The sequence below is a fragment of the Athene noctua genome, chromosome Z (assembly GCF_965140245.1).
Source record: "Athene noctua chromosome Z, bAthNoc1.hap1.1, whole genome shotgun sequence".
Classification (NCBI taxonomy): Eukaryota; Metazoa; Chordata; class Aves; order Strigiformes; family Strigidae; genus Athene; species Athene noctua.
This window is the reverse complement of record NC_134077.1, coordinates 30,416,014-30,704,371: the sequence shown is the minus strand read 5'-3', so window position 1 is coordinate 30,704,371 and position 288,358 is coordinate 30,416,014.

Sequence of the window (288,358 nt, the reverse complement as noted above, 5' to 3'; positions counted from 1 at the left end):
TTGAGATAAAAGTCATCAGGTCAGTGGTTAGGAGATGTAAACCGTATTTTATAGAGATTATATTATTTATATTTTTATATTTATAGAGACTATATATAGACCATATATTTTAGAGATTCCTCTAAATAGTTTAATGGTATAGAAATACTCATAGTAATACACTAGAAAATAGTACAGACTTACAAAACATTAAAACAGGAAACTTGAATATCATTTGAGGTCATGAGGGTAATTTATTATAATATGTTGAAGTTCTGAAGTAGAGATGTGATACGAATTCTACCCTGTTGTAATATGTCACAATTAGTACCTTGTCAATTTTAGCTAACTACTGTTACCAGTAGTCCTGGTTAGACACGGCTTTAAAAATAGCTGGAAAATTAAAATCCCCTGCTGCTATATCTATCTAATTTTTCCATCTATCTACACGTAATTTGTAAGAAAAGTTTAAATTCCTGTTATTTTTTGAACAGGATTGTAGTATCTCAGTGATTGCACATTTCACTTCTGGTTGATGAATTCGAATATAAGTCCATTCAGTCTTCTCTGAGTTAGTAGACTTTGAACATGCTGTATAAGGAATAAACTCAAGAAGGAGAGAAGCTGTTGCCTTTTGCTTCTTATTTTAAACTACTGAACTCTGACTAATCTTAGAGATTTCTTGACACTCTGCTGAGGGATTAGTTTAGGCTTTGCTTTACTTTTATTGTCATATATATGGTCTAATAAGTGTATCACTCCATTCAAAGAACACCTTTGTACTAAAGGTAAATCCACTACAAGTTGTTCCCTGTATGCTTTCATTAATTTGGATTATTTTTTTAAAATGAAGAATGCAACTGAAAAAAGCAAACATATTAACCAAAACACTATCAAACATTATTTTGCATTAAAATTGACCTTTTTTACTTTGATGGGAAATAATAAAAGATTGTTACGTGGAGAAGGATCTTCAGCAGCTAATAGGAAAACAGACTCTGGAACATCAGCTCTTTGTGTTTGTGTTGAATCTGAGTCAAGGAATTAATTGCTAGCTAAACAGAGCATTGAAAAATAATATTAAACACTTACAAAGTAAAAAAACCAAACAGGTGAAGCAGCTGAAACCAGGACAGTATATTAAAATAAAAGAACAGAGGTAGAAGTCAAGAAATGACATAGCATTGCCAATGAACTTTCTGCCTTTATTTAAGTGCAAATGAGTAAAGGGAAGAAGTTGTTAACAATTAAAGATGAAATCTAAATTAAATTGAAGGGGATAGTAAAAAATTGAATGGTTGCAGTATTAAGTGTAATTTTCCCCTAAGGGAGGACATGACTAAACCATACTGGTTTCATGGGTAATAAAATATCAGTGATAAAGGAGGTACAGCGAAACAGAGTAACATAAATGTCAGTAGATGTATATACTATTAAAAACTGGTGGATCTTTAAAAAAAGTATATATGCACTTCTGGAATAAAAGATTAATGTTTTAGTCTTGCTTAATATAATTTAATTTTAGACTGTAAGAAAGAATGAGTCATGGCAAGAAAATCAACTAGAAGAGCATAAGACAGAATAACTTTTTTACTTGCCTAATGTTCTTCCTGAATTAAAGACAAGGAAAACATCAGGGGCCAAATTAACATTTTGTGAAACTACTGATTTATACAAAGAGTAATTTTTTAACAGTAGTTCCAGAATTTAAATAGAAAAGGTAGATTAGAAAACTTCTTAATCTTTGGATATCTATAGCCAAGTCCAGAACAAAATTGTGATTAAAGCCAACAGAAGAACTCACAGTGAGTGTTAGATTTTACATTACAGCTCACTGCATATGAAATAAGCTTGAAGATCTTACTGAAGACCTTAGTAAATAATTACAATCATCACATCTGTGTAGGGCCACCATAAATGATACTTTTATCAATATCAGTAAAGTGTATGCTTCATGTTCCAAAGATTTTGCAATTTACACATGATATGAGGACAGCTACATAACTCAGAACAGCTACAAAGAAAATGAGATGTGCAGTCAGTTTCTAAGGTACAGGAGAAAAGGCTGACTGTTCTAGTTGTTTGAAACACAGATTTGTTTGTTTAAAACACTCCTCTCTCGTGAGACCCCACCTAGAATACTGTGTTCAGCTCTGGGGTTCCCTGACATAAGAAGGACATGGGCCTGTTGGAGTGGGTCTAGAGGGGGGCCATGAAGACAGCTTGGGGCTGGAACACCTCCCTTATGTGGTCAGGCAGAGACCGTTGGGGTTGTTCAGCCTGCAGAAGTGAAGGCTCCGAGGAGACCTTACAGTGGCCTTCTAGTACTTAAAAGGGGCCTGCAGGAAAGCTAGAGAGGGACATTTTACAAGGGCATGTAGTGATAGGACAAGGGTAATGGCTTTAAACTGAAAGAGGGTAGATTTAGATTGGATATAAGAAGGAAATTCTTTATTGTGAGGATGGTGAGACACTGGAGCAGGTTGCCCAGAGAAGTTGTCGCTGCCCACTTGCTGGAAGTGTTCAAGGCCAGGCTGGATGAGGCTTTGAGCAACCTGGTCTAGTGGAAGGTGTCCCTGCCCATGGCAGGGGGGTTGGAACTAGATGAACTTTAAAATCCCTTCCAGCCCAAACCATTCTATGATTTGCTATCTGGCACTTTTCAAATATGCAGAATGGTTTTAATGGCCAGTTGTCATGCATTGACAATTATAGATCATTTATTGCACCCGTTGTCTGAGGTGACATTTTCCAGTAGATTAGGACTGGTGTTGGAGCCATATGTCAGAAGACATGAAGGCTTAAGCAGGCAAAGATGCAACGCTGAAGAATTGGTAAAATAGTGAGGCTACTTGGGAAAACAAACAAGAAAAGAGACTGGGGAGTATGACATAGGCTTATGAGAAGTCAGAAATTGTAATACAAGAGGTAAGAAGCCAATGAACAGATTAAATGAAAAATGTTCTGTGATTTGTAAGTGTGAAAGATGATTCTGACAGTGACTTTCTAAACTAAAACGGGACAAACAAATGTAACAATATCCTAGACAACTGGCAGTACAATTGCTATAGGAGACCAACATACAGCAGGAGAGTTTTAATCAGAGATTACAAAAACTCCTGAATTTTGAGGAAGTTAAAAGCAAACAACAACAGACTGGATATGGGAGAGGAGAGAGCAAAAAGACTGTAGTTAAGGAGCTCTACAGAAGATCTCTATTGGCTATTGAAGCATGTTAAAACTTTCTTTTTGAATTAGGCATAACACTGCAAACTTTTGCTATATACTGCCTACATACCAAAATATAGTTGATATTGTGTAGAGGTGGGACCTTTAGAGAGCTCAAGGAGAGCTGGTTACGGAAAAAGATTGTATAAACAACAAAGCAATGAGAAGTTCCAGTTAACATGGAAGAAAATGTTTGCTAGGGTTAACTGTAAAAATTGATAAAGCTGAGCAGTCTCTTACATAGCTTATTTTAATGCTTTAATAGTTCATGAGAGGAGATAAAATGAACTTATTTTCCAATCAGTCACGGGAATTTTATTGGATAACAGTGTAGTGACATTTTGTGCTACAATGGTCATTTCAGTCTTTGTGAAGTTATGATTGATTTTCATTATTTGACCTTTATTACATTTATGGAGGTTTTTCCCTACAAAGCTACTGCATTTGATTTCTTCTTCCAAGATCCTGGACCCTGACCTAGTTGTAACAACATGATTCTGAAAACAGTTACTTATCACTTTGGGTAGCTGAGGTCCACAAGTGAAAATATGAACTGAATGAGAGTACACGAGGTACATGCGTTAAATTTAGCTCATTAACATTTGGCACTTTGAAAAATTTGTAGTTCTAGAATAATATAGATGAAGAAAAACATTTCTGGAATTAAAGGTGTAGTTAAGTTTGACAGCGCCATAGAAAAGGTCCACAGTTTGCTTAAGAAAGTCCTGTGCTGGTCCTGGGTTTTGAGTTCTCCCTCAGTTCATTATAGTAGCATTATAGTGGCAACAAAAACACAGTTAAGCAAACATGCTGAATTTCTGGGATCCCCAAGGACGGTTTTGATTCCTGTTATTGTTGATACTGAACGAGTTGAAATTGTACACAATTTTTCTGTTGACTACATGCCTGTGTTTAATGATGGCATATTAATTTAACCTATGTACTTCCAGCATGTGATTTTGGATTTAATTTTAATTTCTTGTATCTTTAACAGTCATAAATAAAAAATCCATGCCTAACTGCTTTTGAGCATATAAAACCAGATCTGTATTGAGTACAGGTATCAGGCAGCAAGAGAGTAGGCAGCTCCAGACAGTGGCCAGCAGTACTATGCAACGCCACAAGGGCACAGGCCCACCACCCCAGTGAGAAGGGTGGTGTGGGGTCAGGACCATGACCAGGAGCAGCCAAGGGACCTGTGACCACCACACCAGCCCCAGCCATGGGGCAGGTCTGAGGCCAAGCCAGACAGCCAAGCCGAGGGGTCAGGGACAGCAAGATGTGAGGGTGGGAACAAGCAAGGTAAAGATGAGAACCTGAGCTGAAACACATCTTCTGAGTGAAGACAGGGAGGCCCCAGAGAGGTTCTTTTCACATTTTTTCTCCAAAGCTCTTTCCCAGGAGACTGCTCCAAGGCTGTGGGCCTGCACCATGGCCGTGAGAATGAACCTCTGTGGGAGAGGGTAGCAGCTGCTCAGCACCTCAGCCGGGGCTCAGACACTGTGAACTTAGAAATTCAGATATGACTTCAGGTTTTTGCTCACTTTGCTGATCTGAAGTGTGCATGTAGATCCCAAGGAGAAGTGTAGAGTACAAGCTGTTTCAACTGAAGTATGGACTGATAAGTTTTCATCATTGCTGTTTTTGCATAGTGCTCCAGCTTCTGTTTATGATTCTCATGTGCTCAACCCACAGGTCTTTTATTCCTTCAGCAGTCATAATTGCCATTAAACATTGTAGAACACCCTCTCCTGACTCAAATATGTGCAGTTGTGTAACTGAATGAAACTCTACTTGTGAACAAATCATTATTAGCTCAATTTTTATTAGACTTATGTATACTATTTTAAATTAAGTCTCAGTAAAGCAGTGGGTTTTTTTACTATCTGCATGTGTTCAAATCTCTGTCTCTATTTACAGAAATAAGGAGGTTTTAAATGTTTGCTAAAAATGCATGGTTAAAACTACAGAAGAGTGGTCTAGAGTAATGTAGATCTGCAAAGCAGTTTGTATTTATTTCACCTTTGGTATTGACTTTCAGTTGCAGAATTGTAAATTTGCAGCATAGAAACCTTGCAGCAAACATATTTAGCCTTAAAATGCATTTCAGATAGGTTATATTATTGATGCTAATTAGAAAGGATAAAATAGTAGTTTGCAGTTAGAGAAACAATAAAGCAATACTTACAGATTTCCTTTTCAGAACAAAGCTACATCTTAACTTTATCTTTAAAAAGAATACTGTTAAGTTAGAATAAGAAAAAAAAGCAATCACTGGGACCAAATTTCCTTGTTTCTTTTAAGCAGCTGGTGAAAGGGTGCATTCAATTCAAATTTCTGTAGAAATGAGTCTAGCTTGTGTCCACTCATCTTGCAGAATGGCATCAAAATTTAATTTACATATGAAAATAATGGAAAAGTTTTTAGTCCTTCAGTTAACTTATATATTTTAGCTTGTTATGATTATCAGGGTCGTGATGTGCCATTTTACTTAAATAGTTACAACTATGATCTCTAGTCTGAATGCAGTGCGTTATCCCCATATGTTTTGAGAATACACATCCCCTCAGAAAGCCTTTCATACAATAAAACTGTGTTTATATTTTGGCAGGTTTTCCTATTCCAGCTATGATGGTACTGCTACATCAGTGCAACTTGGATGTTTTACAAGTGGTGTTTGTCAATTAAAATCATGGTGACTGCTTTATGCAGACAATTGAAGTATGAATGGTAGATGGACACTGCCTATATTAGTGTGTTTGCTGGCAAGGAACCTGCTGATCTGGTTATTTTGGATAGACAATATCAACTTATAAAGTACAGGTCATTGTAGTTTGTCATGTTTCTGTTTATGGACAGCAATGTCTTTTCCTGAGTTCATCTATCAAATGTTTATGGTTATAAAGATTTTAGATGTACTGGAATCTAATTAGAAGGTCTCTGTGTGTCAATCTGGCAAAATCACTAGATCTGGATGGAAACTGTGTCTTCAGGAATAATCAGGTGTCTACAAGGGTGTTAAGAAACAAATATCCAAGGCAGAGACATAATTTTATGCAGCCTGAAGAGAGAAACTTCATTGTATTTTGTTCAAGTGTTTTGTTCATCACAAATTGACATAACAAAACCCTTCACAAAACCAGCATTAAATAATTTGTGTTATATTCTCAGTTCATCTTTTTTGAGAGTATAATTGTCTCAGTTATCTGCTAAATCTGATTTATACATTCTTGCAATCTCTAGTACTCTTTAATTATGTATTTACACAAACAGTATTATGTCAAGCCACCTTAATCTCCTGTTTCTCATGCCCACTGAACTGCTAATGGATATTCATGTCATGAGTCACCATGAGAGAATATTGATTAATGCATAAATGTATACAAATTTATTAAGAGCATTTTTTTTTTAAGCAAGGATTTCAGTAGAAAAGAGTACTTCACCCTTTTTTTCATTTGTTCATTCATATATAGATAAATCTCTCTCAAACATAGAATGAGGCAAATTCCAATGTAATTTCTTCTTATGTATCAGAAACAAGGAAGCATTAATAGTCTCTTACAGAAGAATGCCCTAGGTTATGTATTCCTAAATAAGCATCCCAGATTCATGGTAAAGTGTGGACTATTTTTCATGTGTGGAACACATAAATTTGGCTATAACGATGATCAAAGGAAAAGGGACAAATGTTTAAACCTCCATACTTCATACATATTGTTGCCACAACAACCATGTCAGGTATAATAAAAAAACTAGCAAAGTTTTTGCCAGGTCTGAGTTGAAAAATGCAGATACTCTTTGGGTAACAGGGAAGATAGAAGACTCTGAAGTATAATGTCATGGGACAGATCTAACATCCCAAGATGATTGTCCTTTTGTCTTCACTTTTGTCTTCCTTTTGATACCAGTGATGTCTTCCCATCCGTTCTTCATCAAGTAAGTAATAAAGTAATCTGACTTTTTACACGCTATGTAGACAGATTGCCATGTAGCCAGCTCATCTCCAGAGGTGGTAGGAAGGAGATGGCCAGGAACAAGATGGGAAAGAGAAGGGAAAAGGGATGAGCAGAGCCTTCCTGTGGTCTGGCTGAAAAAGCCTGAGCACATGGAGGCCTGGAAGGAGCAGCTCCGGCATTCCTTGCACAGTGAAGTGGGTACCAGGTCAGATGCAGGACGGCAATTTTCTCAGTAGGGCCAGAGTGGCTGTATAGAAAGCAGTCAACATGAGACTGACCATCTCAGAAGTGGCCTTCAACCTGGATCTGCCTAATTGTGAGAAAGACTGGCATGAGTTGAACAAGGCTGCTTTCCTCCAAAGCCCACTGCAGGCATCTCTCCTGAACTGTGGAAGCTTTAGCCCTCACTGAAGTCTCAACATTGTTTGCAGGATAAGCAGGTGCCAGGTTAAGGATGGCTGCAGAGAGGGACCTCTCCTCCAGGAGCTCCCAACCTTTCTGCAAAGGTTTGGGGTGTGCTCCATGCTGCAGCCCACTAGTTCTTGCTTTCTTTAGCTTTGGACTTTTAGTTTCTTCTGGGTGAATCTGCATCTAATGGCTTCTGTTAGGTGTTTCCTGATTATCTGGTTCTTGATTACAGAAAATCTCCATCTTTAGACTTTTATGCATGAATTGCCTATATCAGATGACTGGCTGCATGGAAACATTTATTTTGTTAACAGGAGTCCAGCAAAGAGAACCAACTAATAGCGGCTTTGGCAGTGAAAGTGGATGTAAAGGGCACTAGAAACTCTGCTTTAGACAGCATGGAGTTGCTTTACACAATGCAGAGGTGATGTGCCAGGATGATCCCAGTACCAGCTAGAGAAGCTGTCCTGACACATCAGAGGCGTTGACTTAGCTGCAGCTCTGGAAGGAGAATGTTGCTGTCCAGGACTTGGAGTTCAGAAAATGCCTGTTGCATCTGGAGGAGATGGTGGTCCTGGATGAGTGCAGAGGAAGAAGCTGTGGAACAGGTGAGCAGACTGTGTAGTGTCAGGGTGGGCAACAAGGAGGCTGACAGGGTCTTAATTTTGCTTCCCACCTGAATGACCCTGTGATCCTCGTACAGATTCTGTCCGTTTTGTTGTCTCTGGCAAGTCAGAGAAAAATAATGAGAAGGGTAAGTTCTTGAATTGTCCCATTGCAAATTTCTAGAGCTTATGAGTGAGGAATCTTAGGTAATGAGAGAACGTGGACAAGTCTGATAAAGCTTGTTGTGTTATTTGGAGTCAGTTTGCAGTAATCCATTTCCAAGAGGGATGCCTGCCTTCTTCCTTTCAGCTGTATCTGATAAAATGCTAGGCTGCATCTTTTACTGGCCTTAATTGGAAAAGAATATTCATTACTTCTGAATTCTCTATGTACTTTAAATAACTGAGATGAGAGAGTATGTAAATCTATTTTAGAAAAGCACCCAGAATTTGGGAGAATAGGTGTATGGCAAGATTTCTATGGTGTCATTCCCCCTGCCCCTTTTGTCCTTCTAAATGGCAATTAGAAATGTTGACTTTTTCCCTCTAACAATGTTTGGCTGAAGAGAGATTTGTAAAAGACTGGAAGTGCTTTATACAGTCTTTGCAAATAGATCTTGGGCAGACTGGATCTAATAAATGAAGACTTAATGAGATTCATACATGATATTTCTACATTATTCAGTGTTCAATCATCCTAGCAAAGTTATGATGCTAGTAATGATGTTCATTTGTTATATACCTGACAGTTTTCAATAGCAAAGACAATTAAGACAAATCTTGTTCAGAGGGAACAGTGCTGGTTTTGAGAATAGTTTTGGGACTGCACTTGGATGCTTTGGGGATTTTGATAATAGTAACCTGTTGGGCAGCTCTGGCAAGTAAACAGGAATGTCTCCAGAATGATTCCCCTATTTATGAAGTATTATATAAGCATAAATTTTATAAATTGTCACATAAATTGACAATTATTCAAATTAATTTTGGTACTGAAGCTCTGTTACATGTTTCTTGGAATATCTTTGCATCTCAACAGCTGTGTACTTGTCAATACATGTATGCTTGAATGGAAAATATGAAGATATTTACATTCTGTTCCTTAGACTGTCAGTTTAGAAGTCTGCCTGCTATGGTACAGTTGGATAGGCTTAGTTGTTAAGGCATGGAGAGGAACTGTCAAATCAGAAATCAAATCAGTTTAACTTAACAAAGTGAAATGTTATTGACCTCTCCAAAGAGTACGACATATTTCAGTGTACTGTCAGAGAAAAAAGTAATACAATAATGTACTTTTCACTAATATAATTTTGGTAAATGCCACTTTGAAATAATTTAGCAGATTACTCTTTTCCAGATGAACTCCATTATTCATTCAACTGTTATTTAATAATCCCATAAAGGTTTACTAAACAGAATAACAATTCACTTTTCTCTAAAAGAATTTAATATTGCCAAGAGGTTATATATCAGCATTGTTGACAAACAACCTTGCTTATGAGTTGAATAGGTAGGAAATTGGAAGTAACAAGACAATGACATTAGAGAGATTCAGACCTGATTTGGAGGAGGTATTATGTAGTCTGTTAATAAGTATTAGTGTTGATCATGTCTGGTTAACTTAGCAGAGGCCACTCACTGAGCTGTAGGTTGGTGAAAGTTCATGCTAAACTGTGGCACAGATTAAAATATAATTTTTCAAATTATAATTTTTCAAAACTGGTTTTGGATCTCACGTTGGATCCCATGTAGGAAAAATTCTCCTGCCTTCATTATAAGAAGAAAGCTTTACAAGTACTTATGCTGAAATAATTCGCCTTCCCTTCCCGCCTTCCCTTCCCCCCTTCCCTTCCCCCCTTCCCTTCCCCCCTTCCCCCCTTCCCCCCTTCCCCCCTTCCCTCCTCGCTATGGGGGGAAGGGAGTGAGTGACAGTGAGTGACAGCCTGGGTGGGTCTTACCTGCCAGCCAGGGACAACACAGCACACAGTTTGGTGATAATTATTAATGCTGTTTTGAGAGTTGACATACCAGTAAACTTCTTCTAACTAAACAGCATTTACTGTAATATTCAGCACTTAAATAGATTTCAGATATTCTTTGTCTTTTTTTTTTTTTTTTTTTTTTTAGTGTCAACTGTTTGTCAAGCCAATTGTGGAAATGTAAAAACTTTGTCTCTTACCTACCAAAGTACTTATACATATATTTCACTTCAAATGTAGCTAACACTCTGAAAAATAAACTGAGTTTAAATGTTTGGTTCAATGACAGTGGGATTACTCATAAAATTAAGAATTTTAATATTTTGCTGGATTAGCAGCAGCATGCAACATGTGTCCTATACAATTCGTGGATCTACAAATAAGAAGATCATTTTGATGTACATGTACTTCCAGGAGAGAAAGGAGGAATTTTAAGAAACCAGGTGTATTTATCCTTAATTTGATAAAACCATATGTACAGGTTTTAAGCCTGCCGGGATCGGAGAGCACGTTGCCGTTGTCCCTCCCCCACCCGTGGCCGGTTGGGCTGGAAGTTAGGCACAGACCCTGGGCTAAAGTAACAAAGAATTTAATACAACAGAGTGATAGAACAATCTGAACAACAACAGTAGCAGTGATAATAACAATAAACAGCAATAACAGTGAACAAGACAAGCGATATACAGAGAAATACCGGTAGCTGGTTTACGGACAAAGGGTTCCCGCCACCGAGCCCGCCAAAGAGCAAGGTAAAAAGGTTCCGCCCCCTGGACCTGACGTCAGCATGGTATGAATAACCCGGCTGGAGATCCCTTCCCCCTCTCTCTCTGCTGGGGGAAATTTGACTCTATCCTAGCTGAACCAGGACACCATAAAAAGAAAACACTCTCTGTGCAGTTATATCCACTTGACTGGGTTGCAAATGACTGTCTGTCTGAGCTCCATATCTCCTTTCACTGTCCATAGTTAAGGAGTAGAGGAGAAACAGGCCATGTTTGAAGTAATGTTGCTTATATTGCTGCTTAGCCAAGGAATTAATAGCTGGCCTTTAGGGAACATGGATGGCATCTGGTTCATGGCACGACTGAGAGTGCTACTGAGACGGGGAGTCTAAACAATCTTAGACTGATGGTGCAAGGCCTGCGCAAAAACAAAAGGAGGCTATGGGGCTGTTCGCAAAGACATACCAGGTACTGATAACGTTGCTAGGCTACTATCTCCTAGCCCAAAGAGAAGTCTCCTCTGGTCCTTGAAGTTGGGGGTGTCAGCAACAGATTATCCCAAACACCAGCACAAACTGGCCTGGCAGTCTGGTCAGAAGCCAGAGAACAACTGAGGCTGCTCAGAGCGACAGGGTGAAAAGTTCATCAGCGAGGAAGAAGAAGTACTTCATCTTTAGGACCCCTCCCCAGGAATTTGCGACCCCTGCCCGGAACTTGAAGAGCTCATCGCGCATGCGCAAGGGGAGGAGACCTGATTACCATGAGAAGCGAGGGGAGGCGGGGGTAGGCTATGTATATGTACAGGCATTCTATGAATATGCACTATTTTGTAACATATAAGCCGGATGGGAGCTGCAAATGGCACGCATGTTTGTGGTGGAGCAATCCCCCATGCGCCCAGCGCTGAATAAAACATACCCACATTATAACTCCACAGTTATAGAGTGATTTCTCCGCAAGTCACTACTACAGAAGATAGAATACTAGTTATTTTATTAATAAGTTGCTCTCTTGCATATTTATTATGTACCGCATCTTCTGTTAGGACTATTCTTCCTGTGCAGAAGCTTTATTTATGGTTCTAATTCATTTTGCATTATTTATCTACAGTGACCAAAGATGAACACTGAAAGGTAGATGTACTATATAAAATAAAGCCTGGCTGATTGACTGTCTGAATCAATATTAATATTTATACTCTATATATCACCCAATATCCCCTCAGGGCTTTCCTGTAATTACAAGAAGTAATAAAATATTGCCTTAAAGAGGCAAAGTAAATGCTGAATCCTGAATTTATTAGCCTGAGAACTCTGCATCAGCACTCTCCAATCTTAAAAGTGCCGAAGCAAAAAACTTTTCACACATTACATGATTTAGAAATAGCAACCAGGGAATTTTTAACAATCTGGTGGAAAGATAGCATGGGAAAGATAGATGTATGCAGAGAAAATAGTAATATGACTTTAGATTTAATTGGTTGCCAAGAGAAATATTTTTAAGGCTTCATTTTCATCACAAATCCCACCCCTGCCCATGCTGTTGCAAGAAGTCATTGGATATTATTGCCATAGTGACAGCAAATGAGGAAAAAAATTTGCTTTTTGCAAAATGAGTCTAACATTGACAAAGATCATGTCAAAATCATTGTTTTAGTATAACTCCACCACTGTAAATCACGTTCAGTTTCCTTGCAGCTAGTGAAGTTGTGCTGCTCAAAAACTAGTCAGAGTAAAATCACAGTCATCCAAAAATGAGAAGATTGGAAGGAGTAGAATTAGACCCAGAAGAAGCATGTGTAATGGTGGAGTAGGTTTTGTAATGGCATTGGATGCAAAATGATATCTTGAGTTAGAAGTTCAGATCCAAACCCACATTTTGCATCTAGTTGCATTTTCTTCAGTTGTCTATTGGAAGTTGTGGGTCTGGACACTCCCAGTCCCTATGGCTGAGCTGCCTCTCCAGTGCAACACCTGGTCTGGGAGCTCTGCTCTGTTGTCTCAAGTACCAACTTCTTTAGAAGAAAGGGGTGTAAATAGTATAATAGTAAGAAACTAACATGTTCTGAGCTAAGAACTGCAGATGCAGTTTTAAATAACCTGCTTCAGACAGGTTTATGTGTGCTCAACAAGTTATTTCAGTGGCTGGCTGTCTGGAGAGGTTTTATATTATCAACAAATTAAATACTTGGTGCTCTACTCCAACTGCAGATTTTCTTGAGTGTATTTATCACCTTTTTTCTCAACTCACAATCTTAGAATCTACTTTAAATTTTACTGTTCTTCTTGCACCCCAACTTTTATCCTGCTGAATACTGAATTCATTATATTTATTCTAACTTTTTTTGACTTTGTAAGGTAACAGCTGTCAACACATTGCTTTGTGTTGCAGAAGTAGTGACAGAAGTGTCTGAATGGAATGACTAACCAGAAGTAGGAATGTGCTACAGACTGGCTCTCATAAACATAGCTTTCTTTATGCATATATACAAGCCTTTAAAACTTGTAATGCTCAATATGGAGAACTGCCAAGTCATGTCTGACATGGGCTTATGCAGCCCAATGGCATGTTATTACCACCCAACAAATCACTGGATCTCTGATCAAACCGTCAAGTTGTATACAGCCAGTTTCAGTGAAGATGGAAGCAATTAGCTCAATTATAATCTCAAACAGCTCAAATGTTGGCAGCAGAGGTGGTAGAATAAAGAATTAGTTTGCAAATTAATGAATTAGGACATGAGCACTCAGCACTGAAGCTATTTGGTGATCCCAGTTGTGCTCTGGGATTGAACACAAGAATTCTCACCTTTAACCACAGTCCAGCAGTGGGAGGGTACATTTTATTCGGCATTTTGCCCCATACTTCATTTCTCACTCTTAGAGAAGAAGGGTATTTAATCCTTATAATTTTTCTTAGAAGTGGTGAACTCAACTGTTAGACACTCCCATCCATCATGACACCTAAAGCTGGATATTAAACTCCTTTGACTGTTTTTAATAGTGTCATCCACTGGTGTGTATTACTGTCCTGGTTCAACTAGGATAGGGTTAAGTTTCCCCAGCAGAGAGAGAGGGGGAAGGGATCTCCAGCCGGGTTATTCATACCATGCTGACGTCAGGTCCAGGGGCGGGAAACTTTGATTTTACTTTCTCTTTGGCTTTTTGGTGGCGGTACCCACACGTTGGCTTTGTTCCGTGACCATCTAGCGGTATTTCTTTGTATATCGTTTGTCTTGTTCACTGTTATTGCTGTTTATTGTTGTTATCATTGCTACTGTTGTTGTTCAGATTGTTTATCACTCTGTTGTATTAAATTTCTCCTTATTTTAACCCAGGTTTGTGCCTCACTGCCAGCCCAACAAGCTGAGGGTGGGGGAGGGGCAACAGAAACATGCTCTCCGGTCCCAGCAGGGCCTAAACCAGCACAGCTGTTATTGGTGCAAAAACGTGGGGCTAAAATAAGAATAAAAACGGACAGACCCTGACCAGAGTGTGATAGAGCAATATGTTGGGTGTAATTTTTCTCTTTGTATTTGTTTGATAAGAAAATGTTTGCAATGCTGGCCCACTTGCTTGCGTGGTGGGGCTGGATTACTCCTTATATCCAGTGTATGACCCCAGTGGTGGCGTTTGTTATCGGTGGAAAATGCATAAAGGGTCTTATGTTGTTATACGGGCTATTGAACGCTTATGCTGCCTTTGTATCGCTGTGTGTGGGGGCAGGCCGGTACCTGTTTGCCGTTTGGGCTTTTGTTAGGGGTCTCACCCCCTCTGTGGGTGAGCCAGGGGAAGAGATCCTCTCGGCTTTGGGGAGTTTCAGTTATCCCTGGAGCCTGCAGGCCAGTGTGAGTGTGGCACAATGTTTTCTGAATGTCTGCCTGATTTTGGTGTTGGCCATGCAGCATTTCTCTAACAATAGCAGTGCCCGGAAACCTGCTGTGAGAGACAAGAAACCAGGCCTGTGAGAAACTAAGACAAACAACCTGGGAAAGCAAAAGTTGAGGCTGATTGAAGAAATGCCTCAAACACTCGCAAGACAAAACTCTGAGTCAGAGGGTGCATTCTGTGGAGGCCAAAGCTGATAAGGCTGCCCGATGTAGCTGGGGGAGAGAGCCCTGTGGAGACAGGACGGCTCTGCCCTGGGGCACCTGGGCAAATTTCAAGGGCCATGTGTCCGGTGAATGAACTTTGCTTCATTATCCACAAAATGCATATTAAATTTGACACCCCTCAATATGCTAACGAGGGCTGTCATGATCATGCTAATGACATCATCCCATGAAACACCTTACCCCTCCCTGTACATGGGATACGTAGCTATGTGGGTCGACCTAGGGGACGGACCCAAGGAAAATGGGTATAAATCAAAGGGGGGAAGAAAGGGCTCTCTCTCTCTCTCTGCCCCTCTCCCTGCCCCGCACCCCCCCCCACACCCCCCCCGACCGTCTGGAGAAAGCAGTGAAGCGAAGACGATGAATGCCAGTGAAGAAGACGGCCGCCTCCTGGAACCCTCGCCGGTGGGATCAGCGCAGGAACCCAGACCAGTGATCTGTATTCCCCCATTCCCTCTATCTCCCTCTTTTCCTTTTTTCTATTAAGAAATGCAAAGCATATTATATTGCTCACCACAACTTGCTCTGTACTTGGCCAATTATCATGTGTTCAATTAGTACATTGTAGGTAGTTAATAAATGCTCGAACTTGGAGACTTGTTGTCTGCTCCAATTGGGGATTTGCGAATCTGAGTCACTTGTCCCCCTCGTCGCAGCGGGACGTGACACCTGCCCCGAGATCAGATAATTGTGAGTGGCAAGGGGTGTGGGAAAAGATGGGCAAAGGCCTGAGTCAGTGGGCACATCCAATGCTTTGGAATTTCACTCCTGAGCAAGTGCAGAGCCCTGAAAAGCTGATGGAGTGCTTAGAAAGGGTGTGTTACCAAGCTGGCAAAACCCAGGAGACACGATGTGTTGGGGACTTGTCCATGCATACCGTGTCTTCTTTAATACCACCCACTGCCCTCAAGGGGAAGAAAAGGCCACAGAACCCGAGAGAGAACTCGCTGAAACTGCCTGTCCCGCCAGTCCAGATACTGAGCCAGTCTCAATCGTCTCCACCAGAACAGCAACTGAGCCAGAGAGCCAGCCAGTGCCAGTATCAGTCGCCCTGATACAGAAAATAAAATATACCAGAAAGTCAGTTCGCAGAGTGAGGGATGAGGATGAGCCAGGCCCAGCACAGGAACAGGAGGAAGGGCCAGAGGTGATCGTCCGATCTCTATCCCCGACTGAGTTGCGAGATATATGGAGAGATTTCGGCCGCCTGGGAGGCGAGCAGATTTGCACCTGGCTGCTCCGATGCTGGGAAATGGAGCCAGTGCTTTTGAGATGGAGGGGAGAGAGGCCAAGCAGCTGGGATCTTTGGCCAAGGAGGCTGGCATAGATAGGGAAATAGGGAAACAGACTCAAACCCTCAGCCTTTGGAAGCGACTCCTGCTCAGTGTAAGGGAGAGGCACCCCTACAAGGATGACATCCTCTGTCAGCTAGGCAAATGGACCAGCATTGAGAAAGGCATCCAGAACCTCAGGGAACTGGCTGTGTTTGAGATGATCTATGGTGATCTGAATGATGAGCAGTCACCCATGGACCCAGATCAGGCCCCTTGCACACACCTGATGTGGCGAAAGTTCCTGAAGAGCGCACCAGAAGCACACTCGAAAGCATTGGCAATAGTGTCCTGGTGGACAGACACCCACACTCTGACAGTGGATGGAGTGGTTGGCAAGCTCCAGCAATAGGAGGGAAATCTCCCTTCATCTCAACATTCCTGGGTCTCAGCTGTGGAGGAACTGTCTCAGAGGCTCCAGAAAATGGAAGAGGACATGTCCTGCATTCCACCTGCACGGGCTGATGTCTCAGCCATTAGAAGTAAATGTTTCCCCACCCAAGAGAAAGGCAGCAGAAGGCACACACCACGAGGCACCCTGTGGTTTTGTCTCCGCGACCATGGAGAAAACATGAGGAGGTGGGATGGACAGCCCACTGCCGCCCTAGCTGCACGAGTAGAGCAGCTGAAAGGGAAGACCATCACAAAAGGGGAGTCCTCCAAGAGGAGCGCAGCTCCAGTGTCCAGTCAGAAATCCCCCTGACAGAATAGAATGGCCAATGTTATGTCTGACCCTCTTGAGGGAACCAGTAAATCATTCTTACAAGAAATGGGTGATGATGAGCAGGATTAGAGGGGCCCTGCCTCCAGCCAGGTGGAGGAAAGGGATAATCGGATTTACTGGACAGTGTGGATCCGATGGCCTGGCACGTCAGACCCACAAGAGTATAAGGCTTTGGTGGACACTGGCGCACAGTGCACCCTGATGCCATCGAGCTGCAGTGGGGTTGAATCCATCTGCATCTCCGGAGTGACAGGGGGATCCCAACAGCTGACCCTACTGGAAGCTGAAGTGAGCCTGACTGGGAAGGACTGGCATAAGCACCCCACTGTGACTGGCCCAGATGCCCCGTGCATCCTGGGCATAGGCTGTCTCAGGAGAGGGTACTTCAGAGACCCAAAAGGGTACCGGTGGGCTTTTGGTGTAGCTGCTCTGGAGGAGGTTGGAGAGTTGTCCACATTACCCGGCCTCTCAGAGGATCCCTCAGTGGTGGGGCGGCTTAAGGTAGAGGAGCAGCCAGTGCCGATTGTTCCCAGGACGGTGCACCGGCGGCAGTACCGCACCAACCGAGATTCCCTGGTCCCCATCCATCAGCTGATCCGCCAACTAGAAAGCCAGAAGGTGATCAGCAAAACTCACTCACCCTTCAACAGTCCTATATGGCCAGTGAGAAAGCCTAATGGCGAATGGAGGCTAACTGTGGACTACCGTGGCCTGAATGAAGTTATGCCAGCAATGAGTGCTGCAGTGCCGGACATGCTGGAGCTCCAGTATGAACTGGAGTCGAAGGCAGCCAAGTGGTACGCCACGACTGACATTGCTAACGCGTTCTTCTCCATTCCGATAGCGCCAGAGTGCAGGCCACAGTTTACATTCACTTGGAGAGGCATCCAGTACACCTGGAATTGATTGCCCCAGGGGTGGAACCACAGCTCCACCATTTGCCATGGACTGGTCCATACTGCACTGGAGAAAGGTGGGGCTCCAGAACACCTGCAGTACATTGATGACATCATTGTATGGGGGGACACAACTGAGGAAGTCTTTGAGAAAGGGAAGAAGATAATTGAAATCCTCCTCAATGCCGTCTTTGCCATTAAGCAAAAGAAAGTCAACGGGCCTGCAAGGGAAATTCAATTCCTAGGAATAAAATGGCAAGATGGACGTCAACACATCTCAATGGAGGTGATAATCAAGATAACAGCCATGGCCCCACCGACCTCTAAAAAGGAGACTCAGTCGTTCCTGGGCGCTGTGGGGTTCTGGAGGATGCACATCCCGAACTACAGCCTGATTGTGAGCCCTTTCTACCACGTAACCCGTAAGAAGAACGATTTTGAATGGGGCCCTGAGCAACAACAAGCCTTTGAACAGATTAAGCAGGAGATTGCCCAAGCAGTAGCCCTCGGGCCAGTCCAGGAAGGGCAGGAGGTTAAGAACATGCTCTACACCGCAGCCGGGGAGAACGGCCCTACCTGGAGCCTCTGGCAGAGAGCACCTGGGGAGACCCGAGGCCGATCTCTGGGCTTTTGGAGCCGGGGATACAAAGGCTCTGAAGCTAGTTACACACCAACTGAGAAGGAGATACTGGCAGCGTACGAAGGAGTTTGGGCTGCCTCAGAAGGGCTCGGCACTGAAACACAGCTCCTCCTGGCACCCCGACTGCCGGTGCTGGGGTGGATGTTCAAAGGAAAGGCCTCCTCCACACATCATGCAACAGATGCCACGTGGAGTAAATGGGTTGCGTTGATAAGACAATGGGCTCGAATAGGGAACCCCAGCCGCCCAGGATTACTAGAGGTGATTACGAACTGGCCAGAGAGCAAAGATTCTGGGATGTCACCAGAGCAGGAGGTGACACGTGCTAAGGAGGCCCCACCATATAACGAGCTGCCGGATGAGGAGAAGCGATATGCCCTGTTCACTGATCGGTCTTGTCGTATTGTGGGAAAACATCGACGGTGGAAGGCTGCTGTGTGGAGTCCCACACGACGGGTCACTGAAGCTGCTGAGGGACAGGGTGAATCGAGACAGTTTGCAGAGGTGAACGCTGTCCAGCTTACTTTGGATATTGCTGAGCGGGAAAAGTGGCCAAGGCTCTGCCTCTACACCGACTCGTGGGCAGTGGCGAATACCCTGTGGAAATGGTTGCAGCAATGGAAGCAGAACAACTGGCAACGTAAGGGTAAAACCGTCTGGGCTGCTGAAGTATGGCAGGACATTGCAGCCCGTGTGGAAAACCTCGTTGTGAAGGTGCGCCACGTGGATGCCCATGTACCCAAGAGTCGGGCCACTGATGAACATCGACACAACCAGCAGGCAGACCAAACTGCTAAGATTAGAGTGGCTCAGGTGGACTTGGACTGGCAGCGCAAAGGTGAACTATTCGTAGCCCGGTGGGCCCACGAGACCTCGGGCCACCAAGGTAAAGATGCAACATACAGGTGGGCTCGAGATCGAGGGGTGGACCTCACCGTTGACACCATTGCAGAGATCATCCACGGATGTGAGACGTGTGCTACAATCAAACATGCCAAGTGGGTGAAGCCCCAGCGAAATGGAGAGCGATGGCTGAAATATAGATATGGAGAGGCCTGGCAGATCGACTACATCACACTGCCACAGACCCGCCACAGGAAGCGCCACGTGCTCACAATGGTGGAAGTAACCACTGGATGGCTGGAAGCTTACCCAGTGCCCCACGCCACCGCCTGGAACACCATCCTGGGCCTTGAAACCCAAGTCCTGTGGCGACACGGCACCCCAGAGAGAATTGAGTCAGAGAACGGGACCCACTTCCTAAACAACCTCATAAATGCCTGGGCAGAAGAACACGGCATCGAGTGGGTCTACCATATCCCCTACCACGCACCAGCCTCTGGGAAGATCGAGCGCTACAATGGACTGTTAAAAACCACATTGAAAGCACTGGGAGGTGGGACCTTCAAAGACTGGGACATGCATCTAGCAAAGGCCACCTGGCTAGTCAACACAAGAGGATCTGCCAGTCGAGCTGGCCCGGCTCAGTCGAAACCTCCACGTGCTGTAGATGAGGATAAAGTCCCTGTGGTGCGTATGAGGAATGTATTGGGGAAAATGGTCTGGTTTAGTCCTGCACCAGGCAAAGGTAAAGGCAAACCCATCCACGGGATTGCTTTTGCCCAGGGACCTGGGTGCACCCGGTGGGTGATGCAGGACAATGGAGAGGTCCGATGCGTACCACAGGGGGACTTGATTCTGGGTGAGAACATGCCATGAATTATGCTGTGCCTTTGTAAATTATTGTTTTGTTACTGTTAATTGCTAAATGGCAGCTGGACGTGACGCGGATGGTATAGTATAAAGGGGTGGATTATGTCCTGGTTCAAGTAGGATAGGGTTAGGTTTCCCCAGCAGAGAGAGAGGGGGAAGGGATCTCCAGCCAGGTTATTCATACCATGCTGATGTCAGGTCTGGGGTGGGAAACTTTGATTTTACTTTCTCTTTGGCTTTTTGGTGGCAGTAGCCACGCGTCGGCTTTGTTCCATGACCATTTAGTGGTATTTCTCTGTATATCGTTTGTCTTGTTCACTGTTATTGTTGTTTATTGTTATCTTTGCTACTGTTGTTGTTCAGATTTTTTATCACATTGTTGTATTAAATTTCTTCTTATTTTAACCTGGGGTTTGTGCCTCACTGCCAGCCTGACCGGCTGAGCATGGGGGAGGGGCAGCAGCAACGTGCTCTCTGGTCCCGGCAGGGCTTAAATCACAACAGTTACACTAGTAAGTAATAAGTCCGCAAGGATGTGAGCAGTAGATTGCCACATAAATCTACTTTAAGTTCATTTATTTTAATTTCAAACACACTGGAGAAAAACAAGGTATTACAAATGATCTGGGACAAATTTAACAGTAGCATATTTCCAAACTATGTCCAAAACTAAAATAAGTACCTGTAAGTATGTGAAAAGACTAGTATAGAAGACCTTGAAGGTAATGTTTTCTGATGTCACATCTTCAAGAACAACATTATAGAACATATACACAATGGCTGAGAAGGGTAGTATAAATGTGGAATAGAGTTAAGAGTGACACTTCAAGTAGTTTCATGCATGTGAGAGTAGATGAATAATCATTTGCTGATGATAGATATGTCTGAGTTATAATGATTTCTTGGCCAGAAGATGGCTAGTAGGAACGCTACTTTTCTGTAACATTACTTCTGGTAACATCTGTAATTTCTTCAAGAATCATTTTTATTCCTTAAAGAATTGTCGTCAGTCTTTCATTAAATATGCCTTATTTTAGAGATACTTTCTCTTGTGTAACTTGAAAAATACTGTGAAGATTTGATGCCACTTTATGCAAAGGATCTTCCTGAAGTAACTATGATTTTTGCCATTCACTTCACTCTAACCAGAATCCTGACAAAATAGGTCATCTTGCTGTAGACATAGGACTATGTATAAGTTGTTCTAGGACAAATTTTACATGTTTCCATGATCAATTACCTCCTACTTGTTATTGTTATTATTAATGTTTGATCCATTTTTAAAGTGCAGGAATGAAACTAAAGATCAAACTTTAAAGTGATGAATAAACAAGGAACAATAGCAGTGAGACATCTTACAACAAAGTAAAAGATGAACTAATTAATGTCTAGACAAAAAGATAAAATATAATCACTGTGTATAATTTACTACCTTCTGCAAAATGTAGTCTTCTTTTAATAATCAAACCACCTTTCTTACTGCTATGCTGCAGCTTAAAATAATTTTCCCAGGTTTTGATTTTTTATAATGAAAATGTGAAGTAAACTGTTTTTCTGTTAAGTATATTTCTTTAAATGTTTTTGTGTCTGTGTGCTGGTTTGGCAGATGCAAGAAATGCTTAAAAATTAGAGGGGGAAAATGCGGTTTTCAGAAGTGTTAAAGCTTTGTTAGCTCCAGTTATGAGAAGCTTTTTTAATAAAGAGAGTCAAGGATTATTTATCTAACACAAAATTTTGTTATTATTTGAAAAGTTGTGTATTTAATAAAAGCATGCAGATATTTCTGTGTTATTTGTAGAGTTTGAGTGGTTTTGAAAATCTCTTCATGTTCATATGAGATTTACTAGTACTTCACTGAAGTCAGCTGGAATTTTGCCTTTGACTTCAATGTACAAAGGAAATTACATATAGAGCCAAAGGAACTGAAGTTTCTAAATATTTGGTAAAACTACAAATATAGTTAACTGCACCCATATCTGAGCTTTGAAAATAAAATGAATTTGGTAGCTTCTTACTAGATTTCCACTTAAGAGCTTAAAAGTTCAATTTTTATCATAATCAGACCATGAAGACAAGCTTTCAAGGTAAAAATATTGATGTTTTGAGCTCTTAAAACAAACACATTAATGATTAAAAGAAGGTGAGAGAAATGCTAAAGAGTTACATTTTTTGTTTTAGGAGAAATGCTCTTGTAAAATGGAAATGGATGATGATGTATTGTATTTTATGGGTGTTTTTCTTTGTTTTAACATCTATTATATTATTCTCTAACATTTTTCAAAATTATGGCTCTGTTTATAATTCTACCTTTCACATTAACCAGTAAGTGTTTTTTCAATAACAAACAAGTAGTCCATATTGTCAAGGATCACAATAACTGCAGCACAAATGCAGCAGTATAGCATATAAATACAGCTAGTTGCTGTGTAGTTTCTCTGTGACTGCTGTTTTAGAGCAAATATTTTCTTTGGATTGGATACTGATTTACTTGAAATTGCACCAAAAGTACAGAGAGAAGCAGATCTTCTAAGAACTAGAATTAATTAAATAAGATCTTTGCTGAAATTCATATTACAATATACAAGTGCTTTAAATAATTAAAACTTCAGAAAAGAAGCCAGATAATATGTATTAAACTTCAGTTTATCATTTTAGACAAAATAAATGAACAAAGTGTAGGTTCAAATGCAGAATACTGTCATGGTACTCTTTTGTTTAAAATATGCAAACGTGATTTTCCCTTCTTAGCGCTGAGAATATTTTAAGGAGGAATATACATGTCATCAGCCGTTAAAAACGAGCTCAGGATTGGGAAGATTTTCAAACAATTACTGTATATTGTAATTACTTCCTTCATCCCAAATAATTATTATGTGACAAAAAATACTGTGAATGTACTATTACTGATAGAAGAGATGTATGATTACGTTGTGCCTCATTGGTCTGCCACTATGGTATGTACACTGTTTTGATGGATCTTGCCCTTAGCATATCTCCACATAGTACATTCAAAACAGAGGTTAATCCCAAATCTGAACTTCACAGCCCTATTCATCACCATATATTATTCATTTTCTGAAAGTAAATGTCAGAATTGTGAAAAATCTTGGCATGTATTAAGGTAGATTTCAGAAGAAGTTGCAGTTAATTACTCAGGACCCATGTCCTGCTGAGCATCATTGCATGGATGCATGCAGAATGTGAGAGAGAAGTATTTGTCAGGGCAATTCTTATTTGGCAATAGGCAGAACTTTCCACATTAAAAAAGATTATTGCTTTGAGCATCACCTAATTCATGTTTCTGAATCACAGAATTATACAGAATAATTTAGCATCTAGTGCTTCTAGTCATGCCTATTTAGCTCAAGTTTTGTCGTCTTTAATCAAATGTAAAACTTTCCGTAAGTGTCACTTCTGTCTTTGAATGACCTTGACCTTAATGTTTTATTATCAGGTTCACCGTAGTTGCGCAGTTGATCATGAAGTATTCAATTCACATTTATAGGGACAACAGCAAAGGGGCATCAGAGCTGACAGTTTACACAGTAGCATTTCCCTCTGACACATGAAATGATAGGAGTTAGAAAATCCTCTAAGGGTCATGCCCTCAGCTCTAAATTGTCTCAGTTCCATTCACACCAACTACACTAGGCTGAATCTATATTAACAGGGAAGCTTTCTTAATAAAATTAACATAAACTTTCTAAAAGCAAATTAAAAGCCCTAATAAAGGCTTTTTCAATGTGTCTGTTGTAACCTCTCTTCTCACTTGTGTACATACTCTGTCTTTCTCTAAATATCTAGCTACTGACACATATATCTATCACTAATGAGAAGTCTGACCATGCAGACTGTGGTAAAAAACCTCAGTCGAGTAGCAAGAGAGTATGGTTTTCTCACCGGTAAAACAGTTTCTGGCTGTCAGAGACAGAGAAAGGATATACCTTACTTTGGTAACTTGTTTGGTCTCTTGTCCATTTACCATTCTCTGTCCTCCCAGCAACAGAGAATTCTGAAGAGGGACATTCAGGATTTCAGGTTATTTCATGTTTGCGGATGAATGTGAAACAGGATGAGCATATTAACTTTCCACAGAAATAGAAGACAAAAACCCCCATAAGACTAACAGATTCCTTTGTGCTCTCTCAACAGAGGAGAGTGTGGCAACTAAGATTTTGCCCTTCTGCCACATACATGCATTGACTTGTAGGTTTTTCTATTGGGATAGCCCACTCTTTTGTTGTGAAGGAAAGTTACAAACCATTACTGAAAGTTTTGATGTGGGAACTGACATGTTATTACACAATTACAGTGCATTGATGATGGGCTGAATTAATTTTCCTGTGGAAAGCCTGGCAGATGCAGGATACAATTGTGGAGCACCAGGGGAGTGATGCACTATAAACTTTTCCTAGAGACTGCAAGCTTTTCTTTTTTTTTTTTTTTTTTTTTTACTAGTTTGTCCAATCTGTGTGGGAAATCAAGGATGATAATCCATTTTCAAAAAACCTTAACCTTTTCAGCTGTAATCCAGTGTGAAACAAAGTATGATATGTCATGCTGAAGTAATTTGTCACATATCTCAATAGCTTGAGTAACACACAGATTTGCAGGTTTATAATATGCCTCACTGCCTACAGTGAGCATGGATCTGTCTGTGTATGAACACGATGTTCTAATTTTGTAAATGGCTGTCTGAAAAAAAATGTAACAGTTCCTATGCAAGAGAAATAGTAATATAATTGCACATGTAAAATGGGCCTAATCATGTTTTCACACTCCATTATCCAGAGCAAAAACATTTCTCTTGTGTCCTTCTCTAGCCTTTCAGCCTACTTGAAATAAAGCAACATAGCTTCTTCTCATAGTAACATAATTATTTAACAATTAATTTTAGAAATATTTTTGAAGCTCTCACTCTTCATATACTCTAGCTAGCTGACAGACTGCACTGTCAGTTGCAGAGCAGGACTTGTTATGTTTTAATATCCTTGAAAATCAGTTATCAGACCTTAGCAATTCTTCTCCAGCAAATCATTACTACACTGGACTATAAACGCTGTTTGAAGCAGAGGCTCACCATAGCTGTTTTATCAGTGTTCAGTAATGCTAGTTTTGAAGGTAGTCTTTTGTTTTCATTACACTGCCAGAATCTTCAGGTGATACTCAAGTCGCTCTTCTAATTTGGGCAACGATGTCAGATATTTGTATCCACTATTTTCTACTCTCACTTTGCATGATAATGTCACAGACTATATTGCATGGTCACTACTGCTCTGTTGTCTCACTAATACCAACTTTTCAAAATCTCATCTTTAGTAGATTTTCTATTGGTTTTGCTTTTATCTCGATTTTATATACCATGTAGAAGAGCGTTGATCATGCTCAGCATTTTATATAGATAGTAGTGGGTAAGCTCTTTGTAGCTGAGCTTTATAAATAAATACTTTATAAATTTATAAATATAGAAATACTTTATAAAAACGTATAAATATATGAAATTTGAAATGTGTTCCTCAGCACTCTGCTGTGGAGCCAATACAATCAAAATTGACACGTGTACAGTTCATGGTATATTTCGTTACATAATTTTTGTTCAGTTGTAAAATTAACAGCTCTCCATATGAAAGGCTGTGAAGGTTAATGTATTTAATTTGGGGGTTTTTATGCCATTTTCAGCTCAGTATCAGCTGCCTCTTTTGTGTAATTCATGACTGATTCATGAGTGGGTTACAGTTATTAGGGTACTGAGGAAGCTATAATGGCCTAGCATCCACAGAGCTGATAGATATGTTCCATTCACATCACCAGTTCTGGTGCTAAATTGGTTAAATAAAACCAACTTTGTGGGCTCCCTCTGCCTTGGTGAATTGGTACACCTAAGAATCATGTGGCAGATTGCATTAAATTATTTAATCTATGTTCTTTCCAATGTGCTAAATTCCTCTCTTGTGTGACTTTTATACTAGTATAATTTCACTGATTTTACAGTTGTTCTTGATACATGCATAAATGAGAATAAAATGAATCCCAGTGTCTCTGTAGCGTATCTTTCTTTTATTTGTAGTACATTCCATTTATAATTTTAAAGATAAAAATATAAATTTTGTGCTGGAAAATGATTGACATAAAGCACATAAATTGGTAGCATTGTATTCTGTTATTCTGTTATTTAAGGAACACTACAGTGTACCAGTGCTAACTCCTGTTGGTTTATAACGGGGACATATTCATCCTATATTTTTTTATGGATGAAAAACACTGAATAATGTGGCTTTGCTCATTTCCAAGATCTAGACGGGGACTGGATGGGGTAACACCTTCCATCTAACACTGATGACTATGGCCCACAGTAAGGCTTTCTAGTATCTTGGCTTCTGGTCGTAGGAGGCGCAAAAAGGGGCTGTTTCTGGTGGAAGTTAGGGATGGTTTTGTTTCAGTAATGGTACCCATCATAAGCTGATGGTATTCTACGTGATCTCTGCAGAAGCAGTTCATCTGGTTTGGTCAGGTGTCTTGGGGAGCACAAAGATATCAAAAAGCTCTCTGATTCTTATTTTTGTGTTGGTGAAATGCTGGGGTTTCAACCCCAAGCCCCAAATTAAGATTGACATATGGGTGATTCCCACAGCCCTTCACAAAGAGGGCGTGAGTTTACCCTTAAGCTTCCCTCCAGGGTGGGCCGACCTTGCAGACAGAGCCATTGGGTAAAGGAGCCCCAGGTGTCCCACATCAAGTAAACAAGGGTCAGGTGTCCCACTTAGGGATAAAAGCTGGGACCACTTGCAGGCAGGGGCAGTGTCTGTCTGTGAGGTGGATGCCCTGTGCAGAGTTCCCTGTTGGGGAAGGACCTCCTGCCTCCCTGGGACTGGGCTCCAGTCAGGTCTGGCCTTTGTAAATGCGGGCTGTGTAGAGATTCATGTGGCTTCCTTGGTCTCATGTATTTGGCATGTTGATTTGGTTGTCTCCTGTCCCTTCTATGGGAAACTGCATTTCACCATTTATTCCACCCATTGTTGGTCGTGCGGTGTGTTGTTGGGGTCAGTGGGATTGATGTTGACTATGTATAATCTGATTGACTTGTTTGTACCCCCAGTGCTCACCCATGTACTGACCCTTTTGTATCAAATACAATTTGGTTATTGGTTCATCTTTATGCTGGCTGTGTCCTTTGTGCCTGATAACTGGCAAAACAGTTGGTGAGGTTGAAGATATATGTTTCATTGATACAATGTATAGTAGAAATTGATAGCATAAATAAGCATTGATTAGTGTTAAAATATTATCATCCTAGTGTGAAGGAATGATGCTGTTTCCTTCCAGTTTTTCTGTGTGCACACTCATACAAAAGTTTTCCTTTTTTTTTGAATGTAACTATCTCACTAATTAAAAAGAATTGTAAAACAATATTAATTTGAACACTAAATCAACTGCAGACTAATGACATTTGAGAAGGACCAAGCTTTCTCTCTTTTCAGTGTACAGAAAATGGTATCTATCTTCAGCACAGTTAAAATTCTTCCGTTTCAACTCATCATAAACCGTCTCATAGGGAGTTCTAAAAAGTGACAGACAACTGAAAGTTTAAATTTTAATTCATTCCTGTTACTCCATGTATCCTCTGGCATATGACAAGAGGAATTGCATGTGGTACAGTGCTAATCTAGTGTTGGCAGCACTTTCAGTTACATAAAGATATTTAGAAATATTTCCTAGTGACTAAATATGAACTCTTCAAACTCTTTTCCATTAATGGGAAATTATAGCTTACACTATAACTATTTCACTTCATCTGGTATTGTGGTTTTTACAGATAGTGTAAACATGGTGGGGAGAGACTTTTCTAGTTCTTATCATTAAGTAGTAACATCTTGCAGGTGGATGAAAAAAATCACCATGGTGACAGGGAAGTCGCTGTCTTTTAGGATTCGACGTAGTGAAATAATGTACATATGAAACCCAATGATTCATCTTTCTTTAATCTTACTAGCTATGTTTCATATTCTTATGATAGGGTACGATTTGCAATCTGATATTTTATACCACTAACATCTCTTAAGCTTATCTGAAAAGTTATTCCTTAAAGGTTAGAGAACATTAAGAGCAATCTTTTACATGCAGTGACATCTCATCTTTTTCAGCTTTATCAGAAAGAAAACCTTTTGGTACCTCTTTGTTTTCCATTGGTATGCTTAACATTTTGCTTATCATTCCACTTTTATGCAGTGCGTCAAAGTTAAGTGTTCTGACTATTTGTTGCTTGTTAAGTAATATGACCTTAAAACTATTGTAGCATTGTAGAAGTCTCCTAAAGGTAGTAAACTAGATACTTTAGAAACCAGACTTTTATGTAGGTAAAGTCATGCTAGTGAAAGAATATAAAGATGAGTAACAACATACTTCCAGAAAAAAAAAAAAATAAAGCCAGTAGTCATTTAAGTGAAAGCATATTTTAAATGGAATCAGAGTAAAATGGGTTAAATAGGTAAAACATGAATTACAACTCTGAACTTCTTGGGTTGTGGCCTCTCAAGTGGAGTTGGAGGCTCAGTATTACATGCCTGCTCTGCCTTTACTATCTAGGGGCTGCACACTGAGGGAGGTCTGGAGCCTCACAACCCAGTGAGAAAATGCTCCCTGAGAGTCAGCCAATGAGGAAACATAGAGTCCATGTTAATCTTAAATATTTTCTTTCGGATGTCTTTTGCAAACCAGCATTACTGGTCCTGAACCTTCTCCTGAAGTTGTAAACTTTGTTTCTAAGAGCTAAAAAAAGTCAGCCTGAGGTGTCTACCTTCTATAGTAGATATGTTCCTTTAAAGCATGTCAGGTATCACCAGCTGTACCAATGCCCTATTACATGGTGCTTCTGCATTTGCCTGGGCAAAGAAACTGCCATCCTAGACTTCATAGAATGGAAATTCAAACTTCATATTTCCATGCTAAACTTAAATCAACATCCTTCCTAGTTATTCTGACTGGGGATCTTGACTCTCTCTAGTCAGCAGTTACCTGTCTCTGGACTTCAATTAAACAGATGAGGTAACTGAAGTTTGAAATTTTGGTACCTAATTTCTGGTACATTAGTGTTGTACTTGGATGCCATTTCAGCTATCTAGGTCATTTTTAGATCTGGATTTAGAAGTCTTATCGTATTTCCTGCACTACAGAAAAGGACCATATATGCTCTTTGCAGTTGTCTGTCATTTTTCAAGAAGGCTACGTAATCTTTTGGATCAGCTGTTTTTCAGGCACTTTTTCATAAATTCTCAATTACAGCTATCATCATCAGCTTTGTAGATTCTGTAATCAAGGAAGATAACCAATATTATACTTTAAATATCTTCACTTCTTCAGGTGTCTGAACAATCAATGTATTCTTTATCTGTTTAACTAGCTCCATCTTTCTCTTTTCTTCAATCAGATCTATTTTGTATTATTGATATGATGGTATTTTTTGATCTATACATCTCTGATGAGGAAATGGTGATAAAAAAATCTACCATTTCAGATGAACTTCATGTTTCCAAATTTGCATTGCTGTCTTTTCTTCAGATTCTGCCCTTCCAACCATCTTTGAAGTTATTGATTCTGTTCCTCTGTGTCCACCTGGCCCTTCACTTCTTGTGATGAAGTGCATAGTGTCAGAAGGGTGTGATATTACCATAATTATGAGAGGTCTAAACAAAGATCATAAGTTCATGCTTTATTCATGAGGAGGACATTAGTATTTCCATGCATTAACATGTCTTCTTTATAGATGATGTCAAATAACCTTTATGTCCTATCATCTTTTTAATTAATAAATTCATAGGCACTGTGAATCTCATGCTGAATTTTTCAGGGGCCAGCAAGAGAGAAGGAGTTTGGTGTGACAGCAGCCAGCAGGCCAGGGTACTTACCAGCCCAGGCCCTGTCCAGTGGTCCCTGAAGAGGGGGGCAGCAGGGAGCAGCCGCTGCAGAGGACATCTGGTAGGTCCACTATGAGGAGGCAGGGCTGACATATGGCTGACATCTAGACCTAAGTGGATCAGGTCCATAGCTGGGCACAGAATAGACTGTTCTAGACTATTAGACTACAGACTGTTTCTTTTAGACTGTTTTAGACTACAGACTTCTTTTTTTTAGACAGTCCTGTCACATACATGTCATGTTAGCATCAAAACCTTTTGTTATCTGTTGTCAATGTATCATAAAAACATGATACATTAATATATATATATATTTATTCTTTTTATTTTCTGAAGAAATTATCCACAAAACCATTTTGCCTTTCTCAGAGTTCATATTATAAATTGCAATTCTTGTTTGTTTTTCTGCAATATTAAATCAGTTCTATGTAGGGGCTTTTGGGTTTTATCTTAAGGTCTTCTGCCAGCATAGCTGCATTTCCTGTAATGTCTATTATAGATATAGACTCTTTGTGTTTGGGTTTTTTTTTTCCTCTCTTCATCATTGATCATCTTTATCTGTTAAGCTGTAGAGTAGCTTTCATTAATTTATTTTCTCAAGTAACATTAATAATTTTCCTGGTCACTTAATTTTGCTTTTATTCTACTCTTGGACACATGCTTCTATAAAGAAAAGGAGGGATATCCATAGAGCATACTTTAACAAAATTCAAATTTTTTATAGAGACAGTCAGTATTCACTTCCTCTCCACGTGTACCTACCTATTAAGAAGTGGAACTAATTGCCTGGCACATCTGTAAGTTTTCAGGGAACCTCTTCACTACATGAAAGCTAGTGCAAAATATTTTCAACTGTGTCTGATCAGTGTTTTGAAGATCTTCAGTGGAGAAAGAAATATTTGACCAATTAGAATGGCCCATATTACTGTTGATTCTTTTTTTGCATAGTTTTTTAAAGGTAATTCTTGTTTCATACTACTACTAGCTATATAAAGGTTTTATTTATCAGTTTTGGTCTTCTGTTATGTGAAAACCACAAAATTTTCATCTTAAAACAATGAAATACATGAAAACTACAAAACATTAAAACTTTCTGGTTTTCATATATCAATATATAATATCATATATATTCATATATCACCCAGAAGGGTGATATATGAATGTGCTTTCTGTCTTCTGGCAAGCAGGGTTAGTGCTCTGTTTTCAAACACATACCTAAGAAATTATGAACCTGTCACAATGGGAAGACTGGCATGTCCTTGTACAGATTATACAAATCAATGCACTCTGATATTTCTTTTGTTCAGATTATTGATGACTATCCTGTAAAATTAATGAAAAGTAGCCAGAAAGTTATAACGATTAATCAGATTCTCAAAATCAGTAGATTAGACAAGCACCTGACAGAAATCAACCAAGTTTTCTTATACAAATGAAAAGCATTTCTAACTGTTTCTGAGAATTTCATTTCAGTATAATATAAAATGGTTTTGACTCCTTCTGATTATATAGAAGACATTTGGGATGCAAAAGAAATTAAACATGAATCGAGTGCTGAAATATTAATCACTGCAGTAACCAAAACCAGACTGAACAATAATAATCTTCATAAATGTTAGTGGGATATATTGTTTCTAGATAAGATCCTGAGAAAGTATTGGTTTGTCTTTTGGTGCTGTTATTTTGAAGTACTCTTCTGGAACTCTCAAGATTTTTAAATATCAAATAAGAATTTTACATAATATTTACATTACACATATTTGTGAGAGAATCCATTAGGATATAGTGAATCAATTTATAGTGAATAAATCAGTATATATATGTTTTGGCAGATGACTAAAAATATCAAAGGTCCAAATTGTATTGCCTCTATTCATAGTTTTCCATATCCACACACAAGAGACTTCATTAACTTTTCTCTCACAGTACTGCTCCCTTTTCCTACAGCTAAGAAATCTCCACTGTAGCAGCTCTTACAGTTCCCAGTTTCTGCTTTTATCTGCCAAAGCACCTTAGGATGCTTACCTTGTCAAATTTTTAAAAGTATTTCACACTGAAAGACTACATACACTTACTGAATACTAATGAAGTGAAAGATGGAGTGTAGTCTCTGGATAGTCTAGCAGATAGCAAGCCTTTCTCACCCATGAACTTCCTGGCGACATTTTTATGTGGCTAGAAGGCACATGAAACATAGACCTCAGTAGGTGAAGGAATGACAGACTGCAGCCTCACCTGACAGATGGAGTAGAGGTCTAGGTGGACACAACGTGTGTTGGGAGTCTCAGGACAATTTGGCAAAGTACCTTGTAAGACTGCCCTTCAGGAATCCCAGGCCTCAGATCTGTGGGAAAGTCTGGGAGCAGGGAAGACATCCTCGATGAGAGAGGATCAGGTTAGGGAACGCTTAAACAAAGTCAATATACCTAAGTCCATGTTACCTGTTGGGATGTACCCAGAAGCACTGAGAGAGCTGACCAATATTGCAAGGCCACTCTTGATCATTTTTGCGAGGTCCTGGCCATCAGGGCATGTTCCTGATGACTACAAGGAAGCAAATGTCACTCCAGTCTTCAAGAAGAGCAAGGAGGATTCAGGTAGGGTAGACCAGTTAGTCTGTCCTCAATTCCCAAGAAGCTGGAAAGCAGCTTTGCAGGAAAGGGCTTAGTGCTTTTGGGGACATGGGACACCAGTATATCCTTGTGGCCAGAAAGGTCAGCGGCCTCCTGGACCACATTAGGAAGAGTGTAACCAGCAGGTTGAAGGAGATGATCCTTCCTCTCTAGTCAGCCCTATTAAGAAATATCTGTGTCCTGCATCCAGGTCTGTGCTCTCCAGTATGGGAGAGACATGAACAGACTGGAGAAAGTCCAGTGATGGCCACGAAGATGATTAAGGGACTGGAGAATGTCATACATGTAAAGGGAGGGAGAGCTGTTCAGCCCACAGAAGAGAAAGCTCAACAGGATCTTATTTCAATGTGTGCAAATATCTGATAGGGTGTAGTTAAGAAGACGGAGCCAGACTCTTCTCAGTGGTATCCAATGGAAGGACAAGAGGGAATGGGTACAAATGAAAATACAAGAAACTCAATTTTAAAAAAGGGAAAAACTGTTTTACTATAAGGGTCGTTGTATCCTGGCATGGGTTGTCCAGGGAGATTGTGGGGTCTTCATGTGAGGAGACTAGACATGGTCCTGGGCAATCTGCTTTAGCTGACCCTGCTTGAGCAGGATATTTGACAAGAAAATCTCCAGAGATCTCTTCCAACTTCATCCCCTTGGTGATGCTGGGATCTTCAGAAGCCACTGCTAAGCCACTACTTCTCAGATGTGGAGACTGAGTTGACCAGGCAGCTCCAGTACCAACTTTGCCTTGCTAGCAAACATGCAACATAGCCTCAGCATGGCAGCTGCACCACAGTAGCTTCTTAGATTTGTGTCTCAAAAAATGTAGACTCCTCACCCTTCTATAATACTTCGGCTCTTTTGTGGGTGATGAACTGTGGGCTTCTGTTTCCAGTTAGATGGTTCTTAGTGATTTTGTGTTAACCTTCAGAGTGGAGGGAGTGGAATACTCTCATGCTCTCAGTGGCAATCATGAATGCCAACCCAAATTAGCTTTCTCTCTCTCCTCATTAATGGTTAACCATTCCATGTAAAATAAAATATCTTCAGCAAGAGGGACTGAAAGCCAATGAAGGTATGCACTAGTTGCCCATGAAGGTGCCTTTTGGAAAATGGAGGAAATTTTGAGTCACCTCAAAGGGTGAACTTTCCTTTACTTTCTCTAAAAAATTTTAGATAACCTATGTTGTTGAAGATGGGTCTCTATTTTATCTTATAGATAAAACATCTATTTAGGATAGCTTTGGATTGTGTTTAGCAGATGAAGTCCCTAGGCAAGAAAGAGGTTCTGAGAATTAAAATATTTACAAGGTCAAGGCACAAGACAGGTATTGTTTCTCAGTATCATGAAGATTTTAGTTGCTTCTGGACAACAAGAAGAATTTAAGCATCTAAGTAAGTTTCATGTAAAAGCAAAGATGGATATTTTGGTCAGCTCTTCCAGATGACATTGAGGTGTATTTTTGAATTAGGCCCAATGATACCTCTTTTATCTGATACAACTAGTAACTCTGAATCTTAAAGTTGAGATTGTTATTATATTTAATATTTGTTATCTTAATATCTTATATCTAAATATCTAAACTAAGATTAACAAAACATTCTAAATTGATGGCAACTATTGCAAGCTGTGGTTTTGTTCATAATACTGGGCATTTTAAAAGACTAATACCTTCTTATAGAAAAAAATAATTCTTTTAAATTTTTTTAGTCTTTTGAGCAGAAGAAAAAAGAAATCATGCCTCTCCAATTCTGAAGTTTAGCCTCTCTAGAGTAACCATGCACAAAATCAAGAGTATTCCTGTCAAGACAAGAACTTGGATAAACATCTACTTTAAAACTGTGTTTTCTGTGTACCTCCCTGTCTGAAGGTGCTGTTGTCATTGGGGAGCTCCTCTGATACTTTATTTGTTCTTCTTTTGGCAGGACATCTAAAATCTCACCCAATCCTTTTTGCAGGAATTATACATTAAAACAGTATGTCGTTCCTCACAAAATCAGTCATTACTCTCAGACTTTAGCAAAGTTGAATCAATAGCAAAATCATGTACAGTGTTATCAGCTAATCTAACATCCTACAACCCTTGTATAAAAAAATAGAGCCTTATACAAAAATATTTTAATGTGTTTACATGATCCTTTTACATTTCAGAATTACTTTGGGATAAGAAAATGAAACAACTGAAGGAGGAGAATCTTACAGTTATTTGGAGAAATTATAAGGTGTATTATTTTACTTTAGCTTATTTCACATTAAAATATACTTTTTTCAGAAAACAAAATTTAAAAAATCCAAAGTATATCTATAATTTCTATGAATGTTAAAGGAGATTTTACAGTCATCATCAATAAGAAAAGAATTAAACATTTTTCTTTATCCAAAAACTCATGTGCAAGGCTCTTCCCTTACCACCTCATACGTAAATGTCTTAATTTTGTCTGCAAAAGAACTTTTTATGCCCTATCATTCCTGGTTATTTAAAGATTTAGATTATATCAGTAAAGGATGAAGGTTCAATTTTTTTTTTTTGTTGATGTTAGTGGCAGACTTTTGGTAAGAGTATGGCAAAATGCTAGGTGTCAGAGTTGATGTTCCCATGTTCGTTCTTTGCCATTTATAGTATACTTTACTTTTAGTACTCCCTGTAGTTATACTAGTGAGAATGGCCTTCTTGAACTGTGGAAAAGAAATAGGTGATGATGTCAAGAAAGAAAAGTTAAGAAGTAGGGAAATAGAGAAAGGTTGATTGGAAAAAGAAAGGTCACAGTATTTGTATTTTAAATGCTTTAGAAACAAACCCTCTTTTTGCATCTATCTTCTTAGGAAGATCTACCTAAACACATATCCTGGTCAAACAAACCCTGCATTTGCAGGAGTTGAATTAAACAATTTTTTATATAATCTAGGATTTACTCCATCTACTTCAGAATCCTGCAGTTGCTATCTGAGATAAAATTTGATCAAGTCACAGGAGTTGCATTCTACTATCTGATATATGCATATTCCTTTCTCTTTGCCTGCTCTGCTGCAGAGGAATTGTGTGCCTTCTTCAGGTAGTCCTGAGCTGCATTAGGAAAGCATTGCCAGCAACCTATTTTATTGCAACCTATTTGTTTATTGAAAGGTTGAATGCAGAAAATCAGAACTGGCTGACAGGAAAAATTTTTAATGGATAAAGTGAACTCTAATTTTGTTTCAGTTTCTCACAGGTTTTCCTTTATTCATGTTGGGTTTGTGTTTGGACTAACTGTGAGACAGTTGCATGCCTGATAGAGATACAGATGGCTACACATGGCCAGTCAAACTTAACATACAAATTTGACTACCTTCATTCATTTACTACTGCTGTAGCTGTGCCAGATCATGTACTTAGATAATTAAATCCAGGAACAGTTTCTAATAATCACCGTGATTTCCCTAAAAACGAAATTTCTCCTGAAAAAAGTACAATTTCCCTTTTGAAGGGGGAATTATATCCAATTTAGGATTAAGGACAAGGTCCTTTGGTACCTCTGTTTTCCTACAAAAAAATCTTAAAAATGGTGAATAACTGTAAGATTTCTTGAAACTTCTAAGTACTGTAGGATGAAGTTCACCAAGTCTAAATTTTCTGAAAATATTTATCTAAGTGTGCTCTTGCTACTACTCTTCCTCTGTTCTAGGCTGACATCTTGTCACTTTGTCATTAGTATTTGGCTTATCAATCATCTATACTTTCTTTTTATGAAAACTGAAGCAAAAAACCCCTCACTTCATGTTTTCTATTTTATCTTTCCTACAAGTAAATATGCCATCTTCTTGAGTAACATATCAACCCTCTCCATAGTTTTCCTTCTGTAAATATCATACTGATTTTTTGCTAGTTGGAAGTTTTGTCTTTTTAAATGTTGTCCTTAAAAGCTTCCAGTACTCTTTACCTACACCTTTCTCAAGCTTAGTTTTCTTTTCTATGGTCAGTAGAGAATGTGTGATACAAAATCAGAGTTATTTTGTCTCTTATTATACTCTATTCTTCCTCTGTGTCAGAATAGTTTGTATCTCTCAGTGTCATTTCACAGAGTCATTTCTTAAAGCCGTTCTGTATAATTACTTTGAGGAATTGCTTTTTCTTAATTTTTTAGTAATTTAGATTTTTTCCTCCATGAAATATTTGTCACATTTCTTTATTAAAATAAACCTTCTCATAGACACCTTTCTGTTTTCTCTCTTTCTCCTTTGTATGATCATGAGCTCTGTGGTTCCACAGTTGTTCTCAATTTTTTAATTCAGACAGTACCTCCCAAGTGGTCACAGCCCTATGCAGAAGATGCCATCTTCTATCTGACTTCTGTTCTTTCTGAAGAGAAGCTAGGTCAGAATTTTGGCGATGCATTCAAGCTGCCAGCTCTTTTGTCTTTTTCTTGTACTTCTTGAGTTTCTTGCACAGTTAAAGAATTAAGTATTTTGACCTACGGATTTTCTTTTTGTCCTTCCTTAGCCCCTATCACAAAGAAGCCTCTCTCCCCTTTCCCCTTTATTCCAGTTCTTAGTCTTTTGTGTAGATTTTAATTTTTAATAGTTACCTGCTAACATTTTCTTTGCCCTCCTAGCTTCTGGAAAAATGTCCTTCCCATTAAGTCAGCAGATCTGTGCCCTATGGTACTCATCCTTTTCTGAGGTGAGTTTCATAATTACCTGTCTACTTATGATGTATCATTGTCAGCAAATGGGATAAATTATTGACACCAATGTGATGTAGACAGGCAGACACTCCTTTATTAACAACCAGGTGTGTAGGGAAATTCTCTCACCACCAACACACGCCTAACTCATGTAACATGCTGATTATATAGGATGCAGTGTATACATATTAATCAAGTTTTCATGCATACCACTTTCCAGTCATGCACACCTGAGTCTTGAAATGGTTGGATTGGGTGATCTTCAAGGTCTTTTGCAACCTAGACCGTTCTGTGTGTCAGGGGGCTGCTTTCATGACTCCCATGAATGACTAACTCTAAAGAAAGACCCTCTGAAGTCCTTGACTCAAGGACTTTGGCTCACATTGCAATCTTAACATGCTTTGAGGCTCTTTCACAATATATCTTTTAGAACATCGTGGTTTACAGGGCAATAAATCATCCTTACTGAACAGCCTAACAATAGTACCAGGACTTGAGCCTTATTCTTTGAATAGAAATCTGGTTAATGATTATTACCAGTCTTAGCCTGGGACTTTACAAAAGACTTTGTAGCAGTATGACTGATTGTGTGGTTACTCTAAATCACTCCTTATTTAAATAAAAATCACCAAAATCCACTAAAATCAGGTCAAATTAAATCAGTAACAATCAGTAACATTGCTACATTGTCAGGGAAGTCTGAGCTGACAATGTCACTTGTACAGATGCGTGTTCAGCTGCCTGGATTTTAACTATATATTAAAAGAATTAATGTTTTAGTACACCCCATAGCCAAATCCCTAGCAAAGTCAGTGATCATGCATTTGACTAGCATGTGAGGAGTTGTGAGAGTGATAGATGAGTCTCTGTAACATTCATAATGTCTCAGACTTGGGTTCCTGAGAAGCCACCTGCTTCCAGGTAGGGTGCTGAGCATGGATGGAGGTAGGGACTGGTATAACTGGGGTCTTCTTAGATCTTCTGAATAGAGAGACTTCAGGGAGAGTTCTTAGAAGTAGACCTGTAAAGTAGTGAAGGTCTATACAAAAATCACTATCACATTAGAGTCTCAAGACATCTTCAGTGCTCTCAGTATAAAATGACAAGTGTCAAAATGTTTGACCTCCATAGATTTTCCATTTTCTGATAATATAAACATTTACAGTTTAATATTCCCATTTTTTTTCCAATGTGGAATGTTTAAAAGTTCATATATATTCTATGCAATCTTCTGCATGCTTTATCATTTCAGATGAAATAGCCTTTCACAGTCAGTTGATTTATAAATCAATATTAGACTTTAACCTAAGGACTGAACCTGACTTCTGGGGACTTTTTTTCCAAAAAAATCACATTGTAGTGTCACAAGTCCTTCCTTTTGCAGAAGCTGAGAAATACAGATAAGAAATATAACAGTTATTCTTAATCTGATTCAAAATAAAACCATATAGATTTAAATTTCAGCAATGAAATAACAAGTATCCTCCATCACTCTCACCGATCCTTCCACATTCTGGACACACAGATGTTGTCATTTATAATTTTCACAGAACATGTGCCTTTGGCTTTGCTAGAGCCTCCTTATTTGCAGAAATTTCCATCACTTGGAGAAGTTGTACTTCAGCTCACTAATTTTGATCTGTTAACCATCCAAGGTGCAAGTTCCTAGTGATTAACAGACCTATGAGCATTTTAAAAAAACCTAGTGGCAACATTCATACTGAGTTGCACAAAATAAACTGAAATAATGCTAGACTTATAATCAGAAGCCATGTGGTAAGAAAGCAAAAATAAGCAGCAAGATTTGCTTAGAATATTAATAATAGACATAATAGACTATATTTTCCAAAATGGATCAGCTGGATGCATGACAAAGCATACTTACTAAATTTTGTCCACTTTCCAGCTAGTCAGCAAAGTTCATTGAGCATAGCATATATTCCGCTGGTTTGAAGTGGCACGCTGACATGATTTGAATGTTTTTAGTCAGAATACCTCCTCTCTTTTTAAGCTTTAAAGCAAGATATCATCTAAATGATATATGATGGTTTTGGTGTCCACGGTACTGTTAAATTAAATGTTTTCATACCATGTTCTGGACATTCTTTTTAAGGGTTTTTACATGATGTTTTCCAGCTAGTCAGATTATACATTTTCCAGCACTGTGCTTTACTGTACCTATGCAGAAGTTAAAAGGAATCAAATATTTGCAAACAAGCCTGGATCCTGGCTCCTTAAAGGCAATTTAACTAAAGCCTTTTGAACGCAGTTTGGACTTTAACTTCCCTCCTGAATTGCTATCCTTTCTCATAGATGACACACAGCTCTCCTTCCCATGGGTACAGCACTGCATTGGGTGCACAAAGCTTCCCTCACCATTACCTTCTTGTAGGAAGTTGATCACAGTGACTATTCTACTGTTCATTCATAAGAAGAAGGCTTTCTCATTCTCAGAGCAATTAGAAAACACTTCCATTATTTCAGTGAGACTTTACAACACACTTGAGGTTTCTTTATCAATTCATCCTGTTGGAAAGAGCTCATTCAAGTCTCTTCATGATACTTAAGCCCACCTAACTGGCTTTAAAAGAGGTTTAAGTGGAGGGCACTAGCAAACCCCTCTACATTATAATTGCACATAAAGTAATTTGGGGGTTTTATTCATCAGCAGTGTGAGAGACGAGAAACCAGGCCTGTGAGAAACTAAGACAAACAACCTGGGAAAGCAAAAGTTGAGGCTGATTGAAGAAATGCCTCAAACACTCGCAAGACAAAACTCTGAGTCAGAGGGTGCATTCTGTGGAGGCCGAAGCTGATAACGCTGCCCGATGTAGCTGGGGGAGAGAGCCCTGTGGAGACAGGACGGCTCTCCTCTGGGGCACCTGGGCAAATTTCAAGGGCCATGTGTCCGGTGAATGAACTTTGCTTCATTATCCACAAAATGCATATTAAATTTGACACCCCTCAATATGCTAACGAGGGCTGTCATGATCATGCTAATGACATCATCCCATAAAACACCTTACCCCTCCCTGTACATGGGATACGTAGCTATGTGGGTCGATCTAGGGGACGGACCCAAGGAAAATGGGTATAAATCAAAGGGGGAAAGAAAGGGCTCTCTCTCTCTGCCCCTCTCCCTGCCCCCCCGACCGTCTGGAGAAAGCAGTGAAGCGAAGACGATGAATGCCAGCGAAGAAGACGGCCGCCTCCTGGAACCCTCGCCGGCGGGATCAGCGCAGGAACCCAGACCAGTGATCTGTATTCCCCCATTCCCTCTATCTCCCTCTTTTCCTTTTTCTATTAAGAAATGCAAAGCATATTATATTGCTCACCACAACTTGCTCTGTACTTGGCCAATTATCATGTGTTCAATTAGTGCATTGTAGGTAGTTAATAAATGCTTGAACTTGGAGACTTGTTGTCCGCTCCAATTGGGGATTTGCGAATCTGAGTCACTTGTCCCCCTCATCGGAGCGGGACGTGACAAGCAGTTTCCCCCTTTAGTTCAATCAATGAATAAGAAACAAGAGGGTAAAGACGCACATTTTTAAGATAAGTGCGTGAGTCAGAAATGCCAGATTCACTTCTCTGTGTGTAATGGAAACAAGACAAAAGGAAGGGAGCTTAGACTCTTTTTGAAGACAAGTGGTGGCTGGCAGAGCCCTTGCTGAAATACGCTGTTGAAAGCCTACTCTGTCATTTTTGCAAAAAAACTTGCACAAAAATGCAGGGAAGAATATATTAAATTCTTATCTAACATCCTTTTCTTATGGAAACTATGGCTGTAGCTGTTTTGGTGGTATACTTAGAAGAAGGCCAAGGGAAATATCTAAGACATGATCTGCTATATTATGAGAAGAGGAGCAGGAAGAAATTGTCAAGACGAGTGTTCTGAAAATAATTTTTAAAAATGGATTATATAAGAACATTTTAAAAAGTTTGGGACGAGTTTGAGTTTTTGTAGAGATGCAGAAATTCTTACCTTTAAAAGGTAATGGTATCCATTACTTAATGTTTTTCTGAACTGAAAATTGTGTATTAGTATGCATTTGTGCTGTTCTGTAGTTTTTGCCCAGATAAGAATTTTCACTTGGAAAAGATGTCAGGTGTAACCAGATGTTTGTCAGTTAACTTATATCTGAGCTGTGATACTTTCAGGGGCTGCAGAAAACCTGTACCATGGCACAAGAAGAGGCTCAGGCCAGAATGACAACACTTGTTCTGTTCATATGATCAGCTGAAGCCTTTGCCCCTGATCACTAGCAGGGAGAGCTTTCCAGACACTTGTGTCCCTACATCAGAGGATAAAGAACCCATAATGGAAAATACATTCTTTTTTTTTAAGATGCTGAAGTCCAAATTGACTTGTGGCAGCTGTAGAGCATTCAATTGCAGATAGTGCTTACTGGCATCATTAATTAGTCATAGCCTGCTCTACATATGTCAAGGAAGGCCAGGTGGTAGACTACAAATGAAAGGCATCCCACACAGAATGATTTAATCTAATCAGTCTCAAAAGTTTTCAAATATGTTCCCCTTTGTATTTAAGACACTAAATAAACATTCTATTTTTACTGTACAAATTATTTTTCCATCATCAGTGAAGGTTTTTTTTTAATGTATAGATTGAATACACTCATTTTCCCTCACCCAAAATATCTTTTTAATATCACTGTATATTTATCCATACGTTTTACACCACAGTTATTTTGAAAATGATCTTTAATGTCCCTTTAAAATAAAGGTGATATTTGCATATACAATGAAGAAAATCTCAACTTTGTGAGGGATCTGAATGTAACATATTGTGTTACTTGTGTGTTGGGAATTGTATACTTACTTTTTATTTTAAGAAGAAAGCTATGTATGAAAATATCATGTGTCTGGCTAGATTATGAGATAAAGATGTAAGTGAAATTTACTGTGGTACAGTAGATGTGTATTTGAAATATCCCTCTCATTCCCAAGTGTATGAGAGGGGTGCTTCATCCTTTTGGATCTTTTACTTATGTTTTTTCATTACCTGTGAAGAAGGCTAGACTTTATTACCTAGACCCTGTTTCAGGAAGGCCTAAATGCTGAACCATAGTCAAAGCTTTACCCAATGGAATTCTTCTGAGATACAGTGGGTATATGAATGTATTATTCATTTTCTGGAACATTTTCCTATTTTAAAAAGCATTAAAACTGAAACTTTTGTTACCATTTCACAGGACTCATTCATGGCTACTTTGTGTTACATGTTATTTATACCTCTTCTCTCTTCTCTGGTGGCCTGCCCAGAGTGTATCACTACATATCATTACTTAGACTGGAAGCTAGATTGTGAGAAGTTGAACTGGGAGAATGTGACAGCCATAGAGACCATCTAATCTAGCTAGACAAAACATAAAAAGGCTAGAAAGGCAAAAGAGCATAGAGAATTAGGTGATGCAAGATCATGAAGGACATTAGTAAGTACAACCCAAAGCTTCCGACTTCAATACGTCACTTACAATACTGATCTGCTTTGCCATGCATGACTGGTCAAGGTCATATTGTGATATGTGCATAATTCCTCAAATCCACACCTCAGCCACTTAAATATCTCTGAATGTGCTGCTTGAATTTCCACTTTTGTCTTGACTCCTTTTCTACATATTAAACTTCAGTATGTGCGCAAAAGAGTTGAAGTTAAGATGTTATGCCTGACCTTCAGTGTGGTAATGCCATTGTTTTTGATGAATGTCCCTGTTTTGGGAAAAAGCTATGTTTGATACATTCAGAAAGATACTCTGATTGATCACATCATCTGGAAAATGTGTAAACTGAAAACTGTGCTTGAATGTGTTGTGTCATTATTGCAATGATCGCTCAATCCTTTTGCTAGTGAAGTCATATATTCAGTTTAAATGGCATCTGACATGCAGAATGACTAATATATTGAGGAAAGTATTTCAGATTTTGTTTTTCACTGTTTTTAAATGATATTTTTGTGAAGGATTTCTTAAGACATGGTGCACAAATAGCTAACTGTAGCTTTTGTCTTGGCCTGACCAAACGTTCTCAAGTCTGTTCAGTTTAGACAGAAATTTTTCTTTTTTTTAAGCAATAAAGTACTATATGTTCAGTATACCTGGGGGAGATATGGACGTGTACACAACCAATATGATCAAGCAACGCCAACTTATTGAAGGTAAACAAGCCCTTTTATAGCTTTCTCCTGTGTACGTGAATGGTATGTGGTACAATTCTTTATGATTGGATAGTTTTGTTTGTTGGAGAATGGCTTGTAGAACAAGGCCACAGCTCCCTGCAGGAGCTGGTCACAGCCACCTGAGGTAAACAGAGGAAAAAACCCAGGGTACAGTTATGCTAACAAGGAAGGAGATTCAAGGCTCAGTGATGCTAACAAGGACTGTTGTGAGAGCAAAGAGATAAACTGAGGCCCATTATGGCCTTGGGGGTGATTGAAAAACAGCTCTGGGAGAAAAAAGTTCAAAGGAAGACAGGTGTTTATGCATACCTGAAATACCACAGGGGGTTGGGATATTATAATATAACCCTTTAGATGTATCCAATGGCTGAGATATTATAATGTAACCTTTTAAATGTATCCAGTAGATTTGTGAGTAGTGTATTGTAGAGTGCTTATATAAGGTGTGATTTCTTTCAATAAAATCAAAGCTTGCTCTATCATTCACGTTGAATCGGCTGCCTGCTTCCTCTGCTCGCCGCATTTGTTCACGCACTTCAAGCCTTCTTGTGATTGGATAATAAGCTCCACATCAGCCTTGCTTAATGTCCTTCTCCACCCAACCCATTTCCTGAAGTTGTTTGTTTGTCAAGTTCTTTGTCCTCCCTTCAGGGCTATGTCCTTGTCATGTCCTTGCCAAGGCTGAGGCCCTTATCAGTCTTGCTCACATGTGCAGGATTGCTCACATGTCCATTATCTCGCAGAAAGTCCTTTATGATCCCTACATATATGTCTTTTTGTTTTTGAGTAATCCAAATCCTTTGCAGGCTCTTTTGCAACAATTGTCTAATACAATAAACTAAGCATTGCAAAACAATAACAAACATAACAATTACAAGTACAACAATTCCCCTTTGTAACAACTTCTTTAACCATCTTGTGATTTCTGATAAGGATGATAATGTAATAGTGAACTTCTTCGGTTTAAACATAGTTAACTTCCCTATGTAACGTAGGCCCCCTACCGGCTTGCAAGGGATTCCAATAAACACCTTCGGAATGTATTGGCATTTATCACTGTCATAACCATCTGCAAGGCTTAGAATTGCGAGCTTGACCTTCTTTCCAAGGCCACACCCAGCGAGATGGAACCCACCATAAACCATGATCTGTAAGCAAACACATATAACCTCTGCCTGTTAACTGTACTTTAACAGGTCCTTCCCACTGCCCAGTATTTAAGTTTTTGAACATCACTAACAGTTGCTGTGTGCCCATAGATTGTTCAGCATCACCCTTTATTGCTAAACTGTGAATCATCATTGGTGGTTCCTGATGTTCTCCTGTAAGCCTCAAAAAATGCAAAACATATAAAACTTTATTTAATCTTTCAGCTGGCATCATACCTGACATTCCCCCTTTTTGTTTTTGAAGTATTTGCTTCAGAGTTTAATGAGCCCATTCGATGATTGCTTGTCCAGTGGGAGAGTGTGGAATTCCTGTGCAGTGTTTGATGCCCCATAAGATACAGAAGCGTTGGAAGCATCCAGAAATATATGCTGGACCATTGTCTGTTTTGATCGTTCTTGGCACCCCAAGTACAGCAAAAGAACTATATAAGTGTTTTTCAACATGTTTAGCTGTCTCTCCAGCTTGAGCTGTAGCCCAGATAGCCATGGAGAAGGTGTCAATAACAACGTGTACATATTTTAACCTACCAAATTCTGCTATGTGAGTAACATCCATTTGCCATAATTGCAGAGGGGATAGGCCCCATGGGTTAACTCCTGTTCCCAGGCCAAATCCTATTTTTTGACAGGACGGGCAAGAGGCGACAATGCCCTCTGTATCTGCAAAAGGAATTTTAAATTGTTTATAGAACATTTTTGCTGACAGATGGAAAAAACTGAGATTCTCTAGCTTGTGCAAACAAATTCAGAGAGGGTCCAGACCAGGCTGGAGCAACTAATTGATCAGCTAGTTCTTTTGTATACCCTAATCATTCTTTGGATTGATGACTTCTGATAGTAATAAAGTATTAAACGCTTCTCTGATCAAGAGTGTGATGTTGGGAGATAATGGACATGTGAGCAATCCCGCACGTGTGCACGCCTCAGCAAGGACATGACAAGGACATAGAACAAAGAACTCAGCAAACAACTCCAGGAGATGGGTTGGGCGGAGAAAGACATTGAGTGTGGCCCTTATTACCCAATCACAAGAAGGCTTGAAGTGCGTGAACAAAGCTAACTATCCAATCATAAGGACTGTACCACGTACCGTTCGTGTGCACAGGAGAAAACTACAAAAGGGCTTGCTTACCTTCAATAAATTGGCATTGTTTGATCATATTGGTTGTGTGTGTGTCCATATCTCACGCAGTGTGAACTAGTTGTTGCAACAGTTTCCCTAAGCATTCATTTTTTATTTCTTTTACTTGTCCTCATTCAATCCTTTTTACTACTCCTACTACATAAAGTGAATCAGAAACTACATTTAATCCCAAATCTGGCCAGGACAAAAATGTCCACAAAACTGCTTGGAATTCTAATGTCTGCAAGGAATCTTCTCTCTGGCCTTGAATGAACTGGTATTTCCATTCCTCTCCACTTACTTTGATTTTTTCCCTGCATCTGTAAAAACAACCCTTGAACTGGAACTTCTGATTGCATTGGAAAATTTTCAATTACTTGGTTCATTAATAACGATAGTAATTGATGTGCTGGATAAACATTAGAGAGTTGGCCAGTATAATCTTCAAGAGCAACTTGTAATGCCTCAGAATGTCTAAGCAGCCATTCTAAATATTCTTGTATTAGTGGGACAATAATAGTTTGAGGATCAGTGCCTGCAATTTCCTTGTGCATGACACGATTCTATCTTATCTATAATTTTTTGCAAAGCAATATTATGTTCCTGTGTCAAGGGTCTTTTACTGTCAGCTTGAACAGTAGTGTTCAATAATGGCAATAATGGCTTTAGATCATCACTGGTAATACTACATAAATTTCTAATGCATTGGATGTCTCCAATCATTTTTTGGACATCATTTAATGTGTCAGAGATCATGTAAAAGTCACTATTTATTACTTTTCTGAGTTACTCGAGCTAATAAGTAATTTGCTCACCGATATTATGGTTACATGCGCATTAGTATTTAAAATGCCTGTCAGTTCAACAGATTCTTTAGCTTTAATGAAGGCACATTTTACTAGAGGTTAACCTTGTGTTGCTCAAAATATTCGAGGAGTACCTGTTGGTCTAATTCCTAAGTTATTGCAGCTTCTTGGCATATTATTAGCATAGCAATTTTTAACCTTTTTGTTACTGAACACTGCCTCCTGCTAGAGGAGATATTTCACTTAAGACACTTAAAACGCTGAGCCCGAACAAACAGCAGCACTGATGACCCAGCAGGCAGGCACTAGGGCCCTCCGCCCCTTCGTTCCTCCCCAGCCGCTTCCCTGGTGGGTCAGAGAACCCTCACTGCACAGCTGGGCTGCGTCTCACACACAAAAAACAATCACTCACGGAAAACAATCACACAAAGAGGCCTCTTACACTTATTACTTACACAACATAAAATGACAAATATTACAAATATAAACCCACCATTGGTCTAAGCTGGTTAAACTGCCTCTCATCTATTGCATCCCGAGTAACTCCTTTCCATCAGCTTGTTTGCTTGCCAGATGAAAAGGTGTAAGATCTGTGCTCCATCTTCTCCCCCCATGTTGCAGCCAGTTTTTCAATCTTGTCCACAAGTTGCAGGAGTGAGGTTTCTGTGTTTGAGAGGCCGATTTGTGAGGGGGGCTCTGCTCTCCTTGCAGAGGCGGCCGTACGCCGGTCCTGCACACGTTCCCATCGCTCCCCACCCACTGCTGACTCGGGGACTCCCCCGCTCTCTCCTCACTCTCCTCTCTCACGGCCCAGGCGCACTCCCGGCATCTCCAGCTCCCGACTGCGCAGCCCCCGGTCCAGCCCTCGCTGCCACAGTCCCGGTGGCGCGATCAATGAGGCAAAAGGGGTTTTTCGGCTGACCTAACACGATGGGATCTGCCAGCTGCACAGGCACTGGAGGCGGCATATCAGGGTTAGAAGCCGCTTCTACAGCTGCAAAGGCGGAAGCAACAGCCATGTGGTGGCCACTCAGCTCTTGTAATGTCTCTTGGATCAGCTTCCAGAGTGTGGGATAGCCGCTCACTTCTTCTGCTGACCTTCTCCCCTCACTAATTGAGTCCCAGTATTGTTTTCCTATGGATTCCCAGGTAGGTATCTCAAATGTGAGCCCTACACTGGATATAAGTCCTTTTTCCCGGCTCCATTTTGTTATACTAAGCCTTCAGGTTGGACTTATATTTTATGCCTCTCATGGAGAGGATATTTTGGAGGATTTTCACCACTGCTTTCTCATCTTTGCCAAGTGTGAACCCCATTCCTCCCCGGCCACCACTTGTTTTCACGGATCTTCCAACTAAACTACAGCACGCTGTTTCTCACCTTCAGACTCCGGGGCAGTGTCTGGATCAGTTTCGACCAGCTTTCCACCCTAGATCGCACTTCATTGAGTCCTCATCCTAGACGAAGATTTGTGCCAATCTCAAGTCCCAGTACGGGTGCCACTTTACTGGAGATATGGACACTCACACGACCAATATGTTCAAGCAATGCCAATTTATTGAAGGCAAACAAGCCCTTTTATAATTCTTTCTCCTGTGCATATGAACAGTATGTGATACAATTCCTTATGATTGGATAGTTAGCTCTGTTCATGCGCTTCAAGCCTTCTTGCAATTGGATAATAAGCGCCACATTCAGCCTTGTTTAATGTCCTTCTCCACCCAACCCATTTACTGGAGTTGTTTGTTTGTCAAATTCTTTGTTCTCCCTTCAGGGCTATGTCCTTGTCATGTCCTTGCCGAGGCTGAGGCTCTTATTAGTTTTGCTCACACGTGCAGGATTGCTCACATGTCCATTGTGTTGCAGAAAGTCCTTTAGGATCCCTACATATACCAAATATTTTTCAGTTGAGATATGTTTCTCGTTTAAGAAATCAGAAGAATCTTAATAAAAGTAGTATGTCTTGTCTCAAAAGAACTGTACTTTTTTAAAAATAAGTAAAGACAAAGGGTTCTTTTTACAACTGTCATTCCTCTCAGTACTTTCAGCTAGTAGGTGATTTGAAAGATAAGCCAAAATTTCTATAGAAATTGGGAAAAAAAAATCAAGGATAGTTTGCTTCATTTTTAAGTCAGTTCTAGTCGGCAGATTCCCAAAGGAATTATTCAAATGAACTCAGAATAGAAAGGAAGAACCAAGTGAGTTATATGAATGGAATAAAATAAAATCATAGAAGGAGAAAAGAGTTAAGAGACAGGACATTAGCAACATTCTAAGCAGAAATAAGGGCAAGTAACAGCAAGAGTTGCCCTTGTGGAAAATAGAACAGTAGTTCAGCAGTGGGAAATACATTTCTCTCTGGTATTTCTTGATAACTTAATTCTGGGAAGGGAGAATGTTGTGGTAAAGGTATTGGATTAGAAAGACACACCAAAATATGTTAAGAAAAGAATGCATGTACTGTTATTGTCTGTGTTTACTGTAGACCCTTGTTGAATATTTTGTGTTTAGTGTTCCAGTATTACAGAACAGAAAGGTGAGCAGACATGTTATGGGGTGAAAAAGGAGGGAAGGAAAGAACAGAAGAATTATTTTAGGAAGTGATGGAGAAGTGATTTTTTGTTTCAGAGTAGAACATATTTGAGCTTGCTAGTGACACCTTTCTTCATTTTCCTGGTCTCTGAATGGAGAGTTGACTGTTTTGCAATTCAGATATCCCAATGTAAGATATTCCTCATGTAGAGGCAACAGGAGATAAAAGTATCACAGCTTTTTGTTTGAGAAAAATGTTAAAGGGAATATTGATACATTGCATATATGTCTTGGGGAACACTTCATCTCTTTCTTAAAATTTTTACTGTGGAAGCACAGATTATTTAATGGAGTTAAATCCAGTTGGTGGTCGGTCACGAGTGGTGTCCCCCAGGGCTCGGTTTTGATGCCACTCCTGTTTAACATCTTTATTGATGATCTGGACGAGGGGATCGAGTGCACCCTCAGTCAGTTTGCAGACGACACCAAGTTGGGTGGGAGTGTTGATCTGCTCGAGGGTAGGGAGGCTCTGCAGAGAGACCTGGACAGGCTGGAGCCATGGGCTGAGGCCAACTGGAGGAGTTTCCATAAGGCCAAATGCCGGAGGCTGCCCTTGGGCCACAACAACCCCCAGCAGCGCTACAGGCTTGGGCAGGAGTGGCTGAAGAGCTGCCAGTCAGAGAGGGACCTGGGGGGTTGATTGACAGCCGGCTGAACAGGAGCCAGCAGTGTGCCCAGGTGGCCAAGAAGGCCAATGGCATCCTGGCTTGTGTCAGCAATAGCGTGGCCAGCAGGGACAAGGAAGGGATCTGACCCCTGTACTCGGCACTGGGGAGGCCGCCCCTCGATTCCTGTGTTCAGTTTTGGGCCCCTCACTACACAAAGGACATTGAATGACTCGAGCGTGTCCAGAGAAGGGCAACGGAGCTGGTGCAGGGTCTGGAGCACAGGTCGTACGAGGACCGGCTGAGGGAACTGGGGGTGTTTAGTCTGGAGAAAAGGAAGCTGAGGGGAGACCTCATCGCCCTCTACAGCTCCCTGAAAGGAGGGTGCAGAGAGCTGGGGATGAGTCTCTTTAATGAAGTAAGAAACGATAGGACAAGAAGGAATGGCCTCAAGTTGCACCAGGGAAGGTTTAGACTAGATATTAGACAGCATTTCTTTCCAGAAGGGGTTGTTAGGCATTGGAATGGGCTGCCCAGGGCAGTGGTGGAGTCCCCATCCCTGGAGGTGTTCAAGAGTCGCTTTGACATACCACTGAGGGATATGCTATAGTTGAGAACAGTCAGTGTTAGGTCAATGATTGGACTAGATGATCTTCAAGGTCTTTTCCAACCTAGATGATTCTGTGATTTTTCTGTCTTTCTCATTTAACAGGCAGCTACACATGGAAGAGTGTGGGAATTTTATAGCTTAGTTCGTGCATCATCTAAGAAAAAAATTACTTGAAGTTAGTAAAATGGCTGAACAAAATTTGTTTTTCTCACTCAGTTTTCTAATCTGTTGCACTAGATTATATTTTTCAGAAACACTTCAACAGTTATTTTCTTCCTGACCTTGCAGTGTACAAATATAGGAAAACAGTCCTGCTAGAGTAATTACACTACCTTTTTTTTTTTTTTTTTTTTTCCCGGTGAAAAGAAATACTGGGTGATCTTGAATGAAGAGTAATAATAATTTACAGATCACTAAGATCTTTCATGCTGGCATATATGCAGCTCTAGAAGACAGCAGTTTGAACAGGCTATCTGGTAAAGCCAACTTAGAATGAGACATACACCAATTACGAAAGAAATACCTTCACTTTTGTGGGCAAAATTCTCTCATAAATAAAATTAATTGCAGATTAATGTTTCATAAAGTTTCTAATCCCTCAATGTGCCTCTAAAATATTATATTAAATCGTATGTACTGAGTCACTGTTGCAGCAGATTATAGACTAAACTTCTAATACTTGTGAAAATGAACTAGTAGCCACTTATATCTGAACATCTTTTCCTAATCTCCATTTTGCTAGTAGCAGGGCAGGGTACTTGTGTAAATAACTACTAGAGTTTTTCATTCTTTTCCTCCAGCATACTTTTCTAGTTAGAGGAAACAGATTAAAAAATGTAGAGTTTGATTCTTTTCTGCTGTATTGCAATTAGTGTTGTAACAGTAATCAATCTGTTGTCAATGAAGTTGCACTTACCAGAACTGAGACCACTGCTACTGGAATTTTTTACAAATGCCCCTTAGATGTGCAAGTGATGTTCTAGTAACTCAGTTATTAACCACTCCTCTTGCAGCCTATTTTATCTAATGTTTCTGAAGTATGTACTTTAGTAATAATTAACAAATATGTGTAAATGGTGGCTATGAAATGATGGGACAATATCTAGGAGGTAATTTTAGACTGGAAAGATACCATGAAACCCTTTAAGATTTTAATCTCAGGTCTCTTTTAGTTTTAGGTGTTGTGTATGCTTAATGCCTCCCTTAAGTTATAGCTACAGTCTGACTGAAATGCCTAAACAAAATTAGATGTCAGTTCTCTGGTCTTCAATGTCCAGCAAGAAAGCAAGCAAGCAAGGCTTGCTTTTCTTTTTCACTGGCCTTTGCTTCTAGGGTATCTTGGGTGGGTGAGGACAGTGCTAGTTGATACAGCTTTAAGCAGCAATTTTTTTGTTGCCAACTGTGCTACAGCAGAACTTAAGAGCATAATATGATATTAATAACTATATAATTTTATAAAAAATATTTTCTCTGCATAGATGTATTGCATATTTATTGTATATTACATTTCTTATTTTATAATAAATATTGCATACAAAATAAAAAAGAGCAGAAGGATCAGGCTCTGATTCCTTGTTGGTCCTCCTATGTTTCACCTAGATGTATACAGTATCTAACTCTATTTTCAATTGTATTGACATAGAATCATTAGGACATAATTTGGATTGTGCTTTGGCACACAGAATTCGGTATTCACTACAAGTGTCCATTTGTCACTGCATTATCTTATAACTCTCCCTTCTCAAGCATATTAAAAAATTTGACTTGTATAGTCACAATGTCAGAAGTTAGGAAATGGCAGAGTCAAAACAGAGTAAAAAAATCTCTCCTGTTCATTTCTCTTAAGAGAAACATAATTATATTGTTACAACACTATTCTCTTGAAGAATTTCTAGGTCTTTCAGAACTCAGGACCGATGATGCTCATGTAAAAAGCAGGTATTTAATATTTCATGTTATTTTTTTTTGTTCAGCAGGTATCAGAAAGAATAATAATTCATTTCTTGAGGCTTTTCTATATTGATTATACCTATAATATCTGGTTCAATAGCATTAATTACATGAGTTAAAGCCTCAGGAATCTAAAAGGGTGTTTACTCCTATTTTAGAAGCACATAATTTGCAAATTTCTCATCACCACCCATAAAGGTCAGAAAGTTCACATTCCCATTGCCCAATTTTAAATGACTAGACATGAGTTTTTAGGGTTTTTTAAAGTAGTTTCTACAATTTGCAGTTGCAGATGTGACCTGCTTAGCCATTCTTAAAATCAGAACAATTAATTCTGACACCAAAAGAAAGAAAGATCATATCTGAAAACGTAGGAGGAGATTTGTACAACCATAGAAAGTTGTAAGAGACAGCTTCAGTTCTCCAGGACAGTATTGCCGGTCTTAATCGTTTCCTAGTTAGCTATTTCATTATATGTCTTTTAAGTTTCAGGGAAACTGAAACCAATGAAATCTAGTTTATAAATCACCTTGACTCCATAGCAAGAGTCATTCTAAAACTATTACCAATGCAAAACATTGTCAATGTGAAGCCATAATAATGTCAAATAACTTTTGCACATAAATTCTTTGTTCTTGAACTTTGATTTTCAACTGTTACTTTAATGCTAAAGAAGTAAACAGAAATGTTATGACACAGTTACACTGACATCGTATTTTTTGGTAAAAGAATGAGAACAGACTCCATGACTTGAGTTAACAAAATGAGTTGATTTCCACTGTACTTCATCACCTGAATGTGGACCAGTTGTAAATACAGTTTCAGTGTATTTTGCCAGTCCTTCCACAAATGTATCCTGATAGCAGAGGAACAGTGCAGTTTAGGGTTCCTGGTTTCCCTTCAGACTCTGGAGGATGGTGTGCTTCAGTGGACTTTCTTATGTCAGCTTTCATTCATCTCATGAACTCTTTCCATCCCTCCCTGTCTTGTCTCCTTGTTGCAGATGCACTCATGAAAACAATTGGTCATGCCCAGCTGCTCAGTGCATGAGGGCATGCACAGTCCATTCATCATCAGAAGACAGAATCAGTAAATATATAAGCAGTTAGACTCTTCCAGGTCTTCCCAGAGAGTGTGCACAATAATCTCTTCTTGTCTCAGAGGGACTCCTTGGGACAGTCTTTGCCAGTCCCAGAAAGAGCCAGAACAAAAAGTCCAGAAAATGCAAATTGAGCAAAGCTCCTAACTGAAAGGGCTCAAACCACTGAATTTCTGATTAAGATTAAACTGTGATGCATGAAAGTTTTGCTTGTGTTTGTTTCCCAGTGACTCCTCAACTGTTTTCCCTAGGCCTCTTTGTCTGTCTAGACAAAAGTAAAACACTCCCTGTATAACACACTGATAGCAGGATCAAAGCCTTCAGTGGGCACTTTGGCAAACTAAGATGAGGGGAACTCGAAAGAGAGAACACAGAGATACAGTCTAGGGAGGATGATTTTGCTCATTTAAGAAGATAACACCTGGACTTCACAGCACATGCTCTGGAAAGAAGGTCAACTAGTGAACACCATGAAGAAGACCACTTACTTCGTCCCTTGACCACCACTCTATTTTTACTATTGATACTCAGACTACATAAATGAATTCCAGGAACTCATTATCATAAGACACCCCTTTGCAGGAAATCTAATGAATATGTATGATTTGTGTGTGTAAACTGATGTCCCTTGCTAGTTCTGGGGAGCCCTTAGGGTGGAGAATCCCCAGGGTGACCCCAGCACTGCCAATAAAGAATACCTGCTTAACATTTATAATGGATTCTGACTGTTGAGTTAATTTCTTTGTTTCATAGCAATGGAATTATGATGATTTTACAAAGAAAACATTTGGGAAAACCAAGAATTGATAATGCTACACACCCACCTATGAGTGCGTATGGAGTAATAAGATTAAACTTCTTACAGACAAGCCGAAACAGCAGAATGAATATTGGAATATCCTTTATAAATTTTTAAGTGAACCACTGACTCTTATTTTGGGATGTAGTTTCCTTGCACAAACTGCAAACAGCTATGTAATAATAAGCTAGTTAGGGGTTAGACTTCTTTCTTGAAAAAGTAAAGAGGAAGACAAAACATTTTATTCTGGAATGAAAAAAAAATCGTTTGATCAAATAAACTTTTGCATATTTGTTCTGTCAGGAAAATATCATTATAAGCTGATCTGAAAGTTTGTCGATATTTCTGTTTGGCCACCAGCTGAAACAGCTTTAAGTATGTTGCTGCCTTTCCAAAGACATTATTTTGTTTACATGTTGTCCCAGTCTTAGTTTCTTCTAACTGTGAAATTAGGTAAATTAAAATGTCATCAAGTTATGAAGTAGCTTTGTGATGCAATGCTCTTTTTACTTTAAATCATGTGGAGTAAATATCGTAGAATTGTAGAATCATTCAGGTTGGAAAAGACCCTTAGGATCATTGAGTCCAACCATCAGCCCTACTCTATGCAACAGACCACAGAATTAAAAATTGTCACAGCAGCATTATATCAGATGCTTTGTGTGTTAGAAAGCAACCTTAAACTGAAGAATCTCAGCATTGTTATTTTGTTCATTATGTTACATACGCTGAATGCAAATATATTCAGTTTTATTTGTTCTAGTTGCTTTTCCGTGTTTTCAGCCTTTTCTCTATAATTCTGACAATTTAAACTGTATTAAATAACATTATAACATTATCATTCTCTTCAGAATTGTTTCTACTTTGGTGCACTCAGGTTCTAATCCCTTTTTGAAAGAGCTGTAATTATTCTCCACTCAGCCACATAATACTACAGCTATGTAGTCGTTTATGCTTGTTTCCAAGCACAATGATCCAAGAAATTGTACTGACTGATTCCTTGTCTGGTTGGACCCCATAAACAGATATAACATTCCAATGTCTGTTCTGTCTCTGTTGTTGTTTTAAACATGCACATTGAAGATCAGATCTATCCTCATAAAATACAGTAGCAAACAATATAGCTTCTAGAGAAAATCAGGCCTAAATATCACAGAATCACAGAACCACAGAATCACAGAATCATCTGTGGAAAAGACCTTGAAGATCATCTAGTCCAACCATTAACCTAACACTAACACTGACAGTTCCCAACTACACCGTATCCCTCAGCGCTATGTCGACCCGACTCTTAAACCCCTCCAGGGATGGGGACTCCAACCACCTCCCTGGGCAGCCCATTCCAACGCCCAACAACCCCTTCTGGAAAGAAATACTTCCTAATATCCAGCCTAAACCTTCCCTGGAGCAATTTGAAGCCATTACCTCTTGTTCTATCGCTTATTATAATACTTGGTTAAAGAGATTCATCCTCAGTTCTCTACAATGTCCTTTCAGGTAATCAATCCAGTAAAGAAAAAAAAGACAACTAAAATTTTCTTTTGTAATATTATAGAATACAGCAAAGTACACTAAACTCAATTCACTTTTATGGTAAAATGTCAAGTTATTGAATTACATAATAAGTATCAGTTGATTTGTCTGTTTGTAGATTATAAAATACAGCAAGAAACACAAAGCTATGGAGACAGAAGTATTGATTCATCTTGGTTTAAAATTTTTTATCCCTTCTGGTTCACAGTTTTTATCAATCTTCATTTAGGCAAAAGTAGCAGCAGAGAATGCAAGGAAAGATTTCAAGAAGAAAGGAGGAAACTCTTTAAAATATGTATACTATAGGGCTCTTGGAGTAGCATTTTGGAAGAATATTTAGTTCAGAAGGTTTTGCTCTACATAAATTTTAATGGATGGTAAATAAAACAATCTTATTTTGTGTGTAATTTCTAATTTTTCATGTGAATTGCTTTCAGAATGATAACAGAGGCTATGGGCGTCCAGGCAAGAAGAGTGTGTATATTACTCATAGCAAGTAATCACAAGATTGGGACCTTGAAACACATCTTCAGGATCTTTGTGTTTTTCTGCAGAGTAAAGGGTTCAATAAGCTATACTCTTCACTGTTCTGGGCCTTGTAATTGATCTAAACAGATGTATTGCTAAGTCATGCTGATAGTAGCCTTTACACCATTTCAAATTCATTTTTCACTGTTCTATCTTTGTATTGACTGCACAGTCTCTCAAGGTAGTCTGTTCCACTGCTTCACTGTTTTCATTGTGAAAAAGTTTGTCATGAAAAATCAAAATTTGTGTGTCTTGATGCACTAAAACAACACATAATTGAAAAAGCTGGAGACCTCCATTTTGGTGCATGCAAGTTAAGCTTTCTTATCTTCTCCATAATATTTCTGGATGGTCCTGGACAGGGAAACTGGCCTAGAGAAATTCAGATCAAATCAAATCACCTAATGCCTACATCTTACAATTCCAAAGAATGGGATCATTAATCACAGATGTATAAAAATGAAGAATACAAAAATCCTGAAACTTTCCCACACATTCTCCTTAGTCTATATTTCTTTTTTCCATTTCCAGTGACCTGAAATAAGATTGATATTTGTATGAATGATGTTTTGGAAACACAGATCATGGAAGACATTTGGTTTTAATGTTTAGTCTATGAAGAGAGCTAGTTAGCCTCTTTGGTACTGATGAACAGCAGGTATTATCAAAGCTAACATCTACTTTCCAATGCTGATCTGCACCTAAGAGCAGCCCAAGGGGCCAGTGGTAAGCTTACTGCACCATGAGAGTACATTTATAGCACATTAGATAAGTGGTTTGCTGTATCTGTGGTTATTACTCTAGTATGGTTAAGTGCTCAATAGCTTTGATTTCTTCCAAAATGTGTTTAGTGTGTGCTAAGAGAAGTAACTATCAGTGACAGATACGTTAACATCAGTATCTTTCTTCATATATCTATATCTTCTTTTACATTCAAAGATTTTATTCCTCACAAGTAGATTTGGAAGTGAGTCACGACGCATGTAAAACAGAGCCTGCTCTGACTCTAAACATTGTATAAATAGGGAGCGATCCTGTTGCTTCCAGTAATTGGACACTACTAGCTATTACAGCAACACTCCCAATTAGACCTGTTATCCACAAGATGGTGTGCTAATGCTAACAACTGGCATTCATTTTTCAGGCAAGGTTCTTCTAAACTGGGGGAATGAGAAAGAATCCTTTCTAGTGCCTGTGGAAAAAATATTTCTTATGCTTAAATTTGCACCAATATCTTCTGGAAAATATATTGCTCATGTCCCTTATGAAATGTTACTGTCTCATCCATCTATATATGTAGCTGTTTGTTGACTTGCAATAGCTATAGTTAATGTTAAGAATGTGTCTTTTAAATCCTGGAGCACTCACTTGTCTACTCAAATATGATTAATGCCCAAGAGTGTCACAAGGAAACCCCATTTTATAGATGGTACCAAGAGCCTTAGGTGGTGAAGACATGATAGCCAGTTTGTTTGAAATTCTTTTTGCTGATACTCCGTATAAGACACAACAGCACATGGCAGTGACAAAGCTGGTAATATACTAGGTCTTGTAGTAATCAACTGGTGTTTTCTACAGCAGTGTCTGATAGCCCCAGCCATTCATTTTTCACAGAATCACAGAATCATTCAGGTTGGAAAAGACCCTTGGGATCATCAGCCCTACTCTACAAAGTTCTCCCCTACACCACATCCCCCAACATCTCATCTAAACGACCCTTAAACACATCCAAGGATGGTGACTCCACCCCCTCCCTGGGCAGCCTATTCCACTGTCTGACCACTCTTGCTGTGAAAAATTTTTTCTTAATGTCCAGTCTGAACCTCCCCTGTTGCAGTTTAAAGCCATTCCCTCTTGTTCTGTCACTAATTACCTGTGAGAAGAGACCAGCACCAACCTCTCCGCAATGTCCTTTCAGGGAGTTGTAGAGAGCAATGAGGTCTCCCCTCAGCCTTCTCCTCCTCACACTAAACAGTCCCCGCTCCTTCAATCGCTCCTCATAGGATTTATTCTCCAGGCCCTTCACCAGCTTTGTTGCCCTCCTCTGCACTCGCTCCAGCACCTCGAGATCTCTCTCGTATTGAGGTGCCCAAAACTGGACACAATACTCCAGGTGTGGCCTCACCAGTGCAGAGCACAGGGGCACTACCACCTCCCTATCCTTTTCTTTTCTTGCATCAGAGTTTGTTGAGATCATAGGACTATGTTTGAGATTTCATAATTCCTGCAGAAAATGATACCGTATTAGATAAAATTATCGTTAAGGACATCTTCAGAATATTGAATTTCAAATTCAATGTAACATCATTCTGTCAAGGAAGTCTAAATATATGGACATCTATTTTGTAATTGTTTAAAAAAAACATTTTTAAACATGTTAAATACATATGAAAAAAGATACATGCATTCAAATCTGAACCTTCAAGGTAAATCTATCAAGTGTAATTCATTATTTATCCTTATTTATGCTGTAGGTGGTACCTGTGTTCATCAGACCATGTTTATAATCTAACAGAAAAATAAATTTATCCAGAAAAATTAGACCTTGATCTAGTTAAGCAGTTTTAACAGTATCTTTAGTTTTTAGGCTGCAATACTGTACATAGCATTAAGTTTAGAACACTTAGTGGTTTAAGACCTTAAAACTCTTTTAAACAACTGACATTTTCACCTCTTCACTAATTTTGCTGAAATCATGGAACCTTAGAGTCTGATACTCACAGAAGAACAGTTTTTGTAGGTTTGTTTTTTTTTTTTAAAGTGATTTTCAACTATTTCAGTAATTGAACATGAAATTGAAAATGCTGTCCATTTTTATGCTATTTAAACCCTCACTACACCAATATTTTAGACAATAATGACAAAAAGTAATTTCCTGTGAGTCATATTTTACTTTGAAAGGTTCTCTGCTGAAGCAGACAAAATTATGCAGTGTTTGAATGACATGGAAACATTAAAAGTTTAGGGTATCTCACTTCTTAGCACTACGCAAATGTATGCTTTCTGTTAGTGAAATGACCCAGAAATATTGGTCTTGATGCTATGTAGCCATCATACTTCACAGGTGACTGATGTTGGGCAAATCAGTTGGCCATAAGTCAAGAGACCATAAGAGCTCCTGAGAAAGAGGCTACTTTAGTAACTGAGTGGCCACAGACCACCATGCAGCTGTGGTATTACTGCATCCAGTAATGTGAACATGTGGACCTGGTGCTGGAGGACATCCAGGGCCAAGCAGGAGCCTTTTTTCCAACCTACCATCCAAATACTAGGAACCCAAATAATCCTGCTTCAATAAATCAGCCAGCTTCAGTTCCTATTCTGAAACAAATCCAGCTAGAAAATGAAGCTCTAAATATCTCTACATGAATAAGAAAAAACCCCCTGAACCAAAACCAGACCAAGAGAGAGGTATGGAAGTGTACATGATGACAACATTAGATAATGGAAAGTGTCTTGGAAAAATTTTAGAAGCTGTATTTGTTGTGATTTCATTGAACTCAAATACCCTTACCTCATTTATGTCTATTTTGATCGGAGACTTTAACAATGCCTATCATATAGGAGATGCCTTGTCTGAGACTGCACTTTAAAAGAGGGAAAATGAGCTTTGAACCAGTGCCATTCCTCTGGGACAAGCTGTTGCTACAGTACAGCACTACACATGTCTTTCCTGCTGATAGCTGTAACAGTAATTCTGAGCCAACTACTCGGTGAGTACTGATTTTATTGTAAGAAAGGAAATATAAAGGTATAAACATGTAGTGAGCAACATGTGTAGGCTGGCAATAGTTAACTGCTCTGGAGACCAAAGTGCTCCTTTCCTGCTCAGGTTGGAAATGAAGAAAAGAATTCATTCTACAGGAGGAAGGAACATTGTCTGGAATGGAGTTTCCTTCTGCAATACTCTTAATGGCCTTTATTCCTTTCTCATTTCCCTTTTACTGGAGTTTGCTGGCTACCTCTCCATCTCATTAAATACTGTTATTGCTATGATCATGATTTACTACTGCTTTTACTTTTGCTGGACAGGGACTTGCAAAAATAAATAAAGACATGGCAACTGATGAATTTACTGCTCGTGTTCCTGCAAGGCAGAAATGAACTGGCACATTAGCAAAGACGGAAAAATTATGGTAGATTATTTCAAAAGTAGCAAGATAATTCCAAAAGATTTCTCTAATATGTAGCCTTAATTAGTATCTTAGAAACTAATGTTGTCAGTATTTGGTCAATTTTGAATATTATGACAATATTCCAAATTACAGAATCACAGAACCATCTAGGTTGGAAAGGACCCTGGAGATCATATAGTCAAACCGTTCGCCTAGCACAGTTCCCACCTACAGCATATCCTTAAGCTCTAAATTGACCCCACTCTTGAACACCTCCAGGGATGGGGACTCCACCACCTCCCTGGGCAGTCCATCCCAACACCTAACAACCCCTTCTGGAAAGAAATACTTCCTCATATCCCTGGCGCAACTTGAGGCCATTACCTCTTGTCCTATTGCTTGTTACTTGGTTAAAGAGACTCATCCCCAGCTCTCTGCACCCTCCTTTCAGGGAGCTGTAGAGGGCGATGAGGTCTCCCCTCAGCCTCCTCTTCTCCAGACTAAACACACCCAGTTCCCTCAGCCGCTCCTCGTATGACCTGTGCTCCAGACCCTGCACCAGCTTCGTTGCCCTTCTCTGGACACGCTCGAGTCATTCAATGTCCTTTGTGTAGTGAGGGGCCCAAAACTGAACACAGCCATCGAGGGGCGGCCTCCCCAGTGCCGAGTACAGGGGTCAGATCCCTTCCCTGTCCCTGCTGGCCACGCTATTGCTGACACAAGCCAGGATGCCATTGGCCTTCTTGGCCACCTGGGCACACTGCTGGCTCCTGTTCAGCCGGCTGTCAATCAACACCCCCAGGTCCCTCTCTGACTGGCAGCTCTCCAGCCACTCCTCCCCAAGCCTGTAGCGCTGCTGGGGGTTGTTGTGGCCCAAGGGCAGCCCCCGGCATTTGGCCTTATTGAAGCTCATGCAGTTGGCCTCAGCCCATGGCTCCAGCCTGTCCAGGTCTCTCTGCAGAGCCTCCCTACCCTCGAGCAGATCAACACTCCCACCCAACTTGGGGTCATCTGCAAACTGACTGAGGGTGCACTCGATCCCCTCATCTAGATCATCAATAAAGATGTTAAACAGGAGTGGCCCCAAAACCGAGCCCTGGGGGACACCACTCGTGACCGGCCGCCAACTGGATTTAACTCCGTTCACCACAACTCTCTGGGCCCAGTCGTCCAGGCAGTTTTTTACCCAGCAAAGTGTGTGATTGTCCAAACCTCAAGTAGCCGTTTTTGCCAGGGGAATGCTGTGGGAAATGGTGTCAAAAGCCTTGCTAAAGGCAAGGTAAATTACATCCACAGCCTTTCCCTCATGCAACAAACAGGTTGTCCTGTCGTAGAAGGTGATCAGGTTTGTCAAGCAGAACCTGCCTTTCATAAACCCATGCTGACTGGGCCTGAGCATCTGGTTATCCCGCATGTGTTATGTGATGGTACTCAGGATGAGCTGCTCCATCAGCTTCCCAGGCACCGAAGTCAAGCTGACAGGCCTGTAATTTGCTGGATCATCCTTCTGACACTTCTTATAGATGGGTGTCACATTGGCCAATTTCCAGTCAGGATCTTCCCAGTCAGCCAGGACTGCTGGTAAATGATAGAAAGTGGCCTGGCAAGCACCCCAGCCAGCTCCTTCAGCACTCTCGGGTGTATCCCATCTGGTCCCATAGACTTGTGTGTGTCTGTGTGATGCAGCAGGTCACTCACTGTCTCCTGGATTGCAGGGAGGTCGTTTTCCCAGTCTCTGTATTCTGGCTGTGGAGGCTGGATTTCATCAATACAACTAATCTTGTTATTAAAGACTGAGGCAAAGGAGGCATTAAGCACCTCAGCCTTCTCCTCATCACTTGTTACCAAATTTCCTCCTGCATCTAGCAGGGGATGGATACTCTCCCTTGGACTTCCTTTTGCTACTGACATACTTATAGAAACTTTTCTTGTTATCCTTGATTGCAGAGGCCAAATTAATTTCCAGTTGGGCTTTAGCCCTCCTGATTTCCACCCTGCATAGCCTCACAGCCTCTCTGTAATCACTGTGTGTGTCTAGCCCCTTCTTCCAAAGGCTGTAAACTCTCCTTTTCTCCCTGAGTTGCAGCCAAAGCTCCCTGTTCAGCCAGGGTGGTCTTCTCTGGCATCGGCTTCTCTCAGAGCACCTGGGGACCGCCTGCTCTTGAGCCATTAACACTTCCTTCTTAAAGAGCACCCAGCCTTCCTGTGCCCCTATACCCTTCAGGACAGTTTCCCAGGGGATCCTTTCAAGCAGGTGCCTAAACAAGACAAAGTCAGCCCTTCTGAAGTTCAGGATGTCAGTCCTGCTTAGCTCTCTCCTGACCTCTCTAGGAATAGAGAGCTCTATTATTTCATGATTGCTGTGCCCTAGTCAGCCTCCAACCTCCACGTCGTCCACCAGCCCTTCTCTGTTCACAAAGAGGAGATCCAGCAGGGCACCTTCTCTGGTCAGTTCACTCACCAGCTGCATCAGGAAGTTGTCTCCCACCCATTCCAGGAATCTCCAGGACTGGTCCTGCTCTGCTGTGTTGTATTTCCAGTAGATGTCTGGGAAGCTAAAATCACCCACAAGAACAAGGGCAAGCGATTGTGAGATTTCACCTAAGTGTCTATAAAATATCTTGTCCATCTCTCTCTGTCCTGGTTGGGTGGCCTGTAGTAGACTCCTACTACAACATCTGCCCTGTTGGCCTTGCCCCTGATTCTAATGCAAAGACACTCAACCCTGTCTTCACTACACCTGTGCTCGAAGGAATCGTAACAGTCCTTAACATACAGAGCCACCCCACCGCCTCTCCTTCCCTGTCTGTCCCTCCTAAAGAGCTTGTAACCATCAATTGGCACACTCCACTCATGGGAGACATCCCACCATCTTTCTGTAATAGCAACAACATCGTAATTTTCCTGTTTCATCACAGCTACAAGCTCCTCCTGTTTGTTACCCATGCTGTGTGCATTGGTATACATGCACTTCAGATGGGCCGATGTTTTGCCTCCTTCCCCCTTCAAATCTAGTTTAAAGCTCTGTCAATGAGCCCAGCTAACTCTTGCCCCAAAATCCACTTCTGTCTCTGGGACAGGTGCATTCAAGCACTAAATTCAAGCACTAAACAAAAGATTTTCAGTTGGTGTTTAAATTTTGTAGCTCAGATGCATGATTATAATTCCTAAGACATTGTCTATCTGCTCAGTCATGTTGAACCTGCTTGTCTACTTCAAACATTTCAGTGAAATCTCAGACATCTTTTTTCAATATATTTAATGTATCCTACTTTTAAAATGCTTGTGTATTTTCCTTTCAGTTTTGATTCACTACACTAGAGGATCTATAAATGCAAATACTACGTAATAAAATGTCTTAAATAGAAGATATTTCAGTTTACTTTCTCAGTTTTACTTTCTCATAATATTTGTTTCAGGGAAGATTGGTTTTACTTACCAGTCATACTGGAATTAGCTATTAAGAAATCATAGACATAATGTTTGGTTTATAACTGTATAAATGACGGACTTTTCTAGAATGTGCTTGCCTTATCCGTTGCTGGATCAGTGCCAGCTGGGGAATTTTAATCTTATGAATATGTATCTGTAATAATAAGCTCTTTACTATTGAATATATTTTAGTATTGTAACCTTAAATGAAGAAGTAGTTCAATGACCAATGCAGCTGTTGAGTTACTATGGATTTGGGTCTCCTGACGCATGGAGCTGACTTTCACTTCATGACTGAAGCCTCTGCTTAAGCTAGAGCGTTGAGTAGGCTCTCTCTCTTTCATGTAGCACCCTGTTTTTATCTGTGGAAATCCATAGAAATAGAAAAGATTAATCAGTCTGAAAAAAAAAAAACAAAACAAAAAAATAGACTTGTTTCAAAATCAAATGTCATGTATTTCCTCTTGTGATTTCTCACTTTGTCTGTTGTGCCATTTAGATTCATATTTGAACAAAAAGGTTTTTATGCATCTATTTCAAGATTTTTTATTTTTTTTTTTTTTCAGGAAAATTGCTAACAATTAAATAATCACTCAGGAAAAAAAAAAAAATTCCAACTACCCTGATTGCTATCATGTCTCGATTTCTCAGGATGGTGACTCAGATTTTCTGATTCCCAGGTCAGGATTAAGGTGAAATTACACCAAGGATTCTTCAATTCATAAAACTCAATTTTTATTCACTCACAACAGATACTTGGCATGAAACTGTCAGTAATCTTTGCAACATCTGCAACAGACATTGGACTTACACTGACTAGTGGCAGATCTTATAACATATGCCAATAAGCCTTAAACATGCCCAAACAAGCTTTGCCTTATATGTGGGCATGGGAGAAAAAAAGAGGAGAAACAGAGCAAAAGAGAAACACAGAAAAGGAAGATTTCACCAGTCTGTGTTCCACTGATGGTCCAGCCAGCCTAGGGATCCAGTTCTGAAGGGGTGCAGCCACCTGCGGCTTGGACTTGTGTCCTTTTATAACTCCTTGCCCCTCCACCAGGTGGGCACTTGGACTCATTAGGCTAATTAGGCACTGGCATAGCTTGTGCTTCTAGAATTCTCCTTGCTTTCTGTACATGCACAGTTTGTACCTTCAGATTCTTCTGAAAATGAATCAGTGGCTTAGGGGTTGTTGGGGTTACTCTCCACTCCCTGCAGGTGTGACCATTGTTTGACCTTTCCTTTTGGCACATGCATCATGAAAATATCTTCTCTATTGCCTCTTCACAGAGTCACTCAAGATAAGGAGGTTCAGTCCCTGAAAACTGGGGTCCTACCTCCACAGGACTCCCTCCTCTTGCCATGCCTCCTTGCCATTACCTGCACAGCCCCAGCATTTCCACAGAAACAGTTTCCTTTGGCAAAGTTCTTCACTGGATGTTTGAGACATTACCTTTGGGTTCATCAGACTGTCACAATTGCCTGTGCCTCTCAGGCTGTGTGCTGGTCAAAATTCAGAGTGCAGCCTCCCCCATATCTGATCGGTTGTTTTAGAGTGCTCATGGCTGGCCCTGGCATCATGCAGTGTCATGGCTTTGGGCCAGCCTGCTGAGAAAGAGCTGTAGGGCAATAAACTGCAAGGATCATTCCTAGGTCCTCACTGCCTTCACTCAGAACATGAATTTCAGCTCAAGCCCTCATCCTTTGCCTGCTTTTTCCCAGACTCATGCCTTGCTGACCCCAACATACTGGCTTGTCTTCCTTGCTTGGCCTTGGACCTGCCCCACGGCTGTAACTGGTGTAGTGGTCACAGGTCCCTTGGCTGCCTCCATTGTTGTCCTGACCCCACACTGCCCTCCCTGTTGGGGTGCAGTGGGCCTGTGTCCTTTTTGGTGACAACACAGATGTTCCAACCTCATTGCTACCCTCGTCTCCAGCTGGACCTGCCCAGTAGCTGGTCCTGCTGGTCCCTCCCTGGGTCTTCCCATGAAAGGTGGAACCACCCTGGTTTGTTTTCCAGAACTCATTCTTTGCTGCAAAGGACAGTTCTGCAATTTATGTACAAGCCGGAGAAGTCAGAAAGCCATTAAAAATAGCACATCTCAGATCTCATTTTCATTATTTCTCCTTTATTGGAAACTTCTCTTGCCCCTTCATCTTGTGGTAGAATACATTAATTTATTTATCTGAAAAATTAAAATATCCAATTTGAAAGCTCTTTGAATCTCTGAAATTATATGTACTTATCTGACTTTGAAATGTTAGTATAAATTTTAAGAAATAAATTGTTAAAAACATTCATTCTGTGAGATCTATCATGAGCAAATTAGGTACTTCTGCAAAGGGCTGTTGCTCTTTCAAGTGAACTTCAGAAGATCAGGTTAACAATTGTATCCTAAGGAAAATTATATCCTAAGGAAAATCCTAAAGAAAATTGTGAAGGATGCCGATTAGCAACTGTATCGTTCAAAAGCTGAAATTGCTGTGTTTTGTTTGTTTCTTTGTTTGTTCTTTTCTCCCAGTTGCTTAAGGGTGTATATTTTCCCCTTTTGTCAGGATAAATATATAGTATTGTGAAAAAATCTGTACTTTCTTCAGAGCTGTAAGTTATAAATTTTTTTTTTTGCTTTGTGTTGGTAGATTTGCAGTTTGTCTGTGTGTTTTCAGAAGAAGAAAAATTCTTGTCATTTATTAGTCACAGAAATTATTTCCTAATGACATGATTCATTATGTGTAGGGAGCAGATTTTCTTCTAGTGGGTTAAGGTTGGAAATCAAGGAACAAGCTGCACTCTAAAGTGGTTTTGTACCACACTTTATTGTTAAAGAAACTACTAACTTGTTGTTTCCTCCCTTATTTGTACTAAGTGGCTATAATGTATTACCAATCGGGTTTTGTCTGCTCTTTAAAATGTCTTCAAGACTTTAAAGTAAATCTCAGCTAAATGGGGTTTGTATCTCTTACCTCTGTGTCATAAACTATATCCATGAAGATAGCAGTGTAATAAAAAGGATGCAATTTGTAGACCATTGCTTTCTTGGATAAAAACAATAAACATAGGAGTCCAATACCCTTTATAATAGTTGTTGTTACCTTTAGGCATGAATATATTTCTATCAGAAATTTGCATTTTGTTTAAAAGATTTTAGTGTTATTCTTGTTCATTTAATTAACAGCCTTAAGTCAAGTTGGTTTTTTTCATCTTCAGTCTGATTCTGTGAAGTATTGAGAGCCTCTTATGTCTTCAACTGAAATCTGTAACAGTGGACAGTCTTTATGAATGCAGATTGTGAATAAATATTCGGAAAAAAAAGTATCTTGGCTGTGCAACAATTTGATCATTCATAAGGGCTAGAGCATCTACACATGGGAACTACATTTTTATTGTGGTAATCAGTCCTCAGTGCTCTGGAAAATCTGGTAACCGGATCTTTACAAAAAGTTAAAAATAAACCTGCTTGCTCCTTCTGCTTGCTATTTTCATGTATATAAATATTTATAATGACTAACTTCCCTAGAGATAAGTAATGTAAAAGTTGTCAGTTACTTCACTCTTGCTTTAAAACTCACACTCAGTGCTAAATATGGATTATAAACCATTGTCACCATGTTCAGGAAATATTATGGGTAAAGAACAAAAATTCTGCCTTGACCTCTTTAAAAATACAGTGAATAGAAAGATACAATGATTAGAGCTCTTGGTCAATGATTGCTGCACATACCAGCAGCAGGGAAGAGACCTAGTTTGGACTGATGTGTAAGCCAGAGACCAAACAAATTTACATATACTCACATACAAAGAGGTTGCTGACTATGGGAGTATGCCATTATGAGATCTTCTCTCCATATAGCAGAAGATCAAGAATGTTTTGCTCTACATGGAGAATAATATCTACTGCTGAGGAGATGAGAGAAAGGGGCTAAAAAGAGTGAATGCTTAGCAATCTCTGTGACTGTGGGAACAAACAAGCAGGCCGTAGGACAATGCAGAATCAGAAGAGAAATGCTGAAGGACATGGAGAAGTCAGAGAAGCCTCAAAGGGGAAAAGAAGAAAAGCACAAAGTAATAAGACAGTGGTCAATCTAAGAAGAAACAGCGTGGTTTGGTTTTTTGTTGTTGTTGTTGTTGTTTTAGTGTAAGAAGAGAGAATATTGCGTTTACGACTTGAGTGAACATCGAGCATCTGATTAATGTACTCTTTCCTTACACTATGAAATAAGTATATTTTTTAAAGCAAAGACATGTATGCAACCCTCATGTTCTAAAACCTACTGAAGTCAGTGAAGATCCTCTCATCTCATTACCTTAAATATTGTTTTTATTCAAGAACCGCAAAGCTCCTTTGTAACTATGCTTTTAATTAGAAAACATAAGTCATCTAAAGAGAGAACAGAAATGTTATTCTACGAGGTACTGGGCATATGCAATAAGCATAATGCATATGTGTGATGTTTTTTTGTCAATGATCCACAAGCTATAATTTGGTTTTCAGGCAATTGCAAGTCAAAATGTTTGTGGATATTATGATAAGTTAATGGGGAATAACAGCAATTTGCTCCCATAGTCAGCAGATTCTGAAGTTCTTCACCTTTCCACTATGGTGTCCCATGGTAATCATTGTACACTGCAGTACTTAAGTGATGGTAGGCCTTGTAATGCATATTTACAAAAAGAAACAAACCCAAAGTTCTCAACAAATACTTCCACAATTTTAAAACATACTGTTGTTAATTTTTGAGTAGTACGGACATGTAAATAGCATAAAAGAGATAACTATAATTTCTTGTGTTTATTTGACAGCACAGTCTCAGAATCCTATGTCATTTACCTTTCTTCAGTGTCAGGTGACTTAATATAATACCAGAAACAACTTGATTTTGTCAAATTGATAAAAACAGAAACATAATTTTCTTTCTTTTGTTGGGGTCTATACTACATTAAAGTATTTTCTTTTCAGTGCAATTCTATATGCACAATTTTTTTTTAGAAATACCAGACTAAGAAAAAGAAGTACTGTGTACCATGCTATCTACAAACCTTAATTCTAAATTCAGGTGCACGGTTATGATAAATGTTTAAAAGAAAACCTGTCACAGTTTATATAATAAGAATCCTTTCTTAATTCTTAATTATAGTTAGATTTGGTTGCACATTTAATTCTCATTTTAAAATTGAAAACTCTGTCAAAATCACTGGAGTTGTGTCTACTTATAGTAAAGGCATTAGTGCAAAGAAAAAAATTGCTAAAAAAAAATCCAAACCCACTCAATAAACCCCTGTAGCTTTCTATTCTATTACTGTGACTGTGTATGGTTCAATCATTTTTATTTGGTGATTCAACCTATACAAAGCATTTTAAGGGAGTGTACATACAGAACTAGAATTACAGGAGTATGTATGGTTGTAGTAATGCATTATGGCTGAAGTATTAAAATGTTTTCTCTTGTAAAGTATCATTTTAATGTTGGAAGACCTGGTACTTAAGACTGGTTTTAGGCAGCAGAGTTCAATCGGTAGAGCATGGTAAGAGTGTTCAGAAAGACTGTGTTTTAGTACAATCTCTCTCTCTTTTGATTCTGAGGCTTGAAAATTCCTTTCTGTTCCACCTTTCACAGTGTCGGTGTCTTGACTATCATATTATAAAATCTTTGATGTGAAGACTGTCTCTTAGTAGTCCTAATATCAGTTGAAGATATAAAATTATATGGCAATATCAGGTTTTGGCCAGCACATCAGTGGTCTCATTCAAATGGATGGTGTGTGAGTACTAGATAAAATGAGATCCCAGGAAAATCATGTGTGCAGTGGGAATGTGGTCTCATTAATTTTGTATGTTTGCACAAGGGACATGGTCACACAGGTGATTGTTCTGCTGTCTCTTGCAAGATTTTCTACATTCAGCTAAGTGTTCACTGACTTAATAGACTTTTTTTTTTTTTTTTTTTTGTGCACAGACAAGTATCTTTGAAAGTAGAGTGGAAGAATGTTTTTATCAGAATTTGCTTTGTGAAAAAGACCTATGTATCTTGTAACCTGCTTATCTACAGAAGAGATAATTTTACTAGATTTATAACTATTATTTGCTCTGTTTTTATCTCAGTAAAGACCAAAATTTACTCTCCCTGTAATACGTTGCTTTTAGGCAGCCTCCTAAGGTGCAATATCTAGGCAAGGCACATCTTTCTGAAGGTTTATTTGAACTGTATAGAAGGAAACTGACAAAATACATATAAGAGCATCTCAGATTGCTTTTTTTATGATAAGGACTTCAGCCAGTATCTCACACTAAACAATGCCTTCCACTTTAAAATACTGAGAGGTGGAAAGAAAGTATGTGCAATAAGGAAGATATATGAGCTAAAGTTGTACTGTGAGTGTATTTTGTATACTACTTTGTAATTTAGAAATGATAGTACAGAAAAGTACCAACAGAACAGTCAAAAATGACATCTTTCATGTAGAAAAATGTGAATTAATATAGTAGGTAATACATGTGAATAATAGAAGTCAGGCTTAACCTAATGCTATGCCATATGGAACCCAGCCTTTCTATCAGAATATTTATCTCCAAGTGCTTTTAATTTTCCTTCATTTTGTTCTCTCCTTCCTAAGAGAAATAATTCAAAATTACTACAAGCACTCTCTAAACCTCAGAATGCAGGAAAGTGAGTCTTGTCTTGCAATAATTGATTGCTGCCCAAATCTAGCTTGTAAGACAAGATTAAAGTGTCCTGGAGTTCTGTAGCCTGTTTATTGGGGTATGGGTGTGTGATAAAAAGCATTGTTGAGAAATACTAGCAGGTAAGGTATTAAAATATGCAACTTACTCTGACTTCAGGCTAGTATTTATGGGGAGTATCAGCCTGCACAAGTTGTTAGTAATACTCCAAAACTTTGAGTTTTCTGGCACATAAATGTGCTTGCAACTTGGTAGGTAACGGTCATTCTCATCTTTTCATATTTCCTTGTCAAAATGAGTCTTCATGTAAGAGCCGAGGACATAATAATATGTTTTTGGAGTAGAAAGGGAGAGAAGGTACTTTTAGTGGTAACAATATCTTTATGGTAATTTCAACTCTGTCAAATTCACTTTACTACATTGCATTTTTTCTGCACACTACCATGACCCTAGATGTACAATAAATATAAATTAATTTAAACGAATAACCCTGGGTGAGGAGAGGTAGAAGTGCCTGGAAACTGATTAAAATACTCTGCTTGAAGACTGATGGTTCTTTTGAAGGTTAAATCGACAGAATATTAGTGTTAATTTGTGCTACTGATATGAATTCTTTCCAGAAATTAGAACAAAGTAAAAATGTGTCTAACTTGACCTTTCTCCTTAATACTTTTTTCTGTTCTTAATATCTGTTCTTTCCCTACTCTAGATCATCCCTTCCTTCTTAGGAGGAGAAGCACTTAGTATATGGTGCAGCAGACAATAATGCTGTCTAGATATTTTCTAATTCTCATCTAATTTAGTGTCTTTTAAGAAGACAAATATGAAAGAATAATTATATTTTGTACATATGAAAGTATTTTATACACAGGTGGAATAATTCAGCTTTTTTTTTCCTTCTTTGAATTAAAACATAAGTCCTCCAGATCTGACATTTATTTGAGAAAATTAACTATATGGATAAAATGTGTAGTCTGAGATAACTTTCAGGACACAATAATGTGGAGTTACCCTCATCACTTTTACTTGCTAGGTAGTGAATAGTCAAACTTTTTTGTGTTCCAGAACTTTTCAAACCACAATCACTTTTAATATATGGTAGCTCTGTATTATATCTCTAGCTTTTAGTCCAGTGCCTTGTAATAAAAATATAAAGAAGCAATAAAATAACTGTTCTTTTATGTTTTTTCAGTTAAAATCAAGGTCATTATTCAGACTATACATTATCTTAACTCGTGAATGTTCTTCCAGGTTCTGCTGTGTTGGTCTGTGTTCTGACATGGTGTGTTCTTTAGTAATGAACTAATTAACTAAATTTGAGTTTGATTGATCTGTAAATGAGCAAAGATCCAACTTCAGAACCCATCTGATAAAGGCTACAAAGGTCTTTCCAATTTTTTCCTTAAATTACAAAACATTAGATTTTCATTTCATACATTTAGTCTTTTAGTCCACTCAGTTTAACCCCTTTTCCTATGGACAAAATGTCCACCAGCCAAATACTAGTTTTTGTTTAACCCCTAATGCATTTCCTTTCATGTTGATAATTAGCATGATCAAACTCTCCCCTCTTCCATCACTTCTTAGTACCTGTTTTGTGCTCTAGGCTGGTAGATGTGTCATCAATTTATAAAACTTAAGTGCCAAGAGGTCACTTATCCATTTTCCACCATTTCCTAATTCCTCCAAGTTCCTTCATAATTATTTTTCATCTCTGATGGCACAGAGAGTTTTAGAGAGTCCAATCAACTCATGTGAGTGTGTGATGAGGCACCTGTTTCATCAATAATATGTACTCTGAATTCGAATACTTTTAAATTCAGTACAAGTCTCCAAACAATTTATCGACAACACTAGTTGTCTAGTTTGGTTGTTTCTGACTGAAGAAAGGACCTCAGCTGTTCCCACATGTCCCATTTGCTCTCCTGGAGAAAGAAGGTGGCTTCAAACTTGAAGCTCAGCTGTGGTCCAGCTGCCAACTTTTCCTGCTTGTGATCTTAATGCACAAGAAGGTCCTGGCAGATCCAGACATCAACCTGTGTTGTCATTTCTGTCACCACTCCGTGAATATCAGTTACTGTGTACCCCAGCCATATTTAGCAGGTCAATAGAAGGTCAAGCACAAAACCAGTAATAATTTGATTTCCAGTGTCCTATTGCCTCAGTCATATGACTAATTAAGATTTCTGCTGCAATCACTGATTTAGTACTGTCAAAATTCACCCAGAAGTTCTCAGAACTAATCAGATTTTCCTTTACAGCAGTGACTTAGAGCCCAACTAGGTGACTACTGTCTTAGTAAAGTAGGACCCACATAGCTGAAATGCTTAACTGGTATATATCCATTTTTATGAAAGTTACTGTATTTCTGTTGTGGCTCTGTGATTTCTCCTGTCCTAGTCAATTGCTTGAAGAAAGACTGTAATTCCCTAATTTTGTTACTTTCCCTCTCTTCATTATATATTCAGTGTTTCTGACTGAACACCACCACTGATAAAGGGACATTTCCTATCTAGACAGTGTATTCAATCTAGTCCTTACATCCATTTGCTGGGATGACCCTGGAGTTAAACAAAAAATAAGGGTTCAATATTAGGAGTCAGAGCTTGTGGTAGAAAGTGCATCACATCTATGCTCCTAGTGACTTTCTTAACAGTTTGGGCTGTATCACTCAGCTTGCTAAGACCCACTATCAAATACAAATATTGTCCATACAAATATCAGTTCTGATAAAATTCAATTTAATTCAAATCTGTATTTCTAAACAAAACTTTGGATCTAAACACAATAGAATATGTAATTCAGAATCTTAGCCTGGATTTGGATTCTTTTGAATACAATTCTCTCTCCAATGAGAAGTAAACCAAATCTCAGTGTCCCCCCTACTCCCCAGTATGGCTTGATATCTTGAAATGGATTTGAGAATCGTGGCCTACATTGACTCTTCACTCTTTGCATATACCAAGATTCCTACTGGAAATGCTAAAATAGTTTTTATTAAAATTATGCTTCCATGAGTGTGAATTACAATAAGTAGCATGAGGTTCAGCTCTGAACTGTTAAATGAATTATGAATTATTCTGTTAACTCTTTGCTTAATTTCATACACAGGTTGCAATAAATTAATAATTCTTAGCTCTTCTTGAACACTTCAGAAATTGCCTCATTTCTAATCCAAAAGTTTTCATGAAAATTGTTTGCTTTTGAAATTACCACTATTGATTTTCTTTCAGGATGAACACTGAGCATTTTTCACTTAACTTTCTAATAAACTGATGATTTGTTACTCCATGACAGGAAACACCATATTTTTCTTCATTAGCTTCTTATACAAATATTTCTCAAAATAAGTTCAAACTCTCAGCAAATTAATTCACAAATTCTCCTTGATCAACTATTTTGTTAACTCTTTCAGAGAATTCTGATGGGCTTTAGAAATAAGATATTCTTAGAAGCTACGTAATGTGTCATCTAGCAACACTCATAATTTTCAGTTAATTTACATTTTCAAACTATATTCTTATTTAGTTTTCATCTTATTTACATATTTACTTTTTCTTTTTATTCTTCCAATTTAAGAACTGAAGGTCAACAAGTAAATGAGGTGGTGGTAAATGTAAAATGAGCTACAAGAGATGATCTTTCACACAAAACATCACTAAGCTGTTAAACTCCCATCACTAAATTGTTTCAGAGGGGCCTTCTCTACAGTTCTTAGCAAAGGGGCCAAAAAGCCAGCAACTTGCTTCCTATTTTTAGGAGACTGAGTTCAAATTACATCCATATAAGTCATTATCAAATATCAGTTAGAGAAAAAGATGGGTTTGTTTCTTGACCTTCTGTAGGTAATTTGAAACTAAAAACAAAAAAATCAGAATTAGGGAGATCTGGGAACTATTACAATTTTTTATTATGAGGCAGAAAAGGTTGTGTGAAGGAATTGTTTGGAATGTTATGTGGCCAAGCTCTTCAATGACTCTGTGTATAATGAAAATATGTGTATAAGTATTTATTGTAATGATCTGATTGAGTTACATAGAAGGGTTTTTTCTCCCACAAACTAAATATTAAATCCAACAGGATCTTAAAAACTTTGTTGGAAGAGAGATAAAATTTTTGAGCTGTTGCCAGGAATGTGAGCCCTCTACAAAATATATTATACTACTGTTTACATTTGTACTTTTAAAACCTAATCTTTATGGTGTATATGGTGTTTGGTTGTGGGAGAAAGTGGAACCAGTTTTCAGAACAAACTGAAATTCTTGCTTTTACTTTCAGCATTGCCTCTTTTTTGCATCCCTTCTCTTCCCCATGTTTTCCCTTATAAGTAGCTAAAGGTCACAGGTAGTGAAGAAACCATGAAAAGTGATGCAATGCTGGTGCAGTGTTGAGGGGAGGGGTACTGGGTGGTGTCTGGCTCTGCAGAGCCATCTCCACAGTTCTCTCCCTTCAGTGATGAGTCTCATGGGTTCTATAGCAGTTTTTTCCATCCATGTGAATATCCTATCTCCTGGGCCAAAAGGCTTGTTGCATTTGAAAAGTGTGGACAACCTGGAAAATGAAGGGATAGCAACTAAATTATACAAAGCACTTCTACAATTGTAGTAGCAAATAATTTTCTAGCAACTACTGTGCAGTGTAAGACTGCATGGAAAGTAAAAAAGCCCTTCATTTTCATATCTGGAAGAATATGGATGAAGAGATTGTCAAAGGGACTGGAATCCCAGTATTTAGGTGTTTGACTTTGGATGTGGGAGAGAAGCAAGTCAACATTGGCCTGTGCAGCCCCCGAGAAGCAGCAAGGCTTTGATGAGAAACAGGCCTTGGGAGTAAGATAAGAAACTGCCAAATCGTGCCAGTGTGGCAGGGAAAAGCAACAGACAGCTGCAACACCAAACTATGAAATGTTATTGCTGAGTGATCAGTGTGTGAAGGAGAAGTTGATAGGTCTGCACAGCCTGTGTCAAAGTAGTCTTATGCTGGTAGGAGAAAAGGTTGATACCTGTCTAATTGCTGATTTGCTAATTATGAAGTAAGAACCTAACCATAGCATAAATGTGTACTATTGTAATAATAAAGGGTCTTTCCTTCTGCACTTCATGGAGAGTCCGTGCCTCAATTGCCACATTTAGATACTTCACAAGGACTGATTTTGGGTCAGTGCATACTTTATTGTAAAGTCAAGTTTAAACAGCATATAATCTCGATTGCCTTAATAGTTAAATAGACTGATGTCTGGGTAACTCTGACTCAAGCAGTTACCTGTTTCATGTTCTGTACTTTTATGAAATAAAAATATTTTTGTAAACTGGTTTCTGCCTATTTTTTTTTTTTTTTCTACTGGTACTTGAAGACAAGTGGCAAGTCCTCATGTCCAGATATTTGTTGGAGCAGCTTGCTGTAAAGAAAGAGGGATTTGATGAATTTGGTAAAAGAGTTAATGCGTGTTCAGGATTTTCAAGACCATATAGATCCCCCAACATTTATAACAGTATTGCACATTGATAAGATTTCTTACAAAGAAATCAAGCCCAAGATTGTCTAAGACAGTCTTTCTTACCTTCACAGGAATATGAGTGATCCTTTTAAATGACAAATGGAGATAATGGGCTCAGTAGTTGCAACAAAAGCCTCAGATTTTCTGCTGGACGCTTTGTGACTATCTGTGTTTCATTTGTACATTTTGGGTAACCCGAAAAGATTCTTAGAAAGATGGATGCAGTGTCAACATGCTTTTATGCTGACAGCCTTGATATAAACTAATTTTCTTTTTTTAACTTGGATATATATAAATTCAGTGAGTGCACAGAAAGGATAGACAAAAGGAAGAGGAGTTTTCATGACAATGACAAACTTCAAGTTGAATGTATGCATGAACCCCTGAGAGTTAATAACATGAAATAACATTAGGATTGCTTAATGTTATGACAATAAGACAATAAATCACTGTAGGTGGGATTGTTCTGATGCCTCAGTTACGTTGTACATGTTAGAACACAGACTTGGCATTCCCCTAAGAATTTGTAGTCAATTTGGACTCACCGGAATTGTACTGAATATAGGATAAAGTGACTTTAAAAGATCTTTTTGAAGTTTACATTTACTGAAATGCCAGCAAAGCCTGTATGATATTTTCATGTTCCTTCAAATGGGTATTTTGTAGTTTTGTATTATGTCAGCTACGAAAGCATTTGGAGTTATTGACAGGCAGTCATCTCTGTAAAACAACTTGAACCAGTTCATATCACTGGCTACACTGGGCAAGGTCATTCTGCCCCGAATATGATACACAATGAAGGAATATTCTTTTAGATGGAATGAAAATTTTAAAAAGGCAAATTTTAACCACTTAAAAGGTGAACAAAATAACTCTAAGTGTTTTTTTTATGGTAAAATATGCTAATGAATTAAAAGCTTTTGGTATTGACATAGAACAAGTTAGTGACTTATTCCTCTATTTCCTGTAAGTCACATGAAAACTCACATAGATTTTGATAAGAAATCTGCTGAGTGCTAAAATGTGCTTTAGAAATGAAATTTATCCAATTCATATGCAGTTTATATAATTTTATTTCAGTTAAGAACGTCAACAATGCAATAGGATACCATAGGATGGTAATGCAGTAAGTATGTGCATTTTTTGGTGTTTAAAAGTCATTAGAGTGAAGCAATGGCTTCTCTAGTTGGACTGATAAGTTAAACACATAGCAAAAACGAGCATGATCCAGAAATCAGAAACTGTTTGATTTTAATATTATTGGTGGTTCTGCAAGTCATTCAGACCTTGATCTTTAGATTTTTGTACTTTATTTCATAAGGATTCTGTTATTCAAATGATTCAAACAAAGTTAAACAATTTTTAGCTTTGGAAAAATCTATTAATATTTTCCTTAAACTCAGTGTAAACACGTTACACAGGTTTCTGCTCTTGATTTTTGGTAGGTTTTTGTTTGTTTGTTTGTTTGTTTTTTCTCCATCCTCCCCCTGCTGAAATGAATTAAATATTCAAAGGAAAATAATTTAGTTTTCACCCATATCAGTTCAGTATTTAGTCACATAAATGGGAGTGTAGGACAAAGAAGTAGGAATGAGTGATGGGAGTAAGAGATGCAGGACTACTTCAACTTAAGCACTGCAGCAGCATGATAGTTCAAAGAGATCATGAGACTATGACCTGAGGTGCAAACCCTTAATTCAAAGTTAAAACTTACTCAGTTTTAGCCATATTTTAAGAGAACTACTACTGTCTTATAAATACCTTTCCTGCCAATTACAACTGCTATGGTTGCTGAGATGTTCCACAGGACAATATTTCTCTGAAGGTTATGGCAATTACTTCCATGAAGAATTTATGTAAGAAAACCATCTCATATATTGTAAACTATCTTTTACTGTATTTAAGAATAAATTGGCATAGTATGATGAGTACGGTTTTGCTGATTATGGATATCACACTCAGACACCAGAGTGAAAAGAGCAGGCGTATTTTACCAGAAATAACTAATATAACAGAATAATACAGAAAACCTACAGTAAGAAAAGACAGAATAGTGCACTTAAACAAATAGGAAAATACAGGGTAATGCATGAAATCATTACTACCTGAGAGAGAGAATAGTGATTAGGAAAGATCCATCACCACTTGCATACGTTACCATCACCCAGACCCGCAGTGTCTGGGCAGCCCCGGTTACAGCGAGGGTTTGGGGAGCCTGTCCCGGCCAGTGGGAAATCCCACACGGTGCGTCCACCCATAGGTGAGGATTCCAAAGTCGCTGTGAGCGGGTCCAACCTTATACACCCCAAAATCAACAAGTCAGAAGAGCTGGCACCTTTGTTTTGAGTGGAACATCTCGTTTCACTCTCATATTAGGTTCACCCAGAGCCTGGCCAGGGTTCAAGGAGGAAGCCAAGGGAGTTTTCCTCCTTATCTCATTTATGTTCTTTTTAGAACAAGACCATACATCTGTCCCAAAGCCGGACAGCTGGCGTCATGGCTTTGTTAACTTACCTCCGACACAGAGGAGGAGAAAGAGACATTCAGGATGGACATCCATCACCAGTAATAAATATATGATATCTAAGCTACATCTTTCATTAATGAGCATACGTATTTTTTTAATGACTACATACTAAGTTAGCAGCTTTGGCTCAGGGCCTGTTGCTCAGGCTTCAATACTTCCACCTTTTGCATCAGAATAGGTTTTTTGTTATAACTTAGTATAGTACCTGTTAGCACAATTGTTACCAGTTATAAAATATACAGGACTCATCTATAAGTCAACTCTGGCTTGGGCTTATTGTCCAAGCCTTAGCACTTCAAGTACGCAGATTTCTTTTCTTCTCTGATGACTATTAATGCTTTAGTGACTACCAATAATTAAAAATAAAAAAAAGAAAAAAGAAAAAAGAAGAGATGATCAAGCTTTCAGTAAGTTTAAAATTATCTTTCAAAATATTTTATGCTATGTCAGTGCATGTCAGTTTATTTTTACTTTTAGAATAGTTTTGAAAAATGCTTGATGGGTCTTCAGATTGTTGGATGTTGTCCCTGTCCATCTTAACAAGGAGACTCTTATTCCCTTGAAGCTTTACCAGCTGCATCTGTCTGCTCAGGGCTTTCTATATGATGTTTTCAGCAATGTCTTCTGTCAACAATAATTTATTATCTGGATATATTCAGCATGCTTGAATTCAATACATAATTTTACTACAGGAATAACAAATCCCTCAGGAACAATTGTGCAAAGAAAATATAATTTCTTCCCCTTCCTCATCAGTCTGAAAATATTTTCATTGTTTACTTTAAATGAAATGGTATAGCATCTGTCTTCTGATTTGTATTCCTAATGACATTGCAAGGTGTCGGAAAATAGAAAAATATTTTCAGGCAAGTAACTGTTGTGAAGAAAGTGACTTGATTGATATTAACTTAAAGACCAATTTAGAGAACAACTCTGTTATTGAGATTGAAGGAAAGAAACTGATACTCATTCAAGAGTAACTTGTTCTTGTGGAAAGACATCCTAGTGGATGGGAAAGACATCAGCAGGGGCTATGCAGTTTAGTGTAAGATTATTGTATGTGTCCTAGAACAACAACATGATACCTCCCTTAGCTACAAATATGGACTATGGTGAGAGCTGGCAGTTACAAAGTGCATGAAGAGAGATGAAATCTCAAGAAGAAACTCATTAAACAAGATTATACAAATGTCAGGAAGCTAGTCATAGAACAATTTCTGCCTAAGACCTTTTAAGACACATTATCAGAGCATTTTAAAATATTGTTCTTGGGACTTGGTATTTTTATTGTGAGATATGCAGAAATGGCTAAGTCATGATCTGCCTTATGCTGGAATAACAAATAACATTAAATGTCATAAGATAAGGAATGAGACTGTAGTTTGACTACTGCAAGAGTTAATCACTCAGTGTCATGCTGAAAAGATCTCAGCTCTTTTCAGTATAAATTACCTTTTTTAAAAGTTGTGTTTTGTCCCATTTTTATTCATTTGCATCTTGCCACATCCTGTGGGTAAAATTAATCATATAATTCAGAAGGTTCACCGGAGGTCTTCCAGACCACATAGATATGCACAAGGTAGCAAGACAATGAAACAGAAGCTAGTTGAGATGCTGGTTGAACAATAACTATCTGTTTTACGAAGACAATTGCGACTTTATGAAAAAAAAAAACACAACAAACCAAAACAAAACCAATCTTCAGTGCAAAATTGTAGTGCATAGTTTTTTCAAATGTTATTTTTTGATGAAAAAATGTACTCCCTGGAAACAATAATCTTATCATAGTCATGTCACATATGAAGAAACAAGGAAAATACAGTGTTTCATACTTTTGCTGATACACTGGGGACAATACTGTATGTGAATCTCAGCAAAATTATGATTCTATAAGAGAACATGAGAGGAAGACACTGTCTTCCAAAAATTGCCTCAAAGGACAGATGCTTAGTAAGTTTGAAAGACTTACCACTGTAATGCTACTCTGATCATTCTGGGTTCTTCAAGCAGATGTGTGGTTTACCTGGGAGTTCTCTGAAGCTTCTTCTCTTTCTCAAATAGTAAACCTCTGACTTTCCTCTCTATGGAGAAAGAAGACTTCTAGTGGAATTTAGATAGTTACACTAAAGTAATGATCCTAAAATTCTGCTAATGAATGCAAGACGAATGCTGTGATTTTAGCCTGGAATGCCTTTTGGCAACTGCTCTGTGCTTAAATCATTTTTTATTCCATCTCAGGCAGAGCTACATAGTGATGACTATGTTACATGGACTGTTTTCATGTCAAAGCAGGTATATTAATTTCCACATGTGGGTAAGAAAAAAATGACTCTGCAGAGAATTTTCAAGAAATTTTCGTGGTTTGTTTTGAAGGTTTTTATTACAGTCATGGCAAAAGTCAGGTGAGTAAGTGTAAAATGTTATGAGCATTTGTGCTGTCTCTGACATAATGATGTCTTATTTATGGCTATGACACAGTCAACATTTGCTTTAGTTCAGACAAAATTTCACTATATTTAGTTTGAAATTCCTAATAATAAACCAAAGAAATAGAAGTTCAGTTACTAGTCTAGGTGAATAAAACAAACTGCTTTAAAAAAGTCAAAATTCAACTCATCAGACAGATTCATGAAAATAACTTAAAAAAAAAAAAATTCCTTAATGGTATAAGTTTTTTCTAAATAAGATATCTCTTTCAGAAGAGTAAGCTAACTAGCAAAATTGGATTCAATTTATAACTGTAAACATACCACTACTTTTAAAACTGTGAAAATATTGTTTGATTATTTGTAATCTCTTTTCTTTTTAATCACAGATTAAATTAGATTTCTTTTTAAGGTAAATAATTCATTAAAATACCCTAAATCAGTAACTGAGGAAAAAGAGTCTTGAAATACAGTTTAATACTGTATTTAAAAAGGTGTTCCTCTGATGATTTAGTCTATGCATCAGATTCTCTAAAGGACTTTTTTACAATTATTCACTAAAACCTATTAAATAAATATTAATTGTATTTTAATATTTTAACTGTCTTACTTGAATTTAGAAGGTGAAACAAACCTGGTTCATTTTAAAAAAAGCAAAAATATCTAAGATTTTTCTAAGAGATTATTTGCATTCTTAAGGAAGTGCAAAACTTGGTTAACAGAATCTAGTACTTGTTATGGAAAGGAAGAAGTCAGGATTGGCCAGTGGGAAGTATATTTACACTGGCTATGGTTTCATACAAATTTTCTCAGCTTTAGTCTTAGTGCTTCTGTAATCTCACATTTAACTCACAAGGCAAATACCAGCCTGCCTCAGAACTCTTCTTTCTTCTCACCTCTGTCACCTCTTGTCACCAATATGTCATCACTGGAAAATCATCTGTTAGATATGCCATGGCACATGGAGCATCCAGGGAAGCACGACAGGATAACATAGCAGCAGAGTACAGTTAGAATGGATCACACTGTTTTTGTGTGAGTGCTGGAGAAGTGTGTGAAATAATGTATTTAAGACTTTTGTGTATTTTACACACAAGACCTCTTAATACTTTGCTTTGTCCACAACTCTGTGGATCAGATCCCAACTCTAAGGATCAGGCCCTGAATGACAGGACTTATACATGATATAAGATTGAAATTTCATTTAGATTTCCTGATTCTTCAATGCTGAAGACATTAAAAATAAAATCTGCTTCCTTCCTCATTAATGTTACCTTGGGTTTGGCAGAGACATCAAATTAAAACCAAAATCAAAATCTGTATAGCTAGAAAATGTCTCCAAACTATGTAATAAGTACACTTTGTAAGTACCTTTAGGCAGATGTTATTTTAAATATGTCCTCTGGCTCAAATTTTTATTTTTAAAAGTTATGTATAAAAATGAACTATCCAAGAAGAGTGACTCTGGGTTCCTCACAATAGCACTGGACATCAGAGGTGTGTAGCATGTTTTAAATATACATTTTATAGGGTGGGCATTTGGCAAGTAGACCTTTATAAAACGTAACAGAAGATAGCAGTTAGTGTATTACAGAGTGTTTAGCAAGTGTTGATAAGGGGAGCTGGTATCTGTTATGACACAACTCTCCGTACCTCTGTTCCAGCTCCTTTACTTCACCTGACATTAAAGTCTGTAACCTTTTGGAGACCAAAAAGGTTTATATTTAGTGATTATATAATGCTTTGCCCACTGTGGTATAACTTGTAGAAAGCTATTTATTTTCTGTATTTTTGGTATGTGATGGTGCATATTAAGGCATGTGGCTAAGTGTGTGTATGGGTGTATCAGACACACATTTATCTATGTGCATATATTTGTAGAAACTCATACACACATAACAGCTGACACCTTTATTTGAGACTTTTTCAAACAGCTTTTTGAACAGAGTTAAACATGTTCAGAGACTAGAAGACTTGTGTGCTGATAAAATTACTCATCAAACCATCATGTCAGAGGTATTGAGATGGTCTTGTGTTTTGAAAAATCTTATCAAGTTTATGAAAGTGTAAGGATGACCAGTTAGAATCATTATAGACAGAAATTAGTATTAATGCTGTCACAGTTACAGACTTGTTACTTACCTGTTTTAGAAAAATTCACAGTGAAGTACCAACAAAAAAATCTGGTTTTTAGTGTCTGTAATACTGATAATTGTGGTTGTGACATCTACTTGGGTCAAGACTTATGAATGACTTATGGGAATATGAACAGTTATTTCCGGTATCCAAATGCCCAAAATCATGTGTATCAGGTCTTTACTTTAGAAATAGCAGTTTTGTTTTTAGAGGTTTATAGAACATAGAGTTCCCCTTGAAGCTAGTGAGTCTGTGTCTGAGAAGAATTTGTCAATCTTATCACTGTGTTTCAGAAAAAATATGATCTCTTATGTACTTTGATTTTACAGTAATTTCTTCTTGAGCTACAGGAAGTTTTTCTCATTTTCAAAATAATTTTTAAAATTAAAATGTCCAACTGTTGGAAAGACACATGCTTAGAAATTCCAGGCACTGTATTCAGAGATTTCAATCTGGCAACTCACTAAAGTGTCATCTGTATTTTGGTCATTCAGCTCTTGCAGCAGGGAAAATCAACTTAACATGGAGTGAGGTACAGCTGTAGTAGGAGCCTCTTCAGGTTATGTACAGATGTCTTGGATGTGTCTGCAATAAACTACACTAACTTTGGCATATATATCTCTTTATATTAAAATATGTTTTGTACATCATTATATTTACTATAGCATATATGAATAGTACATGAGTAAAATATGTGTCCTAACACAGTGAACTGTCTGCAACAATTGATTCTTTCTCACAAAAAGAGCTTCCTTCAGAAAAAGTAGTATTTTTTCCCCTTAAAGAAGTCACAACAAAATATCCATATTGTTAGTTTGTGCTGTTTTACAAAAAACTTTTTTGAGAAATGCTTAGTGTCTCTGAAATGGATATGTAATCTCTCCCAGGGACAAATTTTGGAAGGGTGAATAAAGACCCTTGTTAACTCCTATCTGTGACAAACAGCCGATTAGATTCATCAGCTATTAAAGATGTCAGACCAAGTAAAATCAAAGCAGTTTTGGTAGCTACAGGCTGCTTTAGGAATATGTTTTGAGATACAGATGGTTATGGAGACTGCTGAGTAGGGATAGTCTACCAGTTGAGGTAGGAGAACCAGTGTGTGATGGGAAATAAAGCCTTTTCACTGCTGCAAAAGGGAGGAAGTTGTATCTTTCTACTGCTACTCTTCTGTTTAAAGAAATGAAGTCTTGGATAAAACTCTTTGGATTCCTGTGTATAAACTTGAATTATTTTCATGCTGAGGGGATGAGTCACTCAGCTGAACAGATGGAAAGAGTGTAAGGGAAAAAAGCATCCTCTGGGAAGGCATGGCAACAATTAAGTGCTGTCTGATGAACTGGAAAGCTCTTAATTTAGTGGAGTTATTAACATATTTTGATTGATAAAACTGTATCTTATTCAAACCCCACAAAATTCTTAAAACTATGTAAAAATGAGAGGGCACGGTGTAACTAAATTGTTGAATTAAATTCTTGACTACAGGGCAAACTTTGGTAGAAACATGAGATACTCAGATTTTTGAAATATTTGTAGCCCTGTGATGACTTAGTGAACTAGTTGTTGGAAAATGTTCTGCTCAGTTTTGCTGCTTTAGGTCTTTGCTCCTCCTCAGAAGCTTAATTTTTATTACAGCTGTAGGTGCTGTACAAATACATAGAAAGAGTTAGACACTGCTTTGTGTCTGGGGAAAAAAAAGCCTGCTTCAAGGCAGGGGGAAAAAGATGTTCAGAAAACTAAAATTACTTCTGTAAGTGCTTTCTCTTCCAGCAAGATGAATGAAAATTAAATGGCTTCAGAGATTATCCTTCCCCTACAGCTCTCCCTCCTCCTTCTTTCTCACATAGTCCAGGCTGAGATGCTGACATGGCAGCTGTTGAAGTTTGACATTTCAGTAATAAAGCCACTTCTGCCCTGAGGTGTGGAAAAGGGTGCAGAAGAGACATACTAACTGATTTTTCACCTGATGTGAGGCTGAGGAGGGCTGAGCAGCTGTGGCTGCTCTGTTTTTTGTGTGCTTCTCTTTGTGAGTCAGGGAGCGTTCATTGGTCTTACTCAGGTTTGGTGTTGCATTGCAGTTAGGCTCCTGAACCTGAATTTGTGTGTTTTGGTCAGTACATGTCTCTTCTTGCAGTTGACGTCTAATGTTTATGCATGTATCAGTGTTCTTATAATGTGGTATTATCTAACTTTCAACTCCATAGCTCCTCTTTTGTGTGTGTGTGTGTGAAACCTCACATGCAAGGTAAACTTATATGTAGGATAAAGAAAAAGATCCCCTTTCCCAGCCCATTGATTTTATACTTCCATAGGCAAACAATTCTTCAGGATGGAGTGGTCTCGGCTGTGTTTTGAGCTGTGACTAAAATAAAATGAAACAATGTAACTCTGAGACAAGTGTTTACATTCTTCTAGTAGCTAGTGACCAGCTTATAACTAGTCAGCTCACTAGGCATTTAGTAGATGAGATAGTGGGCTATACTCCTAAACGAGCAAGGCTGCAAGTCTATACTGTCTCCAAATTACATTTCACAGTCTAAACTAGCCTGCTGTCCTTTCCACTAGTTTGTTAACTACTAAACTAAACCTGCTGGACATGGACATGCTTTTTCCTGTACCAGTGTGGCTGCTGGTGAGCAGTAAACTGGTGATGAAGTTAACAGAGGACTGCAACATTTTGAGCCAGAATTTGCTGTTAGCCTGTAAAATGCTGTTTTAAATTATTCTGTCGTAATGAGATTCTGTGTTAACAGTAAGAAAAAATTCCCTCAGGGTTCTGCAGGTCTTCCTGGGCCCTGTACAGAGCTGCCCTTCCTCACCAAGGAGTGAAGCCTGAACCTCTTCTCCTACTGCTGTGATGGAGGCTGGGTATATGAAGGTATAAAGTTCTATGATGTACAATGGGCTTTTCTCCCAAATTTGCAAAAAATGACTGATCTTTAAAAAACGGTTTGCTCCAGTTTATTCTGTGCTTGTTTCTCTGGTGAAGGGAAACATAAATATAGTTAATATTTTGAAATTTGAAAAAGATTTCACAGACTTTTATTGCTGCTTTTTTTTTTTTTTTTTTTTTTTATTGGTGTCCAAAGAAACAACATTGTTTCCAATTGCTAGAAATCAATTGTTGTGTGAACACTGGCCTTATAATTATTTTTAAAATGATTCAATTGTATAAACTTACTGTACCTTTGATTTCTGACTGTCGGACTTGGGAAGTTATGGAAATAAATGTCAAAAGTAAATTTATTTTTGACTTAAAGTGAAAACTTATTAAAAACTAAACTTGCTTCAAAATATTAGATAATCCAGTTATATTATAGTCTCACAACCACTTTAAGACAATACTATTGCTAAAGATTATATCTTTTCTCTTCTTACAGGGGATCACTTCTGCCCTCTGCACAGACCTTTCCCTATGCCTGCACAACCGAGTGTTTATTCAAACCAGAAGGAAGCAGAGCACATTGAGAGAAGAACAGCTTATCCTCCCATGCTTGAAGTTATTTTGGTCCAACTAATTTTTTGCGTGTTTGGCCTAAAAAATACTCATGCTGTCACAGAAAGGGAAGAGAGGTGAGATAGCAGCCTAAGAATGAAGAAATGGAGACAGAAAGTGTCTACTGTTTATGATGTCAGCAACTCTGTGTTAAAATTGTTGAAGTGACATGAAACTGCAGGCTGGTAATGTTTCATCATGAAGTTGTCATCCTCTATCCATAGTGTGTGAATAGAAGACTGCTTCTGTATCCATAAGTTTAATTCTTGCTGAAATCTTATCTAAATTTTTGGTTTTCCATGTAAGTGACTGTTATTGCAAACACCAGATCACTGTGTAATGTTTAAAGAGGAATCAAGGTGGTTCAGTGTTGCGAATGATTTGAGATACTTCTGTGAGTAGGAGGTTTCTCAAATGTTCAGGTATTTTCCTCTTACTTCATGAGTTCTTGTTATAAAAAGTTATAGGAGTGACCGGCTAATCTTCAGGAAGTATGCTAACACAACTACTCCTTCTGTCCTTTTGCAGGATGTGGTGTTTTCCATTTTCCTGTGACTCTTTAGTAACCTCTTAGTTACTATAGAATTTAACCTGTAGAATTTAAACAGAAAAAGTATGTTCAAGAGTGTAACTGAAGAAACAGTGAGAAAATATGATGTCCTTTTTATTTATTTCTTTTTTCTTACTCACTGAGCATTTATTATTCTTACAAAGATCTGAAATTATTTATCCAGTGTGCTGTGTTTCTGTGACAAGGTTTTGTTAGTGGGGGAGGGAGCTACAGTGTTAGCCCCTGTGAGAAGCTTCTCAAAGCACACCTGGCTCCAAGTCAGACCCACCTCTGGCCAAGGCCAAGCCAGTTACTGACCAGTAACTGCACCTCTGTGATTATGTATTTAAGAAGGGAGACCTGAGAGAGGGTTGGGACTTGTGACAAGGCATTATGAGAAGGACACCTGTGCAAACACTGAGGTCAATGGAAGAAGGGAAGTGTGCCAGAGAAGAGAAGAGAACCCCCTGCATCCTATAGTGACACGGTAGGGCCGCCCCCCTGCCACCCATGAAGGTCTATAATGGAGCAGATACCCACCTGCAGCCTGTGGAGGACCCCACACCAAAGCAAACAACTATGCTTAAAGGAGGTTGGGACTCAGAGGGAAGAAGGCCCTACTGTTCTTGTTCATCACTGGGAGCATTGCAACACACGGGAGTGACCCACGCTGAGACTGCATGGGAATGGCAGCAGCCCATGGGAAGGACTCATGCTGGAAAAAGTTTCTGGAGGACTGTCTCCTGTGAGAGTGGAACCACATGGAGCAGGGGAAGAATGTGAGGAGTTCGCCCCCACTTTCCAAGAAGGAAGAAGTTGAGACTGACCGTAGCCCCATCCCCTATCCCTGCATCACTGGAGGGGAGGAGGTAGAGAAATCAGGAGCAGAGCTGAGCCCGGGAAGAAGGGAGGGGTGGGAGGAAATGTTTTTAAGATGTTGTAATGCTTCTCACTGTCCCACTCTGTCTGTTAAGTGTTGGTGGTGTTAGCGTTTGAATTGATGTCCTTTTTTTCTTAACAAGTTTATCTTTTGACCATAACTGTAACCATAATGGATGAGCCACTCCTGCCTTCCTTATCTGGATTACTGGGCCTTCTGCTTGATTTTTCTTCTTCCCAGTACTGGTGAAGAAGGGGTGAGTGAATGGGTATGTGGTACTCAGTTGTCCTCTGGGCTCAAACCACAACATTCAGTCTCATGGCAGGTGGCTAACACTCAAATTTTCAATATAGGAAAAGGTGGCTGTTTTCAAGTCAAATGAGCCCGAGCTAACAGAAACTGTTTGAATACCTGTAGCACAAAAGAGCTTGAGTTAGTACTGGTGCCCCAAAATACATCTTTTTAGTCACACACGTCCTGATACTAGAGTACCAGGGCAGCCTGCTCCAGACATAGTTAAATGCCCAGAAAAAGTATTGCAGTAAAACATGGTGGTATTCTCCATGAATGGGAGTGAATAAGTATTCATGTCAAGAAGTCTGATGGCAGTAAAGAAAACTATCAGTGAAATCTGCCAGAGCAGACAGTCCCCCTGTATCCCATGGTGAGACAGCAGGGCCACCGCCCTGCCACCCATGGAGGTCACCAGAGGAGCAGAGATTCACCTGCAGCCTGTGGAGGACCCCCGGGGCTCTGTGGGAAGGAGCAGCCCCCGCTGTTGTAGTTCAGTGCTGGGAGGATGCAACACGTGGAGGTGACCCGCACTGGAGCATCTCGAGAAGAATGCATCCCGTGGGGAGGAGTCACGGCAGAGAGAGTTTGTGGAGGACTCTCTGCCATGAGAGGGACACCACGTGGAGCAGGGGGAAGAATGCAGAGGAGTGCTTCCCCCACACCTTGGAGGAAGAAGCCATGGACTGACTGCACCCACATCCCCTGCCCATGTGCTGCTGGTGCAGGAGGTAGAGACATTGGGAACAAAACTGAGCCTGGGAAGAAGGAAGGGGTGGGGGAAGGTGTTTTTAAGGTATAGTAATGCTTCTCACTGATACATTCTGTCTGTGTCATTATCATTAGTGTTCTGAATTAAAGTGATGTTAAAGTGATTTTCTTCCCCTAAGGAGCCTGTCTTTTGCCTGTGGCCATAATATGTGAGTGACCCCTCGCTATCCTTATCTCCATTCCTGAGCCTTTTGATTATTTTTCTCCTTCCCAGTTCTATGTGGGTGGGAGGAGCAGGGTGGGGGGAGGGGGGAAGGGGGGAGGAGAATGACTGTGTGGTGCTCAGTTGCCCTCTGGGCCCAAACCATGACAGACACCAAGCTACGTGCTGGGGTCAACACAGCTTTCAGCTTTAAACTGAAAGCAGATAGATTTAAATTAGATATAATGAAGAAATTCTTTAATGTGAGGTTGGTGAGACACTGGAACAGGTTGCCCAGAGTTGTGGATGCTCCCTCGCTGGAAGTGTTCAAAGCCAGGTTGGACAGGGCTTTGATCAACCTGGTCCAGTGGAAAGTGTTCTTGTCCATGGTAGGGGGGTTGGAAGTAGATGATCTAACCCTTCTGTCACCAAAACAGGATAAAAGAACTTATCGACACCAATTTGATATAAATAAGCAGATGCTTCTTTATTAATGGCCGGGTGCGCAGGGGAGTTGTCTCACCAACGCACACCTAACTTGTGTAGCAGGCTGATTATATTGGATACATTCATACAAAATAAACAAGTTATCATGCTAGACATGATAATTCTCATAACTCATTTCCTTATTCCCACCTCTTTCTGGTCATGCACAGTCCTGAAATGAGTTGGGGGGCTGCTTTTGTGACCATCATGGACTACTGACTCAAAAGAAGGACCCCCTCCATGTCCTTGACTCAAGGACTTTGGCTCACATTGCAATTTTAACATGCTTTGAGGCCCTTTACAAAATTTATCTTTTAAAACACCTGGTTTACAGGACAATAAATCACCCTTACCAAACAGTCTAACAATGGTACCTCTTGTAGCAGCATAACTGGTTGTATGGTTACTTTAAACTAAACTAAATACAACAGCTCTATGACTACTTAAAACATTACACCACTATCTTTTATAAAACCCCTGATATTTCTGTGAAATTCCATTTAATTGATTAGTCCTAATCATTCCTTATCAAAATCACCAAAAATCATAGAATCACAGAATTGCCTAGGTTGGAAAAGACCTTGAAGATCATCCAGTCCAACCATTAACCAAACACTGACAGTTCCCAACTACACCATATCGCTCAGCGCTATGTCAGCCCGACTCTTAAACCCCTCCAGGGATGGGGAACTCCACCACATCCCTGGGCAGCCCATTCCAACGCCTAACAACCCCTTCTGGAAAGAAATGCTTCCTAATATCCAGTCTAACCCTTCCCTGGTGCAACTTGAGGCCATTCCCTCTTCTCCTATCGCTTGTTACGTGGTTCAAGAGACTCATCCCCAGCTCTCTGCACCCTCCTTTCAGGGAGCTGTAGAGGGCGATGAGGTCTCCCCTCAGCCTCCTCTTCTCCAGACTAAACACCCCCAGTTCCCTCAGCCGCTCCTCGTACCACCTGTGCTCCAGACCCTGCACCAGCTCCATTGCCCTTCTCTGGACACGCTTGAGTCATTCAATGTCCTTTGTGTAGTGAGGGGCCCAAAACTGAACACAGGAATCGAGGTGCGGCCTCACCAGTGCCGAGTACAGGGGTCAGATCCCGTCCCTGTCCCTGCTGGCCATGCTATTGCCGATGCAAGCCAGGATACCATAAAAAAAAAAAAAAAAAAAAAAATCAAATATCATCAACTCAAATTAATAACAAATCAGTAACAGTCAGTAATAATTCCAACCCAAAAGATTCTATGGAAGAGTCTTTTCCAGCTTCAGAGCATAGTTGCTATTATATCAAAACATCAAACTGCAGTGGAAGAGGTGGGCAGTGGTAGTAAAGACTAAGTACTATACGGTGTAGTCTGGAAGTCATGAAAGACATTATGGAATGGTAAACATGTATTGTACTAAAAACCCCCAAACCTATGGTAAAAATAAAAAAGGTGCCATTTGTTTACTTTAGCCTTCCCCTACTGATTGAATGACTTTAGATACACTCATAGAAATCCTGTGGAGGGATTCAGGACATATAACCTCAGGCATGACTCTTTTGGTTCATAACCAAGATTTACCTGCCTTCTTGATGACACTTGAGGAGTGAACATTTGTTTAGAAATCATAACTGTAAATTTACATTTCACTGCAATATTAAGATATTACATTTTGGAACAGAATAAATGGTTATTTTAATATCCTTTTAAATATTGCATCTCTGGCATTATTGCACTCTACTGTGATGTTAATTGTAATTCTTTTATGTTATCTCATTCTTGACAAATAATATGCTTATTATAATAATAAAGCTTTTATGGTAAGAAACCATCTTTAGATAATGCAAGTCTATAAGACACACAGAGACCTTGTTGAAGTAATTGAAAATTATTTTATTTTTGTTTAGATATTTTTATTTTCTCTTGTAACTTTTAATTAATGTTGTTATCTCTTTTGACCTGTATACTTTTAAAACCTCTTCAGGGGGCAGAAAAGTCATGTGACAAAGATGACTTGGCAGTTTTATAAACCATTAATTGGGAATCAATGTGCTTTAAGCTCTGGGCAGAAAATGTAATAAACAATCTAGTCTAGAGGGACAAAGGATTATTTGTTAATAGTTATAGTGTAAAAAGGTCAGTGCTATCATAATTAAATTAAAGCTGCAAGGCATTCTAACCAATACTTCTGAATTGTAATATCCCAGAAAGAAGTAAGGTGCTTAACAATCATATTGTATTGAACCTACCAGGGTCATGTCCTTTATCAGTTAACATCCTTAAATAGTTTTCTAACACTTGCTTTTAAATCTGCAATATTTGTTCTTATATTACACAGTGCTCTGAAGGCCTGAGTAACACAGAAGTGAACAGTATTCAGCTCTGCACAGAGCCATGTTAAAAGACGGCCCATATTCCTGTAGTGCACACTGTGTCTACCTGCATCTATAGTCTTGCACCAGAAGCTTGATCTTCTGCATTCTGAAAAGCAAGTGAGGATCATCCTTTGGGTAGAACTGATGAGCATCAACGGTTACACTCAGTAGATTCTCAGGATTGTTTCTGCTGCAGTTCAACTGGATGTCTTGTGCTGCAATAAACTGCAAATTTGATATGAAATACTGCTTGAGCACTTGAAATTGATGTGTTCTTTGGATTTTGTACTTACATGTGATAGAGACAAAAAGTTCACCAAAGTAACAATGAACTTCAACATGGATTGTAGCGAGTGCAAGGTTTTGCCTTTGTGCATTTAATGTAAAGCTGCACAGTTCTGCAGTTTAGCTGTAGCAGTATTTAACTGTAGTTCTATGTTTTCTGGATCTTAAAAGAGCACCTCAAGCAACAGATATAATTAACCTTGGGATAAGAACTATGTGAGATCACTAGTTTACTTTTAATTAGTAATGTCTTCTTAGTTAACTTCATTACTGCTGACACTACTTTATAATAATGAAGAGTTTAATCAGAAAAATAAAATGAAGATACAGTATTTGGCCAGGCAGCACAAAAAGATGGAAGATTGCTGAGGCACACATATGAATAATCCCTGTCATGTCCCTTGGAATTTTTTCTGATGGCAATGGGAGTGTTCAGTTCTTGGCCTATATCATGTCTAGGCATGTTCCCTAGTTTATTCCATGCTTCTGAGTTTCTGAGTATTTCCCTGATCCAACAGCTGCAACATACCACTGGTTTCTTTTTCTAGCACATATTGATTTCATTGGTAGGGGGAATAGGTTGAGAATAAGTCACATTTAGACTTTGTGAGTTTTCTAAGCCTTGATGGTGAGATGTCCTCTTGAATTCCATATTAAAGACCTATAATCTGAGCTGTTTTTTTGGTTTTCCATTCTGAGTAATAGAAGCAAAAAATTTTGACTCAGTTTTTAATAAGGATCAATAGGCACAGAAGAATGGTAGAAAAAAAATTCTGCATAAAAGTTAGACAGTACAGCTATCAAACCTGAGCTCTCATTTACTTAACTGAAACCAGACCTCAAATTAGTTGCATATTATCTGTAAATCTTACAATATGTATGCACAATTCAGAAGATTTCAGAGCCTGGATTTTAAAGGGGAGAGATAGCATCAAAGTGACTGACTGTTATAATGAGTAAAATGAGGTTTCATACACAAGAATTGGGAGCTTTGGAATAAAGGGCTGATCTGCTCAGCGTGCAGCTGTCTGTAACTAGGCAATAATGAAATCCTGACCATGTTGTACAACCCCTGAACATATGAGTCAGTTACAATTTCATAATTGTGGAGAAATCTCTCAGGGAACAGACTCTGAATTTCTTAAAGCAGACAGGGGTCTCCTGACTCCTTCATAAGCTGATTTTTTTCTTTTTAAAATTTTTTATCCTTTTTTTGGGATATGTCTGTCATAATAAAACCTCAATATGTTTCTCTGATAAGAGAGCTATCTATATTCAAATTCCATAACCATCTGAGGGAGGAAGATGAAGTACAGAGGGATTACTAGTTATAAATACATTAAAATCCTTTCAGCTACAAGTTAAGTACAATTTAAGTCCATAAGAACAAAGAGGAATGCAAAATCAGAACATCTCTACATGTGCAATTGTGAAAATTTTCCTTTTTCTTGATATGTGATAGTACATATGTTCTTAAATGCCAAAGCATTATGTAAATATTGGACCCAAGTTGGTTCAGCTTTGATTCTTACTCCTATCAATTTTTATTTTTCTTCGTATACGGGAAATGTTTGGGGATACTGGCTTTCACTGCCCCTTCATCAGCCCTCGCTGCTGGAACACCTTGAAAATGATGGGACTGTACATTTCCCATTGTTCATAGTACTGTGTGAGAACAGTAGGCGTGACATAGATGTGTGATGCCAGAATGATATTCCTGGTGCATTACCTAGCATAGTGAAAAGCAATGGAAGACAAAAGAGAATCAAAGTGGTGAACCTTACATGCCAAGCAGATAGAGCTGGTGTAATTGAAAGTGTTAGGTATCAGCCTATGAATTGCAATTGATTACTCTGTTTATGACAGCGGTGTGGCATATTGTGGAAAAGATGTTTCAGAATGATGTCATGTTTACAATACATGTTTAAAATTTAGTAAATAGACTGAACTTGGAAATATTAACACCATCATCTGAAAGTGTATGAACCTAGATGTGTGGGTAGTATGTACTTTTAAATGCATGTCAGGGAACATATTGGATATGAGCTGGCAATGTGTGCTTGCAGCCCAGAAATCCAACTGTACCCTGGTCTGCATAAAAAGAAGGGTGGCTAGCAGATCAAAGAAGGTGATTGTCCCCCTCTGCTCCATTCTCATGAGACCCCATCTGGAGTATTGCATCTAGCTCTGGGGCCCCGCAACACAATAAAGCCATGAACCTGTTAGAGAGGTTCCAGAAGATGACCATGGAAATGAACACCTCTCCTATGAAGAAAGGCTGAAAGTTGGGGTTGCTTAGCCTGGAGAGAGGCTGAGAGCCTAAGCTTTGGGGAGACCTTATATTAGCCCCTCAATACTTAAAGGGAACTCATAAGAAAGATGGGGGCAGACTTTTTACCGAGGTCTGCAGTGACAGTCAAGGGTGTGGTAGATTGACCCTGGCTGGACACCAGGTGCCCACCAAGCCACTCTATCATTCTCCTTACCAGCAGGACAGGGAGGGAGAAAATAAGATCCAAAAAAAAAAAACCCTTGTGTGTCAAGATAAAGGGAGTTTAACAGCACAGCAATAGTTAAATAGAAAAGAAAGGTTACAATCAGAAGAAAAAAGGAAAACAAAAGATTTACTCTCTACTTCCCATCAGCAGGTAATGTTCAGCTACTTCCTGGGAAGTAGGGCTGCAGTATGTATAGTGGTTGCTCAGGAAGACAAATGTAACTAATGAATGCCCCCCACTTCCTCCTCCTTTCGCTTAGCTTTTATTGCTGAGCAGATGTCCTATGGTGTGGAAAATCCCTTTGGTCAGTTTGGGTCAGCTGTCCTGGCTGTGTCCCCCCACAAGATCAGCCTACGGGTGAGGGGGGATGTTGGACCAACAGCCTCGATGCTGTGCAAGCCCTCCTCAGCATCAGCCAAAACACCCACGTGTTAGCAACACCTTTCTAACTGCCAGTACAAAGCACAGCACCATGAGAGCTGCTATGAGGAAAATTAACTCCACTTCAGACGGACCCAACACAAAGGGGCAATGTTTTTAAAATACAAGAGGGTAGGTTTAGGTTGGGTGTAAGGAAGAAATTTTTTACAGTGAGGGTGTGAGACACTGGAACATATTGCCCAGAGAACTTGTGGATGCCCCATCACTGGAAATGTTTAAAGTCAGGTTGGATGGGACTTTGGGCAACCTGATCTAGTAGAAGATGTGTTGGACTAGAATGGCAGGGGTTTGGACTAGATGATCTTTAGAGGGCCCTTCCAACCCAACCCATTCAATGATTCTAATGATGTTGGTATTTAACTTCATAAGATTTCAAAAAAAGTGTGTTGTTTCTACCAACTTGCAGTGACACCTCAGGAAGCAAGATAAACTATTCTGAGTTGACTTCTTGGCAGATAAAGTTATGCTTCCATTTTCAAGCTACCAGTTTCAATTGCTATTCTATCCTGAAGCAATTCGGTAAAGGCACCCTAATGGATAGTGTTCTAAAACATGTTATAGAATCATAGGATCACAGAATATCTCAAGTTGGAAGGGACCCATAAGGTTCATCAAGTCCAGCTGTCAAGCCTAAAAATGGCAGGGAAACAAACACATGTAGGAGGGTGGAAAAATTAACAGCTTTTCTTGTTATTCTATGACTGAGGTGCAAGCACCAGAACTGTGTTGATGATACTAAGGCTACTGGGTTACAATCTGATTCTTGATTGTAAGATATTGCAGAAGAAAAGTTATTTGCCTGGACTGCATATTTTTAAAAGGTAGCTGAGATAACAATTTGGTCTTTTTTTTTTTTTTTTTTTTTTTCTTCAGGATAATGTATGTGTCCATGACATTAGCAACCTTGCACCAAAGAATTTCTTCAGTAGGCTGAAGGCTACTGTGTCATACCAAGGTGGTATATAAGTATTTTAATTTCTAAAATGTTTTGATCTTAGACTTTAAGATGGTATCACAAGGAAGTGGATACAAAGAATGCTGAAAGCTGTCATTGTAGTCAAACAGAATGTGTGAATTCAAATATCTCAGAATTTATACAGATCTGAAAAGTACACAGTGAAATTTTTCTAGATGTTATCTCCATGGATGATGCTACCGTGCACACAAAAAATCTTTGATTAATTAGATTCTACTTTGAGGAATAATGGCAGGTACAGGCAATATGGCTGTGGTTAGGAAGACTTGACTGCAGGCCTGGTTATGCTGCTTCATAAAGACAACAGTCTCTAACATGTAATCATCAGAAGAGATCAGCAAATTAATCTAATTAAAAATTCATTCTTGACTGGAATATCTTCCTTGGTTATTGTACCAAGACACTGAATATCGTGATGCATCTATTTAAACTGGTATTTTCATAGTAAAAAATGGGAAGATTACTGCAGACCTTGTTAGATACTGTTGTTATAGAATCTATTCAACAAAAATAATTCACTTTCAACTTTATCAGATTTTATTCCTATTTTAGAGGTCTTACAGCATGCTAGCTCTTTACTAGTTAAGAAATATGAGAATCCTCTAGAAAAATCAGATGTTCTTAAATCATTGTTACTTTTACTTTTTTTTTTTTTTTTTTTTTTTTTTTTTTTTTTTTTTTGACCAAAAGATATCCTAGGGAGCATGATAAGTGAAAATGTTTTTTTAAATCTTTTCTCAGGACTTTTTCAGAAGATTTTGGTTAATGGTTAGTGACTATTTCTGAAAGGTTTTGCTGGAGAGCCACAGCTGCTTCCTCTCACAGATCCTCAATAAACAGTAGTTTTCTCATATCTGTGAATGCATGTAGGTATTCATATCCTTTATTTGCTCTCTTTTCTCATCCTACCACAGGTCTATATAATTTATCACAAATCAAACCCCATCTTGTCATGTGTGTGTCCCAGATGTGAAACATTTAGTATGTATTATTTGCATCAATGGTTAGCCTGACTCAGTATTAATCACTTTGTCCTGTGGTAACACTGTATCTGAAAACGCACACATATACATGCATACTGATGTTTAAAGTACAAATTTATTTAAATATATACTAAAAACCCCAATTATAGCAACATGTGGCTTAAGGCAAATAAAAAGCAATGCTCTCTTTCTATGGAATGTGAGAAGCAACTTTCTGTAGATGAGTAGTGACATTGATCATGCACACAATCCTTAAAGGTGAAGAAAATCCTGGAGGAAACTACTTTTTCTAGTTTTCCTTTACTCGTGTTTTTGTAGAGCTTGTTTTACATATTTTAGGAACACGTTCTTTTTTCTCTTTGTTATGTTGTAAATTTGGTTCTATATAGTTCTCAAGTTTGCTTTCTCCAAGTGACTGTTAATTGATAGTTGTGATTTCTTTTTATGTCCTTGAGGCACTCAGTGGGAAGGCTTCTACTACCGTCCCACGTTTCTACTCCCATGAGGCCCTACTGCACTAACACACAGTGTGTAAGCATGCAGATGCCTCCTGAAATTTCCCAAGCACTTTTATCTATCGCAGACAATATGTTTTAATTCATTGACAACACTATCTAATGCCCCAAATTGCCATTCCTGTTTAACCATATGAACTGCTCCAGGCATCAACTTGTTCAAAAGAAAATTACGTTAAATTAGGTTTTGCCGTTACAAAGTATCATTTGTCTCTTCTGGTAAGAATGTATTTATTCTAGTATTGACTCACACAAAGGCAACAAATCTATATAGCTGCCAAAGGAGACTGTCATGACTAGAGAACCAGGAAACAGCAGGAATATGCCCTAGGCAATCCTAATCAATAAATACAGGATTGCACGTCCTTCTCCAGGGGCTTCTGGAAAAACGTCTAAGTCCTGAGTTCTATTTCATGCTTAAATCTGCAGGTGTTGAATGACAGTGAAGACCAAGAGAATTGCAAACAACCATGAATTAGAAAAGAAAAAAAACCCCAAACCACAAAGAAACTTCTACTAGAATATACTTGTGAGAGTAAAGGTACCATATGCAGAGAATTAGGATGATGTCTGAAGCAAGAAAACTGTTAACACTTTCACTTTTGTCCCTGCATATTTTTGTAGAGGATCTGAAAATTTTAATTCTGAGGAAAATTCAATACTTCTAATTCAATACTAATACAATTGATTTTTGCTCTGTTATTCACCTATTAATCTTCATTTTACATAAACTGCCTCTTTTTTTTTTTTTTTTTTTTTTTTTAGGGGAGAGAGATTACTGTAGGTGTAGGCTTCCTTAAAGGAATTAATCCAGTCAATGCATGGAAGCTGAAGCCAGATAAAACTCTGATGCAAGTGTGGATTTTGTGCATTTAACAGTAAAAATTGTTTGCTATTAAAAAAAATTACCTAGGACAGCATTATTCAAGTTATTGAGCCTAGTACAAAACAAAACAAATTACTTCCAAGGGTTTGGAAATTATAGATTAATTAAGAGTGCCTCCCGATTTTGTGAAGCTCTACATTATATAGTGATATTATTACTGATTGACTGATAGTCTTCTTTTTGTGTTATCAAGATGTTCTCAGATAAATTAGCATTCAAGGTTGTCTATAATCTCCAGGCAAAGAGATCAGATGAGTTATTTGATCAAGGAGTTGAGGCCAACTCTTGTTAATTTTTCTTGATGGTGCAGGTTTCTTGGAGATGTATTTGCAGTGATGCAAGAGGCCAGACTTGTAATATGTACCATACCCCCTAGCTGATTTACATCACATCAAAAGTTACAAAATAAAACAGCAAGGCCTCAACTCAAGGAAATAAGGGATATCAAGCATATCAAGCTAAACAGATGAATTTAGAATATGCTTTTGACTGAAGAGTTGAATCAAACACATGTTCAGGACTTAAAATCAAATACTCCCTGAGGTTTTAGTGTTACACTCCAATACTTCTGAACATGAGTGAATGAACCTAACCACCAAATAACAATCAGCATCCACTTAGGAGGTGGTCTGCCCATTTCTCTCTTTTTTCCCTACTATATCCTTCCTCCCACCAAAATCCCACACTAAAGATACATCCTACCTTTTTTTTTTTTTTTTTTTCTTTCCATTCCATTTCAGTGGTTTCTGGACTGTATACACAGTAGCATAGTGTTAGTACTTTTTTCACTGTGAACCTATAATTGTGCCAGCCTGACCATATGCAATGTAGACTCAGAGACCACTCTTGCCCTATGATTCATTGTTTTAGTTCTTGTCTAAATTTACAATCTGTTCCTCCTCAGTTCCTCTGTCTATGAGTTATCACTTGAGTTTGCTGCTTCGTAGTGAAGGGCACTTAGAAGATATGTCACCCTTCACTTCTATTTCTTGATGCTGTAGACAAACAATTTTTAAGGTAGTAACATCAGGGAAGGCTTGCAAAATTCCAGATTATTCTAGTGAGTAGTAAAAATAAAGTCTATTTAAATTTTAAAGATGGTGATTCCCACCCCACCCCCCACCCCCCAAACTACTGATCCAATTATTCTCAAACTGATCTGACTTTTGAAATTTCTCTCTAAAGTCTGGAAACAAGCCAGTCTGACAGCTAGTTTCTAGAGGTATTGTATGAATTACACATTCAATCTTTTCTGAAAAGGCAACATGACAGATAGATATAACAGGAGAGCCTCAAATGCGTAGTCGTTTAAGTTGTGGAAAATGTGTAACAGCTCTGAAGCACTCTTCCCAGGATGTTCAGAGAGGATAAAATTTATTTTTAAAAGTATCAACATACTGTAGTCAAGTTCTGAATACAACTGTCTACAATTTATCAAAGAAAATTCCACAAAAATCACCTGCGGTGAATGTTTATACACTTAAATTCTTGCTTTTATTTAACATTAGCATGATACTTTTGGTGTTTTGTTACTGTATTGTATCTAGCTGTTCTAACATCTTAAGGCTTAAAAACTGTAGATGTACTGGGTGTAGTTCTGCCAGGTAGAGATAAACTCTGATGTGTAAGTGTATTTGCATCCTGTATCAGGATGAAGGGATTAAAACTAAATAGAATATTGCTAAAAAATGTTTGAAAGACTGGCATTCCATTTTAAAGTTTGCATCTCAATAGAAAGCTGCATTTGTTGATAACACTCTTGATAGTGCAGGCTGTGGGTATGTATGCCTGGTCACAAACCTTCTGCGTCACTGACAATGTAAAAGTATCATCAGCATTTGGGTTAGAAGATTAACAACATCTAAATTAATGACGCACTTGTGTTAGAAGACTAATGACATGTAGATTAACAACGGCCAAAAGCAAAAGAATTTATGCTTGTTAGAGAAGAAAGAGATAAGAAGGGATTCCTTAAAATAACAAAGCAGAAACTTATCTACCAGCCGCGTGCAGTTAGTAGTCCTTGTCGAAAGTGCTGAGAGGAACTAGTTTTTGAAATGAGCATGCACTAGAGCAACACATGGATTTGTTGTTATTTTTAGAATGTACAAGAATATATAAGGACTTGTTTTTCTAATAAACTTTGGAGCTTGACTGTTAACCATATTGGTGTGTGTCTTGTCTCACATCCTCGTCCTGCAAAAAGCGTTCCCTGCTACATCAGGCTTCTTTGAAACATATTTACAGTGATGCATGAGTCTAGGTAGCTGCTTTGTATAATGTACCATATTACTTGGTTAAGTTGCATCACATAAAATGTTATGAAGTCTAACAGCAAAGCTTCATCTCAAGAAAACAGGATTTTATTAAGTGTTTCAGGTAGATAGCTAGTTGCTCAGTGTTCACCCAGAATAACTTCTATTGAAATAGGTTAACAACCACCTTTAATTTGCAGCACCTGAGATTAAATATTTTGTTTCCTGTTGAATTCTGTAGCTGATTTAATTTTCTTGCATGAGACACTGATTCTTGGTAAGAAAACTCATTTACCAGCAGACATTGAGACAGAAAACGATTGACTGAGTTTTTCAGTTAACCTTCCTTTTTGTGGATGCAGCAACAACCCAGCAAAAATTACCTTCAATTTATGCTTGCATCATAGCATTTCAACATCCTCTGCTGTGAATGAGGTCAGCATGAACAGTGAAGTGGAAGTCTAGACTCCTGGCAGTGCTTCAGCTTTTAATGAAGCATGCTTATTTTCATTTCAAGTTATGGTAAAATATATGGCCTGTGAAAAGCATCCCATTCATGATGTGTGTGCAAAAAAGATTTTTGTCAAACACCACTAGCTGAATAGTTCACTGGGTAAACATCTAAACTAACCCTTTACTCCTGGAAATTATCCCTGTTCTTTGCCAAAGTATGTATGGTTTAAGGATTTCCAAGGTGCTGGCAGCTAGGTGGATAGTGAAGGGAAACCAGCTCTTTTGTTGGAGGATTTTTACAAAAGAACTGGCGTGAAAGCTCTTCAGCATTTTCTAGGGCTAGCAATTTCTCTTTTCCTCTCCTTCCCATTTGTCTGTCTTTCTAAAATATTCTATATTCAATAGTGACATTGACATGAACACCAACTGCCAATAAATGAAAGATTTGAGATTAGATTAGCAGTGTACAGGCTCTGTACAGGATCACATGCAAGCGGGCAAGCAGTTGAGGCAATTGCTTCCCAAAGTAAGCACATATGCCCACAGAAAAGAAATGAATGCAGAAGCAGAGAGAATAAGACTGTAATTTTTTGTCTAGTTGGTCAGTAATGTGATAATAATCGTATCTTAACTCAGGTCAATTATTTGTTATTAATTTGAGCTGATTTGAATGATTTTTCATTATTTGGATTTAAATAAGCAATGATTTAGAGTAAGTATGCAACCAGGTATGGTGCTACAAAGTTCTTTTTTTAAAGTCCCAGGCTGAGGCCATGTAGACTAATGATAATCATTGACTAGATTTCTATACAAAGAATAAGACTCGTGGTGAGGTACGGTTATTAGACTGTTTGGTAAGGATGATTTATTGCCCTATAGACCAGGTGATCTAGAAGTTACATTGTGAAAGGGCCTCGAAGCATGTTAAAATTGCAATGTGAGCCAAAAATCCTTCATCCAAGGGCATTGGAGGGTCTTTCCTTTAGAACAGTAATCTGTGATGGTCACAAAACCAGCCCCCCAACTCATTTCAGGACTCAAGTACACATGACCGGAAAGAGGTGGGAATAAGAAAATGAGCTATGGGAGTTAACATGTTTATGTATGAGAAGTTGATTACTATGTATGAATCTATCCAATATAATCAGCATGTTACACAAGTTAGGTGTGTGTTGTTGGTGAGATGACTCCCCTATACACCCAGCTATTAATAAAGGAATGTCTGCTTATCTACATCAAATTGGTGTCGATAAGTTATTTTATCCCGTTTTGGTGACAAACAAATTTAACTTTTTAAAAATGGAAATTAGATATTTAGATTTAAAAATATGAAGTATTTAGTGCCAACAAATTTTTACTGCTCAAAACATAGCTTGACTTCTTGTATGAGATTACTAGACTGATCAGCTGAACATGTTCAGTCAAGTAATAATTTTTGGGATGCTTGCAATTTCAGTGAGTCTAAATTAAATTTCATTGTCCCTTGTTACATCAAGTTAACTGAACTGGCTTTATGAATAGGTCTAGTCTTACAGTTCATGTCGGATTTGCATGTACTGGTTCAAATTTCTTCTGAAAGAGAAAGTCTATAGTTCCTGTATTCCTCTTTTTACCTCAAAGTATTCAAAGTCTGTTCAAATAAATGAATCATTTATTAATTTAGTTGTTCCCCTTAACATTTTCCCATTGCATGAAACAATTGGGGCTATCGAGTGTTTAACAATTAACATTTTTCGGTTTGTTTTATTCAGTAACTACAAAACTCTGTATTGTTAGATGACTTTCAAATTATTTGGATACTGAATAATTCAGCCTTAACTACAATAGAGCTGCAGAGCTGCTTCAGGTAGTATTGAAACAGAGAGTTATTAATGGAAGGTGATAGATGAGGAGGGTAGTTGGACAAAATTTCTTTTAATTCTGCAAATCTGGAGCTAGCTCCCACAGAAATCGTGGCACTCATCCTGATTTTTGTACTAGGGTAAGAGAAAGTCAGGTAACGGTTGTGGGTTTTAGGGTTTGTGGTTTGTTTTGTTTTGGGTTTTTTGTTTGTTTTAGCTAAATAAGGAGAAAAATAACTTTGAAATTATACTTTGACTCCCTAAAGGAAAAGGGTAGAATACAAAGTAAATTACAATGAATTTCAGAAAGATTTTAGTGAAGTGCTGGCAAACTACACTGGAACGTGACAAACAGTGACTCATATTGAGTTGGGCAGTGCAATGTTCTATCTAGTGTCAGAACTGTGGCATTACCCTTATTTAATGACAGCAATGGTAGAATTGAGCCTATGACTGTTAAATATGGGCTTAATGACCAGCACTGAGCAGAGCTCTTGGCCTGTAGGATGAGAGTTCCTGGAAAAACACCTATAACATCCTTACAGGGTGTGGGGATGAGGGAAGGGATCCTAGCAACAAGGATTTATTTCAGTCTTTTAATACAAAAACTTCCGAGAGGGAAGATAGGCAAATGATTATGTGTGGTGCCCAAAATCTTTAAATGTCCTCATGTAACAATCTTAAATTTTTACTGGAATGGTGTGGCCTTTGTGGTACAAAGTGGTCTTATTCAGATCAGCTTGTCTGCTTGCAAGTGTAATTTAAATGGAAACTACTCTACGCTACTGTAGCTCTTTGTTTCTTCCAGTGAGGACAAATGGCTTTCAGACTTGACTGTGATAGTTCTAGTGGATGGTAGTGGTTTGGGCACGCTTCTCTGAACCATCACATGCAAGCATGTACACCTGACTATAACTGCATTTTGTAAATTGTCCTTTCTAAGCCTTGAGGGAGGATGTGTGGAGTGGAATAGCCTACTCTAGCACAAATACTATAAATTTCTTCCAAAAGCATGATTGTTTCCTGAATCTGGATACTAATGAGTTAGAATGGCATGAGGGAGATATTGTACTGTAAGTCTTCTGGTAGCAATACACTCTTCTGTTCTTGGGATTATTTTTTTTTTTTTTTTTTTTTTTTTTTAATCTTTAAAGGATTTTTGAACCTACTGTATTTGCTGTGACTTGGAGGAAGATCCTCAAAGGGGGAAAAGACTTTGATGTGTCTGACCATCAAATGTGGAGAATCTGCTGTTAGAAGTCCTCTTCTGCCTTGACAAACAGTGATAATGTCATCCTCCTTCTACTCTCCACCTCTAAAGGTAGATATGAGTGCTAGTTGCCCTAGCTGCTTGTTGGTAGATCTGAATGCTAATTTAGGTGATTTGTGTCTGTCTTTGTTTCTAGCATTTTAAAACAGATCCAATTGTAGCTTTCTGGTGTAAAGATGAGCTTGAGGTCAGAGTGTTTGCTCAGAATGCCTTGTATCTCTTCCCCTTTTGGCATTGGCTCCAAACAGTTACTGTATTTTCTTTTAGTTCATATTTGGGTTTGAAATATTGCAGTGAGAATGGAAAAGGAGAGGAAGGACCTAAAAGAGTAATTTACATCCATTTTTCTCATCTTTTCCTCAAATTACTGGCAATCTGGCCATATCAAATATCTGAGCCAGGGGATTTGTGTTGGTTTCATGGCTGTTTCCATATGTTTTTAATCTGGTACCTTGGCTGTAACCCGCTTAAGCAGATGCTCACTTCTAAAGTAGGTTTTCATTTTACTTCTAGTGCAACTTTGTAATGTGATGCTGCCAATCACAGTAGGGGTCTGTACGGAATACCAACACAACTGTTGCAGGAATGTGTTCAGCAGCTAAGTAACTCCACCCAGTAATGTAATGGTGAGGGCAAACAGTTTAACTCAGCTGTTCATAATATATGAAAAGAGGATAAAATGTATGTATACATGTTTTTATTTTTGATACTGTTGCAACCCAGACTGGAAGCCCAGGGAGTGGTAAAGGTTCTGTGATGCCCTTGGGTTAAATTAAGGTGAAACAACACCAAATGACCAATTAAAATGTTTTACCTGAAGAAGAAACAACTCAAACTTGGAAAAGGATAATAAGCAATGTGGTCTCTTATAAATCTATAAGAAAGAAAAGAAAGGGAAGAAAAGAAAAATAAAGGAGACAAAGAGACTTAAAGAAATCCAGTTCACCAACCGAGGGTCCAGCATTGTCTCAGGTGAAGTATTGTTGGGTGTTGTGTGCACACACAGCAAAGTTTTCTGTCGCCTTTTAAGTTCATTTTATCAGCTGATTAACATGCTAGACAAAGAGAGGAAGGTATTCCATGAACTAATTTTCATGAGAGATGGGCAAAAGGTGGACCATGGGTTCTGCACGTGTATTGAGGGGTAATGGGGTGCACCATCCTCTTGTCCAGTTCAGCCAGTGGTCATGTTTGCCCTGCCACTTCTACTTCTGCCCCAGTTCCCATAGATTTCTGCTTCTTGAGCAGTCATTCAGCTTCTGGGGCAGAAATGCTCACCTCTTATCAGTCCTTTTCACCTCTTCGGGCTTACACAATGGAACCAGTGTTTAGTGGTCCTTGTGCTTGAGGAGAAACATTTGATTTTACTCAGTCCATATTTCCCCCTTTGAGGCTTATATAGACAATACAAATACAAGGGAGTAGAGACATGCAACCTTTGATACACTCTACTCTAATGAATGGCATTCATTAGACTAATCACAAAGGCCACTGTCCTTGAGGTTTTCTGAGTTGATGAATGTTTGAGGCATTACTTCCTTCAGTTCCTTACAAGTACATCACTGGTCCCATTGTAGCTGTCTTCTACTTTCCCACAGACAGCTGATCAGAATTTTGATTCAGGTTTTCTGTAACTTGCAACTATATTTTGGAAAGTGAGGCCCAACCTATTTCTTTGACAGGTAAGTCAGTTGTAACTCATAACTCACTGAATTAAGCTCAGACAAAAAGTGTTTCTTCTCTGCTTCTTAATTAATTTATAATACTACAAAAACAAAACAAAACAAAACAAAACAAAACCAACAAAAAAACCCCAACCAACCAACCAACCAACCAAAAAAACCCACACAAAACCCAAACCAACCAACCGTACAAACAAAACTCTAAACACACTAATCTGACTTTGGTCAGAATCTTCAGACAATTAATTTAAAGGAATTCAGTTTCTTACTGTTCTGCATATATTCTGTTCTTCTCAGATTATGTAAAAGTATGCAATATTGGTACAAAAGATAACCATAAACAGAAGAACATTGTAATCTGACTAAAATTAACCACATTTAGCCATAAAGCAATAAATAGAACATGCTGTGTGTCTTACATAGAGTCAGCTGTCAGTTGTATTATTCGGTAAATTTTTGCAGCCTTTTTGTAAGAACAGATGAAATTTGTATTTTTCGGTGGTTTTGAACTGTTAGAAATGCAAATTTCAATAGAAAGGCTAAATTTTGAGGAATACTTGTAGGAACTGTGTCTACATAAAAACCTGCACAAATTAATGTTCCAAATTTTCCCACATGAAGAGAAATTTAAAAAATTAAATTACATTTTACACTGTGCTAGAGTTTAATGTACTAAATGCTTGAGAAAATTAAGGATTCACATAGAATAAATGAACAAGGAAACAAAATAATAGGCTGAATGTAAAGCAGTTCTAGAGTTGCTATCACAGCATTCAGTAGACAAAATTATTTCAGTACGTGTTCTGGGGAAAGCAGTTTGCAGACACAGGGACTATTTATTTATTTTTCTAGTGGCCAGTCCACTTGAAATTGGAGTTCTTTTTCAATTATCTTCAGTTAGTCACCATTCATTCCCAATACTTGTGTAGACAAGTCTTTGCCTCTACATAGCAGGATATACACATTGCACATAATAGCACTGGCTTCCAGGAAAGGAGATGTTGTCTAAAAATGAGGCACAAATACAATTCAAGAATTACAGGAGCAAGAATGAATATTATATGAAGTATAGAGGGGCAAGACCATAAGCCTGTGTGCAAGATTATCATGAGTCTACTAATTATAGGTTTGCCTGTGGATTTATCAAATGATTTTATAATTTCCTTGGGCAGCATACTCTACTCATGCTACAACATGCTTTTAAACCAAATATGCAAAAAAACCCAAAAAACAAAGAACCTGACCAGATAGGTCTCTAAAAATGCTAGCTCCTAAAAGTAAAGATCATGATTTCTCATTTGTCCCATCCCACCTGCTTAACCTGTATAAAATATTGACTGAAAACATCAAGGGTAGTTTTGCCTTTATTCTTAAGTTTGTCCAGAAAGCTAATGTTGCTAGACACCTAAGTGAACTGGAAATTTCTTCAAGCTTTTATTAGGAAGCATCTGACCAGTCAATATTACTTTTTTAGTGCAGCAGAAATATGCTCTATTTTAAATCTGATTTATCTTAGAAACTGGATAGATCCAACAACAAGTATTTACTGGAAAAGCAATTTACTGAAAAGGCAAAAGTATAGAGTGTTCTAAATAGCATTAAAGTAATTGCAGCTTTTGCACCAAATAAGGAAAAACTCTATTAATATAAACAAATGGATAATTTTTCTGTTCACAAATATGATTTAAACAGTCGTCATATCAGCCTTCATATCAGCAAATCAGAATACACTTAGGTAATGTCCATTATGGAAATGGATTAAATGAAGGCACAAAGATATTTTCCTTTGTCATTCATGTGTCTTATCTCAGTATTGACTAATGGCCTTATGTCATGTTTTGTCTACATTTTACAGAACAAGTATTCTAAAGTGCTTAACCTTTTGTTGTTTTGCTACACTATGTGGTAAAACTCTAGACATTGTAGTGGCCTGTATAGTTTAAAAAACTAAAACCAACAAAATGGTACAAGAGCAAATCCACAAAAGCAGGACATGAAACGCTACTTGTGAAGATGGGCATGTCTCATGTTGTTTTGGAGAAAGTAGTTTCAGTTCTCTAAATTAAAAAGAGTGGGTATCACATGTTAGAAGGTTTTGAGTAAGACCGTTCTCTGGGGGTTTTGGTGGAGGACCTGACAACTGATCAGGAGTGGTACTAACCAGAGCGTTGGTTCTTAGTGTGCCCATGTCAAAAATCTTCCACCAGAATCTTTTTATGTATACCCTGTTTGCCTGCTAGGTCTTTCATAGGAGAATATTTACCTAGATGAAAGCAGTGCTGTAGAGCCTTTATTATGCAATGTTGTGAAGTGCATAAATGCTTATGGCTTGATACTAACTGTTAGAATGACTTGCTGTGGAACAATTTGCTTTTAATAAAGCAAAAAGATCTTTAAAGAAAATCAAGCTTAAAAATAAAAACTCAGTTAAACATAAATCCTGAGCTGCCTTCGCAGTACCAGAAACCTCAGTTTCATGGTACAGAAGTAATAGCTCCTCACACATGATAATCGAATTTGAGGGACAAGATTAATGGATATTTCTTTAAATCTTTTTTTCACAATACTATTTGGTTTTGATCTCCTTTACATGACAACGTTTACTTAGCTATGCTCCAGTCCTGTGATAGGAGGCAATAGGAATCTTGAGTGGTCAAACAGAAATAAGTTTTAAAAATATATTCTCCCCCTCCCCCGCCCCCCCCAATAATAAGATGGTTGGCACATTTGTAGTGTGTTTTGCCCTTTTTTTTTCAAGGATACACAAAATATCTCATTGCAATTTATCAAGTCTTACTGTACACCAAGGTTTTTAGAAAAGTTATAGTAACGAACAGTACAGTCACAATTCAAGTACTTGTATTTAAAATGGTTGAGGGGGTAAGCTCCCATTACTTGTGATGCTGAGGAAATGATATGTCATAAGAACCTCTGCAGTTTCAGGAAGAGACTGGGCGGTTTTGTGGGTGTCTTTGTTTCTTTTTGTCAAATATCTTGGCTTTTACTGAATTCTGGGTTTTGTGTTTGGGTTTTTGGTTTGGTTTTTTTTTTTTTTTTAATTTAATTATATTTTTTTTATAGAGTGATGTGTTTGTTTCTGTTTGCAAGTAACACAGTACATTTGCATCAAATTCTGCAATAGTTTAAAAATGTCACTTGCTTAAGCACCTCAAATTGTCAAAAGATCAGTATCCTTCAGTATGGTCGGTATTATGTACACAGATAAAAGCATTCAGATCTAACAGTAAAGCAGTTAATAATTTTATAACAAAGACTGAGTGAAGATGGAAATATTTAAGGAATAAAGTTGCATGGTAAATTTTGGGATTTGCCATTTATTGTTTGTTCTACAGATTTTGTAGGTCATGTTCCTGTGATTTAGCCTATTCATCTCTATAACAATCAAATGCCTGTCAAACATGGGGCAGCCCTAAAGTCTTTTGTAACAATCATTTATTCATGAGCAAAATAGTACATAAATGGAACATGTTAGTCTTCCTTGTAAATATACTGAAACATAGAGGAAGGGATTAGTTAAACAGGTTTGGTTTTTTTTTTTTTTTTCCCTATTGCTAGGCAATGGGACTGATGAACAAATCTAAAATTTCATTCTTATTGGAGAAATAGTTCATGTGGGGAAATCATTCCCCATCATTAAACAATACTGTCACCGTAAAAGCTGGCAGAGGACTCTAAGAGTCGTTTTGGAGTGTCAGAAAGTGTCATTCTTTATTGCAGCACTGGGTGCACACTTGAACAGCTTTGCAAAGGTGAGCGCGCACCAGATCTATAAGCAGCAGTGAGATTATACATATTCATAACTTTTCTGAGAAATTAGTTACCTATGCATTAGATTTCCTGGATCTAATTATAATATGTGCATCCTAATTATGCATGCACTTTCTTGCTTGGTGGTGGTCTCGAGGGGTCACTGGGGGTTGTTGGTAGTCTTCCTCACTGTATCTGCTGGTTGACCTCCGTGCTCACACATTCTCACAAAGGTCTGTTTAGGACGTGTTGTGTCTTGAGCTGGTTTGTCTAAATTTGTCCCATCCTTTTCCCTGTTTCTTCAAGAATAGGCCTCAACTGTCTTATTTATTACTGTCCTATCTTCAAACCCCTTTCTTCTTCATGAAATCACCAACCTACAACTGTGTCTGCAGATACCAGAAGCTACATTGATACTGACCTAATTTATTCTCAGTAAAAAAATGTTTAACAAGAAAAAAAATAAGATAAAAAAAAGTGTTGGCAAGATGTTTTGGCTTACAATATGTAGTGTATTTAGAGACCCTAGTAACCGAAGGGAAGCTTGTGACTAAGCTGATATTGAAACTTAACTTTGACAGAAGAGGGTGACTACACCATTAAAGTGTTGGTCAGGTAGAATGATGTTCAGTAACATATTTTGATTACCTGTAGAAGTCTTGTTACATAGGTCCACAGAGAGAGAGAAATGTGCACAAAAAAGCAAAGATTGAAGTTTTCTTCAGTCCACTAGAAAGCTGTGAAGTTAAATACCCAATAAGAAATATCAGTTAAAATTGAGTATATGTAATGTTGTTGAATATAATGTCATGTGGATTTTCAGACCTATTACACTTTTTCCTAAAACAATAATCAGAGCCAAAGAGAAACAGCATAATTTTTTAAAATATGAAAGCATGTAATTATTACATCATTTGTGTGGTTTATGAAGTTTATTTTTATGTAAAAGTGGCTGTCTAATATTGGTCTCAATCTGCACTATGTACTTAGTCAGCTAAACTAATATTAATGGAGGACTGAACATTCAAGGGTCCTGTGATTTTATTACTCCTATCTGCTTTTACTATCTCTGTTTGAGAAGCAGTGTTCAGTTGTGTATCAGTCATCGAGGTCATGAGATCTGATAAATTTACCTATTTAGGAATATTACAGATTTGCTGAATAGTGGAAATTAACAAAAATAACATTTCTATTTCAGAATAGTATATTTCTGTATGTAACAATGCTTTTTCTGCCAGGAATAAGATTATAAAGTAGGTTTGTTAGTACAAGAGATTTCTCTATATACACATTGCAAGTCATGTGATAGACCTTTTAAAGTCCACAGAAATAACTAGTCTTGAGTCATATTTTGTCCTTTTTCAATTCTTCACAGATATTTCCAACTCTAACAAGCATAAAAAGTGAGGCAGGACTCAAATAAGCTAGCATGCAGTTTTTTTGTTTGGGGTTTTCTTTGGTTGGGAAAGTTTTCTTGTGTAGGCTGCTTAAGAAAATACAATAGAAAACACAGCATCACTGGCTCCATTTTATCTTTGCCCATAAGGAAAAAACCACGTTATAGCTGTGACCACAGCTGCGAGCGCAGCTATGTCAATTCATTTCATAAAAGTGCGCACATATTTAGCTATGAAAACCTTGAAAATATCTGTACAAAGATGGCATGTTAAATATTAAAGAATATTCCAGTTTCCAATCTCTTTCCTTCTTCCCTCATTCACAGATTGTGTGTATTGATTTGATTTAGAGTGACCTATAGACTGAAATTCCCAAAGCATGCTTGTGCATGCTGGAGACACAGAAGAGGGTGTATTCATGATAGATAATGAATCCTGGGCAGATATAATTTTCAGGCAATTTCACTCTAAACCCAAGAGAATTAGCTGAAAATGTTTACCCCTTCACTGTTGCAAATGCTTACTCAGTGGTCAGTCTGGTCTTTGTTAACATAACAGGCCATTTCAAACTACAATAGCTGATGAGTTATCTTCTCAGCAAGAATTAAAGAGTGGGCTCCCACTGCCCTATCAATACAAAAAGGAATTGTTAACTAAATAGAAAATGCAGGTGATCACATGTTAAAATGAAAATTTACCTTTGGACAAATGGACAAATATTTCCCTTTCATGTTATACTACAATTCTCAAACCTTATAGGAAGTTATATGTGTAACTTGTTTAACACTTTAAAATCTTATAGACACATTAAAGTTAGATTGCACCTGAAATTCTCTCTAAGTTTATAAATATTTGAATATGCTCTGAAGACCATTAAATATGATCACTGCTGAGGCAAGTGAAATGTATTTAAAGTGCAAGTGGTAGATTTCATTATTTATGTAATTTTAAAAAAAAAATCTTTTCAGAATCCTTCTCAGATTTTAATAAAAATATTAACTGACAAGCTGCCATAAAGTCTTAGGACTAGTTAGCATTTTGCAGGCTGGAACCAACATCACAATTAAAGAGGCCATCACAATTAAAGAGGAGGTGGTCAGAGACCTGCTACACCACTTGGAGGCACACAAGTCTGTGGGAGCGGATGGGTCACACCCAAGGGTGCTGAGGGAGTTGGCAGATGTGCTCACCAAGCCACTTTCCATGATTTACCTGAAGTCATGGCTGACTGGGGAGGTCCCATTGGACTGGAGGGTGGCAAATGTGACACCCATCTACAAGAGAGGCAGAAAGGAGGATCCAGGCAACTATACACCTGTCAGTCTGACCTCAGTGCCAGGGAAGGTCATGGAGCAGGTCATCTCGGGTGCCATTAAAAGTCATATAATGGACAACCAGGGGATCAGGCCCAGTCAGCATGGGTTTATGAAAGGCCGGTCCTGCCTGACAAACCTGATCTCCTTCTATGACAAGATGACCCGACTGTTGGACAAGGGAAAAGCTGTGGATATTGTTTACCTGGATTTTCAAAAAGCATTTGACACAGTTCCCCATAGAATTCTCATAGAAAAACTGGCTGCCCATGGCCTGGATGAGCAAATGGTCTGCTGGGTCAAGCACTGGCAGGGTGGACGGTCCCAGAGAGTGGTGGTCAATGGAGCTAAATCCAGCTGGGGGCTGGTCACGAGTGGTGTTCCTCAGGGCTCAGTGTTGGGACCATTTCTGTCCAACATCTTTATTGATGATCTTGGTAAGGACACAGAGTGTATCATCAGTAAGTTCGCAGATGACACCAAGGTAAGCGGGAGTGTCCATCTGCATGAGGACAGGGAGGCTCTACAGAGAGACTTGGATAGATTGGATCCGTGGGCCAACGTTAACGGGATGAGCTTCAACAAGGCCAAGTGCCAGGTCTTGCACTTGGGCCACAACCACCCCCTGCATGGCTACAGGCTTGGGCAGGTGTGGCTGGAGAGCTGTCTGGGAGAGAAGGAGCTGGGGGTTCGAACTGACAAGCAGCTGAACATGATCCAGCGGAGTGACCAGGTGGCCAAGAAAGCCAACGGCATCCTGGCTTGTGTCAGAAATAGTGTGACCAGCAGAAGTAGGGAGGTGATAGTGCCCCTGTACTCTGCACTGGTGAGGCCACACCTGGAGTATTGTGTCCAGTTTTGGGCACCTCAATACGAGAGAGATCTCGAGGTGCTGGAGCGAGTGCAGAGGAGGGCAACAAAGCTGGTGAAGGGCCTGGAGAATAAATCCTATGAGGAGCGATTGAAGGAGCTGGGACTGTTTAGTGTGAGGAGGAGGAGGCTGAGGGGAGACCTCATCACTCTCTACAGCTACCTGAAAGGACATTGCGGAGAGGTTGGTGCTGGTCTCTTCTCACAGGTGATTAGAGATAGAACAAGAGGGAATGGCTTTAAACTGCAACAGGGGAGGTTCAGACTGGACATTAGGAAAAAAATTTTTCACAGCAAGAGTGGTCAGACAGTGGAATAGGCTGCCCAGGGAGGGGGTGGAGTCACCATCCCTGGATGTGTTTAAGGGTCATTTAGATGAGATGTTGGGGGATGTGGTGTAGGGGAGAACTTTGTAGAGTAGGGCTGATGGTTGGACTTGATGATCCCAAGGGTCTTTTCCAACTGGAACGGTTCTGTGATTCTGTGACTGGTTAGCATTTCGCAGGTTGGAACCAACATCCTCAAATTAACTCTGGTCAAGTACAGGTTGCAGAAGTCTGTGAAATAATGGGCTGCTTCTGTGAAACACTACTTAATAACTGAGCAGCTGCCAATGACTTCTGTACTGCCTTCAGCTTCACTAATTTATGAAGCTAGACTTCAGATTGTGGGCATCACGAAGGGAAGAAGAAGAGTGCCACGCTGTGGTGGCAAAACCATAAATGATTATGTCAAAAAGATCTTTGACTCAGCATAATTAAAAAATATTGTTGCCTATAGAATGAATATCCAGCAATGTCACTCACAGTAAATTTACATGAAAGGTGGTAAATATATGCCTCCACATGAATATATTAGCATAGTCCCTTGTAGAATCCATTTCCTTGCTCTGATTCTTCCTCCAAAAAGTTACACTTATGTGAGCTGAGAGTTGAACAGCTGTTCTCTGTTAAATCTCACCCTTTTAGGAATGCAGATGTCTTCACATTATTTTGCCAGCAGACACAGCTTTCTCTGCTTAATTTGAGGTGTGTAGGACTCATAGGCATTTGACACCACATTCATTTTGTACATGGCAATAAACCCTATTTAGACCTGTAAGTATAGATATCGATATTGCTGCAAACTCTGGTTTTATTCTAAAACATTTGCTTTCATGTGGCTTGCTTTCTACTCAGAAGTCAAACAGGTGAGCTTTTGTCTGCCCATAAAATAGTATAAAGATGTGCCCAGTATATGTTTCTTTAATTTGAACAGTAACCTCCCATCCTATATACTCATGGGAGTGTTCAGATAAACATGCTACTCTAGATTAATCCAAAGTTTAATACATAGTGTTTTGTACTCCTCTTGATGCACTGTACTTTGATTATTATGGAATTTACATTCTTCTAGACTATTTCAGAATCCCATGTACCACAATATTTTGAATGCCATTTTAGCTATCAAATTAAAAAAAAAAAAAAATAATTTTTTTTTACTTTTTTACTAAGCAAAATTTGTCTTTTGAGCTGGCAATAAAGTGTGTTCCACAGCCTATATCAGTTAGAATGTACTACACAAGATCCATAATGTGAATTAGATAGCTCAATTCTAATCAGCTTGACACAGCCCCTATTGCTGACTTTTTCCATATGTTGGAACTTGACAAAGAATTTGCCCAATATACTTATAATGATTGTAACTACAGAAACATAACTGCACTCATGTAATCTCCCACTATGCAATCAGGACACTCCTCTAGTATCAAAGTTGCTCTTTAGACTAAGCAGAATTTCCTGTAAATTATCCTAAATTAAGATGAAAAGGATCTGTTTAACCTGGATTAAATGTTCACAGGTCTTGCTAACTTAAAGATGGCAATACACAGAAGTTAAATTACTACAAGCTGAAGGGTATAGATAAAGCTTTACTTTATATTTTTCATCATTGCTATTGCTTAGCAACATGTACACAATTAGCATTAAGACCTGTATTAGTGAAGAGTTGTCCCAAAGCAATAATTTTTCAAAATGGTTGGGGCATTTGCTGTCGCTGATGCACAGTTACTACCTCTTGTTGTTATGAATTTTCTTCACAGAACGGGTTGTTAGGGGTTGGAATGGGCTGCCCAGGGAGGTGGTGGAGTCCCCATCCCTGGAGGTGTTTAAGAGTCGGGTTGACATAGCGCTGAGGGATATGGTGTAGTTGGGAACTGTCAGTGTTAGGTTAATGGTTGGACTGGATGATCTTCAAGTCCTTTTCCAACCTAGATGATTCTGTGATTCTGTAAATAACAGCTAGTTAAAAATGTTGCCTGTTCTTAGGCATTACATTACTTTTTGGATATTTCCCCATTGTCACCTCTATCCCACAATTTTCCCCTAACAAATTTCCCATATGTTCATTAACATATTAACAAAGATTTTATGAAATCTTTGTAGTAATCTGCCCCCAAGCATGTGATTACACTTCACATTTCCCCTCGCTTTCAAAGTCTCTTCTCCATATTATACAAGTTAATGCAGAAGTCCTATTTCATTTTATTTGGATTAAATAAGTTTTAATTTTTATGTAAATGTGGTATGATCTGACCTGCTTGTATCCAGAAAGTGGACTTTTTTTTTGCTGGCTGATTTTAAAGAGAGAGCACTATTTCTTGTACTATTTGTTATATTGTGCCTGTTTTCTTTATTTTATCTTGTCCCAGACAGTTCATATTGCTTTTCTCCTTAAAAAGTATGAAACATTCTGGGCACTGTAAGAACTGCTTATGTCGATCAATACTCTAGTTGCCAAGCACTAATATTCAAATGCTGAGCTGTGCATAGACAATATTAGCAGCATATTCAATGTTTGTAACACCATTAAACTGCAAAAGAATGGTTAATGTTCCCTTTCAGCCTTTTTTGTGATACATAGTTTCTAAAGAAATCCACTTAAAAAAAATTATTTTAGCATTCCATCATAAATGGATCCTCTTGAAAGAAGACCTCTAGGTAATGTTATTCAAAGCACGGAATATGAAATTGGGATTTAAAGAACAAGAAGCTCACCAAAGGTGTCAGTTGAACCAGAACAAGGCTCTTGGTTGTTCTCCAGAGTCTATTCTGGTTTATTTTTAAACGCATTTAGCTCTTAAGTCTATGAAGAAAACCTTGAAAATAAATGTGATTATATAATTACTGTCTATTTGAATTTTTATCAGTGTTGAATACTTTCTTCAAAGTGGAGCTGTCAAAAATATTTTTTTATGAAAAATATGGGCAACTTGGGTAAAGACTTGCAATATCTAGTATGAAAATTATGTGTCTTAACATTTAATGTGAACTTTAGTTAAGGACCTTTATTTAAATAAACCTCTGAAGACATTCTGTATTTTGGAAAATTGTGTATTGTTAGAGTGTCATGGTACATCATTTTCACCTGGGAGAATCAAGTTTACACAAATGCACTGCTCTATGAATCACCTAGGCTACAGCTCCCATAGGGTAGTACATACCCATGTTCTTATTGACTGTCTCAGATGTTTTCTTGTGAAAAATATTTTCTTGTGTCTCAACGTTTTCTTCTCAGCAAGAAGTGACAATTTTAGGAAAGTTTCTTGCAAAATCAGTTCCTTTTTTTAAAAAAAATATTTTTCAAGAAACAATATTCTGAAGTGTTAAAAATCCTTTTCGTTTTAATGGATACCGACTTCTGTGTCAACAGGTTATATTTCTGATTTGTTATAAACAAGCTCACCAAAGTACGCAAGAAAAAAGAGGCCATAACATTAAAATTTGTCCTATTTCAAAATAAAGACACCATTTGGCTTGATCTTTAACAACACTTTGGAGAGTTTAAAGGAATGTGAATACTTTCCATTTAAGCTCTTTTAGATTCAGCTACTCTTCTTAATATAAGTAGTATTTAACCTATAAAAAAAGTTGTCTGATTACAGGAAAGCATTGAAGTCCAAAACATCTTGATAATATGAATATAGATCAGAATACAGCCATAAAGGTTATTATGATCAAGCCATTTAGCCACAGATGCATAAGGAATACTCATAAAACTGTGCACATAAAAATTACTCCTTTACACAAATTGACTTCCTCACTCACCTGTGTGTGTGATAACATTTCTTTTCTGAGACAAAGCAGCAATGTAAGTAATTATTATTTAAAAGATTAATTGATTACTTTGGAGCCCAGTGTTTATATAGTTATCCTGAGTGTACAGAAAAACTTCAACAGAAGTTATCTAAACACATATGATAACTAGATGGGTACAGTAATAACACAAATTAGTAAAAGTGCAGTAACAGGAAATCAATTATGTAATCATGTACTTAAATCATGAAAGAGAAGAAAAAAATATTTTGTTTTATTGTCTAAATATTGATTATTTCTGACAGTTCACTTGGAGCTTAGTCAAAATTGATCTAGGTAACAACCTGTTCTAGTTTTATTGATAAACTATTTGTGAAATAGATGTGTTACAAATGTGGTGAGTTGACCTTAGCATGTCACCAGGTGCCCAAAAAGTCACTCTCTCACTCCTCCCCATCAGAAGGACAGCAAGTGAAATAAGATTGAAAGCACATGGGTCGAAATAAAGGCAGTTGAAAGAGGAAAAGCAAAGGCTATGTATGGAAGCAAAGCAAAGCAAAGCGATCTATTCTTTATTTCCCATCAGCAGGTGTCTAGCCATTTCCTGGGAAGTAGGGCCCCAGTACACATATCAGGTATTTCAGAAAATAAACAACAACATTTGATGTATATGTCTTCATTTATATTGTTGAGCAGACATCACATGATATGGAATGCCCTAGTCAGTTTGGGTCAGCTTTTCTGGTGTCACGACCCAGACTGTGAACCCAAAGAGTTGTAATGGTTCTGTGATCCTCTCGGGTTAAATTAAGGTGAAACAACACCAAATGACCAGTTAAAATGTTTTACCTGAAGAAGAAAAAACTTAAACTTGGAAAAGAATAATAAGCAATGTGGTGTCTTATAAATCTTTAAGAAAGAAAAGAAAGGGAAGAAAAAAAAAAAGAAAGGAGACAAAGAGAGTCGAAGAAATCCAGATCACCACTCCAGGTTTGAGTGTTGTCTCAGGTCAAGTAATGTTGGGTGGTGTGTGCACACCTAGCAAAGTTTTCTATTGCCTTTTAAGTTCAGCTTATAAATGGATTATCATACTAGTCAAAGAGAGGCAGGTATTCCATGAATTAATTTCCATGAGAGATGGGCAAAAGGTGGAGCATGTATTGGTGGGGAATGGGGTACATTAACCCTTTTGTCCAATTGAGTTGTTGGTTGTGATCTCCCTATACCACCTTTACCTTTTGCTCCGGGTTTTGCATTTTGTTATCTACTATCAGTTGTTTATCTTTCTTATTTGTCTTTTAGCTCTTCTTCGAGGCTATAGTAATAAATTAAAAGTAGGTCTTAACCAGAACATGTGGTTTTACTCAGTCTATGTCTCCTTCCTTCAAGGCTTATCTAAGAAATTTGGTTATAAAACTGCAAGGATGAAGAGCCATGTACCCTTCCATACACCCTGTCCTTCCCTAGGCAGATAATTCATTCCTTAGACTAATCATAAAGGCCACAATTTGTCCTTGAGGTTTTCTGTCGATGAATATTTGAGGTATTAATTCCTTCAGTTCCTGACACATGGCTATGTCCTCTCCCAATCTCTTCATCTTCAGCCCACTGGACTTTGTGGGGTTGGGGAGCAGAGGTTGAAGAGGCAGCCCTGATTCTGTGTGAAGCATTGCTCAGTAGGAGCTTAAACACTGGTGTGTTATCAACCCTGTTCTCACCACAAATATAAAGCACAGCACTACGGGGGATGTTATGGGGAAAATTAACTCCATCCCGGACAGCCCCAGTATAAAATAAAGAAAATGTGGATATAGAAGCTTTTTTTTTCAAATTCTAGACAACATGCAGTCTCAGACTCAAGTCTTTTTTTTTTTTGGGGGGGGGGTGTTATTTGGAGTTTTTTTGTGGTTTTGTTTGTTTTTCAAGTTAAGCAGAGTATTATTCACATTTAGATTTGGAATTTGTAAATGCCGTGCATAGAAATTTTACTTAAGTCTAAAGAACTCCTTAAGCATTTATTCTTATGGTATGTATTTATATGTGATTTGTTTCATGAAATTCATGTCATCATTAATGTTTTGTCATAGCTTAAGATGAGAGTAGTTCTTTTCTGGTGTTTCCAGGAATCCATTCAATTATATGTTTTTAGATATAGGACCCTATTTAAGTATTACTATATGATTGTCTTGTTAATTTCCCTGAAGGAAAATCAAGAATCCCCATCTTTTTATTTTAGATTTCAATACATCCAAATTTTGAAAGCATTGCCTTGAACTTCATAATTTTCTTGAGAGGAAGTTTTCTCCTCAAGAAATTAAAAATAAATGAAAATAGCAAAAATAAATAGTACTGGAAGGATTGTCTTGCAGCCAAACTTTGGATTTCCATCTATTTTGAAGAGGTTACACAGGGAATTGAGCAGAGCTGTATATTTACTTTGTAAATAATTGGTAGTAGTGACTGACTCTTTCTGCACCACTGATCAATGTGTAGTTTTGTGGGGCTCTGATCTATGTCTAATTATTTTTATACTACCAAAATTGCACAGAAAAATATTTGACTTGTGGTTGCTTGAGTTGACTCTGACAGCAATTTGAATATCTGTGGGCCTTGTGGCAAATAAATATGGAAAGGATCAGTACAGAAGTTGAAAGCAACAGAATTAAATCTGCTCAATATTGCTCTACAGAATATGTTTACAGAGTCACAGTGTTAATGAATTTTGGCACAAAACAAATGCTGTTCATGTTAGAAAATTATAGACATAACAAAGACTGGTTCTTGTAATGTTAGAGTGTATCTGACCTGAGTTCTTTACCCAGAAATTTTTCTGACAGAACGCTGTATAACAAAACTGCAAGTAAAGTGCCACAGTGATTCCTACCTTAGCTTTTGCATGTTCATATATTAGTGAGTGATTATATATGCACATTGATATTTATAAACACTGTAAAACTTAAATGACTGTCATATCCAAGTCCTGTGATCTTTTCCAGGACATAAGTAATACGCACTGCTGAAAACAAAGGACATGAATGATTAGATGCAACACCTGACTGCTGATATAACAGAAGCTTTCTTCTCCATGCTGAAGTGTTTATCACTTTGACAGTACACTAAGCTCTATGTAGAACTGATTATTTTCCATACTCTTTCTTCCTCCACATCACTTCAATTACTGACTAAACATTATAGTAATTCTAATATATCTCTGTTTTCTAGACATTATAGCTTTAATGACTTCCCTTTCCCATAATGTGGCTTCAATTTTGGTGGCTGTGATTATTGTGGAGATTGTATTTCAGTCAGTAATTGCTGGCTCAAAAGGCTAATTTTTGTATCCATGGTTCATTACATGCCTGTAAATCATGCAAAACAAAATGTTTTGAAAAATGGTTAAAAATCAACTGAACCTGTAAAAGAAGGAGAGCAACTAATTGAAAAATTAAGTCAAAACATATAAGTACCCCTATGTTGTTGACAGTGGCTGGGAATGCTGGCACTGAAATGAAAATTGGTTCTGCTCTCCAATATAAATAGCTGTTGCCTTTTATCACTGTGTTTCTCTCCTTATGTGAGACACCTCCCCCATATAAGCTAGCTGGGTTCCCCTGACACTGTGAATGCTGTAGTTATGTGATAACAATATATAAACTGTGCACAGACAGGCTGCCTTGGAAGATTCTTTTAGAGCACATCTGGGCAGCTGTGGGCATTTAGATGCAAAAATTATGAGGTGGACCTCAGAAAGACCTGGAGAAACAGAGGCATAATTCCTCAAAATTATAGGATGAAATATGGAGGGGAATAATTGGAAAAACTTAAAATTCACATTATTTGTTGAATTATGCCTCATGCATATTATGATGAATGAACAATTTAGAGAACCTAGAAATGGTAGAATGAGTTGTTTAAAAAAATATATTCTTTCTAAGAAAAAGCTGTGTTAATGGATTTCAGCCTCAGAAAACTGGTCTGATAGGTAAACTTCAAGACAATGCCTCCATTACAGCACCTTGACTTATCTAAGCTAGCTTTCAATACTTACCTGTTATTTGCACTGTACCTACAACAACCCACTGCAAACTGTAAATAGCAAAATATTCAGAGAGACTTAGGGAATATTCAAGACAACTATTTAAGGAACAATATAAATTGTTCTAAGATTAGTGATATACCTGCTGTACTAAAGATATCCACGTGTACATCTGTTAAATGATCTAAGAATGTCAAACAGTTCGTGTGACAATGGTGAAACCAAGAGAATTCTTATTGCTAAATTAAAGAGATATGTGTTTGATGGATGGACTGTTAAATAAGGAATTGTCTGGATGGTTGTGTTCAAAGAGTTATAGTCAATTGCTCAATGTCCACATCGAAAGCAGTAATGAGTGGTGTACCTCAAGATTCTGTACTGAGACAAATACTATTTAATTTCTTCATCAACAACATAGTGGGGTTGAGCGTACCCTCAGCAAGTCAGTGGATGATGCTGAGCTGACAGGTGCAGTTGATTCACTTGAGGGAAGGGTTGCCATCCAGGGGGACCTTGACAGGCAAGAGGAGTGGGTCCATGGAAACTTCATGAAGTTCAGAAAGTACAAGTTCAAGGTCATGTACATGGATTGCGGCAATTCTCTATACCAATGCAGATGGGGATGAATGGATTGAGAGCAGATCTGCAGAGAAGGACTTGGAAGACACAGGTTGATGAAGAACTGGACATGAGTTTGCAGCATTTTTATGTAGGCTGTATAAAAAATAAAAAAAAACATGGCCAGCAGATAGAGGGAGGTGATTCTCCCCCTATAGCCTGCTCTTGCAAATCTCCACAGGTTGTCCAGAGAAGCTGTAGATGTCTCATCATGTGTTCATCATGGCCAAGTTGGATGGGGCCTTGAGCAGGAAGGTCTAGTGAAGGATGTCCCTGCCCATGGCAGGGGGGTTGGACTAGATGATCTTTAAAGCTCCCTTACAAACCAAACCTTTCCATGATTCTATTAAATTATTAGTGTTTGGTATCATTTCCCACGTGTCAAATTGTTTTGTCCTAATTTTGGAATTTAATGCTTTATTACCTTCATTTGGGTTTGTTTTTTTTTTTTTTTTACAAGTTCCTACCACAGCATTAAATAAAACTCATTTTAAATACTTCTTTGGCAAGAAAATTCTCATTATATATAAGTAAGTATTTGCTTTATTAAAAATAATTTGCCTTTGCAGTGAAAAAGGAAAATAGCAATCCTGAGCATTGGAAAAAAAATTAATATATATATATACCTTTGTACTTGAAATTAGAAAACTTCACATGAAATCAAATGAAATACAAAAAAGTAAGACTTCAAGTCAAAATACATGAAAAGAAGACTCTCTTATAGTATATAATGAGATGTAAAATACTGTGGTTTTTTGTCTGCAGAAAACTATATGGACAATTAAAAAAGACACTAATAGAAGTTATGAAGCTATCTTTTTCATGGTTTATTTCTTTCTGTCTAATTTCATTCACTACCAAAACCATCTCTAAGTCATAATAATTCAGAGAATCACAGAATCATCTAGGTTGGAAAAGACCTTGAAGATCATCTACTCCAACCACTAGTGTAACGCTGACCGTTCTTGACCACACCATATTCCTCAGCGCTATGTTAACACGACTGTTAAACACTTCCAGGGATGGGGACTCCACCACTGCCCTGGGCAGCCCATTCCAACACCTAACAACCCCTTCTGGAAAGAAATGTTTCCTAATATCTAGTCTAAACCTTCCATGGTGCAATTTGAGGCCATTACCTCTTGTCCTATCGCTTGTTACTTGGTTCAAGAGACTCATCCCCAGCTCCCTGCAACCTCCTTTCAGGGAGCTGTAGAGGGCGATGAGGTCTCCCCTCAGCCTCCTCTTCTCCAGACTAAACACCCCCAGTTCCCTCAGTCCCTCCTTGTACGACCTGTGCTCCAGACCCTGCACCAGCTCCGTTGCCCTTCTCTGGACACGCTCGAGTCATTCAATGTCCTTTTTGTAGTGAGGGGCCCAAAACTGAACACAGGAATCGAGGGGCGGCCTCACCAGTGCCGAGTACAGGGGTCAGATCCCTTCCCTGTCCCTGCTGGCCACGCTATTGCTGACACAAGCCAGGATGCCATTGGCCTTCTTGGCCCCCTGGGCACACTGCTGGCTCCTGTTCAGCCGGCTGTCAATCAACACCCCCAGGTCCCTCTCTGACTGGCAGCTCTCCAGCCACTCCTCCCCAAGCCTGTAGCGCTGCTGGGGGTTGTTGTGGCCCAAGGGCAGCCCCCGGCATTTGGCCTTATGGAAACTCCTCCAGTTGGCCTCAGCCCATGGCTCCAGCCTGTCCAGGTCTCTCTGCAGAGCCTCCCTACCCTCGAGCAGATCAACACTCCCACCCAACTTGGGGTCATCTGCAAACTGACTGAGGGTGCACTCGATCCCCTCATCTAGATCATCAATAAAGATGTTAAACAGGAGTGGCCCCAAAACCGAGCCCTGGGGGACACCACTCGTGACCAGCCACTGTGAGAGATGAGAAACCAGGCCTGCGAGAAACCAGGAAAAGCAGCCTGAGAATGTACAAGTTGAGGCTGATCGAAGAAATGCCTCAAACATTCACAAGACAAAAGTATGAGTCACAGGGTGGAGGTCGAAGCTGATAAGGCTGCCTGAATAACACAAGGTACAGTTGGAAGACGGAGTCCTGTGGAGACAGGACGGCCCTGCTCTGGGGCACCTGGGCAAATTTCAAGGGTCATCTGTCTGGTGAATGACCTTTACTTCATTATCTATGCAAAGCATATTAAAGTTAACACCACTCAATATGCTAACGAAGGCTAACATGATCATGCTAATTACATCATCCAGTGAAACACTTTACCCCTCCCCATACATGGGATATGTAGGTCTGTGGGTCGACCTAGAGGATGGACCCAAGAAAAGGGGGTATAAATCAAGGTGGGGGGGAAAGAAAGGGTGGGGCCTGGAGAGTGCAGTGAAGCGAAGAATATGGATGCAAGCAAAAAAGACGGATAACTCCTTGAACCCTCACTGGTGGGATCAACGCAGAAGCCTAGACCAGTGACTTGTATTTCCCCATATCCTCTGTCTCCCTCTTTTTCCTTTTCCATTAAGAAATGCAAGGTATATTGTCTTGCTTGCCACAACTTGCTATATACCTAGCCAATTATCATGTGTTCAACTAGTACACTGAGCATAGTTAATAAAAGTTTGGACTTGGAGACTTGCTGTCTGCTCTGTTGGGGATTTGTGAATCTGAGTCACTTGTCTCCCTCATCTGAGCAGGACGTGACAGCCCCCAACAGGACTTAACTCCATTCACAACCCTTTGGGCCGGGCCATCCAGACAGTTTTTTACCCAGCTAAGCTTGTGCCCATCCAAGCTGCAAGCAGCCATTTTTGCCAGGAGAATTCTGTGGGAAACGGTGTCAAAGGCCTTGCTAAAGTCAAGGTAAACAACATCCACCGCTTTTCCCCCATCCAATGAGCAGGTCACCCTGTCATAGAAGGAGATCAGGTTTGTCAGGCAGGACCTGCCTTTCATAAACCCATGCTGACTGGGCCTGAGCATCTGCTTGTCCTGCATGTGTTGTATGATGGTACTCAGGATGAGCTGCTCCATCAGCTTCTCGGTCACCAAAGTCAAGCTGACAGGCCTGTAATTTCCAGGATCATCCTTCCGACCCTTCTTATAGATGGGCATCACACTGGCCAATTTCCAATCAGTCAGGACCTCCCTGCTCAGCCAGGACTGCTGGTAAATGATGGAAAGCGGCTTGGCGAGCACCCCAGCCAGCTCCTTCAGCACTCTCGGGTGTATCCCATCTGGTCCCATAGACTTGTGTGTGTCTGTGTGATGCAGCAGGTCACTGACTGTCTCCTCCTGGACTGGGGTGTGTCGTTCTCCCAGTCTCTGTATTCTGGCTGAGGAGGCTGGATTCCCTCAGTACAACTAGTCTTGTTATTAAAGACTGAGGCAAAAAAGAAATTAATCTATTAACTCCTTAATCATAACTTTCCATCTAGCCTACTATTGAAAAGAAGCAAAACCAACAACCACCGGAACATTTTGTGAGATTATGTGGATTTTCTAATGTCACGGTTTTGAGCTGAAGAACACTTACTGTCCCTGCAGCTGCAAAGAAGAAATCAACTTCCTTCTCCCTATGACATAAAATGAAAAATGCAGCAGAAACAAATCATGGGGATTATGTGAATCACTCTGATAGCAACAGTGGCAGTTAGTAACACAATGGAATTTGTCAAGGTGTTGTAAGGGACTGTGTTGGACTCTGTTTGTCTCAACATTGCTGTTGCACCACCACCATTTCCTGGCCTCAGTGTCCTGTGGACATGGAAAAATATGGTCTGGAGAAGAGGAACTGTCTCAGACAAAACCACGACCTCCACCTGAAGTTAAATAGGAGTGAAGATGTGCAGGCAGGCATGACCACCATGAATACCTGGGCATGCATGCATGGAAAATCACGAGACAATGAGCCCCATGGAAATGGGCAGACTTTTTGGAGAAATCAGGAGGACTGGGACAATAAAAGGACTGCGTACTCCTCTCTTGGGATGCTTGTTATCTCTCTCTCTCTCCCTCTCAGCCTTGTCATCACTATTGGAGCTTGGAGAACCATCACCTGCACCAGGATTGAGCCAACGGTACATTGCTGGATTTGTGGTGGTGGTAATTAATCTTGCTGCATTTCTGCCGTTTTCTTGCTTCAGGATTCTGACTCTTCCTTCCTTTTTCTCTGTCCTATTGCTACTAGAAGTTGTATGCAAAATAAAGTCCACAAAGTTGTACAACATCTGACCTCTTTTGTGTCTTAATCTTACTCTTGGGATCGTTTAAGAACCCTCCCCAATATCGGATCGGGACAGGTGTGTAGGTCAAAACCGAAATATCTAATGGAAGGAGAAGGTCTGTTCAAGCACACTGGTTTATTTTGCATCTTTCCATGGGAAATGTTGGGCTCTTGCTCAGCTTGTCATGCTTAACCTTGGCTGATACTTTTTTTTCCTTGCCTTGCCTTGCCTTGCCTTGCCTTGCCTTGCCTTGCCTTGCCTTTCCAACAGAAGGAAAATGTGACATGACCATATTTAAATGCAGTCTTCTAAAATTTGCTGAGTGAGATGCACAGCATAAATGAAATAATTCTGAAGAGAATCTCATACAGCCTATGCCCAGCAGCCAGTCTCTCTGTCAGCTTGCAGAGTGGAGATGTGCTCTAAGACTACACCTCAGCTTTTTCTATAGAAAATTACCATGCTCTAGGACAAAAGCTGTTGCCTGCAGTGATCCCAAAGGAGAAATGTTACAAGCTCTTTGGTCAGGCAAGTATGTTCCCAAATGTTTTTGTACACTTCTGTTCAATGAAAGGCAGTTCTGCTGTTGTATATTCTAGTGAATACCTTAACGAGCCAGGGTAATCAGAACAGCCAAGGTCCTCTGTGAAAGATTTACTAAATCATCTGATGAGAAGGTCCTAGTTGCTTTTTGGTTATGCTAAAACTACACTTAAGTCAGATAAGACTAAAAGAAAGTACAAATTAAAAATGCTTCTCCCTATTCAAAGGAGACAACATATTGATCAGTGTGTATAAAATACAGAAGGACAAGAAGGATAACAACAAAAGTGGATATTTTAATCCCAGGTTTGTGAGTTAAGTCAGCTCAGCAAGGACCTGAACCAGCAGCACAGAGGGACTAGCCCCCATGCATACAGAGATGAAAAGAACAAAAGATCCAGCTTGTAGGGTTTCAGATCTGCTTGCCCACCTTCTGTAAAATCAGCTTGCTTGCACATACTGTCCTGATAGAAATTCCGTCTTCCTACATTACTTATGCTTCAGGTAGTATCCAGTAACAAGTATGCTTTGTGAAACTTGAGTACTCATTTCCCTGTTATATCTCTGGTTGTGGTGAAGGAACTAATATTTCTCCCCTAAAACCTACTTGTTTCATCCTTATTGTAATGGTATTCTACCTTTCTTCTTAATGGAAATAAGCATCATTTCACATCTCAATATATTTAAAAAAACAATTTGCTAGATGAGGCAAGATTTGTAAGTAAGGTAATTTCTTTTTAATAGGCATGTGATATAGCTAGAAAAATCACGGAAGCTTATGGGCACGTAAGACCTTTTCTAATATTTAAATGTAATTTTCTGCATTTGAGTTGATGATTGATATCTTTTTACCTCTACAAGCATAAAATCCTCCATTTCCCCCTCCTCTTTGGTTATTTATTTAATGTTTCAAAAAAACCCATGGCAGTATGCTTTTATTCTGCATTCATTGGTGGATTATCATAGAAATTAATGCATCTTATAACTGGCACTTCATTAAGCAAAGCCATAGTCATTGACCTGACTGGAACTATTGTTTTGTTGTGACATCCATTCTAAAGTGTACAATAGTAAGTAGGGGGATCTGTCTGTGCTTAATGTACTGAGACCAAAATATTTTACTCAATGGGTTTCTGCCATGTCTATCACTCTATATGTGTGTTTACCTATCTGCTGTTACATAGCCACTGACAGCCCAGATTATTTATTAGGCATATGATTTGGACAGAAAGCGGTAAGATTTAATATATTTTTCACCCTGTAATATACAATGAATACTTATCTGACAATGTATGAAAATGAAAATAATTTTCACTCTTTCTAGTAGCGAGTTGTGCTTATTAGCATTATTTGCTCTTTCATGTAACTAAATTAATGACTTTACTGGTTTTGTTCTGTGTTCTACAGTGTGAGGGGTCAGTTTGCTTTTGCTTTGTTGCAGATTTTCTGGGTTGATAGTATATGGTAGTAGTAATGGTAAATTTTACAATTTGTATGCAGATTTACAAAGTTGAATAAATATCCTGTATCTGAAAAATAATGTGGTGTTGACATCGAATTTAAAATAGAACTCTATGCATTAACTCTAGATGCTGTCATTCTGTGGCTGCGGCATACCAATGGACCACCTGGTGGTACTGAAAATGCTGACAAAATACCAGGGGCAAACTGATGTTATTTAATTGTTCAGTGCTTCCTCCAATAGTGTTTTGTGGGCAAAAAACAGGACAGAATTCTCCTGAGTGCCAGAGGAAAAGAGAAACTTAGTCTGTTCTATATAGATATAAACTTTGCCAGATCTAAATCCCTGAAATGGGCTTGAGTCATCTCTCTGAACAGCCAGAACTATTTTCCACTGCTTGTGTTTTTATTGTCAGAGTAACTACTGGCCAATCATTCTGAAACTGATCTGATTAATCTGAGAGTTGCGGGTTTATGTCATAAATTATGTTTGTAGAGAAAGTCTGTGTTATTGTTCTCAATTCAACAAATAAGGAGAAGGTTGTTTTCTAACTGGAAAATCTGTTGTGTTTCGAGGAATCACAAAGGACAAGAAGGATTATTTTATTCATAGTCTACATAAAAAAACTAATTTAGATGATATAACATGGTCACAAAATAGCTTAAAACTATAAATTTATACTGTGCATGCAATATATGTGCTTGTGTTGATAATACATTTGGAAATATAACAGAATTTAGAGAGGTTCTTCCTATAGCACTTACTCCTGAAGTGCTCTCATACAAATTCCTTTGGCTAGGTGCAGTTATGTAGACCCACTGAGGTAATGAAATATTTTTACAGATTATTTTACAGTACACTGAATAGACACTTTATTAATTAATTGCTTTATTTAAAAGTAAATGTTCAGGTATTCAGATGCTTTGTTTCATAAAGAACACCTGTGGGTATAAATCTGTAACACTCATAAATAATGACTAAAAAAGATCTTTGTTGTTGGATTTCTTCCCCCCACGTAATATATGTGGAATAAATACATGCCACTGTAAATGTCAGGAGGAAGTGAAATGTGGAATGGATTGACTATCTGCCAAATTCACTGATAGATTACTGATGAAACTGAATTGTGAGCATCCTCAGTAAGATTGGTTACATGATAATAAAGCTATTTAGACAAATTAAAAGGTATGATTGATTTGACCAGTATGTTGAATTTCCAAATTTGTAAAAATAAATAGATGATTCAGAATACATTGAAGATGGATGAATTAAACTCTTTAAAGCATGTCCCAATTTTATAACGTGTTTCTCTTAAGGGAACTGGTAATACTGTAATCTATCAAAACTCCTAGTCTCTGATTTCTGTACAATACATAATATCAGGTGCAAAATGTAGTCTGGAAATATTCTGAATAGGAAAGCAATTAATAGCTCCATCGTGGTTCAGACTGTCTAGAAATATGGAGAACGAAAGGCAAAGTCTTAAATTCAACATCTCTGTGTATGTGACAACAATCAATACCATTAAAAGAGACAGTAAGCAGGTAGCTTCTTCTTAAAAGTCTTTTTTAATAGTTAACCCAGACAGAATATGGTAACTGCATGGCTTATGTATTTCCCACTGTGAACTGGTTTTTTAAAGGTAATAGTAGACAAAACCAATATATACTGAATGCAAATAATAATGAAATTGATAGTGAGTTGTGGAGGAGGCAGCTGTGGCCTGGTCAGAGTGGATGCAGTTGAGGGTCTGGGAAAAGACCTTGTGTTTTCTGATAGTCTGGAATTAAAATGACAGCAAAACTAAAATTTGCTGAGTCAGGCTGTTAGATTAACGCCAGTTGTCTGTAGTCTGGAAAGTTAGTTCTGCAGGCTGAAGAGTGCCTGATGCTGTAGGTCATTACAGATAGATCAAAGAATACTTGGAAATAAACTTGCAGCAAAAAATAGTGTGGATAAAGTTGTTTGAAAACAAGCTTCCATGACAAGAAAGCTGGGTAACTGTAGAGGTGTGTATTATCTAAATTTGATTTCCTATCAACTAAATTAAAATAAAACCAGTTAAGCCAGAAGCACCCTGGACCTATAGCTGAAACCATGGAGGTGTTATCCTGTTCAAGAATGTTGTTTTCAGTGAGCAGCTGTAAATTGCAGCAGAGCTGTGAATTTTGAGCAAATTTAAGTGTTCTTCCTGCTTGCCTGTGGAGAAAGGGAGAACCAAGGTTCTTGAAGCAGGTAAAGGGAGAGAGAGGGAGAACCTTTGTGTCCTAGGATCCTCGAAGTGTGCAGCATGCTTACAGTCCGAGTAACTCACCTGGGGTTTCTGCCTTGAGCTTCTGCTGCTTTTCTTTTTTCTGTTTAACACAGTAATTTTCTGTGCTTGTAAGGATGTACTTATTCCACAAACAGCAATGGCCATCAGCAAGTTGTCCCTGGGCCTCTATTTTCAACTTGCTTCTATTTTCAGGGCCTTTGCTATTACCCTGCGCTTGAACTTCACATCATAGGACAATGTACCTGGTACCAACTTCAGTTTGCACATGTTCTCATAATAAACTGATAAGAAGCCTAACAAGCCATGACTGGGGAGAGCAAATTTAGCAGATGGCAGATTTAGACTCAGGGACTAAGGTCTGTAGCACGACAGATTGCTATCTATGGTAACATTATTTTTAATGGGCAAAAGCACTTAGTATTTTTTTAGATTACTACTCAGTTTATTAGACCTCTATCAAATACTTGGCTTTCAGAGATTCCTCTATAATCAGTTAAGGTAAAATAAAGGTCATTATATGTCATAGGTTTCTGGTTCTACTAGAGTATAGAACGGATCTGTTCTCCACTCTGAATTTTTCATAAGCTAACTCTTATTCATATCTTTTTTCTTCATGGAATTATTTTTCGATATTTTTTTTCAGAGGATGCGTTGACACTAAAATCTGTTAAAACTAAAAACCTTCCCTTCCCTTCCCTTCCCTTCCCTTCCCTTCCCTTCCCTTCCCTTCCCTTCCCTTCCCTTCCCTTCCCTTCCCTTCCCTTCCCTTCCCTTCCCTTCCCTTCCCTTCCCTTCCCTTCCCTTCCCTTCCCTTCCCTTCCCTTCCCTTCCCTTCCCTTCCCTTCCCTTCCCTTCCCTTCCCTTCCCTTCCCTTCCCTTCCCTTCCCTTCCCTTCCCTTCCCTTCCCTCCCCTCCCCTCCCCTCCCCTCCCCTCCCCTCCCCTCCCCTCCCCTCCCCTCCCCTCCCCTCCCCTCCCCTCCCCTCCCCTTCCCCTTCCCCTTTCCCTTCCCTTGAAATCTAAGTCACTTAACTCACTTATTTGAGTGGGATGTGAAATCTCAAAAGTATTAAACATGAAGTTCCATTTATTACCTACACGCTTTTGAAAATTTGGAAAGCAGTTGAATTCAAGAGCTGTAATCATAAGCCAGTTGGTTGACTTTTCTACCATCAGTTTCCTCTTAGTGATAATGTGTGTTGCTCTTTATGAAAGTCTGCTTAAAGCTTGCATAAGTTTTTGTGATTTTGATCCATTACACAATGTATCCTAACTCCCTAGTGCTAGGGCAGTATCACTTCTGTATGCAACTCAGGAGTAGCAAGCAAGCAGGTTGCTCCTGAGGACAGCATCCATTTTATTTTGAATTGCATTAGTCAAAGCTTATGCTACCATTCACACATTATTAGAAATTGTTACAATATTAAATTATTCTAATTATATGATAACAGAATTAGATATTTAAATTACTTCTGAGGCAGTGGGAGTTCACTTAAACCTTTTGTCATCTCAGAGATTTCCTGAAGGAACTGTTTTGCAAGAGCTTCTGTAATCCACAAATCCTGTGAAAAGGTGCCATTTTTTTTTCCATGCAATTGCTGTGATTATCATGAACTCATTCATAAAAATAACTAACAGTCATTCAAGGATTCTGAAATTAAAATTACTTTCCTGGATATTTGGCAAAAATTATAAATACAATGATGGCTTCAATGGAGTTGCACAAAACTACTTTAAAACGATAGAAATTTGGATAAAACAAGGTAGATTATCCATGAAATGCCAGTTTTCTCATCTTGCATAATGACCTCATGATACAGCCTTTTATGTAATTGTGAATAATTAAATAATCTTAGCTAAAACTTTATCTGAAATTCTCCTGATAGAGTTAATTTCTGTGAAAAACTTCACCAGAGGCTGTACTGCTAAATTGGTCAAGTAATAAGCAACTAAAAATAGTTTCTTAGAATGGGAAATATTTCATAGGCTTAATAACAAATCATGTTGAAATCTTGATGATAACCCTCCACTGGATGCTAGCTTCAAAAATAGGTCTTGGAAAAAGGATCCTGTAGAGGGAGCCAGATCCCACCGTCAGCAGCTCAAATAGTTACAGAACCATTTTGAATAGATCTTCTTCCAGAAAAGAAAACAAGTTTAGCCACAGTCAAGGGAAAAAACTAAGTTTAAATTATATTTAAATGATCAGTTACTGCTGAGAGAATCCTCTGTGGATTTAGAATTAGAGGATTACATAGGTAGGTCAATCTCCATGTAGGGCTTGTGCCCACTTAAGACACACTACTGTAAAGCACTATTTTCGCACTTCTGTGTTTAAGCTGTGCAAAGATGCATGAGGAAGAAATTCCACCATTTATCGTCTTCTGAATCTTCGTCCTTTATGAGGATATGTACTCAAATGACTAAAATATTTATGTGGATATAAGTAATTTTCAAAGTTATATACCCTCTGATTATCTTTTCAGCAGAAATCGTAGAAGACCTGATGACTGTAATGGCTTGGCAAACTGCTTTCAATTTAGGCTGGGTATTTCCAATCAAATGAAGCATATCTCTGTCACTGACTTGAAGCACAGATTCTCAGAGATATTTAGAAAATTAATGACTGTTGATATCAATGAAAGTTAGGTATTTAAATACCATTAGTAGTCTCTGATTCAAGAGACTGCTTCCTGTAATAAATTCATAACTACTGGAGCAGAAATATGTGTTTAAATACACACAAATTACATTATATCTACTGGCTAAATTCAGGTTTTCATAATGCCTGTAGGTAAATTATCTTCCTTCATATTCTCCATTTTTCAAAAAAATATGTTAGAATCAATATTTAATCTGTGTGCTTGATGTTCTTGATTTTGTGGATGTAGGTAACATTTGTCAAAACAAATAAAATGGAAGGTGAAAGTGGAAGTTTAAATATTTTACCTCAATACTAATTTTACAATTTTAACCACAGCTTAAAAAAAACCCCAAAAAACCCCAACCAACCAAACGACAAAAAAAAACCCTAAAAAAAAACCAAACAAAAAAAACCCCACATAATGGATAATTTCAGCATTAAATGAGAGAACAGAAATCCAAACATTTATGTGAATGTATCAGCGATTACAAATTAGGACACATACAAAGACATGTACTAATAAGAACATGTACTTTTGAGATAGTAGAATGTCTCAGCATGTATTTTACACAGAATCATCTAGGTTGGAAAAGACCTTGAAGATCATCTAATCCAACCATTAAACTAGCACTGACCGTTCTCGACCACACCATATCCCATTCTCGACCACACCATATCCCTAAGACCTATGTCAGTCCAACTCTTAAACACCTCCAGGGGTGGGGACTCCACCACCTCCCTGGGCAGCCCATTCCAACCCCTTCTGGAAAGAAGTACTTCCTAATATCTAGTCTAAACCTTCCCTGGTGCAATTTCAGGCCATTACCTCTTGTTCTTGCTTCTTACTTCATTAAAGAGACTCATCCCCAGCTCTCTGCAACCTCCTTTCAGGGAGCTGTAGAGGGTGATGAGGTCTCCCCTCAGCCTCCTCTTCTCCAGACTAAACACCCCCAGTTCCCTCAGCCACTCCCCGTACCACCTGTGCTCCAGACCCTGCACCAGCTTCGTTGCCCTTCTTTGGACATGCTCGAGTCATTCATGTCCTTTGTGTAGTGAGGGGCCCAAAACTGAACACAGCCATCGAGGGGCGGCCTCCCCAGTGCCGAGTACAGGGGTCAGATCCCTTCCCTGTCCCTGCTGGCCACGCTATTGCTGACACAAGCCAGGATGCCATTGGCCTTCTTGGCCACCTGAGCACACTGCTGGCTCCTGTTCAGCTGGCTGTCAATCAACGCCCCCAGGTCCCTTTCTGACTGAATTACTCTGTACTGAAGTTAGTTGAATGATACTGACACAGGTATTTTGACTAATCAATTTCTGTGCATCACAGTGGATTTTAACAGGATGTTGACCTTGACCTCAACTTTTTGAAAATTTTATTGTAAGTGCTAACCAGCTGGTTAAGACAGTGTCTTTATGGACAATCACACAAATCCTTTAAAAAAGAAACTTGGTAAGTGAGGAGTATAGTCGCATAACAGAAACAATCTGAGTTTGTTGAGTGGTGTTTTACTGGCTGATGGATATCAAAGTTTGCTTTTTGTCTCAAGATGTACAGATCTGGGTATTGATACTGACAGAAGCTTTTCTGAACATGGAGATGGCTCCAGCAGAGCTCTTAGATCTGAACCACAAAAGATAGAAGACATCTTGGATCAGTGGCTAAAGGCCACAACAGTTAGGGAGAAGGAAAAACCTGGAGAAAAATGCTTGTTGGTCAGAGAACTTTTCTTACTTGACAAACTTGTAGCTGTCCAAACAGATATGTTGTACATGGTCTTTGAGATAAATCTAAGGCATGTTTTGGATTCATCCTAGTTTTAGGATAAATTTTCTTTGTTAATCTAAAGAGATTTCTGATGTTCATCATGAGGACTGCTTATACTATTACATGCCAAGGAAATGGCCATTTTTTGGTATTGTAATTTAGAGCAGTCTTTCAGCTGCAGTATCACAATGCAAAGAAAGTGATCATGCATATGGTTACTGTTAGGAGGCTGATCACTGGTGAATTTTGACTGTATACAGACAGATAGCCTGAACCATAATTTTATCTTCTAGAATTTCTTGAATCTTCAACCGGAGTAAATTGCCCCCCAAAAGACTTTATCTTTAAATTTTATGGAAACTTCTACTCCACTCTTAAAAGGATTTAAAGTGGTAAGTGCCTTAATGAAAATGACCTCTTTAGCAATCAGGCTGATGTTGCTTACTCCAAAATAATATATAGCAATATATAAAACAGTATGAATAATATAAAGCAATAGTTTAAATTTAGTATAAAATCTGACATTGCTTCCTTTTGAGTTATAACTTATAGATTTTTACTTAAAGTCATTCTTTATCCTTCAATATTATGCATTTAAGAAAATATACAATTTTTTTCAGAGATATGTAGTTATGTTCCATTTAAATCTATCCTCAGAACAGTTTAAAACTGTTCTTGCTTGTCCTGTTTCTTGTCCTTGTTCTCTTTTGTCCTGTACAGGCCCTGGTACAAAGTCACCATCTTTCTTATAAGGTTCCTTTAAGTACTGGAAAACCACAATCTTTTTTAGTCTGGGCTGAACAAACCCAAGTCTCAGCCTTTCTTCACAGAAGGGGCCTCCATCCTTTGAATATTTTTGTGGCCCACCTCTGGACCTGCTCTAATAGGTCCATGTCTTGTGCTGGGTGCCCCAGAGCTGTATGCAGTATTCCAGGTGGATACTCACCAGAGCCACAGCAGAGAAGGGGACAATCACCTCCCTTGTCCTGATGGCCATGCTTCTTTTTATGCAACCCTGGACATGATTGCATTTCTGGGCTGCAAGCACACACTGCTGGCTCATGTCCAATTCTTAATCCACCGGTATCTCCAAGTCCTTCTCTGCAGGGCTGCTCCCAATCCATTTATCCCCCAGTTTGTATTAATATTGGGAATTGCCCTGACGGGGGTGCAGGATGTTGCACTTGGACTTTTTCAACTTTATGAAGTTTATGTGAGCTTACTCCTCAAGCTTGTCAAGGTCTCTCTGGATGGCATTCCTTCCATCAAGCGAATCAACTACACCCATCAGCTTGATGTTATCCGCAGGCTTGCTGAGAGTGTACTCAATCCCACTATGTCAATGATGAAGATATAATATTGGTCCCAGTAAGGACCTTGAAGGACACTGCTCATTACTGGCTTCCACGTGGACATTGAGCCATTGACTATAACTCTCTGGACGTGGTCACCCAGCCAGTTCCCTGTCCATCTAACAGTCCCTTTGTCAAAATAATATCTCTCCTATTTAATTACAAGAATGTTGTGGAGGACCATATCAAGGGCCTTACATAAGTTGTAGTAGCTGACATGAACAACTCTTTCCTCTATACTGATGCAGTCACTTCATGGAGTAAGTCACTAGGTTAGTCAGGCGCAATTTGCCATTGTTGAAGCCTTGTTGGCAGTCTCTAATTTCTTCCCTGTCTTCTATATGGTTCAGTGTAATTTCCAGTAGGATCTACTCCATGATTATACACCTCACAAAAGTGAGGCTGACTTGTCAGTAATTCTCAGGGTCCTCTTTTTTAACTCTTTTAAAAAATGTGCATGATGTTTCTCTTTTTCCGGTCACTGGGGACTTCATCTGAGTGCCATGACTTTTAAAATATTATTGAGAGTGGCTTAACAACTACATCAGCCAATTAACTGGATTTCTGTCTATGCACTCATAAATTTTTCAGGAATCGTGCAGGATTGTAATTATATGTTGAGATTTCTTACAGTGCTTAATTTGATATAATTTACCAGGGGACCGAAAGGTGATACAGTCACACAGAAAGACATTAATTGCATAAGCCTATTTTTCATCAGGATCCAGGTTAAAAATGTATTACAAGAAGTTCATGAAGAAAATATGCATAGTCTTCACTAGCCAAAAAGAATAGATTTTGCTTGTCTGTGTTTTCTTCGTTTTTTTCTTTGAAGAAGGAACATACATTTTTTCTGACTTTTCCACATTTCAGAAGACTATGAATAGCTTTTATAGGCTGATAACTTTTCACAAAAATCCCTCTTAACTCTGTGTGTAAACTGTCAACAAGAGCATAAACTATCATTTGACCACTGTTGATCTTCCTGTTGCCTAGTATAATTCAAAGAAGTATAAAAAGATAAAACACATTCTGAAGGAGAAAAAACTGGCTTGATTTTTTTCTCAATTACTTTGAATTGATTAACAGGGAACAGAGTTTGTGTTGCAAAAATATATGCTCAAATAGATCCAAAGTGCTTTTATAGTGCTTTTGACTTGATTCTTCTATCGGTGGAATTGCATATATGCCTTCACTCTGTATTTGCATAATTAGTGTTTTATCTCCATGTGTGTATTCTACACATATCTGTTATTCCACTGTAGTAATTTAAAAGCATTTCTTCCTCTGTCTGTATCCCATTTGTGGAAATAAAAGAATATCTTGATTTGTCCCTTAAAATATATTGATGAACTTCTATAGGATTTTTTTCTGTAATTACTAGGGAAAAATAGTTTTTGCAGGCTAACTTTTCTGTGCTCTGCCTAGAGATACTATTTGGCATATTTGAACATTACAACACTCTTGCTTTCAGGAATACACATTTGTGAATGCTTGCTTTCTTCATAAAGTAAAACCATAGGCTTCTGATTCTCTGTGTTATCACTCCCTGAGTGATATTGTTTAGATCCTAACAGAAATAAAATGTTGCCATGGCAAAGTGTCAGAACTTCCAAGACGTGATTATCTCCTAAACCATCCTTTTGCTCTACAATATGCAGAATTCTGTTGTCAATTTTTTCATCAAGTGTTAAAAAGATGAACCTAGTAACCTTAAAGTAATTACTTCTCCACAGAGAAGTAATTAGTGACACTGTAAATGTTAGAGCACGTATCTCTGGCAGGTTATAAAGTATCAACTCTGCTCACTTTTGTGTCTGCTGATGACAAGAAAAGCAAAACTGTATGAACTCAGTTGAGAACGGAGTTTGATATGTTTTGCATCATTTCTCTCTGCAGATTTGGAAGTGCTTATTTAAATTCTGATAAATTCACCTGCCCAGCCTCAGCACATATGGGATAATGCTATTGTCTTACATAATTGCTTCTCATTGAGGCAGTAGGGTGTCCATTGGAAAGAATAAACCTGCTGAGAACTTGGCTGGTGGGAGATTACACAGAAGCAGAGCTTTACTCTGATTTCTGATTACCAAAATGACCATGGGTGAGAGGACTACTTACCTTCTGTTAATTCTGGCCTCTGCAGAATGTAGGTGTTAAAGACTGTAGGGTTGCTCCTCACTGAGTGTTTTCTTTTTTCTTTCATTTAGCACACCTACCTAGGAGTAGGACACAGTTCAGTGTTACAAGTTCTCAGCTGAAATATGCCTGGATCGAGACCCAAGTGGTCTCTCTGAGTGCACTCTCTGCTAAGATCTTGCAGGTGATATCACAGTGATGGAAATGTTGCCTCTGGTTTTATGTGGGCCTTGAGATAATCTGTAGACGTGGATTTTGTTAGTGAATTTTTTATGTTCAGCTTCAGTGCTAATCCATTACAGTTGTTCCTCCCTCTTCACTATGCCTGTGTCATACACTTTGTCTTTATTTTCCCAAGAGTCATCATGTTGCAGAACATGCCTCAACACTGAATATTTGAAGTTGGTAAAGAAGAATGTGTCTCTGTAATTCTGAAAATGTTGGATGTTGAGATCTTGACTTTGGAGCCGATATAATGAAAAAAAAATGATTGTTTATAGTACATTTTTCTTCATTATGTTATATATGAATGTATTTGGTTTATGTGGCAAGGTTTTGGTAATAAGGTGGGCTACAGGGGTGACTTTGGTAAGAAGCTGTTAGAAGCTTCCCCCATGTCCAATAGAACCAATGCCAGCCAGTTCCAAGACAGACCCACCACTGGCCAAGGCTGGGCCCATCAGCAGCGGTGACAGCACCTCTGTGATAACATATGTAAGAAGGGGGAAAAAAACCTGTACAATGGAAAATTTAGACAAAGTGAGGAGTGAGAATATGTGAGACAAACAACTCTGCAGACAATAAGGTCAGTGAAGTATGAGGGGCAGCGGGTGCTCCAGGCACCAGAGCAGACATTCCCCTGAAGTCTGTGATGAAGACCATGGTGAGGCAGGCTGTCTCACTGCAGCCCATGGAGGTCCACGGTAGAGTAGATCTCCACCTACAGCCTGTGGAGAAGCTCACACCGCTCAAGCAGGTGGATGTGCCCAAAGGATGCTGTGACCCCACAGGAAGCCCATGTAGGAGCAGACTCCTGGCAGAACCTGTGGACCCATGGAGAGAGGAGGCCATGCTGGAGCAGGTTTGATGGAAGGACTTGTGACCCTGTGGGGGATCCACGCTGGAGCAGCCTGTGCCTGAAGGACTGCACCCCATGGAAGGGACCCATGATGAATCAGTTCATGAAGAACTGCAGCCTGTGGGAAGGATCTGCAATGAAGAAGTTCATGGAAGACTGTCTCCTCTGGGAGGGATGCCACTCTGGAGTAGGGGAAGAGTGTGAGGAATCTACCCCCTGAGGAGGAAGGATTGGCAGAAACAACTGGCGATGAACTGACCGTAACCCCCATTCTCCGTCCCACTGCACTGCTGGGCAGAGGAGGTGGAGAAACTGGGAGTGAAGTTGAGCCTGGGAAGAAGGAAGGTCTGGGGGGAAGGTATTTTAAGGTTTGGTTTTATTTCTCATTATCATCCTCTGACTGGATTGGTAATAAATTAAACTAATTTCCCCAAGTCAGGTCTGTTTTGCCCATGATGGTAATTGCTGAATGGACTCTCTCTTTCCTTATCTCAACCCATGAGTCATTCATTATATTCTCTCTTCCCTGTCCAGCGGAGGAGGGAAGCGATAGAGCAACTTTGATGTACACCTGGCATCCAGCCAAGGTCAACCCACCACAAGGAGACACACAAATATCCATTTCAAAATATTAATCTTGTCTGTTGATAACATGTAAATGGAACACTGTTTCAAAAAAGTAGTGACATGATGATGTTTTCTATGTTAAAACAAAGTTTAAAATATTTTATTTAATTTATATTTTTTTATCCTTTTGTTTATTTCTGTATACAATTTCATCACTGCCTTGGAAGTAATTAATCAGTGAGTGGATAATTCCCCTTTCAGTCTTACAGAAAAGAACTATCAGAATTATTTAAATGTCTTCATGTTTCTGAAGCCTCAGATCCATGATCCTTACAAACAAATCTCTCATTATTTTCTCAACTGAAAGTGACACTGGTACATAATAGCATAATGCAAAGCTTTTATTGTACTTTCCGTGTTTCATTTTAGCTTAAACATGGAATTCTGGAAAACAGTGCTATTTAATTTGCTGACACAGTCCAGTAATCCACCTCATAATTATGATAACTATGCCATATTAATTACCACGATATTATTACATCAATCCTGCAATCACTGATATTACTGTATACTTATATACCTCTACAGCAGACAATATTTCTTTTTCATAGATGCCATAGTGAAATTATCTTCTTTGGTCCCACTTCTTGCTGTTATACTTGGCAGTTTGCACAAAGCAATGAATAAATTCCTGAGCTGTAATAAGTTGTACATAACAATTCTTTTCTTTCTTTATTCAATCTTCTCAGCTCACTTCATGGAGTGCAAAAAGAGTGGATATAGACTTATGTAGTGACTGGCAATCTAGGTATTTGATTTCTACTCTTCTTTGATTTCTACTCTTCTTTGTTTTTTCATGGTCAAGTACTTCAGTAATCAAGTTGAAAGGTGAAAGATCTAAGACCATATTTTACTTGTTCTCTGCAATTTTTTCTTGTCTTCATTTTTATGTCTAAGAATTTCTGCGTTTATTTCCAGTTTCAATACATGCTTGTGATGTTGTCCTGTAATATTCCCAGCAGCTCTGAACGTACCATCAGATCTCTGCAATAAACATCTCATCGTGCTGGAGCCCCTCTCAGTCTAGGGGCTTGTGAATTCTGCTGAGGCTTTATGTGGCAATTTCAAGACCATTCCAGAGTTTGCTTGTCATCATATTCTAAGCTCTCCCTGCATACAATATAACCCAAACATCTTAAAAACTGCACACTAATGCCCTTGAATGACGATTAATATTTTAAAAGTACACTCTCAACTTTTATTTCAGGTGAAGAGGTCAGTGGCATCACAATATGAAAACATTTACCTTTCCTTTTGACCAATTTTCTGTAGAAGAAAAGGTTATTACAGGCTGAATTTGCAATTGGAATTTGCTTTCAGTTGACTTTGCTTAATCTTGCTGTATAAATATTGATACTTCCTTTCCACTAGTTATGCAATCAGTGGATGAAATAAAGAATGGTTCTTGAAATAGGGATAACTCTGCCTCACAGCTGCAGGAGTAGAGTTTTAGGTTAAATCCAAGAAAAAACTGCAAACTAAACTCCAACAAAGATTCATATTAGTAGAAAACCGGGTTGACAAATGGTTAGGCCTTGAAATATATATGAAGAGGGTCTATTTTTAAATAAATGTATAGTAAGTGATGGCAGGGTCAAAAGATAGATGATTAAAACAGTCCACATCCCAAAATCTTGCATTGCAACTGTGACTGCTGGATATCAGTAGAAGGCTTACTGAGTCAAAGAATGGAAAGTTTAACAAATGTAGGCCTAATCACAAAAAATGGACTGAGTATTACAGAAATTTCACAACAAATGTCAGTGACAAAATGAATACTGTAACACAGTAAGCCTCTCCAATTAAGCAGGATATTTGTCGTAAGAAAAAAGGACATTGTTCAATCATGAATGTGTCTGTGGTAAAGTAGGAAAAGTTTACCATTAAAAAAAAAAGTGTAGAGTTGCTATTTTGAAGTGAGAGGCTCGTGGATACCAGCAGCTGTTTCCTCATTTTTTTATTGCATGTCTCCACAGTAGAGTGGGTTAAGAAATACTGATGGTGTTCTTTCTAGTGATTTTGCTTTCCTTCATCAGGTTATGGGCTATTTTGACTTGATTTTTGCTGTCACAAAAGATAGAGAAAATAATTTTTCAACTTTTTTCCTGCAGTGGGCTTAATGGGCCTTTCAACTTGTGTCATTCTTTGCTCTAGATCACATTATATAGTTCAAACAACACAAAGCCATGGCATACTAAGTGGTAATAATTTTGCTTTATGACTGAATTTTGCAGTATTTCAGCAAATGTTTTGCATTAAAGGAATTATACAATGAATTGGAGTGATAGCTGCTGCTATCTACCAGCTTTCTCTTTCCAAATACATGCTTTGTCTGTCAGGGTTGTTCCACTTAGCACCTGACAACTTATCTCCTAAGTCAGACACCAAGAAAAAAAACGAGTCATGGAGAAAGTCAGGGAGAGGAGCACTAATTAGAGGATAAATGTATGCAGAAGTCAGGATTTGCTGTAGATAATAACTGTCATTTGAAAAGTCATATTGAACTGCAGGGGAGATTGTCAGGAAGCTTATCAAGGCAAACAATTTTCCACATCCAGACTCCATGGGCAAAGAAGGCATGTGTTGTGCCAAGGAAAGAGATTAGTGGTGATATCAAGAGAATTCCCTTTATACAACTACTGTAACACAAATCTTTTCCCATGATTAGAAAAGCAGCACCAATTAAAGAGAATAAAAATGGCGTCTACACAGACAAGAAACAGAAAATGAAGTAAAAATCTGTAATATTAAAGATTAACAGAAAATGAAGTAAAAATATGTAATATTAAAGATTAAAAAACATGCAGTTCATGAAGTTTGGGCCTTACCTACTGACAGTAGAAAGCTGTTCTACTTTCAAGGTGCTTCAAGGTAAATTCAGAAACAATAATGTACCCACAACCTTTAGGAATATGCAGTTAGGTAGCGTGTGAGTCCTGAGCATCCCCACTACTGGGCATTACTGCCAAGTCTCCTTTGCAAGCAAAGTAGCAGATATCCAAAATTTTCACTTCAGTCACGCAAGCTCCAAGTGATTTCTGTGCCGGTCATCAGACATGCCAAGTGAATGAGTCACAAACACAAAGACCATGTAGCCAATTTTTCTCATAGCTTATTAGGATTTCTTGTGTACCTAAAATAAGCATTTCAATTCAGATTTAGGAACATAAGCTCATGGGCTCACTTTCAGTCCTACTGAGTTCTCATATGTTCATTTAAAAATCTCTGTGTGTTAAGGAGGCTTAAAAATAATCTGTAACATATATTTGGTAAAGAAAATAGAAGCTAATTTATGTGAATTGTTAATTAATATCATCACATGAAATCTCTTATTTTGCCACTAATTAAAAAAATTATTTTGCATAATCTGATTGCAGTTTCTATTCCCTCTGTTTTTACTATACACATCATGGAGACACAATCATATCAAAATATTCTCTCATTTCAGCCTCTGTAGACGTCCATGGATTTCAGTTCATGACTGCTTGTTTATGATCATTGAAAATTAATTTAATATTCAACATCCAGAACAATGAAACTGCAAAATAAAGCTAACAGAAACCAAAAATAAGTGCTTCCAATGCAATACAGGATAATCATGCCCCAAACTTGACTGATTAGTGGTTTTTTGCTATGAGTTCACTCAGTGCCATTGGCTAAGTAACTTTGCCTAAAGTAGATAATAAAACTATCAGATTGGAGATGAGATCAAGGAGAATTTTGAAACTTTATGACCTCTTAGTGTTGAAAACAAAAGGAATGGCAGATCCACCACATGCATGTATGTCCTGTGGGTGGTTTTTTACACTTATCTTTTTCATCTAAGAAGAGAGGACATAGTACTGGTCAGTGCATGAAAGACAGTCTAGTTTCTTACCACATTTATGATACAAAAGACTTATCGATAGAGATACAAAGAAAAAATAATACATTTTAATAACATTAATGAGGGACAATGTATTAATAAGGGGAAAATTTGGTTTGTGTGGATATGGAATGAACAAGCCAAGGAAATACATTATTTCAAAATCAGCAAAAACTGAAAATAATTGAAAAACTGTCTTCTCTCTTTTATGGACATTCAGTACCCCTTGACGAGTGTAAAGCAATGAAACAGGCTCGACAAGCTGAAGAGCTGTACCTATCAGAAGGTGAAAATAAAGACTTTTATTATGTCTTTAATCACAGTTAATAGTTGTCCTTTCATTTTGTGCAAGAAGGTCAATTAATTGTATTGCAAGATTTATGCAACTATGACAAACTTAACAAACCATCTTGAGAGAACACTACAAAAAAGCTTAGTGTTCCCACAGTGGAAAATGTTTTAAGAGTACAGGGATGGGTTTAATGTATGTGTGAGACAGTAAAAATATTACAGATACTTCAGAGTTTTAAATTATTTTTAACCTTTAGGAACTAAAAACTTCGTTTTGTATTTTTTTTTTTTCATCTGATGTCAATTATATTGTGTTTGTGCATGTGCATTAGAGGATGATAAGGTGTTTGATAGACCAGAGATTTTTCTATGTTGCTTTCTAATTTCAAGCAGTTCTATTACATTACACATACTTTTTTTGTCTTCCAGCTCAGTATATTCTGTATATATTGAAAGATAATGGGGTGTTTTACATTTAAGCACAAGCTTTGGCTTTCTCAAATGTTTAAGGTTTATTTAGTCCTGCTTCAGTTTATTACATTTCAACGTTTCATCAGTCTGGTTTATCTATGTTGATAAGTTTTAGAGATTTTCCATTTTATGAATTTAAATGTTTCTTTTTATCCTGTGTTATTGTAAAATTCTACAGGTATAGGGGAGTAGTAAAACTTCACCAAATACACCTTCACCAGTTGTAGTTTACTACTCCTCACAGCCTTCTTGAACTGCTGTCATGCTGAATATATTTATCTCAAATGAAGACTGAGAAAAAAGTTCAGGGAGAGACCAGATAATGAATTTATTCTCAGCATGTTTGTAGTTCCAGACTTCTGAACATTGGATGTTTGGAAATCAATAAATGACTGTCCAGAACTTTGAAGCAGAAAATTACCACTGTTAGTATGGTTAGATGGTCTCCAAAGAGATGTGGAAGTTGTTTTAATGACTGACTGTACTGTAGATAAAGTGAAACCAATATAGTTTCTTTACATAACAATTTTAAAATAAGTTTACAAATCAACAGCTAATAATAGGCTTAGAATAAGCAGGTGAAAAAGTGGAGCTTTATAGCTGATAATCAAAAAGGTTTTTGTCAGTGGTTTTGTACATAACAAAGAGAAACTTTTGAGAAAATGGAGGCTGGAAACAGAATAGTGTGATAGCTATCATCATCCATGTTCAAGAAGTGACTAGTGAAAAAAAAATACTAAAACTGTCTAATCAGATATATAAGGGCTAGATTTGCTAAAGTAACCTTTTTGAATTAGCAGTAAAGTAACTCAGCAAAAGACATGTTAGTGCTCCAAAATGAAACTACAAAGTGAAACAAAAAAGTTCTAGATTATTTTTAAAGCAGGATGATAAAATGCAATCTCTAGAATCAAATACATTGAAAGTAATAATCACTGGGTTATATGCATTCTGCTGTTTCTCCAATATTTTCTTAAAGAAGGGTAAATCTTTGTAAGTGGCTGAGGTAAATTCTTCAGAAAAGCAAGGCCAGTTAAAATAGCTCTTTTAGCCTCTCTCACCTTCCCTGCCCGGAAGTGTTGAGGGCTTTGTGTTTCTTTCTAAAAATGCTTCTGATCATTCCATTCTTCTCTTCGTTTTTTCAGCTTTCACCATATTACTGCCCTATCAAAAGCTTCAGGGCATAGTCCATTATTCAAATAAAATGTGTTATTAACTCCAAAAGCATCAATAGTGAAAGAACAGAATCATCCATCCACCAGTGATATCAGAAATGGAGGATTACTTCTAGTATGTATACACTATTTTCCAATGATTTTCCCTCAACTGCTGAGATCCTAATGAGTGTCAAATCATTTATTCATTTTCTAAGATGACCCAACGGTGAAATTATAAAATTGCTGTTTTTTCTGAAGAGTTATGGGAGGAAAATTCAAAACTTAACTGTACAGAAAATAATGTTATGTAAGAGTATTATGAGAGACTGTTTGTTTTGGTTTTTGGGGGTTTTTTTGGTTTGGTTTGTTGTGTTGGTTTTTTTGTTTGTTTCTTTTGTTTTGTTTTGTTTTGGGGTTTCTTCCTAGAAAGTATATGCATGTTCTGTTTCCTCTGTTTCATTCTCATTTGTTCAGGAACTTGTGCATAGAGACAGTAAGTGGATTAAAGCAAAGAATAATTAAAGGGCTCATTTCTAGAAGAACAAGTGTGTCAACAGATTTCTGCTTAATGAAACTCTGTCAGATGTCTCAAAATATCCAGTGAAAAATTATGTTAAATTTCAGTTTGAGAAATCTTTTGCACAGTCAAACTTAACTTGTGCCTCGGTCAATCAACTGAATCACAAGGAGACAGCGGAAAGAAGAGCAGGTCTGACGTTGGGAGGCTCAGAACTGGAAGTGGACCAAAACTTAAACTCTCTGACTTTAAGAAAAGCAGTATAGGATGATTTTATTTGTCTTTGTTTCTAAACAAAGAGCTGGGGGGAGGTAAAACAGAAGGAAAGCCAACATAATTCTAGACTAGGTATGCTGAATGTAGTCCATAAAATATGATGCATGCCTGTGGTCCACAGGTACAGCACGAGAATACATGCCAGTTGCCCTTGTTCATCTCCAGAGCAAACAGCCATGCAGACCTATGGCTAGTTTCTTTCTGTGGAGCAAATCGTTGTTGGACTACCTTCATTTTGAAAAAAAGGAACTTTGATAACATCTTAGTTTCTATTTTGTGTACCATGGTTTCATCACTCATGCAAACTTGGGCTGTTTCATATGTTATAATAGGAAAATACACTGTCATGACACAGCAAAATTTTTTAGGATTTTAAAAAAAAATGTTGATAATTTCTAAAAATGATCTGATCATTATGAGCATGACATTATAAAGTCATATGAGTGATCCATTATTAGCTGCTTCTTAAAAGAGCCAATATGATCTGGTAGAGTACCACCTTTTCTTCAAACAGTTCATTACCCATTATTTGTGGGTGGCAAAACTAAAAGAAAATCAAAGTTCAGATAACTTTTCTTGCATGCTATTTCACATAAGCTTTTAAAAAACTGACCGCAATGGATTCAACCTTAAAGTTATGTCAGAAGAAATAAGAAATTTGACTTCATGAATTACTCATACAAAAAAAAAGAGTGAAATCAGAGCTCATTAATTACTTATAAAGGCAAGATTAAAAATCAATAAATTGCCTGTAATGCATGCAGAAGCATTTTCTCCAAGTCTATAATATGCTGACATAATGATTTTTTTTGTGAATGAGAGCTGTGCAAGACTATTAGTTTGATATTACAAAATTAGTTATCCTCAGGGTTTATTTTAAAAAATCATTTAAATCTCTGCACTTGGTTGAGAATAAAAAAGACATTGTGAAATGCAGACAGGTGTCCAAACCAAGAGAACATTGCAGAGTGTGGTTCATAACACAAGTATCCATGGAGATTCCAATTATTACTAGGTTTAAAATAATTTATGCAAAATATTCAATGCTGAGTAAAACTTGCAAAATGAGAAAAGGTTTAATGCTAATTTGAATTTTTAGTGTACTAAAATTAAAGTCCAATTGAGGAATATCCATCATCCATCTGTCAGAGGGATAAGTAGTTTTTGTATAAAAAGCCATCTGAAAATAAAGAAAGTTGGCTTAATGTACTGAGTCTATCTCCATTAAGAAGAAAAAGAAGACCAGTACTTGAAATTCAGTTTCTTTTGGCTAGACAGCTGCTTTAATAATATTGCAAGTCAAAGAAATCTTACAGTTTCTGCATTAATCAATATTTATGTACCTAAATAGGCACCTTGACATTGTTATATATGTTATGAGACTTAAATACTGAAAAAGTCAAAGTTAATAAATCAGAACTACAGTATTCTGTCCTAGTATAAACTTTAAGCAAGAACTGTCATACTGGAAAAACATATGATTTCGTGAGACCTGTAAGTATTCCCTTCTGTTTTAGTACAACAGGAGAACTGAGAAAGCTGGGTAACTTCAGAAGCATTTGAGAGAAGGATTCTTGGATGTCCTTATAGACATCAGGGGTGCAGAACAGGTAAATGTTGATCATTGCCACCCAAATGTTTGCCACATAGTGCTCACTGCATTGCCTTCCTTGATCATAGTTTATTTAATTTATCTACACTTCATTTGAATGATATTACCATATTTGAATGAATGATATTACCATACCCTATATTTTCTTCAGCATCTCAGTGAGTCATGGTAAATAAACAATGAATCTTCCATGCAACAGTTTGTGAAAATGACCCTTTATATGTACTTTTGTAGTGTTCATTTTGGAGATTTTAATTAGTAATGGTTCTATGGAGTACTGCAAGCAATAGCAGAACTTAGTTAAATGTTGAATTGGACATTAGTGTCAGTAAGTAAGAATTAGTAAGAAATGTACTCCAGCAGAACCAAACAGAAAGCTATGCAACATTCAGGGAAGAACCTGTCTACATTAGAGAATTTGCAGCAGGGCAGCTGAGAAAATCAAATCCAACCAATTATATGGATGAAATTTGGTCTCTTACTCCATTAGATATGCAGGGTAATTGTCTTCACAAAACCAAAATGGATAATATTGGATCCATCACACTGCAGTTGAACAGTAATCTTCTCTTGTTAAATACTTCTGTGCATTTTCAGACATATGTTTTTTAGTTGCATTTACAGAAACATCTCAGTCACCAGTATGCAGATTTCTCCAGTGTAGGCAGGACCATAAATAAGTTGTGTTTATTTCCATATATATTTAATATAATAATTGGAACAATAGAACTCAGAGGAAAAATTTCATAGAGAAATAGCAACACTCAGAAAGACTAAAGGCTCATTGATCAAATAGAATGAGTAATAAATCTCAAAAATAACCAGCTGTGTAGGGTCTATTATCTTATGTCTTGCAGCTGTCAAAGTCATCAAGAGATAATCAGTAAATGGATGCAGCAATATTTTGCAGCATTATTATTCACTTCCTGCTTCAGAATGCGCATTCAGCTGCTCACACAGCTGTCTTGCAGGCCCTGTGCAAGTTTTTCATTTAAGGTAAATGTGTTAATAAAAAGTTTGACCACACAATGAAGAAAACAAAAAGGCTACAAATGAATGGCGCTACCTGCCACAAACCATGAGTTATGTGATGACGTTTTCAAACTGTTGAATACATTATACAAACAAGACACAGAGTTTAGACTTCCCAGTAAATTTGGCTAGTATGTTTTACTTAAAAAAAAGATCAGACTTTTATGATTTATTTAGCGTGGAAGACCATTCTTTTGGATTTCTAAGACACTTGAGTGATTTTAAATTTTAAGAAAAATACAGGCTTGAGAAAGGAAATCAGGAATCCTGAGCAAATTAATTCATTCTGAATTCACAGAAAGGAGAGTCTTGAACAGGATCATAATTGTGGACAAGTAAGAACTGTACACATCTGATTTGGAATACAGGGGAGTACAGATTATGGCATCAAAGTGATTATATGCAGACCTTTAAACAAGAAGCGCAAGCTGGGAAAACTTGATAAATGTTAGTATGTAAAAGTTATACAAATGCGAACAAGAGAGGATATATTTCAAAGATTAACATATAGTCATGAACCTTACATTGTTCTCTGTGAGAACAATAAATAGTTAAAATATTCTAACTGTTGAACTTTTAAAAAAATCTACCTTATATTCTGACAAAAAAAAGAGAACATAACTATATAGGATATTCAGTGTTTTCCTACCCAGGTAAATGATTCTGGTTTTCTTTCTAGTGTGTTCCCTTAACAACATATGAGCAAACACACATCCCCCCGCCCCCCCCACCCCCACCCCCCCCAACCCCAGAATATGTACACGGCTTTTCATTTGTTTCTGAGGAACTTTTTCACCACATACTCTTTAGGAGAAATAAGTATAGAAAATATTTTGCTGCATTTTTTCAAATTTTCTTAATGTGAAAAAGATGTATCTTTTAGCATTTCTGTCTGGCATAAGTAAGAATATGTGTGGATGAGTGTTGTTAGTCACAATGAATGTCAAAAGCTGTAAATCCTGTCAAAGAAGCTAGGCATCAGTGGGTTGCCTTTCTCACATGTCAATGATAGCAATGTTACTAAGAGCTTGAGCTGCTAGAGCGCCAAAGCCTTGTCTTTCATTTTACCTGATTCAGGATTTCCTGAACAAGAGTTTAAGAATAGTTGTCTTTAAGGTGTTAATCCTCTATTATGGCTTAAAGTGCAAATGATGTGAATATTCGTGTTAAACTATTCGGTAACTTTTAAAATGTATGGTTTCTCTCTTCTCACTGTTCCTTAATGTACAGTTTAGTGATACACAGCTCAGAACTATTTAATATGTTCTCATTTTACTTCTTTTGCAAACTAGTTATATAACTAAATAACAGCAATAAAAATTACAGGAAGCATAGAGACAGAGATCAAGAAGTTAGTTCTTGTTAGTCCCTGTACAGTACCTACTGTGGTTGTTAACAGCTTGCGTGATTACTGAATTGGCAACTCAGTTATATGTCGCTGATGTGTTAGACAGCTATTATATAAAGAAAGTCACAGAAGAAATTATTTTAAAACAGTACATGTAAGGATTTAAATAGGAAAATTAATTGCTTAGGTTGGTATAAGTGATCGAAGCATGTGTCTAAGTGCTAACAAATGTAAGCTTATATTTTGACATGCAAAAGGCTTTTTGCTTCCCAGAAAGAAGATAAAGAGTTATACTTTGAACACAGAGCCAGTTGTCATTTCCTAGGCTGAGGTTGACTGAAGTTGCAAATCACTTCAGAATCAGGCACTTACGGAAAAACTCTTGAATTGTTCCCTGTACATCTCATACATAATAGAAACCTACTTCTCTCTTAAAAACAGAAAAATCTCAGCTTGAACTAAAAGATAGTGGTTTAATTTTAATCACATTAAACACGACTCATAATAATTTAAAAAAACTCCAAATGTTTCTTAGTTTTCATGTAGATTTCTGGATAATTTCTTACCAAAATATTCACCACATGAAAATGAACATATTCTGTTGGCTTGAAATCTATCTAGACAGTTATTCCATATTTGTAACTCTTCTAATTTAAGTATATATCTTCAACTTTAAAATAATTTTCCAATGATTGTTAAAAGGTGAGACAGACTACAACTGAAAATGCAATTTAATCTATGAAATCCCTTCTGTGTAATGTTTTACCATATGCTGACTGAAATAAAAATGAAGCTACACTGAGCAGTATCAGTTTCCAGCTATCTAATCTTGGTGATGATTAAGTGGCAATTAATGCACAGCTAAAACTGAATTCATTCTGGATATGTTCAGATGAGATTTCATGATCTAGTACTGTTAAAATGTAGGAGGATCGTTGCATTCATTGACTTTCTTGCTGCTCCCCTACTCACCAGACTGCATAACCCTTCAGAGCAAATAGGCACCTGCTTTCCCACATCCATGACTGACTCCAGTGGGATTGTGCATGATTGCCACAGAAAGAAAAAGGAATAAAAGGAAATGCCTTTGAAATGTTACTTGATAACAGCGTTGCAAGAGCTGAAATCCATTCTGTGTCCTGATTCAACATGTATGTGCAGCACAAACTCAGTTCTGGGCAACATCTGATACATGAGCGTCTTAATGCTAAATATCACACATATATAAAAACATCTGCAATGCTGCTATGTAATTGCCACAAGTTGCTGGAATATCCTTGCCTTAACAATTATAATTTAAAGTTCTTCTAAAATCCTAGAAAGTCAAAGGCAACACAGGGAGGAAGACTACTGGACTAATGAACTAAAATTTCTCTGCTCTTGTTTTACACATGTAACTCTATACTGATGCTGAATTTCAAAACATGCAATATAGCATTCTTTAGTGATATCACACACTACTAAATAGCAAAGACTATAGATGCATTATAGATTGGATTTGCATAAATTTCACATAGGAATTTCTGAAAAAATTTCTCTACTCAATATATATCCTAGATTTGTCAATATGAATGAGGCTGTTAGGAGGTGACTGAAAGAGTTACAATGAAACTACTGACATAATTATATTGTTGACAGAGCTATAAATCTTACTTACTATTTTCTGTGAAATTACATAAAAATTTGAAAAATAACCGAAATAGAAAGGAAAAAGAGGACTTCTAAAGGCCCTTCTTTTTTATGATCAAACTTAGTGGTACCTACTACACTGTAACTTTCTTTAACAGTGATGTAATCTTTTCAAATTTATTATACACTGAGAGCATTTGTTTTTAATTCATGCAAAATAATGTTGCAGGTAATACAGCAGCCCACTGGAAGTGCTTGTGTTGCACAGCTGTCTATGAGAAGTTTGATCTTGAAAGCTAAGGGAATTGCCTTCTCCGTAACAGTGTCTCCTCTAGGGTTAAACGATTTATTTAGTATTGCTGTAGATATGACTGGTGCTTGATGGGCATTTATAAAACTAGTTTCCTGACCCAAAGACCTTAGCTTTGCAGAGAGGGAATTTATTGCTTGCTTCATTCATGCCTCTTTCCAGAATTTACTGTTTGCAAAGCTGAACTTCAGATATTTCTTTGATTTCCCTGTTTTACTACTTTAATTTTTCCCCTCTGATGTATAGATAAGCATACTGAGTTATCTTCTATCCATAAAGAGAATTAATCTATAAATAAACAATATATTTTAAAAATAATAAATTTAATAAATTAAAAAAATCTTATTTATGATTGTTGCTGTTCGGTTTATTTTTTAAAGCATCCTCAAGGATAGGACTGTAGTTAAAAGAAATTAAGCAACTTTATCAGCCAAGATCAGAGTATTTTTATACCACCAGCACTGCATTCTTAAAGTTTTGCAGCAAAACCTATGGGAAATGTAGATATACCTGTACAAAGTGTTAACCCAGAGTCGAGAGGGCCCAATACTGTCTTCCCACAACATGATTTCCATATCCACTGGAATTGATACAAAGTTAGGTTTCCAGAGATACTGGTAGTCTAGAGAGTTACATCTAGTTCTCCAGGTGTTTAAGAGTCCATTTTGTGCTAGAACAAAGACCCTTCCAGTCCAATACACTTCTCCAGGGGTAGGGAGAAGCATGTTTAAGACTAAAAGAGTTAAGATGAACAACACTTTTCATCTAGTATGTTTTTCTGGTGTGCTGCAGTTTAAGAACTTTTGCTTTTGGTAGTCCATGATCAGTTTCTAGTCTAGTAAGTCCCACAGGAGGTGCTGGGATGTGACTTTGCTGGAGTGGCCCAGCCCTGCTGCCCTGTCTTCCCCCAGCCAAGGAGCAGCACAAGCTGTAGGGACAGACAGGGGTAGACTCCGGGTCAGGGCATCAGACACCTCCAATTTTTTTGTGTTACTGGAATAACACAGTCACTTGGGTCAATTTATTTAGGTTCCCAGTCTGTTTTTCATTACATAAATTAGAAAATGGCCATTACACAAGAAGTTCACAAAACAATGATATTCTATTGTGGCTACTGAATGACATGCCTCACTCAGAGGCTTTTAGAATTTGTGTAAATATAACTATTCTGAAGTAGATACTTGTGCTTGCACGTGCAGGGACAGATTTCTAGCTGTATGAGGTGGCTGATACCTGGAGACACTACTGGGTATATACATGTAGCTCACTGGCACAGCTGAAACCATGTACACTGGTCGTTTTGTAAAAAATGCTGTGCATTTAATGATACTGCATACTGTATAAATATTCATATTTTTTTGTAACTCTGCTACAGGGTGTTGCTCAGAATCTCTTCATAGCACAAATAAATTGGACTAAACAGCTTTTATTCTAGTGTTTCATCTACTTGGTGTTTGAACTAATTTGATTCACTACAAAACATTTTTTCTCTTGGATCCACCTAGTCTGGATTACTAAATCACAAGCGTTCTTTGACATATTTCTACTTCATATCCACTCTCTACTTTTCAATAATATGCAATTAACTCTCATGTCATATGATGTCATGCAGCCTCTTGGTAAGTTATCATAAAATTAAACGTAAACCAAAATTGAATTCCAGTGATGCTCGTGACAGTTATCCTACTGTAAACTGCTTCTGCTTGTCAAAATATGACATATTAACTTCCCAGTTTAAAAAAGAGCAAATTCCACTGCGATGACATATGTTGTTTTGTGCCTTTTGATAGTGGAATATGTGTAAATGTGCTCTGTTTGGACATTCTTTACTATAAATTAGAACTCCCCAAAAGTGGAACTGGTGAAAAAATATGCTGAGGATTATTGAACTGAGAAAACCCTGGTATTGTGTCAAGTAGTAAGTGGAAGTATACAGGTTAGACTTGCTTAAACAGAAATTAACTCCTAGAGCTGAATCCACAGCTCATAAACCCTGTATACCTTGGTTTTTATGCAAATAAACTGTAAGCAGCGACAAACAATACTATTGCAAAACGCACCTGAGATAAAATTAAAGCTGGTATCTGTTTTCTTTAGGCTTAAGTTCTGTCAGTTGTTCTGCCCTTTTCAAATCCTCATCTCAGGATTGAAAACACTGCGGTCTTGTGGGATGAAAACAAGATTAACTGACCAGAAATTCTGCTGCAGTTCTGATCTTCACTGAGCCCTCTCCCCCTTGTTGCACAGGAAAGGGGGAAAACTCTTTCAATTTGATGCTTATAAAACTGTTCCAAGAAGCTGAGAAACTTTTACCTTGCAAATTAAAAAGACATTTTTCCTGTTATGTATGTCTGGGAGGGTGCATGAAGTACCTAAAGAAAAATATTTAAACGATTACCATTTGTCCAAATTAGTTGTATTTTCAATGAGTTATAAGCACCCATGGCCATTTCGGCAGCTTCAGGAGAAGCAGAGGCAGAAATGTCTGTACATAAAGAATTTCATGTATCAGTTGCACTATATCCCAATGTCAAAGTCTTGAATTTTTCTGAAGAGACATTATTTCTCGACATGAATTCAGAGACTGTGGCAGCGACTTAAAGACCCCAGCTTTTCCCATTTGGGACTACACTGGGAAATTATTTAATAATCCACAATCTGGGGACATTTTGTCCCTACAGGTCTCTTTATAAATGTTGGCTTTCACTCATGCATAGACAGTGATCTTGGCATACACTATGTTACTTCACCACCTTACATCGTCCTGTAAAGAACATCTAACTCTCTCATCAGGAAGATTCTGTAAGCGTGAGGTTGTTCTGCAGCAAAAGAAATAAATCTACTATCACCTTTCATCCACATTGCTTGTGTAAGGAAGAAGGTTGTATCTAAAAGAAAGTGGAGAGTAACTGAGAATGACTGAGATGCCTCAGTGTTATACTGTTCAGTAATGTCTCTTTATATACCAGCTACTCACAATTTACCAAATGCAATATAAGTAAAAGTAATCTCCATATTATTCATTGTCCATTTTAATTTCTCTGAGCTATTTTAAATAGATTTGAAATAGAAAAATATGTCTTTAGTTAAAAAACAAAAAAAAAATTGCTATTGTCTGGAAAAGCAGCAGAAGACTCAAATAAGATATCATCATCATCATCACCAAATTTAAAAGAAAATAATATTATCATTGAATTTTGGGCATGCTATCCTACTTCAGTGGGATAAGGGAAAGTTGTGTAGTCATTCTGCGTTAATTAAAACTACTGATGTTAAATTATATCCCCATGAATTTTTTTTTTAGAAACTTCAAACAATAACATTGTAGTTTTATTTAATTGCCATAAAGCAAAGAGTTTTTTGTTTTGTTTTTTTTTTTTTTATAAATGTATTTTCAGAATTTGTATGAGATAATTCTTTCTTTGACAGACACTTATCATCCCACACAGTCACTCACACATAGCTAAATACATAACATTGCCACTATATCACTTTTATCATTCGGTGAGATAGCAGGAATCCTGAATAAGAGAGAAAAAAAAAACAAATAAAACAGTTCTTTGCCTCATAATAAGAAAGTCTGCTTCTCTTCCTGACATTTTCAACATGCTTCTGGAGCAAGTGTTGAAAATACTTAGCATGAAGATAAATTTCTCTGGAAATTTACAGTATGTAAATACATTCACTGTAGCTATACTTTTGGTTTTCATCATAAAAATAGAAATGAATGCTCTATTCCGAGACTAGTTCATTGAGGCTAAAGATATTAAGAGTGGCAATATTAGGTGATAGTACTTACCATCCAAAGATCTAAGTGATTCTCTATATTAAACCTGCATTGGGGCTGGCTGTTGCCTGAGACATGCAGCATTAAGTACAAGGGAAAATTAAACTGTTATCTTTTTTTAAAAAAAACAAACAACAAACAATCTGTAAAAAACCTGAAGTAGCTTCACTTCAGTATAGATTTTTATTCCTGGGAAAAGTTTTCATCAGTGTGGAGATCAGATTTTTTAAATTTCATAGTTCATTTATGGTTCATATAAGGAACATTTTAAATCTCTATCGTATTGTCCTACTATATGTATCACTTTAAAAAAATTATTTAATCTTTCCAACATGACAGTCACCTACCATATTCTGACTTCTCTGCAGGCCAATGTTTAGAGATGCACCCTGTCTGCACTGATTCATTCCATGCATAGACTTCACAGAGATTTCATTTAAACCATCTGGTTTTTACAACTTGAAACGAAGTCGCATCAGTAGTGTCTTGCTCCTGCAGAGACTCTGTTTTAGCTCCTGTTCTTGTAACACTTATAAGTTGATTTTCACTTTCATTTACCTAATATCTTTGATGATTTATTTTTCTGCAATATTAGGGATATTTTCCTGTTAGAATGCCTTTTATCCACATGAGAACTTTTCTGCTTTACAGTAATAAAAAGAATCTTATGAGGGAAAATCAGGTACAAAAGTTGTAACCAATGGAAGAAAAAGCGGAAATTAAAATTAGGATTTTCTGTATTTATCAAAACACATTTTAAAAAACCCAGAACTGGAGACATTTTTGACATTGTGAAGAGCCACTATTATTTAAAAAAGCCAAACAAAAGCTACATAGAGGCTAGAAAATACACCTTCACCCTCTTTCTTCCTACAGGAACGAAGCTATGGAATCACTTTGCTAATCTTCCAGTGTCCTGCAGGTAACTTTTGAGCAAAACTGGCCCATTTCAACCCCATGTGCATCAAAGGAGATGAAATTCTCATTAATTTACTTTTCACTAAAAGACATACACACAGAATTGTGCTATAAACAACAGAAAAAGCTGAAAATGGAGGTCTTGCCTTCTGAGGCATCAGAAAATAGCATTTTCTTCTGCTTGGATATTCTAGTGCTTAATGAATCATAAACTATTCAGTATTATTTCATGCAAGACTTCTTTTATGATTTGCTGGGATATAATACTATAGTCTTATAATTCTGAAAATACCATTATCTCCAAAACAAATCTGTTGGAAAGCAGATATCAGTAGTACTACTTACTTATATTTACTTATGGATTCTTTCTTCTTTTTCCCCAACCTCTGCTAGGAGATTACACTTAAACTCCATCAGTAAAAGAGGCTAAAAAATATTACAATAGCATTTAGAAGATTAGAAATTTGTTAACTGTGAGGATTTAAATTTAAATTCTGATACAACTTTTAAAAGTAATTCTTTCAGTAGAGGACACATGCAACAACTCATGGATTATCAAAGGTGAAGATCTCAAATTCTTGTATTAATACTGTAAAATTGTTTAGAGGAATAAATAAATAGACTGGTGAAAGAATAGTTCATACGGGAGAATTCAAAACAGAGGAAAAATCTGTGATGAAAAATTCTCTGATATAGATGATTCTGATTAAGGAGCAACTTCAATTGAATAGTTAGAATGGAATTAACAGTATTGCCAGTTCATCAGAATTTCCTCATTCTGGAACATCTGAAGCAAAAACATGCCATCCAGACTGGAAGTTAAGGCACTTTTCAGTAGTGTGGGGGTTACTTAGGTCAAGTTCTTTCATTTGCCAGGTTCAGCCAGTGAGACTGAAACAATGTCCTTCTTTATCATCTCAACTTTTTAAAATGTAAAATTTAGGTTTTGATCCAAAAATGACCATTTATTAACAATTTTCTTATGGTGACATCATTTAAAAAATTCTGATTTTCAGTCCAGATCAAGATTGTATTATGAATATTGCAAAACTACTATAGGACAAATTGAAAAACTAATATGGGACAAAATTATTTATCTTATTTTCAACCTTACTGTGTTACAGAAGAAAATATGATAGCTGTTTGTCAGGTGGGTTTTTTTTTTTGTGTGTGTTTTTTTTTGTAGTAACTCCCCTTGCTATTATTGATGCTGAACTGCAATTTATTTATTTATTTGCGAGGCTTTCCCTCAATATATGAAGTACATACCAAACCTGAGTTTTTGAAAGATGAAACAGAAGCAGTGGCACAGTGCAGACATGAATACATTAACAACTTTTTTCCAACAACCATTGCATTTAATATTAATACAACATCACTTAGAATAATGAAAATACAGTTCATTCTGAATGCAAATTAGAACATTAGATCTAGACCAGGAAAATACATAAGAACTTGCAGTTCTGCTCAGGTGATTATTTCTGCACATTTTAGCTTGAGTATTACTTTCCGCTACCAGTATATAATTCGGTGTTTATTAAACAGAAACAGTTTTTAATGCTCTAACTAGTATTCAAGTATATACTGAAATAATAAATTTTCTGTTTTATACTGTATAATATACAGGGCTTCAGGCCCCAAAATTTCAAGTTTTAATTGCATTTCATTGATTGTCTCATTCTATCTCTCTCTTTTGTTTCAGAAACCATTTCTGCTCTATACCCCTCTTTTCTAGGGAAGCAGTAGAGGTGATAGTCATTTACATGCTTCCCTGCCTCCTGCCCCTGACCCTAGATGGTATTACGGATAATGACTCTTCAGACCAGATAATTGGATAAATCGGTATCAGCTGTGTGTTTCTATCCTTTCCCAGGCTGTTTGTAGTCCTCTAAATTGCCAGCAAAGTGCTGGGCAGAACAGGCCTGTGGTGCTTAGGATGGAGAAGTAACTACAAGAGAAAAATAAATGTAACACAGTATCTGTGGAACTCTCTCCTTAAGAAGTCATCCAAAAGCAAATCCTCCATCATCAGTATAGTCAGAGCAGCCAAGAGATAATGAGGGTGGACACAGAAAGAACCACTTTTCTGCCACCTAATCTTTTACTGACTTAAAAATTTGAAAACCACTAGCTAGCATACAGTGTATGCTACTCCAGTATGCTGTCTTAACCACTGCAATTATTGATCTAAAAGAAAAACTGCTGAACACTCTGGAATCCAGAAATAAAGATACAAGCATGGGATATAACTTTATGCATGAAAAAAAATATGTTTAGCTGTATTTTCGTTAGTTAATTGGAAAAAAAAACTATAATGGGAAAGGGAAATAGATTTTTTTTCTTCCATAATCATGTCACATGTGAAGTTATTAGAATATATTAGAAACAAATATTCAAGAGAAGCACAAAGATAAAAGCCTGATTCAGAAGATGAACCATCTTCATTAAGGAAATGTAAAGAAGTGCTTCACGTAAGTCCAATGTGGAAACTGTAAGTTTTTTAATTAGGTCTAGCCTTAGCTGTGTGCCCAAGACTTGGCACAGGCAGCCATGTATAAATGTTAAATGAATGCAGTGAAGACAGCTCAGAAAGGGAAATTACCTGCACATTTACGTACATCCACCTGTCTGTCACAGTGGCTCACTGTGACAAGAAGTTACGTCAGGCTAGAATTTCAGTACTGCAACTGAATAAGATACTTCTGATCTCTGCTTTCAGGATTTCTAGAGTGATGTTGCACAGAATTTGGAAGACCAGCATTTCTTATATGTAGAAGCATTGTTTTCTAGATAAAGTTTCTGAGATATATGAAGCAAATATGACAGTATTATAGGAACAGTATAGAACACCAGACTACAGACTTGTCTTTTTCTCCTTTTTCTTCTTTCTCACTATTTTTACCTTCTACCATACAGAAACAAACTTGGTTATTACATGTCAAAAACATGGAAAACAGAGCCTGTGGAGGATTTAAATGCAAAGCATGTATGTAGCTGTGATTGTTACCATATATGAAAAATTGAGATAATGACCTATCAAATAAAAAATTCTGGAGCAGGTAACATAGGAACTTGTCATGTCGCATAAATATCTTGTGAGATCTCAGGGGGTCTTTACACTGTGCTCTGTGATTTAAACAAAGCATAGGTTTGATGCTGCCATTCACATCCTGTATTTTGTAAACTGATCCCACAGCTTGCTCTGCTGACATGAAGCCTATGTAAGACTGCGGTTTTTTCCGCTTTCTTCTTGTATTTAAGTTTTGAGTTCTGAAACTTCATAAAGAAATGTTAGATTTTGGCTGTGGAATTTTCTCTAGGAGTTCAACAACACCATGGCCTGAGGCTGCTTCATATAAATGGAGAATCCTAGATTACCTCTTTGACCTCTGAGCCTTTTCTCCCTTGTATATTCACACATGAAATAACTTTATCCCTTTACAAGGTTATTCCTGTCTTTTTTCCAGAATGAATTGGAAAATTAATTTTCATGTGCAATCTCACTAAGAAGCTCTTTGAATTCAAGATTATATTCAGAATTGTTATACTGGGAGATGTTATGTGTAGTACCCTAAAGTTTCATCAGGTCCCCATTGTACGTGAAGGAGGACTGCTTTGTAAAATCTTTGTATAACCCTTCTATATAGTTGATTCTGACTAACACATTTTGGTGATTCCTCATTACCCACTGGAAATTTAGCTGGGATAACACTGACTACTAAAGATGCTTGTGTTCTAAGATGTTGGTGATAACCAAGTATGAATGGTGGTTTCGGTTTTTCATCATAGCTCTGATACATCCTGCTTAATTTTATTTTATATTAAATGATCCCTTCTCTGTATTCAGCAATTTATAATTAATAGTTTGTTATTTAAACTACTGTGTAAGTATTAAAGGTATGAGAGTAGAGAGCAGAATCTTTATTCTTGGCAAATGTGAAGTGAAATTAAGCTGCTAGTAATATTAGGTTCAGACAAGATTTCTAATCACATTTTCACTAAGGTTTGTACCTTGGGCAACAGAACCAACAGAAACTTTTATTTATGACTGCCTGACCTACCAACATTTCTTGAGAACTTGACCATTATGTACAATCTTAATAAACGTAACCAAATTCTCCTATTAGCCAAATGAATGAAAAATGTATAGGTATATATTGGTGGTCTGGGGGGGGAGCTTTTTAAAAATGTCTTTCCTTATTGTTTATATAAAATATATTGTATGTATTTTTAGTAGTAATGAAAAGATTTTATGCTAATTGGACCTGGGCATTTAGTTCTGTGAAAAAAATAAGTATGTATTCATGCTCTAAAAAATATCAGTGTATATATATACACAGGGAGATCAGATGAAAAACATACAGATAGTCTTGATTATTACTTTCTATTTTCTACTTTTCTATCTATTTGACCTGTGGAAGTAGAATTTATATATTAAGGGAATTTAAATCTCACTGAGAACACTATACTAAATTATTGTCCTAAATATTCAGTCACATAATGCAACAATGAGAGATGTGGAAATCTGCAACTTCTAAAATATATATTTAAATCCTTATTTAGAAAAATTATAGAAGTTCTAAATGTGTCTGCAGTATGTAAAGGGTATGGCAAAAACCAGTTCAACAGCTAGGTCGTAACCATGATGTAGCTGCCATCTGGAAAATGAACAAAAGTATTGGAAAAAACAGGTTATGAAACAGTGTGAAAGAAGGTAAGACTGGAGGATAAAAAAGGAGGAATAAGAAACAAGGACAATAGGAACAAAAATATTGGTAAGGTGTTAACTTTCATGTGAAGGCAGATCCTAACAGCTATGCTAATGGCTGTTAATATTTATGGTCAGTCATAGAACTGATACAAGACTTCATAACCTCAAACAGATGTATTTAACTACCCTGTTTTCAAAGGAACTAAAAGATCTGTCTATTCTAGATATGAACAGAGATTTTTATATAGATTAAAAAAAGTTCATAAGAAGTCTGCTCTTTATTAAAAGCTAAAAAGTCTGCTCTTTCTTTATGAAAAGCTAAAATTTAGAGAGTTGTTTTTTTTTTCAAGTCTTGACAGATAATACTTTTCATATCAGCAATGAAATCACAGTATACTATATAGGTAGCTGGCATTTTGCCTTAGCTAACAGGTAAGCAAATGTGCTCTATTCAAGAAGGTTTTACATGATCTTTAAGGAGAAAACTCATTGGAATTGTCTGTTGAACATTCGTGTAATGGAAGCATGGATTATTGTGGCTCTGTCTGAAATGATACAACCTATGGATGGTGTAAGGAAAGGCTTTGTATTAACTGCCTCTGTTTTGGATTTCTTTTTCTTGTTAGTCAGGGTGTTTACTCTATTTTCAAAGCCAAATCTCAACCCACACTTTCTCATATAAAGTGTAAAAGCAGGATGTGTTTGAATGAAGTGAATGAGGGACCTGGGGGTGTTGATTGACAGCTGACTGAACAGGAGCCAGCAGTGTGCCCAGGGGCCAAGAAGGCCAATGGCATCCTGGCTTGTGTCAGCAATAGCGTGGCCAGCAGGGACAGGGAAGGGATCTGACCCCTGTACTCGGCACTGCTGAGGCCGCACCTCGATTCCTGTGTTCAGTTTTGGGCCCCTCACTACACAAAGGACATTGAATGACTCGAGCGTGTCCAGAGAAGGGCAACGGAGCTGGTGCAGGGTCTGGAGCACAGGTGGTACGAGGAGCGGCTGAGGGAACTGGGGGTGTTTAGTCTGGAGAAGAGGAGGCTGAGGGGAGACCTCATCGCCCTCTACAGCTCCCTGAAAGGAGGGTGCAGAGAGCTGGGGATGAGTCTCTTGAACCAAGTAGCAAGCAATAGGAAAAGAGGGAATGGCCTCAAGTTGCACCAGGGAAGGTTTAGACTGGATATTAGGCAGCATTTCTTTCCAGAAGGGGTTGTTAGGCGTTGGAATGGGCTGCCCAGGGAGTTGGTGGAGTCCCCATCCCTGGAGGTGTTTAAGAGTTGGGTCAACATAGTGCTGAGGGATATGGTGTAGTTGGGAACTGTCAGTGTTAGGTTAATGGTTGGACTGGATGATCTTTAAGGTCCTTCCCAACCCAGATGATTCTGTGATTCTATGAAGACTAAGTAGCACAGTATTTCATACCACTATATATTATTATGATTTTTTAATTTTTAAAATCTAAAATCCAAATAGAGTAATAGAAGCCCATACTTCAAAGTATAATTTTAGTTCATTTTGCCATAAACAAGCTTCTTTGTGATTTGTATTTATTTCCTTTTTTTGACAAATATGTGTGAATAAGTTAGTACTTTTAGGAAAAAAAAAAAAATCCCTTTCCAAATCCAGAAGTAATTTGTGACACTGTTTTTTATCTTTAAAAAACAGATTACATAATCACGATTGCTGATTCTAGCTTTCTTGGTTAACTGTTTTGATAAACTGCTACTATTTGTTATAGTAATCCCGATACTGCCTAAACGTAAATCAGAAAATTCACACTTGCCTTGAGTTGTTGTAAAACCTTGAAGTGTAGCATTATTACTCTAAATGTAGTGTCAGAGCGAGCTGATGGTAGCACTCAGTAATTGTTACTTGTTTCTGCAATAGCAGATCTCAGTAGTGCTAACCATTCCATGTCCTACAGGACATTATGAGTCTTTGGAAGGGAAAACTGCTGTTCAGCAGACAGTTTGCTAGGTTGCTGCTTCCTCTATACTGTGGAAAACCCACAAACTTTTATTATATTAGTATATTTTATTATATCAGTATATTTTGTGAGTTTGAATTTCCTTTGTTTATATTGTACAGTTTTATATTTTCATAAAATTTCCTCTGCTTTTAGTCTGATATTTTGGTTCTTTTTTTTTCACTCCATTAATACAGGTATGCAAAGCAACATGTGTTAGTTCAGTGTTGCTTTTTTTTTAACAAATGTAGTACTGTAAAAGACTAATGATCCAAAACCATGGAATGTATTATTTCAGTAGAAGCATCAGTGAGAGATGTGCTGGTAGAAAATTCAGATGAAGTTTTAGATCAAACTGATCAAGAATATTATGGTTTAGAAGAGCAGTTTTTCAATCAGAGTATTCATTCATGTGGGGTGTGGGAGGTTTCAGCTCACATCATTTGATACTTTTGTAGGACAATGTATATTTTAGATGGTCACACAGGGATGGAATTTGTATTAAGACACTCAGCTAAGGTGTGTGGCGCTCAGATCAACTGACTGACCTCCAGAGCTATGAATCTCTGAATCCTCATGGACATTGTCAGAAACATCGTGCTTCCATTTCACTTTTGATGTGGTTTGAATTCAGCCAGTAGCCAATCACCACGTGGCCAGTTGTTTACTTCTATCTTGTGAGCCAGAGGCATCTTTTGTCCACTCACATTGAAAATAGGATTTGAACTTTATTTATTCTTCTATTCTGATACAGCTACTTTTCACAAATACATACTTGCAAAAGAGCTTTTTTATTTTTTTTTTCCTCTGGGTATAATATCCTTTGTACTAAAGTATTACATGTCATTTTATTGTTACTCTTTATCTAGGAAGTTTATTTATCACTAAACTTTATGTAGTGAACAGTGGGACACCAGAGTCTTACAAATAATTTTACAGTCAGCTACAATTTTCATGGAAAATTCTAGAGGAATTACAGAAACATAATAATGTACCTCCAAGTGAATAACAAAATGTTAATGTTTTTTTAAATGATCAACACTATAGAGGACTAAGTAGGCCAGCAAATGTGAGCAATGAATCACTTGCAAGATTACATGAACTAGTGTGTCTTAAAATTATTTTTCTGGGGAAAAATAGGACCTGCTGACTCTACACTACGCAGACATATTACAGCAATTATATTTTGCCAGAACTGACTTCTGATTCCAGTAACATGCCAGTATTACCGCTCCACTTTTGGTGAATCAAGATGTAGAGAAGGTGAAATATTAGTATGTGAAATATTAGAAAATGACTTAAAATTTACATGCGTGTCTCTGATATATAGTACAAATTTATTTTAAGTACCATATTTTTAGTACGGTAACCAGCTACCAAAAATTTATAAAAACTTGGTAGCTCTGGAATTTTTTTTGTAATAATATGGAGTGTGTGCTGGTTTAGGCCCTGCCCGGACTGGAGACCACGTTGCCATTGTCTCTCCCCCACTCTCAGCTGGTCAGGCTGGCAGTGAGGCACAAACCCTGGTTTAAAATAAGAAGAAATTTAATACAACGGTGTAATAAGCAATCTGAACAACAACAGTAGCAATGATAACGACAATAAATAGCAATAACAGTAAACAAGACAAACTTGTTTACTTGTTTACAAACAGAGAAATACCGCAATGGTTACAGACAGCCTGCTCGTTTGCTCCTCATCACCAAAGCCACAAAGGAAAAAGTTCCCATGCTCCCACACCCAGACCTGATGTCAGCATGGTATGAATAACCCGGCTGGAGATCCCTTCCCCCTCTCTCTCTCTTAACCCTATCCTAGCTGAACCAGGACATAAGGAAAGGCTACACTTTTGATTAAGGATGAAAAGGAGTCAAGTTCTTATCAGTCATTTATCTGTGGTTTTGGAGCAGACCTTGTGAACACTCATCCACTGTTAGACAAATGACTAGGTAGCCTGCAAACTGTATGGACAGAGAAAAGTAAGAGTACATTGCATTCTAGTAGAAGGATTGCATACTGCTAAGATTTGATATGGGAACCAGTATGAAGAGGTATTTTTATATATGAAAACACACCAAATTTCTGGCATCATGTACTGTTAGGCTGATAAAAATGTTAAGGTTTTGTAGTGTTCCTATTGACCAGTAATTCACAATCACTTCTGATCTACAGAGTATCGGCTCTTTTAATTTGCATGCCTGGAGCAAAGGGAGACACTTGTCCACTTAGTCTTGTTTTTAAGACTACGATGCATGATAGTAATTGTATTTGTTTATAGCACATATATTTGTTTCTGCCTAGAGAGCTGACCAGGTAACTTGGATTCACGTGCCTGGGTTAGGGAGAAGATTGCTATGACAGATAAACACTTCTTCCTCTGTAGCCTAACATTTTGGCTCCAGACAGATCTTGGGGAAAAGGATGAAATTTTTCTTCTGAAGTAGGACACACTGAAGTTTGCAGACATCCAAACTTATGGAGAAAACTGCCTCTCACAGCTCTTTTTCCCCTGTGTGATTTCAGGCATAATAACAGCGAATCACAGGCTTCTTGTTAACATGTTTATAATCCTATTTCCACAGCTGACAGAAGGCCAGGTCTTATCAACATCTGATAAGAGATCAGCCTAATAATGTTCTCAGCTTTCTTTGAAAAAGTGTATGAGAAGAAAAGGATTATTGGATAGATGTTTGTTGTCATCTTCAGTGCCCCAGTCTAAGAGTTTATTTTCATGCTTATCACAGTGGGACTAGAAATAAGTGTAATGACAGAAATCAAAGTTTATATATATGAGAAAACAACAGTTTCACAGGTAAATACAACATATGAACTGGTGTTATTGCCTGAAAGGTTGTAAATATGAATTACAGAATGCTGACAGATTTGTTTTTTGTTTTTTTTTGTTTTTTTTTTTTAAGATGTGGTCCTTAATGGATTTTTTGTGTCCTTGTTCCTAAGACTTCACAACATGTGAATTTTCCTCAGTCTTTTACTACTCCCTAGAATTTATCAAAAGATCTTGAACTGTGCAAAGAAGTCTCAAAATCTGGGCCTGGGTGGCAGTGAATTCTTTTGAATAAGGATTAAGAAATACAGTTTCCATCTGTCTAACAGCAACCTCCTCTGTTACACTGAAAAACAATGAATGTCTGCTAAGGAGCAGTTGTTGTTCAGAAGCTAAAGTTGTCTGAACAGGACTGTAAATGAAATAATGCTTCCCCACTTTATTCCTGGGACTGGTTAGTTATCAGAGAAGTCTTGAAATCATGAGGCAGCTTTGCATTCATTTGAGTACATCATATCTTCCTGCAATGTTATTTCTATGCTGTCTTTGAGATAAAAAACAAGTTACAAAAAAAAAAAAAAAAAGTTTATGAATTTATGAAAATTTGAAAGAATGATGGATCAGGTCATGTCTGAATCCTCTAAATTACAGTGGGACAAATAAGCACTGGAGTCTGTCATTCTTTGCCTGTGATGCCTCAGAAAATAAAGCCTAGGGTCATGTACTGTGTCTGGCTGAGCTGGAATTGTTTTTCCCCTATAGCAGCCCCCATGGTGCTGTGGTTTATGCTGGGAGCTGGCAGGGTGTTGGTAGCACCCTGGTGTTGTGGCTGCTGCTGAGCAGTGCTTACACAGCACCAAGGCTCTTTCTGACATTTCCCCCAGTGGGACGGGGTGGGCAAGATCTTGGGAGGGGACACAGCCAGGACAGCTGACCCGAACCGACCAAAGGGATATTCCAGACCATGTGACGTCTGCTCAGTATAAAGCTGGGAAAAAAGGAGGGTGTGGGGTGTGTGTGTGTGGGGGGGTGTGGGGTCTGTGTGTGGGTGTGTGTGTGATCCTTGGTCCTCCGAGGCACTCACTAGGCGTATCACAGCCCTGCTTCCTGAGAAGGCCCGACATCGCCAGTTAATGGGAAGCAGAGAATAAATCTGGGTTTTTTTTGCTTCTGCACATGGACCCTTGCTTTGCTTTGCTTACATTAGAACTGCTTTTGTTTTACCCACAAGGGTTAGGGTTTTTTCCCATCTTTTTTTTTTCCCCCTTTTTACCCTGTTGAGAAAAAAGGGGGACGGAGGAGAGTGATAGAGTGACTTGGTGGGTACCTGGCATTTAGCCAAGGTCAAACCACCACAGGTCAATAAAATACAGAGGCTTATGTATGGTTTTAAACACAGGAATAACCCTACTGACTTCAGGAAGAGTGAATGAGAGTTCATATGCATTAAGATTTCAGTTTTGATTAGGAGTGAACCTTTGAAAATTATTTTCTGATAGCCCTTATATACTTCTGTGTGTCTTTCAAAGCAGCCTTGAGTGCATGAACTAGGTCCCTTTCAGATGAAATGGAACCAGAAGACAGACTTTAAAGGTATACTTAATGCAAAATCCACGTTCCTTCTACTGAAGTTTTGCAGAAAATATTCATGTTCATTTTTATTCCAGTTTTAGTTAGTATTGGTCTAATTTCCCTTTTTGCCCCTAGCTGATCTTTGACATGTTTTCCTTATTACTTTTTTTATTTCAATAACTGAATTTTCATCAGATGATCCATAAAAATAATGGATTCCTGACCTAAATTATGAAGAAACACAGGAGAAAATTAGTCTGATAAGAATAAAGTTTAAAAAATAGAAAAAAAAAAAAGATTTAGATGTGAACTAAACTGAGTAGTAGGCTGCATCTATTAAGTAATATGCTTCCTTCTCTACTGAAATTAACAACCAATAGTTAAGGATAAATAACAGCTTTGCATCTCTTTTGTCCATCAGCTAAATTGCACCATTTTAACTGTGTCTATATAAAATGGCTACTACTTCTCTCGGTATGTCCAAGACAGAAAAGGTAATAAATGTAATATAATTTTAAATACTATGCGTCCAGAGCAGGAATTTACACTACTTTATTGATTTTTTAACAAATTTATTTGTATCAAAACAAGAACTATGACAATGAACACTTAACTTGACAAAATGCAGTAAACAAATCTGTCCATCCTTAATTTTTTTCAGTTGTCTTTTATTACTTAGATATTTATAATTCAAATCAATTAAATTGAGTGTGAAACGATAAGACAATCAAATTTGGAAGAAATAGCTGAATCCTTCCAAAATCAGGGAAAATAAGGTCTCAGTGTGTGCAGAGTCTGCATAAAGCAAGAGAACTATTAGTCTGATGTTGTCCAGTCAATATAGAAATGGAACATTAAACTGGAAAATTTTAAAAGACTTCAATAATTTATTGTTTTCCAGTGACCTTTCAGGCATGCAATAAAAAGGTTTTTTCAGTTTCTTTTCGATTCCTAGATCCAATCTTGAATATTTTGTGTAACTTTCATAATATAATACCTACAAGAAGAAACTGACCTCTTTTACTCATAACCGTCTTTAGGATGAGCTGGCCCTGGTCCTCCAGCCTTTCCTCACAGGGCCAGTGGTCCAGCCCTGACCACCCTGATGGTCCTCTATGGATCTCATTCTAGTTTACTGATGTCTTTCTTCTATTGGTGGGCCAAAAACTGTACCGCTAGATGTGGTCTAATGAGTGCAGAGTGGAGTGGGATAATCCTCTCCTGTTAGTCACCTTTGCTGCAAAGCCATGCCATTGGCTTCACACAGCTCCAGGAAATACTGGTTGTGAGTACAGAACAGGTCTCATCTCATCAGCTAAAGTAAGAAAATACATCTCTGTCTCAAAATCTTCAGCGTTTTCCCTACAGAGAAGACTACTAAACTGGTAATCACTAATCTCACACTCAAGAAACTTGCTGTGAGTCATCTGTTGGTAGACATTACTGGCACTTGACTTCTGACATTTGGGTGGTTACAGTTAAGTGCACGAAACAGTGCAAGACCATATCTTTTACAATATATGTACTGATCTCTTACAGTTTTCTAGTAATATTTGTGCTCAGAATTAAAAATCATTGTCTATTCTGTTTGCCTAACTTCATCCATCATTGGTAACATTGGCTGGTTTTAAAAGTCAGCATATGGAACCTAAAAAAACATTGCCACATGCCTGTGAAAAATTTAGTGCCTTAACTACTTGGCAGTACATATTTCAACTTTTCTTTTATCCCAACTTGTCTGAAAGACTTACTTATTTATAAGGTTGCCATGGGCAGGCTGGGTGCCTTATTCTTCCAGTTTGGCACAGTCTGGTTCAAATACAAGGAGTCTGGGATTGAAATATATTTTTATATAAAAAATTACTGGCTTTTCAGGGATCCCTAGCTCAGATATTTTATATTTTCTATAAAGTAGGTACTATTAGCAGTGAACTAATTAGACACTTCATTTTCCTAAAATCTCTGTAATGTATGTACCATCTGTTCCCTTTAGTCTAAGAAAAACAGACTGTAATTCAGCTGTGTAATTATGCCACCAATCACTTCAATTAGTTCATAGTTGTCTTCTCATTGGAAAAGTGCATCAAAATAAAAGGACATAGTCAAGTTCATTTGAACAAAAAATGATGATGATGATGTCACATGAAAGTCCTGCTTTCTTGGATACCCTTCTCATACATTCTTCAAGCCACAATAATCTATATTCTCTAAGCCACTTTGGAAGTATGTCCTAATGACCGTTTTTCAGTGTCTCATTATCTGAGATAGGGATCTCATAGCATGAGGACAACAGGTTACTTGTATACTGTACTAATTACAAGTCCAATCAAGGAAACAAATCCAGATGCAGCACTACATTAAAAGCATCTCAGAAACTATACCAAAAAAAGTGGAAGCACAGGGAGGTTTCTAACAAAATAGCAAATTCATACCACTATCATGAGACACCCATGAGTGGTTTCAGTCAAACAGTCAATTCAGTTTATAAAACTTCAAGCTTCTCAAAGCCTGATTTATTTTTCCCTTCCTACGTATTTCTATACCAAGGACATTTCAACAGTTAGAAAGTTTTTTTACAGTTGTATCTGTTGTTTGTAGTTAGGTTGGTACATGCCTTTGTTCTCTTGACAAGTTTGTTTAAACAGTGCTCCCACCTTCCTGGTGTTTATCTCTTCGCATTTATTGGAAGTAATCAGTAAACTTGCCATAGCTATCCAGTGGTTTTCTCTGGTAGACCACAGTCCTCTAGGCACGCTAGAAGATCTGTTGTCATATGTAGTCATATATTGTATGATAGCTTCTTTATTTTCTTTATTATCCTAACGTGAGTCATCTGGACTCGTTACAATTTGAATTTTTCTTTCTTAAATAAAATATCCAGGCGTAAAATGAAGGCAAATAAAACTTCAAAGGGATATGACCTCAATTATATACCATATTTAAATGACAGTTCACTGGTAAGTGATGTAAAAGAAGAAAAAGAAGTCTGTTTATCTAGGAGGTTGGTCTGGTACTTAGTTTGCATTCCCTTCAACATGAAACACAACAGTAAAATATTTTTAGCTGTTTCAACAGTATAACACATGTAAAGAGAGACTTCAGTTAGCTGAACTCTTCCAAAAAGTGGTTAGTTCCTTTATGGCAGGAAGCTTGTCTTGATAGTCTCTGGGAACTTCTAGAATTTAGACTAAATACCATGATAACAATTGTATTACTCCTTCTAAAAATATGGTCATATATTCTTTTACTAATCTTAACATCTCTGCCATGACAAAAATAATATTTGCATAGGATAGCATTTCCATCACTTGCTTTTCGTATCAGGATTTAGAGAGTTAGAACTTTGTTCTTGAATCTCAGATTTATTGCAGCAGAATGTGGGTTAGTAGATAAATAAAGCTACTTTAATGATTTAATTTGTGTCTTAACTCCAGCCATTGCTGCAATTATTAAAGCCAAACAATTAATTTATTCAATTACTTCATTAATTGTTCAGTTTATGGAGTATCTCTGAAGAGACAAGTGTCAAATTTTATAAAATATTCAATTTTGGTGCAGTAATCTCTTATATTACACTGCAGTTTTTATGAATATTCAAAATTAAAACTTCATGCCTTGGTAGAATACATCAGACATACTGGATAAGATTTTTCTCTTTATTTTGCATAATATAGTAATTCTTGCTGCAATTTGCCTGCATAAAATTTGCTGCTAATCTTCACAGATAATCAGCTTGAAAATTTGTTTGCAGTGTGTATTTTGGTAAGTAAAGTTTATGGTAATTTAAGCAGAAAAGTGCTACAAGTACAGTTAGAATAAATTTGTCTTAGACCAGTCTGGTATTGACAGATGTCAGTGGTAGCTACACCCCTTAGTGATTTAGAAAAGCTTTAAGTCAGATTCTTAAAAACGTAAGTGGACATGACTGAAAGTGTTTTCCTACTTTGGCCATAGGTCCATTGTTACTGTTCTTTTAGCTGATTTGGATTATGCAAGAGGGAGGTAATACAGCATGTAGACATGGTGTCACTGGTGACATCTTGATCTGGTTGAAGGTGTGCCTGCTCATTGCAGGAGGGCCAGACTAGATGACCTTTAAAGGTCCCTTCCAATCCAAACCATTCTAGGATTCTATGATCTTTCCCTCATGCTTACACATGCACTTCAAGCTGATCCAGTCTAGGACCCTCAAGGTAGTGGTCCCAGCCATTCATGGGGCTCGTTAACTGAGATCCAGTGTTGTACTAGCCATAGCTATATTGTATTTGATTTGAAACTGACTGGTGATTTTTAACTGACTTTTATCAACCTTTTTGTTGTTGTTGTTAAAAGAAATTTACTTAATTCTGGCTTGATTTCATGTAGTCATTTGAGGCATACAGTTATTTATTTTCATATTTTCAACTGATCCTAACTGTGGCTGTCCAGTACTTTTTCCTTCATTGCCTATTGATTTTGAATTAATATTCTGGTTGAAGACAAGGTTTTCCCTTTTGCTAAGCACTTTTACCTTTAATTACAGATATGCACATGCATGCATGCATATGCACACCACACACACGAAGCATTTTGTCCTTATTTTTAAAATATTTCAGTCTTTATTTATTCCAGAGAAATAAATTTATCAAGCATCCCTTGCCTCTTTTGTCATTGTTAACTCTTGCTATAAAAGCATTCTTCCAAATTGCATCTCTTCTGTGGAATGATCTCAAGTAACATCTTCTTTCAAAAGCTTCCACTATAATGATAATAAAAGCTTTGGTAATATGCAGAGGAAAATAAAGTCTTTCAAAGACATTAGCAATAAATGAATAAATTAAAAAAATAAATAAGACAAACTCCAACAAACTCCAAAAATTTATAGAAGATATCTAGCCTATATCAGGCAATTCAGGAGTTATATGCAGCTTAAAAACTGACACTTTACTGGAGCAAGAAGATTACTTCTAGTTGAAAAAATAGTGCTGTGCCCAGAAAATATTCAAAAAATCAAAGCAAAACATCTCACAGAATCTTTCATGAAGAAAAAGAGGTTGCTTGCTTTCATTTTAAAGTTTTAGTCAAAACTCTTCATTATTGAATAGAGGATGTTAGAAACATGTCCTATAATTAGATTATGGCACTATAAAATATTTTCTGATTTTTGTTTGGTTTGATATTTGTCATTTTGTCACAGGGAATTTTTTTTTAAGAACTACCCCAGACAAAACCTTGGTATTAGATGCTAACATAATACTCAGGCATCTAACGAGTACAAAATAATGGGTAGCAAATGCACATGCTGCCAGCATGAAGTTCTGTAGAATATTAACTACTGAGTTCTGTACAGAAATTTACCTCTGGACCTTTGGTCTAAGACTTGCCATTTTAAGAATAAAGATGGTATAGAAGATTGATCTTTAACAATAGTTTTGCAGTTATTGAGGACTCAGAAGAGCTTGTGCTTCCTGTGAAGGGTGTAATTACCTTTAAATACTTATTGAATTTGTAATTATCCTACTCAGCAATTATCTAGTGTTAGAAGAAAGGACAAATGTAGTTGTATTTTTACATAAAAAGAATAACTGATGAGTATTTCATGCTTAAAGAAAACAGGTTGAATATAAACCAACAACCGGACATATTACTTTATTCCATTTTGGAATGTCCCTAATTATTGATTTCAGATCAGTGACTCTATCATGCATGTTACATGTACTCAAGACCTCATTAATATGAGTTGCAGACTTGAATCAGTTAGTGTGGCAAGAACAAAACTGCTTTGGCAAAGTAACAGCAAATCAAACATAGTTTGCAGGTTAACTAAGAGCCCAGCTGATTTTTATAGACAGTGCATCTCATGGACAGAGTTCTACATCAGTGAGATTCCCTGACATCTTTCAGACCTGAAAAGTACATAAGGCTAAGCAATCTGATTTTAATATTTACCTGAAGTAAAATTCAGCAGGTAGAGAACTAAAATATATTTTCTATTTCAGATTCCCTCCCCTCCCCCCCCCCCCCCCCAAAAAAAAAAAGCATACAGGAGGACAGAAAAGTAAACATACTGTCTTATAGTCATAAATTCTCTTGTATTTTGCTGTCATAACACGGTTTCAGTCACATTTCAGACACTGTCAACTGTTTTCTGCCTTCTGTTATTTAGAAATAAGGGAACAAAGCACAAATGATTGTCCAGGGCAAACAGGTGACATGGGTTACATTTGTTATTGTGGTAGATATTTACATCTCAGAGGCATTGGTTTTCCTGAGCTGAAGAGTGATTTTTGCCTTAAGACACTTCTCCAGGACACCAGAGATTTAGCAGAAAATCAAGTAAGAATAAATATAACTCAACTTTTTTGCTTAGCAATGACAAAACAATTTAAATACCTCATACAAGCAGTGTTCACAGTAACTCAGTCATCTGGACTGAACAGAAATGCTGTCACATCTTGATTTTTTCTTTTTACCCTCTTTACTAAAAACTTGAGAAATGCATATTATCATGAACAAGTATGTCCATATTCCTTCACAAGAAAAGAATTAATTCTAATTATCATTATATGCAATTGAATAAAGAAAGGATTTGTAATATTTCAAGTTAGTATGATGTAACTAAGAGAAGGATGCATATTATGTGTTAAATAAACATTATTACCAAAGGACTGATATTTATTTAAGCTCCAATTCTTCATATGATTGAAGTTTCCACCACCGTGGTTCTGATTCTGACTTTCTGCTTATCAGTAAGAAACAGATCTGCTGAGGCAGCAAGCAAACTGTTGTGTAAATTGCATGTTGCAAGAATCCTACAAGTGCTGAGATTTGATCTTGAGTGCCTTGTTTTTGAATCTATTTCTACAGGAGGTATAACTGTCCTAGTCATTTCTCTTACCTGACAGAAATGCTCTTATTTTTTCCCTCTTCATTTCTATCTCATTTGCTCTATCTGTCCTCAGACAGTATCTTTATTAGTGAATTTTTCAGCTTCCAATTCTGCAAGTGTTTTGCTGGAAGCCATGTTAAACTTGTCTTACATTTTATCACTGTATATCTGCAGCTTGCTCCATGCTTTTGAAGCCCCCTCCTCATGTTGTACTTCAATTTGGCCTTGATCCTGGTCTCTAAATAACAGTTTAAACTACCGATATTTTCATCTTTCTTGACACAGACTAGAAATGTCTTCTTCGTTACTGTTATGAAGACATTACACCAATTTAACTTGAAAAGTCTGTGTGGTGGTTTAGACATACTTACCTGTACCTTGTATTTCTTACATACACCAAGGGATTCTACCTCCTGTTACCTGAGATTGTTGAAATAGTTTGCCACAGAATAGGGGTGTCCTGCTCTTCAGTGTGACTGAACATGCTGTTTGAGAGAACATGCATGTATACTGTGAGCCCATTAAGACCCTTGCCTACAGGATATATTTCCAGCTGTTAGCCTCTAAACTGGGGTCACTGACGAAAGTTGGTAGTACTCTTACATTTTTGCTAATACAGAGCAGTCAGGGCATTGATCCCATGGTGTTAGCTCACCCACGGTGTTAGCTGAGACTGCTGTGAGTGCTGTTGTTTCCCTTGCTCATCATGCACTTCAGCTGCAGAGAAGAGAAATAGGCAGAGGGTGCCAATCTGCTACTCCTCTGGGAGTTTCAGAGAAAACAGGACTGAAATTTTACTCAAGTTGCCTATGTGAGAGGGACTGTCCTGTGAGTATTGCCTCACTGAGGACCTGTCAGCAGTGGTGTGGAAGGAAAAGAGGAAACTGGGAACTAAACCAGCTACAATGCTGAGAACATTCACAGTGTCAAAAGCTTTCTTCTCTCCATCTTCTTATATGGCATTACATCTGCTAGAGGGCAATGAAGGTTCCAGGTACACGAGATCTGTTACCACCCAAGACTGATGTGCTGAAGTGCTTGCTCCAAGGAGCTTTGTGTTGGTTGTGTAAATCTTTCAGATCTGTGTGGACTTTCCTACAGGAGGCAGGTTAAACAACTGTACTAACAAAACAAAAGGTCAGAATTCTGTAGTGTATATGACAGTTCCTGATACTATATTTTCCTAGTGAAAGTTTTATTTGCAGTTGGATAAGATTTAGGAACATTTACCATTTGCAGCATAGCTGCCTTTTCTGTAATAAAACCATCTACAAATTACTGAGAATCCTCCAAGGAAATAAGTATTGTTTCTAGGCATGTACACTTAAGTATGGAAGAAGCTAGGTTTACAGGCTCAAGTCTTTCAAAAGAAGTTATTTCCCTCCAAAACCCCACTCCTAATTCACTTAGCAGAAGATAAATATATTTTCGTTTTTGACAAATCTTTAGAATAATATTACATCCTCATACCATTTTGGAAGCCAGAATCAGCAACCCATAAATAAGTCAATTATTTAAAGAAAAAAAAAAAATTGAAGGGGAACCGGGGAACGAGCCTTTAAATTTGGTCTCACTGATTGAGAAATTCCATTTGCTGCTTCTTTTTTTTTTTTTTTTTTTTTTTTTTTTTCCCTCTGTGCTTTTGTGGTGGTTTGAACTTGGGCAGCCAGAGTGGCCGGCCCTTCATCTCGTCCTCCCCCCTCTGGTGACACTGGGGAGGGACAAAAGGGACAAAAGAAGAGAATTCGTGGGTTGAGTAAAAAGAAAGAGTTTGCTACATGTAACAAGAGAACAACACTAACAACAGTGAGTTCAAAAGAAAACGGGTAAATTCAACAGTGTCTTACCGAACGCAGCAACCGCCCCCCCCCCCCAGCAACAATACCGCCTGATGAGCAGACAGAATACTGAGAGAGAGAAAAAGAGCCCCCGAGCGAGACCGCCCACCTGGGCACGACATCACATGGTATGAAATACTCCAGTGAAAATTAACTCCATCCTGGTCGAAACCAGAACAGCTTTTAACAGACTCTTTAGAGGTTATGCAGGTTTTGCTTCGTCAGACTGTTGGCACATCTATTAAACTGTTCAGTTCTTTAATTTTTCTTTAGAGCTACTATATATTATGATTTTTTTTTCTTGTAAAATCGTTAATATTGCTGTCATTGCTTTTTGGATCAGTTTAGTCAAATTTATTCATTTAAATTATTGTATTGACAACACATGTCAGCTCAGTGAAGATTGCTCTTGCACTTGACTATTCTTACCAAAATTATCCATATTGACATATCTATAGGTCAACTCTGGCTTTGTCCAAGCCTTAGCACTTCAACCGCTACACACAGGTTGACAAATGGTTGGAAAGTGGCTTTACAGAGAGGAACTTGGGACACCAAGCTGACTATGAGCCAGCAATATACCCCTGTGGCCAAGAAGATGAACAGCTTTCTGGGCCACATTAGTAAAAGCACCACCTGCTTATTGAGGAAGGGGATCCTTCCCCTCTACTTGCAGTAGGCCAAACTTGCAGTCCTAGATCCAGTACAAGAAGGTTATAGACTTACTGGAGCAAGTCCATGTCAGAGACACAGAGATGATTAAAGACTGGAGTGTTTTTTATATGAACAGAGGCTGAGGGAGCTGGGACTGTTCAGCCTGGAGAAGAGAGTGCTCAGGAGGATCTTAACCATGTGTATAAACAACCAATGGGAGGGAATGAGATGGAGCCAGAGTCTTCTCAGCAGAAATGAAAATTTTATTTTTTGATTATGCAAAGCCTACAAGTCATCTATAGAGAAGGAAATAGATTTGCAAATTTTGAACATATCCAAATAAAACAGAAGGAGTATATAAATCTTTTGGAAAATATTGACCATGTGTCAGGTTTGAGCCCAGAGGGCAACTGACTGCCACGCAGCCATTCACTCAACCCTTCATCCCAGAGCTGGGAAGGAGAAAAATGAATCAAAAGACTCAGGGATGGAGATAAGGACAGAAAGGTGTAGTTCACCCATTAATGGTCACAGGCAAAAAGATAGGGTCCGTAGAGAAAAAAAAAAAACAACAACATCACTTTAATTCAAAACACTGACGCCAACACTTAACAGACAGAATGGGACAGTGAGGAGCATTACCATGTCTAAAAAAAACTTATGTGCTCCCACTCCTCCCTTTTTCCTGGGCTCAGTTTTGTTCCAGATATCCCTATCTCCATTCCCAGCAGTGCGGGGTCAGGGGATGGGGAGTGCAGTCATTCCACTGCTTCTTCCTGCAAAGGGGGGTGGGGGAAGCACTGTTCTTCCCCTGCTCCACGTGGTGTCCCTCTCATGGCAGAGAGTCCTCCACAAACTCTCTCTGCTGTGACTCCTCCCCACGGGATGCATTCTTCTCAAGATGCTCCAGTGCGGGTCACCTCCACGTGTTGCATCCTCCCAGCACTGAACTACAACAGCGGGGGCTGCTCCTTCCCACAGAGCCCCGGGGGTCCTCCACAGGCTGCAGGTGAATCTCTGCTCCTCCAGTGACCTCCATGGGTGGCAGGGGGGCGGCCCTGCTGTCTCACCATGGGATACAGGGGAGCTCTCTGCTCTGGTGCACCTCCCCCCCTTCCTCCTTCTTCCTTCCACTGACCTCAGAGTTTGCAGAGGTGTCCTTCGCGTAAGTGGTCCTCAAAGTCCCCATGCTCTCTCCCATTTCCTTTCTTACATTATTGCAGAGGCGTGGCCACCATCATTGAGGCTCAGCCTTGGCCACAGGCAGGTCTGACTTGGAGCAGAGGAGCTTCCAGAAGCTTCTCACAGGGGGCTACTGCTGTAGCTCCCTCCCCCCCTACCATCACACAAACCCAGCTCACCATGGTTTTGTCAATGTAGCATTGAACACTAACACATTTCATTAATCTTCTATTAGCAATAAAATACAGGTATCTTCTGTAAACTGCATATTAGATGCATCTGAAGTATGCCAGTGACATCTGTAACTTCTCTTTTGATTGCAACAAATATAATCAGTAAAAATATTATTACCTGTTTAGTTAGTACAGAAAAATGAGTAAATATAAAAAGACATATAGTTGAAGCTAAAACTAAGTACTACATTCTGGCAAAAAACACATTTCACGCTGCAGTTGTTATGAATCAGATGGTTTATTTTAGGGATCTAAACTTTATGATGACTGAGAACTATTTCAGTACTTTAAGATCTGTGGGTATCTGAGACAATTCAATCAGCTGTGACATTACTTGTAAAAATTAGAACAATTCAGATGATATATAGCAACTTCTTGGAGCTCATCCAGGAGGATTACTAGGTGTGTTAGGAAATTGAGAATTTCCCTTTCCAGAAACGTGAAAAACTTAGTGGAAAAAATTAATAAAATAAATATATTTTCACCCAAAAAAGGAAATACACTGATTTGGGATAAAAAGGAGATTAAAGCTAAAAGTAAAATAACTTTAATTTCACAAGCAGACAGTATATATAAAAATAATATGCTTCTATCACCTTCTTGAGCATAGATTGTTCTTCTAGGATGAAAGGACTCATGGGTTGAAAAAGCTACAGTGTATATAAACAATAGATACTGATTCATCAGCAATAAATTGATCTGTTCCCTAAACAAGTAGTAGTGTATTCAGTTCACGATAAATAAAAACTCCAAGACAATCATATGATGTCCCACAGGTGACTGAATGCACATGTCACTGCATTTGGAATGCAGAAATAAAGATGTGGTGACAAGTATTATCTGCAGTTTGCCTTCATCACATGATAGCAGTTTAAAAGGAATTGCAGATAGGCTTACTAATTTATTAAAACTGAAAAAGCACCTCATCCCATCTCAAGGTTTATAGGAGAACATTCTTGGAACAATAGTTTCTCTGTCTACCAGTTTAGGCAAAACGAAGAGGAATGAAAGTTTTTGCAGGCATATATGGCTTCACAGCTCATGGCCACATGGAATTGGTAGGAATGTCAGCTTTACCGAACCATTGCCAGAAATGGCAGGATTGGTAACTCCTCAGTATGGTGCTGAGATGTCATAATTTTAGGTACTAACCCGTATATCACTACAGTCTCAGGAAACACACTCTAGGTCCCTTATGTTGGGACAGAACCCTAGAAATAGCAGATTTAATCCACAGCGATTGATTTAGTGTAATCTTCTTGGATCTTGAGATTGGTAAACAATCTAAAGTTTCACAGACTACTAATTTCTGATTAAATCAATTTGCTTAACAGAAATACTTATACATTTACAAATGGTGCAATTTACCTGTGTTTCATGACCAGTATAACATTTTGGCCACCAAGTCAATTATTGAATAATCAGAAAGTTCAGATTCCATCTTAATGACAGTTTTAGGCCTCACAGGATATGGGTGAAATGAATATCAAGATACAACAAAAAATGCCAGCTTGATACTTCTGCTTTCACAGCTCACATGCACTAAAAGTAAATTATTTATATTCTTTTACATACTTTAATCACCTATTACTCATAAAATTACTTACATTTATAATTCTACATAGAGTACTGGTTCCCAAGCCAGAGTCCACTATCTCGTTAAAACAGCTGTCTGCATGACCATATCAATAACATTAGCAGATAGGGTTTATTTTCAGCCAAAAGACAGATTGTAGAGTCATGGCAGGCCACAGTTCATTTTGTGAAATTATAGGAGTCATTAATCTGAAATGTTTGATTTAACTTAAATTTATATATTACTGAATATATACCATGGAGTATCTGTCTCCTCTGATTTTTGTGCAGTTAACTGAGTACATAAAGTATGAACTGCTTATTCTCCAATTCATGTATTAAGAACATTATGTATATAGTACGTAATGAGACTAAGGATTGCTTTGTAGCCTTTCAATTTAGTGCTTTTATCTGATTAAATGTATAACAGAATGCAGCCTGCATATTGGTGTGGTTTCCTTCCAAATAAAAATGATCATATGTACCATTCCTACCAAAAAAACCCCAACAAAAAACAACTGCCAAGAAAAAAACCACCCTGTATTTGACTTAATTAATATTCAAACTTTCCTTCAGACTGGTTTGAGATGCATGGAAAATCTTTTAAGAAGGAAGGATTTGTTGCTTCATTTCCACAAATTCATTCTGAAAAGAGTTTTCAGGGTTACCAAAGGTAGTCTTACTCCAAAAGGTAGGAAAAAGAGTGTATGAAATTGAAAACAAAACCCGAAATGATCTAACTGTTCTTAGAATAATCATGTAATATCTTTCTGAAGTTTGCTAATGAGAAATCAATGAAGTCACAGTAGGAAAATATGACCCATAAAATGCTAGGGTTTTCTAGCACTGATAAAAAGATGTTATCTGAATGTCTACTGGCAATTTGATCCACTAAGGAAAGTGTAAAATAATTATATTAATTATGTTTAAATATTAATGAATAGAGCCTTACCATACAAAAGGTGTGTAAAAGATTCTTCTAGGAAATCATAGTATGCTTATGCCCCATAGTTGGTGTCTTTTTCCCACTTTTAACAGGATAAAAAAAAAAAAAAAAGTTTACTGAGTAGTCTGAACACATTCCATTTCATTAATGAGCCATAAGAGAATGCAATTAAAAATCCTGAGTGTTAGAAAAATGATACTCATTAAATGTACATTATATTATTGCTAAAAGCATGGACCATGTAACTTGTCATTTTAGGTATGTGATACTTTGTCACTTTGCAGAGGCAACCTTCATTTTTATTTAGATATATTTTGTCATATTTGCTGTGAGCGTGTATATTTTCTATAAACTGAGACCTTTACTTTCAGCCCTTATGAAAAAAAAAATTTACATCCTTTTTTTTCTTCTGTGCATCATGCTTCTCCTTCAGAGTTGTCTCTGAATTTAAGATTTACATTGTTATAATCTTCAAGGAGTTAAACTTTCTCAATAACATGTATGATGACAGATATTTTACAGTCGCTAAAGTATTCCTCCTGGTAGATAATGTAAATCCTTTAGTTTAAAACTTCCAAGTCTTTACATTTAAATAATGTCACATTTAATAATTCTGTTTTACCCAGACACCAGTGAAAACACAGGATGAATTAATTGGTAGGATGCAGATACATTTTTTATGAGATATGCGTACATTCATATATCTGATGCTCAGTACCAGTTCTATGCTGTATCTCTGCTGGGAAACACTACAATCTCCACTGAAGAATGAAGAACTCTCAGTCATTCAGTCCTACCTCCTTTTCCTGTGGTTCTTAACCTTACAAATTCAGTGTTCAAACACAATACATTTGAATCTAAAAATAAGCTTCTAAATTGGCAGAGATTTTAAAATAGTGCCCTTGAGTCATAACAAATCAATTATTTCTGATATTATGAATAAGATTAAAAAATATTTTCTGCCATAAGCTAATATGTGTCGCCCAGAAAAAACTACTGTCCTGACAGTTTTAACACTCCGATATCTCATAGAATATACTGGGACACATCTCTGCTCCCCAAACTGGGCTGAACATGTGCAGCTTGGATCATAGTTTTACCCTTCTTGGATCTCAACATACTGGTGCCCCCACCAGATTCTTAAATTTGGGCTTAGAAGGTGTTCAGGCAAAGAGCCGATCAAGTACCACTTTACAAAGTCTATAAATCAGATCACTGTGAACACATTTGGGAGCAACTCCACCTAAGCTCATACAGTCTCTACTTCCCGTCTGAGTCTCAGGTGAGGACATGATTCTCATTTTCTTCTTTCATCTGCCAGCACCTTTGTCTGTATTTTTTCCAGGCTGTTTCTGATCTCCTAACTCCAGCTCCATACATGGTGTGAAGCATTACCACAGTGTCATTCATCTGGAGGCCTAAAATCTGTCAATCCTCTGTAGCCCTCTGGATTTGAGTGGACGTGTTTCACTATACCTAGCAGCTGAAAGTCCTCTGTAATATCCTACAGGAACACCCTAAAGTTGCATCTCCATTGTGAGCAAGCTTCCTTTTCAATTTCATTAGAACAAGAAAGAAGGTGGGGATGGAAGCCAGTAGAGACAAATTCCAATATGTATTATTTGGTTTAGATGGGTAAAGTTTTCTTATCACCAGGAATGAATATTTGATGCCTGACAATCCTGAATATTCATGCTAGCCAGAGTCAGGACAATCTTTCCATGCCTCTTGATTATTGATTACTCATCCCTGTAACAGATCCTGGCTAGCACACAGGCAAAGTACAACCAATCCTGCTTTGTAGTTCTGGCTGATTATCAGCTTTAGGTAAGAACAGATGATCTGTAGTGTCTTGTCCCTATGAGACAGTGGGAAACAGGGACTGAAATGTTCCTAAGGTACAGTGAATCAGTCTATTTTGCACAGAACCAAATTGGTATCTTGTCCTTGTGTCATGTGATTCCTGACATTGCTGAGCACTAGTTGGTGTCAGCGTGCTGCTCTGCAGGGCCCCATGCTGCAGTGTCTCATCAGTGGGTGCTCAAAGACAGGAGCCACTGGTTTTGTGCTAAGTTAAAATAATTGCCCATGGATTAATAATGAATGTAGCTGTTTCTTTCACCCCTTCATAGCAGTAGAAACCTTTTAACCATTTTTGGCTATAACTGTTGTGATGTTAAAAAATGAATTATTTCTGCTGTACAGATAAATACCATCTTTTTAAGGAGAATGACTGCAGATGACAGATAATTTGTAGGATTCACAAGCATTTGGACAGACCATTTAAAATTCTATCATATTAAAAGACTCACAAGCTGATACAAATTGCACTGCAATTCTGACTGCAAACTAAATTATTATATGTCTTCTTGAATTGATTAATGAGTCAGATTTTTTTTTTTTTTTTTAAATATCACATTGGATCTATTTATTCTAATAAGATTATATTTTGGACATTTCTAGTGTTGTTTTACCTTTACCCTTGAAAAATTGATGCTCAAATTTCTAGTGACTAGGCTGGAATGTAACCCATAAATTTCTGCTTTGAAAAAGAAGAAGGTAACCAACATTATAAAAGGAATATAAAAAAGAAAGTGTTTTAAAGTCCACTTTTCTCTTCTAACTCTTGCTGTTGATGTACCACAATTTTAATGTAATCAGGTATTTTAAATGGAACATAAAAACCATGAAATCATGAGATTCTTGGAATTGAATTATGTATTAAACCACTTCATATGTCACAAACTATGCTGTGAAAATTTAAGAATTTCTAATGCAGGGAGGTGATAAGCTCATATTTAACATGATGTCTAGGGTTTACAGTGCTTGAAGCAGCTTTTCAAAAACCCTCTCAGATTATAACAAAATCTAGTTTACAATAACAATCATGTTTGATGCTGTAATCACTCTACACTTGTTACTTACAATTGAAAGGGTTGCAGAACAGAGATTATGGGGATTCACTTGTATTGAAAACAATATATTCCTTGGGGGGAACTGAATTAATTCCATGTTGGATAATAAAATAATGTAAACTTTTCTTATACATCTGGTTTAATTCTGAAGCTTGTGGTGATCTTTTATTAATTTCAACACAATAAGAGTGGAAATCCAAAAATACAAAAAGAAGACTTTTAATGTTTCTAATACTTTGCCATTATAAAGCCAATAATGAAGATGCACACTCACAGAGTCGGAATCCTTGCTCTTACTTAATTTTCCTATTAAGTACAGCTGTATCTAGAATTTTCCTCACAGAAAAATGCAGAAAACAATAGAAAGAAAACAAGTTTTTCTTAATTCTAAAGAACTGTGGTTTATGCGAAGCTTCATAGGTGAGAGGCACTTCATAATACAGGTGAGCTGCATCCATGCTCTTCAGTCATTTCCTGTGCTTGTGTTGGTCCACACCAAAATTAAATATAGGTAGATAATCCTGCAAAACTAATTCATATAACAGATAATTGTTTATTGTATGCAACAAAAGTGTGAAATACAAGGTAAATTTTCAGTTTGGACTATGGACCTTCATTCCCTCATGGGAACAGGGAAGGAAGATGTGATAAACTTCATTTCAAAGTAAAATAAGGACTTTCAAAATGCAGTATAAACACACGTGCTACTGTTTACATAGGTGAAGCTGAGATTTTTGTGGAGAATCAAGCTTTTACACTCAAAGGTTACTTAGAAATCTTTGCATCAATTCTGCAAAATAGTATTCACACAAAATGTTTGTATTCTATATTAAAACTACAGTCTAGACCTTTCCAGAGTGTGCAGGCAGAACGGTGATATCAACATTTGCTCTATGGAATGTGTAAGTCTGTGAGGCATTGAAACTCATACATGAAAATATATATAAGTAAAGACTCTAAGCCTTTTAATTTTACTTTACCCACCAAGGGCAGGTTCAGTTACATTCTGTGAGTTATTAAAACTAACAGAGCACAATAATGGAAGGTGCTTTCTAATCAGACTGAAACAATACATCAGGGTGGCTGTGACTTGTACATTAATATAATTGTTGTACCAAGAAATTTTGTTCTTCTTTTTGTAGACCTGATTGTTTAAAATGCACATTTTTTAAGAAAAAACATTGTACCCTATTCTGAGAAAATTTCCAATCTTGTTATTTCTTAGAAAATAATAGATTTTTTTATGAAATGGTTTTATTTAAAAACATGTGGTGTCATTTTTTTACATAGAAGTTATATTGCTGACAGTAACCGTACCAAAATTTCACCCGAATCGTTTTAATTGTATATAATCTCTGTTGCTAAATTATCACAAATCCATATCTTTATTTTTAAATTTCAAAACTTACCACAGTATATTGTGAAATAAATTATATGCTGACAAGAGGACTTGAAGGAAAAGAAAGACTTCATAGTACAACCACTGAAGTCCTCAGCAGCAGTGAAATTTGTAAGCATACTTTATTCCAGCACGTAGCTTTAAAATACAAGAGATGACCCTATTCTTTCCCTTATGATGCTTCCATATAGCCATATATTTAATATACTTCAGTGACATATTTTTCCAGCAGTAACATGAAAACAGACATCCTTTTTCATTCTGAGGACTACAGGACAAATGAGGAAATAGAAAGTGATAATGTATTTAGTGGTTGGCCATTAAGGCCTATGAAAATATTTAGTAGAGACTACATTAGGGTACAGACATATGAAGAAGTTATTGCATAGTAGATTAGAGTATGAGATTATCAGATACCAACTCTTCCATAACAACCACCCATTCACATACCATGTACAACTATGAATGCAGATGGTTCACCACTCTGTCATTAAAAAAGCCAGAGTAATTTGCGTCATTTATATTCAGGAAAAACAAACAGCTAAGCATTATGGAACAGTTAGCTGGTGAAAATTTGTTTTTCCATCTGTAGTTTGGACTCCATTCAGCACTTTTCAATTTTATGGTTTGGTTTTTTTTTTTTTTTTTTTTTTGCTAACTTCAAAAGAAAAATGACCTTTCTGTTCTGTTTCTGGACCAATTAAAGGTACTTTTTTTTCAAGAAAGATTGTTACTTCTCCCTATGTGTTTCTGCTGTGGTGTGTTCCGCTCCTTGGATTTTACCTGTTCTTCAACCAAAAATTTTTGTTCTAATCACCACACTGTTGTGTATCTGTTTTATGCGTTAGAATCAGATATGCCTCGTTAGAATCAGATATGCCTTCGCATGAAAATTACACCAAAATTCAGATTATATTGCTCTCCATTTTCGCACGGGTGGGTAATTCACAAGAGTGAGTAGTACAGGACTCTGAAAATTACATTTCAAAAGCTAAATACAATATAAGTTCATATAGTAATAATGCCTTCCAGTTAGTCATCATGAATTATCTGTAACTGAAGACAGTACAGTTTGAATCTTAGTTATACTTCTTTCAGTTATAAAACTTTACGTTACTCATGAGAATTTAATCTACATAATAAGTCCACAAAGGCAATGTAAGTAAAAAATGTGTATACTTGAATGTGTTTAAGTCCCTAATGTCTGGCAAAATGTAAATTAATATTGAAATAATATCTTCCAGCCATCATATGCTGACTGGCACAGACTATATTCAGGGAGTTAAATCTTAATTTTTTTATATCCCCTGAAAGAGCAGGTACATCTGAGGGTACGAATTATAAATAAAGCTACTTGAAAAATTGTTCTGATGTAACAAGACTGTCTGCTGGCATTTTGGGGTTTGATTTTTTTTTCTTTATAAAAAACATTTTTATAGAAGAAAGCCAAGTACAAGAGTATGTAACATTTGTGTATTCAGAGCTATGCAGTTTCAGGTAAGTTTTCATAATTAAAATGCACTTATTATATTTTTATTTTAGAATTAATTGCTTTTCTGTAGTCTTCATTTGACTATTTCAGTAGTAAATTTCCGTTCCTCTCTCTCTAAATTTATCACGTACTCCGCAGTAGGTGACTTTACTTAGAACCTCTCTGAGAGGAACAGTGAATTAGTATAATGCAAATTGAAAGATCACAAAGTGAATGATGCATCTGGGAGTTTAATGTCAATGTGGAAAGGCGTGATACTATAAGACATCTCATCATTTATTTATCTCTACAAATAGAAGGATGGTCTTGTAATTTAGGGCATGGGTTAAAAATGGAGGGAAGTAACTGCTGAAGATAAACAAAAAGATATTTTTGGGTGGACATAAAAGTACTCCATGCACAGATAAAAGCTGCACTTATTCAGCTGTGCATGTGCATGTCCAACCAAGTATTTCCTGTGTTTCTGAACCACAGAGTCAACTTGCTTCATCAGACAATCTAACTGTATTTGACTATAGATCTACATGTGACAATAAAACAACATAGTCACACCAAAATATAAAGAGCTAATGATTTTTTGATCTGTGACAGGAAACAGAAGGGAAGTAGGACAGGGTTTGGAACAGAAGGACTCATATAGCTCTTAGAAAAAGAGATTACGAATAACCTTGGCAGCAAAAATATAGCAGATTTATCTTGCATGGTCCATTCAGCAGATTAGACATTTCATTCTCTTTTCTGAAGCTTCCTGTATATTCTGCACCACATGTATCTCATCAGGGGGCTTCTATTAATATATATGTGCTGCAATTATAGAAGAAACCTAGTGAGAGGAGTGGTGATTTTCAGAAGAGTAGTATGTCCATTACCAATATTTTTTTCTACGAAATTGTTAAAGTAATACTGAATTTTTTAACACTTCATTTTTTAGAATTCTTCCTCTCTCTTTTTAGATAATTTAAAAAGAAAAAGAGCCAAGTCTGTATCATGGTTAACTACTGGAGGCAGGCACCAATGTTAGTACCTGGTAATAGGATGGTATAACAATATGTCTTCTCACATGTCTTGAAAAAAGTGGCTTATATTGGTACAATATCCTGGCTTTTAAAGATTTCTAAATGCGAGACACATGCGGGACAACCAGATGATCAGGCCCAATCAGCATGGGTTTATAAAAGGCAGGTCCTGCTTGACAAACCTGATCTCCTTCTATGACAGGGCAAATTACTTACTGGATGAGGGAAAGGCTGTGGATGTTGTCTACCTTGACTTCAGTAAGGCCTTTGACACCATTTCCCACAGCATTCCCAGGTGAAACTGGCTGCTCATGGCTTGGATGGGCACACGCTTTGCTGGATAAAAAACTGTCTGGATGGCTGGGCCCAGAGAGTTGTGGTGAACGGAGTTAAATCCAATTGGCGGCCGGTCACGAGTGGTGTCCCTCAGGGCTCGGTTTGGGGCCACTCCTGTTTAACATCTTTATTGATGATCTAGATGAGGGGATCGAGTGCACCCTCAGTCAGTTTGCAGATGACCCCAAGTTGGGTGGGAGTGTTGATCTGCTCGAGGGTAGGGAGGCTCTGCAGAGAGACCTGGACAGGCTGGAGCCATGGGCTGAGGCCAACTGGAGGAGTTTCCATAAGGCCAAATGCCGGGGGCTGCCCTTGGGCCACAACAACCCCCAGCAGCGCTACAGGCTTGGGGAGGAGTGGCTGGAGAGCTGCCAGTCAGAGAGGGACCTGGAGGTGTTGATTGACAGCCGGCTGAACAGGAGCCAGCAGTGTGCCCAGGTGGCCAAGAAGGCCAATGGCATCCTGGCTTGTGTCAGCAATAGCGTGGCCAGCAGGGACAGGGAAGGGATCTGACCCCTGTACTCGGCACTGCTGAGGCCGCACCTCGATTCCTGTGTTCAGTTTTGGGCCCCTCACCACACAAAGGACATTGAATGACTCGAGCGTGTCCAGAGAAGAGCAACGAAGCTGGTGCAGGGTCTGGAGCACAGGTGGTACGGGGAGCGGCTGAGGGAACTGGGGGTGTTTAGTCTGGAGAAGAGGAGGCTGAGGGGAGACCTCATCGCCCTCTACAGCTCCCTGAAAGGAGGGTGCAGAGAGCTGGGGATGAGTCTCTTGAACCAAATAACAAGCGATAGGACAAGAGGTAATGGCCTCAAGTTGCACCAGGGAAGGTTTAGACTGCATATTAGGAAGTATTTCTTTGCAGAGGGGGTTGTTAGGCGTTGGAATGGGCTGCCCAGGGAGGTGGTGGAGTCCCCATCCCTGGAGGTGTTTAAGAGTCGGGTCAACATAGCGCAGAGGGATATGGTGTAGTTGGGAACTGTCAGTGTTAGGTTAATGGTTGGACTAGATGATCTTCAAGGTCTTTTCCAACCTAGTTGATTCTGTTATTCTGTGAAATGTTAAAGAAGGAACAACATTTACTATATCTTGTCAGGATTTGTAAATACTGACTGGCAGGTCACAGACTGCTTAGGCTGAGTCATGTGTTACTGTCCTTTGCAGCCTGGTCCTTCATGGTGAGCCATGTTCTAAGGGGAATGTGAGTGTGATCACAGCACCACGCTCACTGATGAAAAATAGGTCTTCTCTTTATCTGCCAATTTCCAAATGTGTAAAGATCACAAATTCACTTGGTCTTGCAATGGAACATGTACTGTGTTATGTCCAGGGAGAGTTTGAAGCAGTCAGTGGTGGGGAGGGTAAAGGAAGATGGTAAATTAAAATTAAATATAAAAATGTCCTTCAGCCAAGGTGCCGAAACTTGCTTTCCAACCCCTCTACTATATCAGACATGTAGCTGAGCACAGCAGGGAAGGAACAACTGATATCCTAGATGTTTCTTTTGGATAGACTAACACAGAAAATGTCTCAGAGTAAGATAAAAGGAGAGAATGAGTGATTTCACACTTGTGAGACTGCATGGGATACTGGTACACTTGGGAGCACTCCAGTACATGGAGGGCAACTGACAAACTGAGTCTAGCAGATCACTGACAAACTGGTCGAGAGGCAAAGCATGTGATGTACAAGGAGAGTCTGAAAGGTGCTTCTGGTTATTGTGAGGATGGAGAAGCTAAGGACAGAGACGCGTGTATTCCTGCTGTCTGAAACTACCTAATAGGCGGGTAGAGAGAAGACACGAACCAGACTCTTCTGGGAGGTGCATAGCTGAAACACACGAGACAGTTGACACAAATTGTGGTAAAAGCAAATCTAATTAATTGGTGGGGAGGCAGCAGAATTGTGCAGAGGGTGCTTAAGCACTGGACTGATTAACAGCAGAGATGGTGGTATTTCCATTCCTGAAGATGTTCATGTCTCAACTGGACAAGGTGATGAGCAACCTGCTCTAACTTGGAAGCTAGTCCTGTTCTGAGGTGAGGGTTGGACCAGCTGATTTCAGAGATCACTTCTGACCTAGCCATTCTCCAATTAGCCTTCTGTAGACAAAATTTTGACCCTCTTAAAATGCTGAAATCCTCCATATCATTAGATTATTAAAATCATATGTCAACAAAGTCATTTTAAGAGAAATAATTATCAGAGAATAAAATACCTGAAGGACCTCAGGAAATAATTTTTAGGCACGATTTTTATGCAAAAGAAAAAAATCACAAAAGAGAGCTCTTTTGTATAATGATATGTTTTAGTAAAATACATCATGTTGGCACAAATAAAAATGCAACATATTTGAACAAAGTAATCATTGATTAAACACTGTTCAGGCTGTCAGGGTATCACTGAGGAAAGATATTTTGTATGCTCCATTAGTCTGTGCACAGTACCAACCTCCATGCTTCACTACATGTATTCTGGTAGTTTTGAGGGCAATGAAAATCTGCTTTCTCCTGTTATATTAATAATGACACTGCAGCATTTTCTTGATCGTATCTACAAATACATTTTCAGTGGCAGCAGATATGACATTAAGATGGTAAAATTGCTTCTAGGTAGATTGCATCCGTGTTTGTGTTTAGTAGCAGTGAGGGTTGTGCCACTTCTTAGTCCTAAATCTGTGCAACATATCTGTATACATACCTACGTCTAACTGGCTTCAGTACTGCCATCCCACTTTGCCAGGTTATTATGAAGTGAATCCCAACCTTGTAGAGAGGAAAGCAGTGGAGGATCTTAGGGAGGATGTGTTTTCCTCTGGAGGGGTTGGGCCGTGTATCAAATGGAAGTTGAACATGGTCAAGCATCCCATGCTGTAGTAGCATCTTAAATAAACTTCAAATTTAGGAGACTGCATGCCACAATAACTATAATGCATCCCTTCTGCATTGCTTTGGAATGTACTCAAAAGGTTTGTCCAGCACGGAACTCCTGTTTTCTAAAACCTTAGTGGTGATTGGTCTCACTGCAATCTCCAGAAGAAGAACCAAAATGCAAGTGCCCTTATTAAATCCCAGACTTTTCCACCAGCTGAAATAGCTTCCATTTAATTTCCATAGAAGGACTTAAAATGAACCTTTAAATCATGTTTTGTGGTTAACAAAAAACAATTTTTAGTGAACTAAATAATCTGAATTACTATATGTAGTTACAGAGGTGCACAACTGGAAGAAGATAAATTATCAGAACCTCACTGAAGACAGAGGGCCTCCAGGAAGACTTCAGCATTTTGTCACCCTTAGAAAGTATGGGGAGGGATTCTGAAGTGTTTACTTCTCTTAAATAATTAACAACTACTTTTTACTGAAAGAAATTTAAAAATTAGAGAGAAACTGTCATTAAAAATTATATGCCACGTTAAAGCTCCTGTGATAACAACAATTACTATTCTGTTGTTTATTCAGTTTTGAAAAAAAAAATTAATTCAAAACTACATTCTCTACAAAATCTGCATTCTGTTTTTTGGGGGATTGTTTTTGTTGGGGTGTTTTGTTTTGTTTTGTTTTGTTTTAATTGAACATCTTTCATACAGTATAGTGAAAGGTGAGTTTTTCTGTTATGGGGCTTATCCTATTTATAAAATATAATGTTAAACATTAATTCACACTACTCTAGGGGTTTAATCAGAAAAAAAAAATTACATAGCCATCTTAAACAACATATGACTTCAGCTTCAGTGTTTAGACACCTGCAGAAGAAAGTTATTTTAATAATATCTTATGTGTTTTAATTTCAATTAACTGAGGCATATATTTATTTTGTACTCAGTATTCTTGTACAGGAATTGCTTTGTTTCAGAAAAATAAGGTGAAAGGTTGAGTCGTCATAGTTTGATATTTACCACTATCTGTAGTTAAGTGACATGCAAGCACAGCCTGGATTTATTTCACAGAAATTGCCTATTTTGTTTGTTTCCAAATAGAGTCAAACACCTATCAGTCATGCTACATTAAGGTCTAGTCATTTTTGACTGTTCATTTTTAAAACATGTTCTGTTCTGTATATTGTGTTGTGTGATAAACCTTTATACTTTTGCATACGATAGATGTGGTATAACATTGTATTATAAAATGCTGAAAGGATAAGGAAGGTCTGAGGCTTTTTTGTACTCAAAAAAATACTGTTAGTTAGTAAGTTAGTTAGTAAGCTAGTCAACTATACTGATTCCTAAGTTGATGTATAAATTACTTTTTAAATTTTTTCTCTGTTTATAAAAGTCTCCAAATTTTCTTAATAAGGATAGGAACTGCAAACAAATTTCAGGATATAATCCTTTTTCCCTCTGTCAGTAGCACCCTAATAACTTTCAAATTCTTTTTCAGCAGACGAAGATGAAGTGATAAATGTTCTAATTATATGATGTCTGTGTAAATTGTGGAAGCCATCATACAGACTGGGAGTGAAGTCTGAATATGTGTCTCGTGAGAGACACACTGAAATTTGGGTATTTTTTCAGCTAATATTTGTTGTGTTTGACCTACTGGTTAATTATCAGGTGTGGTTATGAGAGTCATTGTCTTTAACTTAGGTATTAGATCATTTGTGGACAATGGATGAATCCTGAGGTACTGCAAAAGATGGTTGAAGAATTTTTGCCATAACTATAGTAATACCAGTGGTCATGCTAGCTAGTTAAAAATAACTTCACTCTATGAAGCATTTATTTTGCTGTTGAGTTGCAGACACACTTCCTATGCCACTTCTCTGTCCAAGGTGGTGTGGTGCATTAGCCAATCTTTGTGCCCTGGAACATGATGCAATCACGGGCTATTTATTATGTTTCTCAAAATGTGCATAAACGATTTAATAGGTTTGAAACATCCTTTTTTTAATGTGTCTAGAAATGAAAAATTTCCTCAGAGACATTTTTAAAGCTTTTATGTGTTGAATAAATGACATTTATGAATAGCTGAGATTCTCTGTCAGTCAGTAATGGATCCCTTTAGCTGTGAAGCATTTCATATGTTACATATTTTTAAGCCCAACCTACTTTTAATAGTTTTTATGTAACTATAAATATCTAGTAACATCTTGCCCATGACAAACAGTTTTGTCACTGAACAACAGTTTTCAAGGCAACAGGTGGGTCAGATTCCCGACCATAGGCATGCAGTTTACATATAATTTTAAAACTCACGTATTGGTTTGTGTAGATTAAAGTTCATATACCAGAAGGTTAAATTGAGCTCAGTGAAAAATATACAGAATTGAATTAGGGCATTTAGTAAATTACTTATTTTTCTTTATTCTCTTTTCTGTTCTTGTGCTTTTATCTAGCTATTTTAGCCTTTTTTCCTTCACAGGGAAACATTGGCTCTTGCTTTTGTTTCCTAAGGTAAAAAGTATAGGAAATACCCAAAACCTCAGGAGTCCTTATTCATCATGAACCAACATTTTGAAAGTTTATTACAGTGTATGAGTGTCTCACTCAAAGAGAGAAGTTTATTGTCAGGCTTTCATGATTATTTCTGATAAGTAATATCTGAAGTTTGTTCCTTGAGCTCTGATGCTTTGCCTTAGATGGAAATAATCTGCACAAAGAAAGCAGCAGCTATTAACCATATTCCATTCCCCCTCATTGTTTTTACATCAGCCTTCTGATGCTGGCATTTTATGATTCTGTACATGGATGATTCTTATTTAATTTTAAAATGCTAATTAGAACAGACAAGCTTTCCTGTCATTTATTTTGCAGGTAAATATATTTTAATTATGTGGAAAGAAAATGGTAATTACCAGGAATAAATGTACTGTGATGGTTCTGAGGCAGTCTGGCCTTTCAGGCAGGTGAATGAAGCTGACAGAGACATACCAGCTTTCAGTAATTTAAATAAGTAGGTTTTCCCTATATTCATGTTACGTCATAACTGAAAGTAAAAAATATATACATTTTAGCTGCAATTTTGATGTGAAAACAGTCTTAGCAAATAAGGTTTTAGTGTTACGTGCCAGATATCCCATAGAAATATCTAGTTCTATGAATTTGTCATCACTTGGACTTGTAAACAATGAAATCATTGAGAATTACATGATTTGGATACCAGAAATAAAATTTTAAAAATTAAAAAAAAGAAGCTTTGAAGGCCTAGTCCAATGATTCAGCCAAAAGCTAGAAAGCTGATTTAAATTTAATTTGGTCTTTGTTATAGACTATCATTGTATCTCAGTAAAAAAGGACAGTTTTTACCCATTAACGCATAAGCAGTAATACAGTATTTCTTTTACATATTTATGTTTGTGTGTATGTTGTGTGTATGTAAATCTGTTTATGACTTAGTTACTTCCATAAAATGTACTTGTATATACATAATAGCATAATATAATATAGACTCAAAGAATCATAAAAACATAGGACAATTTAGGTTGGAAGGAGCCTTAAAGATCATCTAGTTCCAACCACCCTTCCATGGACAGGGACACTTCCCACTAGGCCAGATTGCTCAAAGCCCCATCCAACATGGTCTTGAACACTTCCAGGAAAGGGGTCAGCCACAGCTTCTCCGGGCAACCTGTTCCAGTGTCTCACTACCCTCACATTAAAGTATTTCTTCCTTATATCTAATCTACATCTACCCTCTTTCAGTTTAAAAGTGTTACACGTTTTCCTTTCTCTACACTCCCTGATAAAGAGTCCCTCCCCATCATTTCTGTAGCCTTTTTTAAGTACTGGAAGGCCACTATAAGGTCTTCCCAGAGCCTTCTCTTCTCTAGGCTGAACAACCCCAACTCTCTCTGCCTCTCCTCATAGTGGGGGGTGTGCTCCAGCCCCCTAACCATCTTCATGGCCCTGCTCTGGACCCACTTAAGCAGGTCTATGTCCTTCTTATTTTGGGGGCCCCAGAGCTGGACACAGTACTCCAGGTGGGGTCTCATGAGAGCAGAGTAGAGGGGGAGAATCACCTCCCTTAACCTACTGGCCGTTCTTCTCTTGATCCAGCCCAGGATATGGTTGCTTTCTGGGCTGCGAATGCACACTGCTGGCTCATAGTTACTTTTCCATTCATTAATGACCCCAAGTCCTTCTCTGCAAAGGTGAACTCAATCCAGTCGTCACCCAGCCTGTATCTGTGCTTGGGATTGCCCCAACCCATGCGCAGGACCTTGCACTTGACCTTGTTGAACTTGATGAGGTTTGCATTGGCCCACCTCTCAAGCCTGCTGAGGTCCCTCTGGACGGCATCCCTTCCCTCCAGTGTGTTGACTGTACCTCACAGCTTAGTGTCATCAGCGGTTTTGCTGAGGGTGCACTCAGTCTCACTGTCCGTGTCACCAACAAAGATGTTAAAACACACCAGTACCAATATCAACCCCTGAGGAACACCACTTGTCACTGCTCTCCACTTGAACATTGAGCCATTGACTGCAAATCTTGGAGTGTCACCACCGAGCTAATTCCTTACCCATGAGGTTGTCCATCTGTCAAATCCATGTCTCTCCAGTTTAGAGACAAGGATGTTGTGCAGGACAGGGTCAAATGCTTTGCACAAGACCAGGTAGATGACATCAGTTCCTCTTAAGTATTTAGAACAGAATAGAATAGAATAGAATAGAATAGAATAGAATAGAAATAATTGAATTGAATTTCAGCTGGAAGGTACCTACAATGATCATCAAGTCCAAATGCCTTACCATTTCAGGCTTGCTAGAAGTTAAAACATGTTGTTAAGGTCATTGTTCAAGTGTCTCTTAAGCACTGACAGATGTGGGGCATCAACCACCTATCTAGGAAACCCATTACAGTGTTTGACCACCCTGTCTGTAAACCTTCCCTGATGCCTTTGGACCATTCCCATGTGTCCTGTCACAAGATCCCAGGGAAAAGAGCTCATCACCTCCCTCTTCAATTCCCCTTCTCAGGAAGCTGTAGGGAGCAACAAGGTTGCCCCTCAGGCTCCTTTTCTCAGAACTAGACAAACCTGTCACCAGTACTTAGTTGCTCCTCACAGGACATGTCTTCCCGCCCTTCCATCAGCTTTGTTGGCCTCCTCTGGACTCATTCAAGCACCTTCACATCCTTTTTAAATTGTGGGAACCAGAACTGCACACAGTACTCAAGGTGAGGGTACACCAGTGCTAATATGACCTTTTATGCTCAGGACCTATACTACAGCCAAAGAGATCGTGTAGGAAATGGGACTCAGGATTCACAAATTTCTCTTCCATCACAGTAACTAGTATTAATACACAATGAAAGAAAAAAGACCCAGAAAGATTTTGACAGTGCTTATTACCCATATGACTTTTATGTGCTCTCTTAATTATTGAGCATTTTCCAAATTGATATTTTTTCCTAGGGGAAAAAAAAAAAAAAAAGTGTATACATTTTGCCATTCTCAAGAATCTCTATTTTTGGGGGGTTTGGGGGCTTTTTTGAAGACTTCCAGTTGCATTCCTTTTTTTTTTCCCTTTGAATAAATAGACACATTTTGTGCATTCAGTAACTCCAGTGCAAATTTTAATTGAATTATATTAACATAATTTAGTAACTGAGAAGAGTATTTGGCATGAAGTCTCCAAACACTAAGTGTATCCTATTTTAGCTGTTTCTATCTGTTCACTGGATGACATAAAATACAGACTCACAGTGGGTCCATATAATTTATTTTCAGTTCTTTTTTCTTTTAGGGTTTTGTACAGAACACTTCTTAGCAGTAAGTTGACCATGAAGTATCAGAAAGTTTGAAACTTGTCTAACCAAAGACAGATGTGAAATTAGTCATATGCTGAACAAGGAAACCATCTGAGCATTCAAAGAACAATGCAGAAGCAAGACTGTGAGCAGCACAGCACACTCTCTGGGAAGGAAAGTCCGCCTTCTTTTTTTTTTTTTTTTTTTTTTCCACAGAGAGCAGAAGCCAACAGCAAATACAAAAATGTATCAAGAGATGTTTTTGTATGTATGTGGTTGAAGATGTTCAGGTTAATGACAGTGCAGAAGAAAAGAGGAAAAGAGAAGCAGGAGAGGACTGTGAAAGATAAGTCAAAGTGGTTATGTAAGTTAGATGATGCTTAAGGATTTTGAGTACTTTCAGCATGATCAGTTTATGATTTACCAGTTATATCAAGTAGGAAGAAAAGGTGTCCACAAAACCGTAAACCTATACAAAGCAGTTGCTGCAAATAGAGACAAAGTTTCACTTCTGGTTTTTCCAGTTGTTCAAACTGTCAGTAGATGTTTCTTGTATGTATCAATGGCTGGTATTGTATCAGGAATTATTAGTATTTTCATATATAATCTGTTATATTACTTGGAATTTCCATTGATAGCTTAATGCATTTAAAATAATATACAGTCTTCAATTAAATATTTTGATAATTTATATTAAGAGGCAAATAGGTAGAAAAATTACTTTGTTGACAAGATGGAAAGTCTCTTTTTTAGCTTCATCTGCTATTTTTTTATTGTGAGGAACATATACACAAGTTTTCTTTAGTTCCACCTAAGCACAGCTGACAAATTTCAAATTGCAAAAATAAATAAAAAAATTAAAAAGGAAATTAAGTTCTATGAGTAGAGAAAAAGAATGATCTGTAACAGACTGGTGGATGAAAGTATGAGATTTTCAATACAATTCTTATATTAGTATTCTGTCAAAGTAAAGAAAGAGTGAAAAAACGTCACTGAAAATATTAAAGGAACTCTTCACAGGCATTTTCTTCAAAGATGCCATGCTTTTGTTTTTATCATTTTTGCCATGTCTCTTGCTTTAGGGATTTCATATTAATGAGACTGTTGTACACTGTGAATCTTTTTTCTTCCCCTCCTAATAGTAGCATTACAAACATCAGGAGTAACAGCTTGCCTGGGTATTAGTAGCACTATATTTTCTTTATGCCTGGGTGGATGATAAATGGTCGCATCATATTATTTTAACATTTTATTTAATTTTTCTTGATCTATTCATAATTGCCTTACTACATAGAAATTAGTCATAACAAACTAGATGATCAGTCTCCCCCTGTGTTGGGTTTGTGTGTAGTGGGGAAGGAGTCTACGGCAGTGGCTTCTGTGACAAGTTTCTGGAAGCTCCCCCCCTCCAAGCTGGACCTGCCTTTGGACAAGGCCAAGCCAGTTAGTGACGGCAGCTAAGCCTCTGCAATAACACAGATAACAAGGGGATCATGATGTGTTGGGGAGTTGTGAGGAAAATACCCCTTCAAACACTGAGGTCAGTGGAAGAAAGGAGGATGTGTGGGGGAGGAGGTGCTCCAGAGCAGAGACTCCCCTGTAGCCCATGGTGAGAGGGCAGGCTGTGCCCCTGCGGCCCAGAGAGGGACCCACACCAGAGCGGGTGGTTGTGCCCAAAGAAGGCCGGGACTCTAAGGAAAGGCCACTCTGGAGCAGTCAGTTGCTGGAAGGACTGCAGTCCATGGGAGGGAGCTCCATGCTGGAGCAGTTTGGGAAGAGCCCTGTGGGAAGGATTTGCTTTGGAGGAAGTTCATGGAGAACTGTCTCCCATGGTAGGGACTCCACACTGGGAGCAGGGGAATAGTATGGAGGGGTCATGCCCCTGAGGAGGAAGGAACAGCAGAAATAACTGGTGATGAACTGACCACAACCCTCTTCCCCTGCCCCACTGACCCACTCGGGGGGGGAGGTAGAGAAATTAAGAGGAAGGCTGAACCCAGGATGAAGGGAGGGGTGGAGGAAGTTGTTTTTAAGATGTGGTTGAATTTCTCACTGTCCTGCTCTGACTGGCAAATTAGTGTTGATGGTGGTAGTGATGGTTGTGTTCAAATTATAGTTATGTTCTTTTTTTCTTCCCCAGTTGAGTCTATGTTTTGCCCATGACCATAATGGGTGGATAATCTTACTCTGTCCTTGTCTTGATTCCCAAGCCTTCTGTTTTATTTTCTCTTCCCCACCCCTGAGGGTGAAGGAGTGAGCAAGTGGATGTGTGGTGCTCAGTTGCCCTCTGGCTTAAACCATGACACCTTATTTGAAATAAACTGGGTTCAGATGGTTTGTTGGTGGAATCTGTTCAGAAATCTAGCCCAGCTAACAAGAAAGAAATGGAGTACATACAGTTTCTTTAAGGCCAGCCTTTAATTTGACAGGAGAATTCTGAGACTAACTCATAAGAGGCTTAGTGCCCATCACCAGGACATGGGAAAAAAAAACCACTTCTTTGTGTCTATGAAATACAGTAGGAATCTATCCTAGAATAAACTGTACGTTCTTGGGTTGTGAAAGAAGCAGTGCTTGTAGTTTCTCCACTTAGGGCCTGGTTCTTTAATGCATAGGGTGGTCCTGTTATAGGCATCTGTTTCAATGGCTGTTCTTCTGAGGAGCTTTTCTTACTAAGAAGAAAAGTTGTCGATAAGAGTAATCCCCTGACACTAACTGAATTACCTTACCTCTAAAGTATAAGACTGTAAAATAGGTACCAGTAAGAAGGTAGGTAACATTCAGAGACCATACCTTATAAAACAGTACAAATTGTTTACATACTTAAGTGATAACAGTGACATTTATGTTTTAAGTACAAAAATAAGGATTCAGAATTAAAGAAGGTTCTTACTATTAATTCTCATAGTCTCATGAACATGGTTTGTACCTCTAAGACCAGAATTGCAGCTGGTATTGCTGGAAACGGGACTGCTGTGGTGGAAGTTTTCTGAGAGACCGAGACAACAGGCAGCTCTCAAGACTTGAAACATACACTTATTTCTCCTTAGCTACTAGACAATTTATCTTCTAATAGTTAAAACTCAAGTATTAAACAAATATAACAGTCAAGCCTTAGATTTATGGTACTTACAGTATTACACCATACTGTTGCTTCTGACAGCCACAGTGTGGGATGGTTCTTAGTCTTCAGGTCAAGATGTTACCTTGAGAGCAATTTAACAAAGGTTCCCAAGGCCAAAGTGAAAATCTCTCTTCATACTCCACTGTGTTGGAGCTGGTGTCTATATATACTGTTTTTGTGGAGGAAGACTAGTCTAATCCAAAGCTGTTGATCTTTTCACATGTTATACCACCTTGCCAGTGCTGGTCTGTTCTTGAACCTCAACGTGGTTATTGCCACTTTGCGGATCAGGTACCTGACTGCACGTTAGATCATCTGACTCTGTTTCACACTGTTATCTTAGTTCAATTGTTTTTACACAACTAAGTTAAAGAGGCAGATAATACAAAATATTTCACTTCCTACCTGAAATTGTGTAGTCTTGCAGTATTTTTGGGTGCAAAGCAAACAGAATGGTTTGCGTTGCTCCTTCAAATCAATCAGGTTTTGTAGTAACTTGGCTGCAACATATTCTCAAATATGTTTCTCATATAGTCCTGTTAGTTGTTATTTTGAGACAAACACAAGACCTCCTCATTTCCAATATCAACAGAAACTCTTTGTGGGTAAAGCATCCACTTTAAATGAACAAAGAAATTGCTTCAGGTAGTCAACATCAAAAGCACTAGAGGTATCATGATGAGAAGGAGCAGAGGATTTTTAGGACAGACTTATTTAACAGATCGGTTATCCAAACAAATAATTATTTGGGCCCAGAACTGAAACAGCTCCTTCTATTTAAAAAGGATTTAGTATATTATCATTATCAAACTTTTCTCTGTATTGGGGAGCATGCCATTTAAATTATTTCATAGTTTATATTCCTTCTCAGACTCTTTGGCTTACATCACGTAAATAACTATAAAGCAATTTATACTGGCAGGGAGACAGCAGTTCTTTGACCTTGTATAGGAATCTCTATGCAGTTCTGTTGCTTACTACACTCTTTAGTAGACTATTTTAAAAATAATTTTTAAAAAAAGTAAATATTTAAAATATTTTTTAAAACCATCATAACTACCATAAATGTGAAAACAGAGATGCTAATTCCTCCACTTCGTCTCAAAGGAAACCATCTTGCTTCAGCTTCATTTTACAGCAGAGCAAGTGGTGTTTAAGGTAAACCATTCTACACAAGGCTAGCCATTTATATCTGTACTGGTAAGGCAGCTACATGCAGACAAGTGTCAAGTGAATTTGTTTAAATATATATGTACAGACCTGAGTCTGCTATATGTTCCAGGGTTTTTTTGTCTGTTTCCCACATGGATATCTCTGTGAGCGGTACAGGGAAAAGAGCAGCATTTAACTGGTTCGGGGCCGGGGGGGGCAGGGTTGTGTGTGTGCATTTTGAAAGCTTGAATAGAACAGTGACTCTGATCAGGCTGACCAATGTCTTGCTTATAATGACTGCACCACAAGTACTACTGTATAGCCAGTCTGCAACACACAGTGATGTTCTACACGGAGACAGCAAGCCTTGACAAAGCCATATCACACTAAAATCACCAAGCATGTGCTATAGAAATCAACCCAACCTTTCTGTAGAAAAACGTGGGATCCTTGTGTGAGTCTTAGGATGGTTAAGATTTTAAAGTCAGAATCTGATACATTTAGCCAACAGTTTGACTCATATAGTGGTTTAGGCCCTGCCAGGACCGGAGAACACGCTGGCATTGTCCCTCCCCCACCCTCAGCAGATCAGGGTTGGAAGTTAAGCAAAAACCCCGGGATTGAACAACAACAAGAGCAATAATAACAACAATAACCAGCAATAACAGTGAACAAGACAAAAGATATGCAGTGGACAGAGCCAGCCTGCCGCGTGTGCTTCCCGCGACCAAAGCCACAAAGGAAAAAGTTCCTGTGCTGCTGTGCCGGACCTGACGTCAGCATGGTATGAATAACCGGGCTGGAGATCCCTTCCCCCTGATGGGGAAACCTAACCCTATCCTAGCTGAACCAGGACATAATCCACCCCTTTATTCTATACCATCTGCATCATGTCCAGCTGCCATTTAGCAGTTAACAATAACAAAACAGCAATTAACAAAGGCACAGCATAATTCACGGCATGTTCTCACCCAGAATCAAGTCCCCCTGTGGTACGCATTGGACCTCTCCATTGTCCTGCATCACCCACCAGGTGCACCCAGGTCCTTGAGCAAAAGCAATCCCGTGGATGGGTTTGCCTTTACCTTTGCCTGGCGCAGGACTAAACCAGACCATTTTCTGCAATATATTCCGCATGTGCACCACAGGGACTTTATCCCCATCTACAGCACGTGGAGGTTTTGACTGAGCCAGGCCAGCTCAACTGGCAGATCCTCTTGTGTTGACTAGCCAGGTGGCCTTTGCTAGATGCATGTCCCAGTCTTTGAAGGTCCCACCTCCCAGTGCTTTCAATGTGGTTTTTAACAGTCCATTGTAGCGCTCGATCTTCCCAGAGGCTGGTGCGTGGTAGGGGATATGGTAGACCCACTCGATGCCGTGTCCTTCTGCCCAGGCATTTATGAGGTTGTTTCGGAAGTGGGTCCCGTTGTCTGACTCAATTCTCTCTGGGGTGCTGTGTCACCACAGGACTTGGGTCTCAAGGCCCAGGATGGTGTTTTGGGCAGTGGCGTGGGTTGCTGGGTAAGCTTCCAGCCATCCAGTGGTTACTTCCACCATTGTGAGCACGTGGCGCTTCCTGTGGCGGGTCTGTGGCAGTGTGATGTAGTCGATCTGCCAGGCCTCTCCATATCTATATTTCAGCCATCGCTCTCCATTTCGCTGGGGGTTCACCCGCTTGGCATGTTTGATTGCAGCACACGTCTCACATCCGTGGATGATCTCTGCAATGGTGTCAATGGTGAGGTCCACCCCTCGATCTCGAGCCCACCTGGATGTTGCATCTCTACCTTGGTGGCCCGAGGTCTCATGGGCCCACCGGGCTATTAACCATTCACCTTTCGGCTGCCAGTCCAAGTCCACCTGAGCCACTCTAATCTTAGCAGTTTGGTCTGCCTGCTGGTTGTGTCGATGTTCATTAGTGGCCCGACTCTTGGGTACATGGGCATCCACATAGTGCACCTTTACCACGAGGTTTTCCACACCTCCTCAGCAGCCCAGACAGTTTTACGCTTACGTTGCCAGTAGCTCGGTTTCTATTGCTACAACCATTTCCACAGGGTATTTGCTACCGCCCATGAATTGGTGTGGAGGTAGAGCCTTGGCCACTTTTCCCGCTCAGCAATATCCAACTTGCTTCGATGTTTTCCCACAATGCGACAAGACCCATCAGTGAACAGGGCATATCGCTTCTCCTCATCCGGCAGCTCGTTATATGGTGGGGCCTTCTTAGCACATGTCACCTCCTGTTCTGGTGACATCCCAGAATCTTTGCTCTCTGGCCAGTTCGTAATCACCTCTAGTATCCCTGGGCGGCTGGGGTTCCCTATTTGAGCCCATTGTGTTATCAACACAAACCATTTACTCCACGTGGCCTCAGTTGCATGATGTGTGGAGGAGGCCTTTCCTTTGAACATCCACCCCAGAACTGGCAGTCGGGGTGCCAGGAGGAGCTGTGTTTCAGTGCCGACCACTTCTGAGGCAGCCCAAACTCCTTTGTATGCTGCCAGTATCTCCTTCTCAGTTGGTGTGTAATTAGCTTCAGAGCCTTTGTATCCCCGGCTCCAAAAGCCCAGAGGTCGGCCTCGGGTCTCCGCAGGTGCTCTCTGCCAGAGGCTCCAGGTAGGGCCGTTCTCCCCGGCTGCGGTGTAGAGCATGTTCTTAACCTCCTGCCCTTCCCGGACTGGCCTGAGGGCTCCTGCTTGGGCAATCTTCTGCTTAATTTGTTCAAAGGATTGTTGTTGCTCAGGGCCCCATTCAAAATCGTTCTTCTTATGGGTTACGTGGTAGAGAGGGCTCACAATCAGGCTGTAGTTCGGGATGTGCATCCTCCAGAAGCCCACAGCGCCCAGGAAAGACTGAGTCTGCTTTTTAGAGGTTGGTGGGGCCATGGCTGTTATCTTGTTTATCACCTCCACTGGGATGTGGCGACGCCCATCTTGAGATTTTATTCCTAGGAATTGAATTTCCCTTGCAGGCCCCTTAACTTTCTTTTGCTTAATGGCAAAGACGGCCTTCAGGAGGATTTCGATGATTTTCTTCCCTTTCTCAAAGACTTCCTCGGCTGTGTCCCCCCATACAATGATGTCATCAATATACTGCAGGTGTTCTGGAGCCCCACCTTTCTCCAGTGCAGTATGGACCAGTCCATGGCAAATGGTGGAGCTGTGGTTCCACCCCTGGGGCAATCGATTCCAGGTGTACTGGATGCCTCTCCAAGTGAACGCAAAATGTGGCCTGCACTCTGGCGCTATCGGAATGGAGAAGAACGCGTTAGCAATGTCGGTCGTGGCGTACCACTTGGCTGCCTTCGACTCCAGTTCATACTGGAGCTCGAGCATGTCCGGCACTGCAGTACTCATTGCTGGCGTAACTTCATTCAGGCCACGGTAGCCCACAGTTAGCCTCCATTCGCCATTAGGCTTTCTCACTGGCCATATAGTGCTGTTGAAGGGTGAGTGAGTTTTGCTGATCACCTTCTGGCTTTCTAGTTGACGGATCAGCTGATGGATGGGGACCAGGGAATCTCGGTTGGTGCGGTACTGCCGCCGGTGCACCGTCCTGGTAGCAATCAGCACTCGCTGCTCCTCAACCTTAAGCCGCCCCACCACTGAGGGATCCTCTGAGAGGCCGGGTAAGGTGGGCAACTGTTCAACCTCCTCCAGGGCAGCTACACCAAAAGCCCACCGGTACCCTTTTGGGTCTCTGAAGTACCCTCTCCTGAGACAGTCTATGCCCAGGATGCACGGGGCATCTGGGCCAGTCACAATGGGGTGCTTATGCCAGTCCTTCCCAGTCAGGCTCACTTCAGTTTCCAGTAGGGTCAGCTGTTGGGATCCCCCTGTCACTCCGGAGATGCAGATGGATTCAACCCCACTGCAGCTCGATGGCATCAGGGTGCACTGTGCGCCAGTGTCCACCAAAGCCTTATACTCTTGTGGGTCTGACGTGCCAGGCCATCGGATCCACACTGTCCAGTAAACCCGATTATCCCTTTCCTCCACCTGGCTGGAGGCAGGGCCCCTCTAATCCTGCTCAGCATCACTCACTTCTTGTAAGAACGATTCACTGGTCCCCTCAAGAGGGTCAGACATAACGCTGGCCATTCTATTCTGTCTGGGGGATTTCTGACTGGACACTGGAGCTGCGCTCTTCTTGGAGGACTCCCCTTTTGTCATGGTCTTCCCTTGCATCCGCTCTACTCGTGCAGCTAGGGCGGCAGTGGGCTGTCCATCCCACCTCCTCATGTTTTCTCCATGGTCGAGGAGGAAAAACCACAGGGTGCCTCATGGTGTGTGCCTTCTGCTGCCTTTCTCTTGGGTGGGGAAACGTTTACTTCTAATAGCTGAGACATCAGCCTGTGCAGGTGGAACGTAGGACATGTCCTCTTCCATTTTCTGGATCCTCTGAGACAGTTCCTCCACAGCTGAGACCCAGGAATATTGAGATGAAGGGAGATTTCCCTCCTATTGCCGGAGCTTGCCAACCACTCCATCCACTGTTAAGAGTCTCGGTGTCTGTCCACCAGGACACTATTGCCAATGCTTTCGAGTGTGCTTCTGGTGCGCTCTTCAGGAACTTCCACCACATCAGGTGTGTGCAAGGGGCCTGATATGGGTCCATGGGTGACTGCTCATCATTCAGATCACCATAGATCATCTCAAACACAACCAGTTCCATGAAATTCTGAATGCCTTTCTCAGTGCTGGTCCATTTGCCTAGCTGACAGAGGATATCATCCTTGTAGGGGTGCCTCTCCCTTACACTGAGCAGGAGTCGCTTCCAAAGGCTGAGGGTTTGAGTCTGTTTCCCTATTTCCCTATCAATGCCAGCCTCCTTGGCCAATGATCCCAGCTGCTTGGCCTCTCTCCCCTCCATTTCAAAAGCACTGGCTCCATTGTCCCAGCATCGGAGCAGCCAGGTTGAAATCTGCTCGCCTTTCAGGTGGTCGAAATCTCTCCGCATATCTCGCAGCTCAGTTGGGGATAGAGATCGGATGATCACCTCTGACCCTTTCTCCTGTTTCCGTGATGGCCCTGGCTCATCCCCATCTCTCACTCTGCGAACTGACTTTCTGGTATATTTTGTTTTCTGTATCAGGGTGACTGATACCGGCACTGGCTGGCTCTCTGGCTCAGCTGCTGTGCTGGTGGAGGTGACTGAGACTGGCTCTGCCTGTTCCCCCGGCCCAGATACTGTACCAGTAAGTTCACTCTCAGATCCTGCAGCCCTTTCTCCCCCTTGAGGGCAGTGGGTGGTATTAAAGAGGACACGGTAGGCATGGGCAAGTCCCCAACACATCGCAGAGAGTTGTGTCTCCTGTTTTTTGCCAGTTTGGTAACACACCCTTTCTAAGCACTCCATCAGCTTCTCAGGGCTCTGCACTTGCTCATGAGTGAAATTCCAAAGCACTGGGGGTGCCCACCAACTCAGGCCTTTGCCCATCTTTTCCCACACCCCTTGCCACTCACTATTATCTGACCTCGGGGCAGGTTTCCGGGCACTGCTATTGTTAGAGAAGTGCCGCATGGCCAACACCAAAATCAGGCAGGCATTCAGAAAGCATTGTGCCACAATCACACTGGCCTGCAGGCTCCAAGGATAACTGAAACTCCCCAAAGCCGAGAGGATCTCTTCCCCTGGCTCACCCATAGAGGGGGTGAGACCCCTAACAAAAGCCCAAACGGCAAACAGGTACCGGCCCGCCCCCCCTCCAGTGTTACAAAGGCAGCATAAGAAGTCAGGAGCCATTATGACAAAACAAGCCCCTTTATACATTTTCCATCAACAACAAACATCAGCACTGGGAACACACAGTGGATATACGGATTAATCCAGCCCCACCACGCAAGCAAGTGGGCCAGCATTGCAAACATTTTCTTACCAAACAGTACAAATACAAACAGAAAAATTACACCCAACAGATTGCTCTAACACACTCTGGTCAGGGTCTGTCCCTTTTTTAGCCTTATTTCAACCCTCTTGTGCCCCATGTTGGCAGCCAAAGAAGGCTGTGCTGGTTTAAGCCCTGCCGGGACTGGAGACCACGTTGCCGTTGTCCCTCCCCCACCCTCAACCGGTCAGTCTGGAAGTAAGGCACAAACCCTGGAGTTGAAATAAGACAAGATTTAATACAACGGTGTAATAAACAATCTGAACAACAACAATAGCAAGAACAACAACAATAAACAGTAATAATAGTAAACAAGATAAAAGATATACAGAGAAATACTGCAGTGAACACAGCCAGCCTGCTGCGTGCTCCCCATGACCAAAGCCACAAAGTTCCTGCGCTGCCGCGCTGGACCTGACAATAACCCAGCTGGAGATCCCTTCCCCCTCTCTGCTGGGGAAACTTAACCCTATCCTAGCTGAACCAGGACAACTCAGAAAACAAAAAGGAAAAACAAGAATGACAATTTGGAGTGACACCTGTAGTACCACCATTAGTGCAATGCATTTGTGTGATGTTTAGGGAGCCATTAAACAGCTGGGTTGAATATGGATTACTGCAATCTGTTTGAAAAGTATTAACATTATTAAGACAAATCCAGTGTGTAACTCTAATAGTAAGCATTTGCATAATGATTCATTTATTAAGCACTTTTTGAAAAGTATGTAAAGCATGAAGAATGCTACATGCACTAAAAAACCATGATACAAATAGATGTTAAAATAAATGTATGTATTTTTCACCTTTTTATTTCTTATTTTTCTGTTCAGTTACAATAATCAGAGCTAATCATATAATTAGATTTAAGTTTTGTTGTAAAATAAAATATATTGAATTTGGGAATTGAGACAATAGATACATCTGTAGACTTCAGCTTTATTTGTGCAAGTCCAGTTTCCAATTTAAAACAATGAAAGAAATCGAAATTTAATTGAATTAAAAATAAAATATTCAGGAGAATACCTTAAAAACGTATCATTGGAGATATTAGCATTAGATGCATTTAACTGATTATCACATACTGACAAAAGGCTAAATCTTCATTTTCTCAATATATAAGTTGCTTAAAACTGAGCATCTTCACTACACTTTGGAACTTAGACGCGTTAAAGCTTAATTCAAGCAAAAATATAATCTTAAATTTCAACATCTCCCAGAGAATAATATGGTCAGATAAAAATTCTAATTAATCTTTCCTGTGTTTAAGAAATCTATGAGCTAATATATTTTGCAAGTTAATTAATATAAGGTCTTTCCTGTAATACTTTTATCTTTGCTTGTTTTAATCAGTTTTAATGAAGAAACAGTCAGTCTTGGAAAAAAGTGAAAACAGATGTGTTGTGAAAATATTTTTTCATATTGTTAAGATTAGGCAGTAAAATTTATAGTTCATTATATAATGGGGTTAAGGTAAACTAGAAGGTATTTCCAAAATGCTTGGTTACTCTATATATGAGGATGGAATTCAATTAAAGAAAAAAAATTATGCTGATGTAAAAGCCCTTTAAAAAGAAAAAAAAAAAAAAAAGTAATGCTTTATCAATATTGTTTCTTTTTATTTTTTCCCTTTTTTTAAACAACAACAACAAAAGAATTATTCTTGTTTTGTTTCCTTTTCTCTGTTTAAATAAAATAAACCAGTGTGACAGGAATTTTTCTTTTACGGGAAGTTGTGTCCTCATGCCCATAGAGGTCTCTTTATACTATATAGCGGTGCCTATTTGACTGTCACTAAGACTGTCCATTTATTATTTCTCTGTATTACGTGATTTTTTAGCTATATGTCATAATGATGTTCCATCCTTACCTAATCGCAGACTGCCAAAAGTTGTACTTTCAGTACTCTTCCACATCTGCCTGGCTGAAGACCATCAGGGTGGTGTTGCATGAACTTTATCTTTCAGTATCTGCCACAGACCTGGATGTGACTGTCTGTGTGCATCTCATTTGACAGGAAGGGAAGCCATATGAGCAGCACTGGCATGTTGTTGTTGAGCCCTAGGGATGTACACATCAGTAAATCTGGTGAGGTGGTGGGAGAAGGACTAGACAAAATCAGAATGCTTGTTATTGGACTGGCAACACCAAACAGCAAGTGTGCAAAAAGGCATGTATTTTGGAATGGGGAGAGACCCCTGTGTCCCTTCACAGTACACAATGTGTCACAACACACACTGTGAGCAAGAGCTCAGCTTGGCTGGACAGGCAGCAATATCTGGATGCTGGACAGGAAGGTGGGTGGTGGCATCTGCATCCAGATCAGCCACGGGGGAGTCCTTGGTTGGTTGGAGAGATGTGGGTTGTCGGAAAAGCCAGTGTCATCCTAGAGGCCCATATGGGGACAGCTTGAGTCAGCAGTCAGAGGACACAGCATGTTGCTAATTACTGTGTTAGAAAGAGACCTTGGTTCCCTGTTTAAAAATGTGAGGCCAGTTTTCATTCCTGCTGACAGCTTCGACACTATCTTTGTTGGCAGATTAATTAATGTAACAGATAGCTGAACCAAATGTTCACAAATCCACTTTAAAAGTTTCACCAAGAATTATTTCCAGTTTCTTGGCTGTTATATTGTTCTTCTTTCAAACTAAGTGAGAAGAAGCCCCAACTAGCTTTTATCTTAGTACCTCTAAAAAGGAGGTACCCACCTGTGGGTAATTTTTCTCACTCAGCATCTAGAAGTTACCTGATACCAAATGTTTTTATTTCTATCAATGCCTTTTCTGTGTATTCTGATGTCTTACATTCTCCTCACCAAAGTGAGAGCTTAGAAACTGCTGTTTTAATTCTGCTTAGGTAAACTACTTTTTTTTTTTTTTTTCCATAATTTGCCAGTAAATTTAAATAGTAATAAATGAAAAATTCTCCTATTGTAATTTGAGTTACATCTTACATTCTTTACCTGAATGTTAGATGCTCAACTACTGTGGTTTAAATGCAGAAGATCATATTATATAAATTATATCTTATATAAAATTATTTGAACTAGGATAATAACTATGTTATTTATTTTATCATCAAAGTATTATTTTTAGAGGGAGAAACCATATGCTAGTATTAAGATTCCATAATGAATAACAAATTAATGTTGGTTCAAGTAAATCTATGCAATTTACTTTTTAAGTGTTATACCTTATGTAAAAGGACTGAAGAAGCATTTGCTGAACATTAGGGGACAAGATAACTATGCAGTGTAAACTGGTGAGATCAGTTTACTGAAATGCCAAGAAATATCAGCTGATGAGCAGGAGTAGAAAGCTTTCATGCTGAGTGCTAAAAAAGGAAAATAAATGTACCTTTGATTAAAGAAGGCTCATAGAATAGGAAGAAAATATCTTATTTGGAATAGAAATACAGTTTTCAGAGTATGAATAACATTAATTAAAACTATTCTTCTCAAGCTTCCACTACAAATATTAATAATTTATAAAATTAAGTACTAATAATGTTTTTCATTTACAACTGGTTTTCACCACCCAGGCTTTACCTGAGGAATAACAACACTTGGAAAAAGCTTATCTGATGAAACTTAGTTTTTAAAAAAATACAAACCCATGACTTATGAGATTTGAGATAAATTTAAAACTCTTCCAGACAGCTGAAACTCTCAGATTTTATGGATCTATTTTTATGTAAGAACAAAGAATCCTGAAAAAAAAAATAAATTTCTCTTCATGTGGAGTATAAAAAATCATTTTGATTCCTTTCAGAAACTGTGAGCCGCCTGAAGGAGTTTTAGTTTTGAAAACTAGCCATCAGTAGCAGCAAGAATGTTCACATAGCTGGGCCTTACATGTTTGTGTATGCTTAGTGAGCATGTCTTAAGAATCATTCCTGTCAGTGTGCTTTCTACCTAACACATATGAACCATCTTTTAAAAATATCTTTATAAAACCAGTGTTTGGATTATTCTTGATTAGCAGCGTTGCTTGTTCCCTTAGTTCTTTCCAAATGCCATCTTCCCTGATAGTTTAGTACATCACTGTATCTACTGCATTGATGCCCTTGTAGAAATGTTAACTACTCTAGTCAATTGTCAGTAGGAAATTTTTGCATGGGAAAAATAAAGAAAAAAACTGGATAAGACAAAAGAAGCTTCAGAGTAGGACGATTGTGTACTTCTTTTTTGAGAGCTGAGCAGTAAAACCATATTTCTATCTAAATTGAAGCATAGACTTGTTATATTTGTAAAGAAATGGTTAAGAAAGTGTAAATGTTTACCTCTTTAAATCTACTCAGCTAATTATGATCCATTTATGATAAATCTGTTTATGATATATGCAGAGAAAAGCACTTGCTGAGGATATTCTTTTAAAGTGGCAGAACATCTTTTACTTACTAATCAAGGGTTCTGTTCACAGAAATTACAATAAATTAAAAATTACTTTGTTTTACTAGGACTTCTGTCCAGAAAGGCTCTATAAGCCTTTGCTTACTGATTATTACTGCACTGGGCTGTTAGGGAGTCATACTTTTATACTCTGTACATGAGGAGAAAACCAGGAAATGGCTAACATTGCATATATTTCACCTTATCTTTTAATTTCTAACTTAAGTGGGGGAAACCCGTATGTCTGACATCTTGTAAAGGAAGAGAGAAAAAAAAACAAACAAAAAACCAGCAATTAAAACTGTTATTAGTAAGAGTCTAGATGCTAACATGCTGGGCAGCGGCTGTACCACTATAATAAAGTATTAACTGTAGTAATATACATGCTAGACTTATGCAGACATTAGAAACATTGGGATTGGATTATAAACACATACAAACCCAAAAATTCTCAAATTAAAAACATGAAAACATTATATTATTAGTGGGCTACTAAATTTGATTCAGTAATTTATTTTCCATTTTCTTTGTTACATTAAACCTTAATGTGTTAACATTTTCTGTTATGTACTTAGGGTAGCAGTTCTTTTTTTATAAAAAGTACCAAAATGCAAACACTCTTCAACCTGCATTAAATTTTAATGTATTTGTTTTAATTTTTAACTTATACAAGTAACATTCAACACTGCACAACATGGCGGAGTTATCAGAAATTAGGGAAAAATTTTAACATTCATTATAATAGTAACGGTTTGTCTTTAGCTTTTTCTGGGTGAAATGGTAGTTATAAAAAGAATGAGAAGAACTATCATAAAAAATATTGTTTGACTCCAAATAAAATTTTCCTGACTACCAATCTCGTGGGATCAGTTCAGCAACTGGTTCAACTGCACAACACCTGAGGAATAAAATAAACACATTATAACAAAGGTTTTAACATGTCATCAATCTCAAGAGTGTGGAAAGAGCATCAGTAGCATAAATTCTTGCATGCTTTTGACATTTAAGATGACAAGGAGAAAAAGATAGTAAAATATTTGTTATTTCTTTTATAAGTAGATCATTTTCAAAATGGAAAATGTGAGTCATTCTTGAGAGAGGTTGAGAGAGGTTTTATAATAAGGTTTATTTTTCTTTTTAGGTGCATAATTCTAACTATTTCCTTGACTCTGTCAGTAGATGACTTTAGATTTAAAGCTATTTTAAGGAGGGACTCAGATAATGCTAGTTGTTTTAGAAGGAATACTAGTTCTTCCCACCTTTTTTGTGTTCAGTCCACTGATTTATGGAAGTACCTGGCCAAGGAGAAGCAATAGCTCTCCTGCTTTTGCTAGGAGAATATTATTATTGTGTAAATTAGTTCACTATGTAGATGACTAAACTTTTTCCAGAGCTGAGGGTCATAGAGATCAGTGCTTAATCTCTTCTTTAAGAAACTAATATTACAGTCTAAATCAAATATATTTTAAAAATGAATTCTTAAACACTTTCACTCCAATGTTTGTTCTGGAGAAGGGGAGAATAACTAGCTCAGCTTGATGAGGAAGCAGTACAATCATCACTCTGTCTTAAATAGAACTATAATTGGTTTTGTTTTCTAAAGTGTAACATTGGTTTATCTCTTCATCTTTCAGAGGCTTACAGAGTTTATTTGTCTCTTTGAGTAACTTCTGCTCAACGACTCAGACTGTCACTTCTGAGCAGGTTGTATGTGTCCTATCAAAATCTTGCTTCTGCCAAGACAGATAACTTTGTTAATGCAAAGTTCTCCCCAAAGGCAAGGATGGGGAGACAAAAAGCAAGGACAAAAGCTTTTTCAGTATTCACAACTTTCTCCCTGTTACTGTTTTTGTGAAAACAGCATATGATTTCTGAAGGATCTAGTTCCTGTTGTTTTTTGAAACTAGGCTCTAACTCTGAAAATCCGTATAATTCAGGACAGGATACTTAAAGGTTGTCACTCTAAAGCATCTTCTGACAGTGCTTCAGTAAAAGTCTTGGGGTCATTCCCTACTCTTGTACATTTTTTGTTGTTGGTACAACCACTTGTTATGGTACCCTCACAAAATGACTCTTGCTGCCTTTTTCTTCTACTCCTTCAGAGCTTAGTCTCTTTTGCATTCTTCAATGACCCTTGTCCTTTTCTTTGATAACATCTAACCTTATTAGGCTTTAGCTCTTTCCATGCTGAAAGAAATAAAACCTATCACATATTTGCAATCAATTTTGTTTGGGCAGAAATGAGAAGAAACTCACATAGAGGTACAGTAAATAAAAATAACAGTATTTTGTGACTTGAATTTTATATAAAATATAAAAACTCAGAGTCAACTGAAGATAGAATCAAATTTATTTATGTAATTCCTGATACTCATTTGTACAATTACTATTTACAGTGAATTGTTTTATCCTTTACCAGATGAATCATGAAGAAAACATGCAATACTGTGCTTCACTATCAGCATCTCATGAGAACATGAGAATATTAGTTTGATAGCTGAAATCAAAAATGAAGACAACTTTGTGAAGTGGATGCCTAATTAGCATTCTGCTTATTTTTAGATATGACACATAATTAGATATTTTGCGTTAAAAAATGCAAGTCAGATGGTGATTTATCAAAATAATTACATGAATTTTTACTGAAACAGCCACTGAATTGTATGACAAACACTATCTTATAAGACCTGGGAAGAAGACCACTCATAAGAAATACTGTTCATTAGTACATGTTTCTCAGTTCTGGGAAATTCCCCAAATATATATTGACAAATGCCTATTACTCTTGTTTTCTCCTAGTTATGTTTTTGTAGCTGGTGAGTAAACAAGATCTTTGTGTTGTGCAAATGAGACACAAACCAGAACTGGTTCTGAATTATTAAATAGTAGTACTTCTGCATAGTGCTTGTTACCAATTTGTTACTGTTCTATAAACAGTCGAATTTAAGACCTTCCCTTCCCTTCCCTTCCCTTCCCTTCCCTTCCCTTCCCTTCCCTTCCCTTCCCTTCCCTTCCCTTCCCTTCCCTTCCCTTCCCTTCCCTTCCCTTCCCTTCCCTTCCCTTCCCTTCCCTTCCCTTCCCTTCCCTTCCCTTCCCTTCCCTTCCCTTCCCTTCCCTTCCCTTCCCTTCCCTTCCCTTCCCTTCCCTTCCCTTCCCTTCCCTTCCCCTTTTCCTAGTGAATTATCCCTTCTAACTGATGTTTTCCTTTGTATATGTTCCGTAGTTCATCCCTTTCCAAGATATCCCTCTTTATAAAGCAATTACAAGACCTTTCACAAAGTAACTGGCAAAGAGTGTACACAAAAACATGGACAAAAAAGTTACAAATATGCAGTTTTGTGGTTCTGCTTTTACAGTGACACTGTTGTATAAAAGGGAGTAAAAATAGAGGACTCAACTTGAGTCTTACTGATTGGAATGGAAAGACGTGTGATGCATGAAGGCTGGGGTCCCCCCATTTGTCCTTGACTGTGATAACTCTTCACTGTGGACTGTGGGATACAGAGAGCTGGAAGAGGGTCAGGTCAGGAGACATAAGATCAGTACCAAAGTTAGCCATGCCCTGAACCAGGGAAGTATGAAGGAAACATCAAGATGCTTTTGGTAGCTGTTCAGGTCCCGTTCTCAAGAAGGATTGGGGGAGTCATATTTTAACATGTTTGCTTATGTCTCAGCATCCATTAGGTGAGCTGATGAAGTGCCTGATAGTGGGAAAATGAAAATTAATACCATCTTACATTATTTTAGGATGAAATTCCCTCCTAGGTGCAAGACAATCATAATCACTTTCTGTTACTTAACTCCCCATTTGCCTACTTAAGAAATGAATATTGGAGTCTCATGCTGATACTGTATAATGTCAGATCTTTATTTTGTAACTTAGTTCTGATAAAGTCAGACAGGGATACATGCAGAAACACCACTGCTCCATAAAGACTGCAGAAGTGGACCATATATGAAAACAGGACTTCTTTTCAAATAATCTAACAAACAAACAGGAATATTCAGTTAAGAACTAGGTCCATAAAAAATAATTTCATAGTAGAAGCCTTACAATGACTGGCCCACCCTTCAAATGAAACAGTAAATGTAGATGGAAAAGGGGCCCACAACTAAATGTACATAGACCTAAAGGCTGTGGTAGCCATAAAATGCAGAGGAGAAAATTAGAGCCACACTGCTTGAAGATGACTTGGTAATGGTGCAAATGCCTTACTCTTGCTACACTTTTGTCCTACACAGTAGACTATCCTGCCTCCAAAATTTGGCCTTAGCTGTCTTCTTGATGCTCATTTATAATAAAAAACAGGAGGAAAAAAAAAATGTTTTGGAGGAAACTCTATCAGGTCTTTGGTGTAAATAAGATTTTTTGACAATTATCTTACTACTGATTCATTATTAAATTATGATCAACCCTCTAATTTCCCCTTATTCTTGGTAAAGTAGTAAATTGCATCAGGTCTTCTTTTGCCAGCTTCACATTCAATTCTAGGTCACTTGAACTGGCTCTTCTGTTGAGCAGATAATGAATGGAATAAAACTTCAGCCCTTTTCTACCTTTATTAGCAAAGGAACAGTGATTTTACACATGTAGAAATACATTTTACTATTATGTATTGAACACTACCAAAGGTCACAATCTGGCCTTTAATAAACTGTCCATATAGCCATATTAAGTCACCACTTGCAGAACAGCAGAAATTACATTTCTGTATTTGTAAATACAATTGCTGTTTAAATATATCCCATTTCCTTTCAATAGAGACCGTCAAAGTTCAGAACTAAATTATTCATTTGACTTGGATCTTACATAGGAAGGGCACATTACTTATGCACATCCACTACAGCATAAAATTAAACATTTACATTTCTTTGTAAGTTTAATGCATGGTGTAAATTAAGCTGTCACTTAAATAATCTCTAGTATCCTACAATAGGATTTAAGGACTCTGAATATTCAGCGGTACTGGCAAAGTTTAGGCAAGGAATTAACCCATTAGGAGGTTAAACTAGTTGATGCTGAACACACTGATGTTTTGTTTTACTACCCACTTTCTGGAGTCCAGCTATTTTGTAGAGTTTTGAAGAGGCAAGTACAATAGTATTCCAAAGAATATGGAGACCTTGTGCCCAGTGAGATAACAGTCAAGTCAGGATTCCTGCATAATATGTAGACTCTAGATTTGGTGTTCTGCATTTCGCCTTCATGGGAACCTGTCAGTATCTAAAAGCCTCAATGAAGCCAATAAATGAAACAGAATGTTGTTTGCAAATGCAAATGTTTGCAATGTATTCAGCAGTATTTCTTTAGAACAGATATATAAACAAAACTGTGTGTAAGGCTCAGTAAGACTATTGGTTGCAGAGAGGACATGCTCTGCTGCTACAGAGATTCTCAGAAGCAATGAAGTTAGCATGAACTTAACATACAGTGGTTATCCTTTGTTAAAACAAGTATCCATGGAGCAAAGTGCATGTCATAACAGTAGCCTAAAGGAGCTGCAGTAACAGGTAACATTACAAATGTCAATACAACTACAGCGTGACCTTAGCAGTCAAAGGAAGGACTGCCTTCCTTTGAAAGTCATCTCTAACTTCAGTTTGTGGCTAGAAACTTCTTCAGGAAAATGCTACCTTGGCAGTTCTGTATATATGAGATATCATAGGTTTCATAGGTTAATGTCAAGGGAGATTTGAGGCTTGTGTGCCTGTACTGATTAAAGTAGGTCTCAATTCTTTTATAGTAGTTGTGTGACACAATTTATGACCAGCTACACTTCACAACTTTTCAGGAGTTCTTGAACAGCCATAAATGAAGGCATGTTCCTAAATAATTAGTTATGGTGTCGTGCTCAAAAGCAGAAGCTACAATATCTGAAATCCTGACCATTTCTTGTCTGAATATCAAGTCTTCACAGAATCACAGAATCAACTAGGTTGGAAAAGACCTTGAAGATCATCTACTCCAACCATTAACCTAACACTGACAGTTCCCAACTACACCATATCCCTCTGCGCTATGTCAGCCCGACTCTTAAACACCTCCAAGGATGGGGACTCCACCACCTCCCTGGGCAGCTCATTCCAACGCCTAACAACCCCTTCTGGAAAGAAATACTTCCTAATATCTAGTCTAAACCTTCCCTGGTGCAACTTGAGGCCATTCCCTCTTGTCCTATCGCTTGTTACTTGGTTAAAGAGGCTCATCCCCAGCTCTCTGCACCCTCCTTTCAGGGAGCTGTAGAGGGCGATGAGGTCTCCCCTCAGCCTCCTCTTCTCCAGACTAAACACACCCAGTTCCCTCAGCCGCTCCTCCTACGACCTGTGCTCCAGACCCTGCACCAGCTTCGTTGCCCTTCTCTGGACACGCTCGAGTCATTCAATGTCCTTTTTGTAGCGAGGGGCCCAAAACTGAACACAGGAATCGAGGGGCGGCCTCAGCAGTGCCGAGTACAGGGGTCAGATCCCTTCCCTGTCCCTGCTGGCCACGCTATTGCTGACACAAGCCAGGATGCCATTGGCCTTCTTGGAGATACCATTGGCTTCCCTGACCAATGTTAAACAATGTGATGTACATTCACAGACCTGGCAGTCAGGTCTTGGAAAGCACTGAGAAATATTTTTTTAAATATTTTCACAGGGATAAATAAATGGGCATGTAACTGCATAAGAAGTCAGTATAATAGTGGAAAGTGCCAGTATCTGCTAGAACTGATTGTGTTTGCTAAAACTGAATGTTCAACATTTTTTCTGAATGCCCACCCATACAGGCTTTTTGACTTTGATGAAAGTGAAAGAAATTAGAAATACATGCTAAAAGAACTAATAAATTCGGAGTGAAAGCATATGGCAGAAGATTAGGAAAAGTATTTTAATCATTATGTTAAATTTTGGGTTGACAAACTATTCCATACCAAAACCAACCAACCAACCAAAAAACAATGCCAGATGGATCTGTTCTTTACTTTCTGCCATGAGAAAAATACAATTACTTTTATTTGCTTCTGTAAGAGTAATATGAGTATGGGAAAATGATATACTACTACATTACATAACTGTTAACAGTATTTCCCAAATATCTATAGAAAAATGGGCATCATAAAATGGGCTACTCTAAGTTAAATGAGAAGAAGATGAAGGAGCTTGAATTTTCAGTCATATGGAAAAATAGAAGTAATAATATTATCTACAAAATTTAATGTTTCATTTTTGGTGAATAACCTTGCTGAATATAATCTAATTTAAGTGAGTGAGAGCTCTGATACAAATACAGCCAGAGGTTGTTGAAGTATCTTTGATAGAATTATTTCTTTGGGAAAATGTCACTCTCAACTAATAAAAATATTCATAAAGTATTTCAAAAATATTTTCTTAAATTTGCTATGGGGAAAAATCAGGTAATAACTTCTAAAACTATATTTTGATACTGTATTTTGGTCTTTGATTTTGAAACTACTATTTAAAAAAATTTCTATACTCTGAAATTTAAAAAAAAAATCAGTTCAAAAAATTTTTTAAAATCCTAAGAAAAGCTATTTTTTCCCTACAACACTGAAGAGAGGAGATAATACTGTAGATCATCCGGTCTGTATGGCAGAAACAGATAGATAAAATACTGTTTTTTCTTTTTATAACTTCTTTTAAAGCAAAATAAGTTGTCTGAAAATGTCTGTGTCCTATCCCTGACATGTGACCAATGTGTGAAAATCCCTGCCATGTGACTGATGCGTGAAAATTGTGAAATTCATATTCTTCTAAAAAATCTAGAAGAGTGGTCCTTATCAAATTAGAAGAAAAGACGGATGCCACAATTGAGAGATAGGACACAGCTTGATGAAAGCAGAGAGTCAGTTTATTGCCGAAAACACCTGTTTATATAAAAAAAAAATCAGAAGAAAACAGAAGATGCGTGTTTTAAACTGATTGGTTGTTATGCTTCAAAATTCTTATCAGTGCTCACTGATTGGTAGCTAATTAACTTTAGCAATTGGACTGTTTACAACTAAGCTGCTCTGCAGAGACTCTAAGTTTCTTCTTTCCTGCTCTGTATGACTCACGGGTCAGTAATTCTCCACCATATCAGCACTTCTCTATTCCCCTTATCAGGCCTCCCAAGGTTCATGGCCTACAAGTTTCAGCACGTCCCCTTCTAACAACAACAATGGAGCAGTAATTGCCATCCTGTCTGATTCTTTCAAGTCCAGCTCCACAGATGGAGGATCTCATTATGACTAATTAGGTCATACTTACCAAAAGTTTTTTGTTCCACAGCACAGAATAGTCTATGTACAATGAACCAGTGCAGTTCCTTTATAAAGTGATAGACTAGAAGGCTCAGACTAGAGGCTTCACATCCTGCTTTACACAATATCTTCTGCACATATCTGCATGCCAGTTTATTCTGTGGAACAAGGTGACATAGTATACTATTGTATCTGGTACTAAAAAGCATCCATAGTTTGTACAGCATGAAAAATGAAGCAGAATCTTCCTTAAAGCAAATTATTATCAATTCACAGTTTACTGTTGGTCTGTATGATCACTGTCAAAAATCATTCCCATAAAGTTGTTATTTTTCTTCTCCTTCCTCCTCATGCTCTTCTCCTGCTCCAATGTGGGGTCTCTCCCATAGGACACAGTTCATCATGAACTGCTCCAACATGGGTGCTTTCCACCAGGAAGAGACTGCTCCAGTTTGGATACACCATAGGCCACAGCTCCTGCCAGAGGCCTGCATCTGCATGGACTGCAGCTTTCTTTTGGGCATGTCTACCTGCTGTTGCATGGGGTCCACCACGGGCTGCAGGGGATCAACCTGTGTCACCATGGTCTTCTTCATGGGCTGCAAGGGAATCTCTGTTCCAGCACCTGGAGGACCACATTCCCCCTCCTTCTTCACTGACCTTGGTGTCTATGGAACTGTTTCTCCTACATATTCTCATTCCTTTGTACCAGCTTCTGTTGCACAGCATTTTTTACCCTTTCATAAATACGTCATCACACAGGCACCACCAGTGTAGCTGATGGACTAAACTTCAGCCAGTGGTGGATCCATCTTGGAGCCACATAGAACTGTGACAGTCCCTGGTCTATCTCAGAAAGCCAGCCTTGCAGCTACTCCCCTTGCTCCAATAACTAAACCTTGGCATGTAAACCCAATACAGCATCTTAAATTTTTATTTCTCTGTTGGTTTATTTCTTTTTTCCATAGTGATTTTTAAAAATGCCACCAGATTTAGGATCTGTTATTGCTGTAGTTAGAGAGTTGTGTTGATGTTACATCAGCCAGATGAAAGGAGATTTTCAAGATAAAGGTTTTGTGGCTTCTATTTTCTTTGCACTAGAAATCCATGGAACTGAAGGTGCGCTTTTTTTTTTTTTTCCTCAGAACTTTAATCGGTTTAATTGCTCAAATGTTTGTAAAGGTTAGTGATCCATTGTTTAAAATTTGATCTTTGCTGTAAACAAGGCTTGATGTAGTAATTGCTTTGAAGTTTAAGGCTGAGGTTTCAAGCTGGCATCTGATTTTCAGAGCAGATAGAAGGTGTTGAGGCACAGCTTGGTGTGTGTGTGTATAGGAAACCTGTGCCAGGGAGCAGGCAGGCAGGCACACATAATTGGACCAACCGAGCCTAGAAATGACTCATTCAGGAAACACTGTAATTGTTACAGAGAAACAAAATGGATAAAACTTTCTTAACAAAGTGGGAAAAAAAACCAAACGTATTTTTAAATATAGAAGTGACTTAGCCAATTTTCATGAAGAAAACATTTTAGACACCTTAACTATCTAAGACTTCACATCTCTTTAATTTTAGCTAGGGCTCTGAAGCTTCACTCATTTCTGATTAATGTAGCCTTTAAGTCTTTGATCTCCTTTCACACCTACTAGCTGCATTGTATTCAAGAGCTTTTTCTTACAGACTTTCTGACATCTTAATTTTAGTAATAGCTTTTGCTGAAAACAGTAGGCACAGCTGGGTATCATTAGCAAACTATCAACAGCTGGGCTTGTGGTGAGTCACCATCTTTTCCAGTGACTGTTGGACTATATTTCAGTGACTGAAAACCAAAAAAGACAGCAGGTAGCAGCAAGAAGTTGATGTCTTTAGAGGAGGACAGAGTGTAGCCATCATAATTCATGTAGCTTTAGCTGACCAAAATACTTGGAACCGTTTTGATATTGAATTCTATTCCATGTTAAATCCCTTATGTGTATATGTCAGAAGTACAAGTACAGCTTCAGGGAGAGCTGTGTACTGTTGAAAGAGGAAAGATCTCAATATTTCTTAAGCAGGTGGTATCCTGGGGACGTTGTAGATTCCAGCTGTGAAATGCTTGAGAAAATGGTTTATACAATTATTTTCATTATTTGCACAGGTCTGTGGTTGCTTTGTTTGCGTGTGGTGTGTCTGTTTATTGGTTGTTTGGGGTTTGGGGTTTTTTTGGTGGGTTTTCTTTGTGTTTTTTTGGGTTTTGTTTTTGGGTTTGTTTGGTGTGTGTGTGTGGGGGGGAGGGGTGTCCCCCCCAAGATTGGTACTAGGAATATAGGAAGGAGTTAGAAATAAAAATTCTTTCACTCCTAGTTGAATACTTCTAGCCATGTTAAAAATATATATTTATAAGATACTTTGTGCATTTGGCTATAAGTTGTTGCTTCATATTGCATTTCCTGGTAAATCCCTTCTACACCGCTCATGTGTGCTGTAGAACAGCATTGTTGCCTGGACGAAAGGTGTCAATCTGAACCCAGCTCCCAGCTCACTGTCAGCATTTGGAGGAACAGAGGTTTATGTTTTCTTAGAATTCCTTTTGAAGTAGACAAAACTGGATTATTAACAGATTAAAGACAATCTGTCATAAAAAGATAATTTCTTAACATTTCATAGTCAGAAATCTTTGTTTAAGTATCAAGTTAATTTTTACAGTTTGGATAACTGGGCATGAAAAAAATGACAGCAATATTTACTTTCTGGTTTCCACATTACACCTACAGTTTTAAACACTATATGAAACAAAATAGTTCATGCACCTCTGGGTGATTTTATCATTCTGGCTACAGTGGTTAGCCAAGCAAATACAGCCCTGCATCCAAGACACAAGACAACCACAGTAAAATTGTAATGATAAGGTTGTATACTGTGGGTTTGGTTTTTTTTGTTTTGTTTTGATACTTTTCTAAAGGGCTAAAATCACTGCAGATTTTTATAGGCCAAATCTGGTTTTGCATTATTCAGGCAAAACTGTGCAAAGCAACTATGCATATTTCATAATTAAAACCATGTTTTCTACATGTTAAAACGATTAACTTATTTGCAGTCTCTGGGAAGCTGTAAATACACACTTTGAAAATTGAAGCTCTTGTTAGGTTTGAGAATGGCTACTTCTCTGTACAGTTACTGGTTTTGACAGAAGTGCATGTTGAAATCTGCTGTTTACATTAACAGTGCAGCTCTGCGATGACTCACTATAGTCAGCCACCTACATATGTTGTTTTAAACAAGTAGAACTAGTAAAGTTTATCAGCTTCCTGGATGCAATAGTTCCTTCTTGTGAAATAATAAAGCAGACCCTGTCGGCAGAATAGAGCAATTCAATCGTGGCTCAATTCATTATCTGGAAGGTGGAGGCAATTCTACAGTTCAGGATACCTAGGACAGCAATGGTGGTAAGGATTAAGAGGGGAAATATTGATTAAAACGAAACATAAGGCTAGCATGCACTTGAGATCTAGGAATTTAGGGAAGAAAACAATGGGAAACCAATAATCTTTAATACTATGTGTCAGCTGTTTTATTGTGGATGTAGTCATAAAGATACAAACACAGCAAGGATTGTATCTGGAGATCATACCTTTTATTATGGCTTTCTTCTTAACTGTCATAAGAATTAGATTATGTCTCCTGGACACCAAAGTGCTCTTTCAGGATTGAACTGATCACCTTGAAAGCTAGATGAAGCTCATTGCATGTTATTATCTGTACCCTGCCTGGTTGCATTTGCATTGCCATCTACTAGTTTCTTATAGTTCATTATACAGGTAAGGCTGAGCTGAGGACATGATGGGTTGAGTTCATGTCCACCACTGAGTCATAATCTGGTTGCATAAATACTGACTCGGACACTTTGAAATTTTATGTCTCAATAGCATTTTGGAAATTGACTAATTCAACGTGTCATGTGTTTATTTGTATCAGAAGGCAGCTGACTCTGGAGCAGGGCTGAATCCCTACTTAAATGTTCCTACACTTATGCCTAGGTTTCTTATACAGATTCCTAATCTGGTTACTTCCAGCATCAGTATTGTCAGTGTAGATGAATCTCAAGTCAGACAAACGCAGCAAGTCTGATAGTACATTTAAGCAGCTATTACTATTTCAGGCATAACTACAATTTAAAACTCAATTTAAATTTAGTAACAACAATTTAAAACTACAATTGAAACTGTCTCTCCATGTGTCTTGTCTCTCTCACAGATATAACTGACCTTGTTTGAGCAAGGGAGCTGGATCATATGAATCTAAAAGATCCTTGCCAACCTCAGCCATTCTGTGATTCTGTGTTCACACTCACGTGAATCAGACATGCTCAAACTCCTACAATAAACTAGCACTTCTGATAAGTTCTTCCCATCCTCGTAAGCTCATCCCATGTATAAGATCCATCTTAATGCTGGACAGTCTTTTATGAAATGTTAGAACAATTTAGAGGACTTTAACTTGCAAGATAAACAGACCTGTTTTACAGATTTTCAGTGAGCTGCCAATGCTGTACTTTGTGAATGTAGATTTTAGCTGCACATTCTAAATAACAGACATCTGTTCAGGCTCTTAGGGTTTTAGTGTTATAATTAAATGCTTAGTTAATATTTCAGGTTACATGAATATATATGTCTTAGAGCTTGTAAAACTTATGTTACTTATTTAAAGTACATCAACCACTTGTTTCAAGGGTACTGTAGATACATCTGCAGATAAGATGTTTCTTTTCCTGAGCAAGGCAGCTTCACAGTCTTTGAAGTTCACGTGCAAAACCTGGGATGATGGCTGTAATATTTCATAACCTCTTTGCAGCTGTGACAGGTAGTGATTCCTTTGTCAGCAAGGCACTGAGTATATAACTGGAAATGGCTGTTTGGTTTAATGACAGGGTTTAGCTGTGCCAAATGATAAAACAGGGCAAATGGTAAACCGTAAGTTTCAAGTGTAAAGTTCTTGTTAACACCATTACAAAGCATGACAAATGTGAAATCAATAAAACAAAAACCGCTCAGCAATTACAAATGTCTTCCATGGTATATCAATGTAAGGAATTTTACAGCATTACTAATGATTAGATGATTAATCGTTAACAATGAGTACTTGGCAAAACAGTAAAGAAAACAATAATTTTTTTACTGTTAAAGAGGTCTCAAATTAGCTGTTTTGCAAGGTTTTGCATCACTAATACTGTATTAATGAATCTTAAAATTTATTAATGTCCTGTTCACATAAGTGCTTTAGGTAGTTAAATATATCTTAGTGCACAGTCTTCATGAGTCTTGTACAGCTGCAGTGAAAGACAGCAACATAAAACATGGCAAGAATAAACTATAAAATAATGAGTTCTTGCAATGTATTCAGTACTAGGCTTACTCTGCCCCAAATCTCAGTAAGATTTGTTTATAATTGATTTTAAGTAGACGTAGGCTTAAGATAAATCTCAGTGAATTAGAGTAATTCTTAGCCTTAGCCTTCCCATCAGGTAATGACAGCAGAGATCATAACATAAATTATTGACACAAGCACTCACAAGTTTAAAGACAGAAGTAGCTCAATATACAAAAATTCATTACACTGAAATACAACTAACCAAATGACACTAAATATTCTGTTTGGCTCCAAATGATAGAGAAATTTTGAGCAGTTCTACTTGATCCTATTAGTTTGCCCTTCTATTTTTCTTGCCATGTTAGCAGGCTGGAATTTTAATGTTACTTCAGTAAAGATGACAACTAAACAAACAATCAAGATACCTGCTTTTTTGAGGGTAATGTTTTGTAAGAAGAAATAGTATCCCTTTTATTATACCACTGACCTAGTTGTAAAAATATTGATAATATAGTTTTCAGATAAATGGTTTCAAGCTTGTAAGAAAAGGATACAATTATTTAACATTTTGACACTTTTTTTTTTTTTTTTTTTTTTTTTGACATGACAGTGGTATTTGACATTATAGAGAGCTATTATGCAAGTAAAATATAGACAAAATTTCTTTGGGTCACAAAAGGTTCTCCAGAGGCAGCTAGAGAAATTTTGAAAGCTACAGCCTCAGCAGTATGCCATGGTACCATAGCTCAGGATGCAAGCAATTTATGTAACATAATATGATGCTGTAGTACCAAAGGTGAAAAGGGGGTGGAAAGAATAAGACTACTTAATATCCAGTTTCCATTGGACCAAACTGCAATAAATATTTTTCCAGTGTATGGGCCAACATCCTTAAAAGAAATAACAATTTTGAACAGTACCTGAAATGGAAGACTAAACCAAATCTCTGATTATTTTTTGCTCTATATAAAAAGTTATTCTCTCCCCTGAATCTTCTGTAAACCTAGCAGATACCAGATAATTGGACATTACAGCTTTAGGGGCAGTATTACCAGTTTTACAACATCTTTTGTTTTCCTCTCCTTGCTTATATCCATATCTATATTTTCATATCAGTAACACAAATATTTGATTCAAGCTGATGCACACTATTAGAAAATCAGAATTAAGTTTATGCTCTTCATGTTCCTCCAGGATACAGAATTTAAAAATTTTAAAGGTGTGTTCATTGGCTTGTTTATTCTGGTGAACTCTCTAGACTGAATAGACAGTGAAAAGGTAATATCACAACTATTTAGAAGAAATATTTAAATTGCTATTGAATTACCAAGGTTTTAGTTTGCTTTTTCTACTTTTATTAATACTCTAATATTATTAACTGCTGAATATTTTATATAAATAAAATATGGAGTTAATATTTAGTCGGTTTTTACTAGTTTAATAGAAGCGCCATAACTGAATAAGTATGCAAGGTTATAAAAATGATAATACTTCATATAATAGGATTTAAATAATAACAAAATCTAGGGTATGTCCTCCCATCTGCGCAACACAAAACTCATTACAATCTCTGCGGAATTATTTGTAAAGAATGAATAGCACTTTAAATCATCCTTAGGTCTCCCAGAAATCTTCCGAAAAAATAAAGGGAAAGATAAAATACTACTATTTCAGAGGTAAATATAATTCCCTCCATCATTTCTTCTTCTCCTTTTCCATCACTTGAAAGAAAAACTTGCTAAAGTGAAGGTTTTAGTTTTAGGACAGGAAAAAATATAAAGGCAAACACAAATTTATTGAAAATCATCTGTAACTTCCATTTAAATTTAATACATCCCATCTCACCCTCCTAATATTAAACCAAAGATTTCGTTTTTAAAATAAGTAGTTTCCATGTTTTTTCCTGATAATTCAATGAAGAAACTGCAACAGAAGCTACTTGTAGCTGAGTAATTATCAATAAAAATCTTTCAGTTATAACTATCATGGACTTCAAAAAATTAAACCACGTAGTAGAATGAAAGTTAAACAATCAAATTCTACTCATACAGATAACTCATCCTCTTTACAAACATTGCACATATAGCAAAACTTTTGATAAAGGTTATACAAAATTACAGAAATTCAGTATTGAAAGATCATACAACAAATTACAGAATGAAAACCCGTTAGTAATTGTCTGTCCTATCCCCTAATTAATGTTTAAACTCCTTTCTTCTAAACCACAGCTGCAGCAGTCCAAACTCTGTTCCTGCAAAGCTGAAAAATGTACCTGTGCAATTATAGCATTTGGTATTTTAGTAGTATTATAATAATAAAGGTTTCTCCACTGCTGTGCATAGTTAGTTATATTGGTCACTTTATGAAAAAACTAGTTTTGTAACTATATGTGTTCAACTTGAAATCTGAACAGTAACTGTTGATTTCTATCTTTAGGTTTGGTTACCATTACAGGCTTTAGGAGGAGAAAAGAAAATAAGTCCCTGTGCTGGTTTAAGCCCTGCCAGGACCGGCGAGTACGTTGCTGTTGCCCGTCCCCCACCCGCAGCCGGTCAGGCTGGCAGTAAGGCACAAACCCGGGTTAAAGTAAGAAGAAAATTTAATACAACAGTGTGATAAACAATCTGAACAACAGTAGCAATGATAACAAAAATAACCAGAAATAACAGTAAGCAAGACAAATGGTATACAGAGAAATACCGCAAATGGTCAACGAAACAAACCTGCTGCGTGTGTGTGCCGCAACCCGAGAACTAAAAGAGAAAGTAAAAAGAGGTTCTGCCCCTGGACCAGATGTCAGCATGGTATGAATAACCCGGCTGGAGATCCCTTCCCTCTCTCTATCTGCTGGGGAAACTCATCCCTATCCTAGCTGAACCAGGACATAATCCACCCCTTTATTCTATACCATCTGCGCCATGTCCAGCTGCCATTTAGCAGTTAACAATAACAAAACAATAATTTAAACAGGCACAGAATAATTCACGGCATGTTCTCACCCAGAATCAAGTCCCCCTGTGGTACGCATCGGACCTCTCCATTGTCCTGCATCACCCACCGGGTGCACCCAAGTCCTTGGGCAAAAGCAATCCCGTGGACGAGTTTGGCTTTAACTTTGCCTGGCGCAGGACTAAACTAGAACATTTTTCCCAATATATTCCTCATACGCACCACAGGGACTTTATCCCCATCTACAGCACGTGGAGGTTTTGACTGAGCCGGGCCAGCTCAACTGGCAGATCCTCTTGTGTTGACTAGCCAGGTGGCCTTTGCTAGATGCATGTCCCAGTCTTTGAAGGTCCCACCTCCCAGTGCTTTCAATGTGGTTTTTAACAGTCCATTGTAGCGCTCGATCTTCCCAGAGGCTGGTGCGTGGTAGGGGATATGGTAGACCCACTCGATGCCGTGTTCTTCTGCCCAGGCATTTATGAGGTTGTTTCAGAAGTGGGTCCCGTTGTCTGACTCAATTCTCTCTGGGGTGCCGTGTCGCCACAGGACTTGGGTTTCAAGGCCCAGGATGGTGTTTTGGGCAGTGGCGTGGGTTGCTGGGTAAGCTTCCAGCCATCCAGTGGTTACTTCCACCATTGTGAGCACGTGGCGCTTCCTGTGGCGGGTCTGTGGCAGTGTGATGTAGTCGATCTGCCAGGCCTCTCCATATCTATATTTCAGCCATCGCTCTCCATTTCGCTGGGGGTTCCCCCGCTTGGCATGTTTGATTGCAGCACACGTCTCACATCCGTGGATGATCTCTGCAATAGTGTCAATAGTAAAGTTCACCCCTCAATCTCGAGCCCACCTGGATGTTGCATCTCTACCTTGGTGGCCCGAGGTCTCATGGGCCCACCGGGCTATGAACAGTTCACCTTTGCGCTGCCAGTCCAAGTCCACCTGAGCCACTCTAATCTTAGCAGCTTGGTCTGCCTGCTGGTTGTGTCGATGTTCATCAGTGGCCCGGCTCTTGGGTACACGGGCATCAACATGGCGCACCTTCACAACGAGGTTTTCCACGCGGGCTGCAATGTCCTGCCATACTTCAGCAGCCCAGACAGTTTTACCCTTACGTTGCCAGTTGTTCTGCTTCCATTGCTGCAACCATTTCCACAGGGTATTCGCCACTGCCCACGAGTTGGTGTAGAGGTAGAGCCTCGGCCACTTTTCCCTCTCAGCAATATCCAAAGCAAGCTGAAGGGCTTTCACCTCTGCGAACTGGCTTGATTCACCCTGTCCCTCAGCAGCTTCAGTGACCCGTCGTGTGGGACTCCATACAGCAGCCTTCCACAGTCGATGTTTTCCCACAATACAACAAGACCCATCAGTAAACAGGGCATATCGCTTCTCCTCATCCGGCAGCTCGTTATACGGTGGGGCCTCCTTAGCACGTGTCACCTCCTGTTCTGGTGACATCCCGGAATCTTTGCTCTCTTGACAGTTCATATTCATCTCTAGTATCCCTGGGCGGCTGGGGTTCCCTATTCGAGCCCGTTGTGTTATCAACGCAACCCATTTACTCCACGTGGCATCTGTTGCATGATGTGTGGAGGAGGCCTTTCCTTTGAACATCCACCCCAGCACCGGCAGTCGGGGTGCCAGGAGGAGCTGTGTTTCAGTGCCGACCACTTCTGAGGCAGCCCAAACTCCTTCGTATGCTGCCAGTATCTCCTCCTCAGTTGGTGTATAATTAGCTTCAGAGCCTTTGTATCCCCGGCTCCAAAAGCCTAGAGGTTGGCCTCAGGTCTCCCCAGGTGCTCTCTGCCAGAGGCTCCAGGTAGGGCCGTTCTCCCCGGCTGCGGTGTAGAGCATGTTCTTAACCTCCTGCCCTTCCCGGACTGGCCCGAGGGCTACTGCTTGGGCAATCTCCCTCTTAATATATTCAAAGGCTTGTTGTTGCTCAGGGCCCCATTCAAAATCATTCTTCTTACGGGTTATGTGGTAGGGAGGGCTCACAATCAGGCTGTAGTTCGGGATGTGCATCCTCCAGAACCCCACAGTGCCCAGGAAAGACTGAGTCTCCTTTTTAGAGGTTGGTGGGGCCATGGCTGTTATCTTGTTTATCACCTCCACTGGGATGTGGCGACGCCCATCTTGAGATTTTATTCCTAGGAATTGAATTTCCCTTGCAGGCCCCTTGACTTTCTTTTGCTGAATGGCAAAGACGGCCTTCAGGAGGATTTCAATTATCTTCTTCCCTTTCTCAAAGACTTCCTCGGCTGTGTCCCCCCATACAATGATGTCACCAATGTACTGCAGGTGTTCTGGAGCCCCACCTTTCTCCAGTGCAGTATGGACCAGTCCATGGCAAATGGTGGAGCTGTGGTTCCACCCCTGGGGCAATCGATTCCAGGTGTACTGGATGCCTCTCCAAGTGAACGCAAACTGTGGCCTGCACTCTGGCGCTATCGGAATGGAGAAGAACGCGTTAGCAATGTCAATCATGGCGTACCACTTGGCTGCCTTCGACTCCAGTTCATACTGGAGCTCCAGCATGTCCGGCACTGCAGCACTCATTGCTGGCGTAACTTCATTCAGGCCACGGTAGCCCACAGTTAGCCTCCATTCGCCATTAGGCTTTCTCACTGGCCATATAGTGCTGTTGAAGGGTGAGTGAGTTTTGCTGATCACCTTCTGGCTTTCTAGTTGACGGATCAGCTGATGGATGGGGACCAGGGAATCTCGGTTGGTGAGGTACTGCCGCCGGTGCACCGTCCTGGGAGCAATCGGCACTCGCTGCTCCTCAACCTTAAGCCGCCCCACCACTGAGGGATCCTCTGAGAGGCCGGGTAAGGTGGGCAACTGTTCAACCTCCTCCAGGGCAGCTACACCAAAAGCCCACCGGTACCCTTTTGGGTCTCTGAAGTACCCTCTCCTGAGACAGTCTATGCCCAGGATGCATGGGGCATCTGGGCCAGTCACAATGGGGTGCTTATGCCAGTCCTTCCCAGTCAGGCTCACTTCAGTTTCCAGTAGGGTCAGCTGTTGGGATCCCCCTGTCACTCCGGAGATGCAGATGGATTCAAGCCCACTGCAGCTCGATGACATCAGGGTGCACTGAGCGCCAGTGTCCACCAAAGCCTTATACTCTTGTGGGTCTGACGTGCCAGGCCATCGGATCCACACTGTCCAGTAAACCCGATTATCCCTTTCCTCCACCTGGCTGGAGGCAGGGCCCCTCTAATCCTGCTCAGCATCACTCACTTCTTGTAAGAATGATTCACTGGTCCCCTCAAGAGGGTCAGACATAACGTTGGCCATTCTATTCTGTCTGGGGGATTTCTGACTGGACACTGGAGCTGCGCTCTTCTTGGAGGACTCCCCTTTTGTGATGGTCTTCCCTTGCAGCTGCTCTACTCGTGCAGCTAGGGCGGCAGTGGGCTGTCCATCCCACCTCCTCATGTTTTCTCCGTGGTCGCGGAGGAAAAACCACAGGGTGCCTCGTGGTGTGTACCTTCTGCTGCCTTTCTCTTGGGTGGGAAAACATTTACTTCTAATGGCTGAGACATCAGCCTGTGCAGGTGGAATGTAGGACATGTCCTCTTCCATTTTCTGGAGCCTCTGAGACAGTTCCTCCACAGCTGAGACCCAGGAATGTTGAGATGAAGGGAGATTTCCCTCCTATTGCCGGAGCTTGCCAACCACTCCATCCACTGTCAGAGTGTGGGTGTCTGTCCACCAGGACACTATTGCCAATGCTTTCGAGTGTGCTTCTGGTGTTCTCTTCAGGAACTTTTGCCACATCAGGTGTGTGCAAGGGGCCTGATCTGGGTCCATGGGTGACTGCTCATCATTCAGATCACCATAGATCATCTCAAACACAGCCAGTTCCCTGAGGTTCTGGATGCCTTTCTCAATGCTGGTCCATTTGCCTAGCTGACATAGGATATCATCCTTGTAGGGGTGCCTCTCCCTTACACTGAGCAGGAGTCGCTTCCAAAGGCTGAGGGTTTGAGTCTGTTTCCCTATTTCCCTATCAATTCCAGCCTCCTCGGCCAAAGATCCCAGCTGCTTGGCCTCTCTCCCCTCCATCTCAAAAGCACTGGCTCCATTGTCCCAGCATCGGAGCAGTCAGGTGCAAATCTGCTTGCCTCCCAGGCAGCCGAAATCTCTCCGCATATGTCGCAGCTCAGTCGGGGATAGAGATCGGACGATCACCTCTGGCCCTTCCTCCTGTTCCTGTTCTGGGCCTGGCTCATCCTCATGTCTCACTCTGCGAACTGACTTTCTGGTGTATTTTGTTTTCAGTGTCGGGGGGAGTGACACAGGCACTGGCGGGCTCTCTGGCTCAGTCGCTGTGCTGGTGGAGGCGACTGAGACTGGTTCTGCCTGTCCCCCCGGTTCAGATATTGTTTCAGCTTCTGTGACCTTTTCTTCCCCTTGAGGGCAGTGGGCGGTATTAAAGAGGACACGGTAGGCATGGGCAAGTCCCCAACACATTGCAGCGATTTGTGTCTCCTGGGTTTTGCCAGCTTGGTAGCACACCCTTTCTAAGCACTCCATCAGCTTCTCAGCGCTCTGCATTTGTTTGGGTGTGAAATTCCAGAGCATTGGAGGTACCCACCGACTCAGGCCTTTGCCCATCTTTTCCCACACCCCTTGCCACTCACTATTATCTGACCTCGGGGCAGGTTTCCGGGCACTGCTATTGTTAGAGAAGTGCCGCATGGCCAAAACCGAAATCAGGCAGACATTCAGAAAGCATTGTGCCACAATCACACTGGCCTGCAGGCTCCAAGGATAACTGAAACTCCCCAAAGCCGAGAGGATCTCTTCCCCTGGCTCACCCATAGAGGGGGTGAGACCCCTAACAAAAGCCCAAATGGGAAACAGGTACAGGCCCACACCCCCACCCCCCACCCCCCCCCCCCCCAGCGATACAAAGGCAGCATAAGCGTTCAATAGCCCGTATAACAACATAAGACCCTTTATACATTTTCCACCGATAACAAACGCCACCACTGGGATCATACACAGGATATAAGGAGTAATCCAGCCCCACCACGCAAGTAAGTGGGCCAGCATTGCAAACATTTTCTTATCAAACAAATACAAATACAAACAGAAAAATTACACCCAACAGATTGCTCTTTCACACTCTGGTCAACGTCTGTCCCTTTTACTCTTATTTCAGCCCTTCAAGCCCCTCGTTGGTGAGCCAGTTAAAGCTGTGTTGGTTTAAGCCCTGCTGGGACCGGAGAGCATGTTGCCGTTGCCCCTCCCCCACCCTCAGCCAGTCAGGCTGTCAATGAGGCACAAACCCCGGGTTAAAATAAGAAGAAATTTAATACAACAGTGTGATAAACAATCTGAACAACAACAGTAGCAAGGACAACAACAATAAACAGCAATACCAGTAAGCAAGACAAACGATATACAGAGAAATACCGCAAATTGTCACGGAACAAACCCGCCGCGTGTGTGTGCCGCAACCCAAGAACCAAAGGAGAAAGTAAAAAGAGGTTCTGCCCCTGGACCTGACGTCAGCATGGTATGAATAACCCAGCTGGAGATCCCTTCCCCCTCTCTCTATCTGCTGGGGAAACTCATCCCTATCCTAGTTGAACCAGGACAGTCCCTGAAAGACCTTGCTCCTTCCCTTTTTGCAGCAAGAAATGTCAATATTGAATATGCACTAATTTTATTAGGACAGTACATTCTTTCATTTACCTTAATTTTCCTGTGTCTTAATTTAAATAAGTAACCAATGCTAATTAGTAAACAAGAGAAAAATTGACTCTTCTATATCTTATGGTATTGTAATGGTACAAAAAGCTCCTGAGAACCCTTTTCTAAACCAATTTGTTTTAGAATTGCTCTCTGTGTGGCTATTGCTTTTTATTTCATTAATATTAATTTTGTTCTCTCAGTGTTTATGGGAGAGTTTGCTATACTTCCTATGGTTTTTATTGTATGTACAAGAGAAATTATGAGGAGTAGAAAAAAACAATAAAATGCCAGTCAGAAGGAGGGAAATGTAAAATGAACATCTGGGTTTTTTTATAATCTAGGTGCAGCATGAGGGATTACATTTTAAGCTGCTATAAAATGACTAATGTCACTTCTTTCAGAAAGTGATATTTAGTTATAAAAATTGAAAAACACTTAGGAGGCTCCTTTGGAAAAATGAGGAGCTAATGGATTGTAATTTAGAATTAAAGACAAGCCTAAAACGCTGAGAGATCTGAACATCCCTCATCTGCTCTAAGTCTAGCTTTGCTTTTTTGTTACTTAGGTATATTGGAAATAGAGTGACTGCATCTCGATGTCTTTGTTGAAGTAAATTAAGAAGATACTCTGTTCTGTGCTCTTGGTGCTTTGCAAAGCCAGAAGAGTCTTTCTGTCTGGGACCCAAATGTTGTGTATTAAAATTATTGTCCTTGGATTGAAAGGAATATAAGATGAAACAAAGAGTTGTCTGTTTTCTACTGTTATGAAATACCTTCTCGACTTTGTTCCTTGAGATCACTGCACATTACAGTACTATTTCTCAGCCAAGGATGTTGAGAAAAATAGACAAAGTAATATTCATTATCTTTCAAGATATTTCAAGACCAATGTTAGTATTCTTGGTAATAATATGAAATGAGACATTAAAAATATTACTGGAATGCTATGCATGGTAAGGACCATTTATATTTGTATACAGTTAAAAATACATATATTTTTCTTTACACAAGAGTGATAAAGAAATGCAACAGGATGTCAAAAATGGCTGCCTGGATACAGCAAAGGGTACTGAAAAGAAAATATTAAAAAACTTTTTTCCAAAGTTCATGCAGAAGTCAGATTGTTAGGACATATACTCTGAGATTAGTTAATCATCTGCTGATGAACACTGTCTTGGGGCTCCAGAAATTTATCAACTCATAAGAAGTGGCTGAGAATATAGCCTGCACAGAAGTTTAGCATTGAAACACTTGGAAAACTAAGACAGTAGACACCTCTGTTAGACAATATAGACAACAATAGACATCTCTATTACTGGAGGAGTGCAGTGAAGTCTGCTATCCATGCTGACATTTGATCATATTTGTTTCTTTTTATCTTTATCGTCTTTATTGCTACTATTATTTTTGCTGTTGTTCATGTGGGATATTTTCCTGCACACTTACACATAGACTAACATGCTTAAATGCTCCTATGATGTACATAAATGATTAATAGGGTATAAAAAATTAACAATGATATCTGCTATACTTGAAAGCTGAGGCAGAGGTGATGATAACTGCTAAAATCAGCTGGTTTTGTTCACAGAATCCAGAATCAGCTAGGTTGGAAAAGAATTGAAGATCATCTAGTCCAACTGTTAATCTAGCACTGACAGTTCCCAACTACACCAGATCCCTCAGCGCTATGTCAGCCCGACTCTTAAACACCTCCAGGGATGGGGACTCCACCACCTCCCTGGGCAGCCCATTCCAACGCCTAACAACCCCTTCTGCAAAGAAATGCTTCCTAACATCCTGTCTAAACCTTCCCTGGAGCAACTTGAGGCCATTCCCTCTTGTCCTATCGCTTGTTACTTGGTTAAAGAGACTCATCCCCAGCTCTCTGCACCCTCCTTTCAGGCAGCTGTAGAGGGCGATGAGGTCTCCCCTCAGCCTCCTCTTCTCCAGACTAAACACCCCCAGTTCCCTCAGCCGCTCCCCGTACCACCTGTGCTCCAGACCCTTCACCAGCTTCGTTGCCCTTCTCTGGACACACTCAAGTCATTCAATGTCCTTTGTGTAGTGAGGGGCCCAAAACTGAACACAGCCATCGAGGTGAGGCCTCAGCAGTGCCGAGTACAGGGGTCAGATCCCTTCCCTGTCCCTGCTGGCCACGCTATTGCTGACACAAGCCAGGATGCCATTGGCCTTCTTGGCCACCTGGGCACACTGCTGGCTCCTGTTCAGCCGGCTGTCAATCAACACCCCCAGGTCCCTTTCTGACTGGCAGCTCTCCAGCCACTCCTCCTCAAGCCTGTAGCGCTGCTGGGGGTTGTTGTAGCCCAAGGGCAGCTCCCGGCATTTGCCCTTATGGAAACTCCTGCAGTTGGCCTCAGCCCATGGCTCCAGCCTGTCCAGGTCTCTCTGCAGAGCCTCCCTACCCTCGAGCAGATCAACACTCCCACCCAACTTGGGGTCATCTGCAAACTGACTGAGGGTGCACTCGATTCCCTCGTCTAGATCATCAATAAAGATGTTAAACAGAAGTGGCCCCAAAACCGAGCCCTGGGGGACACCACTCATGACCAGATGCCAACTGGATTTAACTCTGTTCACCACAACTCTTTTGATGTTATCATCATTTTGATGTCACCACCACTCTGTTGATGTTGATGTAAAATACAAGGGTCAGACTTTTGTAAGACTATTAAGAATCAATTTTAAAAGGTTTATGTGACAGCACTATCTACTTCCAAAACTATTATCACAACTGACAGTTCTAATTTTGAAGTTTTAAATCTCAAAACACTGAGACCTAGAGTGCTTGATAAAAATAAGCTTATATAGCATCTGATAATTTTATTTCACATTATTGCTTTAGCCATACATTAGTACTCTATCATAATGACAAACAGAATTCTATTAAAAGTTTGAAAAAGCTATATTGTTGATGTAGTTGACAGATTGCTTTAATATAACCTCCTTTTACCCCCACCTCAACAGCAAATTCAAGAAATAGGTCTTTATAAATAAGCAGTGTTTAGGTCAATCCAGAGATAAATCTGATCTGTAAGATCACCATCTGAAGAATAAGTGATTCTGACTTAAATATAAGAGCTTCAAAACATTTGAAAGGAAGAATTTTTAAGCCATAATCACATAGATTTTATCCATACAAGTGACTTTAGATGTCCCTTTTATTTCAAAGCTTATGTCAGTTCAACTGAGCATTTTAAAACTGTTAGGGTTTAGTCTGCATAGTGAGGAAGGAATAAAACTAGATATTAAATAGATGGCTGGTTACTCAGGTGGCTGTATCCAGCCCTTATATGTTGTGTTTCTACCATGCTAGAACAGGATGGAAGAAAGCAGGCAGGAATAGGGAGAAGCCTATTGGCTCTAGTACATTAGCAGATGGAAGCATTCCAGGTTTTACACAGGTCTTGAGTGCAACTTTGAGACCTAAGAGGATAAAATGGATTTTGAGATGGTCTTTAATAAGATTTTGTATTGGATAGTGCTGTCTTGTAATACAAAATGTGCTTCACTGACTGAAGAATAAATTCCTTTGGGCTAAGAAAGAGAAAACCAACTTAGGTAGGCTCTCATCAACAGTTATAAAAGATGAGGACAATGCAAACTATTCTATTCCTCCTTATCCATAGGTCAGACTTTATTAACAATTAATTATAGGAACATATGTATATTGTGTTTATTTTTATAAATCTGTGTAGGCTGTTGTAATACTCAAAACACATGTGCATCATCTATGAATGAATATTTCTAAACCACTTTAGCTTTTAAAATGTAAAAATTTCCCACTATCAATCTAGTTAATTCCCATGCTTTAGAGCCATTCAAAGCTAGTGCTGCATGGGAAACTTTCCTTTTGTATGAGTCTCATTCTTTCTAAATGTCCTCTGCTTCTCAAAACTATTAACATACTACCTCTGAGTTTGTGGATTTATCACCCAATTTATCTTTCCTTTTATAATCCAAACAAAATGAGTAAATGTAATTATCTGATAAAAAAAAAAAACAACCCCCCAAAACAACAACAAAAAAACCAAACAAAAAACAACTCAAACCAAATAAATCGCTGAGATAGAATTCATATATTATGAGACATTTAACCCAATTACATTAATTTTGTAAAATATCCTACCATTAGATAGAACTAGTTAAAATAAAAGATTAATTCCATTTTTCAGGAGGCAGCAAGTAGCAAAGAACCTTCCAAAACAAAAGCACACATTTAAGATAACAACTCTACACTAGAGCACACATTTAGTGTGAAACATCTTTCTCTTTCAGATAGAAATAGACATTTACCATTATGAGTAACAGCAGTGAAAATAGGACAACATTCATCCATGCCACAGAAATAATATATTTCACTGACTGTTAATGTGATCATTACTGTGGAAAAGGTATCAGTGAAAGTAAATGCTTTTTAATCATGCCACATCACAGAAGAAGATTCTCTGGACTTTGCCCTGCAACAGAATGTGTTGTCAGTTTGTAGCTAGGCAGTAGAAATAAAACATTATGAGGAAGTTACAAGAGCTCTTCAAATTAAAAGGAAGTCTTTCAAAGTTACATTTTTGTACTCCTTTTCTCACAGTGAGGAATAATATGAAAATAAAATATAAACAATTTCTTGGATACTGCAGCCCAACACATGAAGTCATCCACAGTCAACTATCTCTTTTAGTTGCCTTTATAAGAAATCAGCTTTAGTTTTCACTATGAATCCTAATGATACATGCTGGCATATATTACTCATTGTCTCTTGATCCATCCCATTAAGTTTCTCTAATGAAATGCAAGCTGTTGTTGTCCAGTGGTCACGTGAATTTGCCTATGAGCAATATTACCCTTCTGCATCCCTATGCCCTTGTATGACCGGTGGCTAATCATTCGTGCTGTTGCTAATGAAAAATATAGTGACTGCAAATATGTTTTCACTGTTACCATGACCTATACTGCAAATCTCCTCAGGTGAAACAAGACAAGCTAACCAGGAATCTTGAATGAAAGTGAGAGGACAACAGTGAAATTAGGACTTCCATGCTTTCACATTATTTTTGTCTGTGGAAGATATATATACATATTTAATCCAAACATATGTAAAGTCCGAATAAAGGGGTGGAAAAATCTTCTAAAAAATGAAGTTGGATAACATCAAGGTTTGGTGGTTTGTTTTTTTTGTTTTGGTGTTTGTTTTGTGTGTGTGTGTGTGTGTTTGTTTGTTTGTTTGTTTGTTATTTTAACAAATATTTTAAATTTGTAAAACTCATACTGTTTATTTAAATCAGTCCAACAGAAATGGTTATGTCCAGACAGCATATTTAGTTAGAATTAAACAGAAGGCCACTAATTAGGTCACACACATTTTTATGTATGAACTGAATATTAAAGTCCTTCTTCTGAATAATTAAAAAAATTTAATCTGGACTTTTCATAGCTAAGCCTATCTCACAAAAAAAGTGCAGTAGGGATAAGCCCAAAGCTGAAAAGTATATTTTTAAAACTAATATATAGGCTGCTCAAAGCTTCAGATGAACACTCTGAAATAAATGTATTTATTTGAAACAAAAAAATATAAAACCAGAAAATCCAGGTTATTCTGGGAAGTAGATAGCAGCAGAATCTTTTTTAGGACTTCTGCTGAAACTAAAAGAAATGTTACTAGTCAGTTGATCTGTACTCATAAAACCAGGTAAAATAATTCTCCAACACTTTACAGCAAGTCAGCAGGCAGAATGACTTCTGCAGATACCTGTGGGTTCCAAATCTGTACTTTTCCACAGTTCAAGATTTAAGTATGATGACTGAAAATGGTATCACAGGACAGGCCAGGTCTTCCCTGATCATTAGTGAGCATTCTGCAGACTATCATTTGAGAGACAATGACACCTTGAAAAACAACTCTTGGACATTCAGTTCTACTAAATGCAGACAGGCATTGCATAACGAAAAATGTAACTTTCCAGTAAATTTCAAATTGTAAACTACAGCACTTTTCACAAATAAGTGAATTTCTCCACCAATGTTTGATTTTTAAGAAAGAATTTCTGAAAGAAAAAATATCACCTTTGGAAGGAAAATAGTTTCAGTATCCATACATACTGCTGGATGTAGCATTACTTTATATAGAGGAAAAAAATTTAAAAGGTCTAGAGAACAAAATATGTAATACATGACTATATATTACTTATTCAAAATGGCCTTAGATGAGTGGGTCCCCTGGGATGGGAAATGTAATTTATTTTCAACTAAAATACTCATCATATATTTTGTCATATGAATATTTATTGAAAGATTGTTTTTGAATGTTATGAATAAAGTTCTGTGATACAAATAGAAGGTGTATCTATTGTTGTGTGAACTAAGAAGAGAAAGATAACAGGTTTCTAGCACTTTCATATGTCTAAGGATCACTCAAAGGAATTTAACAAAACTATGTAAAAGTAATTATTCTCATTTTACAAATTGGGATGTTGCAGAATAGAAATGTATTTCTATGCAGAATAGTACTGGTGAGGCCGCACCTCGATTCCTGTGTTCAGTTTTGGGCCCCTCACTACAAAAAGGACATTGAATGACTCGAGCGTGTCCAGAGAAGGGCAACGAAGCTGGTGCAGGGTCTGGAGCACAGGTGGTACGGGGAGCGGCTGAGGGAACTGGGGGTGTTTAGTCTGGAGAAGAGGAGGCTGAGGGGAGACCTCATCGCCCTCTACAGCTGCCTGAAAGGAGGGTGCAGAGAGCTGGGGATGAGTCTCTTTAACCAAGTAACAAGCGATAGGACAAGAGGGAATGGCCTCAAGTCGCACCAGGGAAGGTTTAGACTAGATATTAGGAAGCATTTCTTTCCAGAAGGGGTTGTTGTGTGTTGGAATGGGCTGCCCAGGGAGGTGGTGGAGTCCCCATCCCTAGAGGTGTTTGTCGCGTTGACATAGCGCTGAGGGATACGGTGTAGCTGGGAACTGTTAGTGTTAGGTCAATGGTTGGACTGGGTGATCTTCAAGGTCTTTTCCAACCTAGATGATTCTGTGATTCTGTGAAAGATGGAATAAATAGCTAACAAGACCTATAATAAAGCAAATAAACCCTCCACCAGAAAACCTCCAGCAAGCGATTCCCTTTTCTGTGCACACATTCTGGAGAGTTTTGATCTCTCCTAATTTCCATGAAATATTTATAGCTCTCTAGTGCTTTGAAAAGATTTTAGACATTTAAGCTTCCTCTATCATGTCCTATTCACCATGTGAGTTCTATCTCAGCTGTCAAAATTGAGTAATATACGAAAATGATGTAAAACAGAACTTCTCAAATGATCCCATACTTAGAAAAGCATAATTCAACTGTGTTCATAAATTTACTTGGTGAGAAATATCTTGCTTTGATAATTAATTTACAAAAAAACTTTGCTGATTATTTTGGTTGTTTGGTTGGCTGGGGTTTGGATTTTATTTTTTTTTATTATTATTTTGTGGGGTTTTTTTTGCTTTGTTTTGGTTTTGTTTTTTGTTTTTTTTCATTGTTCAGGGCATGGTTTTAGTGCTGTCCCTCATCTGATTCCTGCTACATCTGTAAATGTTTCTTGCTTGTATTAAATAATGTTTTAAATCCAATTCTTCTAGATTCTCAAGTGGCACAGACTAAAATTCAGTTGGTATTCACTTGTGACCTAGTATTTAGGCTAGATTTTCGTAGATTGTTTAGGGTCAACCATTCAGTTCAGCTTGACATTGTGAATATTTGTTGAAATAAAGCTTTTAGAAATTTGTTTAGGGTTTTGCAACAGACTTTTTAAAAGGAGCTGGTAGATGTTTAAATTCAAACTGGTGTTTTAATATCATGCTGATTATATATATTAGTTTAAAACTTAGCTTTTTTTCAGAGTAAATAGATTTTAATTCAGAACTTTTTTCCAAAACAATCCATACGTCAAAAAGGAAGTTCATAAATATTTATTACTAATATTGTAGGAACTTGGCTATGCAGTGCAGCTAATATAAAAAATCTGCTGCTCCATGAACAATCTGTGCTACTTAAATGTTCTGAAGCTTGGCTGCTTTCCCTCAAGCTCAGCTAACCTCAGAGCCAAATCCAAGGGAAGATAGTTTAAAAAACTTTATTGAAGATACACCTTCAGAGATAATTATCTTGCAAATTCCTTGGAGATCTTGTTCCGTTTTAATGGATAGTAGATTTGGTCATATAGCTGTTCTCAGATTCAATATTTGCATACATGTGACAGATCTGCACATTTGCTTCTAGTATGCAGTGTACTAAACAGTGAACTATATAAGGTATTACGGTACTACATAAAGTCATGCTCCTCTGGCTAAGGGAGGGTTATAACCGAGGGAAGGTGATACATCATCCCTAAGCAATTTGAGCATCTGTTACTCCCAGGAACCTCAACCGTAGACCAGCTAGAAAAATATCCTTTGGTTTCTATATTTGCTTAATGGGAAAAATAAACTGTGATTACATGGAAACTTCACTCTAAAAGTTTCAATACGTAACTATTTTATAAGGAAGCATTTTGAATTTTAATAAACTATTTATGGGCAATAAATTATTACATTTAACTATTTTCTGCTACTTCATTATAATAATAAAAGTTCTATGCTAAAAATAAAACACCACTAGCAATTTTGTGGGAAACATGTGAGTATTAAAAGTAGCAATTAGAGTAGCTAAGGATGAACTTGAACAAGTAACTTGAGATCTCACTTCTTGATGACTACAGACTGCAACTTAATCATGTCAGCTTTAATAGTGCTGTAATTACTTTTACATTTTATTTAGTCTTTGCATTTCAAAATTTGATACAGACTTTGGGGATTGCATTTTACTTATGGTCAAAATTTAGCAATCTACTAGAAAATCAATATAAAAGCAGAATGTGCTTGTTTTACTGGTCTTTGTCATTAGATAAAAACTGTAAATAACTGGTCATCACTGCAAAAAATAATGAATCTTCATGGTGAAAAAATTCTAGTACCTTGGTGGTACCTTTGTGAAAGATGCACAATTCTGTTTCTGGTAGGAGCTGTGGTTTGATGAATCATACCTCTGCACTGAACTGGGCCATTTTCTCTGGACTGTATGAAATATGCGGCTTTGTTATGGTTATAACATTGTGATGTTAGCCTATCTCAAAAAACATTTTTGCAAAGGTAGGTGAATTCAAAATGAAGAACAGGTACCTGAACTTCCCACAAAATGCTATCACAACTCAAGAAGCAAAGACCTGCATTAACAGACCCAGAATAAAACATTTTAGTTTATATTTCATATGAAATTTCATTTAGGAGGCAAATAAGAAACATCATAAATTTTTAAAGAACAAAAAAAAAATAATCTTGAGATGAGCATCTTTCATCATCAACTGGAATTAGATTGAGGCAGAAAAAATATACCTAGTAATTCTTTGAGCAGTCTTAATTTTCTATCTACTTTATAACACGCTTTGAAGAGTCAAGAGTTTCAAAATGTTACTAGATACAGTGATGGTTTTCTGTCTCAAATGGAAAAGGGATAGAACAGATGTTATAAAAGTTCACATTTCAAGGAGTTTTAACTAGGCAAATTGTCTCTACCTAAGGCAGTTTATTCAACTATAATTACAGACATTCAAAGACATTTTTTAATTACAATTGGGCTGCTGCAAGACTAAGCCAGAGGAAAACTAATTTGGTACACAGATTTTTGCTCTTTCCTTAGTATTAGTAATGCTGAATGAATGTACAAATAAGAGGCATTTAAGATACCAGGGATCTTAACCACTGACATATTAAACTATTGTTTAAAATATTAAATTCGTATTTTATGTATAGAAAATACTTTTTTACTAGAAAAGTGTAACTTGTTGACATATGGCATCTAAGTGACTCTTTGAAGAAAAGGTAGGGGTTTTTACAGTGTTAATAGCATTATACATAATTTTTACTTCTTTATTTATGCAATAACAGACTAAAAAGGTGAAGCATGGACTACTGCTTTTAGGGGAAATAAAAGAGCTATTATTTGTCATAAAATGAGAATGGAATTTAAACAGAGCTGAAAACTCAAGTCAAGAGAAATTCAAGGATGATGAAGTAACTAAGATGTTCTGTCTAAATTAAACAGAATTTAGGAGGCCTAGGAAAACTATGCCAAGATCAGGTGAGATGACATAATAACAAACATCCTTGCAGTGAAAGAGTACCCAGGGTGTTCCTCTGTTAAAGTTTCATCTTTATTCTGTTCTTTTTTCTAGAGTATGTTGCATCCAAATTACAACCCAAACTTAAGGGCAAACGCAAGCCTTAGATGTTTACTGCCTTTTAACAATAGGAAGATAATACTGATGTCGTGTGTAAGGATACCAGTGATGGTTTCAGTACACTTGATTCTGAAGCTGTTGTGTTCATGCAGCCATTAGTTTTTGTTGCAATCTTGACATCTTGAAGATGGTTCTGAGACAGTTGAGCTTATGTTATCAGCTGTGGGCAGTTTCTATAGGTTGCTATGCTGCTCTACTTCCGTAATTAATCACTGGTACTTACAATCTTGAGTCCTCTTTATTCATATGCGATGGGATTTGTGCCATCATACTTTTTTTTTTTTTTTACTCCGTGTATCCTTATTTTAGTATCATCAACAGTTCATGCTAGATAGCAATAGTTTCTTAAGAGTGTGTATGTTAAAGTTCTGAACTACTTATTGTTAATATGTAATGACAGCAATATTAATTATAGTTTCCAAACTTGCTTACTTAAATTTGTTCTGTCCTGTGCAGGGTACAACAAACAAGGGCTGAAATAGTCATTATTTAGAAAGGCAGGTTGACATATTATAAAAATTTATTTTTAAATTCCAATTTAGTCACAATTTTGTACAGAACTCCAAAATTTCACCATCAGTTTTTCTTGTGATAAAAAAGAGAGATTAAATACATACAGGAAATTTTAAAAATGTTTTTATTAGGCTATATAAAAATTAGAGGGATTGCATATTTAACTTTTGTTGCTGAATGGAATCATCAGCTGCAGCTGGTACCTAAGCTTCTATACAGTCTGCAGAGAGATTAAGAGTAGCATGCAAAATTCCCACATACCAAAAGAAATTACTAAACCAGCCAGCAGCTATGCAGTGTGCTTTTACTCAGTAAAGAAGGAATTTTCTAGCTGTAGCCATGTGTCACTGCCTTCCAGTTGGCTTCAAGTGTAAGAAGAGAAACATTATGTTAGACTGCCTTTTAAAATACCATCCAGTTTATTTATGAGTTTGCCCACATCCTAGCAAATTGTTACTATCCACCTGTGTATCTGTTGTGTATCTCTGTAACTGCAAGCATAAACCCAGTCTGGGCAATGAGTGTATTGAAAGCAGCCCTGCAGAGAAGGACTTGTGAGTAGTATAGGATGGAAAACTGACTATGACCCAGCAATGTGAGCTCACAGCCCAGAAAGCCAACTGTACCCTGGGCTGCATCAAAAAAAAAAAAAAAAAGCCAGAAGTTCAAGGGAGGTGATTCTGCCCCTCTACTCCACTCTAGGGAGACCCCACCTATTGTACAATGTCTAGCTCTGGGGCCCCAAACATAAGAAGGACATGGACCTGTTGGAGCAGGTCCAGAGCAGGGGCATGAAGACAGTTAGGGGGCTGGAGCATCTCCCCTTTGAGGACAGGCAGAGAGAGTTGGAGTTGTTCAGCCTAGAGAAAGAAGGCTCTGGGGAAATCTTACAGTGGTCATCCAGTACTTAAAAAGCGTGTACAGGAAAGATAGGAAGGGACTATGTTATGTAGGCTCTCAAATAAAAAAGCAACTACCAAAAATGAAAAACTTATTGCCAATACAGTTAATTAGACCTCCACAGCTATTCAATTACAGGTTCAAATATCCATGAGAGGAGAACAGAACACGTTCCTAGGGTTTAACAACAACCCAAAACACAGACCAAAGCATCACTTCCCAGAGTTTAACAACAACCCAAAACATTCTATTGCCCACCTAAAAAGTGAGGGCTCTCAACCTCAAGGAACTTGTTAGGGCCACATCCCCACCCAAGTAACCTCAAACATGCTGCTCTAGAGAACTCACTCAAAATGGCTCCCCCAAGGGACTCCATTTATACCCAGCTGCATGTGATCTGTGCTCAATAGCGGCTCCCATTGGCCAAAGGACCCAACTACCTTGAAGCCCTGAGAACAGAGTCAATCAACAGCTGCTACACTTCAGCAGCAAAGAAGCCCTGTTTTCATTGGCAGGTACACCTGTCACAGACTCTTTATTAGGGAGTGTAGTGATAGGATGAGGGATAATGGTTTTAAGATGTAGATGTAGACTGGATAAAAGAAAAAAAATCTTTACTGCTAGGATGGTGAGAGACAGGAATAGGTTGCCTGGAGAAGCTGTGGATGCCACCCCAGGAAGTGTTCAAGGCCAGGTTGGATGGGGGCTATGAGCAACCTGGTCTAGTGGAAGGTGTCGCTTCCTATTGCAGGGGGCTTAGAAATAGGTAAACTTTATGGTCCTTCCAACCCAAACCATTCTGTGATTCTACAATTCTGTGGTTCTGTGAATAAGGAGATATGTAAATTTAGTTTAATCTTTAAGTGGATTTGGGGGCACATGTCTTTTTTTCTTCTATATCTGCAAAAGAGTTTTGTACAAAATGAACTCCCACTTTAGTTAGACACCTAAGCTTTGGATTGCCTAAATATTTTTTAAACTAGAAATTAAACTAATGTCAGAAAGATGAGTGCCCTTACCATTAGTGTGTTCATAAATATTTAAATATATCATGCAAAACCAAACAGCTTAAGCACATCACAGAAAGTCTTCTCGTAGTCATTGATAAGACACATTCCTGAGAGGCAGGAGTTCTCTCAAGCATCTTTGGGTAAGGAAACCTTTTTAACTTATCTCTTACATCCCACATAATCCTATTTAGCAGAAAGGCTGTTGCACCCAGTACTTACTCCCAGTGTGGCTTTCCAAAGCTCAAATCAGGAGGCATTCAGAGAGAAAGCTTAGTTCCCTGTGAGCTTGAGACATTCATGGGAAATACCTGTTTTATGACCCTCAAAGAACCTTGCACAAGAGAGAAGCAGCTAATTCTTTGGTGTTGTCAAGTCAAGCAGTTTTGGATTCTGCTGGCCAAAACTCAGCTGTCTATTTCCAGTTTTGGTAATCTAAACTGGGGTCATGGCATCTAGCTGTTAGGACCATAAAGACTACAGGTATTTTATTTCACTCTAACTCACTGTTCATCTGACAGTGTCTCTACTGGTTTCTCACATCTACAAATCTGAAGTGCAGAGTTCGGAAGACAAGTATTCAAGCAAAGGGGTACCATACCCAATATTTAAAACTGCCAAAAGGTGCAATAAAATAAATACATTAAAATTACAGATTTTTCTTGTGTACCAGTAGAGATTAACCCTACAATCTGCATGTCATATTATGTTAGATTCTGTCAGTAAAGGCTACAGAAGGGCCTTTTTTTGTGCATCATCCTCAAAGGCAGAAACCTACTTACTTTTCATGCAAAATCTGTTAAATACTACTCTGTAAATCTAGAATTCCAGCACATAACTTGATGGGAAAATTGATCAGGAAATTTCTGATAATTTTGCAAATGAAGCTAATGTCAAATTAATCAAGCCTTTTTCCTCCATGGAGTTAATCTTCTAGATAATTGCCCCTGTGAGCCTTCTACCTAACAGCACACTAATAGAAGGAACAGGAGCTGACAGAAATGCAAAATTTTCAAAACAAAGTAAAACAAGTGAAAAAGAATGTATTTGTCTATGAGGGAAGCCTATCTTTCTTCTAGCACAAAACAAAATATTTATGGTGCTGGAATATATTTACTGTATAGGTGCTTGTTTTGCTGATTAGGGTTATCAATTAAACTCAAGACACCAGTGTGAAAAGAGCAGGCGTATTTTAGTAGAAATAAGTAAATAATGTAACAGAATAAATCAGAAAGCATATGGTAAGAAAAGACAGAATAGCGCATTTAAACAAATAGGAAAATGCAGGGTAATGCATGAAATCATTACTACCTGAGAAAGAGAACAGTGATTAAGAAAGATCCATCACCACTTGCAACCGTTACCCTCACCCAGACCCGCAGTCGCTGGGCAGCCCCGGTTACAGCGAGGGTTTGGGGAGCCTGTCCCGGCCAGTGGGAAATCCCACACGGTGCGTCCACCCGTAGGTGAGGATTCCAAAGTCGCTGTGAGCAGGTCCAGCCTTATATACCCCAAAATCAGCAAGCCAGAAGAGCTGGCACCTTTGTTTTGAGTGGAAATATCTGGTTTCACTCTCACATTAGATTCCCCCAGAGCCTGGCCAGGGCTCAAGGGAGAAGCTCAGGGAGTTCCTCTGCTTCTCTAATTGGATTATGCGCAAGGTCTCATGCCAGGCCACAGTGACAGACACTGGTCTCCATCACCCTGTTATTTTATCCATACACAAAGAAAGATAAATATACATTCAAGATAACTATATCTTCCAGACATATTTTAACTACTGAGTTAGCATCTTTGGCACATGGGCCTGTTGTTCAGGCTTCAATACACATCAGAAAAGATGGTTTGTTATAACTTAGTATAATAACTGTTAGCACAATGGTTATCAGTTATAAAATATACAGGATTCATTTATAGGTCAACACTGGCTTGGGCCTACTGTCCAAGCCTTAGCACTTCAGTGCTACTCACTGAATAGGTATTGGGAGATAATGGACATGCGAGCAATCCTGCACATGTGCACACCTCGGCAAGGACATGACAAGGAGATAGAATAAAGAACTCAGCAAACAAACGACTCCAGGAGATGGGTTGGGCAGAGAAAGACAATGAGTATGGCCCTTATTATCCAATATCAAGAAGGCTTGAAGCGTGTGAACAAAGCTAACTATCCAGTCATAAGGAATTGTACCATGTACCGTTCACGTGCACAGGCGCAAGCTGTAAAAGGGCTTGCTTACCTTCAATAAATTGGCATTGCTTGATCATATTGGTCATGTGCATGTCCATATCTCCCGCATCTGGCGCCCGAACAGGGACCCTCAAGATTGGCACAAGTCTTCACTGAGGTGCAGTCGAGGGTGGAAAGCCAGTTGAAACTTATCCGGACCCTGCCCCGGAACCTGAAGGTGAGAAGCAGCGCACTGTAATTTGGGTTGAGGATCTGCGAAAAGAAGCAGAGGCCGGGGCGAATGGGGTACACTCTCGATAAAGTCGAGCAGGAAGTGGTGAAAGTCCTCCAAAGTATCCTCTCCATGAGAGGGATAAAATATGATAAATCCACCCTGGAAGGCTTGGTGAAATGGAGCCGGGAAAAAGGACTTATCTCCAGTGCAGGTCTCACATTTGAGATACCTACCTGGGAATCCATAGGAAAAAAGTTTGGGATCAGTGAAGGGGGAAGGTCGGCAGAAGAAATGAGCAACTATCCCATGCTCTGGAAGCTGATCTGTGAAACAACAGAGGAGCTGACCAGCAACCGCGTGGCTGGCGCTTCCACCTTTGCAGCTGTAGAAGCAGCTTTTGGCTCTGATATGCCGCCTCCAGTGTCTGTGCTGCTGGCAGATCCCATCGCATTAGAAAACCCGTTTGCTTCATTGGTTGCACCACCAGGACTGTGGCAGCGAGGGCTGGACCGGGGGCTGCGCAGTCGGGAGCTGGAGATGCCGGGAGTGCGCCTGGGCCGTGAGAGAGGAGAGTGAGGAGAGAGCGGGGGAGTCCCCGAGTCAGCAGTGGGTGGGGAGCGATGGGAACGTGTGCAGGACCGGCGTACGGCCGCCTCTGCAAGGAGAGCAGAGCCCCCCTCACAAATCGGCCTCTCAAACACAGAAACCTCACTCCTGCAACTTGTGGACAAGATTGAAAAACTGGCTGCAACATGGGGGGAGAAGATGGAGCACAGATCGTACACCTTTTCATCTGGCACGGAACCGTAACCGTCTGCTCCTGACCCGCCACCTGAGTATTCAGTTCCAGTACCTGCTACCAATCCATTCAGACCAATGTTGTTTTGACATTTGTGATATTTGTCATTTTATGTGGTATAAGTAATGTGTAAGAGATCTCTCTGTGTGGTTGTGTGATTGTTTTGCGTGTGTGAGATGCAGCCCAGCTTCGGCTGCGAAGTGCGGAGTTCTCCAACTCACCAGGGAAGTGGCCGGGGAGGAACAAAGCGCAGCTGAGACTTCTTGGTGCGGAGGGTCCTAGTGCCCGTCCGCTGGGTCATCAGTGCTGCTACTTGTTCGGCCTAAGTGTTTTAAGTCTTAAGTGAAATATCTCCTCTAGCAGGAGGCAGTAATTCTATGTTAATTATTGTCTTGAAAGTGCACCTCTGTACCATCTGCTTGAAGAAAATATTGTCACAAAAATGTCAAAAATTGCTGTGCTAATAGTATGCCTAGAAGCTGCAGTGACTTAGGTTTTAGATCAACAGGTACTTCTCAAATATTTTGAGCTCAGACAGTAACACAAGGTTGCCCTCACTAAAGCTAAAGAATCTGTTAAACTGACAGGCTTTCAAGTATTATTAGGAGTAATTGATGCAGATTATACTGGTGTTATAAAAAGAATGGTTCAAACCCTAACCCCACCTGTGTTTATTCCCAAAGGCAGCAGAATTGCCCAGCTTGTACTGTTTAAAGCCTGTGTTCCAAATATAGGGGAAGGTAATCGAGGGACTGGTGGATTTGGATCAACCGGACAACTGCAAGTATATCTGTTTCTTGATATAAACTGAGGAAAACCAGAATGTGAAATGGTTATCCAATCCTCTGATGGGACTTGGAAAAAATTTTAAATGTTGGTAGATACAGGGGCCTACATTACAATTATATCAGCCCAACAATGGCCTGTCTCATGGTCTACCGCTGTGGCGGCCACAGGAGTGTTTGGCATTGGGGGATCCCAAGCCACCAGAATAGAGTGGGTTTTTACTGCTCATACCCCTAAGAAAACCATAACTAGAAGAGCAGAATTAGTATCACAGTTAATTATGAAAGGCAGACACAGAATTATTGAAATTATAGGCACTGATCCTCAAACTATTATTATCCCTCTAATACAAGAATATTTAGAATAGCTGCTTAGACATTCTGAGGCATTACAAGTTGCTCTTGAAGATTATACTGGCCAACGGTCTGATGTTTATCCAGCACATCAATTACTACTGTTGTTAATGAACCAAGTAATCAAAATTTTCCAATGCAATCAGAAGTACCAGTTCAAGGGTTAACAGTTTTTACAGATGCATGGAAAAAAATCAAAGCAAGCTGCATGTACCTGGTTAGAAGGAGAGGAATGGAAATATCACCTCATTCAAGGCCAAAGAGAAGATTCCTTGCAGACGTTAGAACTCCAAGCAGTTTTGTAGGCTTTTTTATCCTGGCCAGATTTGGGATAAAATGTAGTGTCTGATTCACTCTATGTAGTAGTAGTAAAAAGGATTGAATGAGAATAAGTAAAAGAAATAAAAAATAAACACTTAGGGAAACTGTTGCAACAACTAGTTCATACTCTTGATCAGAGAAGTGTTGTCTACTTTATTACTCACAACAGAAGTCATCAATCCAAGGAGGGATTAGGGTATGGAAATTAACTAACTGAATAATTGGTTGCTCCAGTCCGGTCTGGACCCTCTCTGAATTTGTTTGCACAAGTAAAGAATCTCACAATTTTTTTGCATCAGTCAGCAAAACTGTTGAATAAACAATTTAAAATTCCTTTTGCGGATACGAAGGGCATTGTCGCCTCTTGCCCGTCCTGTCAAAAAATAGGGTTTGGCCTGGGAACAGGACTTAACCCACGGGGACTATCCCCTCTGCAATTATGGCAAATGGATGTTACTCACATAGCAGAATTTGGTAGGTTAAAATATGTACACGTTGTTATTGACACCTTCTCCATGGCTATCTGGGCTACAGCTCAAGCTGGAGAGACAGCTAAACATGTTGAAAAACACTTATATAGTTCTTTTGCTGTACTTGGGGTGCCAAGAAAGATCAAAACAGACAATGGTCCAGCATATATTTCTAGATGCTTCCAACACTTCTGTATCTTACTGGGCATCAAACACTGCACAGGAATTCCACACTCTCCCACTGGGCAAGCAATCATCGAACGGGCTCATTAAACTCTGAAGCAAATGCTTCAAAAACAAAAAGGGGGAATGTCAGGTATGGTGCCAGCTGAACGATTAAACAAAGTTTTATATGTTTTGAATTTTTTGAGGCTTACAGGAGAACGTCAGGAACCACCAATGATGATTCACAGTTTAGCAATAAAGGGTGATGCTGAACAATCTATGGGCACACAGCAACTGTTAGTGATGTTCAAAAACTTAAATACTGGGCAATGGGAAGGACCTGTTAAAGTACAGTTAGCAGGCAGAGATTATATGTGTTTGCTTACAGATCATGGTTTACGGTGGGTTCCATCTCGCTGGGTGTGGCCTTGGAAAGAAGGTCAAGCTCACAATCCTAAGCCTTGCAGATGGTTATGACAGTGATAAATACTAATACATTCCGAACGTGTTTATTGAAATCCCTTCCAAAACAGTAGGGGCCCAAGTTACATAGGAAAGTTAACTATGTTCACAGGATAGTTGAAGAAGTTTTTACAAGGGGGAATTGTTGTAATTGTTGCAATTGTTATGTTTGTTATTATTTTGCCATGCTTAGTTTATTGTATTAAGAATCATTGCAAAAAAGCCCACAAGGAATGTGGATTGCGCAAAACCAAAAAGAGGGATATGTTGGGAGATAATGGACATGTGAGCAATCCTGCACGTGTGCACACCTCAGCAAGGACATGACAAGGACATAGAACAAAGAACTCAGCAAACAAACAACTCCAGGAGATGGGTTGGGCAGAGAAAGACATTGAGTGTAGTGCTTATTATCCAATCACAAGAAGGCTTGAAGCGTGTGAACAAAGTTAACTATCCAATCATAAGGATTGTACCATGTACCATTCGCGTGCACAGGCGAAAGCTATAAAAGGGCTTGCTTACCTTCAATAAATTGGCATTGCTTGATCACATTGGGCATGTGTGTGTCCATACCTCCCACAAATAGGTATGAAAATCTGTATAGCAACACACTTTGTAGGCTCAGTCAGATTCCTGTTAAGTCAGTGAGAACCTGGTCATTAATTTGTGGGATATATACATGTTAAAATTCCTTCTTATTTCATTGAAATTAGTATAACTACTCAAGTTCTTGTGCTCTATGCCTGGTTATTTAGTCACACACCTTGTTAATTTCATTCTTTACCGAAAAAAAAAAAAAATGTTCTTATACATGCTTTTCCCTCCTACATGAACATTAGCATTTTAGTGATCTCCTGTCATACAACATTAATTAGGGAAAATACAATTGCTGACTGGAGTAGTAGTTCACTAGCTGTTACAATGAATGTGGAAAATAGATCCTTTGTGCCCAGGTATTCAAAACACTTAGCTTCCACAATTGTTTAGTTTGAGAGAAACTAGGACACTAAATACTCTTAAGACACTGATTTTTAGTCTTTGTACTTTAAAGGAAAACTAAATTTGCAGTAACTGATATTTTCAGCAGCTCAAAAATGCCTGTATATAAGGTCCAGTTTTACAAGACAGTCCAGTTTTAATTACAATAAACCAGAAGTCCTTTTTGATTATTTTAGTCAACATAGTATTTACTGGGGTTACCAAACAACTAATAAAGGCAGGAATTTCTTTGAAGTGTTGACAGATTGTCCTGGTTCAGCGAGGATAGGGTTAAGTTTCCCCAGCAGAGAAGGGGGAAGGGATCTCCAGCCGGGTCATTCATACCATGCTGACGTCAGGTCCAGCACGGCAGCGTGGGAAGCTTTCCTTTGTGGCTTTGGTGACGGGGAGCACAGAGCTGTCTGTATGCATTGTGGTATTTCTCTGTATATCTTTTGTCTTGTTTACTGTTATTACTGTTATTACTGTTTATTGTTGTTATCATTGCTACTGTTGTGGTTCAGATTGCTTACTACATTGTTGTATTAAATTTCTTCTAATTTTAACCCGGGGTTTGTGCCCTACTTGTGTGCGAGGGTGGGGGAGGGACAATGGCAACGTGGTCTCCGGTCCTGGCAGCGCCTAAACCAACACACAGATATGTATTACTAATCTGTGACCTAAATTTTATTATGTAAATTGTGTAATGATCTTGATTTTATATTTTTGGATTGTTAAATTTCCTAGAAATTAAATTTATCTGTGACTTTTCAAGACAAGATCTGTGCAATAAACATACAACCAGGATAGAATAACTGCTGAGTTGCAGTTCTGTGAGTGACAGGACTCAAAACTGCTTTTATGTTATTGGCAATGACTTAACAATCAGTAATCATTAGAAACAGTTCATGAATATATTGCAACGTATACTTTACAATGACTCTGATAAAAAATATTTTCAAACAAATTAACTCACATTTAAGGTGTCAAATTAAGAATGAGATCCAAACACTTAGAATATGGATGTAGGTGTCTACGTATCTCTCCTGGGTAGTTTCTTCTCACTGCCATTTTAACTTAGTAGGTAACTCCTTTTCAGACATGAAAATGCCTGTGAATATTTAGTCATTTTTGTACCAGAACTGCTCCATGGGGTCCTTAAACTTGGTGACACAGCAACTGACATGATCTCAGTTTGATAGGCTAGCTTGCAATGAGTTTAGTTCATGCCAGCAGAATGAAGATCTCATAAATTCCTATAGATTTCTATGGATTGGCAGCTTATACAAGTAGTGGTTGTTATGCCACTTGTGTATTATACCACAGTGGATATGCAAGGATCAAGCAATGGCTTCTGCCTGTTGTAACTGGACAAGATATTCGCAAAACACTCATGAAACTTGGTGAACTAATAGTTGAGAGGCAATTAGTTGCAACACCAATCTAACTACAGTAGGTATCATGGTTAGCATGACCAGGCTGTTTCCTTTGATAGAACACTGGAGGCTTCTATACCTGCACGGGATAAGACAGCCCAGGTATTTAATAGCGTTGGCAGGAGGTAAATTGCATGTTGTGTGGACTGACATAGAACAAGACATGACTGGCATTGACATGAATTGTATGCTAATGAACATTTAAGTCACAGTTTAGACTAGAAAGATATATTTCATCTTACATGTCGACATTACAGGTTTTACCCTTTCATATCAGGCACAGAGCTTACAAGAGAGACATTGTTTTCTGTTTAACGTAGAATTACAAGTACAAAATTGAGAAAGGGAGATGCTGAAAAAAATTGAGTACTATGTAGTTCTGCCAGTGTTACTCTTTTTAATACGTATATGTCCTCATAAGGACATATAAGACTTATAAAGTCTTATGATCAGTTCAGTCTGTTTATGAAAACAGAGGGTTTCCTATATTTGCAAATCAGACCACATTTCATGTTCCACAATAACAAAAATGAAACTAATAACCATTTTAAAAGGTACCTGGAATTAATTTTCTTAACTTAAGGTCAAATGAAAGTGATTTGCAAACTGATTTTCAAAAAGCCTGCATTTTGTTACTACTGTGGTAAAATGCATCAAAAAATCAACCTGATTTGAAGCTGTGATAAAGTCCCCTGCAGTGCTTCTACATTTATATTAATGAAGATGACATTAGGAACTAGAATTTATTCAAAGTGCCAGTAGTTGTTTAAGAATGTCTCACGTTAAACATGCAATAATTAAGAAGGTCTCAGCTTTCCCACAATATTCACATTAATCCAAAAAAGGATTTGCAGGCCTTCTCCAGAGATAAAAAACACAATCAAATAATGAAAATAGCTCAGTTTAGCTGAAAACAGTATTCATGGTGAATTAAACTGAGATTTCAAAGACCCGTTTGAACACAGGTTACTTATATTTAGGACTGCTACAGACACCTCTGTTCTCTCACTTGACTGCATCATTTAAAAGTATTGTTTCCATCTGGAAATACTATGAGAGTAGCAAGTCAAATGAAAGTTAAGGGCAAGGTGGGAAACTTTAAGACCAGTAATGATGCAATAAGTTCTTGATATTGCCTTGCTCTGTTTTTTCTTCATTAGAGTAGGAATATTCCTGCCATCCCTGGGAACAGTTACATGATTCCTTTAGACCTTCCCATTTTCCTAGTTTCTGTTGCTCACTCAATTATTACTCTGTATTAGCTTTACTCTAAACATCACAATGTAGCACAGTTCACATAAATCTCTGTGGAACAGCCTGAAAAATCTATTTCCAAAGTCATTAGTTAAACTGCCAACAAATTGGCATAAATGATTATGGGAGGTGGAATCTATTACAAAATTGTCTAGCCTAAAGGAGTAACCATTTCATACCCAAAAATTAATTTTAAAATTTTCTAGAAAAATAAGGGTATCTTGGAAGGATCAGCATCTTGCTTAAGCTGACCCTGACCGAGCACAAAGGTTGGACCAGAAGATCTCAGGAAGTCCCTGTCAACCTCAGCCATTCTGTGACTCTGTAATATGGGATCCTCATGATACAGTGGTGGCTCAGCTTATGAATTCAGTTGATATTTCATGAAAACATTTCAATATACTTTCAGGCACAGTAGTAAGCATTTTCTAGTCAGGAAGGTTATAGCAGAAATGCCAGGCTAAGCCCTAAATATACAGCACAAAGGATTTTAAGTAATATATGTGATTTGTTTCTTTACTAGCTGCTCATAGCAGGAAGGGATATAAATAATCTGCTGTAGAATGAAACATGTTGGGCTTTTTTGTTTGGTTGGGTTTTTGGGGTGGTGTTTGGTTGTTTGGGTTTTTGGCTTTGTTTTTTTGTTTTTTTTTTTTTCCTTCCAGTGCAATGAATTCTCGCTTTCTCTCCACAGGACTCCTTCATATCTTATTGAATAAACGGAATTTATTAAATTACTCTAAAATCTTTTTTAGTCCCATGGACATCTCTCTCTCTCTCTCTTTTTTTTTTTTTTTTTTTTTTTTCACAGATCTGACACCTTTACTATCTGCTCTCATGGGTTCTCAGCAGACAGCTTAACCACTGGGATTTAAAGTATTTATTAAATACGACATTTCAGGTGCATTTTTTTTTTTTTTTCATTTTTTTGTGTGGTGGTGGGATTTTGAGTATATCTCAAACTTGTGTTCTGTAGAGAGCCCAAACCACAATCATGTATACAATAAGAGATGCAACACACCTGGGCATAAAGAGACGTTTCTGAGATCAATTTCTTCTGTTGCTTACTACTCTATTGTCACTAAATTTAATGCAAAGATGCCAGACCCACTGCAGTGGTACCTGAAGATTTTCCAATGTGAAGGTCTTAACTGTGGAGAGAGAAATCATCAGATTTAATTCTGTAACATAACCTGTTACTTTGAAAACACTGCTGTTGAGGCAAAACTGAATGTATCATTTTTTCCCCAGATTCCACTTTTTTCCATGACTTTGTACTCTTAAAATCTCCATTATTATTGTTTTGTATAAGCTTAGTTTGAATAATTCCCTTACTTACAGGTACTGTAAGGAAATACACAGATATTTTAGTAAAGTGTAATCTTTTGCTTTATCTTCATAAATTTATTTGATGCGTGAACTCTTAGTGTATATCTTGTATTAACATCTTAACTGTTACCTACTCCACTAGATTTCTGAGCAAAGTGTTTAAATCAAATCAGAATTCTTATTAAAAAAGTTTTAGAAGCAAACCTGTGAAATGTCTGTTCTCCACAGAGATCGTTATGTGCGATTTAAATCTCTAGACCCTGTACATTGTACTCATGTTTATGTATAATATATATTACAGCATTTGCATAAAAAACAATTGTGCATCTGCTTATTTAATCTTTAGCATTCACTAAAGGGAAAAAATATTATAAAATACATTCCCAGGTGAAGTCCTTGCTAAGGACAGGTGGAAAAAACCAGTGAAACTCAGCACACTTTTCTGCTCCTTATACTTCTTTTGTTGAATATGTACTGACTCAGGTTAAGTAGCTTTATGTCAGAGTATGAAATAATTCTTACCCAGGAAAGAGACAAGACTAATGGGAAAATAACTGAATGGGACATGACAGCTGGCCCATAAAAGACTGTTTCATACATGTTTTATTCTAGTGTAGATAAAGTAATCATTCAAGAACTTCCCTGGAGGTGCTTACATACTTTTAAGGTAAATAAAGACCTAGATCTCATTCCTCACACATGACCGCTGTAACTGCAAGATGTTTATCACATTTATTTCTCTCTTTTCTTCCATCTTTGTCTGTGTATATCCTTCTCTCACAGGCACACCTGGGAGACAATACATGACTCTCTCTTGCAGAAAAGCTTGTTTCCTTGTTCTTCTTCCCTTCCTTACTTATTGAATGAAGATTTCCAAATCATAATCACAAGCTGCCTGTAGAAGAAAAAATATGAATGTCTATGAACTGCTACAAACAGAATTTTAAAAGCATATATTGCAAATCTTCACCTGAAATTTTGATACAGAAAATCAGTTTGGGGTCCCTCACCCAAAGCCAGTTTGATGAACTGGTCTTGTCAAACACTGATAATAAAAAAATGAGAACATTTTCAAACTAGTGTATCAGGCCAGTAATTTTATAGAAAAGCGTCTGCTTTATGCAAAAAATACTAGCAGAGTAAGTGTTTAAAAAATATTCTGAAAGACCATCATTGTCTATAGAGAACAGAGTTCTTGAAGTATGAAAATGATCAAAAGTGTTTATATCTGGCTAGAAACACTGGGCATCTCCATTTATCAGTCAGGGTCCAATATATCATTTACCAGCAGTCCTGGCTGACTTGGGAGGCCCTGACAGATTGGAAATTGGCCAATGTGATGCCCATCTATAAGAAGGGTCATAAGGATGGTCCAGGAAATTACAGGCTTGTAAACTTGATTTTTGTGCCTGGGAAGCTGATGGAGCAGCTCATCCTGAGTACCATCACACAACACATGGGGGACAACCAGATGGTCAGGCCCAGTCTGCATGGGTTTATGAAAGGCAGCTCCTGCTTGACAAACCTGATCTCCTTCTATGACAGAGCGACCTGCTTATTGGATGAGGGAAAGGCTGTGGATGTTGTCTGTCTTGACATTAGCAAGACCTTTGACACCGTTTCCCACAGCATTCTCCTGGCAAAAATGGCTGCTCGCAGCTTGGATGGGCACACGCTTTGCTGGGTAAAAAACTGTCTGGATGGCCGGGCCCAGAGAGTTGTGGTGAACAGAGTTAAATCCAGTTGGCGGCCGGTCACGAGTGGTGTCCCCCAGGGCTCAGTTTTGGGGCCACTCCTGTTTAACATCTTTATTGATGATCTAGACGAGGGGATCGAGAGCACCCTCAGTCAGTTTGCAGATGACCCCAAGTTGGGTGGGAGTGTTGATCTGCTCAAGGGTAGGGAGGCTCTGCAGAGAGACCTGGACAGGCTGGAGCCATGGGCTGAGGCCAACTTCAGGAGTTTCCATAAGGCCAAATGCCGGGGGCTGCCCTTGGGCCACAACAACCCCCAGCAGCGCTACAGGCTTGGGGAGGAGTGGCTGGAGAGCTGCCAGTCAGAGAGGGACCTGGGGGTGTTGATTGACAGCTGGCTGAACAGGAGCCAGCAGTGTGCCCAGGTGGCCAAGAAGGCCAATGGCATCCTGGCTTGTGTCAGCAATAGCGTGGCCAGCAGGGACAGGGAAGGGATCTGACCCCCGTACTCGGCACTGGTGAGGCCGCACCTCGATTCCTGTGTTCAGTTTTGGGCCCCTCACTACAAAAAGGACATTGAATGACTCGAGCGTGTCCAGAGAAGGGCAACGAAGCTGGTGCAGGGTCTGGAGCACAGGTCGTACGGGGAGCGGCTGAGGGAACTGGGGGTGTTTAGTCTGGAGGAGGCTGAGGGGAGACCTCATCGCCCTCTACAGCTCCCTGAAAGGAGGGTGCAGAGAGCTGGGGATGAGTCTCTTGAACCAAGTAACAAGCGACAGGACAAGAGGGAATGGCCTCAAGTTGCTCCAGGGAAGGTTTAGACAGGATGTTAGGAAGCATTTCTTTGCAGAAGGGGTTGTTAGGCGTTGGAATGGGCTGCCCAGGGAGGTGGTGGAGTCCCCATCCCTGGAGGTGTTTAAGAGTCGGGCTGACATAGCGCTGAGGGATCTGGTGTAGTTGGGAACTGTCAGTGTTAGGTCAGTGGTTGGATTAGACCATCCTCAAGGTCTTTTCCAACCTAGTTGATTCTGTGATTCTGTGATATCCATAAAAAATGTAAATGTAACATAAAGTCCTCTGATACATTGAACACTCCCTACCTGCTGCATATCTGTCAGGCATATTCTTGAATACATATATACAGCAAGTTATAGTACTTTTAAATTCAGAACAGCAGCTCTTTGAGAGAAGATTTCAAGAAAATTTTTCAGTAGTAGATATTCTGAAAAATAAGTAATCTTAAAGTATCTTTGATTAAGTGATATCATAAACTGTGAACCAGAAAGCTTGCTGATGTTGGAGTTTAGCAGTTTGAATTTGTCTGAGAAATACATTTTAAAGGAAGTGTCATATCAATGGGAACATCAAGGGCTGCTGCTAATAAAAACAAAACTAACCCTTCTCCCTTCAAAACAACAAACTAAGCCATGGCTGTAATTTTTTTCAGTAAGTCTAGAAAATTACTGGTAGTTCCTACACATAATGAGAAAACTTTGATAATTTCAAAAAGAAAAAATGAAAATAGGACAACAACATCAAGAAAAATTTTCAGCATTGTTTTTCTCAGCCTTTAACTTGTTCATGGACTGTTATATCAGTCACTTCATGACTGAAATGTCCAGTCTTCTATTTATATCCACAGTATTCCTTGGGAGAAAATTCATCTTCATATATATTGAAAACAGCAACAATTATTTTAGCTCACATAACATTTCTACCAACAGCAAGATCCATTCATTCATTTGTAATCTTCTGCTTTATTATAAGTTCCACTCAACTTTTAAAACTTGGCCTTATTCAAGAATGCTGATTAGGATTTCTGAGTCCTCTTACACATAATGTGAATGCAGTATTCCTGTACAAATGCAAGACTACTCGGGATACCTGGAGAAATCATACTCAAAATCTAAATAAACTCTGAAAGCAGATATTTTATAGACTCAGAATTATTATTATCCTGAAAAAACCCAACCAAACAAATTCTTCCTTTAAATTCACAAATCAGTACTTGAAATCTCTCATAAATTTGAAGTGGTTGTTGAAAACCTTTAACCAGAAAAACTGGTTAATGCAAATTTTTACTGGAGCAAGTTAATAACCATTACCCCCCACCCTAATTCCAGGCTGTTTTAAAAGAAGTTCCATTTACAATCCACCTAAATAAAATTTTCTGCTCTATAGAAACATCTGGGCAAGCAGTCCTAATTATCCTGTCAAGGTTTCAAGGTTTTACGAAAAAACTCTAACACTCACTGTGACAGTCAACTGGTCCTTAGGAAAGCCTCCATAAACTGTGGGAGAAAAAGAAAGCATCCAGAATAAAAGTGAGAAAGTAATGCTGTGCCAAGGCTGAAGAAAGAAACAAAGAAGATTAATGATTTTTCTGCTTGGAGAGAATTTTAAACTGGAATAAAGAGAGATGACAGTAGATGGTGATCTCTACATGTAAGGAAGTAACATATGTACAAGTGGGAGAGTGTGAATGAGTGAAAATAGAAAAACGGAAAGAATGCAGTAGATAAGTATTTTTTTCTAGCAGTAAGCATGGCACCACAACGTCTTCTTAATGCCCTGACCAGACTTTTTAATTCTCTCTGAAAAACCTGCTTTTTAAAACAGATTTAACAGTGTAGAGAGTCATCTGTTTACTTATATTTAATTTTCAGTCTCTATAAGAGAAATAGTACATAGTCTTAGCTGTTTGAAGTCAAGAAGATGTTAAGAGAATAGACACTTAGTGCTAGTATTAATGATGCCAATTAGCAGCTGTCAGGTTTGGAACCTTTTTCAGGATTTTCTCTTTGCAGACATTACTATGTCACTGAAGCAAAGCTCTCTTCAACCAGTCATGTCACATTTGTGTCTCACGTACCCTTGAGATGAGGAAGTGTGTTTTGAGTTTGAAGTTTTGTATGGACAGGGAATGAGATATATGTAATTTGGTTATATGAGTCACACAATATATAAATATCTTGTTATGTGAGTCTGAAGTTATACACAAAATTTGTTAAAACATAATGAGGTGGGGCCAATGGTGTTATGTTGTTCTGCCAGAAATAACTACAAGATCATTTACCTTGGTTGGCTGTTGCAAAAAAATTCATGTATTTAGGGGGCTTGACATACAGGATACAATTTGTGTTGATAATTTTTCATAAGAAAATATGTCTAATTAATAAATAAGAATGCAGCAGTTATCATCGTATTTCATTAACAATTTCCTTTATTAATAGTCAGAAGACCCAGGCTTTTTCTAGATAAGCTTCCCTTTTACACAGAAAAATCTAGGCCACAAATGCCAATATTTGGACATGTGAACATGGTATTATAAGCAATTCAATATGCAAACATTTGCGTAATGCTTTTTCAATATGTTCCCATCTTTGTAAGCTGTGCAAATGACAATTAAAACGAGTGAATCAATGGGATTTTTTCATCTTACTCATAGGTGGAGATAATAACAGTAACAACTGAACTAAAAAAAAAGAAACACAGAAGTTGTTCTCAGACTTCTTGACTTTGATGATTAGTATTTTGATTAGGTGAAAGCATTTTTTCATCAGCCCTCGAGGGAGATATTTGATGTAATACTCCATAACAGTGCAAAGAAAGTTTCCCCCTTCTTAGGGATATGGTGTAGTTGGGAACTGTCAGTGTTAGGTTAATGGTTGGACTGGATGATCTTCAAGGTCCTTTCCAACCTAGATGATACTGTCATTCTGTGACGTTTCACTGTGCCATAGAAGGTCTTTCATGAGGTATTAAAAATGTCATGATCTTTCAATGCAGATTTGTGAAGAGTTAACATAATACCTGTAGATGAAATGGTTAAAGTGTTGTCAGTCTGCACTATTAGAAAGTGCTGTTGCTTGCAGATTTGTCAAACGAAGAGTGCCTTTGCACAACAATAAATTCCTTTTCACTGCCTAATTAATCTTATTTATAGACTTGAAAAAATTAACACTCTTTTTGTTCTTTGCTTTTCCACAAAAGATGCTGAGGTGTAGATTATTCAGAATATACATAAATCTAACAGATATCACAACATAAGTAGGTGTTTGAGCATTTGGTTTAGTAAATACTGGCTACCAATAACTCATAGGCCTTTCATAACCCAGAACCACAGCATGTTCCTGCTATGCACCAGAATGGTTAGCTGTCATCACTCAGGGACACAGCACATGAACATTGCTTCTGCTGCAACAGAAACACTGCTGCCTCTTGACAATTTGCATTTTCTTACCCCCTAAACTACTTGGTCATTATAACGCAGAGCATTTCCACCTGACATTCTCCCTCTTTTTTTTTTTTTTTAGTTTTTTCTCTACAAAGTTACAAAGCTTAAAGGAAAAAGAAAAAAAAAAACACCACATGCTTTGTTCGTTTTAATTGTGCAATGGCTCTGGCCCAAACATTTCCTGAGGGAAGAAAAAGAAGGCAGTTCAAAAAACCAGTACAAATCATATCCAATTTAGTCACACATGGAGCAGCTCTGATGAGGTCATCTTGGGACACGACAGGATTATTTTGGGCCAGTGAGGGAAATAATAACCTTTCACAATGGTGTTGAGTAAATCCAGAATAAAATATGAAGTAGAATGCTTTTACACAGTAAAGTTGTTCTGAGAAGGATAATTTTAAAAATAATTGTAATATAAAGAATTGGAACAGAATCATATATATTCCTTGATTTGTAACACAGTGTAATGAACAAGATGAAAGAATAGGCTTTTTGAAGAGTAAAAACAGTTCAAAAAGAAGCACTGGAAGTTTAGGAAGAGGAACTCTGATACTTTCAATGGCCACAATATGTGTGATCCTAACATTGAAGATACAGCTAGTAAGTCAGTGCAAAAGAAGGAAATGACTCAGCCTTCTAAGAAAAACCAGTGAAGGAAAACCAGGTTTAGGTCAAGGTGGAAAAACACCTCTCTCTTTGCCCTAATATCTAGTTCATCTTAATGACATTTCATATGTTCTGATAGCTATTTTTGAAACATGGTTATGAGAAACTAGTTTATCAGTTGCCTAGAAACTAAGATACCAAGAACATAACTATAACAAAGATTTTTCTCTTCGATTGCCTTGTTAGTCTCATAAACTTCAAGTGTCACCTTTTCAGAACAGGCTTTCCCTGACACACTAAGAGACAGAGAATGTTCCTGGTGTTTTGTGACACTTCATTTATCAGAATTAGCAAGCTTGTTCCTCAGGCCAAAATAATCCACAAAGCAAAAGAGAGAACAGCACTGTGGTTGGGGAAGATATAAATGACTGTTATAAGGGTATATTTAATATCAGATACTAAAGTTAATAATGAAGTCTCTAGGATTTCAGAGGAGAAATGCCTTTTTGTTCCCCGGCAGTCTTACCACACTGGGTCCCTGATTCCCAAATAGATGAAGAATGCTATTTATTTATAAGCAACAAAAAAACCTTATTAATTCTTGGTCCCAGAAATTTAGTACTACAAGGAAATGCATTTTCACAAGACAGTGACATTAAAGTTTAAGACTGTAGAATTCAAATGAGGAAGATTATAATGCCTTATACACAATTAAAATGTCTCAAGTGAACTAGAATTTGTGCTTCCTTTAGATGAATCCCTGTGACAGTCACAGATTAGGGGAGGTACAACAAGGGAAGCGCTCAGCTAGCTGTATTGAACAGTCTGGAAAGGCAGGACAAGAGGCTAAGCCATGACAGTGAGAAACTGCCTAACTCAGGTGACTTTGGGTGGAGACATTCTGAAGAGGACCTGTTTTAATGCTATTGCTGTCACATGTCAGCTATATAGCACTTCCGCTATAGTATAGTTATGCTGGTTTATTCTAGCTAAGGATATTCTTTTGTGTCCTCTACACAAACAGAGATTCTATAGTTGACAAAGCATAGCAACCCATAATGGGATGAGCATATGTGGTTCCAGTTATTGAAAATTAACGGATGCATATATGTAACACTTGACAACGCACACATCAGATTTGAAGTCATCCTCTGAAAAAGGTCTGCTTATCAGAATACAGGCTGCTTGCTGAATAAGCGACTCTATGTTATGTACAAGTCATTCTTCAATACATCAAAAATCCGTGTTACTGTCCTACATAAAATTCTGACAGCTACCTTAATAAATAGCATAGTAACTGGGGAAAAAAGTCTGTGAGGGGAACAGCAAATTTGATTACTCTAAATTCTTTCATTACAGATGAAAATGATATCTCTGAAATTTATTTATATGACTCACTATGCAGATGAAAATGCTTAATTTATCAGCATTTTAACAATGTTCATATATATATATATTTTTTTTTTTCAGCTTACATGGCTATATTTTTCTAGTATACCTTAAAACTGAAATTGACTAATTCAAAGACAAATTCAGCAGCTGCTACCTATGTTAAAATTCTTAAAGTTACTTAAAATAATTGATTAAAGAAATATATATGATTAAGTAGAATCTTTTTTAAAACAGATTTTTTTTTGTGTTATTCCTATTGCCATGAGAGTTTAAATCATCCACTAAGTTGAATTCTAAAAGCAAAATCCCCATCTAAACCACATACAGATTCAAATAAGAAGTAATGAAAATATAATTAATAATATAAAATTTATAATATATGGAGGTTACTTAGAATTTGCAGAAACTGATTAGAGACTAGAATAATTGCAACTACTAGAAATGTCAAAGTTTGATGTTTAGTAACTGTATCCACACCTTCCAGTATAACTGGTTTAAGTATCTCCCTTGTATTCCAGTGTTTCAGTTCACCTTTTGTCTGTAATTTGCTGCCTATGTGTTTCACATGTATGTTTCTCGCTCACTCAAGCAACACTGAAATCTACTTTTTCCTCTGAGATAATGAAAAATGTGTCAATATCCAAAATAAAACAATAAACTAAGCAATGGTATTGACAAAGTACAAAATCACAGACACAGCTAGTTCTGTACTTCAGACTGATGGCAATTACCCACATAAATGATATACACATTTATTCCTTCCACTGAAACAATGCCACTATCAAATAGGTTCTGACAAAAGGGGTCTTTAAGACACTGCTTATGTCTTTCACACAGTGCCATTGTGGGAGTTCCTGAACAAATACCAGCCACATCAGCTCCAGAGCTGGCGCAGTGTGAGCTGTATCAGCCTCGTAAATCTAATTGCTTTGGTCATTGCTAATCTGCAGGGGCAAAAATGTCATCTGATAGAATTGTATATTTTGAGGACTACAGCTAGAATTTCTGAGCTTTGCCACTCACAGGTACAAGCTTGCTCAAACTAGTCTGACACAAGGTGAACCAATGTGAACTTATGCAGTACACAGTATGAGCCAATGCCATTTTGCCTACGGTGGCCTGGATTAAAATGAAGTGCTATTTATAGCCTTTCCTAGTCAACTTTTCAGTTGGCAATCATTATATATCCAGTTTATTATGGTAGCATTAATGAACCAATGGAACTTGAGCCACATTATGCAAAAAGACACGCTTTTCCTCAAATCATCACAACCTAAGTAGGTCCAACAAACACTAAGGAAAAAGAAGATTAAAAGCACAGTGACATTCAGGAAACATTTAATAAACCTGACAGGTTTTGTAAATGAAATGTCATTCTCGGAAGAAAGGAATTACTGTATCAAAAACATTTGACGGGACCCCAGTCCAGGATCCTGCACTGAAAAGGGAGGGCAGGAAACTGCAGTCGGCAGTAGACCAGCATTCTCTAAAAATTCCTATTCTTTCTTAAGTAAGAAGTTTCTGAGAGTGGATGCTCAGTGAAAGCATGTACTATTAGAAATTTAATCATATTGATACACAGGAGGCTTATCCTATTAGTGTCAAAGGATCAAAAAACCACATTCAGCAGCAACCTGATGGTAAATTCTACCTTCAGATGCTATATTGCCAATAGTTCATGTTTCCAGAGGCAGGTCAAATGACGTTTTTGTCTAAAGAGGCCTTAATCTATAAATCTTTGTTTTACACAGATACTGTCTGATAAAATCTTTTCAATTTTACCATGCCTTTATTTAAAGGAGAAACTATTTTAACAAACAGGCTAAAACCTGAACTACCATTAAATTTCTGAACTACTGTTTTTGATACACATACAGTACTATTATTCAGTTTTTCTTATAGTGATGATCTCATAATTTCTCTTATTTGAACCACAGTGTGCTTTCAAAAAGCATTTGTCATTTTATGAAACAGATTATGGGTGAAACTCATACTGAAAAAAGTAAACATACACTATAAAGCAAGAAGTGAACAAGAAGAAATATAGATTAGTGTTGCCCAATTTATGAACAGTATATTAAATAACTGAGACACAGCAATTATCATTTTTAAAAATGGTTCTGTCTCTGTGTGCAGGTAAGAACAATCAAGAGGATTCACTGGGATTGCTTCCTACATTTGTGTCTCTGAGCCAGAACACATTGTCTGTTCAAGTCCATATACAGGTTCACAAAGCAACACAGAGGTTCACTGAAATATCTCAGTGTTTCTCAACCTTGCTAGAGTCAGTCAATATTTCCCTAACATTTAAAGTACCAAGCAGTTATCTGGCCATTTTCCCACTTCTTTGCAAATATTTTTTGGTGGTCAGTTATGATGTTCTTTAAAACATGTATAAATACCACACATGTATTTTAAATAAATATAAATACATCTGTTCTGAATTTTAATCTTAATCTTTCTTGGTGTTATGTACCAGTAAGCTTCTTATGATATCATTAAGGTGAACTTTCTATCTTTGAATTGCATGTCTAGGATCATAATACTTTATAAGAAGATCCTGCTTTAACTGCAACGTTAGTTTCATTTGTTTAATAAAAAATCTTAACTAACGATCTTTCAGTCTTTACCCACTGTGCTTTTGAATTTAGATTAATTTTCCCAATACTTACACTGATAATACATAAAACGTGTCAAATATATGGCTGTCAGTGATTAGTTTCAGTGAAACATGGCATTTGTGCAACAGATTTCCTGTTCAGTTACCAGTGTTCTATGTCTTAATCAAGTCTTTACGATATATTAGCATAACAGCAATAAAAATAATAATAAAAAAAGTCCCAACTGCTTTTGACAATACATGTATCTCACAAAATTTTTACTTTAGAGGTACTGAAAATTGAGAGTAAATTGCCCTTAACAACTAGGTCAGGATACAATAATTTAGCTTCTCTCTTTATGCAGAGATTACATGTTTTTGCTGTACTAAGAGAAATTAATATGACACAAACAAAAGCAACAGTGTGCAGAGTAGATGGTTGGAGCACATTAAAAATTTATCTTGTGACACTCAGTGGAATGAGTCATCTTGTGATAGCACAAAGTGCCTATGCAGGGATTTGGTAGGTATATAGTGTAACTTTACACTACATATTGAATAGAGTTCAATGTTGTAATACACAGAGAAAAATATAGAATTGATTTATTTCAGTAAAAAAGCAGTAAGGGAATGACCCCATAACCTTTAAATGGCATAGATGAAGGTCTACCCACTGAATAAACAAACAAATAAAAATATTAGAACTGTTTTGGGGAGGAATAGAATACTAATTTTTTTTATCAGGTATCTTGATTTCATTCTACCTGGTGGAATATGTAGAATGGTAACTCTGCAGTACGGTCGTATACTTTATTTTCTTTCTTTGACACAGTCTTGGCCATACATAAGAATGAAGTAAGTCTGAGAACAAAGGACTTTTTCGCTCAATGCAGTTTTTCAAATGTTGGGCTTACATACATTTCTCAAGACAGAATAATAAGGTTTATATGGGTCTTGGGACCATTTTAAGGGAAGATGTAATATATAGCTTATACATACATAAGAAATATAATCCATCACTCCTATTTTAACATTGTTAAAAACATAGAAAAAGCAGAAAGTCATGATATTGCATCACACCAGACCCTGGTCTATGTTTATCATTGTATGTTAAAAGACAGAGGCTCTGGGTTTTACCCTGCAGATTCAGATTCAAATTCAGATTCAAATCTAATTCAAAAATTTTGGCACTTTTAGCTCAATCAGTTTTGGAAATACTGCACATGTGTGCTGAAGAAAGAAAATTAATTGCAACTAAAGCACTGTATTCACAGTATTTAAACAGGGGAAGAAAACCAAAACACATTACTTTTTTCTCTCTCAAAGTGAAATATCTGAAACCAAATTTGGATTGACATTATGCAATGCTATATAAACAAGTGTTTCAGAACCAAATTTCTCAAGTGTTTTATATCATTTGAAATAACCACAGGAATTATTAACAGAATTTTACTATTTCAGAGTATAAAAAATTTAACAGGACTCAGATTATTCCAAAGATATCTAAAGTGGCCTGGCAGCCTTTTATTTTTGTTAAGAATCCAGTAAATGTGATTTTAATGGAAATAATATATATATATATATATATATATATATATATATATAAAGGGAAGATATTTAGAGATTCTCAATGTCACGACAACAAATTTATGCTCTTTTTAATGCTGGTTTCTATGACTACATGTTAATCTTCTCAGCATAGAAGTGCCCAGAGAAAAAACTAGAGCATTTTCTAGTATCTGAAAGACTACCTCAAGATGGGGAGGTTGTGAAGAGACATAGACTATACTGGTCAGAGGACTGAAGTGATCTGTAACTGAAGATTCATTGGTCTACTATTGCTTTAAGAAGTCCTGCCAACTTTAACCCCAACAACGTGTAAGGTTTGCAAATAAAAATTGTCACACTGGGCCAATTTTCTCTGCAGTTATATGTAACATATTTTTCCCTCCTGTTTCAGGTACAACAAATGTGAACTAGATTATCAGCTGTACTACTGCAGACAGTATTTTCCAATAGTGTTTTCTATTCTTACATGTCCTTTTGAATGCAAACTTTGAAGACTACCCTATGTGTTGTAAGGTGTGCACTGTAAAATGCAAACATTATTGCTTCTTTCAAGTGTATTCTTTAAAAATCTTATTTATCTGAACTTTTTTCCTTAGTGTTTAGCATTTTTACCATCGAAAAAAAAAAAGTTTTAAAATATTTCTGCACAGAAACTTTTGTATTTAATATAAGCATTAGACTTTTATTTAATACAAGCATTAAGCTGTTGCTTATTTGCAAATTATTTCTAGCTGGAGTGCTGAGTTGTGTTTCTCAGTTTTGCTTCTGCCACTAGTCAAATATTTCTAATTGAAGTCTGCAAGTGAACATAACTACAATTGCAAAATGCATTACTGCTAAAGGCAGAGGCTCTAAAAATGTCAAGGCCATAACACTAGAAGTTCAGTGTTCCTTAATAATGATGCTTCATTGTTGGTAATATCAATCAATGCCATACTTACAATTCTACATAACAGGCATAGACCGTTTCTGTGGGTTTTTTCCTTATCTTGTCAATAATTCTTTTTACTTCTGTGGTCTTGGTCAGACTTCTCTACTGACTCAGTTCTTACAGCACACTGAAAATCTTTTTTATGTAGTCACTCCTGTAAAGAGGAATTATGTAATCAAAAACATCAAAACACTGTAATATAACAAGGAATCAGGAAGTATGTAAAAAGGACTATTTCACCCATTTCCTCTCTAATTGCTTGGGCTTTATGATTTTTCCTTTCAACAATCTAGGTCACTGGAAGCTGCAGGCTACATCACATAGAAGGAAGACAGAGATCCCAAGGAAGTTACCAGAGCCATTTCTACTGAGAGGGAAAGGTTGAAATGTGCAAGAAATAAATAATAAAATGGCTTTACATGAAGAGGGGAGTTTCAGCCTCTATTATGAGTTCCTGTCTACTTTCTGCAGTCCTGGTGAATCATATACTTCATATCATTTTGATTTCACTTTCACACTTCACATCTCTGCAAAAAATATGAAGATCACCATCACCCTGTACAGATCCAGATTCACTCCTCCTTCCACCCCATGTCACAGGTTTACCTGGTCAGTGCAATACAGGTTTCTGGCATCATCTATTGTCTCATCCTCCCTGTTTCACATTCGAACTGCACTAGGTTTGGGGAAGTAGACAGCTTCAATGAGTGGAAAGTCTTTTGTGCTTTAAAGGAGGAATCCATAGACAATATATTACAGAAATCATGCCACAATCAAAGGGGTAACATGAGCCAGTTATTTGAGTTTACCTTCAAATGTTAAGGCACATACTAGCAACAAGGGACAGACAGGGAAGGAGAGGTGGTGGGGTGGCTCTGTATGTTAAGGACTGTTCTGATTGCTTCGAGCACAGGTGTAGTGAAGGCAGGGTTGAGTGTCTTTGCATTAGAATCAGGGGGAAGGCCAACAGGGCAGATGTTGTAGTAGGAGTCTACTACAGGCCACCCAACCAGGACAGAGAGATGGACAAGATATTTTATAGGCACTTAGGCGAAATCTCACGATTGCTTGCCCTTGTTCTTGTGGGTGACTTTAACTTCCCAGACATCTACTGGAAATACAACATGGCAGAACGAAACCAGTCCCAGAGATTCCTGGAATGGGTGGGAGACAACTTCCTGACGCAGCTGGTGAGTGAACTGACCAGAGAAGGTGCCCTGCTGGATCTCCTCTTTGTGAACAGAGAAGGGCTGGTGGACGACGTGGAGGCTGGAGGCTGACTAGGGCACAGCGATCATGCAATAATAGAGTTCTCTATTCTTAGAGAGATCAGGAGAGAGCTAAGCAGAACTGACATCCTGGACTTCAGAAGGGCTGACTTTGTCTTGTTTAGGCACCTGCCTGAAAGGATCCCCTGGGAGACTGTCCTGAAGGGTATAGGGGCCCAGGAAGGCTGGGTGCTCTTTAAGAAGGAAGTGTTAATGGCTCAGGAGCAAGCGGTCCCCAGGTGCTCTGAGAGAAGCCGATGCCAGAGAAGACCACCCTGGCTGAACAGGGAGCTTTGGCTGCAACTCAGGGGGAAAAGGAGAGTTTACAGCCTTTGGAAGAAGGGGCGAGCCACACACAGTGATTACAGAGAGGCTGTGAGGCTTTGCAGGGTGGAAATCAGGAGGTCTAAAGCCCAACTGGAAATTAATTTGGCCTCTGCAATCAAGGATAACAAGAAATGTTTCTTTGTCAGTAGCAAAAGAAAGTCCAGGGAGAGTCTCCATCCCCTGCTAGATGCGGGAGGAAATTTGGTAACAAATGACGATGAGAAGGCTGAGGTGCTTAATGCCTTCTTTGCCTCAGTCTTTAATAACAAGGTTAGTTGTATTGATGAAATCCAGCCTCCACAGCCAGAAGAGAGACTCGGAGAGCGACCCCCCTGCAATCCAGGAGACAGTCAGTGACCTGCTGCATCACACAGACACACACAAGTCTATGGGACCAGATGGGATACACCCGAGGGTGTGAAGGAGCTGGCTGGGGTGCTCGCCAGGCCACTTTCCATCATTTACCAGCAGTCCTGGCTGACTTGGGAGGTCCCGACTGATTGGAAATTGACCAATGTGATGCCCATCTATAAGAAGTGTCGGAAGGATGATCCAGCAAATTAACGGCCTGCAGCTTGACTTCAGTGCCTGGGAAGCTGATGGAGCAGCTCATCCTGAGTGCCATCACACAACACATGTGGGACAACCAGATGCTCAGGCCCAGTCAGCATGGGTTTATGAAAGGCAGGTCCTGCTTGACAAACCTGATCTCCTTCTATGACAGGGTGACCTGCTTACTGGATGAGGGAAAGGCTGTGGATGTTGTCTACCTTGACTTTAGCAAGGCCTTTGACACCGCTTCCCACAGCATTCTCCTGGCAAAAATGACTGCTTGAGGTTTGGACAATTGCACACTTCGCTGGGTAAAAAACTGGCTGGACAACCGGGCCCAGAGAGTTGTGGTGAACGGAGTTAAATCCAGTTGGTGGCTGGTCACGAGTGGTGTCCCTCAGGGCTCGGTTTTGGGGCCACTGCTGTTTAACATCTTTAATGATGATCTCGACGAGGGGATCGAGTGCACCCTCAGTCAGTTTGCAGATGACCCCAAGTTGGGTGGGAGTGTTGATCTGCTCGAGGGTAGGGAGGCTCTGCAGAGAGACCTGGACAGGCTGGAGCCATGGGCTGAGGCCAACTGGAGGAGTTTCCATAAGGGCAAATGCCGGGGGCTGCCCTTGGGCCACAACAACCCCCAGCAGCGCTACAGGCTTGGGGAGGAGTGGCTGGAGAGCTGCCAGTCAGAGAGGGACCTGGGGGTGTTGATTGACAGCCGGCTGAGCAGGAGCCAGCAGTGTGCCCAGGTGGCCAAGAAGGCCAATGGCATCCTGGCTTGTGTCAGCAATAGCGTGGCCAGCAGGGACAGGGAAGGGATCTGAGCCCTGTACTCGGCACTGGTGAGGCCGCACCTCGATTCCTGTGTTCAGTTTTGGGCCCCTCACTACAAAAAGGACATTGAATGACTCGAGCGTGTCCAGAGAAGGGCAACGAAGCTGGTGCAGGGTCTGGAGCACAGGTCGTAGGAGGAGCGGCTGAGGGAACTGGGGGTGTTTAGTCTGGAGAAGAGGAGGCTGAGGGGAGACCTCATTGCCCTCTACAGCTCCCTGAAAGGAAGAGCAGAGAGCTGGGGATGAGCCTCTTTAGCCTAGTAGAAAGCGACAGGACAAGAGGGAATGGCCTCAAGTTGCTCCAGGGAAAGTTCAGATTAGATATTAGGAAGCATTTCTTTCCAGAAGGGAAAGTTATTAGGTGTTGGAATGGGCTGCCCAGGGATTTGGTGGAGTCCCCATCCCTGGAGGTGTTCAAGATTAGGGTCAATTTAGAGCTTAAGGATATGCTGTAGGTGGGAACTGTGCTAGGTGAACGGTTGGACTAGATGATCTCCAGGGTCCTTTCCAACCTAGATGATTCTGTGATTCTGTGACATTACTTTAAAAGAGAGTATCATCTCCACATTATTGCACACCATTTGGTGTGGGCACACAGAATTTCATGTGTACAATTCTCTCGTGTTTCATACATTGCTTGTTCCCAAAGGACATGTGCATTAATTATTGTCCATGAAGAAAATCACCAAACTTGTTTAGAACAAAAATACCTCTAACTTTAAGATGTTATCACAATTTATTAGGATGTAATGAAGGAAAAGAATGAGCAAAGTAACCAATTCAAGTTATCTGCATGCACTGCTCACTGAAAAAAACTCTGAAATCACCTCTGTGTATTACTATGCCCACATATAAACTCACACATGAAATTTAAGAGATTTACAAAATAGTAATTGTATTCACAGGCATACTCAATACACAGTTTTTACATAAACGGGTTAATTTTTCTTCTAGACCAAGGCCATTCATCACCAGATGATGTTTTCCATGTCTAGAAAAATTTTCAGAAAGAAACAAGAATTATGTGTTTTTCTATCTATCTTTTCTACTTTTGTTTCTGCTCTTCTGTTGTTAGTCAATAAGCACTGCAGGGTATGTACAATAGATTAAAACAGATATGTACTATCTTTCAGTTGACTTACATAATATGATGGTCAGACACATGGAATATGACATGTGCATTATTATAGCTACATGTGGGGGCAGCAACTTCATATATCTTTAAGCTTTTCCTCAGGGGTCACTGTTGCCAAGGAAATGTGTGAAGTTCTGCAAGCACCTGCTATCTGTAATTCTAAAGGTGGCTGACTGCCACCGTGTAGAAGATAAACAATTTTCAGACAGAAGTGACCACCATACTTCTGGTCACTTCTTTCACTCTTAGGTAGGATTCTGAGAAAATCAGTTAAATCGAATCACCTTTAGAAAAATGACAGGTCCATCTTTCTAAAGCCAGATGCCTCTTACAAAAAAATATTACTTCTTCATGGCAGATGGTTATCAAAAGTAAGAACTGAGGAACAAATGTCAAGGCTCTTACAGATCTTTTGCATGCACACTCACTCTCACACAAGATCTCCATGTTTCCAAAGAACTCGTAGACACCCACTGTTCCTCATTCAGAGCATATGCAGGAATTCATGCTTCTTGAGGAGAAATCCACAAACTAAACCCTGGAATTGCACAAGGAAAGGGAAAGCAGAGTGAGGACTGAAACCAAGTACAGTAAACTTTTAATCAATAAGAGTTTTCTGCAGAATAAATACCCACTGAAACAGTGACTGGAACATTCAATTATTTATCCTATTCATACAAAGTTTAGACTGGAGAATAAGGTAGCATATTCACAAATAGCCTTTAAAAATGGTTAGGTGACCATTCAAAAAGATGAGAGGTTGACTCCTATTGCACAGAGCAGAGAGGAGAATCCAGATCTTTTCCAATACCTGAACAAACAGGTATTGGAAAAATAGCTACTGGCAGAAGGAATAACTGCCATCACTCCTAAAACAAGGCAGAGGTTTCACAGCACTCTGTTAAGTCCTTTCTTATCAAGTGTGGTTGGGAGAGAAAAGTAGTTAGAAAAATCAGAAGAGCTCCAAATTTTCTTGACATTCTTGTCTAATATCGTGTACAAAGAGCAAAGCAATAACAAAACATTCTTTAAGACTCCTAATAGTCATGGTTTTAAACAACATAGATGTTGCTCAATGTTATAGAGCATCATTTGCTCATGTAAATACATCATTTACATTTCGCAGCATCAAGGTATATAGGATATTAGTCCCCCCTTTTTTCTACAGAATTAAGATTATTCTTCATATCTGTAGTGATTTTTGCATCAAGTCTTGAGGGTTTAAGTTTACATATCTTTTATATATGTAGCTTTTTTATTAAAAGGAGCATTGTTTTATTAGCTGAACAGTGATCTTTGCCATTTAGAATGACAAAAAATGTTATGTAAATGCACTTGAAAAATCTTTGAAGACAACATTTCTACTGCCAATGACATATTGAAATTGTGGTAAAGAAAATAGGGAGTAACAACACATCAGTCATGAGTTTCTGAGCTAACTGCCAGCTCTGATTTTCTGAAACATAGGCACACAGACCCACTCTCAGAACACATTAAGGAACCCATCTTTGAAGAATCGTGTGATTCAAGTTGCACTCTCAAACACAGACACCTAACCCGCATTGCTCATTTTAGAAAATCTTGACTTTGTAGCTTTTGAATTTCATTAGTTGTAGAAGTTAGGATCTTGGGTATTTAGAGAGTATTTTAATATCAGGACAAACAACGTGCAAAGCAAAACCTGTGCCCTGATAATCTACCTAAGAGTCTGTACTCTTAGTACTGTACCCAGCATAGCTATTTTATCTCTTCCTCTTTATTTAGCTAAAGTATAACCGATTTGAAATGTAATCTCTGAATTGTCAGAACATTCAAGAGTTGTGTAAGACCACAAGGTAGAGAAAGTGAATTGTGGTTTTCCTTTCCTACAAATATGACAAACCTGTCTATATCAGTAATCTCCTTACATTTCAGCCACCTGCCACAACTGTACTTAGAACAGAGCATCTTGGTCAAGAAAAGATGTTTACAGCAGTAGCACTTAGTCATAATAATTAGTTTTTTCCTATATTGCTGTGTTAGCACAGCTGATGCTAGTCACCAAACTTTGAACACCCTACCATAGATTTAACAGTTCTCAGCTATAGATAACTCCTGAAACAATCCAAAACAATAATGCTTTGCTGATTTTTTTCCTTCCTTCTCGTGTTATGGATGGCTTAAATTAACATTTCCAATAAAATATCCACAGATTTTTCTATTGTGGGAAGTTGTGAGCTCTTCTGAGTTTTTCTTGTTCATCCTTTCCACAAAAGGATCTGTCTTCATAATCTTTGCCTTTTTCAGTTGTACTTTTTGACTGCAAGTTTGAACAGAGCAGAATGATCTGTGTGCACAAAGGCTGATACTAATTGTAATTAATATATCTGCAAGACATGACTGTTCCACAGTTTCACTAGCTAATGGGTGGAGGGTGTGTCATATACAAACAGTTCATTAATCATAGAATCATTTAGGTCGGAAAAGATCCTTAAGATCATCAAGCCCAACTGTAACCCTAACACTGCCAAGTCCACCACCGAACCATGTCCCTGTGCACCACAACTACATGCCTTTTCAATATCTCCAGGGATGGTGACTCAACCACTTCCCTGGGCAGTCTGTTTCAGTGTTTGACAATCCTTTTGATGGAGAAATTATTCCTAATATCCAGTCTAAACCACCCCTGGTGCAACTTGAGACCATTTCCTCTTATTTGCTACCTGGGAAAACAGACCAACACCCACCTCACTACAACCTCCTTTCAGGTAGCTGTAGAGGGCCATAAGGTCTCCCCTCAGCCTCCTCTTCTCCAGACTAAACACCCCCAGTTCCCTCAGCTGCTCCTCATAAGACTTATTCTCTAGACCCTTCACCAGATCCATTGCACTTCTTTGGACACACCCCAGTACCTCAATGTTTTTCTTGTAGTGAGGGACCCAAAACCACAAACAGTATTTGAGGTGTGACCTCATCCGTGCCAAGTACAGGGGGACAATCACTTCCCTAGCTCTGCTGGCCATACTCTTTCTGATACAAGCCAGGATGCTATTGGCCTTCTTAGCCACCTGGGTACACTACTGGCTCATACTCTCTAAATGCCCAAGATCCTAACTTCTACAGCTAATGAAATTCAAAAGCTACAAAGTCAAGATTTTCTGAAATGAGCAATGAGGTTTAGGTGTCTGTGTTTGAGAGTGCAACTTGAATCACTGAGCCAGCTGTTGACCAACACCCCCAAAGACTCTTTATCACAGTTAATTGTTGTATAGCCTTTCACTATACCCTTTTGTCTCTATTGGTAAATTAATACAGCCAGGAGTCCTCAGTTACTAATTCAAATAATTTTTTTTTTTTGCTTCGCTTAAGAAAGTGAAGCCTGAACAAACACTTGCTGAACACTGACAAAGCAGCAATATAGGAAGAGAAAATAAAACTGCCATTTTGACCAGACAAACATAGAGAGAGAAAAAAAAAGACAAACTTTAGTGGTATAATAAAGGCAAAACAGATGGAAAAGGTAACCACTGTGAGCTCAAGACTGGTCCCGTTCAAATTGCCAATCCACTAGTAAGAAAGTGAACAAATTAAAATTTTCCAAGTTTTGTGCTTCATTCTGAAGGAAGGTATTGCTGGGAATTCAAGAAAGATTTAGCTAAGAAAGTCCCTGGCTCTGAAAGACAAATCAAATCATTAAAGAAGCTTAACATTTTGCTTAAAAATACTAGTACTCAAGAAGGTAAAAACCATTCATTTCTAAGACAAATAGAGTTGATAATTTTACCACGCAAACTAAGAAGCTGTTTATGTTTACTGATTTCCATTTTTAACCATTACAGGTAAACTTAATTTAAAATTCTTATTTGCACTTTCATTCAACCACCTTGAAGTTGTTAAATGCTTGTGTCGCTGTTCAAACCCAGAGGGCAACTGAGCAGCATGAAGCCTCTTAATCACTCCTTCCTCAGTTCCTTGCTCAGGAACTGGAAGGAGAACATACAGAAAAAGGCTCAGGAGTCAAGATAAGCACAGAGAGGATGATTCACCAATTATGGTCACCAGAAACAGACTCCTTAGGGGAAGAAAACCAACATCAATTTAATTCAAGCACAACCACCACTTAATTTAAAAATCAAAGGGAGTAGGACAGTGAGAAGTGTAACCACATCATCAAAACACCTCCCTCCCACCTTTTTCTTCTTCCCAGGCTCATCTTAGCTCCTGTTTTCACTACCTCCTCCCTCCTAATGGTGCAGGGAATGGGGGTTGCAGTCACTTCATCACATGTTGTTCCTGCGGCTCCTTCCTCCTCAGGGGGAGGACTCCTCACACTCTGCTCCAGTGCAGGGAGGCAGTCCTCCACAAACTTCCTCCATCATGAGTCCTTCCCATGGGCTGCAGCTCTCCACAAACTGCTCCAGCATGGGTCCCTTCCATGGGGTGCAGTCCTTCAGAAACAGAGTGCTTCAGCACGGGCAGAAGAGAGCAGAGCCCCAGCCTTCTTCAGTTGCAGCCACCTGCTCTGGCGTGGGGTTCTCCACAGGCTTCAGGTGGGCATCTGCTCCACTGGTGACCTCCATGGGCTGCAGGGGCACAGCCTGCCCTCTCACCATGGGCTGCAGGGAAATCTCTGCTCCATTGCACCTTTTCCCCCACCTCCTCCTTTCTTCTACTGACCTGGGTGTTTGCACAGGTATCTCCCTCACAACTCATCTACCCAACTCCAACACCTCCTCCCAGGTTCCTGTTCTGAAATATGATATCAGAGAGATGGAGCCACCATCACTAATTGGCTCAGCCTTGGCCAGAGGTAGGTCGAACTTGCAGCTAGGGGAGCTTTGAGAAGCTTCTCACAGGAGACACTGCTGTAGCCCCCTCTCCCATTACCAAAATCCCCCACCACACACATAAAGCCAAGACAGTTTGCAACCAAGTCAACAATGGAAGAAATCACCATTAAGTGTATTGTTGTAGGAGTCTCCTGGTAAACTATGAAGAAATGTAAGAGAATGTATAAAATGTAGATTATTCTATAGTCACAGAAGAAGCAGCACACAATATGATAGAGTGCTAAACACATCTCTTGTTTCTGTAATTTTATACGGAACAGTATTTTATTTGGCAATTCACTCAGTGCTGTCCACAGCACAAAGTGGACATAAACTCAACAGTTGCTCAGAGCAAGTGTGCTGGATCTCATTACGTGGAACTCCGAAGACCCACAGAGGCCTCTTTACAGCAAGTAGTCTACATAATCATTGATATAGCGCACAAAGAAACTACTGGCTGCTCTAGAAAGCAAAAGTAAGAACATTATGGTGTGTTAGTGTTATTTAGAAGACCTGTACTTTGGTAGCTTGGTCATCAATAAACCCAGAGAATTATTGAAAGAACAATGAAAAAGGCTAAATGTGCTAAAAATGTACACAAAAAAATATTAACCACATGTAAACAGATAAAACCAACAATAGAGTTTATCCCTGAAAATACGATTTGGGCAAAATCCGGTGATGCAGTCAGCTCATATTTAATAAATTATTAATTTACATAACTAAAGTAAAAAAATAATGATATTTCTCTATGAAGACAAAAAACTTCAATAAGAACAGAGCTCTAATGGGACTTCTCTTTGAGCCAGTAGACAATAATCTTACTCTTCACAACAACACATTTTGATACATTCTTTTTCTTACAGGTTTTGATTGTGAATCTTAGCAATATTTGTATATTTTAGCACTGACAGATATATAAATTCAAGGCAAGCAGAAGATGATATTAAGAACTTTAATGAAATAAAACTTAATTCAGAATTTCTGCTTATACTCTGGAAATTTTATTTATTTGACCCTAGACTTGGCCAGAGAACTATATTGAGCTGACAACTGATGAGGTTAGGCTTTGAATGAAGGCTAATTTAAAAAACAAAACAAAACAAAACAAAAAACAAACAACAAACAACCAAAAAAACCAGCTTCCAAATAGACATTTTTAATTGCTATTTTCAATTCCTCAAAACTTTTTAATAGGGCCAAAGGATGATACATAAATTTAAAAATGCATATTAATGGAATATCATGTGCAAAATAGATAGACAAATGAAATTTCTCTTTCCTTATTTTGGCTTTTTAATATCTGAATATATACAAACATGTTTTTCTGTGTTTTAAATGTCCTTGTTGAAAAATGTTTGGTGGAAGAGAAAAATAAGATGCAATTCTACATTATCAAATACACAAACCTGAACAAGTTTATGTTTTCATTTTTCACTAGCATATAAGGAAGAGCTATTAAAATGAAAAATCACCTTAAATATTTTTCATATTAGTTTAATAAGAAAAATTAATAATAAAAACCTTTGTAAGAGGGTTGGAAATGTTAATCTTATCAATTGAAAAATAGTCTTTTCCTGAATTTAATGTGAAAAAAAAATGTTGCTCTGAGTTTATTAGTAGATTCAATTGATTAATTTCTTTTTCTGAAAGAGAGAAAGGCCTTCCAATCAGGTTTCCTGTAGTATTTATTCTCTACTGTGAAAACAGAAAAGATGTATCATTAAAATTCCAAGGTAAAAAAAATTAAATAAATCCAGAATAATATCAGACTGACCACAAATAAAGAAACAAGAAGCAAAATTGAAAATAAACCCAGATACAAGAGTGATACAAAACCAGATATGTTTTAAAGGAACACTGACCCTGACTAAATTTGTGAGGGTTTTTTTTTGTTCATTTCTATGGCACAGACCACCCAGATATATTTCCAAAAGTTAAAGAAGTCTCCATGACTTTGACTTTTAAATCCAAAGGTAAAACCAACATAAAATTCAAGTATTACTTTCTAATCTTGCTAATGTCCCCCAAATAATAATAACATTAATCTAGTAAATGAAAATGAAAGTACAAACTATGTACAAAACAACTGACTCAAACAGGGCATGAACCAAGTTGCCCTGTATGTGTATTTTTATTTTTAAACTGAATAAAATACAACACAAAGCTAACAATATTTGGCCTTTAATGATCTGCATGTTCAATAGGAGCATATTTGGAGGAGCACATATGTAATGTGCAATGAGCAAATCTACATCCTGAGGTCATGCATTTTAACCTGTACAGCTATAATGAAAAGAGTGAAAAAAAAAATTTCTATCGTAGAGCAATTGGTATGTCACACTGGTAGCACAGCACTGTAAAAGAGAACATGTTATTAACTGGGCATTTCTGATCAGAAATTAATGCACATTGCATTTGTGAATACAAATGTTTCAGCCAGACAAAACCTCTTCAAAGTAGAGAATCATCTGAGTAGAGATGATAGAAAAGACTCATTTGGATCTGTAGTCTGTTAAATATTAACCTTCCATGTAAAATAAATATGCAAAACCAGCTGTAGAGTTGGTTGTACCTGATTTAGCATGTAAGAGGAAACAGATCAAGATGAAATTGCTATTTCTTTGAAACTACAGAAAAATAATATCTCCACTGCAAAATGAAGGATAATGCTCTTTCCAGATTTTTTTTTTTCACTCTTCGAGGACAAAAATGTTTTGGTTTGGTTTGTTTTTTTAAAGAAAGATAGAATAGTTTCCATGGTGTTGTGGGTTGACCTTGGCTTAAGTCAAGACCCACACAGCCACTCACCTGTTCCTCCACACCCCTTTCCCAGGCTCAGTTGTTCATCCTATAAAAATAAAAATAGAAACCTCCTAAAATACAGCCTTTCATTCACTACAGCGGGCTCAGATGTGTTCTGTGGTGTGTCCTTTGCAGAGTCACTAGTATTGAACACAGGGCAGCCCCTGGCTGCCTCCCACAAAGGCTGTCCCTGTAGTGTCCCTGATGAAAACCTTGACGTTTACACCCAAAATACATCTTCCTTTCTATCTTTTATCGAAATTAAAACATTTATTTTCTGTAAAATCAGCTGTAATATATCAAAGCAATATTTTTTTTAAATTACTGTGATTTTTTCAAAGGAGGAAAAAATTCTAACGTTAAAAATAGTTTTCACAGGAAAATATGAAGGAATATTGACCTATTGGTTGTCTTGATTACTCTAATGATTTTTTACTAAAGCAATAACAAAAGGTGTGTTGTCCTCAGAAACGATGGGTTTCTATTCATATGAACAGATTAAATTAACAATCAGTTGGAGAAAAGATAACTGAATAATTTATGTAATATTGTGTGGAGTTTCAAAAGAGGATGGATTATTCATTTTACTCTTTCAAGATGTACACAGGCATTTAGTCTTGTACTTAAATCAGCAAATCATCTTTATTTTACATACGGTATAATACATAGTAAATATTGCAAATATAAAAAAAATAATGCAATTAACTAACTTAAAACAGTAGAAGATTTCAGTGAATATTTACTCTTTAATTTTTAATACAGTTTAATATTTACAGTTAAATCAGTCTTTCCCTGCACACAGATAAATTATGAATAATTAGTATTAAAGTAGCAAAATTGAAAATGCTAATGGTTGTTAATTTCATCTTTTATCTTACAGTGTACATTTCACAGACACCAGTGAGCAATCATAGGCAACATCAGCACACTTACCTGCCTCAGTCAACCTTGAAAGTGTTTCTGGTAACTTCAATCTAGAACATAATTTTTTCTCAGTCTTCCTTTATGTGAAAAGGAAAATAACCCTGATACAAATTGTGGTAAAGTCTGTAAAGTCTGTAGATTTAAAATATACACTAAAAAAAAATTATTTGGGTAAGAAAGTTTGCATTAAAAAGTAAGGTATGTAGAAGGATTTTTAAAAAATTAAGTATTAGCATAGTTTCTGTAGAAAATATCTGTGGATTTAGACCTTCCATCTTCTTCCTCGCTTCTCAAAACATCAAAAATAGTACTCTCAGTCTTTTAATATGTTAACCATGTTCCATAATAAGCACACACCCCCCCACCAAAAAAAACAAAAAACAAAAAACACAAAAACAAAACAACAAAACTATTTAAACATGATCTGTGAGACCACTTTATGAATAATAAATAACTTGAAAACTAATGTCATGATAGAATATAAAAAAACTACTTTTTATTTAAATTTTATTTTTTGAAAAGACCTCTGCTTTTCTTGAAAGAAAGTTTTAATACGGGGGTGATAATTTTTTTTATCACAGCTGTGAAGACACTCACACAGAACAGCTAAGGAAACCTTCATTTCTACAAACATATTTTTCAAGCTTAATCTTCAGTTTCTTAAACTGAAGACTTTTAGAAAAAGAAATTTTCAGAAAAGTTCAATAGTAAAACACAACCCTGCTTTCCTTTGGACACCATTCAACTTAACTCTTTCCCTGACTAGTTATTCTGTACTGGTAGATGGTGACTTCTTGGTAGCCTATTAAAACCAGCAATCATAAAAGTGCTGGAATGGAAGGAGTCTCCATGGAAACAGTAGTTAAAATAGGGCAGTAAAGTATGCTAGTATAAAACTGCATCTCTCCATGGCTCCTAGTATAAATAAATAAGTAAATAAATAAATAAATAAACTTTCAAAACTATAGAAAATACTACATAACAGTATTCTGTGATCATATAAATATCCAGCACAAACTCTAAAACATCAGATGTCACACTGAGGCAATAATTTTGGACAAAACAACACCCCCTGAAGTCTTCTTTGTACTAGTTCCCCTTTTCTTTAACAGATAATTACTATTATCACAGCATAGTTTGGGAACAGAATGGGAAAGAAAAAAGAAAAATAAAGTCTTCCTCAAAACCAAGTAAATAATATTTTGCAACTCATCGATCAAGTCTCCTTTTGGTACTGTGTTGTGTGAATACTGAGGTAGAGGTACAACAAATAAGAAAAAAAAACCCAAACAACCAAACCACCCACACCAAAAGAATTAAAAGGAAAAAGTCAATTCAACAAATTTTATTAAAACAAAGAAAAAAATGGGTTAGCACTTTTAAAACACCATGACACATAAGAAGAAATTCATGTTATCAAAAGGAACTTAATTGAAATGCAGATGTTCTGCATTACAACTGACATATCTCATTAAAATCAGAAAGCTGAGGGCTTGAGAAATTGAAAAAAAACTTAACCCTAAGGCTTTTGTTGCCAATCAAGCTGATCCAGGAGAGTAATCCCATAAATGTATCTCATTGTTTTCTTTATGTATGTAGTTCTATAATTCATATACTCATTTTCTGAACTTAATAGAAAGTCAGTGAACTACTAATAGTCTGTATAGATGGGGAACTGAGGCACAGCAGGATTAAGTGCCGAGGAATATATAAAATTTAATGATTAAACTCATCACTCAGATCCTTTGAAGATACAATCCATTGTCTAGATCCATGCTTTTCCAATACACCAGCTATAACCTCAGGAAGTTTGGCAATATATTGGCTTCTCTGATCATTTCCATAACAACCAGGTATTAGAAAATAACCCTGTTCTTGCAGTCATTTACTGACAGTCTTGAAAACTACTTGAAATGACAAATTTGTCCTTATAATACCAAAATACTATAATCAGCTCAATTCAGCTCGCTGACCTTTCTAGAACAATCCTACTCAAAATCATAATGCAAGGTAGTAAGTGGTTTAGATACAGTTTTCCCTGTCTTTGTTTTTCCAGGATTTCCTCCTTGGGAAGAATAGAGAAGCCTAAAGCTTCCATACATTTTTTCCTAGGTTACAAAATGTGACATGCCAAAATCTCTAAGGCATCACATACATTTTGAAACACAGTAGTTACTGGAGAGGAGTAGCTCCTAGTTCTCAATTGTTAAAAACCAAGACAACTCAGATACACTTTACAGATGAAAACAAAAATTGCATAACTTAATAAACAGAGAGATTTCTCTGAATATAGAAGCCATAATTTATTTATTAAAAGAAATTAATTGCTGACAACATGATGTATACAAGTTCAGTCAGACTGTCAGTTATTTTACTTACATATCCAGCCTTCCATTCCTCTGCTGTTTTTTTATTCTATAAAAAAAGAAAATATAAACATACAGCATTTAATTCACAGCGATGCTTGCTATTCAATCAGTGACTCACCAGCCAGCCTACAGATTTACAAATAAATGTTATAAAGATAATAAATTTCCAATTTTATAACTTTGACACCCTATTTTCACTCAATGCATAGAGTACCTGTGCATCCATTAAAATGCACACACAGGAAAAAAAAAAAAACACAAATAAATAGGGATTATAATAGTAATGATATTGTATATATATTGCTTCCTTGTGAGGCAGATCCAAAAATAATGTTCTAGTCCTCACCAATGACATATAACATCAATGGAAAGAACATCAAACTAGTGTCCAAAAATCTGATACTTCAGGTCTATGTACTGACATTAGTTAAATACAGTTTATCTTGTCTGTCTTTCAAATAGTATCCCCATTTCTTCATGTAAAAGACAATGTAAATATGAAGACAAAGGATTTTTTGTGGGAATATGATCTGAGTAAGAAAATATTACCAAGAAAGACAGACTTGAATTATACACCTCATTCTAGGTGTATGAGCTAGAACTAATTTAGTAAAACTTTTAAACATGCCAAAATCTTTTAGATGGATCTAGCATTGACTGAAAATAAGTTTCAAAATCTAGGACTCTGAAAGAGTCTTTGAATAGAAAGATACTAAATCAGGATCTATTATTGTCACATTCAAAGTCACCTGGCCAAAACAATATACTTTTATACAGTTAGTTTTATCCTCTGGAAATCACCCTTGACAGGCTTAATTTTAGAAGTTTCTGTTCCTTTAAGTCACTTTATTTCTTCTCATATTTTGAAATGAGACTAATTAATACTTTTCGTTCTTGGTAAAGTTTTAACATCATGGCTGTATGTAGTAAGTTTCCCTATAGCAAATATTTCCAACCTACTACTTTAGGAATTTAAAAATAATTAAAACCCAAACACAATTATCAACTCATTGAAAAAAGCATCTTAACCTCTAATTTTAAACTGGTCCAAGTCAATGAATATGAATTAATATAAGTAGAGTTATATAAATGGTTAATATGAGTAGTAAAATGTATGAAATAAGCGGTGACATGAAAATAATGACTACATATTAAATGTGAAGCAATATATTTTTAAATGTATAGATTTAATTTACTAGACTAGATTATATACTATCTTATATTTAAGTACTTACATACTCATACAACATATACCTGTATTAGCATTCATCTAAATCTTACTGGTTAAATCTCCTTTGTCTGTTAAATATTCATGGAAGTGAAAAAAAAACCTAAAATATTGATATTTTTCCACATACTCCTAGTGAATTTCATTTGCAGGATCTAACAAAATTATTAATGTGAAGCAAGGATCTGCTCTTTGCACCATGGGTTTCCCTTGTCAAGATATAAAGTGGCTTAAGACTCATTTACAGATTAACTTACATAAAGGTACTTGAAATTACCAGATACTGTCTGAAGGACTCAAAAACAAAACAGAAAAGAATCACCAAATCTTTACAAAATTGTCTCTATCTAAAAGTTATCTCTAAAACATTCTCTCTTGTTCATTATTTTGATAATATCCTCTGGTTTTCTTCTTTACTTATTAATAATGCATTTCTTCCTATTATAGATCAAATATACATTGCCACACAAGCTGAAAGCAGAATAGATTGCAAAGGGGTTTCAGCTACTTAAATGTAAAAAGGGGTGTAGTTAAGGCATATAATAATATGTAATAATGCATTGAAACAAGCCTGTTTCCTAACCTGAAAGTGTTCCAAACTAATTGCTTTCTCATGCTCACTACTTGTAATAGTGCAGTGCTATGGCCTCTGACCCACTGCCCCTCATTATACTCATTATCACTTTCAAAGCTGAATAGGAGACGTCTCTTCCCAATTTGAATTCTATATGACATCAATGTTTCCGTCTCAGCTACCAGTCTGGCGGTGTTGCATCCCTAGGCAGTGATGTTTATTGTATCTCTCTGCTCCTCTGTCACCCATATGACTTTGTGTTTTTGTAAGATAATCAGT